The sequence below is a fragment of the Halichoerus grypus genome, chromosome 5, assembly GCF_964656455.1.
Source record: "Halichoerus grypus chromosome 5, mHalGry1.hap1.1, whole genome shotgun sequence".
Taxonomy (NCBI): Eukaryota; Metazoa; Chordata; class Mammalia; order Carnivora; family Phocidae; genus Halichoerus; species Halichoerus grypus.
This window is the reverse complement of record NC_135716.1, coordinates 9,010,431-9,254,964: the sequence shown is the minus strand read 5'-3', so window position 1 is coordinate 9,254,964 and position 244,534 is coordinate 9,010,431. Positions and strand designations below refer to the sequence as shown.

General features: G+C 49.9%; 4 protein-coding genes across 4 annotated transcripts; 3 read left to right on the top strand and 1 right to left on the bottom strand.

Moving 5' to 3' along the window:
• The first annotated feature begins 5,862 nt into the window (after window positions 1–5,862).
• Window positions 5,863–31,757, top strand: LOC144381696 (thyroglobulin-like). Its single transcript, XM_078071657.1, has 13 exons — window positions 5,863–5,929; window positions 6,917–7,025; window positions 8,373–8,470; window positions 9,841–10,044; window positions 10,413–10,572; window positions 17,814–17,920; window positions 18,618–18,761; window positions 18,956–19,141; window positions 23,163–24,257; window positions 24,691–25,278; window positions 27,914–28,153; window positions 31,140–31,277; window positions 31,672–31,757. The coding sequence occupies exons 1-13, from the start codon at window positions 5,863–5,865 to the stop codon at window positions 31,755–31,757; spliced, it is 3,222 nt and encodes a 1,073-aa protein (XP_077927783.1).
• Window positions 31,758–40,766: 9,009 nt separating this feature from the next.
• On the top strand, window positions 40,767–145,759 carry LOC118534997 (thyroglobulin). The gene is made up of 24 exons (XM_036091135.2): window positions 40,767–41,103; window positions 43,414–43,570; window positions 45,017–45,241; window positions 52,222–52,371; window positions 56,861–57,031; window positions 62,620–62,736; window positions 63,245–63,360; window positions 66,612–66,714; window positions 71,620–71,811; window positions 75,882–76,046; window positions 84,500–84,565; window positions 86,426–86,506; window positions 91,200–91,337; window positions 92,341–92,517; window positions 93,834–93,945; window positions 96,167–96,246; window positions 96,950–97,093; window positions 104,022–104,084; window positions 126,663–126,797; window positions 128,424–128,588; window positions 132,972–133,191; window positions 134,968–135,061; window positions 137,498–137,657; window positions 145,285–145,759. The coding sequence occupies exons 1-24, from the start codon at window positions 40,918–40,920 to the stop codon at window positions 145,530–145,532; spliced, it is 3,465 nt and encodes a 1,154-aa protein (XP_035947028.2). The 5' UTR covers window positions 40,767–40,917; the 3' UTR covers window positions 145,533–145,759.
• A 7,054-nt stretch (window positions 145,760–152,813) lies between these two features.
• On the bottom strand, window positions 152,814–187,314 carry SLA (Src like adaptor). The gene is made up of 8 exons (XM_036091138.2): window positions 187,132–187,314; window positions 175,112–175,209; window positions 166,744–166,843; window positions 165,861–165,947; window positions 162,879–162,982; window positions 160,508–160,639; window positions 155,442–155,574; window positions 152,814–154,864 (listed from the first exon to the last, which is right to left on the bottom strand). The coding sequence occupies exons 2-8, from the start codon at window positions 175,170–175,172 to the stop codon at window positions 154,651–154,653; spliced, it is 831 nt and encodes a 276-aa protein (XP_035947031.1). The 5' UTR covers window positions 175,173–175,209; window positions 187,132–187,314; the 3' UTR covers window positions 152,814–154,650.
• Window positions 187,315–205,957: 18,643 nt separating this feature from the next.
• LOC144381695 (thyroglobulin-like) lies at window positions 205,958–244,221 on the top strand. Its single transcript, XM_078071656.1, has 8 exons — window positions 205,958–205,966; window positions 207,663–207,827; window positions 209,049–209,216; window positions 224,009–224,190; window positions 225,917–226,024; window positions 241,106–241,240; window positions 242,948–243,147; window positions 244,006–244,221. The coding sequence occupies exons 1-8, from the start codon at window positions 205,958–205,960 to the stop codon at window positions 244,104–244,106; spliced, it is 1,068 nt and encodes a 355-aa protein (XP_077927782.1). The 3' UTR covers window positions 244,107–244,221.
• The last annotated feature ends 313 nt before the right edge of the window (window positions 244,222–244,534 follow it).

Genomic DNA, 244,534 nt, shown 5'->3' with positions numbered 1-244,534 from the left:
TGTCTTTGTAGTTTGAGAAAAGAATTCAGTGAAATTATTACAAACCCACAGGCAATTTAGAGTTCCATCCTTGAAATACTGTCTCTAGGAGTCAGGCTTGCCCAGGAAATCAAGGAGGAAATGCAGTCATTAAAAAAGTATGCTTCGATAAAATCAGCACAGGAGCATTGGGGGATTGAAAACAAACTTTAGAAGATAGGAGAACAAGAGAATATGGTGTGGGAGAAAGGCTGAGCTCTTAGAAGGCGGACTGGCCTGAATTCAAACGGACCATGGATCTTGGAAGGCCAGAGCAGGCTGATGAGGCAGGAAGAGGAGCCCCATGAGAGATGCGGTTGCTTTGAAAAGAGGCACTAGAGAAAGCAAAGGATCTTAACTGTTACCCAACTGGAACAGACTTGAAAAGATTGGACCAGGCTGTACTCAGATCTTGGCGCTCTTGTTGGATTTCTCCAAAGACAGACAGGACTAAGATCACGGGAAAATTGACAAGTTCCATCTTAGAGCCACAAATGGAGACCCCATAGTAAGAGTGAGGGAGAAGCATCGCTTGAATGGGCCACTGTATAGGATGCTTACAAAGAATCTAGACCCATGTGAGAAGACAGGACCAGAAGCATCAGTGCAGAACCACTGACCCCACAGAGGGAGGGGGTTCATTACTGCCCAGCCAGGGTGAAACTCCCACTCCCCACATGACCATTCTGTCCCCATCGTGGCAGGGGGCATGGGGAGCCTCCTCACAGTTTGGCCAAGACCGAATTCTAGGTTCCCCAGCTGGCCCTTGCTAGCTTGGATGGAGCTAGAGACAGTTTTTTTTCTGCAAGTCTTGCTGGAATAGAGCAATTACTGTGAAAATGTTTTTCAGGAATTCTGGTGATTTCTCTGCAACCTAAGCAGGAGGGCTATGACTCTGAGTCACTGGGTATGGGGGAGGTGGGGAGAAGCTGTCCCAGGCCGTGGCATGGTACCCAGCAACATGGCGGCAGGCTGGCTTAGGGGAGAGGCTGGGAAGTGAGTCTCTCTGGTGGGCGGCAGCTGATGGATGTCAGAAACAGGGACATCTGACGTTGTAATTAAACTAATGTGAGTTTGCTCCTTGGTGTGAGTTACAGGTAGAGAGGACGCCAGGTAGAGTTGTCACACAAAGGAAACTATTTCCAGCAAATAAGGAGATCATGGGGAATAACCTCTAAAGCTGTGACTTCCCCAGCAAGGGGGAATGGGTTCCTTTTATTTAGGGTTAGGGTGATTATTTAGCTAGGGAAGCCTCTTCATTGTATGTAGTGGTGGATATAAGGTCGTGCATGTGCCTTAAGGAAACATGCCTGCTCACACATTGCATGTTATGTTAACGAGGCTCGTGCTCCTCCACAGGTGGGGATTTTAGCATTATAATGAGGTAGTGGTAACTATAGGTCACTCCAGGGTCACTCCGGGGTCCTCCTGCGCAGGCGTGAGCTGGGGGGGGGGGGGGGTTGAGCTCAAACTGGCCTGGATGGTCTGCGCAGTCCTTACTGCTCCAGGAGTTGTTTCTGTTCCTATCTTGGGGTCTTCTGCCTTAGATGACAGATAAGCTGGAAAGAAGAGCTTAAGAAAAACGTGGGACAAAGGTCGGTGGGGACAAGCAGGTAGGCAGTCAAGGTCAGGTCTCGGGCTCCAGCTGGAGAGGATGCTGGCTTTCCAGCTATTTCCTCCTCTTTATTCCTGTTACTTTCCGTTCCCCCACATCTTCAGGAAGCACCCTAGTATCAGGGGAGGAAGGAGCTGCAAGGAGGGTTCTGAGGTCACATTTGGGGTCTGCCTGAGCGTCCCAGTTGTGAGCCAGGAGTGGGTAGGTTAGGAGCTGAGCGGGTGTCACCACAGAGGCCTGCGTGTCCCCGCGTGTCCCTGTGAGTCCCCCAGCTCGCGGCTGGCACAGTGGGGGCAGCTGAGTCACGGTGAGAAGGGCGAAGAGCTTGGCGCCGGCCCCAGCTCCGCGCTCTGCTACCCGCTGGAGAGAAGCAGCTCTCCCGTGCTCCCCATGTGCACCCCTGCTGCCCCCAGGGTTGTACCAGACCCAGTGGAGCGGGGCAGTGGCCGGGCCAGCAGCAGTGACTCAGCATGGCCCGGTGCTGGGCCTCGCGCTGGCCCCTCATCCAGCCTTCACTCTCGGGGTTCAGCTCCAGTGGGCAGGTCAGCCATGTTTCCAGAAGACACGACCCTCCTCCTGACCAGTGTCAGATGGGCAGTAGCAGCCTCACACTGGGTCACAGTGCATCACAGTGCTGCGTCACCCCCTCACTCCATCCCATCCCATCGGCATTTGTCACCCACATCCTCACGAGCAGGGTGAGCACAGCACGGTTAGATATTTTGAGAGACAGACGACATTCCCACATTTTTATTACAGGCTATTGCTGCGACTGTTCTGTTTTGTTGTTAGTTGTTAATCTCTTCCTGTGCCTAATTTGGAAACCAAACTTTATCATAGGTGTGTGTAAGTATAGGGGAACAGCGAACATAGAAGGTTTGGTGCTGTCTGCAGGTTCAGCCGTCCCCTGGGGGTCTTGGAACGGATCCCTGGGCATAAGGAAGAGGGGCTGCTGGTTCCCCATAGTGAGGGATGTCACTTGGCCTGTCGGGGGGTTGGGTGGGGGAGTTCTTCCTGTCATGTCTCCTTTTCCAGTAAATACCTACACACCTTCTCACATCATCTTTGCCTGAAATCTAAGTCCCGTTATTAGTAATCCCCTCCCACCCCCTCGACCCCCAGGGCTAGGTGGTCTTCAGTAGCCGCCCATGGTCTTGACCTCAGAACACCTGTTCAGTGACTGTCCATCCTCCACCCCTGCAGCTGGAGAACAGTCTGGTGAGGACCAGGGTGGGGGGCCTTGCCAGTGGCTGGTCCAGAGCTGGGGGCCCAAGGAAGTCGAGGCAGTGAGGAGGGGTCAGGCCCAAGGCGTGGGAATGAGGGCTTGCTGGTAGGATTTGGAGGCTGCTGAGAGGTGAGTGGAGAGGTTAGGATGTCATTCAACTTTGCCATTAAAGAGATAGCAAGGCGTGGTGAGGTACAGCACTGGAAGAGGTGTCGAGGAGCTTGTTTGGCAACATGTTGAATTTGAAATGTCTGTGGAACACCCAGGCAGAGTGGACTTGAAGCTTAACCACCAGTTCTGGCTGGTGCTGGGGGTGGGGCTGGAGCAGGAGCTGGGGCTGGGCCTGGGCCTGGGAATGGAGCTGGTACTGGTGTTGGTGCTGGTGCTTGTTCTGGGGCTAGGGCTGGGCCTGGTGCTGGGCCTGGTGCTGGGGCTGGGGCTGGGGCTGGAGGTGGAGCTGAGGCTGGGCCTGGGGCTGGGGCTGGGGCTGGGGCTGGGGCTGGGGCTGGGGCTGGGGCTGGAGCTGGGGCTGGGGCAGGAGCTGGAGCTGGGGCAGGAGCTGGAGCTGGAGCTGGGGCTGGGGCAGGAGCTGGAGCTGGGGCTGGGGCAGGAGCTGGGGCTGGGGCTGGGGCAGGAGCTGGGGCTGGGGCTGGGGCAGGAGCTGGGGCTAGGGCTGGGGCTGGGGCTGGGGCTGGGCCTGGGGCTGGGGCTGGGGCTGGGCCTGGGGCTGGGGCTGGAGCTGGGGCTGGAGCTGGAGCTGGAGCTGGTGCTGGAGCTGGAGCTGGGGCTGGGGCTGGGGCTGGGGCTGGGGCTGGGCCTGGGGCTGGGGCTGGAGCTGGGGCTGGAGCTGGAGCTGGGGCTGGGGCTGGGGCTGGGGCTGGAGCTGGGGCTGGAGCTGGAGCTGGTGCTGGTGCTGGAGCTGGAGCTGGGGCTGGGCCTGGGGCTGGGGTTGGTACTGGGGCTGGAGCTAGGAGTGGGCCTGGTCCTGGGGCTGGAGCTGGAGCTGAGGCTGGAGCTGAGGCTGGGGTTGGGCTGGTGCTGGTGCTCGTGCTGGGGCTGGAGCTGGGGCTGGAGCTGGGGCTGGGGCTGGGGCTGGGGCTGGGGCTGGGGCTGGGGCTGGGGCTGGGGCTGGGCCTGGGGCTGGGGCTGGAGCTGGGGCTGGAGCTGGAGCTGGGGCTGGAGCTGGGGCTGGGGCTGGAGCTGGGGCTGGAGCTGGAGCTGGTGCTGGTGCTGGAGCTGGAGCTGGGGCTGGGCCTGGGGCTGGGGTTGGTACTGGGGCTGGAGCTAGGAGTGGGCCTGGTCCTGGGGCTGGAGCTGGAGCTGAGGCTGGAGCTGAGGCTGGGGTTGGGCTGGTGCTGGTGCTCGTGCTGGGGCTGGAGCTGGGGCTGGAGCTGGGGCTGGGGCTGGGGCTGGTACTGGGGCCAGGGTTGGAGCTGGTGCTGGGCTTGGGGCTGGGCCTGGGGCTGGGGCTGGGTCTGCGCTTGGTGCTGGGGTTGGGGCTGGGGCTAGGGCTGGGCCTGGGGCTGGGCCTGGGGTTGGGGTTGGGGCTTGGCCTGGGGCTGGGGCTAAGCTAGAGCTACAGCTGGAGTTAGGGATGTTAGAGCCTAGAGCACATGTGATTCCCCAGGAAGGATGTACAGAACAGGATTTCTTACCCATTGTTAATCCCACTCCCTGACAGTTAAAATAACTGTTGAGTTTTACTTTCTGTACTTTGTACCATGAACATAATAATGATGAAGGTAACCAATGTTGGGGAGTGACATGCGGGGGCTATTTTAAGCACTTCACCTGTGTTAACACTGGTAATGTTCATGGCATCTCTCCTGGGTAGAACAGCCCACTGTTCTGCAGTTAGGGTCCTTCATCTTTGTGCTGGGTGCAAACCGTGCTCCATCCCCAGCCTATCCTGCCCACCGCCCCCCCCCCCCAGCCCTGGGATAGCATCTCTCCAGACTCTCGCCAACCCTCCCTCCCACATCCTCAGCAGGGTCTTCCCCACTAGCCCAGCACCCCTGCCCCCACCTGTCACCAGCCCCTCACCCTGCAGGGTGTTCTGCGGATCTGTCACTTCCTGGCACCGTGTCGTTTGCAAAATGACAAAATCAGTAATATTAACTGCTAGCTGGAGCACAGACTCTTCAATGTCCTGTTTATTCCCTTACAGCATCCCTAGCAAGTAGGTACACATTATTATTCTCCTTTTACTTCTGTTTTCTAGAGAAGGAAGCAGTGCTCAAGAGGATGAGGTGAGTTTTCCATGGTCACGCAGGGAGAGGAGTAAAGGAAGGAGCCTGGCTTTACTAAGAGAAAACATACTGCTTTATAGTCTCTACGTGGAAGGTACAGTTTCTGCTGCCTCTGGGTTGGGGAATCAGAAGTCCTGGGACAGAGGGGGAGAGGAGAATAAGTGTGAATAGGAATGTGTGTGTGTATTTGGCTTCCCTCACTAAAATTCTTATATTCTATACTAATGACGTTGCCTGTTCCCTGCCATATTCTCATTGCCTAGAATAGTGTCTGCGGTCGGGGGGCTCTAGAAAATACTGATGGAAGGAAGGAAGCGTGGGAGGGAGGGGAGAAGAAGGAAAGAGGAAGCGAGGAAGGGAGAAAGGAAGGAAGGAGGACTTGAGGGGGAAGAAGGGAGGAAGAAATGCTTTTTTCCCCCGGGTTTGGGGGGGAGGGGTGATCCTGTTGCACCCATCGCTGTAGAGCTTTGGCCTTCACTTTTGTAAAGATGAATTTCAAAGCCACCCCAGCCCTGTTCTGCTCCACGGAGCCTCAAGGAGAGTCTTGTCCCCCACTGGCCACACAAGTGTCCTCAGAGGGAGCAGACGCAGGTGGAGGACCCCTTGTGACCAGCAGAGAAAACAGGGCAGGCTCGGCTCTGCTGAGTGCCCGCGGGCGGGGTTGGTGGTGCCGGGCAGTGCTATAAAGCCTCCCTGGCCAGAGCCGGGGGTGGGCAGTGGCTTCCACCCCTTCATCCCCAGAAGGGCCCACGAAAATGGCCCTGGCCTTGTGGGTCTTCAGTCTGCTGGGCTCAGCCTGCTCGGTGTCGGCCAACATCTTCGGTGAGTTATGAGCCCAAAGCCATGGAGGAGAGGGTCTGGAGGGAGCTCTCAGGCCGCAGCTCCGAAGTCAGCCAGGCTCTGCCCCAGTGCCTTGGGACATTTGGGATCTCATTCAGTCCTCACAACGTCCCGATGAGGGATTTCAGATGAAGAGACAGAGGTTCAGAAAGGTGGACTGAATTTCCTTGAGGTCACAGAAACAGGGATTGGTGGAGACCAGATGGGAAATCAGACCTTCCTAATTCAATTTTAGCTCACCCCACCTTTTTAGTGAATTTTGGCACTGGCATTTTTTTTTTTTATTCTCTTAGTGATCTCAGGCCGAGGTCATCCATGTGAGGCATTTGAGAAGTAGTCCGCAGGTAGTGAAAAAGATAAATTCACCTGTTCAGTGAAGTAGACGTGAGTTCCAGCAGTGGCTCGGCCACTTGCTGGGTGACTTTGGAGAAGTCTAAGCTTCAGTTTTCTTGTTGGAAAAGTAAGCCAGTGATGCCTCCCTCCCAACGAAGTAAGCTCCTGCGTGTCGCATGCTTTCTCAGTGGAGAAGACACGTGGGAGTTACTAATTCGTTTGCATTCCTGACCTGGGCCAAGAAGGTGTCCTGCCCACAGGGGTGGCTTGATAAACCCAAGAACACCTTCCTTCTGGTGTTCAGACCTAACCCCACCGAGGCTCAAGGGAACGCGGGGTTTGAGGTTTGACTTTGAATCCTGCCCTTGCCAACTATGTGACCTTGAGCAGGTTCCTGTCACCGTCTTAGTGACCCAAGGGTAAAATGCAGACCTCCCTTCCCAGGAGAGGCTGGGGGTTAAATGAGCCAAGGGCGTACTTAGAAACGTGTGAATAACTGTCAAATTACAAGTTAGAAGGTGATTGTTGCTGATGCCAGAAATACAACCCAGGAGAGCATCTGAGCTTTGGGGAGCCCTCTTTGCTACCGGAATCCCATCCACCCTCTTCCCTGTTGAGCTGCTTCCTTTTCCCCAGAATACCAGGTGGACGCCCAGCCCCTGCGTCCTTGCGAGCTGCGGAGGGAGGAGGCCTTTCTGAAGGGAGCAGACCACGTTCCTCAGTGCGCAGAAGACGGAAGCTACCAGTAAGGATTCCTGAGCCCTGTGGACTCCTGGGGCCCTAAGACACCTTAAAGCTTATCTCATCCCCTCCCCTCCACTCTGCGTGGTGCCCTCACTCTCCCCTGCCTGTGTCTAGGACATGAGGCCACTGTCACTTGGGGGGTGCCCGCCTCCCAGGTCTGTTCCTCAGGCTGATGGACACTGGATAATCTGACCCAGAGCGCCTCAGTCCCTGCTTCATCCCAGCCGGGACCAAGGACTTCCCTTCTTTTCCTGCCAAAACTTGCAGCGTAATTGCTTTAATGAAAGGTGTGGGGGGATTGATGCACTGGCGCGTCCTGTCCTCGGTGGGTGCTCCTGAGAAGTCAGAGGTGGGGGGATGCCAAGCTGCCTGGACTCAGGCCTGCGGCCCTGCCTCCAAGCCCTGCTGAGCCCAGCGATCTGCGCCAGGCGCTTCTGTCTCCCACTGTGAGCTCCTCTCTGGAAGGGGGGTTTGGCTGCCCTAATGTAAATGTGCGTCCTGGACTCCCCCTATAGAATGGAGCGATAATCTCAACAACTCCCCAGCAGAACATTCCGGCACAGGAATCGTTTGTGTGGGCCTGACAAGGGGAACCCTGTCCATGGACTGCGTTCTGGGAAACCCCTGTGAAATATTGCCACCTACCTTCATTTTCTATGTGTTCTTAATGCCCCCAGCAGCACCTTACACCTCCCAAGAGTGCAGATACCCTGTGGTCCGGCCCCTGCTTGGGCATCTGGGAGTCAGAAGGGCACAGGAAGTGACGGGAGGCTCACCTTTGTGGCCCTTATTCATGTTGCTGTTCCCCGTCACTTGCAGTTCCAACCCCCCTGGTCCTCCTCAGGAGGCCTGCCTGCGCTTTTCTCTTCACCCCGAGGACTGTTGACCTCCTTCTGCCCCTAGCAGGATCCCTGATCATCCTGCGGGCCTCATTGCAGTCACCACTTGCCCCGGGCAACCCATGAATGTGCCTCCCTGTGTAACCCACGCCCAAGGCTCTGCTCTCCCATCTCCCAGACCTCACCGACGTTTCGCCCACCCCTGGGCCACAAGGACACTGACTTTACCCCCTGCAGCGGCTGTGTGGCAGCCACATGGCAGGGCGGGCGTCTGCCACAGACCTTGTAGATGGGATGGCCGGAGGATGGATGGCTGAGATGTCGCAGGGATGAGCAAGACAGGAAAAGGCCAGCTTAGGCGCTACGTTGCCCACCCCTCTCCACTCCATGTCTCCCTAATTGAAACAAATTAAAACTTGGAAGACCCAAAAAGAAGAGGAAAACTAAGCTGGGTTGTGGCTCGGGGCCTCAGTAACGCCGTCCGTGTGGTGTGTCTCTCCTGCCCGCAGGACAATCCAGTGTCAGAATGATGGGGTCTCCTGCTGGTGCGTGGATGCGGACGGCCGGGAGGTGCCGGGCAGCAGGCAGCCTGCTCGGCCCGTGGCCTGTGAGTGCAAGAGTGGGTGTCTGGGGGAAGGAGGGTCCCTGTGACCCGGCAGGCCTCCCTCTGGGCTGCCGGACATTCCTCTTCCAATTGGGATAATAGTCCCACACACGAGGCCCTACTTCCTGCAGGACTGCTATGAACATCCAGTGGGTCCATCAAGTCATTTGTCCAGCAAACAGGTGCTGAGCTGGCCCGCTTTCGGGCTACCTGCCTGGTGCCAAGGAAGCTACAGGGCCAGACATCCAAGGCCTCTGGAAGCAGAATTAGGCCACGGACACACCTAGTGTTTTCTCGCCTCAGGTGTTTCTTTTTTTTTTTTTTTTTTTTTTTTAAGATTTTATTTATTTATTTGAGAGAGAGAGAATGAGAGACAGAGAGCATGAGAGGGAGGAGGGTCAGAGGGAGAAGCAGACTCCCTGCCGAGCAGGGAGCCCGATGCGGGACTCGATCCCGGGACTCCAGGATCATGACCTGAGCCGAAGGCAGTCGCTTAACCAACTGAGCCACCCAGGCGTCCCTGCCTCAGGTGTTTCTAAAATCTGAGACTTAGGTGAAAATTTCCCTGTTAAAATAATTATTATCATGAGTAGTCAAAGAAACACAGCCCCCCTGTAAAGCATGTCAGAGCTAAGCCTAAAACCAAGGTCAGTGGAAGCTGGTCATCTTTAAATGGTGATATTGAGCCTGGAACCAAAGATCTCCTTTGAGGAGAAAAGCCCTGTTTGGGACACGGGGTTGTTCGCGGCCAGCCTGGCTAGCCTGGGCAGCAGGCTGGCTCCCAGCACGCCCTGGCTGAATGACCCCGGCCCGGTCCCATGCCCTCACTGAGCTGTGGTCCCTCGTCTGTTATAGGAATGTAGGATCTGCTCACAGGATTTAAGGCACATATCAAACCCCGGGCACAAGTAGGTATTCAGCAGGGGTAGTGATTGTCAAGGTCACTAATCTCATGCATCAAGGAGGGCGGTCGTGTTTCGACCCTATAGGTAAGGAGGGAGGCCCAGAGTGGTTCAGGGAGGGTTCCACAACGAGGGTGTGGGCAGGGGTGTGGGAATGCGATCGGACAAACTCTGTCAGTGCTCAGCCTCCACTCAGCAGTGCCCGGGCTATGGGGGGGTCCGGTGGACCGATGGGCCACAGTGGAGGCCGCCCTTCCCCGACCTGGTGCACAGGATGCTGGGAGCAATCCTGGGATAAAACTGGACAGTCGGAGCGCTGGCCCTGAGCTTTCTGCCAGCTCTGAGGATCCCTGGGTCATGGGCCCGTCGCTCGCTCTCTGCATGGAGTGGGAAGGACACATCCCTGTCTCCAGGGAGGGAGCCTGATGCTCTCCCTGGAGCATCGTCTGACCCTGCTCCTTGCACCTGTAGGTCCGTCGTTCTGCCAGATGCAGAAGCAGCAGATCTTGCTGAGCGGCTACATGAACGGCACGACCACAGCCTACTTCCCCCAGTGTCAGGATTCGGGGGATTACGCGCCCGTGCAGTGCGACCTGGGGCGGGACCGGTGCTGGTGTGTGGATGCAGAAGGGATGGAGGTGTATGGGACGCGCCAGCTGGGGAGGCCGACTCGGTGTAAGTCTCTGGATCCCCGGGAGCCCACACGCCCCCCGGTGTGCGCAGCTTTCCACACAGAACCGAGACCTCGTCAGGTCTCCCTGACCAAAGGCAGAGGGCCTGGCCCTCAGTACAGAAACTGAGAGCAGTTTAGGAAGGTTTTATCACTGCTAACATTGCCACGTGGAGGACAATCAGGATTTGCTGGCTGGTTGTTAGAAGCATAAGCATGGAGGGCAGTGAGTGTTGGCAAGTCCCCCGCGCAGGACTCTGTCTCTGTGTGGGGCTGGGTCACGTGTGTAGGGTGAACGTCTGCATCCGGACTGCAGAAGCATATGCACCTACTCCTACCTAAGCCCTGACATTTCTTCCTCGGAAATGTTTAGGTCCCAGGAGCTGTGAGATAAGAAACCGCCGTCTCCTCCACGGGGTGGGAGACAAGTCACCACCGCAGTGTTCTCCAGATGGCGGGTTCATGCCTGTCCAGTGCAAGTTTGTCAACACCACAGACATGATGATTTTTGACCTGGTTCAGAGCTACAACAGGTAAGGGAGCCGGCCTCTGGGGGTATGCCCAATCCTGGGCCATCTCTCCCTATCCCCTGCCAAAGCTCATGCTCACGCCGGGGCTGGGGGTTTTGGGGTTTCAGAGGCACAGTCTGGGTTGAGAGAGGCCTCACTCTCATAAGCTGCTGGACATCTAAAGGAACAACAATATTTTTAACAAAACAAGCAAGCTGGCAACAGCCATTCGAATTAAAAATAGGTGAACCCCCCCTCCCCCGCCCCGGGGCCAGGCAGCCCATGGAAATAAAAAGACCAGAGAGCGAAGACATATGTATTGGGATGTCTACTGCATTGATTCTCACTGTAGCTGAAAACGGGGAACAAAGTGACTGAGAGACCCAAGGTGGGTGGCTGGATAAACGGGCCACCACCCTAAATATTTATGCAGCCATTAAGCAGAATGCTTTGGAACTCTACCAGTTGATTTGGAGAGGGTGCTGCAGCATATATTATGATAATATGATACAAGATACAAGGCGCTCGTATGATTTACTTTTTACCAAGCAAATAAGCACACACCCTTTTACGTGCATAGATGGTGATACGATTCTGTGTCGGTACAGGATTAGGTGAGCACAGGGCACTGTCTGACAGCGTACACTGGGGGATACCACCATCTTGGCCACCAGCAGGGTCAAGCTGCTGTGGAGAAACAGGGGTAGGGAGAAGGGAATCAGCGGAGAAGGAGAGAAGATGGCACTCTTGCAAGCATGGGCATGATCATATTTATGCATTTTTGTAAATTGCTTGTATGTAGGCACCTATAAATAAGCGTAAAGATTTAAGTAACAAATGTACAAAGGGAGATGCGTGATAGATCTTGGCCCAAATAATCAGATTGCTTCTGGTTATTTAAGATGGCCACTTGGTCAATGTAAAGGGCCGGCACAGACTTCAGACATGATTGAAACGCCCTGAGGGACATCAGTAAGAGTATTAGTCTGTGAATACTGGTGGGAATTCTCTTGGAAAACCTGAGCCTCTGTGTGGCTGGCTTCCAAGGTCACCCGTTTCTTTCCCTCTCCAAGAGAGACAACTCCCATGGGCTGTGCCGGGAGGGGTCACAGGCTTGCAGCCTGGCCACCAGAGCCGTCCCGGAGACAAGTCTTATTTGAGCTGTATATTATTTTAAAAACTGGAGCATTTCAAGTTAACTCCATGAAATTTCTGTTTGCGTAGGTAAAAATAGCTGAACATCAGCAATTTCTTATGTTTAACTTAATACACAAAATTCTGAATTCCTGAATTCCCCCATGGCCCCAAGAAGCTGGCCTTGAACTGTTCTTTTTTGGACTGATCACATGCGGTCCAGCAGTCCAGCGCTCCAGCGCTCCGGGTCCCTCTCGGTCCTGTTGCCTGCTCCTTCCATCCGTGTTACCTGCCTGGCCCCCTTGCATTTGCCCCTGTGATCCTCATTCTAACTCTGCCACTGCTTGGCAATGTGACCTGTTCATTTACCCTCTCTGTGTCCCTGTACTCCAGGGTCCCCATCTGAAATATGGGGTGGGGACACAGGGATAACTCCCTGCGCACTAGGTCCTGGTGAGGATTTAATGAGGCCTCATCTATGAAACCACTAAGACAAATGCAAATTATTATGCATCCATAGGGATGCCTCCTGTATCACCCAGCTGCAACGAATGTAAATTAGGTTTTTGGGTTTTTTTTTTTTTCCTCCCAGGCTTAGAGAATAGCCTGCCTGTGTGCACCTAAGAATTTCCCCAAAGCCCAATTAACTGATATTCATTGATGCAAACCAGTGTGTGCTCAGTTCAAGTTCAACTGGGTGCTTACTCTATACAGGCAATTTGACAACCTTCTGCCTACTTTAATCCTTACAAAAATAATTATGTTCTCTAGCAGACAGATGAGGAATCTGAAACACAGAGGCTAAGGCGCTCACCCTGGGAAGCAGAGTCAGTGGGCGCTAGAAGTGCCTGGCTGCGCTTACTATCCCACACCACCTCGATTCAAGTATCTTTCCCTGCAGAGAGCCTTGTGCACAGTAGGCCTGCAGTCTATGCTTATCACCAGTGCGTTCAAGAACTTATTTGCGGGGCCAGCTTGAGGCACAGTTCACAGCTCCTTCCATGAGAGGGCAGTCAAGTTAAACGCAAAAGTTCCAGACTAAGCATCCATTGTTTAAGAGAGACAAACAAAAAAAAATTTACTCCTGAAACGGGATCCTTTCCTTTTTGTAAGCAAGCATGTCTCGGGGGGAATTCCGATTTAGGAAGGTCATGGGAAGGGTTGGGCGGTTGGTTACTGGAAGCCCAGCCATATTCAGGGGTTTCTTGATAAGCCGACCTGGGCAGTGCCAGGCCCCGCTGTTCCACAGGGCACGGGGGAGAGTCTAGACTTCGTCCCTAAGGCTGCAGACAAAATACTGGATGGCCAGTTACATTTGAATTTCAGATAAGCAGGGGGTAATTTTTTAGTATTGGTATGTCCCCGAGATTGCATCAAGAATTTTGAGCCTATGGGGGAAGATTGGGTATATTTTGAATTTAGGAAAGCATGGACTGGCCGGGGAAGTGCAGAGGGGTTGCAGGGAGGCAGCTCTGTGGGGTCTGCAGGCTCCTGCTCAGGTCCAGGTGAGAGACCATGTTGGCATGGACCGAGAGCACGTGATGGAGAGCGCTGTGAGGGGACGGGAGGGCTAGAGAAACATTGCTGAGGTGGAATCCACAGCAACTGGTGAAGGTGGAAGGTGAGGGAGAGGAAGAGTGAAGCCCACGTCTGGTTTCTAGGTACATGGTACAGGATGAGTTTGGAAAAGGAAAATTGCATGTTTGATTTTGGAATACTGAATCTGAGAGGCTTTCTTTGGGACATTCAAGTGGAGAGCATGAAGCAGCTGACTTATTTGCATGGGGCCTGGAGGGGAGGCCGGAAACCTATGGCGAGCTCATTTGCCAACCTGCTGTGGGTTCGTCATGTGCTCAGTGATGATTTGCACTTGAACGTGGCCATAGCTTTTGCCGCTTGAAGCAGGTCCTTTTGCCTTCTGAAGGCCATGGCTAACGACACCTGTTTGGCTGGTGACTTTGAAAACCATGTCGTGGTGTAGAGTAAGCTTTTCTGGTTCTTCCAACTCTACCCCACCTTCCCTACTGCCTTCACTCAGCCACTAATAGAGAAATGCATTCTGGCTAAACAGATTGGAGGTCAAGGTTTGAAGGGCTGATGCCATCGCCAGGCCTTTGTGGTCCATGCTAAAACTCAGTTAATTGGTTTATCAGCTCTTGTCCTTAGTGACTAAGCAAACTCAAACTTTCTTAGCAACCAGTCTTACTTGAGATCCTTGGTCACCCATGCAAATCAGATAATCCAGTGAGAAGGATCAGATGCATCTTAATGTGTGGCAAGGGACATCATTACAGAACATGTGGAGCAATCTTCGAAGACTGACCATTGGTTACCTTCAAAGGAAACATCCATGACAGGTCCTCCTACTTGAAGGAGCGCTCTTCTGGCACCTAAATTGCTAATTTATTAATCGATGGTTAGACTTCTGGAGGCACTGTCTCTGGGTGGAGTGGAGAATCTGACTGAGTAGCGGGGTCTGCTGCCTGAGCCCAGGGCATGGATGCTGTTCTGCATGCAACCAGGACCAGGTGCCTGGCAGGGCCTGACATGTATTCCACTGAACCTGAGTTGTGATTTCTCTAGCTCTGGGTCACTCACAGTCTGAGCATCAACTCAGGACTGCCACTCTTTCCCTTGCACTATGATTTTCTTTCTTGAGAACTTTCTTACGATCCTCCTGAGGTTTTGCTTTTATTTAACAGAAGGGACACATCCTTTTCCACTAGATGAAATATGTCATTTTTTTATTTTTAAGGTTTTGTGCTGATTTTCTCTTCTTCCTTTCTTCTGACACGCCCTGAACAGGATAGAAATGGGAAATAGAGGAGATCATAGGGGAGGCAAAATAAGGGTAGAAAATAAGAATAAAACAAGGCAAAGGTTGCTATGTACCACTCATTCTATAAAGTTTTCTTTTCACAAATATAAGGGGCTGCATATTTGTCTCCAAGCACCTTATAACACTTGGAGAAAACACTCTCAGTTATTTGGTTTCCATCAGATAAAAGTAAACCTGTTTTTCAGAATAACACAATTTTTTCTTCTATTGAAGATGGAGAAGTCTTTGTTCCTCTGATCCTCATGAAAGGGACGATGCCATATGCCATAGGGTCCTATAGGACTCGACCGTATCCTGCTGCTAACAAAATGGTCCGTTTCCTAAGACCCGTGCCTAGAAGGAGAGTGGGCATGGAGCTTTCAGGAACAGTGTGTTCGTAGTAGAGATGCTTGCGTCCCGACATTCTCCACCAGACCTGTGCCTCCCCCAGCCTCTCAGTTTTTCCTTCTGCCCACACTGTCGTCCTCGGCCCCCGTTTTGAAGTTGGAGACGTGCTAATGATCCTTCTAGACATGTTCTCCATTCTCTCCTTGCCAAGTCCCTGTTCTTAGCTTCAGAATCCCACTCCAGACTCACTTCCTCTGGGAGCATTCTTTGGCTGTACACCAGGTTCCAAACCTAGCTGGCCTGAGTATTAGGATGGAGCCTTTCCCCCCTTTCCTCCTTGGGTTCAGTTTCAGTAGTTGGACTTTTGTTGGGGTAGCAGGGAAGGGTGGGGATCTAGTAAGCAGGAAGTTGTAAGCGTGACAGAGGCCCTCCCATCCTGGCGGACAGGAGAGCACCAATGACAATGGAGAAGCCGTGACTAAGCCATCCTAGTGCCCATGGCTAGGCTGGAGGAAGATTCCAGAATTCAGAGTGGCGATACCGTTTCAGAAATCAGCCACCAAAACCAGATTGTATCAAAGCGGACTTGGGGAACAAAGGAAATCGAGGAAGATTCAGAGTTTGAACTTCCTGTTGATGGCAGGGTGCTCTGCTTCCAAGGCAGCCCCCCATCCCACCAGCTGCTGCTGATGAGAGACCAGGTGCGATGGACTCAGGATGCCAGACCCCGGGTCCGGGCTGGGTGATCTTGGACCAGTCAGCTCACCACTCAGAATCTCAGGGTTCTCATCTGTGAAATGCAGCTTTGGAAGGGTTGTTGTGAGGCTTCAGTGAGATTAGAGGGTGCTTGGTGCAGTGTCTGATCGTCCAGAACACGCCCCCCATTATTATTTTTGGGAGTAGTAATGATCAGCAATGACCCCATGGGGCTCGGCCAGGGCCGGAGCTCTGACGTGTCTCGCTCCACACCTGAGCTCGTTTCATATCAGGAGTGAGGTCCTTGCTAAAAGCACACAGAGGCCCAGGTACTGGGTAGCTCATGAGACCGTAAAGGCAGAGAGGAGGAGCCTGACCCTAAAGTGGTGGGATGAAGATGGCCCAAAAGTCATGCTGCTTGCACTGGTCCTGGGACATGACCCTGAAGTGGGCCTTTGGGTCGAATCGGCAGAACATGGGTCTGGAGTGATCGAAACTTCCTGTGCCTCGTGCTGGGATGGGTTTCAGAGCCTCGGGCCCGCCAGGTGCCCCATCCATGCATTCTCTGGCACGCGTGTCTTCCACATCTGTTAGATATCGGGAGAAGGCAGGCAGAGGAGAGTCACGTGCCTTTCAGAATGTGAGACAGGAACAAGGCGCAGCCGACGTACACTGAACATCACCACTGGCAGATGGTGGCAGTACGTGGGTGCTAAGACCTGGGTTTAAACTCTGTCTCCCACTGCTGTTTCAGGATGGTGGCCAACATACCTTACCTTCTTCACCTCTAAAATGGGTACAAAAAATACCACTTGCCTTTTAGGAGTGTTAAGTGGATTGAACAAGTCAATGTATATTAAACATTTAGCAGATTGTCTTTTACAAGATAGTGCTCAATAAATGGAAGTGATTGTTACACTATTATTAGCGCTTTTAGAATTGAATTATCCCAGGTTTCAATTCATGAATTTTTATTATATACACTCCAATCCCTGGCAACTGGACAAAGTGAGTTTTTAGTTTCTGTTATGTGTAACTCACTTACTACAGCACTCCTTTTTATTTAACTCACAGGTACATAATAAAAGACCAACAATATGGAAAAAAAAATCCATAATCCTGTAGTGCTTTTGTAGGCTTTGTGTGGCATATTCATTTTCATGCAAATTAGCTAATACTTGTTGCACCCCCTGTTCGGGCTCTGAGCAACTCCTGTTATCTGTTGCCTTCCAATACCGGTTCATTTACACGGTAGTAATTGCAGTGTATACATACCACGTTGTATTCTACCCTTTTGATATAATGCTATGCATACATCCATTTAGGAAATTTACCACCATTGACTTCTTAATTTTCCTATTATTGGACATTAAGGTTTTTTGACGCAGCAGTGGGTCTCTTTGGGCAGACAGCTGTTGCTTGTGCTAACCGACACATTATGCTTGTTCTCTTGTGCTGGGCCTCTAGGGCATAAAAAATCTCTCAATGTTGCATAAAGATGAAAAATTCCTCTCTGGTTGCTAAATCATTGCACACGGGAAGAATCTTCCGTACGGTTTTATATCACCTAGCTTCATCTTACTTCCAGGATCGGGAACCCAGCCGATTAGCTCCTGATGGCAATTGCCAGGTCGGCCATGGCTTGGGCACACTTTCCCTGCACTTGTGGAAAGGGATGCATAGCCCTTTTAGTGGTGTCATATTGATTTCATGTGTTTTCAACTATGGAACTGGGAAGCGTCCTTAAGAATTTCCTATGGTGGAATCTGGCTTCTTTTCAAGCTCTGGAAAAGCTGTAAAGGGCTCTGGAGTCATTTGATCTCCCCAAATGAGATCATCTACAATGTACCATATGTTTGTCAAGCAAACTTGGCCTTTCATCCCTAGAATTATAGTCTAGTAAATTTATACTCCAGTAATGTGAGGTTCGTCACCTGTTTTCTGCCTGATCCTATGAGGCACATGCTTGGGTACAAACTGGTGAAATGCCACGAGGGAGGGAGATGACTAATTAGTAGGTGACAGCTGAGCACAGCTTCATTTTCACTTGTCCATCCTGGCTCTGGTGAGGTAAAACCAGCTTCGAGAAGAAATACATTTACTGAAAGAAACATGGAACAAATGGCATGAGATTAAAAAAAAACAACAACAAAACAGACATTCCTTCTCCCCAGATGAGATGAAACCACATTTATTTATTTCCACAAAGAAGAGCTTGTGAAGACTTGTGCTTTAGGAAACAGTGACCATAAATCTCATTCTGTCTTAGGTTTCCAGATGCATTCGTGACCTTCAGTGCCTTCCGGAGCAAGTTCCCCGAGGTGTCTGGGTATTGTCACTGTGTGGACAGTCAAGGGCGGGAGCTGGCTGAGACAGGTAAGCGCAACGCAGACAAGTGGAGGGGGTGAGAGAGGCATCCTCCAAACCTGAAAGCCTGAGTATCATTGCCTGCCAAGCAGAAAAAGCAGTGTCTGCCTGCTCCCCGCTGCTAGGCTGCCCAGGGTATTGAAGAGACCACAAATGTTCTCTTGCAAATGTTCATCTGCAGTGCTTTGAACACAGCTGCTGGTGCATTTGGAGCCTTTGTGTGCACTAGAAGGAGGCGCTCCGCCCTGGGCAGATGCAGCTCTGAGCCTGGAGAGTGTAACACAGGATGCGTTTTAATCGGCTCTCATTCTCGCAAGCTGGGCTCCTTTGTGCTGTGTACAACCTGCACAACTGCACAGAGCAGCCCTGGCTTTGGAAACCATTAAATCTTCTTTTTTTTTTTTTAAGATTTTATTTATCCACCGGGGGAAGGAAGTAGAGAGAGAGAGGGAGAGAGAATCTCCAGCCCAGAGCCCGTTATGGGGCTAGATCTCACGATCCTGAGATCATGACCTGAGCTGAAACCAAGAGTCTGACGCTCAACCAACTGAGCCACCCAGGTGTCCCCGAAACCATTAAAATCTTGATCAGACCTGATGCATAGTGATGCCCGCATAGGTGCCCTCCTAATGTCTGTCTGATCGGCCTGGTCAGGATGTCCTTTCTGAACGCACCCGGCCCTTGAAACGCTTCTGTCCTTGCTCAGGTTTGGAGCTGTTACTTGATGAAATCTATGACACCATTTTTGCTGGCCTGGACCTTGCTTCCAGCTTCGCCGAAACCACCCTGTACCGGCTATTGCAGAGACGGTTCCTCGCGGTTCAGCTCATCGTCTCTGGCCGATTCCGATGTAAGTACCGAGCGGGCGACACACGTGCGTGTCTCCGCTTGGAGGAAACCACTTGGGTTTTAAAGTCACAGCTGCCATGGCTGTTCTCCCGAAGTGGGCGCGAGGGTTTAAAACACTGTCAAAGCAAAGAGAATGCGTGCTGTCAACACAGCCCTGTTTACCCGCTGCGCTCTCCCTGCCCGCATCTCTCCTAGGCCCCACAAAATGTGAAGTGGAGCGGTTCACAGCGAGCAGCTTTGGTCACCCCTACATTCCGAGCTGCCACCGCAACGGGGGCTACCAGGCGGTGCAGTGCCAGCGGGGGGGGCCGTGCTGGTGTGTGGACGCCCGAGGGAAGGAGATCCATGGGACTCGGCGGCAAGGCCAACGGCCATCTTGTGGTGGGTTGCCTCTCCGGGGCCTTCTCTCTTGTTCTCGTCAAGTTATATGACTTTCACTGCTTCTCCAGACCAACCACCCCAGAACCCATCCATTCCACTGCCTCCTGAGTGTACCCCAGAGGCCTTCGAGCCCAGCATGAGGGAAAACCCATTTATTGTCATTAACTTCCAACATCTTTCTCCTCCTGTGTCACACATATTTGCTTCCTCAGTGATCTCAGAAGAAAGAAAAGAGAATTATGTTCACTTGTGCCATGAGAGAAGTGTGTACTGATAACTAAAGCAGGGCAAACAGGGTAGAGTCAATTCCATTTTGCAGAGTGTATGAAGAGGAGAGGTTCAGGAAGGCTTCATGGAACAGGTGACGCTTGATTAGAGTCTTCTTAAGTACAGAGATTTCCTGAAGGAGGAAAATAAGGAGAGGTGTTCTCTGACTACAGAGCGGGAGAATCAAATTATGAGGACATAAATAATAGGTGTTGATATGCTATTGGACAATGACTCTGCATGAAGGGCAGAGAAACAAATTGTTGGAGTATGATCAGGGTGGGGCTCTGCACTTTAAGCCCAGGGGTTAGAGTGAGGGATGAGATAGTGAGGTCTTTCCTACCAAAGCAAAGGCTTGAGCACTTCATCCCGGAGGTCAGGTGAAGACGCTGAGGGGTTTTAACCTGGAGAGTTCCATGGTGGTTTTGTGTGTAAGAAAGACCGCCCAGGCACTTTGAAGGGGGGAGCTGAAAGCAGGATTAGACTGCAGGCCCTAGGGCCAGGGTGAAGGTCATTGCAATGTTTTCAAGAATGAGGAGAGGACTATATTACTTTCCTGGGGCATCTGCAACAAATGACCACAAATTCAGGGACTTAGAACAACAGAAATATATTCTCTCAGTTCTGGAGCCTGGAAGTCCATCCAAAGTGTCAGCAGGACCATGGTCCCTCTGAAGGCTTCCGGGGAGACTCCTTCCTTGCCATTTTCCTGGCTTCTGATAGTTGCCGACAATCTCAGGCATTCCTTGGTTTGTGGCAACGTGGCCTCAAACTCTGCTTCGTCATCAGCTGGCTGTCTTCCCTCTGTGTCTGCCCTGTGGTTCTTCCTCTCCTCGTAATGACACCGGTAATATAAAATTAAGAGCCCACTCGACTCTAGTATGACCTTGTCTTCACTACCTACATCGACAATGACCCTATTTCCAAATAAGCTCCCATTCTGAGGCTCCAGGAAGGATGTGAATTTTGAGGAGACACTATTCAACCCAGCACAGGGACCGATACAAAAGTAGAAGCGGTGGTCTGGGGAGAGGGGTGTGGACATGAGAAATGTCTCAGGACACTCCAGTAAGACTCTATTCCATCTTACCAGTAAGATCCTGAAGGAGGTTAGGGGTGAGGGCAAGGGAGGAACCCAGGAGCTGGTGGATTCTGCAAGATTGCAAACAGTGAAGGAGGTAGGCCGGTCTTTTTATAGCCTCGAAAGAGATCAGTGCTCATGTTCATTCAACAATTCCTGTGAAGTCATTGATGTCTCCAGCTTCACATTTTGAGTGTTCTGCGTGGTGTTTGGTAGTATTCTATCTGCCAAGTGTAAGAATGCAGAAGAGGAACATTTTGAAGCTCTGCCTTGAAGGTATTTATGATTACACTGTCGTTCTCTTAAAACCTAGAGAATATTGTGCCCTCCAATTTCCAGGTGGAAATGGAGAACTATGGTTTTCCAAATTAAAACCAGAATGCTATCAAATGCAGGGATCATATATTTTTACCTTCTCCTCTCTGGTGTATCTGTCCTATTTCCATGCAAACGACTGCCACATGGAAGCAATGTCTGAATGTTTTTGCCTTGGTAACACTACATAACAAATGAACGGAAGGGATATGCCCTTAATTTGGAAGCAGAATAAGCAGAGCAGTGAACTTTATTTCTTCCATACGTTCCTGTAATACCTTCCATTCAAGGCAGCCATGGCCTGGTTGAGGGATGTGTTAGAGGTTCGGATGTTGCCAGTCTGTTTTCTCTCTCTGACCGCATGTTCCAGTTCTTTCTGTTGCCTGGTTACAGAGGGAAATTGGCTGACTTCCTTTTTGGCATCCGTGTGAACTGAAGGGAAAGAATTATTTTAAAAAATGTGGGGGTGGGTGGGTGGGTGGCTGAAAAGGAACTCTAAGATTTATGATTTGATGGAGAAACATGGAGCTTACTTACTTCCACCTGTGTGATGGAGATACTTGGAATTTGAATTTAAAGTCTTTTTTCTTAATGTGATTGCAGTCAACCTAGAATATTCAGATAGAATGACCTGACCACGTACACATGGAGTTGACTGAGCTGATCACTGTTTAATTAATAACTTCAAGGAAAGGTCAAGAAACCTAGAAAAATGTGCTAAGTGTGTTTGCTGCATGGGCATTATTATATTATAGAAAATACCTTATTTCCTATAATATAATTCTATATTATATATTACAACATAGGAAAATATTTCTTATTATAGGAAATAATAATAGCATTTAAAGTATGGTTCTCATTCTCCAAGAGACTATAAACTAGTTAGCCTAGACAAGCCTACCCTCAAGGAGGGATTAGGCAGCCGCACGAAGAGCATATAATGAAGCATTAAAGTCCATTAAAAATTCCAACAAGAGAATGCTGGGGGAAAAAAAAAAAACATTTCATTAAAAACAAATAGGAATTTGTTGGTGTATTAGTTTCCTAGGGCTGCTGTAACAGATTACCACAAACTGGGTGGCTTCAAACAACAGAAATTTATTCCCTCCCAGTCCGGAGGCCAGGAATCTACAATCAAGGTGTTAGCAGGGCTGAGCTCCCTCTGAAGGCTCTAGGGAAGAATCCATCCTTGGCCCGTCCAGTTTCCGGGGGCTGGAGCAACCCTTGACCTTCTTTTTCTTTTTTATTTTCTTTTTAAAATTTTATTATGTTAGTCACCATACATTACATTATTAGTTTTTGATGTAGTGTTCCATGATTCCTTGTTTTCGTATAACACCCAGTGCTCCATTCAATGCATGCCCTCCTTAATACTCATCACTGGGCTCACCCATCCCCCCCCCCCACAACCCTCAGTTTGTTTCTTGGAGTCCATAGTCTTTCATGGTTCGTCTCCACCTCCGATTTGCCCTCCTTCTTTTTTCCCTTCCTTCTAATGTCCTCCATGCTATTCCTTATGTTCCACAAATAAGTGTAACCGTATGATAATTGACTTTCTCTGCTTGACTTATTTCACTTAGCATAATCTCCTCCAGTCCCATCCATGTTGATGCAAAATTTGGGTATTCATCCTTTCTGATGGCTGAGTAATATTCCATTGTATATAGGGACCACATCTTCTTTATCCATTCATCTGTTGAAGGGCATCTCGGCTCTTTCCCCAGTTTGGCTATTGTGGACATTGGTGCTATGAACATTGGGGTGCATATGGCCCTTAACCCTTGGCCTTCTTTGGCTTGTAGCTGCATTCTGCCCCCATCTTCACAAGGCCCTTTTTCCTGAGTGTCTGTGTCTTCACATGGCCTTAGGAGGACATCCATCATTGGACTTAGGGCTCGCCTGAATCCAGTGTGATCTTATTTCAACTAATTACATCTGCAAAGACCCTACTTCCAAATGATGTCATGTTCTGAAGTTCTGGGTGGATAAGAATCCTGGGCTGGGGAGACAAGGAGGACACTGTTCAGCCTAGTACATTTGGTGCATGTGTGTGATCAGGTTTTCAGAAAGGGGGCCGGTGCCCATGAGCCTTGCCTTAGAAGGGGGTCACCCTCCAGTGAAAGGTAGGAGAGGGAGTCATGTCAACTGGAACACTCACTCCCCCAAATGGCCACCATGGATGCTGCTTGGGGGGGAAGAAAAATAAAGAAATAATAGGATAGAGGAGATAGAGGTACAAAATGTCGATGTTCCTCATTGAAATTGTTGACATCTTACTACCAGAAGGATCTGTGGGGTGGTCTCAGGATTATTTGCTGACGTTAAAACCATTTCTCCTGTCTGCTCTGTCTTGTGCAGCTGAAGATCAATTCTGTACCTCAGAGAGGAGGCAGGCCCTGTCTAGACTACACTTTGGGCCCTCGGGCTACTTCAGCCAGCACAGCTTGTTCTTGGCTCCTGAGGGAAGGCAGGTGTCTCCGAGAGTAGCCAGATTTGCCACCTCCTGCCCACCCTTGATCAAGGAGCTCTTTGTGGACTCTGGGATTCTCCACCCAATGGTAGAAGGGCAGGATAAACAGTTTTCTGCCTCAGAAACTGTCCTCAGAGAAGCCATTGGAGCGATTTTTCCCTCCCGAGAGCTGGCTCGTCTTGCCCTTCAGTTTACCACCGACCCAAAGCGCCTCCAGCAAAACCTCTTTGGAGGGAAATTTTTGGTGAATGTTGGCCAGTTCAACTTGTCTGGAGCCCTTGGCACAAAAGGCACATTTAACTTCAGTCAATTTTTCCAGCAGTTTGGTCTCCCAGGCTTCCAGAATGGAGGGACCGATCTAGCCAAGCCCCTCTCCTTGGGATTTGATTCAAATCCTGCCACAGAACCTCCTGAAGCCTCTAAGAAGGGAGCTGCTATGAATAGGCCGATTGTGGGCAGCTTTGGCTTTGAGATCAACTTGCAAGAGAACCAAAATGCCCTGACATTCCTTTCATCTCTCCTGGAGCTTCCAGAATTCCTTCTCTTCTTGCAACAGGCTCTTTCGGTGCCAGAAGACATAGCAAGGGATCTAGGTGACGTGATGGAAATGGTGCTCAGCTCCCAGGGCTGTGAGCAGACACCCGGCAGCCTTTTCATCCCACTGTGCTCGGCAGAAGGAAACTATGAGGATGTCCAGTGCTTTGCTGGAGAGTGCTGGTGTGTGGATGCCCGGGGCAAAGAACTTGCTGGCTCCAGGGTTAGAGGTGCACGGCCCAGGTGCCCCACAGAGTGTGAGAAGCAAAGGGCTCTCATGCAAAGCCTTTCGGGCAGCCTGCCCGCTGGGGCCAGCCTGTTTGTCCCTTCTTGCAGCAGCGAGGGGCATTTCCTACCCGTCCAGTGCTTCAACTCAGAGTGCTACTGTGTGGACGCCGAGGGTCAGGCTATTCCTGGAACTCGAAGCGTGCTCGGAGAACCCAAGCAATGTAAGTCTGTTGAGTATCCAATCCACAGATCCCGATTCTCTCTTGGGGCCCTGACACGGTGCATTGCAGAAAAAAATGGATTCCGTTGTAGCTTACGTCCCAACTGCTGCAATGGCGAAATTTGCCAGTTCACTTAAAAATTGTCCATAAAAGGGCTGATACTGTTAACCATTCTGGTGAGTGAATAGGGAGACTCATGTGGCCTCCAGGAGCTTAAAGGTTTCCGTAGAGCTGACAACAGCCCGTCACAACAGTGCCAATTTGGTGACGGGGAGGCTCTCGGTCTAGGTGTTATTTCCAGATTTACGGTTGATGGGATTTCTGTGGCTGTGTAAGGTTTTAGATAGGGTTTGGACAGTCCGGGGTTTTCATCTTGGCCTTTCGGGCTCACGGAACTTTTTCACCTGACACACCTGCTCCTTGTTCCTCGCAGGCCCCACACCCTGTCAATTACAGGCCGAGCAAGCCTTCCTTGGGGCAGCGCGGGCCCTGGGCTTGGACTCCAGTAAGCCGCCCTCCTTCTCCAGCAGCTACATCCCACAGTGCAGCCCCAGCGGGCAGTGGAGGCCTGTGCAATGCGACGGGCCCCCTGAGCAGGCCTTCGAGTGGTACGAGCGATGGGGGGCCCAGAACAATGGTGGCCAGGAGCGGACCCCTGCCGAGCTGCTAAGGAAGATCTTGAGCTATCGAGAAGCAGCTTCCGGAAGCTTCCGTCTCTTTATTCAAAGTCTGTATGAGGCTGGCCAACAGGGCATCTTCCCAGGGCTAGCGAGATACTCTTCTTTCCAAGATGTCCCACTGGCCGTGATGGAAGGCAACCTGACCCAGCCTGGGGGGAATGTCCTCCTGGAGCCCTACCTCTTCTGGCAGATCCTAAATGGCCGGCTCAGCCGATACCCAGGGCCCTACTCCGACTTTAGTGCTCCTTTGGCACACTTGGACCTTCGGAGCTGCTGGTGTGTGAGTGAAGTTGGTCAAGAACTCGAAGGCACACGGACAGCGCCGGGCAAGGTCCCAGCATGTGAGTTAAGCCATGTGGCAAGCTCCATCTGTGTTTTTACAAACAAGGTGTCTGGTGGGGGGGCTATTGAGTGTCAAGCGGGCATGGAGTTCGGATATGGCCAGGTACATGCCTTCCGTGGTTGAGGCACCCGAATGCATTAGTCAGCTCTGGCTGCTCTAAGGGAATACCAGAGACTGGGCGGCTTCACCCACAGATGTTTCTCACAGTTCCAGAGGGTGCATGTCCAAGACCAAGGTGTTGGCAGATTCCTCTCCTGGGGAGATCCATCTTCCTGGCTTGCGGAAGACTACCTTCTCACTGTGGAGAGAAAGAGCTCTGGGCTCTTCATCTTTTTATAAAGATACTAATCCCATCCAGAGGGTCCCACCCTCCATGACCTCTTCTAAACCTCATCACCTCCCAAAGGTCCCAACTCCAAGTACCATCACCTTGGGGTTAGGGCTCCAATACATACATTCTTGGGGGGGACATGAACATTCAGACCATAACACCAAGGCTCATAGAAAGGAAGTGATTTCCCTACACCTCTGCAGTAGGTGTTGGCAACATTAATGTAGTTCATTTTTAAATGTTCGTATGATTTATGCGATCTGAAGAGAAACCAGAGTGTTCGTATGATTGATTATTTAAACCAATGCCTCAAATTTGAGCTGGATGTCGTCTGTGTACAAAGCATGATCTTAGGAGAGATGAAGGCTATCAAGTGGATATGACCTGGTTCTTGCCTCTCTGTAATCTCTCATAAATTAGGTGCACCATTTGATTAACCAATGCACATTATGATTCTACTCACAAGGACATGCTAGGTGCCCCGGACCTCAGACAGTGCTCCTGCCTTTAAAGTGTCTTTAATTTATTTGAGGAGTTTAATTATAGGACTGATTGGAGAGCAGTTGAAGAAGGTCGGTAAGGTCAGCTCTGTGGCAGGTGGACTTATAGGAAAGCTGTGGTATCTGAGGCATAAGCAGAATGAGGTTGACTCTCTCTTAAATTAAAATGTCTTATTACCAAGTGGCCATGCCAGAAGCTTGAAAGCATAACGAGACAGATTCAACACTTATTGTAAAATGAGAACCTCTCTAACCAGCAGTGCTAATAGTACAGGTAATATTACAGCTCTTCAAGGCCAAAGAAATCTCTCAATCCATTCTTTGCAATGTTCAACATTGTCCACACCTTTCCGGATCATGTTAACATCAATCAGATGATTTTGACTTAAGCCAAAGTATAGGCTTTAGCAGCAAGTGGGTTTTTAGAATGTTGGGTCATAGGAATCATGCGGTGAGAACAGTAGTACCCTGGGCATATTGAACGCCTGGAGACCCCCCGACTAGGATTCTCCATTGAAGTGCCGAGTCCCAACAATAGGCTGACCCTCCAAGTGAATGCATTGATATCAGCATGCTGTTGTATAAAAAGTCTCCTTCATTTTTTGAGATTCTTTATACCAACGGTCAGGTCTCCCACACGAGTACATTCCTATAATTTCAGATGCTTTAACATTGAATTTGGTCCTCTTTGCATCTGATTTTTGAGGTCCAAGTTGATGAGACCAATAGCACCTTGCCACTTTTTTTTTTTATTATGTTATGTTAGTCCCCATACAGTACATCATTAGTTTTTGATGTAGTGATCCATGATTCATTGTTTGCGTATAACACCCAGTGCTCATTACAACACGTGCACTCTTTAATACCCATCAGTTTGCTTGCCTTGGCCTGAGTGCCAGGCAAAGCATTCGAATGGGGTTTAGAATCCGTGGGCCTTTCCTGTGAATACCAAGAGGCGTGGAGAAGATACACAATATCTTGTTCCCCGGGGGTACGAGATAATCTGCTGGGAAGCAAGAATTAGAGCTTCCACCTGTAGGAAGTGTTTTATCTTTTCCTTCTAAAGTTCTGCTTTTGGTTTTACGATGACCTACTTCTAACAGCTGGAACAGCTGAGCGAACTGTACCTCGTATATGATAGTCATGCATGTATTCGCTTTACAAAGAAATACGCATGTTTTGGGGGCACACGTTCAAATTCTTTTGTTGATGGGGCATATGATCCAAAGGGTTTGAGGACCAGAGGTTGGAGGCTTGACCCTCCAGGTGTGGTTCAGCAGCATTACCATCACTTTGGGAAGTTGTTAGAAATTTGGAATCTTGGATCCCACCTGCTGAATTGACACCTGCCTCTCTCCAGATTCCCCAGGAGGCTCTGATGCCCCCGAAAGCTTGAGAAGGGCTGGCCTAGAGGACACAGTGCTGGTTCTACTAGGGTCTTCAGCCCTGTTTCTATCACCTAGTACTCTGTGGCCAGAGTCACATGCCTCAGCTTCTCATCTGTAAGACCCGGATACTATCTTATTGGGCTGTTGTATAGATTAAGTTAGATTGTCTGTGTAAATGTGCTTAGTATAACATCTGGTGTGGAGTAGACATTAGCTATTGCTCAACTTCTTACATAGCAGGTCCTCTGTAAAAGGCGAGTGAGTGAAATTGTGGAGATGAAACAGAAGGAACATTCCAGGCTATAAAAAGAGCTGGGTGAAGGAAACAGCTGTGACAGACATGTGTGCATATTTATATGCACACGTACCTCAGAGGGAGCGAAGTGTCCAGCCATGATGTCTTTATTCCCCCAGGTCCTGGCTCTTGTGAGAAGGTGAAGCTTCATGTCCTGCAGTTCATTAAGGAAACGGAAGAGATTGTCTTGGCTTCCAACAGTTCTTGGTTCCCTCTGGGAGAGAGTTTCCTAGCGGCCAAAGGAATCCAGCTGACCGACGAGGAGCTCTCCCTTCCTCAACCCTCTCCATCCCGGGAGACTTTCTCAGAGAAGTTTCTGAGTGGGGACGATTATGCCATTCGTCTGGCAGCTCAGTCTAGTGAGTGTCATGCACTTCTGGCTTCTTGTTCCAGCTTGTTGGGGAGGCAAGGGCTTGAGTTGGCTGCTCTTCAGTCCTCCTCCAGACTTTGTGGCCCTGGTTTTCCCAGGCCTGCGGGACCCTGGGAAAGAAAAGACAAAGTGGTTTTGTGTACCAGTCAAAGCTGGCACGATGCGCATCTCTCCGGTATATGCCCGAATCCACCAGCACAGCCACTTGGGGGCAGGTCTCCACATCTTGTATTGCAGATGGTGCCCACAACCCACCATGCAGCCAAACATTCTTGCTAGAATGTGAGGGGACCCAGCCCGAAATGCTCATGTTCTGTTCTGAGGCTTCCCTCTACTTCTCTGGGGGGAAAAGGAGTTCCATGAGATCAGTGCCGCGCTCACCATCTGTGATTCCTTTCAAATGCAGAGACTGGGGTTCAGTCACATGCTCAAGTTAACCCAATGAATAGCTAGCGGAGCCTGGATGGTCTGGGCCCCGAGCCTCTGTCCCTTGCCCGGCTGATCCCTGGTGCCCAGAGATTGGGGCTGTCTCATCCCAGAGCCCCTGCTCTTCCTGCACCACCCACAGCCAATTTGGCAGGAGGGTCCGACCCCTCTCCCAGGTCTCTTATGACCCCACACCAACTGGACAGGGACAAACACTGCCTCTACTGCAAGCATCCTGAGTTCCCCACTCCTTGTCAGATGATCTCAGTGGATTCCTTATCTGGGGTTCTCTGGGCTTGGGTCACACAACAGCAAAGTGGTGCTCCCCTTGACGATATCCATGCCAAGACGAGAGCCCCCCCCACTCCTGCAGGCCAAGGCCTCCCTGCTTTCCCCCTCAGGGATGTCTGCTGCTGCCGCCTGGGGTGTCCAGACCCCAGTGAGAATCTCCCAGGCACCATCTTTGTTTCCTGCCTCACTGCCATGCCCGTTGTCCCTTCTGGGAGCACGAAGCACCACATCTTGTTCATCTTTATATCACAGGGCCCAGCACAGTGCATGACTGACACAGAGCAGGAGCCTGGTACATGTTGCTAAACCATCCTTCTTGCTTCTTTTGTCCCCGATCTCTTTCTCTTCCCTCCCCTCCCCACCTCTTCCCCACACTCAGATACTTCTTGTCTCTGTTCCTCAGAGACATGGGGATTTCTGCTTTTGGCAAGAAACCAGTTGTTTTCCATTCTGTCCCTGGACAAGATTTGATGTCATCAGAGGGATCTGTGGCATTGATGCTCCTGTGGTTGTGAGCATTGGTTAGGGAGGGGACTTGAGAGGAAGGAGAGAAGTATTTCTTGGTGCCATAGAGATTTAGTCATTGAATCGCACAATGGCATTTTCTTCAGAAGTCAAGTTAAGGAAGTTCCCCTCCACCTAGCAACACGCTCTGACTTTGCATGCTGAGGTGGTAATGAAAAGAGGAAGGGTCCATAGAGGAGGACCAGGGGTGCTCATTTCTCTCGAATCCTTCAAGATGAGAGGAGGTGTCTCTAATCTTGCAAAGGAGAGGAAGCTCTTTGTGTGTAGACCCGCAGGGTCTGGGGATTGAGAGCCCAGGACCAAGAGAGATGAAGGGTCACGGAGGGTCTTTGGCCAACAACACATGGTCGCAGTGTCCTTGGGCTTAAGGAGGGTGAGGGAGGGACACGGGCATGAGCTTGGTGCTCAAGATCTTTTGATGTAAATGTCACACTTACCCTATTGGGTAAGTATTAGAGCCATTTCATCGATGGGGAAACTGTGGCTCAGAGAGGTTAGACAACTTGCTCATGACCGATAAGATCACTCATGATAACCCAGAGGTGCTGGGCCAGGATTCAGGCTGAGGCTCGTCAGACTCATGAGTCCTGTCTCGCACACCAGGCCAGTTTTTGGGGTCCTGGTCTCCTCGCGGGGTTCTGACCGTGGGCTGCTGGTGTCTCCTTGGGAGCTGCGAGCCCATCTCTGAGGGGAGCAAGTCGGGAGATGTGCTCCAATGTGAGGCTGGCCTCTGCTCACTGGGCTGCCCTGGATGTGACCCTGTGGCTGCACCCCTCCCCACCCCACGAGCCCACCCCGAGCACCAGCAGGAGTGGAGAGGTGGTTGAGGAGGTAGGACTTGAGAAAGGGTCTGGGGGACAGTTCCTGGCTACTTAGGAGGAAGATGATGCTGGGGGCAGATCAGACTGGGGCGGGAGAGCTGTGAGCCCCAGTAACACGTACGATATCTAGTCGGTCCTAGTGGGGAGTGCGGCGGGGGAAGCCAGGCAGGCAGGGGACACCGAGCACAGAGGACGGTGCTGTCTGAAGGCAGGGTGACCCTCTGTACATCCCATAGCCTGCCCCGCTGAGCCTCTTCCCGCACCTTGGGGTGACAGCGCGGACTGCCTGGGCTGTTGTGAAGACCAGATCGGATTTTGTGGGGAACAAAGCCTCGGAAGGCGCTAAAGCGCTAGATTGAGGGGCTTGGCAGGGAGGGCACGGGGCAGGTTGTCACACGCTGACTTCTTGTGTGCAGAGCCCGTCCCTCCGCTTCCCACCGTGAGCCTGGGGTAAGCGGCATCACCTGTGCCTCAGTTTACCACCGTCAGATGGGATGATATCACCTCTCGTAGAGGGTTGCCGTGAGGCTCCCGTTGGCTCAAACATATTTAGATCGTGCCTGGCGCGTAGTAAGTGTTCCATAAATGCCATCTTCTGTCACCGCTGTCTCACACGTCTGAGGGCACGCCGCTGACCGAATCGGCGCCCTCCGAAAGCGATTCCGGGAGGACAGCAGTGAGTGCTTCACACCTCTGCCCCCTTTTTATTTTTAAAGGACAACCTGGTGAGCGCCGATCCGCTTTGAAGGCGCCTCTGCCGGACTTCGGGTGGCAGTGTTTGTCACGTCCATAAGACGGCCTCCTTATGTTGGCACGAGGGCGTGCGTGGCTGTTGTCAGCCACGGACCCGGCACTGCCGAGGCCCTTCCAGGTTGGAGCTCACCTTGCTGCCCCCCTCTCTCCCGACTGCAGCCCTTGACTTCTATCAAAGACGCGGCTTTGTCCTGGGGGATTCCACACGCGCGGCCGCCCTTCTGCGGCCCGGCCCCTACGTGCCCCAGTGCGATGCATGGGGAGGCTGGGAGCCTGTGCAGTGCCATGCTGGGACCGGTGAGCGGGGATGGGCCCCCCTGGGGTGGGGGGGTGGAGTGACACCCTCTTTTTCACTGAGAGCAAAGGGCTTTGTGCTGGGATTGGTGAGCTGCACTCTAGGCCCCTCTTTGGCAGCTGATGGCAAATCCCTTAGTATCTCTGGACTTCGGTTTTCCCATCTGTACAATGGGAGTTGTGACCTGCCAGCCCGAAGGTCCAGGGACTCGTTGCGGGAGGGAGCGGGGTGTGTGATTGTGGACAGTGGTGGGCAGCGGGGAGTAGATGCAGGGCTTGCACCTCTCTGCACTTCCTTCTCTGCATTCTCTGCTGTGAATGCAGAGAAGGAAAGTTGTTTGGGGGCATGTGCACGGGGGGTGCACTTCCTAACCTTGTGAGGCTGGCTCTTTCCTAGGCTACTGCTGGTGTGTGGACGGGAAGGGAGAGTACGTCCCCACCTCGCTGACTGCCCGCTCCCCGCAGATCCCCCAGTGTAAGTGAAGCCCCAGGAGCTCCCTCCCCGGCCCCCGAAGCCTTCAGACCAGCCCCCGAGGGCAGCCAGGCCACATTTTCCCACACCCCCAAGCCTGGAAGACCCTCTTGGCCGAGGCTGATCTGGGCACCTAGCTTCCTAGGTGGAGATAGTCACCGACCATGGAGAAAAAGCCCGGAGTCCCCTTCCTCGCACCTGCTCCGGGGACATGTTCATCCACTTCCGTAGTCTGACTGCCTGACAACCATCCCACAGCTGCCCCGGAAGCCAGCCTCCCTCCTGGGGCTCGGACCCATGTCACCAAGGCCCACGTCACATCTCAAGGATGACACCCTCCCCACCCCGGTCTCTGTCCCTGAACCGTGGCCTGCTTCTCCTCTGAGGTTCCAGCTGTCCGTGCAGGGCACCTCCATCTACCCTGATGCATGACCTGCCTGGGCTCCCCGCTCTCCCCTGGGGACCCACGGCCGGTCAGTTAAGAGTTTCACTCTCTGTCTCAGGCCCCACCGCCTGTGAGACATCTCAAGCCAGTGGGCTGCTTTCCAGTTGGAAACAGGCTGCATCCCAGGGAAACCCATCTCCAAAAGACCTGTTCATCCCCACCTGCCTAGAGGTAAGGCTCTGAAGGCCCAGGAGGGTTTGAGGTGGGAGCCAGAACTTTCTCCCATACACTGAGGATGATTTTTCTAGTTTTCAATAAACTTGTTTTAGTTAAAAACTCACAGGTAGTTCTAGGCCTGGGCTTTCATCTTCTCCCTGGCAGGCCCTGGCTGTGTGACCTTGGGCAATTTACTTACCTTCTCTGTGCTCCAGTTTGCTTTATTTGATCCTAAGATTGGGCCGCATTTTTATCCTACCTAGTGCGAGGATTGTTTTGAGGCCCTAAGGAAATACCTTCCATGAAAACTCTTTGCAAAATAATCTGCACTTAAATGCTTGCTGCTGTGCTTTTCCAAAGTCATCTTGGCTACATTGATACACCCATCATATCTGTTTCTTAATATAAAGGGAAGACATTGTAATATTACTGTTCTCAGATTGCTGGATGATTGCAGGAACTGATGCAAAACCCCCAAAGAAAGGATTCTTGCTGGAGTCTTAACCGCTTACTTGCCGAGTGATGGCAGTCTCTGCTCAGCCCCCAGCGGTTTCTGGAAGCCGGATGAAATCAGCCATGTAGAAGTTAGTCAGACTACAAATCACTGAGCGAAATTTCCTTATTATTATTCTTTATTATTGTTGCTGTTGCTCACTGTGGACATGGATTCCAGTTACTACTGAGTTTACAGAGAAATGAGCCTCTTTAGCTTTTCATCTTGGCTAACGACCCCCTCCTGCTGGAACAGGGAACCAGGGTACCAGTGTCAGCCCACGGAGAAGGAGAGGTAGAAGCCACAGCTTCTGCCAGAGGGAAGAGCGATTCTGAGCAGACTCTGATTAGGTGGTTTCTCAGCCTGCCTCCCGGGGAGGCCCCAGGCGCCGGGAACAGGACCCAAGCCTTCCACTGCCCCAACCGGATGGCTGTGCCTTTGACCCAACTCCCTAGGAGAAGTTCAGTTAATGACTAGAATGTTCTCAATTTTAAGCCTTTATCCTGTAAAATGTTCTCAAACCTTTGCTTGAATTTTACCTGCATAGCTTCCAAGCTATGGAACCAGGGTATTCACCTGACCTCTCTGGGCCTCTCTGTGCAGAAAGGGGACAGTAGGGTCCCTGCCTCCTAGGGAGTGAGTGATGCTCTGGGTGTGGGGGGATTGGCACAGAGTGGTCCTCATGCTTATGTTCCCTGTGAATGTTGGGTGCTATTACTCTCATTTCTTGCCCATGAACAAGGCCCAGCAGGGTATGAAATGGGAGGTGGCCAGCAGAAGCTCAGGGAAGCACTCAGTGACAGCCAGGAAGCTGGGCAGGTGGCTGGGTTTCTGCAGTCCTCCTGCTGGTTCTTATGCTTTTCTGTTCCAGATGTAGGAGGCGTGACATTTTCTACCATCAAGAGCTCCTAGAAGGAGTGTGTGCAAGCCTCAATCTAGTCCTACCTCCTTTTCCTTTTAGTGGGGAAACTGAGGCCCAGTGGATTGAAGGGCCTTGCTCTGTATTCCCCAGCTGGTCCCAGGACAGTCTGGGAGAGGAGGACCCAGCCATATGTCGCCTGGATAGCTGCCTTCTACTGATTTCTTTATTCTCTGTTATAGATGTTACAGACTCCCTTTCTCCTAGGGATGCTTGTGGAAAATCATTTCTGGAACTGGGGGGAGCTTGGTGCAGGATAGTAGCTGGGCTTTGGGGCTGGATGGGTTTAGACCAGCCCGGCTCTGCTGTTCTCCACCTGTGGGATGATGCTCTGATGCTTCCCCTCTCTGAGGCTCAGTTTCCCCCACCCTAAAAGAAGAGAACTGTGGACCTGGCCTCATGGGGTGCTTGTAACCATCAATTCAAAGAACGTTTGTCAAGGGTCTGGAGCAGAATAGCATCTTCCTCTCTTTTTGGAGAAACCATCACCAGTAGTTTTGAAAGGAACATTCTGGACGTCTGCCCGCTGACCTGTGGACGATGCAACAGCATCTTCCCTGGGGTGACGTGCCCTCGGCTTTGTCTCAGACAGGAGAGTTTGCCAGGCTGCAGCAGTCGGAGGCCGGCAGCTGGTGTGTGGACCCGGCCTCGGGAGCGGGCATGCCACCCGGCATGAACAGCAGCGCCCCATGTGAGTAGTTGCCTCTTCCCCTGCCCTGGCCCCTGCCGTGAGCACTGGCTCCCCGTCCCAGGCCTGTGGAAGCCTTTCCCCTCACCAAGCCTCAGGTTCCTCATCTGTGAAATGGGCGCAGTATTCCCTCGCCCCAGTGGGTTCTTTGGCGGGGACTGGGCTGTGCTGTGTAAGCAAGGAGCGCAAGGGGCTTTCTGGGGGGCGCTAGCTGTGCATCGCCTCCGGCCTGGCACTGCCATCTGCTTTCCATGGTGAAGTCAAGGTGATGTCCCTCAAGTGCAAAGGTGCTGATGTCCCTCCTCTGCCTCCCCGGGGTCCTCAGGGCCCAGTCGCCTCACTGCAGCTCATCGGCCTGGGAGCGTGTGGCTCCGGCACTTTCCTTTGCTTCTCTTCTTTGTCCCGTCCCCTGCTCTCAGGACCCGGGTATTATAAACTATAGTCTGACTTTTCAAGAAGGAGGACGCTCTCTCCCCCCCGGGCCTTCACGTGTTCTGGGTCAGCCGCCAGCAGTACTTGTGGCCTCCCTGCCTATTTCCTCCTCAGACCATGCATCAGTCCTTCTGGACGTCCTCGAGGCCTCCCTTCCAGAGCCAAGTGTGGTGATTCTGGCGGGCTCCCAGACTACCCTGCACATCGTCCGTGCTCTCCTTAGCACTCTCCACTATAATCCCCCCCGCTCTTGTTAAAGCTCCTTAAAGGCTCTACGTTCTTTGAGAGCAGAGCATGTGCATGTGTGTGTGTGTGTGTGTGTGTGTGTGTGTGGAGGGGGGTTACGGATCTGACCAAGGCCCAGTCTTTGCCCTGCCCTAGCCCACACCCCACTGGGAAGACAACCCCAGACCCTGGAGGGCCCAGCAGGTGGGTTTTGGCGGGTGGCGGTGGGTGGCAGTTGGAGCGGTGGGTGGTGGCAGCTCTGTGGGCCAAGGGCCCATTTGGCTTGTCTTTGTGTCCAGGCCCGAGCCTCTGTGAAGTACTCTCGAGTGGGGTCCTGTCCAGGAGAGCCAGCTCAGGCCCTACCCCAGCCTGCAGGGCAGAGGACCGAGGATTTTCCCCTGTGCAGTGTGACCCGGCCCAGGGCAGCTGCTGGTGTGTCCTGGAGAGCGGAGAGGAGGTGCCTGGGACCCGTGTGGCCGGGAGCCAGCTAGCCTGTGAGAGTAAGCTGGGACCCCTGGAGGGGCTTCCTGGGCTGGTGTGTAGGGGGTGCTGCTCATCTCTTCCTTTACTCAGACTGGGAAGGACTCCCAAGGCACCAGAAGAGTGGGGGCCGGAGGAGAGATGGGGAGGGGCTGGAGGGGTGGGCTTGCAGTTGATTCTCATGATGCCAAAACTTGTGTCTACTTCCAAAAAGTGCTCAGCCTTGGAGCTGAAGTCCAGGAGAGTCTGTACAGGGATCCCCAGAACTGGCAACTCAGAAGCTGGGGTGCTAGCCTGCTGGGGGTTCCGGGTCTTGGTCTCCCCATCCTCGAGTGGGGAAGGGGGCCTGATGGCAGGATCTCAGTGGGATGGGTCCATCCCAGCTGGGAGGCTTCAGAAATTTGTGGAGGCATTGATTTATTTTTAGTTTTAGTTAAAAAAAATTGTTTTGGTATCAAATATTGAAATATCTATCAGATAACTATATATTAGAATATTAAAACACATGATTACAGATTAAAATATATTACTTGATTCTCAATTACTTACCTTTTATTTCTCCTATATACTCAAGTCACAGGACATTATGGTCATTTTAAAATTTATATGAGCAAGTAGGTTAGACTCTCTGTGAATTCCGTTTCAGGACAGTAAAGAAGATGCTGCAAAATATTTATTGCAAATTAGGGCATTGAATCTGGTGGGATCGAGAAATACTGTGCTGTGATTCTAATTTCATTGCAGTTGCCTTTCCTTAGCTGCCTGTATTGGTTTATTGCTTTATTTTAAAATTTCGTAGTCTGTCAGCAACATTCTGGAGCTGGGGAGACATTTTGTTAGGCCTAGTGGGTTATATGTGTAAAAGGAATTGCTGTGGATTTGTAAATGTATCTTTATATTTGGAAGGAGATGGAGAGGCTGCAAAAGCAGGGTGGAAGGAAGAGCTGCTCCCTCTCTTTGTGGGACTCCTTCCCTTTTGTCTCTTCCCCCTCCTGTGGTGTGCCCATGCCTTTCCCCACACGCCTTTCCTCCCGAACTCTGGGGTGCTCCTTTGTCCAGGGCCTGGACAAGGCAGGACCCTGTCATGCTCATCTCTGGGGCCCTGAGCAGTTGTCACCAAGCAGGAAACGTGGAAGGTGCCCTATGGGTATTTATGGGCGGAACTCCTTGCCATGGCCTTCCCCCAGAGGTGCGGTGTCGGCCTTAGTAAGGGTGGAAATGGTCAGCATCCAGCTTCCTCGGCATCTAACAGTGGCCCTCACTGTCTGGCACCAAGGACATAGACTGATGTGTCTCATCTGGAACAGTCCGGGAGCACAGCTCCTATAAGGTTTGGGAAGACTGTGTGACATGGCCTTGCCGGATTCCAGGATAGGAGCTCCTGTGTGCAGAGACTTACCCGCTAAAAGGTGCTTTTCACATCTCTTAGCTCAGTTTTGCCTCCCAACAATGTGGATAAATAGAACGGTCCCACCTCCCCACATTACAGAGGACAAAACTGGGGCTCAGAGACGTCCATTAGCATGTCTGGAGTCACACATCTAGCAAGCAGGACAGCCAGCTTCAACGACAGAGGCTCTTCCTCCTGGTGTGTCTGCAGAGCGTGGAGGAGAAAACCAGATGTGGGGGCCAGGCAGACTTGAATGTCAACTCTTCCACTCCCTTGCTGGGTGACCCTGGGCTGGTCCCTTAACCTCTCTGGACCTCAGTTTCCCAGTCTGTGAAATGGACAGGGAACACTGTAGCAGTTTCTCGAGTGGTTGTTAAGATTCATTCACATAGTCTCTGGTAACTTCTCAGCCTGGTGGCTCAGAGCACAGCCTCGGGGGCCATGCCTGGCTCCTCCTGGCTGCCTTGGGACTTAGAGCAGAAAGGTTAACCTCCCCATGCTTCAGTGTCCTCACCTGTGGGGTGAAGGTGACAACAGTTCTCCTGCACAGAGTTGCTTTGAAGATAAAATCAGTTCAGGGGAAGCACTCAGGATAGCCCCAGCCCACAGTCACCGAGCTGTGTATCCCTGGGCTGGTCACTTAGCTCCTCTGAGTCTCCATTTTCCCCATCGCTGAGATGACTTCTGCCTGAGTCAGAATAGAGGCGGGCCCTTGGAGATATCAGCGGGCCGCTATAACAGTCAGTGTGGAGGGCTCCGAAGAAGATATGCTGGTGGCAGGGAGCACAGAGGAAAGGACAGTGGGGGGTCGGGGGGGGGTGCATTCCCATCTCTGAGCAGCACCAGGTAGGGGGAAGCGTAGCCCTTGTCTGCCGGGGTAGCAGTTAGATTCAAAGGACCTGTGCCTAAGCGTTGGCTCTGTCCCTCTGAATCCTCAAAATTCAGTTTCTTCATCTGTAAAGGGAGGATGATAATATCAGGGCTGCCTACTTCATGGGCTTATTTTGAGTAAGTTGCAATTAAATACAGATCATGACAGAGTTTCACAAACTCGAAAATTTGTGGTAACTGTCAGATATGATGGTCATAGGAAGCTTACCCTTGTAGGGCACCAAATGCTCCTTCTTTGTTCTGAAAGGGTTAATTCACATCCTAAAATTTCCAGTGCAGGCAGTAATGTAGTCTTCTTGCTGTTATTCATAATAACGACCAACATTAATGACCTTTATTATGTTCCAGTAACTCCTCCAAGCTCTTTGCATACCTTTATTCATTTTGATGCCCACCATCCTTAGGAGGTAGGCATCATTGCTCTCCTCGCCGTTTAAAGGGGGAGGAAACTGAGTCACAGAGAAGTTAGTTAACATGCTTAGGATGCTCAGCTAGGAAATGATTGAGCTGGGATTCAAAGCCCTGCAGGCTGGCCCCTGAGCCCTCAGGCTGACTCTCCCCATCCCCACAGACACATGCACTCGGTGAGAACCAACTCACCAAGCCCACTGCTGATTACTGCAAAACCTCGGCCAGATGCCAGTGTTGGTATTAGAAAGAAGCCCGGGCTGTGCCCTGGAGGTCAGAATGGGTCATCCTCCATCTTGGAGGCCCCCAAGTACCCTCGAGTCACATGTGGATCACAGCTGTCAAAACCAGACCCATGCATGCAGCTAGGCTCCGCTCGAGAGTCAGGTAATTAACTAAAACTCTGGTTGGGTATGAAAGTGTCCCACTGAGTGTGTCTGTCCTTTCATTTACTGGTTCGCCCATTTATTTAACATATATTCCCGGAGCTTGTGTTCTGGGGGAACAGAGGAGAGGCACCCCCTTTCCTGCCCTGGCTCCGTGTGGTGGGGAGACCAGAGTGCAGATGGTAAGTTTGGGAGGATTGACAACATGGAGGTGCACCCCAGGAGGCCTGAGAGCTCTCTATGTCCACCTGGGAGAGCCACACAGGGTGTTAGGAAGCAGGAGATGTTGAGCTGATAATGCGGGGTCAAAAAAGGAACCCTCTAGGCAGCTGGGCAGGCAGAGGGAAGGGCTTGGGTTGTGCAAGCAGGCTGTGCTCAGGGATGGACAGCCCTGCGGAGGCAGAGGGGCTGGAGGGGACAAGAGGGGAGAGGGAAGGGCGAGTCAGTGGGTCCTCAGGGACACTGAGAGCCCACTGCCGTTCAACACGTCGGGGAAGGGGAGAAGTCAGAGCCCCTTTGTGCAGCTAGCTCCCACGGCGGCCCTCTTTCCTTCCAGGCCCCCAGTGCCCACTGCCATTCAACACGTCGGATGTGGCTGGTGGAGTGATCCTGTGTGAGCGAGCCTCGGGCGCAGGAGGGGCCCCCGTCCAGCGGTGTCAGCTGCTGTGCCGCACGGGCTATCGGAGCGCCCTCCAGCCAGGGCCGCTGGTCTGCAGCCTCGAGAAAGGACGCTGGGTGTCCTGGGCGCCCCAGCCCCAGGCCTGCCAGCGTGAGTCTGCCCAGCACCCTGCTTCTCGGCGCTCAGGGCTGAGCACTTGCATTTTCCCCCGCCCAAGTGCAGCATTTCCACAGTAAGCCAGGTGGCATCAGGAGCAGGAGAGAGAGGGCCCAAAGAAGCATGTTCTTCTAGAAGGCACAGATGTGCTTCACAGACTCCTAGGGTTAAGCTTTATTTGGGGCTTCTCTGGAGCAATCTGTTCCTTGGGAGAACTGCCAGCATTATGGGCTCTCCTGGGATCTCTTGGATACAGGAGTATAATCAGGAGGTAGGTGTTCCGATGGCCATATCGGTTACTGTGGTGTTGACAAACTAGAGCTATTTGTCTGGCCTCTGAGAGTGACGCTGACTCACGAACCTCTCTCCTGGGTCCGTCTGGGGTTCCACGGCTAATGCCTGGCAGAGCTGGGGCCTGGACCCTCCAGGGGGGCATCAGTTCTGATCGCTGTGGGTCTGGGCCCCCTGAATATCGGCAGAGATCCTCTCTCCTGCTCTCCCACTGAGCCTGCTTGCATGCCCACGTGGCTGTGAGGCAACTTTGAGCTCTGAGTGTATCTGCCTTGGCTGAGGCCGGCCATGGTTACTCACAGCCTGGCAGGGCAGGGGAAGATGCTGGGACCCGGTACTGGGTCCATCCAGGGCACTGGAGGGGTGTCTGAGAGAGAGGCCCAGATCCTGGGACTGTCACGAGGCTCTGGGTGGCTGTCAGAAGACAGTATTTGTGGCAAAGATTTCTAGAATAGAAAATGTTATCCAGAGGGCACCTGGGTGACTCAGTTGGTTAAGCGCCTGATGCTTGATTTTGGCTCAGGTCATGATCCCAGGGTGGTGGGATCAAGTCCCACGTTGGGCTCTGAAACGAGCATGGAGTCTACTTAGGATTCTCCCTCTCCCTTTTCCCCTTTCCCCCCTAAGAAAATGTTAACCAGAAAAAGGTCAATATGAGTTGGACAAATAAATGGTCTGTCCCCTTGATGGTGACAAAGTGTCCTAAGCAGAAATTAAGACCAGGCTATTCAAGACAGGATCTAGAGCAAAGCACTTGGGAGAAAAGGGGAATGGGTCTTGAGCTCTTAATGTTGTGTGCCGGGCCGCTGTGTATGACTCTGTAGGTTGTGCCCTGAACAATCTTAGAGTATGTCTTTCATATAGTCTATGGTGTCCCCTCTTAATTGGCAAAATCGTATGTAGTGGCCCTGTGTGAATGCAAGATAATATGGAAGATTTTCCAAGAAGAATGTCCAGGACCCCCAAAATGTAGAGCAGCCTGGTTTAGAAGCTGAGGCAGGACTGAGCTTGCCGTGAGGGTGCTCAGTAATTTCAGAGACAAGCCGTCATGCTGGGGAGTGTTTAGACTCTGAGGACGATAGTGCAAGATGGTAGTGCTTGTGTGTTCTAAGCTAAATGAAGAAGGGTGATTTTTGCAGAGAAAAAAAAAAAAAAACAAAGGAAAGAAAAGAATCCAAGTGGTCTGTTTCCCATGTCTGCTGACCTCCGGTGCTTGCGTGCAGGGCCCCAGCTGTGGCAGACCCTCCAGACCCAAGGGCACTTCCAGCTCCGTCTCCCACCAGGCAAGATGTGCAGTGCTGAGTACGCAGGCTTGCTGCTCGCTTTCCAGGTCTTCATATTAGACGAGCTGGTGGCCCGCGGCTTCTGTCAGATCCAGGTATGTGCCTGACCAAATTCTGCACGACTGGGGGCTTGGACTGGGCTCAGGGTCATGGTGGCAGAGGACCTCAGGGCCCCAATGAACCTAGGGTTCAACTCTCACTCATTTTACCAGTAGGCAAAGTGAGGTTCAGAATGAGAAAGTCCTTTGGCCAAGGCTAATCACATAGTGGTGCCGGTGGAATCTGTAATCATCGCTGGCCATTCTTTCTGCATAAAGCTGTCAGATCAGATGTGTGCTGAGCACTCACGATGTGCCAGGCAAGGCGTGTTGTTGGCGTGGATTAGCGATCCTCATGAGGATCCTATTGTTAGTCCAGTTTTGTGGATGAGGGGCAGGAAGCCTGGAGGGTTAACATAATTGTCCAGAGTTACACAGCTGGGGATGGTAGAGCCAGGCTGATGACATGGGGACAGAGCTGTGAACGCCTGCAGATTACTACCACCACCTGTGGAGGAAGGCTGGAGGAAGACTGAAATGCCAGGTGCACTCCCTGAACCACTGTGCCAGATGTGCCTTCGACAAACCCGCTAGAAGGCGTTATGGATCGTCCCTGGAAGGAGGATACTGCATGCCAGCAGACAGACCTAGTGCCGCGAATAATCAATATCAGAGTTTTTAGCTCTGTAATAGGCAAGGGCTTCTGTGATTTGAAATCACAAGTATTCACAGAGGGAGTCTTTAAAAGTCCCTCAATTTGGGGCACCTGGGTGGCTCAGTCGGTTAAGCATCTGACTCTTGATTTTGGCTCAGGGCATGATCTTAGGGTCCTGGGATCAAGCCCCGTGTTGGGGTCTGCGCTCGGCAGGGAGTCTGCTTGAGGATTCTCTCCCTCTTTCCTCTGCCCCTCTCCCTGCTCATGTGCATTCACTCTCTCTCTCTCAAATAAATCTTAAAAAAATGAAAGTCATTCAATTAAATAAGTTGTTCTGTTCAAAGCTTGGTAACTCATAGAGCAGCTCGGTTTTAACCCCTTATGCTAAGAATTTTGGAGAACATACATTTTCACAAAACCAAATACAGAGAGTTGTGATTCTAAGACAAACAGAAACGTAGATTGCCACCTTTTATCCAAAGAAATATACTTGACAACACGAGCAGTAATATGTATTAATTATTGAGCCCAGGCTGTGTTCCTGGCACCAGACTAGAAGCTCTACTTTCCTTATCTCTAATTATTACTGCATCCTGTGAGCGAGCATCAGTAACCTTGAGTTGTAAGTGTGTTAACTAAAGCCCACTGAGAGTAAGCAAGTTGCCCAGGATTTCACAGAGCTAAGTCCAAGTCCATTTAGACTTTCATTACACCAAACTTGTTCGTTTGTTCCGTCCTTCCTCCATTCTCCCATTTAACAAACGTTTGCGTGCCTATTACAGGCTAGGCATGGTTTTAGGCAGAGGACTGTCAAAGATAAAACAAAGCCAGACACTAGTTAAATTGGTCAGGACAGATTTTAATCAGTAATATACTAATGCAATAGGGAAAAGGAGTCCAGCATGATCAGGAGTCAGCTTTGATTTGTGCCAGGGTAACTGGCCCCTCATGTTCCTCAGAGGGGAAAGGGGTTTAGTAGTGCCTTGCTTCTGGGGTAGAGTTGAAGGGAGGGTAGAAGGAAGTCACAGAAGGCATGTTCTGGCACCTGGTGTGGGCTCAGCAAAGTTGGCTCCTGACTCTGTGTTCTTTTTTTTTTTTTTTTTGGTGGGGAGGGGGCACCTGGGTGGCTCAGTCTGTTAAGTGTCTGCCTTCAGCTCAGGTTGTGATCCTGGGATCCTGCAATCGAGTCCAGAGTCGGGCTCCCTGCTCAGCAGGGAGTCTGTTTCTCCCTCTCCCTCTGCTCTTACCCTCTGCTTGTGCTTGCTCTTTCTCTCTCTCAAATAAATAAATAAATAACATCTTAAAAAATAGATGGGTATTAAGGACGGCACATACTGCATAGAGCACTGGGTGTTATACGAAAACAATTGATTGTGGATCACTACATCAAAAACTAATGATGTATTGTATGGTGACTAACATAACATAATAAAATTAAAAAAAATCTATCTATCTATCTATCTATCTATCTATCTATCTATCTATCTACTATCTATATATTTTTTGAGAGACAGCATGAGTGGGGAGGGCAGAGGGAGAGAGGGAATCTTAAGCAGGCTCCACGCCCAGCACAGAGCCCAACTCGGGGCTCAATCTCATGACCCCAAGATCATGACCTGAGCCAAAATCAAAAGTCAGACACTTAACCGACTGAGCCAACCAGGCGCCCCCGACTTTGTGTTCTTGAACTAAAAGCGTCTGTCTCCATGTAGGCACAGACTTTTGGGACCCCCGTTTCCATTCCTGTCTGCGACGGATCCGCGGTGCAGGTGGAGTGTCTGACCGGGGAGCGTTTAGGAGTGAATGTCACGTGGAAGGTGCAGCTGAAGGATGTCCCACTGGCCTCTCTTCCTGATTTGCATGATATTGGTATGTTTGGCCGCCCTGTGGCCTTGACGTTATGCAGCTTCTCTGAGGCTCAGTTTCTCCATCTGTCAGTTGGAGCCAGTGATGCCTATAATGCTTTCCCATGAGGCTCTAGCGAGAGAATTATGCCCTGGCCCTCGGAGGAGCCAATTATTAAAAAGTATATAAAAATCAATAGCGTCCTGCTCGTAACTTACGAGACTCAAATAATATCACCCAGTTGCACTTCTATGGAGAGCTTCTAATTCTTCTCTTGGTTTTCTGGGCACAGATGGGGAGACAGTGGGCAGAAGGGGAAGGTGGGGGTTGGCGGATCTGAATTGGTTTATAGTTTATGTTCTGCACACTTGCAATGAGAAAACATCTCGGACCACTTACGCTATTTAAGCTCATTATTACACTGTGTCAAGCGGGGCAGGTGGGGGATGAATTGAGAGAGTAGAAGGATCCAAGAAGGAGGAGCAGAGTGGACTGTGTGGTAGTGCTGTGAGCCAGTGTAGATATAATCCGTATTGCTGACCAGGGGGTGGGGAGCCCCCTTTGCTCCCCTACCATCCAGTGGCCAAATACCCAGGGTCAACGCTGGCTGCAGCTTGACCTTTGTTCTACAAAGGGGAAGCTTCTGGAAAATGCTGCCAGAGTGTGACCCCGGGAGGCAGACTGAGTCTCTGTCATTGTGCAGTCCTCGTGGCAATTATATTCCCCTAACAGCATTAGGAATCAGGGGTCCTTCTTCCTCTCGAAAGAGCTTGGAAGATTTAGGTATGTTTGAAGCTGCAAAAGGAGGAGATGTTTATTCCTGGGGTCCGTGCTGACGACTGTGGTTTCAGGCCCTGGGCTGGCTTGACGGAGTCTGCTGTAGCGTGAATGCTCATTGCGTGCGGGAATCTGTCCCAGCTCCAGATGTGACACCCTTCTGCTCTCTTCCTAGGAAATACTTAGGGATCAGCAGCTGGAGGCCTCTTCAGTGTTTAACTAACTGCTGAGTGGAAGGTTGCGTTGCCTCCTGGAGACGAGGCCTTCTCTTTGAGTGGTCCCAGCATACACATTGTTCTTATAATCTTCACCAACTATAAGAGAGGCATTGCCAGCCCCGTTTTGCAGATGGGGAGATGGAGGCTCAGAGATCGTAGCTTGCCAAAGGTTGGGACACCTTACATTAGTGACTGAAGACACAATATCTTGTACTAATGGGGATCATATTGATGCCACAGAAATGATAGGATCCAGAGACCTGGGTTGAAGTCCTAGTCATGTTTCTGCATCCTGTGTAAGCTTGGGCCAATCTGTCCCCTTCTATAGGCCTCAGTTTCTCCCTCTAAAATGAGAAACCAGGCAATGCTTACAACTGCTTTCTGTGCGGCCATTCTAGGTGGCTCTGTCCCTTGGTCTCCCCCGGCCCTTGCAGAGAACAGCGGTGACATTTCTGCCTCATCCTGTGTCTTACAGAGGAGGCCTTAGTTGGCAAGGATCTCATTGGACGCTTCACAGATCTGATCCAGAGTGGAGGGTTCCAGCTTCTTCTGGATTCCAAGACATTCCCTGCAGACACCTCCATCTACTTCCTTCAAGGAGACCGCTTTGGCACCTCTCCCAGGACATGGTTTGGGTGCTTGGAAGGATTCCGCCAAGTCTTGGCTACCAGTGATGCCACTCAGGACGCGTTGGGGTGCGGTAGGTCCACCCCCTCCCCTGGGACTGCTGGTTTCAGACACGTGAGGCTGTGGAAAAGGCCACCAGAGCACTGGAGACAGGTCACTCTGCCCATACAGAGTGGGGGATCACTCATTTGGCTGTTCGGCTAAAGCCTTTCAATCATCCGCCATGCCTGGGCGTGTGGTCATCACCCCATCAGGCAGTAGCTGAGACCAGAGGCATAGGCGACATGACAGAAGTGACCCTTCTTCTTACTTCTTGTCAGACTTGGACCTTGGGGTCTGGGCTGTGCTGTCTTTGTGGAGAAGGCTGATGTCCGCCCTGTATGTCTGCCGACATCCTTAGTCTGGTTATGGCAATGTGTTGCTCATCACCATGTCCAAATGGCCATTGATCAGCCCAGGGCTTCACCACTCAGAGGAGGTGACTCCTGGCAAAGGTTAACTGGAGCTGTCCTTCCTTGCCCTTCCCCTATGTAGCTTTGGAAGCAGTTTCCTCAAGAACGCAGCTGCAGATTTCTTGAATGGCAGTGGCATGAGTCTCCTTGGCCACCGTCACAGGTCACCACAAACTCTGTGTCCTAAGACAATCCACATTTATCATCACCCAGCTCTGTAGGGTTGAATTCCTAGTCGGGTCTCATGGGGCTAAAACCATGGTGTCAACAGGGCTGTGTTCATACCAGAGGGGATCTGTTTCCTTGACTTTTCCAGGGTCTAGACGTTGCCCATATGTCTTGGCTCATGGCTTCCTTCCTTCATCTTTGAGGCTGAAGGCCATAGCTCTCTGGACACTCCCATGGTCACAGCTCCTTCAGACTCTGTCTTACCCTTCCCAGGACCCTGGTGGTCACACATAGCTGGGCAATCCAGGACACTGTCCCTATCTTCGGGTCAGCTGGTTAGACCCAATTTCCCTTTGCCATGTAACCTACCATGTTTGTGGCTCCCATGAATCAGGAGTGGCCGTCTTTTCTGTGTCCTACTTCCAAGGGCTCGTGTCGAGAAGCCTTCCTCCCCTGTGGCACGAGACAGAGGAGCATTGTTGCTGAGCTGCAGAAAGGGAAGATATTTCTCGGTTATTTATTTTTCCATTATTTATATTGGTTGCAGCACAAGAACTACATGGCCTTTCCTCTTGTGAAATCCAGGCCAAGTCCTAAACTCCATGTTGGATTTAAGATGCAGCTGAATCTTAACACAGAAACCCAGAAATGCACCCACCGCCCCACTGCCCGCTAATATTTACAGAGAATTTTGCAGTCTATAATGCACTTTCACAAATATTTACCACTCACGATGTGCCCTGGTGGCACGTCATTCACCCATTTAACAGATGAGGAGGTTGAAGCTCAGATGAAATGAAATAATGCATCCGTCATGTCCAGATCAGGGCTGACTCAAAGGAGGGACTCAGGTTCATGAAACCAATCATCTGGGGGTGCATAACCCAAGGTCCTCTGGGACCAGGGCTCATGCTCTTTCTACCTCACAGAGATGCCCAAATAAAAAGGATAAAAAGTAGGAGCAGGAGTGGAAGGTGCCACCTGCCAGAGTGGGGTGAAACAGGGTCAGAGTGATGGAGGTGTTCAGAACACCCACCACTGTGTTCTTATACTTACTGGGAAGAGCCCTGGGCTCTCCTGCCATGTGTGTGTGTGTGTGTGTGTGTGTGTGTGTGTGTGTGTGTGTGTATGTGTGTTGGGGAAGGGTGGTGTATTGGGGGGGTGTATTTGGAGGAGCAGTGGCAAGAATCTGCTTTATAGTCACCCCAGGTAGTGTAGAAAGGGGGTTCAGGATCCCCACCTGAGTGCACGCCCTGGAGCGTGGAGCCCAGAGGAGGAGGGGCAGGAAAGGGAGACAGGTGCTGGTCAGGGGCCAGGTGAGAGACCATTTACTGGCTCTGCCTTTGCATTTCCTCCCATGGCCTAGCTCCTGCATATAAAATCAAGTGCTGGTCCAGAAATCTGATCCTGAGTTTCTTTCTAGGGAATTTCATTGCTGATTAGATTATTATTTCATGTCTAACAAGATGGGTATCCCAGCTTGACAGGGAAGAGGGAGGGAGAAGCTGAGCTAGGAGCACAACAGTATTGGCCAAAGGATGGTAAGCGGTAGGAGCACTGGTGGCCAGAACTCAGGGTGGCAGGGCTTCAGAGTGAGTGGGAATCATAGGGTGGCCTGGAAATGGGACTGAGTAAAAGGTTTTGCCTGGGCTGCACTTGCTGCAGGACAAGAGTTGGCAAGCTTGTTCCACAAAGGGCCAGAATGCAAGTGTTTTCGGCTTTGTAGACCATACAGTTTTTGTCTCAGTGACTTAACTCACCCATTGTAGGGAGAAGAGCATGGCTGTGTTCTAATAAAACTTTATTTGCCAAGCAGAAGGTGAGTTGCATTTGGCCCATGGGCTGGAATTTGCTAATCCTAGCTCTAGACAAACCTACATTCTATTTTTCAGCTGCTGGAGTTTTTTATTGACTCAAAAGAATCTTGGATCATGCCATTCAGCCCTATGTCCTTACTCCAAATAGTTAGAAAGGTCTGGAATGGAATTCACAAAAGCAGCACCGAAAGCTCTGGATTTTCTCCAGTGTCAATGATAATATCTATTTGTTATTGAGTTTCTAATATGTTCTGGGCCTTACTAGCATTTCTCTGGTCCAGAGGGTCAGGTATCATTAATCCCATAGTATGGATGAGGGAGCCAGGGACATATAGTTAAGAGTATTAGGAAGCTGCTCTTGGAAGCCAGGTGGGTTTAAGTCCTCGCTCCAGCGCCTTCTCAATGTGGGTTCTTGGGACACTGCTTATCCTCACTAAGCATAATCTGAAAAATAGGGATAATAATATCTATTTCATGGAGGTCGTGGTTTGCACAGCATCGTGTAATCAATGCACGTGTATCCCTTCACATGTGGTGAACTCTCCACAAATGGCCTTGTTGATTGGCCATGCTGGGATCCAAACTCAGCTCTGCTGATTCCAGATGCTTTGTCCTCAGCATCACATATCACTCTTCTCAACAAGGGGGTTCTTAGTGAAATCATGCCCTTGGATTCTTGTATCTATTCTTATTGGCTCTTTTTTCCTTCTGAGGCACATCTGGAACACCGCTGCGAGGCTACAAGCAGAGCATTGTCCTGTGGAGATGAAGTAGGGTTTCTGTGTGTCATCTCAGGGGGGCTAATCTGTATGATCCCCCTGGGAGGGCAGTGACTCAGGGGTGAGTGGGAATGTAAGCATTTGGCATGGCAGCTTCCATCCAGGGAATGGGGAGCGCAGGGAGGTAGGCGCTTTGTTTGCAGCTTTGAAGGGGTCAGTTATGTTCACCCTCTCGCCTCAAGGCCAACCATGTGGCTTCCCTTCAGAATGACCTGCTGGCAGCCTTCATACCAGTTCGGTCCATTAAGAATCTCAGAGAAATTGTCTGGATTTCCCATTTTCCATTCTGGACAGCGTTAACTTTCACTCATTCACTACAAGTTCTTATAACAGAGCTAGTTCTCTATGGTTTTGTTTTTTTTTTTTTTTCCCCAAAGTAAGATGTTACATCTCGTTTCCTCCCTCCTCCCTTCCTTCCTCTTCCTTCCTTCTTCCCATCTATGTGTGTAGCCATCCATCCAAGCCTTCAAAGCATAATTATGCGTTAAACACCAGGTTACATACTTAGGCAGGCCAAGGTCATAGCTCCGCTTTCAAAGAACTCACAGTCTGGTTGGGGAAGAGGTAAATGAGAAGCCAGCTAAATGTCAATGTCAAAGCCTTTGACATCGCGGTCAGGGTGGTCAGGGAAGGCTTGCTGGGGTAGCAGGGTCGGTATGAAGTCTTGAAAGGCACTTTGGAATCGCTGCTCAGGTAAGAACAGACAAGAAGTGGTGTGTGTGTGTGTGTGTGTGTGCGCACATGCATGCGTGTACCCATGCTGAGGGTTCTACAGTGCTGAAGGGCATTCCGGAAGTGGAGATGGGTGCAGGGAGTCATGAAGGTGTGGCTGTAGGGGGACGGTGCAGGTGGCTTATATGGAGAGTGGGGTGTGTGGGGATATGGCAGGAGGTGGGCCCAGAGAGATAGGCCTGGGGTCCGCCAGGGGTGGCCTGCTGGGGGTCCCGGGGGAGGATTTCACGTTGGAGGGTGACAGGACTGGGTATGGGGTTGAGCAGAGCAGGCTGAGGAGTGAAGGACTCTTATCCTTCCTCACAGGTGTTTTTCTTCAGCAGAGACATGTCTGTCATTGTTGGGGGCCCATGGGGACGGGTTGTCAGGAGGGATAGCATGACCTGGAAGTTTTGTGATGCTCTTAAACTCAAATCGGCCAAATTATCTCATTATGTGAAGGAGAGAATTGAGACCAAAGGGGTGTCTGATGAGTTTGTGGAGGGAGTTAATTGATGGATAAGTGCCAACCTGTTGCTGTGGACAGAGGGGGTCTTTGAGAGCCAACACCTGCCAGCGGAGGGGTGAGGATACCGAGCCTCTGCCTCCTGCTGACTTACACAGGGTTCCCGTGGGTGGAGAGGCTTTGACAGCACAGCAGAGAGAAACAGGACACGGGTTCCTGGCGCATAGTCTCGAGGCCTACGAATTACTGAGCTTGTGACAAAAGTTAGTCCCGCTCTCTTCTTCGGCCCCTCCACCCTTCAGCCCTTCCACACATTGGGTTTGGAAGCAGGACACCTCGAGCTGGCGGAAAAGGCTTTGTTTTCCTTCAGCAATGAATTTGGAGACTACTTGAAAAAATAGTCACAGTCCTGGGGTTAAAATACTCGAGATGATCAGCGACCTGACTCATAGGAGTAATGAAACCCCACTCTTTGAGGGAGGGTATTAATTCCTCAGGGCAGATCGGAAAACACATCGCTCAGTTTCCAAGCTGTGCTCAAGTTTCTGATTTACTCAGACGTGCCAAGTGCGTGTGCACACTCAGGTAGCGGTGGTTAAATCAACAGTGGCTCCCCGTCCCACACGTCCATGCTTGCTTCTTTGTCAAGGGAAGGTGGTTGCACGGGTGGAAGGAGAGAAGGCTTTGGTTTGCAGGGAATGGGGCTCACATTCCACCTCTTTCACCTCACCTCCTGGTCCGCCTTGACTTTGAGCTCCGGCTGTCTCCAGTCTAGAAAGAAGATGGTACCTTCCTCATAGGACCTTGAGATGACACACTGAAACAGTGTGGCACCATGCTTGCCATAGCCTCTAATTCCCCTTCCCCCCTGCCCTTTGCAGAAGAGCCTACCAGGGAGTCATGCATGCATGTCCCAAGGCTCAGCATCCTCATCTGCGAAATGAGGTGAAAATACTAACTCACGGTCATGCTGTGGTCATGTCCACGAAGCACACAGCAGGGTGCCAGGCACAGAGAAAGTGTCCTAAGAGTGGACAAGCTTCCAGCCCCCACCTTCACTGGGGAACAGCTCACTTCTTCTGGAAGTCATTTGGCAATCTCTTGGGAACACAACCCAGCACCAAGAAAGAAAGCAGAAAGAACCTCCTTTTCCCTCCCCTTCTCTGAGCCCTTAGACTCAGTGTGGGCCAAGTTCATGTACTTTTCTCAGAGCAGAGCTCCCGGAACCTAACTTGGAACTCTTATGAGATAGGCATCTCTCCAGTTGGAGTTTCTGGTTTCTCAGCCCATGTCATATTAGAGGAAGCAAATTAGGAAAGACTGGGTGTCAGAGGGACAGAAAGCTCCGAGAATCTGCAGATTAACAAGGTAGCACCGGGAGGCGAGGGGTGAGGCCAGTGAGGCATCTAGTGGGCAAGATGCCCGGAGGCCTCACTCTCAGGGTCACACTTGGTATTTCTGAGTAAATCAGAAACCCAACAACCCAACAGTGAAGGCCTCCATAAATCCTGAGCCCCGGGCATCTCACTTCACCATGGTCCCAGATCTGAGCAACACCATTGATGACCAACCAATAGGGAGAGGCCACATGAGTCAGAGGTGATGGTGCTAAATTGTTGAGATTGTCTAGTTTGGACAGAATGGGTATTGAGGCTGGCTCCAAGGAAGGACTCCCTCAAGTATAAAAATAATACTGGGTGGGGGGATGGGTTAAGTAGATGATGGGGATTAAGGAGTGCACGTGTCGTGATGAGCCCCGGGTGATGCAGGAATTAGCTGAATCACAATACTGTACACCTGAAACGAATATAACACTGAATGTTAACTAACTGGAATTAAAATACAAACTTAAAAAATTATGACCATTTGCTGAGCACACATAAGAGTCTGGCATGATGACCTGTGCCTCTTGTATATCCTCACTGCATTCCCATGGGATGGTATTATTACCACTGCATTCCCATGGGAGGAGAAAATGGCGCCTCCAAGAAGTCTGAAGTCATTTAGGTATAGTGGGGAGAGGGACTTGAGCCAGTCTGGCTGACCCTAAAGTTTGTTCCCCCAGCTGGGCTCTGCCATGCCCCTCACTTACGGCAGCGTTCCCATGGTGACCGAGGGACAGACCCTCATTTTTCAGGTTGTTCTCCAACCTTGTCTCATGCCATTCTTCCCTTTGTCTATTAAGCTCTATCTTCATAGCTGGCTTTCTCTGGCTTTTTCCTTTCCATTCCTTAAATAATCCAAACTCATTCCTACCCCAGGACTTTTGTCCTTGCCGTTCCCTCTGCTTGGAATTCTCCTCGCCTAGCTCTTTGCCTGGGGTGCTCCCCACCATTCGGTGTTACGTGTCACCTTTCAGAGGGCTTCCTCACTAACATGCTGTCCTCTCCTGCCTCACTTTACCCATATCTGAAGTTCTGTCTGACACCCCTTATCCTACTTGCTTGTGAGCTCCTGCAGAGCAGGAACCTTGTCTACAGTTCCCACAGCTTAGCCTTGATTGTGGGAGCCTGGCGTGTAGCAGATTCTCAGTGGGTACTGGTTAAGTGAATGAGCTCTTGTGCTACTGTTGGGATTTAGCATAACCTGTGTGTTCTGAGGTTACAACTACAAAGCAAGAGTCTTCTCTTTAACATCATTTTTCTGTTTATCTTTTCTAGTTAAATGTCCTGAAGGAAGCTATTTTCAGAAGGAGATTTGTATTCCCTGTCCTGTTGGATTCTACCAAGAACAGGCAGGGAGCATGGCCTGCGTCCCATGTCCCATGGGCAGAACGACCATTTCCCCTGGAGCTTTCAGCCACATGCACTGTAAGTTCTGCAGGGTCCTGGTGTGAAAGAGAAACTCTACAATGCAATGGGGACACAGCAGAGTGGCTCAACCTCAGAACTATTGAAATTTGGGGGCAGAACATTCCTTTTGGGGACTGCCCCATGCATGGCAGGATGTTTATTTAGCGACACCACTAACCCTTACCTATTACATGTCAGTAGCACACCCTCCCCCCAAGTTGTAACAATCAAACTTTTCTCCAGACATTGCTGAGTGTCTCTTCGGTGGGGCACATGATTGCCCACTATGGAGAACCATTGGTTAGAGAGCAAAATAATCGAAGGGGCCCAACCTCTGAATGCCTATGCTCTGCCAGGATCTAGGCCAGACGTTTTTACCTATGTTAGCTCATTAAATCCTATCAAACCCCCTTCTGTGTAAATATCATTAGCCCAACTTTTACAGATAAGAAGGCTAAGGCTCAGAGAAGTAATTTAACCAAAGTCACTCAACTAGTAGGTGACGTAGCTGGTCTTTGTTTGATCTTGGCATAGTCTGATTCTGAAACTTCTGATTTTTGTAAGTCAACTTTATCAGATTGAGAAATGGAAGATATTTTCCACCCACAGTCATTACAAGTATATAGCTCATATTCCCTTTCTGGCCCGATAAATTTGTCAGGACGGAGTGTACCTGTGGCCTTCCCCTATGTCATGTGATTTCACTTGGCCTACTTACTTGATAGTCACCTGGGTATTGTTGGGTTTTTCCTAGCAAGGACCCACCACTTGACTTGTTGTGTACATCTTTCCATGTCAGTCTGAAATCATGTTAAGGTGAAGCAAACCATCAATGCTTTAAATCTGAATAGATTTTAGAATTTTAAAATAATTCATCCAAAGAGATCAGGTCACCTTCTCTGGTAAGTTTCCTTAGGAGAGCAGTGGTAAGAGTGTGATAATTCTAAGAAAGCCAAAGGGATTTCATAGGCCAGGAGTCTGATACTCCTGGAGATTAAACTCTTCGCCAGGAATGCAGAGTGTCCCTGACATCTAGACGCGACCCTCAGCTTGCACACATTGATTCAGTCACAGGTTTGAGATGCCTTGCAGTGTTACCACACTGCTGGAGGAAAGCTTTTTTTTTTTTTTTTTTTTTTTAAAGATTTTATTTATTTGAGAGAGGAGAGAGAAAACATGAGCAGGGGGAGGAGCAGAGAGAGAGAGGGACAAACAGACTCCACGCTGAGCCCAACGTGGGGCTCGATCCCATTACCCTGAGATCGTGACCTGAGCCAAAGTCAGACACTTAACTGACTCAGCCACCCGGGTGCCCCAGAGGAATGCTTTCTTAAAAAGGGATCAATGCAAAGTACTGATCCTTGTTTCTGGGGTGGCCGTGGGGGGGTGCTACAGAAATGTCAGGGACCCAAGGGGGAGCCTGAGGCTTGGCACCAGCCAGACCCAGACTGTTCCCCCCCTTTCCTACTGGCACTGTGACTGACGCCATGCTTCGTTCCTTCTCTGAACCTCAACTTCCTTATCTATTAGATGGGGCCAATGATACCTCACTCATAGGATGGTTATGATGCATGTCTTAATCAGGTCAGGCTGCTACATACAAATTACCATAGACGGGGTCGCTTCAGCAATAGATGTTTATGTCTCATCATTCTGGAGGCAGGAAGTCCAAGATCAGGGCGCTGGTATGGTCAGGTTCTTGGTGAGGGCCCTCTTCCTGGCTATGTCTTCATGCGGCCTTTCCTTGGTGTGTGCATAGAATGAAGGATCTCCTCCTGTGTCTTTCTCTTTTCATAAGGGCACGGATCCCATCATGGGGACCCACCCTTGTGACCTCTTCTAAACCTAATTACCAGGGTCCTACCTCCAAATGCCATCACATTGAGGGTTAAGGCTTCAACATCTGAATTTGGGGGGACACACACATTTAGTCCACAACAAAGTGGAATCCATTAAAATATTTAAGGTGAGCCATACGTATCATCCCCATCCCGCTTTGGGGGTGAGCTCTGATTGTATCTCCATGCAGAAGTGGAAGGCTGTCATATCATCACCACTCTCCTGGGTATCCTCCTTGAGTAACAGAATAGATTTCAGTGGATGAGTCTCCAGGGTCAGGGGTAGAGTCTACACTCTGGGTATGTATGTATCTAAGAACATCTCCATGACTCATTAATACCACCATTCTGCCTGTTGTCTTGCCTGATCTGTGTTCTTAGACGGAATCATATGAAAGAGAAGCATGAAGCAGGAGGGTCTGCCAAGTTCTAAGTGATATCAAGTGATTATAGGATTTCCTTGGTTTCTTTTTGGTGTTAGGCTAGCTCTTAGAATCTCAATTCCTCTACATAGCTGATACCCACCTTACTCTTCTCACCCACAAATACTTTCCTCCTCTGTTTCCTAACCTTGCAAGTCTACTGGATGATTTTGGAGGTTCTGTTGATAACTGAGTAGCAATTTATTTGTTCATTTGTTTGCTTATTGATGCTTAAATTCACATATAGCATGCGTGGCGTGCAAAACATCCTATTTAAAAAGTGGCCTTTGTAATCTCCCCACCAAAAAGTTGTAATTAATCAATGGTTAGTTGTATAACTAATAGTCTTAAAATAGAGAAAACTAGATGTTCTCAAGTCCTGGGCTGCATGAAAGAACATTTTCTACCTACTTCCCAGCCTGGAGAGCCAAGTCAAGGTATTCTCTTTTGATATCATTCATCAAAAATGTATTAAGTACCTTTTTTGTGCTAAGTTTTTATTGGATGTATGAAATAAGTAGAGACAAATTCCCTGACCTCAGGGAGTTTAGAGTCTGAAAGGAAAAGAAGACATGTAAGTATAGAGATAGAATGTGTGTAATTACTAATATAATGGAGATGATTGTTTTATAGCAGCTAGCACCAGGTCTTGAAGGACAAGTGCAGACTAAACGCGGGGCAGGTGGAGAAGAGAGACATCTGGGCAGAAGAAATAGCTTAAGCACAGGAATAGAGTTACTTTTCCGTGGATTCAGCTAGTATTTATTGATTTTTTTTTTTTTTTTGAGAAGGGTGTTTCTGGACCCAATTCCTCTGTGTGTGTGTGTGTGTGTGTGTGTGTGTGTGTGTGTGTAGGAGGGGTTTCCCCACATGAACCACAAGCAATTTGGACACTATCCTCTCAGAGATAGTACCAGATCCCACAGGTTGAGGGCTCAGTCCTATTAGACCGACGCCACCATCCCCATCCTGTACCCAGTCGAAAGCCCAGGCTACTACCTGTGCTTCTGATGGATAAGCTATAAGCTGGAAGCTCCACCGATCCCCCCTCCCACTGAGGCGCGGCTCATAAGTCCAGATTCTTATCTGTATTTCCCACCAACTGGCTATAAAGCCGAGGTTCCCACTGCCTCCTCCTTGGGTGTGATTAATTTGCCAGAGCGGCTCACAGAACTCACAGAAATGTCTTAACTCAATAGATTGCCAGTTTATGATAACAGGATAGAGCTCAGAAACAGGCAGGTAAGAGATGCCCGGGGCCTCTCAAGGCGCATTGCTCTCCCCACTTCTCCACACGTTCACCAACCTGGAACCTCTCAGAAACCCATTCTTTTGCGGTTTTATGGACATTTCATTACATAGGCAAGCTTATTGAATCACTGGCCATTGGTGATCGGAGGTCAGGGAGAGGGACTGAAAGTTTCAATGTTCTGATCACATGGGTGGTTGTCTTGGCAACCAGCCCCCATCCTTAAGAGCAGTCCCAAAGTGACCTCTATAATGTGACAAAAGACACCTTTATGGCTTTCACCACTTCGGAAATGCCAGGAGTTTTCAGGGGCTGGGTGCCAGAAATGAAAGGAAGCCAAATATATATTTCTTATTATAAATCACAGTATCACAGTGGGGGTAACTTGTATTATGTGTCAGACACTGAGCGAGACCCTGGGATCCATTAGGGAGCAAAACCAGATCAGGTCCCTGCCGGCTTGGAGCTTCTCCGGAGGGGGAGGCGGGCAGGTGTCAAACCATGCATTCACACAGACAAATGGAAATAAAAACCGTGCTGCAGCAATGAGGAGAGGTGTGGATGGATGGGAGTGTAACGGTCGGACGTTGGCGTCTCGGGGCTTTCCTGGAGGAAGCAGGGATTGCGTCAAGCGCTGATGAGTGGTGAAGGGTTAACTCATTGAAGACCGAGGAGAGCGAGCACCAGGACGTGGAACTGTATGAACAGAGCCTGTGTCTGAGATCCGGTGCATCCGAGAAGGAGCGCTCTGGGCACTGTGGAAGCCCCGGGGGCCGTTAGATGCATGCAGCCAGATCTCAGGGTTTAGTGGCCCCACAGGGGGCCTGGACATCATCCTTTGACCAAAGGGCGGGAATGCTGATGAGTTTGAAGCTGGAGAGTGTCTGGGTGAGACCTGTGACTTGCACATAGGATGTCAACAATGGGCACCCTGGGAACCCCGAGGGGAGGGGTCCCGGAAGCACATCAGTGACGGTGTCTCTGTGTCTCGGTTGCAGGTGTCACTGAATGTCAGAGGAGTGAGGCGGGCCTGCGCTGTGACCAGGACGGCCAGTACCGAGCCAGCCAGAGGGACAGGGACAGCGGGAAGGCCTTCTGCGTGGACGGCGAGGGGCGGAGGCTGCTGTGGTCAGAGACGGAGTCCCCCCTCTCTGACTCCCAGTGTCTGAGTAGGTGCTGGAGGTGAAGTCGGCCACATGACTGGGGAGAGGGCACAGGCTCTCGGGGGCTTTCTAGAAGGGGAGAGACCTGTGAGCTGCATTTGTCTCCGACTTTTTATTGTGGAAATTTTTAATCTACGTAGGAGTTGAAAGTGGGATGAACAAGTAACCTGACCCCTAGATCCAAAAATTGTTAGCATTTCCTTTTTCTTTCTCTCTCTCTCTCTCTCTCTCTTTTATTTTTGGTCTTTGGAAAGTAAATTTCAGACATCAGGAAACTTCATTCCCAAATACTTCAGTGTGTATGAGATGTGAATTTAAAAATAATTAACGAGTTGAGTATCCCTTTCTTGTGGGCAGTGTGCCTCTGATAAGCTGGTCAGCTTTTCTCTCTCAATTGGATGTTGTGGGAAGACTTGAATGTCAGTCCTGGTTCTATAACTTACTTACTGGGTGACCCAGAACCAGTCGCTCAACTTCTCTGATCCTCAGTCACCCCAGCAGCCTCCTAACCCTGTAAGGGCCAATGCCATCCTCTGAGGACAGTGAGGATTCATTGAACACCACCCTGTACTGGGCAGAGCTATTCACTGAAATGATGGGTGGGAAAGCCCTGGGTGAACCGACACTTGACCTAGAATAGTAGGAGTGGGGTGAGAACTAGGGTGATCTCAATGGTGCCCTTTAGCAGCTCTGTAGTCTGAGCAAGCCACTGACCTTCAAGTTTCCTCACCTGTCAAATGGGGCTGTTCATGCCTGCCTTGCAGGGGAGTGGAGCGTGTTAGCAACGGCATGACTGAGAGAGGTAATAAACATGTCAGAATGATGAGAAGCCGCAGGAATATTAGCTGCCTGTTTCCTCCTCGGTGAAGCAAGGAGCAGGTGGAGGCAATCTGTAGGTTCCTCTCATCCTGACCTCTCCAAGTCTTCAGGGCTTTGCCCGACTGTCCCACAGTCACCTTCCTGCCTGAGGTCTGGCTGACCTTTGCACGACTGACCAGGCCGAGCCGGCGCCGGCCGCCCTAGGCTCTCAGATTTCCGTGTAAGGAGAGGGCCTGCTGTACTTGGGCCTACTACGTGCCAGGCCAGGCCCCAGGCCAGGCAGTCATGGGTGAGCTTCACAGTGGTTCTGAGGGGTAGATATTAGTATCCCCAATCATGTAGCTGAAGAAACTGAAGCAGAGAATGTCTGCATGGCTTACCTTCCTCACTAATCAGGACATAACATGCCTAGAATGTGAACTGGTGTGTATCCGACCCCCAAACCCATGCTTCCCATGACACCAACCTGCTTCTGCTTAGATTTATCTGCTTCCTTATGAAGCACACACCAGCACAGGTACACGCACACACACACACACACACACACACACACACACACGCACAGCCTACCTGCTCTCTAGGGAAGTGGGGCAGCTAATCACATACGACACCTGAGAAAATCCAAGTGAGCCATTTTCATTTTGCAAGGCTCAGAGTAATCATTCCCTTCTTCAGCAAAGCGCTAACGAGTCTCAAGAGGGTGTGTGCGCGTGCGTGTGTGCGTGCATGCCCCGTGGATACACTGCAAATCCAAGGGAAGTCTAATTCTTCTTTCCAGTATTCCTCTTCTTGGGCAGAAACAGCAATCGGGGCGTTAAAGCTTGAAGGCACTCGAGGCCACTGGGCAGGCTGACCTTAGGTGCCCTTCACCAGTGAGGGAGATGCTGGCCACAGTGGGGAGCAGGTGGCTGGGCCCTGGGGACTCCTGGCTATTCGGGGATCATCACCTAAATGCTTGCCTTTTAACTCCACTCCTCTCTGCTTCCCTCTGAATGAATGCCTCAGCGCCCAGGGTTGTACTCTGTACTTGGCAAAGCGTTTCAGGCTTTGTTCAGCCCTGTGCTCGTCCAGAGCAGAAAGGACAGCTTCATCAGTGGTCCAGAGTGTCTATGAGCAACACCCCAGCCTTGTCAACTCCGGTGATGCCTTCCCGAGGCTCTGGCTGACAAACAGCCTCCGGACTGGACCTCACAGTCTCTGGCTTCTTATGCAAAACTCAGAGTTGCTGGTTTCCCTCTCTGGATATTCAGGAGGATTTCCATGTTAAGAAGCTGGGTCCCACTGGGATGTCAGTAACCCCCTTCTTGGAATCCAATCGACTTAGCCTTTGAGAGGAGCTTCCTCTTTGGGAGTGGGACTGCACTCCTTTTTTTTTGAGGCCTTTGTCCTCCAGAAAAAGCCCAGGGTAGAGGTCAGCTGTATCACCTGGGGGTTGGGGGGTGGGATTTGCCTCCTTCCCACCCGCTGTGTCCAGACCTGAGTTTTCACCCATGGGCATTACTGCTGCAGCCCACCCTAGTCCTCCGGCTCCAGTGTGGGCCCCTCAACGATTTTTCTACGATGCTTCAGGACAATCATTCTACAACACAGTTCTGTTTCTGCAATGCCCCTTACCAGTCTTCAGTGGGCCTGTACTGCTCTCGGGATAAAGTAAAATCGCATACCTCACCCTCCTCTCTGGGTTCTAGCCTCCTTAGGTAATATGACCCCTTGGGGCTAGGATCCTATCTTACTTTTTGTTCTATCCCACGGTTGTTGGCGCTTGTCGGCGGAATGAATGAGTTGCTGTAATTATCTGGGCCTCTTCGAAATTATTTCCTAAAGGCCACCAGGGACGGAGAGGCTCCCACCACCCTAATTCCCGCAGCCAGTTTTATGGGCCCTGATAAGGAGGCAGATGTCCCCCCAGGGCGCCAAGGGACTCAGCACTTACTGGATTGCTATCGTGTACCAGCTTTTCTGTGCTCTTCAGTTTGATCCTCGCAACCACAAAACTGGGCTCTCAGAGATTGAAATGTGCATCAGGACTCAGAGCCGGTGAGGGGTGGTGGCGGGACTCACACGGTGAGCTGGTGCTCTTCCCCCCACCACGTGCTGCGTCCCTTTGTGGCGGTTCCCCCTTCATCTTCTCTATATCGCCGGTGGCAAACCCTTAGTTTACCCACAGAGTGAGTCGTTCACTCACTGACCTTGGCCGCTGGAAATATTGCAAGCTCATCTTCCTTTAATTCTACATCCAGTTTTCTATTTTTTTTTTTTTTAAAGATTTTATTTATTTATTTGAGAGAGAGAGACTGAGAGAGAGAGCACATGAGAGGGGGGAGGGTCGGGAGGGTCAGAGGGAGAAGCAGACTCCCTGCTGAGCAGGGAGCCCGATGCGGGACTCGATCCAGGGACTCCAGGATCATGACCTGAGCCGAAGGCAGTCGCTTAACCAACTGAGCCACCCAGGCGCCCTCTACATCCAGTTTTCTAATTCTGCTTCTTGCTGACCCATGCCCAAGACCTCATAGAGCATGTCAGATGCCCAGAGGTCTATGCTGGGATCTTCGTAATGTTTTCTCCAGGCTTTCTGGGGCTGCAATGATCTTGGCAGTCATTCATTCATTCTTCAGTGCATCCATCCAGTACACAGGAACCTAGTATCTCTGTCACTATGCCAGCTAGTGGGTGTTCAGATATTCTCAGAACATTGTCCTTGCCTGCCTTGGAAAGAGAAGGGCACATAAATAGCCATGATCAAATATGATTGTGCTCTCATGTGGACCCTCTATTCTTTCCCAAGACATTTGCAAATACCTGCTAAGTCAAAATGTGGCATGTGGAAATTGTACCACTAGACTGTAGAAATCTGCCAGCCAACGCAATATTCTATGGAATTATCAGCAATTCAGCACCTGGATTGTTTCTGTTCTGTTTGGCAATGAGCTTCCTCACAGAATGCTGCAACATGAAGATCTTCGTCACCAAGGTGTCTCTTTCGCGAGAACCAGCAGATTGTCTAACTGAAGTGCTAAACTGACTGCATTTTCAGCCTCTGGGAAGACTTCAGTTGGAAACTGAAAGACCTGTCAAATTTTGTTTAGTCTGCTACAAGGTTGTGAGCATCTGTCTATACCTGTTAAACTTTAGGGACAAAGGGCTGAATATAGCTTGGTGTCTGCTGGACTGGAGCCCTATAGTCTCCACAAACAAGATAGTAAGGGACATAAAAATAAAAAGAGAGACAGAGAGAGAGAGAAAGATGAGAACAGAAGAGTTGAGTGTGGGCTGAGCCCATGAACTTGGCAACTTCCGTGATCAACATGGAAGGAATCCCTAGTAAAATTATAATTTTTTTCTATATCAGAATTTGTGAAGGCTTAACGCATGCTATTTCTCTTGTATTAGCATCCTCTCTCCCAACTGTATCCCAGAAGGAATAAACTTTTTTCCTGCACTTATTATGAAAATGGAGAAGAGATTGCTTTGGGTGGTCTTGAACTTATTGACATGATAAAAACCAGTCTAGACACAAGTCTGTTTTACACAGCAATAGAGATGTATGAGAATGGGTGCTTAGGTGCATGCTTGCAGTTCTATCTGCAAAAAACTAATAGTGGTGTACTTTGGAGCTTGGTTTTTCATAGTTATTTGCAAACCACTGATGCCCCTGGGCATTTTTTTTGGTTTCAAAAATGAGTCTCATTCCTTGAGAGTTACCCGCAGTACTTTTCGCTTGGTGAGGAATGAGTTCCGAGTCTTATTGTCTTGAGATCTTACATTTATTTCTTTTCCCCCGTTTAGTTCCATAAGCATGTGTCTCTGTTATTCCTACCAGAGAAGAACTCAGACGTGTTGATGGTAGCTAGAGAAACAGATGCTGATATATCACTTAAACAAAGACTATTATGAAAATGCCTGAGCCACAGGACATGTCTCAGATTGACGTGAACCCACCTGTGCCTGTTTTATTTGTCTTTTAAAAGATAACTTATCCAACTTTTGCATCAACATGGATGGGACTGGAGGAGATTATGCTAAGTGAAATAAGTCAAGCAGAGAAAGTCAATTATCATATGGTTTCACTTATTTGTGGAACATAAGGAATGGCATGGAGGACATTAGGAGAAGGAAGAGAAAAATGAAGGGGGGGAATCAGAGGGGGAGATGAACCATGAGAGACTATGAACTCTGAGAAACAAACTGAGGGTTCTAGAGGGGAGGAGGGTGGGGTATGGGTTAGCCTTGTGATGGGTATTAAGGAGGGCACGTATTGCATGGAGCACTGGGTGTTATACGCAAACAATGAATCATGGAACACTACATCAAAAACTAATGATGTATTGTATGGTGACTAACATAACATAATTTAAAAAAAAAAGATAACTTATCTCTTTCCAGAAGGAAGCAAAAATTGCTTTATGGAAAGAAAATTTTCAATTTTCAATAAAATAATTGTAAGGTAATTAGCACTCGATCAGGACAAGAAAATATAAATTTGGATAGAAAATCCGTATCAATGAGAAAAAATGAGTTGTAAGGACTAACATAATATTAAATTTTCTCCTTACCTCCTGACCGTGAGGGAGCAGAAGGAGACATGATAACACGTAGCTTTCTGCATCAGATACGAAGTAGCGTGCTAGAACCATTTTCAAAGGGAATTCTTCTCCTGGGGACCTCTGTGCGACCAAGAGCTGGGAAGGCTTTTTTGACCTGGCACTTTTCCTGGCTTCTCTGTAGAGGCCCTCTGCCCTTTAGAGTCAAATTTGATCAATCTGCTTTCCTTTCAGTGATGCGGAAATTTGAGAAGGCTCCAGAATCTCAAGTGATCCTCAGTGCCAATGTCACTGTGGGGGGCAGGTCCAAAGTTCCTGGCTCTGAGTCCCCCCTGCTGCAGTGCTTCATAGGTAAGGGGTGGTGGGGAGATGGGCGCATGCGGAAATAGGCTCTGCTGACCTTGGCATGCAAATCGAATAAAACCATTGGAACCATAATGAAAAATTACACTTTATCAGAACACGTGGTAAATCAATTGATTCCCAAAATGTACATCCAACTTGTGACTTCACTTCAGAGTTTATAATGCATTCACAATGTACCAAGAACAATGCGGTGCCAAATGTAAGGGAGCAGAGATGAAGGACATCGATTCCTTGTAGCCTTATTTGTCCCGGTCTCGAGAGCTATGTGCTGTAGCAACAGCAAAATTACCCAGAGAAGGGTCAAAAAACTCTCATTTATTGAGCGTGTAGGTTTACAAGGATTGTTATGAGATCATAACCCTACAGTCTAGGAAGCTCACTGTTGTCCATGTTACAGACGAGCGTGTGTTTGGGTGTTTTGGGGGCAGGGGGTGGGGGCATGTGTCCGTCTGTCCTCAGTGTCACCTGAGACAGGTGCCCGTGCTGTCCACAGATTGTGCTTTGGACGAGGCCTGCAGCTTCCTCACGGTGTCCACGGCGGGATCAGAGGTCTCGTGCGATTTCTATGCTTGGACCAGTGACAACATCGCCTGCGTGACTTCGGCTCAGGTCAGTCGTGGCAGCTGTGTGGGGGTTCGGGGTCAGACATACTCTGACTGAATGGACAGCGGGCTTTGGGAAATGGAGACCGCAGCGGGCCGGTGAAGGCTCAGGATGCAGCTGTCCGTCTGAGCAAACACGATTATAACTTAAAAAGAAAATGTTAAATATTAGTTTGAACCCCATGAAATGGCTGTGCCTGGGGCCAAGGCTGACAATTTCACTGTGACCATGAATCAGGACAGAAGAGGATGCAGAAAGAAGCAGTTGTCCTAACTTTCCAGCTCCTAGCCACATGCAAATCTCATTTTACTCTTCCAGTTTCTCATGGAAACTTCCAGAAAACGTCTATGTGTTTATAAGCATCCTTTTTGGTTTGTTTAAATATTAATAGCTTATAATACATATTCTTTTCTACCTTGATTTTCTCACATAATGCTTAACTTTCTGTATGTTTAAAATGAACCTTGTTCTTTTTAATGGCAGCATACCAATCCATTCTATGGATGTACGTAATTTATTTCACATTTTAAAAAAGATTTTATTTATTTAGAGAGAGAGAGTGTGAGCAGGAGGAGGGGCAGAGGGAGAGAGAGAGAGAATCTCAAGCAGGCTCCACCCCCAGCATGGAGCCCAATGCGGGGCTCGATCTCACAACCCTGAGATCATGACCTGAGCCAAAATCAAGAGTCGGACACTCAACTTACTGAGCCACCCAGGCGCCCCTTTATGTCCCATTTTTAAGGACATGTAGGTGTGTTGGCAGTTTTGCAACATCACCAACACTAGTGAATCGCATGCCCTTTGCACACGCACCTGTGCAGGGGTGTGAATGTGTGTTCATAAGTGACATCCCAGAAAGGGCATGGAAGGTGGACCCCTGAATTTTAGGATTCGAGCCAGGGTCTGTAGCTGCAGGAGCCAGAGAAGAGACAAGGAGGGGTCTTCACTGAATCCCCAGCCTGTCAGTTTGGGGCTGTTAGGCCATGTGCCGCTTCCTAATCTCAGACTCCTCGTCTGTAACGTGAGGCCTGACCTCACAGGCTTCTGCTGAGGATTCGAGAAGCTAACACAAGACACACAGTCATCGAGGCAACGTTAGCTCCTTTGAGTTTAAAGGTTAAAACGTTTTGGGGACGATGACCGTGCCTTTATTTTGTCTTGCTATCGTGACTGAGGCCTGTCTTAAGATCTATCAGGGGGAGATAGAGCGGGTGGGTGGGGAGGGAGGTTAGGCTCGCAGGCTGGTGACAGTGAGCCGGGACCCATGAGCATTAACGCCATTGGACAACGCAGACCGGCTGGATTTATTTGTTATCTGCGGTTTCCAGGTGCTGTCCCCTCACCTTGGCTGGTCTGTGTCAATGTGATTCTGCTAATGGGACACCTCTGTCCACACTTCCCATAGGTACTTTGTGGTCGAGGGGTCTAAGGTCCCAGTCAGTGACACTGCTCCCCGGACAGCTGCCAAAACACTGGGAATCTCTGACCCAAGGAAATTCTACTCCTCTCTTTCCCTAAGGGATCAGATCCAGCTTATAGAATTATTAATAACAAAAAGAGCTGACATTTACTGAGCGCATATAAGCACCTGGCATTTCTCTGAGCAAAAGTATTGGATTATTGGTCATTTGAGCCTCTGATGCCCTGACCACTGCTTGCTTAGTAAGTATGGATTTTAGTCTACAAGAAATAAAACACTTCTTTATTAAAAAAAAAAAGCAAAAAAGGAATGAACTCTCCCTCCAACTCCCCCCCCCCCCCGGGAGAGACAGCCTGTCACAGGGCGTGTTAAGGAGGTGACTCTGGAGCCAGGCTGTCCTGGGTTCGGGTCCCAGCCCCACTGCTTGCTTGTTGCTCTCTGTCCCTTGGCTCCTCAGAATCTTCCCCTACGATGCAGGGAAGTGAGCGTCACCTGTATCTCCCGGTTCCTGTGAGGACTGAGTAAAGCCGTACATGGAAAAGCTCACAGGACAGTTTCTGCCTCAGAGAACGAGCTCACTGACCGTTATGATAGCTGTCACATTGCTGTCAGCTTCCCTAACAGGCTGGCAGAAATCCTGTGTCAGCCATCCCAGGGCTCCCTCCAGGACCCGGGGCTCTCAGTGCCATCCCGAGGCACGGGGGTCAGGTGTCGAGCGTGGATGGTGAGTGATGTGACAGGTCCACGCCACCCAGTGCTGAGGCCATGGTGCCAGACGCTGCCCTCAGGCTCCCCTGCGCCTTGTGCCCGGGTTAGGTTTGGGGTGTGGGCGGGACTCTTGACCAAGGCAGGAACCCCGTGCTTTGGGTCTAGGCTGCAGGTGTATGGTCCAGCTGACACCCACCTCACCCCCTCCAGGCCTGACCACACACGGCGCGGGGGGCGGGGTGCTCTAGTCTGGGACCTGCCACCCACGCCCTTCTCAGAAGTGCAGGACTCTCCCCCTCTCAGAGGCCCTTCTCCCCTCCCCAGGCCATCATCCTCGCACTGAGCTCAGGTCTTCTAAAAAGGAAGAAGAGCCCTTGCCTTCAGATAGCTTTGCTTTAGCCCCTGCCCTTCAAAGATTCCCACGGCCGGGAAACTCAGTTAGGCAACTTTGAGGGGAGGGCAGAACATTGGGAACCAAACACAAATTGATAAAAACAGATTTATCCTGCCCCACCCCACCCCCCCCCACACAGCGGGAGTGCTGGAAAGAGAAAGAGAGATTGGAGATTAGCGAGGAAGGCAAGGCCTTTGGACGTCTGACCTCAATTCCAAGCTTATGAAACTTACTTTGAGCCTCACTGGATACAAACCACAACTGTAACGACTTCCATGAGCTGATTCCTGCCTCTCTCTCGTCTCTGAGAACCACAGGCTCTAGTCCTCAAAATACCACAGAATTCTTGAGCTTCATTTCTGCCGTGTCCTTTGCTTAACATCCTCCTTCTTTTATTTCCAACTGATGAACTCTTACTCATACGTCAGTACCCCACCCAGATTCACTTTTTCTGGGGAACTTTTCTAGCACCCCCTTCTCAATAGAATTAATCATTCCCTCTTCTACAGTGACCTCCTCTGGAATTCCATGTGCCTTTGCAGCTGACACTCTGGGCTGGAAATTTACTGCCTACATGTCCGTGTGCTCCAAAAGACTGGGAGAAACTAATAGGCAGGAATGTTCTCTTTTTTATCTTTGTAGCCCCAGTGTCCAGCCATGGTTAGAGTTGGATAAATGTTTGTTGAATTGAATTGACCATCCTGGGGTACTAATGCAGCCTCTTCCCATCTCTAGCATCAAGACACATTGGGGAACTCAGAGGCCACCGGTTTCGGAAGCCTTAGGTGCCAGGTGACAGTGAGGAGCGGGGACTCTCCAGCTGTGTATCTGAAAAAGGGTAGGTTGGTCGAGCTGGATGGCTTGGGGCCTCAGTGGCTTAACTTGACTGGTGTTGGAGCTGCTTCCTAGCAGGGCACGTTTAGGGAGGGGCCACACTGCCCCCAGCCCGAGGGATGGGGGGCTCCTTCTGCAGGTGACGAACGAAGTGGCAGAGCAGACACAGGGGCTTCGGGCAGAGCCCAGCTGAGGGCAGACTGCGTGCCCTGTGCAACCCCCCAGAGGAGGCTGCCTGTGAGCGGGGAGCATCCCCAGCCGGGGCAAGGGCTCTGAGCCCCCAGCAGCTGCCCCTCCTGGGCCTTCCCACTCGTGAAGCTTCACACTCCCCTCCCTTTGGTCTCCACCCACCCTGAAAGTTACCAGACCTTCTCACAATGGTCCAAACCTCCAAGCACCCCCCTCCCCACCAACCCTGCTCAGGGCCTCCTGCATAATATACTGCCCTGTGCATGTCTATTACTTGCGGGGCTTGTGAAAATGCAGAAGCTGAGTCAATACATCGGGGTTGGGCCAGATTCTGCCTTTCAGATAACCTCTCGGGGAAGCCAAAGCTGCTGGCCCGAGGGCCACGCTTTGAGTAACAAGGGTGGATCATATCCCACAGTTTAAAGCTCACTTCCCCAAACAGCCTTCATCCACCCTCACAGAAATTCTCGGAGGAAGGCAAGAAAGGGTTCAAGGAAACTGAGGCTCAGAGAGATTAGAAGAGTTGCACAGGGTCATACTCTTAATAAATTGGGGAGGTGGGTTTGACCCTAAGTGAGTCTGAATTCCCCTGCACAGCTTCACAGAGCAGGGACAGGGAAGCGTGTCCTCGTCTGCCCTGGCCTGCTCGCCTCCTGCCTTCTCTCCATCAGGCCCAAGAGAAGGGCCAGCAGCGCAGGGTGCGCGAGCCCTGGGCCTCGTCTAGGCTCCCCGCGAGCTGGGACCCTTCTCTGGTCGTGGCTCTCCGGGCCCTCCTTCCCTCGGTTCAGGGTGAGGGTGCTGGAGCCGGCCTGCTTGCACTGGCCCCGCTCTGCCGCACACTGGCTTTGGCCAAGGTCCTTGATGTTCTCTGGGCTTCCATTTCGTCACCAGTAAAATCGGAGTCACAAGTGAACTGAGGAGATTGGGAGGTTTGGAGTGAGGTTACCTGTGCTTTTAGAGCAGTGCACGGCATCAGGTAAATGGCAAGGGCAGGAGACTTCTAAGACGGTTTTCCTTCGGTGGACACATTTCCTGATGGTCCGAGGTAAGGCCGTGGACCAGATGGTAGCCCAGCAGGCTGGACCGAGGGCCTGAGGGTTCGTATGGACGGTCCGTAGCTCAGGTGGCCTGGCTCCCAGCAGCTTGAGATGGCAGCGAAGAGCTGGCAGCACGTAGAGAGGGCTCCATGGCCCAGGCACCGAGCCTCAGGGGCGGTCGGCAGCCCACGGCAGAGACAAGCGCCCATGGGTTTTTGTCTCTGGCCTTTCCTTCACCTCAGGCCTCCATCCTGTCTGAGGGCAGGGCTCCCCTGGGAGCGTCCAGCAGAGCTGGGATTTCTCTCATCTGTGGCCAGGGGAATTAGAATTCCTGCCCCAGTGTTTATTCCAATTATTATTATTATTATTTTATCCATTTAAAAATAATAACAGAGCATGAGATTTTTGTTTTTCTAAAAAGGAAAACCAAAATCAAACAAGTAACCACTCCCCCAAATGTTCTTTAAAACCAATCCTTGGCCTTTTATCACATTTTTAAAAAAAGGCAACTCCATTTCCTTAGAAGTGTTTTTTCTTATTTGTTCTCATCTCCTGAAAGTTTATACTTTGGGGAAGATTGCAAGGGAAATTGAGAAGCTCCCTTTCTGCCAAACTAAATCAATGCAGAACTGTTTTTTGTTTTGCTTTTTGCTTTTTTGTTTTGTTTTGCTTTTTTTTTTTTTTTTTAAGCAGAAAATGCACATACACAGCCATTCTGTAGCCTAAGATAGCAAGCAGAGAAGGGAGGTTCAGACTCCTGCCTCCCCACCTCCTAGCACCATCTCTGCTCAGGAAACCACTTCTTTAGTTTACATGCTGTAAGGTAGGGATCAAACGTCACCGGTGCGGAGGACTAGATGCAGTGTCTGAAGGCCTCCCGTGTCAGTGGCATGTGGGAGAAGTAGGCAGGCACATGCATTCACAACCTGACCTTAAGTGACCTGGAAGACAGGATGCCTTGATCCATCTTCTATGTCCATCCTGTCTACACCCACTTAAAATCTGTGGCCTGGACATGGACGAGTAGCCATGTGATTTTTCAGATTCAAAGGAAGATAGTGCTGGAAGGTTCCTTCCCGATTGCCTAGCCCAACCCCCTCGTTTCACAGATGAGGTCTAGAAAGAGGAAGCATCTTGCCGCTCCATCAGGGTGGAACCGGGGACTTCAGGGCACAACCTCGCCCAGCTCTGCAATGTCCCCCAGACTGGCTCCATTATCTAGGACTTGACCATTGTGTGGATCTGCTCAGCATCGGCACTTCTCATAACTATTTACTGAGTACCTGCCACGTGACATGCACTTCGGCAGGCACTGTGGATGCAGCTGTGAACAAAACAGACAGAATCACCAACTGGTAAAGGAATTGATCCAGCAATAAGATCACTTCCGAGGGTTATAAGTGCTTTGATGAAGATGAAACAGGACCATGGGATAAAGACGGACATGGGCTTCCTGGAACAGTCAGGTTCATGGAGACAGGAAGTAGAACAGTGGTTATGAGGGGTGGCTGGGGGGAGGGGATGGGCAGCTAGTGTTTGATGGGTGCAGAGGTTCATTTCAGGATGAAGCAAAAGTTCTGGAGTTGGATGGTGGGGATGGCCACACAGCAATGCGAACGTACTGAATGCCATTGAACTATCCACATACAATGGTTAAAATGGTAAATTTTATGTTACATATATTTTATCACAATTTAAAAAGGAAAAGAAAGATGAACATTCATTATGGAAGGTGGGTCAGGGAGGGAGCTTCAGAGGAGGGGACGTTGGAACTGAGACCGAAGGAAGAGGAGGATCCTGCCACCAGACATCAGGGCAGGAGGTCCTCCATGCCGGGCAATGTGGAGGATGCCAGGGGCTGCCGAGAGAGAGCCCTATAGTCCAGGGCTGTCCCGTGGAACTTTCTGCAGTGATGGGAATGTTCTATGAACCTTTGCTGTCCAAAATGATACCCAGGGGCCACCCGTGGCCACCAGCACTTAGAGTGTGGCTACTGCAACATGAACTTCGGTGAACCGAGACAGATATTGAAACAGACACATATGGCCATGACCACAGCGCTGGCCAGCAGGGAATGGCTCTGGGGAATCTCAAGCTGGTGGGGGAAGCAGACACTGACTCAAGTAGCTTAAAGACAGGGTGAAGGATGATAGACCCTTGAGATCTAGGGAGAGAGAAATGAATTCAACTGGAAAAATCGGGGAGATGGACCCTTGAAGTTACACTGGGTTTTGGTGAAGGATGGGCTGGGGCCTTGCAGGCATAGTCAGTGACAGGACAGTCAGGCTGAAAGGGTGGAGGGAGCCAATGCTAGGAGGAGAAGATACGGCTTTCTGGAGACCTGCACAATATCTGCTGAGCATCAGCTAAGTGCCAGGCTCATTGCTCAGCCTTTTAATGTATGGTCTAGCTTTTCATCCACTCAACGTCCATGAGGATCACATACTATCGTCCCCATTGAACGGATGGAGAAGTTGAGGCTCTGAGATGCTGTAAGGATTTGCACTCCAGTGTGTCTCATTCTGCAGGCCGTCCTCTTGGGTCCCACACTGTGAGCCTCTCCACGACTTCCAGGTGCATGAGTCGGTTAAACCCTAGTGAACAGCTGGGTCGAGGGGAGGTCAGGGTGGTGAAGGGCACAGACTCCACATCCCTCCTGCCACCCACCAGCTGTGTCAACCTAGGCATGACCGTTCATTCTCTTTCCTCACATGGGAAACGGCCATAATAATAGGATAGACATTTTGGCTATAGATCTATATATATATCTCCCTGGAAAAATCTTCCCTTTGCAAAATGATGCTCTAAAAATAACAGGGCTTATGGGAAAACTAGAGTTAGGGACAGGCGAAACCCAAACCTCACCATTTTTAGCCAAAGGACTGACAACAGCGATCACAATCCTATTTAAGATGCTAGCAGAATTTTTAAAAAGGACATAATGAATCCATCACAAAGAAATGTTATAGTAACTTGTAAAAGAGTCACAGAGCTTGATGTAGGAGGGTGTTGGGAAGGGGGGAGTCAGCTGAGTTAGGCAGGGGAAAATTGCAGTTGTCACTTTGAAGACAGAGAAGGTAGACAGTCTGGGGCCAGGGGAAGAACATGGGCCGATGAGCACTGTGTACAGTTGCGAGTTTCTTGCAGCTTGCCGCCCTCTGCTGTGTTTGTGTGTGCTCCATTCACCTGTTGTTTGATGGCACAAGGCAGTGACGTGCTGGGAAAACCATACATCAACCGATGTGGCTTCAGTTTGAACCACAGAAATGCACACGGTAGCAGAGCGGGCTGAACCTAACTCACATGGCGGTGAAAACAAATTGAGGTCAAGTAGGCAAAGCACGTGTCACTGTGTCTGTGTATACAGTTAGAGCTCAATAAATGTTTGCTGGCAATAATAAAAATAATAATAAATATCACCTCGCCACACACCCCCCTTTAGTCCATCAGAGGTGTGGTGGGCGTCTGTCTAGGTCTGCTGGTTTGGGGCCAGGACCCTCGGGAGCTCCATGCTCTCCATGCACGGGCAATCCAGAAGTTTCATGGTGTAGAGAGTATCTCATCTTGGACTTCACACTGCCCCTAGCCCAACCAGAGTGTCCACTGTCATATGACCAGTAAACTGTGGTCAACTCTGAAAGGTTTTCAGATCTTTAAAAAAAATTTTCTGCCTTTTCCCCCAGGCCAAGAGTTCACCACAACGAGTCAGAAGAGCTTCGAGCAAACGGGTTTCCAAAACACACTCTCCGGAATGTACCGGCCCGTTGTGTTTCCAGCCTCAGGAGCCGATCTGACGGGGGCTCATCTCTTCTGTCTTCGGGCATGTGACCATGATTCGTGCTGTGACGGCTTCATCCTCGCCCAGGTCCAAGGAGGTAATTGATGTGACCGTGAGGACCAGGGCCCTCCAGTCCCAGGACCCGTGGTCCGACTAAGGAACTAGCAGGGTCGCCGAAGCCAGGATATGCAATGTGGGGACGGTGTGGGGAGGTGCGGGCGCGAGATAACCACTTAGCTTATGCAGCCCTGCAGGTGCTTTTTATTCTAAGAATAATTGGGAAGCTACTGAAAGTTTTAAGTGAAGGAATGACATGATCAGGTTTGAATTTTGAAGCTTTGGCTTGAGGTTGCAGAAGGTAATGGGTGGGGAGTTGGAGCAGATGTGGGGTTCAGTTAAGAGCTACCTCTGCAGTCCTGGTGAGGGGGGGTGGCAGGGGCTGGGGTGATAGCAGTGGAGATGGAGAAAAAGGGTCAGATTCAAGGTATCCTTAGGCAAAACCAGAGGACCGAAGAAGGGAAACGTGTCAAAGACCTTTCTTGATGATCCAGCTTGTTCACCTGGTTTGATAGCTTGTTTGTGTGGTGAATAATGGAAGATATCAGATGTCAGGTTTGCTGCTGGGAAAGGGGGATTTGGGAAGGTCATGAGCCCATTTACAGTGTGCCAAGTTTGCAATGCCTTTAAGACATTCACAAGATGCGGACTAAGCTTTTGGGTACAAAGATCCAAAGCTCAGAGTGGGAGTCCAGGTGGCAGATAGAGATGCATGGATTCCTAGCATTGAGGTGGTATCAGAGTTGAGGGTCTGGGTGGGATTTCCTAGGAAGAGGGTACAGGGTAAAAAGGTAGAGGGGGAGGGGGGTAATCCCTAGTGAACACTTACATAATGGGGAGGACCTTCAAAGATGGAGAATTAGAGTCCAGACATCCAGGAGGAGTCCCAGGAGGGCATACATCGTGGAAACCGTGGTGGAGGGGGTGGGAAGATAAAGGAAGATTGTCCACAGATTTGAATGCTGCTGAGAGTTCAAACAAGGTGTTTACTGAAAATGCTGAGGTTAGCTCACATTTGTCTGTGGGGCTGGATGAGAGCCTGCTGTTGGAGGGGTAGGGCAGGAGCATGGACTGGACTGAGTTGAATTCTAAAATCCCTTTTAGGTTTAATGCTCTGTGATTATATGATGTGCATTCGTGTTAGTGTTTAGATAAGCAAAAGTATATAGAGAGAGATAGATAGATATCATACACACACACACGCACACACACGCATATCCATATAAATACATGCATGTATGTGAAACATTGCAGATCAAATCCGCAATGCCTTCTGCCTTCTTCTCTGAAGACACGATGATTTCTCCAAATTCTCTCACCAAACCATATGGTTTTTCAAGTTGGAAGGTTGTTTTCCTTAGAATCATATATGGAAGAATTAGTTTGTTCCATGGAACAGTAAGCCCACAAAATCCTTGTTTCCATGACATTTCTGGCTTGCAGCTCACTTGCTTTTCCCTCCAAGTGGAACCTGTGATCCCTGAATTGTGTTGAGCTGAATGGCCCCCTTACCACGCCACAAGTTAAGCTCTCTTGGAGACGCACATAAAACACCGGGCGGCAGATGTGTTTCCCAGGCTTGTCTGATGGGCAGATCTGGAGCTTTGAATCAGAAAGCTTTGGCCAGATCTGCTGAATTGACCGGGGACAGAGTCCCTCTCCGTCCTTTTATCCCGGTCTGGAAAGTCATTTAACTTTCTGATAGATTCCCCTCCCTGCTTCTGCCTCCTCCAACCTCCACTTCCTAAGTGGCTTTGTTTCCACTGATTATTGAGGACAATTCACGAGGCTCCCATACCTACATTTCAGTGGGGTTCCAAGGGACTCAGGCGACCCTGCAGTTCCCAGGAGTGTAATGGAAGCTGGCAGGACGGGATCCGCAAAGTGACTTCGAATCTCTAGCTGGCACCCGTCTCTCAGATACACAGAGTTCTCGTTGCCTCTTTAGCATGAAAGAACAAAGCTACATGGGTTTCTCTTCCAAAGTCTGAGAGCAGAAGGAAAAATACACCCGCCTCTTATTTAATTCCATGATGCTGTTTCCTGCCTTGGGAGAGGGCAGCCACGGGGCGCAGACTTGCTCTGGGCTCTCAGCGGGCTCTTATGCACCCTGCTACCCTGGTCCTGAGAGGCTCAGCCTGTGGGCCCCCCTCAGGCCCTTGCTGCCTGCTGGCCATTCCTCCGGTTTCAGCTGGGAAAACCTTTCTCCTCTTCTGTGCCTCTGCTTCCTCATCTATGAAATGAAGTGGTCTAATCAGGTCAGGGATTCTAGAATCCAGCTGTGCACCAGAATCATCTGTGGTGCTGTTGACAAATGCCAATTCCCGAATGTCACCACCTCCCACCCCTATGACCTATCGAGTCAGAAACTCTGTGGTTCGTGCTGAGGAACGAGCATTTTCAAAGCTCTCCCTGTGTTGTTGATAGAATCAGTCCGAGGCCCTGGTTTGAGAACCAGCAGTCAGAGGACCTGTAAGGTGATTTTTTACACAGAGATGCTGCTGCTGATTTCTTATCACCTGCAGGTTAAAAGTGACCAGTGGGAGGGAGAAGGACAAGACGTCAGATTCATAAGCCAGACATCTGAGTCATCTACTTTGGGGAAATTTTGGTGAGGGATGAGTTTGAAACTCTTATCTGGATTTGGGCATAAATTAGGATAAGGAAGGGAATAGGGTTATGGGGTGACAGATTTCCTCTTTTTTTCAGGAGAATCTGAACAACCATACTACCTAATGGGATTACTTATTGAAATGACATATAAATTATCTAATTTCTATATCTCAGTAAATTTGGGCAATTAACTTATATGAGACTCGGTTTCCTCACAAGTAAAACGGAAATAATAATGTCGGTAAGAATTAAGGGGATTAACATATTTAAAGCACTTACCACCATAGTGACTGGCACAGTACAGACATCTGAACCATTTGAGATGCCTACCTTACCTCACTAAAACCGCTGTCGTTCTGCATGGAGCACTGGGTGTTATATGCAAACAATGGATCATGGATCACTACATCAAAAACTAATGATATATTGTACGGTGACTAACATAACATAAAAAAAAAAAAACCCACTGTCAAATGCACTTAGCTCGGGATAGGTCTTCCTGAACCTAAATAAAGTCATAACTTCATTGAAGCATTTTAAAAATTAGGACACATATTCAAAATTAAGATATATAAGGGCACCTGGGTGGCTCAGTGGGTTAAGCCACCAACTCTTGGTTTTGGCTCAGGTCATGATCTCAGGGTCCTGAGATCGAGTCCCACGACAGGCTCTGCGCTGAGCGGGAGTCTGCTGGAGATTCTATCCCTCCCCCTCTGCCCCCTCCTCCCTGAGCTCGCTTGCTCACTCTCTCAAATAAATAAATCTTTTTAAAAAATCAGGCTCTATAAAAAATTAGTCTAATAAAAAATTAGACAAATAGTCTAGTGCCTCCCCTGGTTATAGATTTCTCTCTGCATATCCCAGACATGGGGGGCACACGGCCTATGCTTGAATGCATCCAGAGACAAGGAGTTCACTTCCTAATAGGCAAGTGCTATTGGTGCATGGTTTTTCCTAGTTCCTTACTTGGAATCTGAGTACTCCTTTCTCAGTCCCTTCAAAGTTGACATGTTCATGCACGTGTGTGTGTGTGTGTGTGTATGTGTGTGTGAGAGAGAGAGAGAAAGAGAGAGAAAGAGAAGAGAGACAGAAGCTTCTGTTTATTTGCTTGAAGCCTCAAAAAGATCACTCTGTGGGATAGGGGGTAGAGAATGAGGACAGAGGACTCTGACACTAAGATCCCCAGTGGTATTGAAGACATCGTTGCTACTGACCCATGAAGAAGGGTTCTAATGGAGGAGGAAAGGTTCAGCAGGGCCGGCATGGGGGTGGCCCTCCCTTTGGGAATTTGCCACTATGACAAGTTCAGAACTATCAGGGAAGAGGAACACAATTGAAAACCAGGCTGCTGAGTTCCAGTGTCCATCCCTGTGTGCTCCGAAGGCATCATTACCTGTCCCCATCCTCCAAGCGTCTCAGGGCACAGACGTGAGTCCCTAAAAGGGCCCTCCTTGTTCTTCATCACATCAACCTCTCCTCTCTCTCATGACTCTGCAGGTCCCATCATCTGTGGGTTGCTGAGCTCCCCCGATGTCCTGCTTTGCAATGTCAAGGACTGGAGGGACCCCGCTAAAGCCCAGGCTAATGCCACATGTCCTGGTGTGACGTACGACCGGGGGAGCCGCCAGGTGACATTGCGTCTGGGAGGCCAGGAGTTCCAGAGTAAGTCTCTGCCTTCTGCCTGACTTCTTTCAAAATGCATTTTCCTCACCACAAGGTCTGCCATTCCTCTCCTAGGAGCCCTCTCTGTACCCTAAGAGAGTTACAATTCTGAAAAGAAATGGTACCAAAGATGTACATAAAACCCAACCAGAGCATCTCAGCAGCTCTGCCAAGGCTGCCGGTTGGCTGGAGGGAGGCCGGCTCAGCTGGGCAGCATCACTGTGGCAGGTGGTCCCAACTACACAGCCCCTGCTGATTACAGGCAGTAGAAGGGGCTCTGCGCCCCACCGCGTGGGCTCCTTTGACAGAAATAACCATTCAGCTTGCTCCATCCTCCTCTTTCAGAAGTTCTTCCAGCACTTTCCACAAACTTATAAGCATTAAATCTAGAAGTGACTCTGAGATCATCTGCCCACCCCCTCATTTTACAGGGATGGGCATTAGCGTCTGAGACCCCATGGTGAGCAGTCAGATCTCCTCTCTGCCTACCCCCGCCCTGTCCCCTCAGCAGGTCTCCATCAGGGAAGACCTCTGAGCTGAGGACTGACCACACTGGCACGACTCCTTGTGGTCAGGACTGGCGGGCTTAGGATCCCCAGAAGCTCATTAGAAATACGGATTCTTGGGTCCCACCCCAGACCCGCAGGGTGGCCCCAGGAATCTGTTCGAACAAGCTGTCTGGAGAATGCTATGCCTGCTGAGTTTGAGAAGTTTGAGAAGCACTGACTAGGTGACCTGGCAGTTTCCTTCCAACCTGAACAGTCAGAGTTTATGGTGAGAACCGGACTCGGGATCACTCACTCCCGGTTCCTCCGTGAGGCTGGCCGAAGCCCAGCTTCATCCTGCCTCCTCTCTGTTTTTCTGCCAGCATGGGGTTCCACCCCACCCTCTGCGCTGGGAGGGCTGAAAGCAGGGCAGGTGTCAGCCAGATAGGGCAGGGAAGGGGACTAAGGGGGGAGAGGGTGTCAAAGAGCCCTTGGAGGCTTCCTGTCTTTAGGAGACGTTGGTCCTTCAAGAGTTGGCATCCACTATCTCCTGCCTCTAGAAGTTTGCAAGACCTACTTCTCAGTGTAGGCAGTGTAGGCAGCTCTCGGCCATCAGAACCCCGGGGCTCACCCACATACCCCCAACATAGTGCCTGGAGGGAGAGGAACTGCTTTCAATTCTCCCCATTTTACAGCTGAAGAAACCGAGGTACACTGAAAATGAAGTCTTGTTAAGGGCTCCGAGCTTCCAAGGAGAAGGACTGGGACCCGAAAGCAGGCAATATGGCTCCAGAGCTGATATTCTTACCCGCTCCTCTCTACAGGCACTTACAGATAATACGTCTGTTTGAGAGGAACTCTGTAGGGGGCCTGACACATAGTATTAATGTTAGATAATATTATTATCATATTTTGACTTTGTCATTATCTTTTGTTTTTTTAAGAACTGGACCCGTGTCTTAATAATTTCTGGATTCACACCATCCAGCCTAAAACCTGGCATAGAGAATATATATAATATCTATGGAATGAATATTTACCAAAGCCTGGACAAAAAATATTGCCTAATTAGGTGGAATTCCATGAGGCTTAGTGTTTTTTGGGGGTAAATAAAATCAAATCGCTTATTTACATGTTGGATAGTAAACATATGGTATCCATTATTCTGAGAGGTAGCCCCGGGTAAAAACAAGCATTTGCAGAAAGACGTATGATATATTCATGGGCAATAAATCCAGAGTGAGTTGCTTCACATGGAGCATGTGCTTGGTATGTGCCCAAAAATAAAGAATGTGTCCTTGCCTGGCCTCCCTGAGAAGGAGTGATTACCAAATGACTTTTGAAGTTTTGGGTTGTTTTTCTTCCAATGCCCTGTGTATATGTGTATATTTTAGGGTATGGACAAAGCTTTAAGAAAGGTACCCTTTGATGGGGATTTCAGGCACTCCGAAGTATATCCGTGGTGTTCCAAATTGGGGGTTGCCTTATACACAGACTGACCAGGAGGCCCTTTCCAACTGGGAACAATAGGGCACAAATGTTCTCTGCCACAGTAATAGGTCACTCTTCAAGTACAATGAGTCCCTGGGAAAAGAAATGTGGTTTAAATTCTTACTAAAATGTGAATAGCCGATAGACTCCCTTTTCTAACAATAGATATTTATAGAGGGAAAGAGGAGTGAGGATCCCATGGATCTAGACAGCCGCAGGGAGGCCACAAAATGGATCAAAAGCACATGGGAAGGATCTAAGGACAATAATGATGAACTCTGTCTGTCACAGCCTCTGCCTTCCCATTTAGCCATTGATTAGATGCTCATTAAAATACGGACTCTGGAATCAGACCCCAGAATTCAAATTCCAGTGTGAATGCTTACTCCTTGTATGAACTTTCTGGGCCTTGGCCTTCCCAGTTATAAAATGTAGATAATGATGACTTTGGATCCTTGGGAGGTTGGAAGGATTGAAGGAGGAATATGTGGTGAAACATTGGGAGTGATGCCGGGAGCAAGGTGGGGACTCCGTAGATGCTAGAGATTATGGAGCAGTGGCCTGCATTGAAAATCCTGGAGATGATTTCTTCTTTTCTCCTCCAGCTCTGTGGCCTTGCTCAAAGCACTTCACCTCTTTGAGCCTCAGGGTCTCCATCTGTAAAATGGGGGCACACTTTTTTACATATTAGAGAATGAAGTGCTAACATGCTCTATGGGCTGTAGTTTAAGGCATGGTTTCTGAACCTCAAGTCCCTGATCCCCTGACAGCACATCCCACAGAGGCACCCTATAGGACTTCTAGTCTGGACATCCCCTTTCATTGATCAGCTCACCGGCACTCTGAGAGTCTGGTCCAACAGGTGGCCTGGCTAATGGAGAATTAGCATTTATGTACAAAGTGTAAGTGAATTGATTCCCATTTGTAAGTAATTGCAACTCAACAGAATACACTAAATTCAAACAGGAAGCACATCAGTATCCATTTTGCATTTTACAAAACACTTTCACCCCCTTGGGCTCACCGATCCTTTTGATACTTAAGTGAGGCAGCTGGTTACATCACAGTTTTACCCAGGAGAGTGCAGTTCCAAGCTGTGATGTGTCATACTTAAAGAAACTGTCTTTGCATGAAGTGCAATAGCTGGGACCTAAACCTTAGGCTTTGGAGACCAGGACTGTCAATTGAAGCTCTCCCCCACCTCACCCCGTGGTGCCACTTGCTTGTATAACTTGTGTTGTCCCAGCCAATTAAGGAGTCCAGTAATGGACATTCCTCTGGGCTCACTTTGCTCCAGACATTGGGTCATTAATGTCAGCGACTTACACGTTCTACTTCAAGGATTTTCAAGGGCTGTGGGGAGAAGGGGACAAAAGGCCCTGGGAAAGCGGGAAGGTCAGGGGTGAGTTGCGGAGGTGGTCTGGGTGGGCATGAACAGCCTTAGAGGAGGGAGTTGTTGAGCTCACTTGTCCGTCACTTGTCCTGAGAGCTTGCTGAGTGTGGGCACCAGGCCAAGAACTGAGGTACAGACAGGGAGGAGTGGTCTCTGTGTTGGAAGGAGCTCGAAGGTTAGCTGGGGTGACAGGAAGATTATTGACGTACAGTGGGCCCTGTTTGCCCGTCTTAGTGGACTGACGAAGGTTCACAGAACTCAGAATTCTCTTTTTGTGCATTTTTCCTTGTTTGTTAAGCCAACCAAATATCAGTTCAACAAAAAAATACACCCACAAACAAACAACCCTACAAATCCCCCAGGGGCCATTTTATCCCATACAAAGACCCAGGGCTTTTCTTGGTTGTGAGGTTTCTCTTTCCCATCATCAGATTTCTGTTTAAATATTACTCTCAAGAGAGGAATCCACCCAGAGTCTGCGTCTCCCAAATTGCCAATGGGCATCTCTGGATGTTTCAACTATTTGGTGCTGGCTGGATCCATCTTTCCATTTCTAAGGGAAAAGGCTTAGAAAGCTCTGGAACTGCTTATGTCTTCTTTCTCACAATGTCTTGAAGTGCAAATGAATGAAAAATAGGCAGATTAAATGTCCCTTACTGCCCATAGGGACTTAACATTTGACAGGAAAAACAGGCCTTGGTGGAACACTCCTGGGTTTATTCTGAATCCCAAAGGCTTCATGCTTCAGGCAATGGTGAGGCTCAGGCTGATGGCTGGCGTCCTCTTCATAGGAGTCTGTTTTGTATCAATGCTTGCCATCGTCTTGGGGTGCTGGGAGCTAGGTGGAGAAACTTACAATGCCTCTGGGATGCTCACTGTCTCCAAATGCATTTGGAGTAGACGTCTGATGGGCAGCTACAAATAGGATGACCCTATTATAGTTATTTATAATAGCTGTCATGTGCTTTGCACTAAGCAGAGCCTGAGACAAGGATTCAGGAATGCAGTTTATCAGGAAGGCAAGGAATAGAAGGTGGACTCTGGAACCCAGGCTTTCTAGTTTGGGATGCTGCCCACTCCCAGGCTGTAGATTCAAACTAACCATCCTAGACACAGCGCATGACCTCTGCAGAAGTGTCCTGAAGTAAGTTAAGACCACGTGACACCCACCAACCTTCAGGAATCAGGCTCCATGCCAAACCCCAAAACTTCTAAATGTGTATGTATTCCTGCTGCCTTGATTATGGAGAGAGAGGTAATGAGTCAGAGCATGGAGGCCTGTTTGGGTCACAGGGATGTTCTAACTCAGCTGTCATGGAAGGAATGGCACAAATGTCTGGATAGTCAAAACGTTTTACCTTAAAATATTGTTCAGCAGGGAAGAGGCAGAATCACGTTTGCTTCTGTTCTATGCGCCTCCTCACAATCGACAATGTTGAGCTGGGGAAGTTTTGGGGAATGGAGGGACGCTTTGGGGGTCTACATTAGGAAAGCTGATATGGTGGCCAGCCTTCCTGTGCTTGGGAAGGTAATGCTCTGTGTTTGCTTGGCGGGCCCTGAGTATCGTTGATTACTCTGTTTTCCTTATTCATTCCTCCTTGCACTCATTAATGTGCTGAACACCAGTTCTGCAGCAGGGATTATGTCAGCTGTTGGTGATATAAAGAGGAATAAGTCCCCATTCCTGAAGTCCGAAAGCTCTAGTACATTCAATGGACAGTTACAGTCAAGTATGAGATTAAAGACAGAGGTGCTTGTTGAGTGCGTTGTGCAAATCTAGAGGAAGGGCATAGAACCCAGCCAGAGGGTTCATGGGGGCCTTTTAGAAGGAGGTGGCGCGAGTGCTGATTCTTAAAGAATGAATAGAGAGGTTAACCAAGTGAAAGGGGATGAGAGTTCTCGAGTGCAGTGATGCAGAAGGCTGGAAGCATGCATTAGGTGGAAGTGGAAAGATGGGCCCCTTGGAGACAGCACGTAGCTGTTCACACTGCCAAGAACCAGATCCCAGGGAAGTGAATTCCAAAATGTGCAGTAACTATTGCAGGACTGGAGGGAGGATCGCCTTTGGGGAGGATACCCTGGTGCTGTGTGGCTGGGGAGGTGGGAGGGAGTCAAGGGAACCAGGGAAAGTCTGTGATGAGGCCTGAGCCAAGACGGAGGGTCCCGCGGCAGGGCCGGATTTGAGACCAGTTTGGGGAACAGCCTGGTTGGATGTAGAGGTTAATGCAGGGGAGGAGGATGGCTCTGAGAGAGTGGCCAGGAAGGAAAGGGTGCCCTTGACTGACTTGGAAAGTAGGAGGAGGTGAGTGTGGATGTAGAAATGGGGTGGGGAGTGGGAAAGACAAGAGAGAGGGCGATGCCATGCCCTTCACTCCCGTGGCCTCTGTGCACACCTATGGAGACCTGGCAATTGGATCAGTAGTTAAAACCCCCAGGGCATTATCACTTTGTCTGTGGTGATTTACAAGCATCTACACGTCAGTCTGTAGATGTTGGTCAGGTGGCTTTCTGGATCTACCAAGTGCTCAACTTTTTGTGTGCTGAATTTAACTGAATTCCACTGGATTGAATGGTGTTGAAATGAGCCAAAACCAAGGATGAGGTTAAGACTAACCATATTTTCCAGGCCAGAGCCACAGGGCTCTATTGCCTCAAGATGACAAAAAGTGAGTAAGAAGATCCCATTCTCACCACAGTTCAGTGCATTCTGGCCCCAAAATAGAGCGTGAGACCTGTGTGCACCTATGTGGAGCACCTGTTCTTCTCTGGGTGATGGAGGGCACCTATAATTGTCCTTGCCACTCAATGAAAAGCAGGACACATCTACCATACCACATCAAGATGTTCTGGACAACATGAGAGGCTCACCCACTCACCCAAGTCAGAAATAGGAACTGCTGAGTGATGAAGAAATCCTTGAGGGATTATTGCTCTTGAAAAGGGGCAGCGACGGAGATGTGGACTAATACTTATTGAGGGTCCATGATCTAAATGCTCAGTAGTATCCCATGGTAAACTACTTTGTAAAGTGGTCCTCGGTTTCAGTCTTAGATTTGAGAGCAATAAAGTGCCCTAGAATTAAGATGTTGTTTCTCCTACTTCTACAGGATAAAAAAGAATCCTAATGCATAGCCTAAACTATTTGGAAAATTTTACTTTATTTATTTATTGTATTTACATCTATGTTACCAAAAGGATATCTATATATATCTATCTATCTACATCTATCTATCTATCTATCTATCTATCTATCTATCTATCTATCCCTCCATCCTTTTGAAGAGTCAGTATACCAATTAGATTTGGGTGTAAAAATATTTAAGAAACAAATTCTCTAATTTCCCTTGGGGCAAGGTCCAAAGTCCCCTCGCCTGCCCTTCATCATAAGCAAATGTGATCAAGAAAGATGACAGAAGCAGAGCAGATTGAGCAGATGGCCCCCTGCTCTGTGTTGGTGTCAGAAAGTATATGGTGGGCTCCCCTGTAGGGTGTACAATGAGTTTTAAATTTTCAGAGATCCAACTCTAGATCTCCCAGATATCATAGGTTTCAATTTCCCCAAATTTTTACAAGTGGCATCCACCCTCTGAGGAGGGCAAGAAGAGAATAATGAGTAGGTTTTTTAAGGAAACGTGTAATCCCAACATTGGGCAGTGTGAGACGTTCTAGAATTGTTGTTTATTCCCATTTTAGAAGTAAAACCAAATGGAAGTGCAACTCAATATTTTTGGCTAACCCCCTGTCATAGAGCATGGTCATTCTTGTAAGGGGGGGGCTCATGACTTTAATAGCTACGTTTTCCAAATCTTTCACTGTTTAATTAAACCTTTTTAAACCTCCTTAAACACCTCTCTAAACGCAAGAAGCTTTACAGATGTTTGCCATTTTGGATGGACAGAATTCTAAAATATGTTATCCTCTCTTTAGCATGGTGATTAAGAGCATGGGATATAGAGCGAAGCAAGTGGGATTTGAATTCTGGCATTAGCCTCTCTGGATTTTGATCTGCACCTGGAAATTAGGGACAAAAACACCTACCTATGAGGTTTAAATGAAGCAATATCTGGAAGGTGTTCATCATAGTGTTGGGCCAATGGCAATGACTTAATAATAATCGACTATAATAATACATGGTTCTTGGGGCGCCTGGGTGGCTCAGTTGGTTAAGTGTCTGCCTTCGGCCCAGGTCCTGATCCCAGGGTCCTGGGATCGAGCCCCGCATTGGGCTCCCTGCTCCGCGGGAAGCCTGCTTCTTCCTCTCCCACCCCTCCTGCTTGTGTTCCCTCTTTCGATGTGTCTCTCTCTGTCAAATAAATAAATAAAATCTTAAAAAATAATAATACGTGGTTCTTAATGATAATTAACACAATGTGGTTACTTCTTGAGTTCTCAGGTTGTGAATCATGTGTTTCCTGCCATGTGTGGGGTCATTTGCCTCCAGAATCTGTGCTTTCTGAGCTCTTTTCCCAGCCTTTCATAGCGCAGGATCTTAGGGCTGCGCAGAGGCGAGAGAGGCAAACACAACCATCAAGGCAAAGCTAGTCTCATCTGGATGATTCCGGAGAAGTGTAGTATGGCAGAAAGGAAAACTGAATAATATTAGTGATGAATCTAATAATGGCAGCTACCCATCATAGGGTGCTTACCAAATGTTGAGGGCTACAGAAGTCAGTTTACCCCATTCCCACCCTCACAATTACCGTCCCCATTTGCCCACGAAGCAAGAGTCTCAGAGGGCTTACTTGGACAATTAACACAGCACCCGAGTCTCTACAGGCTTGGTTCTCTTTCGGCCAATCCCCCGTTCCTTCAGTGACTCTCTCACGGTTTCCGGGCCCCTCCCCATGATAATCTCTTGGGTGCCCCACATGAGACACCCAGGGCCTGACCAGCTCTGGTTTTGTACCAGGGAACTGGAAGACAGCTCCATGATGCTCTCTTTTTGGGGCGTGCACCTTGATAGGAAACAGAGTTCTCAGGTCGGGAGGGGGCCCGTGTGGGAGAGGTGGGTCAGCGTGGCCGTGGTGGGCCCCCGTGAGAATAAGCACACTCAAGCTCATGAAAATAAACATCTGTCTTTGCAGTTCCAGCAGCCGTGGAAGGAACTCCAGACACCGTTACCAGCTTCCAGCAGGTTTATCTCTGGAAAGGTGAGCTGTGGGGCGGAGGGGGTGAGCGGGACACGGATTACACCAGACTTTCTGGCCCCACCTCTCATTCATGGGGGCACCCTGTTCCGTGGAGAGAAAACAGTAGAGATTTGCTTTCCAAATGAGTGCTCTGTGTGGCATAGAAGGGCCTGATTCTCATCAGATAAGATGCCAAACCCTAGAAGAAACATGAAAAGTGTAGAAGCCCCAGAAAGGAAGGGGGAAGGAAGCATGGCTTCCTGTGAGATCAGGTTTGCTGACCCAGAGCTGTCCTTGTTATGGGGAGGGAGCTCTGAGGCCGCTGCTGGCCAGGGAGACATTTCTCCAGGAGACTCGGCCACAGGGCTTGCTCCCCCTGAGGTCAGGGTGAGGGGACGTGTTCCCCCATGGTGGTGACATGTCCCCTGCTTAGAGGTAGTGCCCTTGTGTGTGCGTGGGGCAGGCTGGGGCTCCAGATAAAACCCACATTCAGCATCTCCTTTCTGCTTTGTTTGTCCTCCTCTGAATTCGCTGAGCATTGACCAAGTGCCTACTCAGAGCGGGGACAGTGCAAGGCATTTGGGATGAGTCTGAGTAGGATGGGATGAGAGAGATGGGCGAGGCACAGCCTTCACCTGTAGGGAGTTCCAGCCTCAAGAGGCAGCAGGTGCAGCGGACCCATACAAGCCCTGGCCATGGGGCTAGTGGGAGGATGGGGACAGATCCCGCCCCACATCACTTCCCTCCTCTTCCCGGGATCCCTCCTCACCCTTGTTGGGTGCCCATAGAGACAGGACTGGTGGCCTGTTTCTGTGCCTGTGAAGGGAGATAGTGGGAAGGAGCACAGAGTGTGGGGTGGAGTCACTGGGTGTGATTTCTGGTTGCATTACTCACCGCCTTGCGGCCTCGTGCACATCAGTTATCCCAGCCCTGTCTCCTCACGGGCAGCATGACAATAAGAGCGCTTGCCCGCACACAGCTGCGTGAGCTCGGGCAAGGGGGCGCAGTGCCTAGTGCATCCTGGCTGCTAACTCACGCTGGTGGAGGCGAGGATGGATGGAGGGCATGAGGAAGAAGGAGGAAGAAAAGGAGGGACAGGAGAAAAAGAAAAGGAGGGTGCCCACCATATTCTCATTTTAAAGTGATTTAATGAGATTATACACTTCTTTTCTCATTTGGCCTCCTTATAAGGTAGCTATATAAGGGGATAGCATTTTATTCATTTTGCAGACAAGAACAACCAGGCATGGAGAGGTTCGGTGAAATGCCCCCTGGGTTCCTGGGGTGGGACCCAGACTCTGGCTCCAAGTTCATTGCTTCCTAGTTATCAGACATTTCTGACAAATAAGCTGCTAGCTGGCGAAGAATTAGGATATTTGCCGCCCTGAGCAGAAGCACCCAAAAGCTTGTCTGATGCCCTGTTCTCCCCATAGGCTCACTCTGTTTTCACAGAAGACAAGTTCCAACTTGGAGATTTTATTTAATTTTTTCAAATTCTAACTCATCTACTTTCCACTTGTATATTCTGGGATAAGTTACTTCATCTTTACACATCTCTGTTTTCTCAAGAGTAAATGACAATCTCACTCCCTACCTTCACAGGGCATTGTAAAGACCATATTTATGAACACATTTCGTTAGTTTTGCGATGAATCATTTCAATACCGAGGACAATAATGATTCTGTTAATGAGAGGTTGACTGATGTTTCATCAAAGGCCAAAGAGTATAGGTCTCTGCTACTGGATTTGTTCCAGATCCTGTCTTGGGCACCTGGATATGGACTGTGAGGATTTCCCACATTGCCATTTTGTTGACAAGAGGAGTACCTCCCTTTTCCCACCCAACAGAACAACAACAATCTTTTTTTTTTCCTTCCTAGATTCTGACATGGGGTCCCGGTCTGAGTCTCTGGGATGTAGAAGAGACATGGAACCCAGGCCAGACTCTCCAACGGAAACAGGTATCAACCCCAAACCTTTTTCTATACTTGGGTGCCTGGCTGTGGAGATAAGAGGGTGATGCCAAGCGTCTGATCCGAGCAGGGCCCCATTAGCATCCCTGCACGCTGCAGCCAGGGCCTTCCCTCTCAGCTCTTAACCCAGTTATTCACTTCACAATTGCGGACAGCTCCTCAGAGCTGGGAGACTGGCACAGAAAGTAAAGTGAAATCATGGCAGAATCATCATTGGTCCTGGAAAAGAAAACGACCATAACAACAAAACCCAGCAAGAACTGTTCAGGAGCAAGCTTCCGCTGACTGTGGTCAGGGAGTGTAAACGAAATGTACAGATTCTGGAATTGTTTCGTGAATGAGATTTCTAGAGAGTCTTTTGAGAAAGGGTCATTTTACTCCATGGAGTAATCCATACATTATGGATGTATGTAATCCATACATTAATAGGGACAGAATGTATGTGCCGAGACACTGTATCCCTAGCATGTGCAACTGTGATTTCTTAGGTGGAGCTACAACTCAGTGTGGGAGCAGGGAGGAGGGGGGAGAGGGAGAGGAAGGAGGAGGAGGAGGAGGAAGAGCAGGGGAGGGTAGGGAAGGGTAGGGTTGGGTAGGGTGGAGTAGACAGGGGAAGGGAGAGGGGAGCACAGGGGAGGCAGCGTGGCACCATGGGAGGAACACCACATTGCAAAGCAGATAGATTAGGGCTTGAGCCACTTTTTTTTTGCTACTTACACTAACTGCACAGCTGTGGGTACTTTGCTCACCTTCTAAGAGCCTTGATTCATCATGTGTAGAATGTACCTCACTTTCCACTAATCCAATTATAGTACATGCTGGGTAAAACACCTGGCACATTGCCTGGTACTTAACAGATGCCACCCAAATCGTAGCTTCTCATTCCCAGGGCTTCTGTCCAGCTCAAATGACATAAGGCACAAAACCCACCCCAAATGGGGCTCATCCCATAGTAGTTTGGCTGTCTGAGTTCATTCTGCATTCATAGAGTTGCAGGACCCGAGGGCTGTGCCCTGGTTTAGAGTACAGGTTCTCAGACCAGGAGAACAGGCTCTAAACCCCAGCTCTGACCCCGTCTGCCTGTGCAACCCTGAGTCACCTTCCCTGAGCCTCAGTTTCTCCCTCAGTAAAGGAGAGAGAGAGAAAGAGCAGTCCGCATGAGCCGGGGCAATTGTGGGAATTAGAGTAGGGAATGCTGAAAATTACAGTGGCACCGAGCAGGTGCTCAAAAATGGGTGGTTGTTATTCTGTGGTGGCCGTGGTATTGGTGGTGATGATCCTAGCACTGAGCCTGGCTCATGGCAAGGCTTCTGTAAAGTTCTGTCCCCAGTCCTCTCTCTTCCTGCATTGCGTGTCAGTCAGCAGGTCCCCGTGTGGCATGGCAACTAGGGTCAGAGTACATACTCCTGTCCAGTGCTCTTCACGGTGGTGTGTTCTGCACCTTCGGAGGTCTTCCCGTGGAAGTGTTAATTTTGCCAGCAGGGTGGTGGGAGTGGGTGGGTGGGCGCCTGCGCAGGAGGCTGCCCCTCCTTGCTCTCATAAGCAAGCACGTGGCTGGGTTCCTTCTGCACAATGACCTGGACCCTTACCTTTCTGATCTTTGCCCAAGCAAATTGGCAGCTTTGTTTTGCCTTGGGAGCCTCCTGAACATGTGGCTGGCTGGCGTTCAAGTTAATCTGCTGCCAGCCTTCATTTTTCTGCTGAAGCAAGGGTGAGTTCAACACTCACCTGGGAGGGGAGCAGAAGAGAGCAAGCCCCCTTCTTGAGCCTCCGGGTGGCAGGGCCTCCATCTGGTGCTTCATATGCATCATCTTGCAGAGGTTAGGGCAACTCTGCTGACTGGTGTCATTGTTCCCACTTTATCAGTGAGACGCACGAGGCCTCTAGTGCTTCAGTATCACCTGGTTAAGCGAGTCCAGCACTGACTAAGCAGCGCCAGGACTCAAGCTGTGGTCAGCTGCCTCCGAAGCCTGGGTTCTTCTAGAACACCAGCCATTCCCTGGCACAGTGTGGGCTCCAGAGCTGAGTCCTAGTGGCCCCGGCTGACGGAGCAGACGGGTTTTGTTTGATTGGCGGAGCACACTTCTTCTTCTTTTTTTTTTTTTTTAAACTGAGCCAATATTTTTTAACTTGGGAGATTTTATATAAAAATTGAGATTTCAAGCTTCTCTAGAGAAAAACAGAGGAAAAGCTTTGGCAAAACTAGCTTCAAATTTCTGCCTGGCGACCGTCCTCTGAGCTGAGTTGTGCTGCCCTTGCCATCAGGGACCAGCTCGCCCGTTGGCCCCAGTCCCTGCCTAGCACCAGGCACCCCTGCTGGCCTGCCTCCCCTGGGGCATTTGTGTTTGGGGCTCCCCCACCTTAGCAGAGCCGCGGGGCGGGGGGAGCAGAGAGCTCGTGGCAAGGTACAGGTGAATGACTTCTGTAAAATCCATCATTATACCCTGCGTCGGTCCACATCTACGGAACCATCACACGACTCTCACAGGAAGGACCCCCCCCCCGACTCCTCCCACCAGAAGGGGAGCTGGGCCCCCCCGCCCAAGACCTTGGAGGGAATCAGGGTGAATGGACCCAGCTCTGCTCGGTTTTCCCTTTCTCGGCTGATTACATTCCTGGGCTGAGGAAGATAACACCCCTGCAGGAGAGACCCCTTTGATCCACTCCTGTAAGGCTGGCTGGGCCCAGGCCCACTTTCCTGCCTTGTTTACCTGGCCTGTGCTCTTCGGTGTCCCCCAGAACGGCCTCCTGGTTCAGAGCACAGTGAGGATTGTCCCCTTTCTGCTCCAGGTCACTTCAATTAGCCTGAGTGTTTGAGACACACACAGGGAAGCCAGCAAGAACAGCCTCCTATCTGGCAAGGCCGGTATCGACCTCCTTGCATTCAGGGGGAGGGCAAAGTTTGGAGAGAACAAGAGGAAGATGAAGTCTTCCTAATATGGCACGTAAACCAAACAAACTGAGTGGCTACGTGTTCGTTCTCTCATCCACCAGACAGACAGTTTTTGAGCACAAACACTGTGCCCTCAGACATTCACAGACTAGCGAGAATTCCCAGATGCCGGCCGCTGCGTGACAACATGGCAATGGCTCTAAGGGGCAGGTGTCAGGTGCAGTGAGTATGCAGGGCCGGAGGATGCTAGGTGCCCCAAAGGAGGCAGAAAGGCTTCGCAGAGGAGCCTGGAAGGATCTGCCAGCCATTTCCAGGGAACACTAGGGAGGTGTTCCAGGCAAGAGGAATAGCATGTGCAAAGTCTCCAAGGACAGAGTGGGATTGAAGGAACTTCAAGTTTGCCTTTAGGCCTCTTGTGTTCTTTCCTTTCCTTTCCTTTCCTTTCCTTTCCTTTCCTTTCCTTTCCTTTCCTTTCCTTTCCTTTCTTTCCTTTCCTTTCCTTTCCTTTCCTTTTCTTTTCTTTTCTCTTTTCTTTTCTTTTCTTTTCTTTTCTTTTCTTTTCTTTTCTTTTCTTTCTTACTCTGCTGTCTTAACAGGTGATCTGTGCTTTCCTACCTTGTGCCAGGCATCATGAAGCACAGAGACAGGCATGCAAACTGTCCACTGGACAATTGTGTGAAGTGCAAGAACCCAAGGGGCTGGGGTGGTCCAGAGGAGGGACAGCAACACGGTCTCTGGGGTCTCACCCAGGGCTATCTGGCCTTGGCAGATGTTAGTAAAGCTTTTATCTCCTTTGGCAGTTTCTGTTGGTGAAAAAGTTCAGTCTTCAGGTGCCTGCTCTCCAGAGCATGGAAAGTGGGCTCCTGAGAAGATGCTCAAGCCCAAGGCAGGTCCATGTGGCATGTAATGCTCTAGTCCCTCAGCACTGGTGAGCCTCTTTATAGAGCTACAGAACATCAGAGCCAGAGGGAACAGCATTGGCCTTGAAGTATAGGAGGACTAGGTAGGTGAGGAAGGGGGTGAACATGGACAACAGTCCTGGGGCAGCAAGCAGTGTGGCAAGGCTTCGGGAGTGTAAGTTGAGGCAACTGGAAATAAAGCTTAAAATTCAGGTAGCTTGGACCAAGAAGAAAGCTTGGACTTCTGTCCTGTGGGCAGCAGGGCACCCAGAAAGAGCCTTCAGCCAGCGATCATGGCACATGAAGATACAAGGAGAGACTAAGGGATAGTCAAGTTGGAGCTTTCAGGTGGGGCAGAGCAGAGTTGAAAGTTGTCAGCACAGATGAAGGCTGCCATTTGGGAGAGAGATAGGACTTCTGGTGGCTTCAAAAGATAGGAGCAGCAGTGGTTCAAAGTGATGGATTTGGCCCCACAACTTCCTAATGGTGGAGTGGGGTGCTGTGGTCAGCCCAGACATGTCACGTAGGGCTCTGGGGACATCGGCCAGATATCCTGTGGGAGAAAGTCCTGCCTTGGGTGAAAAGTTGAACCAAATGGCTCCCAAGGTTTCTTCCAAACTAAGATTCTAAGATTTTGCAACTCTATAATTTTTAGGACCTTTTGAAACCTTCTGAACCCTTCCTGCCTGGCTAGACTCCCGGCCCCATGGCCTTCAGACCTGCCCTGACTTCACACAGCCTAAAAACAAGTGTGTGCATGTGTGTCTGTGTGTGTGTGTGAGAGAGAGAGAGCCACACACACACAGTTGGGGGTAGGAGGTGGGGGACAGAGAGAGAGACTCATCGTAGAGATAAAGCAAAGGAAGTTGACTCTCTCCTTCTTCTTTAGATTTGACGACAGAACTTTTCTCCCCTGTGGACCTTAACCAGGTCATTGTCAATGAAAACCAATCCCTGCCCATCCAGCAGCAATGGCTTTTCAAACACTTGTTTTCACCTCAGCAGGCAAACCTGTGGTGCCTGTCTCGTAAGTATCCTCAGACCTCATCCTTCCTCTTCTAGATCCTCTGGTCAGGCAACACAGACCCAGTTTAACAATTCTTGATAAATAGATATGGTGAAACTCAATAGTATAACTCAGGGATCACTTCAGTATTGTACCATCAATAATACAGGAGAAAGATAAGACATAACCTATATCTTCAAGAAGCTTATAGTATAGATCATCTCTACTCTATTCCCAGAACCTATCATCCACTCATCCATCCATCCATCCATCCATCCATCCATCTATCGATCTATCCATACATTCATCCATCATGCATCCTTCCATCCATCCATCCATTCATCCATCATCCATCCATCCATCATCTACCCATCCATCCATCCATCCATCCATTCATCCATTCATCCACCCACCCATCCATCCATTTATCCATCATCCATCCATCCAGCCAGCCAGCCAGCCAGCCTTTACCCAATAGGCATGTGCTATGTTTAGCACATGCTATGTTCTAAACCTTGTGTTTGACATTGGGGATGAGAAAACAAAAGAAGATGAATTAACTATGACCTCTCCCTGTGAGGGAGCTACCATATACCAGTGGAAAAGTCTGACATGGGAGTGGGAGCAGGGGAGATCATTCACAGAGTTCACAAAGTTTTTACAGTCCTGTGGCCTCTGGTCTGAAGATCCCAACTGCCCCTGAGATGGTCCTGGGTAGATCCAATGGAATTTTGCCTCTCTCCTCCTGTATTTCTGTGTGTACAGCTCACTCTTCACCTTCTTAGACTTTGCCTTTATTCAGAGCCATATGGACTCGCTGTTTGATGCACAGTCCTCTCCCCAGCTAGCAGAATCCCAGTATTTTTTTGGGGGGGGTGCTTCCAGATTTGGTATTCTTGACTATCCTGGGCCTCTGTCCTCCAAGGAGGAATCCCTACCAGGCATTTCTTCCCGGTAGGTCCTATGAAGGTTCCTTTCCTGCAGGCCTCCCAAGGACTAAAACCCATTGCTCTCTTGCCTGCAGGCTGTATCCAAGAGCCCTCTTTCTGTCAGCTGGTGGAGATAAAAGACAGTGCACCCTTGTATTTCACCTGCACCCTCTACCCAGAGGCCCAGGTGTGTGACGATGTCATGGAGTCCAATCCCAAGGGCTGCAGACTGATCCTACCCCACAGGCCAAAGACCCTGTTCCGGAAGAAAGGTGAGTGCTTGGTGGGATCTGCACAAACTGCATTTCCAGTGGGCTCCTGACTCTGTGGTTTTAGAAATATCCAGATTAGCTTATTCTTCTTTTTAAAATTAAAGTTACTCATGATCCTTGTAGCAATGTGAAACCATTTAGAAACACATGAAGCTGACGATAGAGAATAATCCTGTTCTACACTCCCACTCCTTAATAAAAGCCACTGTTAATGCACTTATCAGTTAAAATTCCATTTGGCTCTATATTACAGAAAATACCAACAGTGGCTTTAACAAGATTGCAGTTGATTTGTTTCCTCAGAGGACATTAATGACACTGGTTTTTTTTGGGGGGGGGAGTGTCTTTTTCCCCTTGTGCAGCCTCCATTTCTTCCAAGATGTTATCATTCTTCATTTACTGTTCTATCTGTGCTGGATATTCTCAGATATCTGGTGACCCTTGATTTTACACTCAAATATAAGAAAAGTGTCCAGAAGCTGATTGGGAGACTTGGAGTATGTGGTGAGAGCTTGCTGACTTGGTGTTTCCCTGTAGGATAATCTAGTTCGGCCACCCTTTGTGGAGTCCCTTAGGTCATTATTTTTAGGTCCTTCCTGTGCAGGAATCTTATAATATCTGGCCCGGGGTCATGAACCTGGCTGTAATTGGTTTGGATGCCAAATAAGATTGGAAGATGAAAGTCTCAACCTTCATCATGTGGATGAACTCGAAAGAATCCCCTAGTTTCAGTGTATGACTCCCACCATCAACTCCACTTGGTACACCCAAGAGATCCTCTCTTTTTTGTCCTCTCCAGAGAATAAACCTTCCACCTTCTTCTATGGTGGGGAGAGGGCACTCGTCCACTATGCAAAAAAGAAGAAGCCATCTGGAGACCCCATTGCTTCTTAAAGAGATTTCCAGCCTATCCTGGTTTAGTCCACCTTTATCCCAATGATGCCAATACTTAAACTTTTGGGGATTCCAGAAGGTGGATAGGGTTGTTTCTTCTTCTTCCCACAGAAAAGTTGAGAATTCAGCTTTCTTAGGTCTACAAAGTCAACTTCTTACTCCTCTGTGTGCTTTCTAGATTCCAGAACTTCGTTGCTCCATACCTTCTTCTATTTTCTTTATCCTTGTGGGTGTGAGCCTTTACAAGATTCCCCTTACTGTTATTTTAGTGAGATTTGGGAGGAGAGCAGAAGTGTGTGAGTTTAATATGCCATCTTTAATTGGAAGCTCTCAATCTGGTGTGTACACCCTTACCCTCATATTTTCATGGATACAACAAATTTCTCCCTAAATAATATAATTTCTTTCTTCCCCCTGTGTAGTTTTACTGAGAGATAAAGTGAAGAACTTCTACACTCGCTTGCCGTTCCAAACACTGACGGGGATTTCCATTAGAAACAAAGTGCCCATGTCTGAAAAATCCATTTCCAATGGGTAAGCTACATCCGTCCCTTCAAGTATTTATTATTAAGATTTTTCTACGTCCATAAAGACAGTGACTTAATCTAAGTTAAAGGCACATACCTAAAAAACTGCAAACCCAAAGCAAAGAGTGAAAAGGTCATGAGGAGGTGACCATACCTAAAAACCGTGGCTAAGTTACTGATACGAAACACAAAATTTAGCCCTGAATGTCAAGTCAGCTGACACAAAAGGGAAACACTGACCCATGTCTTATTAATTAGTAACAATTATCAAGCACTGTAATTAACTGGATCAGCCAAGACTTACTGTGCTGTATGCAGAATCTAGAGAGCCGGTTGAACTTTTAACAGGATCACAAACTTATAAGGACTTTTAATTTGACTTATTATTTTTAAAAATATGTTATATTTAGCTAGTTAGCTGTGATTTAGATGTTTTAATTGAAAGTGACATTTCTGTCAGCCCAGTCTATGGATCTCACCCATCAGAATCACCAAGAGGACTTTTTACAAACCACATTCCTGGGTCCTTCCCTGGACTTACTGAATCAGCATTTCCTGGGATGGGACTCAAGAATCTGAATTTTCAGTAAGATTCTCCTCCTGGTGATTCTTTTCTACTTTAGAATTCGAGAGTCATTCGAGAGTCATCCACCCACCCATCCATCCATTTATCCATCATCCATCCATCCATCCATCCAGCTAGCCAGCCTTTACCCAATAGGCATGTGCTATGTTTTATGAATTAACTATGACCTCTCCCTGTGAGGGAGCTACCATATACCAGTGGAAAAGTCTGACATGGGAGTGGGAGCAGGGGAGATCATTCACAGAGTTCACAAAGTTTTTACAGTCCTGTGGCCTCTGGTCTGAAGATCCCAACTGCCCCTGAGATGGTCCTGGGTAGATCCAATGGAATTTTGCCTCTCTCCTCCTGTATTTCTGTGTGTACAGCTCACTCTTCACCTTCTTAGACTTTGCCTTTATTGGTCTATGATCTATTGGTCTATGAAGTGTTGTTGATTTATGAAAGTGTGTCATGTTGCTAGTGTTGAAGATCTGCTTCTGAAAATGAACTTAAAAAGATGCTACAGGATAGATTGTCTTGAGATTTGGCGGGGCACCACCTGTGATGATGGGACAGGGTTAGAGAAGGAGGGGTGGAACCAGGGATCGGCCTGATCCTGGTGCTGGGGACTCAGAGAAGGGTGGTTCCATGGGAAAGCACCTCATCCAGGCTGGAGTTTAGCATTGGGCTTCCAAGGAAGGAGACCAAAGTGATGGGTGGGCCGGTGGGCGGATGGGCAGGACTCTGGGAGAGGGAACCATGGGGCAAGTGGTCCACAGGCATCAGGGCAGAGATGCAGTCAGCACTGGAAAAAACTGCCCAGGACATGGAGGCTTTATCCACTGGGATGTGACTTGGGTTCAGGGGCTCCTAAGACAGGGCAGGAGAATGGCAAGAACGAGGCAGGGTCCCCACCCCGAAAAGGAGCTGAGGGGTTGAGTGAGCTCTCAGGAGTCAGGAATGAGTGATGTGATCAGAACTGGGACATTCGATCAGGGTGAGAGAAATTAGAACGGAGTCCAGGAGCACTGGCTTGGAGCCACTACGTTTCTCCAAGGCTGGTCCTAGAAGCTGAGGTTGGGGTCTAGCAGCCACACCGAGTTATTAAGGAAAGTAGGTCCTGGGATGGGGCCTGGATGTGCTGACCCAGCAAACAGGGGCACGTTCTTGGAGTGTGATTAGCCGACATTGCAGAGCGGACATTGAAGGAGGCTGGGTCAGGGGACAAGTGCAGGTATTTGCCAACAGACACCTGGCTGGATCACTCCAGCCATACGCCCATGGAATCCCCCATTTCTGAATACGCCTTCCCTACCACCTCTTCCTTTTCCCAGAGCCCAAAGCTGGACTTTCTCCCAATCTGAAAGGATTGTAGGGGCATATTCAGGACGCTAGGTGAGCTTGGCTTAGAGACTGGCACATAACAGGCAGAGAATAAATGCTTGATGGATGAATGAACCAATAAATGAAGGAGGAAAGAGTCGAATTCTGTTTTCAGAAGGAACTTCAAAGCTAGGAATCCACTCATGCATACTGGCCAAAGCACTCCCACTTTCGGTAATCATGAAGAAAGGAGCCCCTAGAAGTAAGAATGACCGTAACTCAGTAGGTCGTGGGCCACCCGCACATATCCTCTTGCCCTCTCTTTCTGTTCTCACGCCAGCTTCTTCGAATGTGAACAGCTGTGTGATGCGGACCCGTGCTGCACCGGCTTTGGCTTTCTCAATGTTTCCCAGTTAAAAGGTAATAGTGATAATAATTCTGCCTGCCTGTGTGCAGCTCTTTGCAGCCTGAAGAGCATGCTCACACCTCTGGTCTTCTTGTGCTGGATGGGGGGGGGTGTGATCCTTGTTCACAGATGGGAAGTGGGGGCGGGGAGAGGGGAGGTTGCTAATCACTGGGATAGCTGGGACAGCTCCTGGCCCACTAGCTGGGCACCTTTTCACAGCACTTCTGCCCGGCTGAAATGGCCTCCTTCCATACTCCTGTCTCATCTAAGACTCAGCTCAGGCAGCTGGGTGGGATGAACTCTGGATCCATCCATATGACCTGAGTTGAAAACTTGATTCAGTCACTTCCTAGGGGTGAGATCTTGGAAAAGCCACTTAATCAAAGAGCCTCAGCATCCCTCATCTGCAAATAGGAATACATATGCTATCCCCCTCATGCTGTTGCATGAGGATCAAGTGATATGATGCAAACAGAGCCCTAGCCCAGTCCTGGGCATGTGACAGGTGCCCCAGGAGGATTAGCTGCCTCCAACCCTGTGCTCTTAGACCAGAAGCTCATTGCAGTACCACATTTTTCATCAGTGGCTAAGATCCCGCCTAGAATGCAGTAGAGTACCCCAAATATCTACTGGCGAATGAGTTTGCAGAATTTCTCTCATTCAGATACAATCTTCCATCATGATTGTTTTCCTCATCCTGGTTCCTCTTTGCTCCAGGAGGAGAGGTGACATGCCTAACTCTGAACAGCCTGGGACTTCAGACATGCACTGAGGAAAACGGAGGAGCCTGGCGCATTTTGGAGTGTGGCTCCTCTGACACGGAGGTCCGCACCTATCCCTTTGGATGGTACCAGAAACCTGGTGAGTGACCCGTCCCAAACAGCTGTGTGGCATCTTTAGTCATCCATTTCCCAACCGCATATTAGGATGATGTCCTTGGGCTGGGAAGTAGATTAGCCGGGATTCATTGGGTACAAGTGACAGAAACTGATTCTATTCAATGTAAGCAGGAAAGGAATTTATTAGAAAAGTCTGCTGATAGACTCAAAGGAAAGATGACTCACTAGGTCTCGCTAGGTCAGTGACATGAATGTATTCAGCAGGAAGGGATGGACACGTCTCCAACATCAGGTTTTGGTGGTTATAGTCAAGCTTTAAATTCAAGGGAGAGAGTTTGGCCCAGCTTGGGCTATGCATTCTCCCACTGCCAGAGGGAGGGTGGGGAGGCTTGGGTGACAGTCCCAGCAAGATTGGATGCACTGAGGGAGAGGAGGGTCCCCAAAGTATAGTTAAGATGATGCTGCTGGCCAGGGGAAACCAACAGCTGTGCCCTCTGCCAAGGTCCCTAGTTTTTTGAAACTCGTCAGTTAATCAGGATAATGGGACACATGACAGTTTCAGGGAGGGAGAAGGGGGCAATGTACATTTGACCACATAGGTGGAGGTGGGATGTCAGGGTCAAGGCAGTGTTGTGTCAGTGTGGGTACCTCACACACCTGTGCTGATTATATGCCAGCACGTTTTAGGAGCTCAATTTGAAATTGGTGAATGAATGAATGAATGAATGGTCTGCATGGTGTGATGGAGAAGCTCCTGTACTCAAATGAAGAGATAGTAGTATCTTCCCAGATCTGCCATCTACTGTAGGTTTGTCTTTGGAAAAGTCTTCCTTTTCCTCCATTTCTCCGTTGGTAAAACCATGAGGGAGACTCACTCCGGCCCTATCGGCTCCTACCGTCCAGTGTGTATGGGTATGGGTACACCTGAGGTACAGCGGGGAGCTGCATGGAGACTGGTCATCCTCCCCTTGTGTCCCAGAAGCAAGTTCATAAAGATGTCTCAGATACAAAGAGATTGAAAACCCTGTCTGAGTAGGTGTCCATTGAAGAGGCTGAGCTGAGGTTCATTATCTCCAATCTCTCCTACTAGTGGCTTCCTCCTTAGTTTCAGAGTTGATGATAGGACAGATGCTGGCCCTGCTGGGGCACCTGCCCTGGAAATGAGAGTCATGGGATGTCTGGCTTGAAGGAAACTTAGAGATCCATAGCTTTGATCTCTGCACTCTTCATGTCTCCCAACACAACACGTTGCCCAAAGGAGGGAAGGAGAGGAGAACCGATAGGACCCATGCATCTGCTGTGTGTCCACATGGGTGATGTGTCCCTACTCGTGCTGGCGTTTCTCCATGGGTGTATAATTCACTAAGCATGACGGCCTGTGGAGTAGGCATTATTTCCTCCTTTTCGAGATGAAGAGATGATGGCATAGAAAGTTGAAGCTACTCAACCAAACCACACAGTGAGAGTCAGGTTGCAAGCCCAGAGCTCACAACCCCAAACTCGACTTTCCTCCATTTCCATGTTGCCTGGCAGGTCTTTGATATCCCATGAATGATCAGATGGGAAAGTGTCCAGACCCTTTGACTGGTTTTCTCCTAACTCAATTAACTAATAAGCAATTGACTAATACATTGAAAAAAGTAAAATAAAACTGACTAATAAGCTAACAGACCAAAACAGTCAGTGGTTTGGCCTCTGGTTCCAGAGCCATATCCAACTTGAGGGGCCAGGGGTGGGCTTCTTGGTGGAATCTGGCTCTTGGTCCTTGTTCATGAGCCTACTAATCCCAGAGGCATTCCTTGGCTTCAGGTGAGATTTATTTCAAGTTAATTATTAGCAGGCTGAATGGAATCTTCCCTGCTGATGTCTACCTTGAGCATCCTGTGACTGATCCTTGATCTGAATTCACTCAGGGTTAAGGTTATGCTTTTAATTTTATTTTAACATCTTGATTTATTTTAGGAAAGACATTAGGGTTGTATGATGAAAGAGCCTCACTGGGTTTCTATTTAGAGAAGAATGTGCCATATAGGCTTTCACTAACTCACAGGGGCAGGGGAGAAGTGAGTGCCTGCTGAGTATGGTGGCCCAGCAGGAGACCCGAGGCTAGCTATGGGTATTGAGGGGGCTTCGAAACAGAACTCTTACCCTCCAAAACCTCTCTGCCCATCTCTCTTCCCATCCCTCTTCCCATTTCCTCATCCCACCAAAGACTGAAAAATGTCATTTTCTGTCTTCATATTGCTCAGGGCAGAGTTGGGTAAAAAGAAGCTTAAGAAATAAGTCATTTGTTCAGAAAGATCATGGGAATCAGACCAGAGTGTTACAACATCATGGCAGGAGTTGGCAAGGCAAAGAACACAAGGTGCTCATTGTCCCGACTCGTTCCATCTGTTCTGTTTCTTTTCATCTGACGGCACAGACCACTAGCTTTTTCCAATATATATTTTGTGGGGTCAGGCTGGGGACTCAGAGTTCTGTCCAGAAACTCCAGGCCAGGGGATTAAAAATTCCCAGTGGTACTCTCTTTCCGTGGACACTGACTGAGCATGGACCATGCCCAGGGACTCTGGTGTTACCAATCCAGCCTGCATTCATTGGACTCTTCTGGTATGGCTGGCTGGATAAAACATTCAGAAGCATTAGCTTGTCTAATCCTCACAACCACTGTTAGATGAAAGGGAGGTCCGGGGAGGTTAAGTCACTTGCCCCAGCTCACCCAGGAATCGTGTCTTATTCACCCAACTGTATTCCATAAAGACTGAGTCAGTCACAAGGAACTAGGTCTGAGTTCTGGCTCTGTCATTTGCCTGCCTGTGCCTTAAAGGGTGCCTGGGACCCCAATCTTCCCCTCTCTGTCAGTCCTGGCACATGAAGCATTAGTTTTTACAGAAAAATTCTTTGCAGGAATTTCCCTAATAGACTTTGCCCTTGACTCTGAGCCATGGCTTGGCCATTTGGTGTACTGACATCTATACTGAGCGTTTACCACAGGGCCCTGACCAGGCTCCAGGCTGAGAGCCAGAGACAAGAGGCATAACATGGGTCCTGTTTCTGAAGAACTAGCCCCGAGGAAAGAGAAAGGAAGTGATACTCACTGAGTTCCTACCGCACATCAAGCGCTGTGGGAACACGAGAGGCAGAAGGTGCTGCCTACAGAGGGATCAACTGGGCCGAGGAGGCAGATGTGAGAGAAACAGAACACCTCTTCAGCCCTAACTGTGTCACAACCAACTCTAGAGTGCTTTCCCCCTGTACGAATTTAGTTCCCCCTGTGAAGCTGGCTCCATTCCTCTCCCCTCGTGAGGAGATAATTATTCTCTGTGTAATCAGAGAGCTACTCAGGGATGTGGCCAGTGTTCCTGTGGCGGGATCCACCTGGGGGGGGGGGGCTGCTTCTGGAGCACAGGAAGGGTTATGCAAAAGAGGTTCCAGGGCAAGTCTGGATGTAGATGAAGGAGAGCTGGCTGAAGGGAGCGGTGGCCGCCGTGTGGGGACAGGCAGCAGGCCGTGGAGGTGGGGTGCGCCATGGTCTGGCCCTCACAGCCCTCAGGCCTTCAGAGACCTGCTCGCAGGTAATGGGGCAGTCTGCACCAGGCTGCTCGCAGAGCAAAGGCCAGAGCTTAGCCTCCTGGGACCCGGGAGCAGGGAGCGCCAAGAGCGGACCCCAGAGAGCCCACGGCAATACCCTATCTGATTTTGCTGTCCACAGTGAACAGAAAGTTCCATGTATCAGCTCAGAGCTGAGGCTCATGCTGAGCAACTGTGTATGCAAATGAGGCTGTTTGCAGCCCCTTCCCGGCAGTAGGACCCAGAGAGCAAGCATTCTTAGCATCCAGGGTGGGAGTAGTGGGGCCCTGCTCTGTGGTCAGGCAGAGCCCCAGAGCCCAGGGTTTTCTGGAAGGGGCGGGCCTCTGGGGCATTGGTACCTTCCTTTTGCTCTTTGAAGACAACTAGGGCTGCCCATTCTTTCTGCAGCTGTGCATGCCCTGCAAGTGGGGCAGGGTCTCTGGTTTGTTTATAAAGTCAAATGTCGCTTCTAAAAAAAAAGAAAGCCAAAAAACAATCAAAGCCACATGGTTCCTGCCCTCTGCTAAGCAAATGCACTTGGACCTTGTAGCAATTCTAGATATAGGAACATAACCTGGGAAGGAAATGAAAAGCCCTTCTAATTATGCCTCCGTGCAGTCCTCGTCGAAGGCATAATTAGACATGTAGGTGGGGTACACAACGGTCCACTCTTCATCCTCACTCGCCTCCTGCCCCCAGCTCCTGCCTGGTACTCTGCACCAAGCTGCCTCTAGGCACCGGGCTGGCATTTTGCAGCAACATCTTCTTTAGTCCCCAAGCAACCCGATGAGGCAGGGCCTGTTGTCACCCCCGTTCTGTGCTGTGCTGGCCAGTGTTGCACAGGTGGCAAGGGTGAGGGGAAGCCCTGATTCGTGGTGGATGCCACTTGTCGTGGTGTAAATGTCCCCACCACGGCGATTGTAGGCTACCGACTTGCTCTCTGCCTCATCCCAAAGGCACAACCCTATTAAGAAGTACTGCCAGAAGGTGAGGAAAGGTAAGGAAAGCAACGGCAGTGGAGTCACATGACCCGTTCTCTGCTGAGATGAGCTGCATGGCAGGGCTCCCCAGAATGAGCTCTGACTCACCTAAGGCTTCTGTGATGTGAGACGTTTATATAGTTTCCGGTGATCCGTTAGTACAATAAAATACACTGCGTACTATATGTATCCCATATGTATTCTTTACACTACAACACGACACAGCACAACACAATATAATACAACACACTTGCATAAACATCTCCTTTGCAGGCTGCGCTTACTTTGAATTTCAAGATGCATTTCCAGAAACAGAGTTACTGGGTCCGAGGGTGAGAACATTTGAATGCCCTTGATACGGATGGTCTAATGGTTCTCTGAAGACTGCACTAACTCTCAGGACCTTTGCTCTGAGAACCACTCTCTTCCAGGAAAGACAAATATTTCAACAAACAAACCAAGCTGGCCCGCTGGGTGTAATGGCGCATGACGGTGGTTAGTAGTTCTGAATGTCGCCTGAGGAGCTCACAGAATCTTGGTTGACAGAAACCAGAGCTCAGTCATTCCCAAAGTGTGTCCTTGGGCCAGCATCACCTGATCACTTGTTAGAAATGCCAGATCACAGGCCCCATCCAGGACCTGCTGAATCAGACACTGTGGGGGTGGGGCCGGCTCGGTGTTGCTACCAAGCCTGGGAACCAGAGCCTTAGAATGATGCCTGGAGGGAGCAGGTGTTTCCAGGCAGGTGGAGCCATGAAAAAAAAAAAAAAATACAGTACAACTGGAGGTTCTAGAACTGAGAACGGCTGGGTCATAGCTCACCTGACCAAAGTGAAGAAGGCAGCGGAGGGGCGGCCCTGTAGGGGCCAGAACAGAGCATGACTCTAATCTGAGGCTTGTCGTGGAGGCAGACGAGGACAACGGACACAACGTGGCAAAGTGTGTCCCTGTGGAAGGGCAATGTCAAGAGCGAATAACGGCCAGCATTTATTGAGTGCCTACTGTAAGCCAAAGCTTTACACGTAGCAACTCATCTAAACCTTACAGGTCTGACATACATATTGTTGCAACCTCTATTTTACCGACAAGGACACTGAGAATAGGGAGGTGAGATAACTTGTCAAGGTCACACAGAGGGAAGCGTCCAAGCCAATGTTGCCCTGGGCAGCTGACCCCAGAGCCCCGCCCTTGACTGCTGACCACGCCCCCTGCAGCTGGGCAAGCGAGGAGATTCTGTGTGCACTCCTTAGTTTGGGCCACTGGGAGAAAATACTGATGGAGCTTAGATCTGTTCAGTACGGGGAGAGTGAGGGGAAGAAGATAGTTAGCACTTACGGATCACCTACTCAGTACGCCTGGTTTCTCATTTAATTTTTTTTTTTTTAAAGATTTATTTATTTATTTGAGAGAGCGAGAATGAGAGAGAGAGAGAGTACATGAGAGGGGGGGAGGGTCAGAGGGAGAAGCAGGCTCCCCGCCGAGCAGGGAGCCCGATGTGGGACTTGATCCCGGGACTCCGGGATCATGACCTGAGCCGAAGGCAGTCGCTCAACCAACTGAGCCACCCAGGCGCCCCTTTCTCATTTAATTTTTTACAACATCCTCCTTTTGTCAATGCTGAAACTAGGTCTAGAAAAGGCAGATGACTTGTCCCTCCACACTGTTTCTAAGTGGTACACGGAGATTCAGGTCAGGTCTGTCTGTGCTCCGAGTCCATGCTCTGTCCACCCCACCATGCTGCGCACCACGAATACCCACCACTTACTGAACTCCTACCCCGTGCCTGGCACTGCATAGTCTCCTGTCATCCCAAGGTCATTCTCAAGGTAGATTGTATTATCCTCATCGTGCACATGTGGAAATAGGCTCAGAGGGGTTAAGTGCCTTACCCAAGTGAACAGAGTCAGAAAGTGATGGCCATCAGCACGTGTGCTGTCCCCCACCTGTCCCCGGAATGTGGCAGGACTGCACCTGCTCACCCCCAGCCTCGCTGCTGGCTTTGGTCAGTGACGTGTGTGCACATGAGGTGTGTCCCTTGTAGGCAGAAGCCATAGAGCAAGAGCGAAGTTTGCTGTGTTCTCTTTCCCTGCTGCAGTGTTGTGGAAGCCAGGGGCATGGTGGAGCCCTGCTCCACGTGGGGCCCCAGGGCGGATGACACAGAGCCAAGCCCCAGCCCACCTGCAGTGGACACTGGGTGTGAGGGACAGACTCTCCTGCGTGGTGGTGGTTTTAAGCCACTGAGATGTGATTGTCACCTCACCCCAACCTAGGCCATCCTGACCGATTCAGGGTGACAGCCTGCCTGCCTTCCAGGTCCAATTTCGCCATCACCACCATGAACCCCTGTTAATGCCTTTGAGGGTGTAGGGGAGCTAAAAGGCTGCCTCTTCTTCTTTTCAGTTGCTCAGAATGATGCTCCCAGTTTTTGCCCCTCGGTGGTTCTGCCTTCCCTCCCGGAGAAAGGTAAGCACATGGTCTTTTCCACCCCTCTGATGAGGGAGCCACCTCACTCTCCCTTCTCCTCCTCTTCCCTTTAGTTTTGCTCAGTGGTGGATAGCTCGCACGGCCCTCTCGCCTTCATTAATTCAAGCTCCTGTCAACCGCACACAAGCATAGATAGGGCAATGCCGGCACCACGCCCATTTCACAGATGAGAAAACCGGCTCCCGGAGAATCAATGCCTTGGCTGAATAGTGCAATCCACTGGAAGCAGAGGAGGGTTTCGTCTGGTTCCTGCACTTTTCATTCCAAGGATTGTTCTCCCCCGGTCCAAGAATGACTAGACCTGTACCGTCCTGGGGCAATGTTGAGAATGGTGGCACTTAGGGCCCCAAAGGATAGAACTAGCTATTTCTTAATGCAGAGGAGAGGGGGCTCTCAGCCCTCAGCCCACTGGGTGGCACAGGGCCGTCTGAAGCAGGGCACCACCCCCGGGAGCATGGCCCGGACTGAAGCTGCCTCCCCAGCCTGCACATGGCACACGGCCCCACCACTGCATGTCCTGTCTGGTCACGAGGCAGCAGGAAGTGCGGGGCGGTGGGGCGCACTGGGCCGGTTCTGGAGGGCGGTGAGCTGGGCTCAGGGCAGGCGAGCGTGGGCCTCGACGCACATCCTTATTCTGCCTTCCCTAAGTCAGGAAATGACTGCAAGGGCCCAAGCGACAACATTAATTCCTGTCCTGTGACATGATGTCTGCGGTGCTTCAGACTATAACCTGTCATTATAGTCCTGGCTGAAGAGACAGAATATAGCTTGTGTAGGAGGGAATCACTTGGCCAAGGCTGTGGCTAAAAGTACAAACATCCTCAACAACCCGGGTTGTGAGTTTCTTCCACCCAGTGCAAAGAGCTAACTTTGGAGAATATATGCACACATGGGTATTTTTTCCTGCACATTCTATACAGAATTATATCTGTGTCTAAACACTTGAAGACTTTATGTCTAGGATTTTGGGTGCAAGCACCATATGTGTATGATCTGGTGGCAGCTTTTTGAAATGCTGGGAGGTGGGAGTCACCATTTGCCAAGTCATGGATGGTGGACGGGGGCGCTTAGGGTTGGTTAACACACCCAAGGCCAAGCAGTGAATATATATCCCAGCCAGACTCTGGTCAAGGTTGATACCGACTTTTATCAAGATAATGTAAAAGCAATTGGAATAATCAAATTGTCCCCAAAGATTTATGGTTTTAAAAAAACCCAACTGGTTCCTTGCCTCACCTCTACCCCCTGCCATTTCTGCTTCCAGAGGCTACCACATTTAACTTTTACAGCTGGTTTTTCTCATTCTGGCCTCTCCATTTCTAAATAACACAGGGATCCTGCTATTCCTTGATTTGTCCGTCTTGGAAGCGACTGTTGAGTCCCTGCCTTGAATGGGGGAAGACTTGGGGTTCTCTTTTATCGCCCTTTCCAGAGTTCCCCTTCATCTGCAACATGTAGTAATGTCAAGACTTGAGGTCGAAACAAGAGTATTACTTATTCCATCCACGTACATAGGGCTCACTGGGGAGCCCGGAAGTGCAAGAGCGACCTCTTATTCCCATTAGCAATCCCCGTGTGTGGGCGGCTGACCCTCCTGTTTCAGCCCCATGTTCCACCCCTGCCTTCCATGGTACCTTCTTGGGCTTCCTGGGGTGCCCGTGGAGCAGGCAGGTCAGTCCGTACTCTGCTCTGCAGGCACCCGGAGTATTAACTCCTCCTCGCTGACAGGTCCGTCAACACACCTCCCTCTTCTCCTCATTGAAAATGTGTTCAGTTCCTTTATCTGCTGTTTGCTCATTCTTGTTTTTGTGTGTTATCTTTTGCGGGTTTAGTCATTTTAAATCCCTTTACTTCATTTTGTAGGAGGGAGAGAAGAGAAATGTGCTGCATTTAATTAGATGTGAGAATATAGTCTTTTTTGAAACTTTTCAGCATTTGGTGAAGGCTCCATTTTGTCCTCAGCACTGCACTAAGCATTTGATCTTCACATAAATCTCAGGAGACAGGTCCTCTTTTAATATCAGTTAGTTATAGAAAATTCAAACAATGCAGAAATATAGAGAAAAAAATCACAGAGTTACATAGAAGTAATGTCGGTTCAAACATTGTTTTATTTGCTTCTAATCTCTTTAGGCTTATTCTGTGGTTTGAAGCAGTTGTAATCTCTCTACAATGTTACTCTTTTGTTTTTATCTAATAGAGCATTGTGTGTGTGTTTCCAAATTGTTACAGATCTCTCTAAGTCATGCATTCATGCATGCATATGCTCGTTCATGCATGTATATGTTCATTCATTCATTCATTCGTTCGTTCCTCTGTCCACATTCCTACCGTCACTATGCTCCCCGTCTGGTGAGAAAGAAGCAGGTAAAGACAGGTCAGTGTTACCAGCAATGGTTTCCGTATTACTCCACCAGGTAGACACACTGCCCTTTACTAACTCATTCCTCTATTTTTGGATATTTGATTGTTTATGACTCTTCACCATTATGGAAATACCACAATGAATCCCTGAGTACATAAAGCTCTTCCCAACGTCTAGGTTACTTCCCGGGGGCACATTCTCCAAAGCACAATGACTGGGTTTGACAACTTTGTATTTTAAGACTCTAGGTTTGTGTTGCCAAACTGGTCTCCAGCAGTTGTTGCCAGAGGCATCCTGGCTAGCAAGAGTTGGTTTCCCACTCTGAACGTCAAATGCATACTGTGCAATATGAGCAAATCAGAGCACGGCTGCCTCCAGGTGACGAGAGTGCCTCCACTCTGGTTTTGTGATAATTTGTATTCCTGGCACTTGAATGACCAACACAAGAAAGAAAAGGAGGTAGAATTTCGCTTCCCCCTTCACGCATGCAGGCTGGGGATCTGAGTGGAGCTTTCCAAGGCAGAGTGACGTGTCACAGTATTTTTCAACAAGTGTGATTTTGACGAGTGGGATTTGGAGGCGGGAGGGATGTCAGAGCTCACATTCCATCTGTGCTTAGAGTTCTCAAATTGGAATTAGGAGTCTGGGCGTGTTCCCCTGGTGGGCATCAGGGGGGTATGTCAACATGATTCTGACATGGATTGTGTGTGCGTGTGTGTGTGTGTGCACACGTGTGTAAGCACCATGTATATGTAAAATGCTCATCTTTATACACTTTCTGTTCTGGGAGAAAAGGAAATATTTACTAAGCACCAAACATTTTACAAATCATTTAATGCTCCTAAGAAATTTAGATGGTAGTAAGTTCTGTCTTTCAAATAAGGGAGCGGAGGGTCCCAGAGGTTAAATTAACACCTGGGATTTGAACCCCCATGCATTTGGCCCCCCTCTGAGTTAGATAAGAATATCTGGTTAGTTTGAGTTTCTGGAAAGGGTGACAGAGATAGACTTCCAGTCCTAGACTTGTCTGGACATCTATGCTTGGCCTTGTTTTTTGTGACGAGTCAGCGTTATTCAGCCACCCATTTAAAGCCTCTTTGAAGAGGGGATTCTGAGACACCAATTGGTCAGTGGGGATGGTGTGAGGGTGAAGGTGACTTCTGAACTCTCAGACATCTGTCTGGGGTACATACCATGTACTAGAGCACCAGGGAGGTTTCTAACACACTAGCTGGTTTGAAGATGTCAGGAGTTTGTCAACTGGCCAAGTTTCAGAAAGCCTTTCCTTCAGAGAGAGTGGGTTGTGTGTGCAAAGGCCCAGGGGCACGAAACAGCCTGGGGCATGCAGACATTGGAGACATTTCCATGCGGTGAGGTGAGACAGATGAGCAGTACAGAAAAGCTTGCACTGGAGCGTGGAGCTGGCAGGAGACTTGGTATTGGGTGTGGCACTCAACCTTGGTAGGATCTCTTGGGGGTGGGTGAGGAGGAAAGTGGCAGCGAGCTCAAGGGTGGGCAAGTTAGAGAAATATTTTAGGGAAAAACAGCTAATCTTTCACTTCAATGTGGTTCAATTCAGTGACTATATGTATGCCAGCCACTTTTGGGGTAATGGATTCTGAATTTTCACTTAAATTCCAGAAAAGGCACTGTGTGGAGGTCGGAAGTCTTGACTGCAAAGATAGGAGCCTGCCTTCTGGTCAGGAGAAAGGCACAGGAAGTCAAAATTGAAGGAGATGGGCCACTTACCACAGTGGGGCCTCAGGAAGCATCCCCCAAATTCACCGCAGACAGGCAGGGCAAACACCACAGGTGCATCATGGCCACACTGGGTCATAAAGAAGGATGGAGCATTTGCCAGATGCCAAGGTGGGAATAGGAAGCATCCTGGGTAAGGGAGGTGCACGAAGAGAAGGCCAGGGTGTGCATTGGCCCCGCATATGCAGGGAGATACAAGTCCTTCAGGATCCCAGGGCCAGCAAGGGGCAAGGAGAGGCTGGGTGGGGGACAGGGGCCAAGAAATAGAGGACTTTGGGTCCCACACAACCCTAAAGGGCTTTACATAGTTGCACAGTGAGCTTTCAAACTGTTCGAAGGCTCTCCTTTCGGGCTGTGAGCGGGATGCCTTGGCCGATGGACAAGCTCGATTTTGAGAAAATGGGGACAGTTGTGTCATCTGTGTATAGAGTACCATTTTACTCTTTGGGGAAAAATTTGTACATTTTTTAAAACAAGTGAAACAGTAAAGATGTCATTTCTTTATAAGAGAAAACATCCGTTGCTTCTTAAAAGTCCCACAACAACCAATCCAGAGAGGATGCTTGGGGTTAGCAGGAATCGTCTGCTCAGACGCTGAAGGCTGCTGTAGGATGACGACTGTCTCCCCGTCTCCTGCATGCCCAAACACAGAGTCTTTGGATTGCAAACCAGAGGAAAACACAGAGTACGAGTCTTTGGAAATATGTACCTGCATTCTAAGTTCATTTCACCTGACACTTCAAAATGCCCCTTAGGAAATGCTCCAGCCCTTGAGCATGAGCCCCCTGGGAGCAGCAGGTGCGGAGGGCTGTGAGTGGCCCTGCGGCTGGGAGGGTGCAAGGTGGTGCTGAGACACATGCCTCCTTCCGGTGGGCCCTGGCCGGCTTTCTAGCGCCTCTCCTCACTGCCAGCTGGAGCTCAGGGATAGCCACAGCCTGAAGTCCAGGTGATGGAAGCGGCTGCATGACCAGTCTTTCGGGCCACGCAGTTATGGTCCATCAACTTTGTCCGCCTTGCCTCTGTCCTTTGCCGTCAGCTGTGCCAGTGGGTTGATGGAATTCAGTTGATCATTTCTGCAAATGTTTTCCATTAAGCCAGAGAGTCGTATGATCCCAAAAAATGTCAGTGCTGGCCAGGAGCGTGCCCATCATCTAATTGTGGGAAGCAATGGGACATGGTGCAGCCACGGGCTTTGAAGTCCATCCACCCAACTTCTAGACCTATTCCAGCTCTCAGCCACTGAGGTCTGGGGCCGTATTTCTCAGCCTTGCGATGCCTCCGCTTGCCTCTTTGAAACGGGGATGATGGTAGAAAATAAGATAGATGATTGTAGGAGGCTCATGTGGAAGAATAAGTAAAGTACAATGCTCTGCACAGAACCTGATTAAGTGAGTATTTAAGAAATGTCAGCGATAATTCACAAGTCCAAACCCATCTTTTCATGGAAGAGGAAACAGGAAGAGAGAGAAAATGGCTCTGCTAAGTCACAGCCTTTAACTGGCTTAACGGGCAAAGCTATAAAATTTTATATATAATATACAATTATATTATGTTACACACACACACACACACACACACACACACAGAGGGAGGGAGGGAGCGCATGCAGGGGGAGGGGCATATGGAGAGAGCAGACTCCTTGCTGAGTGGAGCCCAACGCAGGGCTCCATCCCACATCCCTGAGATCATGACCTGAACCACAATTGAGAGTCGGATCTCAACCGGCTGAGCCACCCAGGTGCCCCTCTTTTAAAAAATCCCTACTTATTTGGATATTATGTCAGTCACTGTGCTAAGTGCTTTCCGTATTTTAACCCTCACAGCTGCCCTATGAGATGTGCATGATTATGTCCATTTTACAGATTTGGAAGCGAAGGGTCAGAGAGGTCCAAGGTCACACAATTAGTAAATGGTAGAGCTTGGATTCAAAACCAGTCTGAATTCAAACCCAGTCTCCCCACTAAATGTGCTGACTGTAGTCGGTTGAGTTCCTCAGGAATCAGACTCTGAAGGGGTTTGGTGTGCAGGTCCTTGTTTAGGGAATGGTACCTGCAGGGGTGGGAGGGGGAAAGAGAAGGTGTAGGACTGGCCAGGGGAGAAGGTGAGCTGCAGTGTGGTCTCAGCTGCCCTTTCTGGGATGCTGGGATGACCTTCAAAATGTCTGTGCCCTCACATTGGTCACACATTGATGTAGGCATGACCTTCTGGAGGGGCCAGCAGCACTCCCGGCAGCTGGGCAGACAGGCTCGTTCCTGAGGTCACAGCGTGCACCCCAGGGGCGGCCGACTTTAATAGTCTCATCGAGGGCACGCTTGAGGGCACGGCGGGCGCTACCAAAGACGGCGCAGGTGCATCATCGTCTTCCCATTGAGCCACTAGACTGGTGACACAGTAACCCAGACAAGGGTCAATTCTTAATCCTTTTGGTCCTCGGGCTGGAAGGCCCAGGTGAACAGGCACCGACTCCAACAGCTTGTGTAAAACTCACATCTCCTTTCCAAATACGCACAGAGTTTGCGTGTGTGTGTGCCCTGCCGAGGAGCTCACAGGGCACAGTGTGCAGTGACCCCATGAGAACAGCTGTGCGGGGATGGGTCTCGGATCCCGGGGACCAGCTCCCCTCTCTGAGCAGGACGTGCAGCCGGGATGCTCCTGTGCCACAGGACCGCACTGCCCGGGCAACTGCAATCAGCGGGGCCGAGCCCGCTCTGGGCACAGCCTCACAACTAGCAGCCCCCCCAACCCCCGACCTCTCCTCTGAGACCCAGGGGCCAAGAAGCACAAGGACACAGCTGGTAAAATGGGATCACAGCAATGGCAGGTGGAAGGACAATAGGGAATGTGCCTCCTAGTGCACCTCTACGGGGTCTGTTTGCCCTCCACTCTGAGCTAACGTCACCTCTGACTCTCCACCTCCCACCCTGCTTTGTTGTCTGCTGTGAAATCTTCTCAACTGTTTACTTCTCGAATATTTGTCTGCCCTTCCTCCAGAAGGGAAACTGCACAGGGCTGGGGCTTCATCTGTCTATTCGCTGCTGTAGTCTTAACCCCTAGAAGTTTGCCTGGTACTTAGTTAGTACTATGAAGTATTTACTGAATGAATGCGTGTACTCCTTCTTGCTTGCTAGATTTTGTGCTCCCAGAAATGGAATTTGTAACTTATGGCTTGATCCTTCACACGAAGCACAGTGTCCGGTCTACAGTAGATGCTCGATATTATTTCCTTTATAATAGTTAGGTTGAATATGTTTATATTCCATTTGCTCTAGGTTACTATTTAAAGCTAATAGTGATTCAATTAATGTTTGTTGGAAGAAAGAATAAATGAATAAAGGGTGGTGGCGTATTGGAAGATGCTCCTGTGCCACAGGACCACACTGCCTGGGCAACTGCAATCAGCGGATTTGCCACTCCTTAGTTGTATGACCTTGACCAATTTCAAGAACTTTTCTGAGTCTCAGCTGCCTTACCTGTATGGAGATGAGATGCCTACTTCAAAGAGGTGTTGTCAAGCTTGAAAGAGATATATGTAAAATTACTTCATCCAGTGTCTGCTGACGTTTGGCTTTGTTGAAATAGCTAAATTAGGTCAAGCATTGCCAGTTCGAAGGGATCCCTTTCACAGGTAGTATGTATGAATGCTGTCCCTGCAATTGTATAGTGTACAACCTGTGCAGCTGTCCATAGTAAGCCTGGGAGACACTTGATTAATGTTTGCTGAATGATTGGGTCTTGAGCCCTTGTTAGATCTTAGGGGATGGAGAAGACTTAGGATTTTCCTCAGAAACTTCCTCCTCAGATAGGATGAGTTTTGCACCTCACCCATCAAGGATTCGCTCAATCAAATTTAAGGGAGATAGAGTCAAGAAGAAAATATGCCAGCTAGGAACTACCTTTTGGATTTGGTCGTTTTGGCTTTAGCTTTAAAGATTTTTCTCAGGTTTCTTGCTTAGCTATAGGAGGTGTTTTTTTAGCCTGGAATCAATCAGATACCACATGATAAAAAATGACCCCAATGGAAACTGTGAAGTAGAGGGAACTGACTTTTGATTCCACCTGATTTTCTTTCCCTCCCTATTCCTGGCCTTCAGCCCACTCTGGGAAACTCATAATTTCATGCTTCTCAGCATCATGCCTCCCCTATGGAACTTCCATCCCAAGGCAGGGCCCACCCCAAAATCAGCCTTAGTTAGCTAACCGTCATGGAGTGGAAGCACCTTGTTTGTTTACTGTTTCATTTCCTAGTGCTCTGCTTGAGAACTCTTGTCAAACCTAATGGAGTTAACAAAATATTAAAACAAAGGTGAAAATGATTGATATTATGTCAATATGATATTTTATACAAGACTTTTCACATTTTAACAAGTGGATAAACCAGAAAACTTTTATTTCTCAGGCCATTTAACAAGTATTTGGAGGAAATATTTTAAACAGGTTGCCTTTCCTAGAGCCCCTCAAGTCATTCTATGTAGCTGACTATAGGTTAAACCATCCCTGAATGCAATCCATCGACAGTGGTAGATTTCCTTTAGTTTCACAGATTATAACAATATCAACTGTTGATTAAAAATAGTAATACTGTGTTATAAGTGGCTAATGCTATATAAAGCTTTGTTTCATTTTAATGATCCTTTGGTCATTCCTCATTTATTCTTCCCCACTGTTGAGTCTCTGCTGAATTCCCTGACCTCTTTGGAGGAACTGGATTTGATTTATGATGGAAGCAGTCACCTTCCCTCCCATGTGTGCAGAGTCTAGGAGGTGAGAGGGCCCAGCTCAGGAGCCAGGAGCAACTGAGAGGAGGCCTCAGTATGGATGAGTCATCTGGCATCATGGGGAGCCAGTGGGGGATGAGTAGGGGACAGGGTCAGAGGTGGTCTTGCTGTGATGGAGACAGAGGTGATGAGCTCCCCGCCACTGGAGTATTCAAGCATGTTGGAGATGCCCTTGCTGTGTGAGGAGTTGGCTTAAATGTCCTCTAAGTTTCCCTTTGAGTTTTCTATTTTTTGAGATTCTAATTATTGGCTCAGTTATGCTTTAAGGTGTGGTTTTTGTTTTTCTGTTTTTGTGATAACTTACGCACAAGCAAGCAAGTTTTTGGCAGATGTTTGTAGAAGTAGAAGCAGTGAAGCAGAGAGACTTTGGCTTTTGGTGAATCTGGGTTTCAATTCTAGTTCTGTTCTTAGTCTGTATGACCCCAGGCAAGTCACGTCACTGCTCTGAGCCTGAGTGTCCTGAAGGCAGATTTCTTAATATCCCTGCATCCACAAGTGACTGTGAGGTTTGGATGAAGTCACGGAGGGAAGCACAAAACACAGTGCCTGACACACACAGTATGTAACTGACAAGGTGACGGCCACAGCTGACCTTACTGTCACGGGAGTAAGAGGGTCTGAGTGCAGTCTCAGGGGTCTGACTTCCTGGGTCCAGAGCAACTGTGTGACCTGGGGCGAGGTGCCCACAGTCCAGTCAGAGGTCAGACCAGCCTCTGCCTGATGCTCTTGTTCAGCATCCCGAGAGAGATCTCTGCATTATTGGAATGACTTTGCTCAGCTCATGTTGGTTCTCCAGATGCATTTGTGCCCCTGAATTTCTGCAGTTTGACCCAGGACCCAGGATCACACATAATGACCTCAAGAAAGAGGAGTTCACATGCTCTCAGAAAACTCCATTATCGTCCTGTCTTCCAGATCGCCTTTGTATGTGGGGAGGATTTGAAGGGGTCCACTTAATATGAGTCAGACTTCTTAGAGAGAAATCAAATATAACGTGAGCCTTTGAATTTTCAGTAGGAATTTTTCTGGTGATGAACTTAGTCATTTGTTAGGAGGACATAGAGGGAGTATTGCTCCAAGTCTGGTTTCATGTGTATGTGTTTTTCTTAGTTAGAAATTTTCTCCAGCAGTGTCTTTGAAGTTGGTGTAAAAGATGATTACTCACCAACCCACAGTTCATAACCTCAACAGATGTTGGACCATTTTAGATGTCTCTGGAAATCTCTGCCTGCGAAGTGCATGCCACTAAAGGGAACCACTTTATGTTTGAAGTTGAGCCGTGAGGAGAAAGGGGTAGCTGTGGGGAAGTGGGGACTGGGAGGGGGCAGTCTTGGTCAAGTCTTTGGTTTGCCAGCCATGAGCTGTGACCATGACCATGTCATTCACCACCTCTGAGCTCCAGTTCAGTCCCTCAAAAAATAGTAATATTAATACAACTAATGCACATAGTGATTAAATCTTGCGATGTGAATGAAATGTTCCATAAACTGGAATGCACCACCTACAAGTGAGATATTATTAAATTGGTGGACCATTAATTGTTTCTTAGGTGATTAATTGATCCATTTATCTACTCGTTCAATAATTATTTATTGAGGTCTTGTGGTATGTGAGTAATTATAGTATTAATCTTTACAGAGATAAAAAAAGAATCGGTATCCCATTTCTTCTTTATTAATTAAGGAACTTCATTAATTAAATCATTAAATACACATTTATGAATTGGGCAGTCCATGCAAAATTGTGATATTATTATTTCTGTTTAGCACATGGAACCATTAATAAATGCCACCTACAACTATATTACTACTTTTATATACTATTAAGAGAGGTCTTGGAGAAGCAATGGAAACTGAAGCAGAGTTTTTGATCCCCAGGAGCTCATAATTTAACAGAGAGATTGAAAACAAGGAAATTGCAATGTCATGTGTATGTTGAAGTGTAGACATATTAGTGGGACAGGTTGGTGGCAGTGGAGGTAGGAGCTTTAGAAGGGTTTGCATAGGAAGTGACATCTGATTGTATCTTTAAGGATGATATGAGTTCATCATATGAATACACTGACTTCATTTTTTTTAAAGATTTTATTTATTTATTCATAAGAGACAGAGAGAGAGAGGCAGAAGGAGAAGCAGGCTCCCTGCTGAGCAGGGAGCCCGATGCGGGACTTGATCCCAGGACCCTGGGATCATGACCTGAGCCAAAGGCAGACGCTTAACCATCTGGGCCACCCAGGCGCCCAACACTGACTTCATTTTGTAAGTGCATGTTGAATGAAAGGAGTAGTGAACAAAGTCCTACAACATAGAGTGATTTGTTAGACCACCAGACGTGAGTTTAGGGTGGTAGAGAGTACTAGATGAGAGATGTGGCTGAGGAGGTAGGTAAGGGAGGCAGCAGACAGATCGGGAGGAAGTTTGGAGGCCATGTTTTTGCTAGAAATTCAGATAGGATGTGTTACCCCAGAGAGAGTACCCACTTACAATGGTAGAATCTGAAATTTAGACTTAAAAGAACATTTATTTTAACTTTCCTTCTATAATGTCCTTTCTAGATGGACATTCGGTCTACTTGCACACCAGTCACGGGCAACGTTTAACGTTTCAGGTTTGGCAGTCTCACGGATAGTGGTGCTAAGTTCTGAGACAGAAAATGTAAGAAGGGAACTAGTTAAAGATGTTGGGTAAGGATGGAAGTAAGAGTAAGCCTTCAGCTTTCAATATGCTGAGTTTATGATGCCTCGGGGTATCTGCTTAGAAGGGTCCAGTAAACATGGACTGTCTCAGCATGGGGCTTGGACAAAGCTCCTGGCCTGGAGATAACGTGATAATCATCAGTGTGTCAGTATTTTAAGTCATGGGGAGAGTGAGATCACCGTGGAGAGTGTGTTGGATCTAAACAGTAAAGGTCAAGGGCAGACCCCTGAGGAATAGCAGCAGTGAAGGGAAGAGCAGAAGAGAAGCCAGAGGAGCAGTAGGAAGGTATTGGGGTGCTGGCGATGCGGGGTGTCATGGAGACCAGGGGAGGGAGACGTGACTGGCAATTTCAAGGAAGATGGGATTGGACTGCAGACATTCATTGGGTTAGTCATGGAAGGCACTTTGCAAATGTACTGGGATGAGGAGAGAGAAAAAAAAAACAAAACTATAGAGTAGTGATTTGAGAAAGTGGAAACTACAAACTTTTCCCAAGAATGTTGGCTCTGAAGAAAAAGAGAGAATGAAATTGACAGCTAAAAAAGAAGGTGGCACATTTGGTGGCAACCATCCATTTTAGGTCATGAGCCTGGGTGGCTCAGTTGGTTAAGCATCTGACTTCGGCAAAGGTCATGATTCCAGCGTCCCGGGATTGAGCCCCGTGTTGGGCTCCCTGTTCAGCGGGGAGCCTGCTTCTCCCTCTCCCCCTGCTTGTGCTCTCTCACTTACTCTCTCTCTCTCAAATAACTAAATAAAATCTTTAAAAAAAAAACAGAGAACAAATGTGGACAGCGAAGCCTAAAATATTTATTATCTGGCCTCTAACCGAAAAACCTTGCTGGCCCCTGGCCTGGCCTAGAGATTTGTTGTCTTCTCTATGCTTCATCCCAAGTCCCTGAATTACTTCAGTGTGTCTTTTCTGGGCCTCCTGGGCCACTTTCCAGAAGCTATGGCCCACTGTGTGACAGTCTTGACCAGGGAGGTGAGGGGGTGGTAACAGTCCTATCAGGACTCCTGACGTTCATGATTTGGTTGGAAGTGCCCTGTTTCAGAAGCGACAGCATAGAGGGCTTCATGCGTAGAGCAACATGGCATAGACGTAGAAGCTCTGGCTTTGGAGGCTGCAACACAGGGAGTCAAATCTTTAATAAATCTTATTGAGCATCTATTGTGCACCAAACATTTTGCAGAGATTGATCCATTCAGCCCTCACCCTGTGTCCAGAGCCCACTGACTTCATGCCATGACACATGTCAAGGATGATGACATCTGCATTCAGATAACGAGGTGAGAGGACCAGCCCTAGCTGCCTGCACTCTGCGCCCAACCCCCCCGGAAGGCTAGAGACATCAGTAGCCAACTGCGACCCTAGACAGGTGTCACGACTGTTCCAATACATAGATTAAGACAAGATAACTTTTAAAACTTAGAGTGTACGGGCGCCTCATTGGCTCAGTCGTTAAGCGTCTGCCTTTGGCTCAGGTCATGATTCCAGAGTCCCAGGATCGAGCCTCGTGTCCGGCTCCCTACTCAGCAGGGATTCTGCTTCTCCCTCTCCCTCTGCTCCTCTCCCATCTCATGCTCTCTCTTCTCTCTCTCTCTCTCTCTTGCTCACTCTCTCAAATAAATAAATAAAATCTTAAAAAAAAAAACAAAACACTTAGAGTGTAATTTACCCAAAGTCAGATTTGGCAGTAGGCAGAAGCAAGAGTCAGCCAGGCAGGGTGCCTCCAGAATGACCCCTCTTTTTTTTTTAAGACTTTTTATTTATTTATTTGTCAGAGAGAGAGAGAGAGAAAAAGGAGAGAGCACAAGCAGGGGGAGGAACAGAGGGAGAGGGAGAGGGAGAAGCAGGCTCCCCACGGAGCAGGGAGCCAGATGCGGGACTTGATCCCAGGACCCTGAGATCATGACCTGAGCTGAAGGCAGACACTTAACCAACTGAGCCACCCAGGCGCCCCCAGAATGACCCCCCTTTAAAGCATGCAGCGACACTTCTCTGGTTCACCCCTGTGAACATGGCTGTTCGTGGACGAAATAGAACAACACAGTAGCACATTGCAGTGTGTCTAGTAAAGAGGAAATACTTAATATTCATATTATCCATTGGAATATGTATGGTTTTACATGGTAAGAATTATCATCAGGATTGGCATTTCCATGGCAGACCACAAGAGTGAGGCACATCAGGGAAAGGATGTTTTTACTGACTATTCACTCACTGTATGTCTGTTAGGGTGGCCATAGCAAAATGCCACCAACTGGGAAGTCCAAGATCAAGGTGTTGGCAGGTGGTTCCTTCGGGGGGCCACAGGGGAAGCCTCTGTTCCATAACCATCTCCTTGGCTTGTAGATGGCTATCTTCTCTTCTCTCTGTGTCTTCACACCATCTTCCTTGTATGTGCCACTCTGTGTCCAAACTCCCCCCTTTTTCTTTCTTTCTTTATTTTTTTAAAGACTTTATTTATTTATTTGACAGAGAGAGACAGAGAGGGAACATAAGCACGGGGAGTGGGAGAGGGAGAAGCAGGCTTCCCGCCGAGCAGAGAGCCCAAAACGGGGCTCGATCCCAGGACCCTGGAATCATGACCTGAGCCAAAGACAGATGCTTAACCGACTAAGCCATCCAGGTGCCCCTCCCCTTTTTCTAAGGACACCAGTCATTTTGGATTAGGGACCATCCTAATGATCTCACTTTAACTTGATTACCTCTGCAAAGACCCTATCTCCAAAAAAGGTCACATTCTGAACTTCTGGGGCTTAGGACTTCAAAGTATGAATCTTGAGGGGACACATTTGAACCCACAAGACTCTCTGTCATCTGTCTACTAAGCTCTGCAGATGCAAAGGGAAAGATAAGGGGTGCTGGCTGGAGAGCTTAAAAAATGGGTATTTGAAGGCTGAACAGAAGTAAATATGTCTCTAGGTATTTTTTTAGTGTTATATATGCCAAAAGAGGCCGGGTAGGGTTTGCTGTAAGTGTAAGGCATTTCTCTCTGAAGAAATCCTGGACCAACAGGCAGCTCTGGTCCCATTTTTATCTTTCAAGTGATCACAAGATAACAAGGATCTCTCTTTCTCTCTCCCTCTCTCTGTGATCAAAAGAACATCTGCATTTTTGTTTGTTTGTTTGTTTTTGTGGGTACTAACAAAGCAGACCAGCCCAGTATGATGTGGTTTTCATTTAAAAGACAGTGTCTGATGAGAAATCAGGATGTCTGGCTGTTAGTCCCGTCCCATAACGACAGCATGCGGGGGTCTTCCCACCAGTGGGTACTTGTGACCGCGAAGCTGTGGAAACAGGATCAGGGAGTATGTTATAGGCTTCTTACATTCACCATCAAGGTGGCTTGCTGGTGCCTGAAACACTCTTGGAGCAGGTGTTCAAGAGGCTTCCAGCATGGATGTTTTGCCCCAGCCAGCCAACCTGGGCATATGGAGACCACCTCCGGTGTTCCCTGTGCTCTCTCCGTATTCCCTGCCCAGCACTTCGATAAGTGCCGAGGGGCTGAAAGGAGGTCTGTTTGGTTCTGACTGCGAGAGGAAGAGGAAGAATCCTGTGGGCTTTGGGATGTTTTAGAGCTTGCACTCATTATTAGCTCTATTCTTGGTGATTCTTAAGAAAATGATAAGATCTTTTCATTTAAAAAAAATGGGTCCGTGATTATTTGAATGTTGGAGAGGCATGGGCTATTGGTTTGACGTTTCTGCACTTTGATGTGCTTTAGAAACACCAGGAAGCACTTCCCCAGTTTTGAAGGGAGAAGGAGGAGGGCCAGAGCGGGAACTTTGTCCAGATGCCCAGCCAGGCAGCAACAGACCTGTCCCTTCTGCAGTGGCCTAGATCTGCAGTCCTGTGTGTATGTGTGTGTGTGTGTGTGCGTGCACTCATGTGTGTCTCTGGCTAGGGGTCAGGCTGGGGTTAAAACTATTTTTAATAGTTGAAATATCTCTGAGCCTTGAAATCAAAACCAACATTTCCTCCTTTAATTGGTATCTGGAAAGGAAGACAGGAAGGAAGACGGGAAGGAAGGAAGAAAGGAAGGAAGGAAAGAAGGAAGGAAGGAAGGGAGGGAGGGAGGGAGGGAGGAAGGAAGGGGAGGAAGGAGGAAAGAAGAAAAAGGATGAAACATGATTTTTCCATGTATTTGAAAATAGTCTAGTGATTTTGGTTTTACTTAGTCTACGTTAAAGGGGAATACAGTGCTTTCTGGAAGGGAGACCTAGTACCTCGATATTCCCGGAGGCCGGTCCATGCCAAGGTCGCAGCCCATGCTGCCCCAGAGTCACGAGGGGCCCACCCTGCCGCCACCCTCCCACCTGCTTCTCTGGCCCTCTGCCCGCCCTCCGCTCTGCCGTCACCCGCCCTCAGCAGCTCTGCGGGGCGTGGTGGAATACAAGGCCGAACGGCGACCTGGGGTCAAATGCTGACTTGCTGTCTCTGAGCTGTGTGGCCTTGGGCACGCCTTTGGCCTTCTCTGGGACTCACTTTTCTCTTCTGTAAAAAGGGATAATGTTGCTCGTCTCAGTAAAGTACTGTAAGACGGAATCAGATCAGCTTGAATTTCCAAGCGCGTAATGTCTGCCCACTGGATGGTGGCACTTGTGGCTGGTCCGTACCATCATGGAGGACAGAGGCTGCATGACTTTCCCTTCGGGGCCACCCATGTCCCCTGTGCTGAGGGGGGGCATGTTCTCCTCCCGGGCCTTAGGACCCGGTGGTGAGCCATCTCAGACTTAGGTCGTCTGTATAGTACGCAAGAGTTGCCCAGACTCTTCCCCGCCACAATGCAGGGTGTGGGTCAGAGGGTCAGAGAGAGGGCATTTGTCCCTGGGAAGGAGGGTTGATCTGTCTGTCACTACCTCACTGAGGAGGTCCCAGGCTCTTGTGAGGCAGAGGGGGCAGCACAGCCCCTGACCCCACTCCCCCTTGACTGTGAGGAATGCCCTGTGACCTTGGGGAATGCCGCTGTGATCTTTCTTCCCTGTGGCTCCGTGTCCCTATCTGATGTGTTAGGTGTCTGTGTGAGAGTGGGGAGCACCAGGCCCGCCCTATAAAAGTGGGGGGTGCGATGCAGCTGGATACCTCCGTGGACATGCCCTACCCGCCCCCCCAACCCGGTTTGTTGTTTCCCCGAGGATGGCAGGCAGTGAGTGCCGCAGTCAGATTGGGAGGGGACCCGGCCCCAGTGTGACGGTGGCCTGTGAGGGGCGAGACTGGCCGGAGGGAGGCCTGTCTGGGTCTCAGTTACTGGAGTGTCAGTAGGTGGAGTGGAATTGGGGAAGCCACAGTCTGGAAGGGAAAGGGACAGTTCTAAGAGGGGCCGAGTCGGCAGAAGGGACGGGACAAGGTGAGGCCGTAGGACCGTAGGATTTCTGGGTGGGACACAGTGGGGGGGCATATCCTGACAAGACAGAACATGGTGTGGGGGTAAACGGTAGGTTCAGGGGCCGAGAGGGTTTCATTTTGTGTTGTGTTGAGCTCATGAGACCTTGTTGCTATATTCAGCAGCATGTCTGCTGTGGAAACTGAGGCCCACCGACTAGTCAGACAGGCCCACTGCCCGGTTCCACTGTGCCTATGACCAGACCGAGGAGTCAGGGGGCCAGAGGGCAGAGGATGAGGGGCATATGGGCAGGCAGCAAGGTGTCCTGGGGCCAGGCTGGGGTGGGGCAAGGGGAAGCAGGGATCCGGCAGAAGTCAGGACATCACTGGCTCCTATACTACTTGGGGACCCCCCCCCAGTACTTGGGTGAGGCTCAGCCCTCCGTGGTTCTGAGAAGACAGTGACCAAAATGCAGCGAGAAGCCCCAGCTTGACCCAGAGGCCCTGTGAGTGGCTCCATACACTAAGCTTCCCACCCCCGTGCCCGCCAGTCCCGATCACTACCACACCAGGAGGAGGATAGCATGATCGTCCCATTTGGCTGATGAAAAATTGGAGGCTCGGAGAGAAGGAGTCACTGGGCTGGGGGATGGGGAGCTGGGATAAACTCAGGGAAGCGGGCTGCTCCAACATGTATGTCTCATTCATGACCTACACTCAGAGCCAACCGTTCCTTAGAGCTGCTGGATGTGTTCACTCAACCTCTGGTTTCTGGCAATTTCAGGGGCAGGCCTATGACCCCCTGCATTCTCCCCTGCCCAGCAGTGGCTCCTGGGGGCTGCAGAGTCTAGCACAGTTCAAGAGCATGCACTTGGCACTGCAGGGCAGCGAAGTCCTGGGTACCCCGGGAGGCATCTGTTCTTACCAGACTGGACAGTCATTTTAGAGGAGCCAACCATCCCCTTCTCCTCTGATCACTTCCCCCTCATGCTCCCCTTTCCCCCTGCTCTGGAGGAAAGGACTAGTTTCCTGAGGCCTGACTCAAAGGGTCTCAAAGTAAAGGGCCTGATGAGCTCATTTACACCATGTCTGGGCTCACGTGTCATTCACTGGGAGGCATTGTGTTTATTAGAGATGCAGAGCAAGGGCAATGTTTAACACAAAGATGTGATTTTTTAAAGAATCGCGTTTCTCAGAGTAGTTAAGGAATTTGCCCAAGGACACACAGCATCAGGCTGAGTGAGGTTTGAATGCAGAAGCTATTTCTCCATCACTTATGGCCAAATCAAAAGAAACCAAAAGGAATATTTTAGAGACTGTGTCAGGAAATTGTTCTCTACTTGGTTGTGTGTCAGAGTCACCTAGAAAGGGAATAAGGAGCACAGAGGCCTCGGCTTCTTGACGTGGGGACCGTGCCTGAGCTCTGGAATTTATACCAAATTCTTTGAGTGACTCTGATATTCACCAAAGGGTGAGAATTACTCATGGGAAGCAGGAAGGATTCCAAACTTTTTAGCTAGTTAGCTTATTTTTCCAGGCTTCCACCTTTTTTTGCTTGTAGATACAGTACCTGGAATATAGAAAGAGTTGTTGAGTAAATGGGCAAATACAGAACTAAATTGGTTACTACAGAGGTCTGCCTGGCCAGACCTCCCCCAAGGCAGGTCACTGACATCCGCAATCTAGATCGGGCCCCATTTCACAGAGAGGAGCCTGTGTTTTGACCATGTCTGCGAGTTACATTGAGTCAGTTCAGGATCCTGTTAGAAAATAGACGCACGCAAATACATAGCTTTCCTCTACGCCAACAATAACTCTTTTAAAAATATAATGGGGAAAAAAATTCCATTCCATTCTTCATGACAGCAAACATGAAACATAATAAAATCTAAAATCTTTTTCACAAGTTAGTTTTTAACTTTAAGGACATTCCAATTAATATCCCAAAGGAGCTTTTATGAAACTTGATAAAATGGCTTTGAATTTCATCTGGTAGAATAAATACCCAAAAATAGCCAAGGAATATTTTATAAAAAGAAATGACATGGGAAGACTTTTACCATTTGCTGGTAAAATGTATTACACAGTGACTAGTTTAAGCAGTGTGAGGGTTGAGCTAGAATTTACAAAGAAATGAATGAAAAACACAAGGTTGGGGCAGCTCGGGGGCTCAGTCGGTTAAGCATCTGCCTTTGGCTCAGGTCATGATCCCTGGGGTCCTGGGGCGGAGCCATCGCTCAGTGGGGAGCCTGCTTCTCCCTCTCCCTGTGCCCTTCCCCCTGCTTGAGCTCTCTCTCTCTCTCTCTCAGTCAAATAAATAAATAAAATCTTAAAAAAAAAAAAAAGAAAAAGAAAAACACAAGGTTGACAAAATTCATTTATATATAAGTACTTAATATATGATGAACATAGCATTTCAAATTCAAGGGGAGATGATTTTTTTTTAAGTAAATGATGCTGGCATTGCAATCTATAAAGTATATTTTAAACAAAAGAAACCAAATGAACACTAAAGAATATGGCACAGAGGGCACCCACCGGGCAGGCCTGAAAGCTGCTACCACAGTGCTCCTCAGGAGAGGAGAGCTGGCCTTGTAGTAAAGCCTGGTTTCTGAACCCGGAGGAGCTGGACTCAAGCCCAGGCCCAGCCTCATAGCAGCTAAGCCCTTCGGGGGTGTTCCTGGATCCTGTGAATGTTAAATGCAATGGTGTTGCCCGTCTCTTGGCAAATCGTAAACTCCCATGAAATGCTACCGAGATGCCTAGCTTTCATGCTTTACCAGAGTTTTACATTCACAAAGATCTTGTTCTCTGAATTTGCATGAGATGCATGAACCCCAGATGTTGGATTCTGCACACCAGCCATGGCTCGTCCCAGGGTCCCTGCCAGCTGGGGGAAGGGGACAGGGAAAGGGTGTGGCAGAGACTTGGCTCCAGGCCCTGGGATGGCGACAGATGAGCTGACTCTCACTTTGGAGACGAAGTGCACCCTTCAATTACAGCGCTTTCCCCCAGACATCAAGCTAAGCACGGAGTGCGGCCAAGGCTTCCATTTTAAGACCATAATTGGCAACTTAGGTCCTAAAACCCCATCGTATGTCTTCTGTGAAATTGCAGTGTCCCCACCATCTAAAAATATGCAGCTCAGTTTCGTCACGCTGCAGAAATGCCACTTGAACTGACCATGAAAATAGTAACACGTGGAGGATGCTTAAGATAATGAAAGCCCAGCATCTGTTGTGGGGAAGCCAGGACCCGAGGTCAGAAAGACATGGCTCCAGATTCTGAGGATGACCCCACAGTTCCAGGACAAGTATGGGGGTTCTCCTTCTCTGGCTGAGTCCATCAGAAATCTGGCAACATTATTTGGCACCTTCTTTGGATAAACCCTTTTTTTCTTTCTTGTTTCTTTCTTTTTTTAATATTTTTTATTTTAAAAAGATTTTATTTATTTATTTGACAGAGAGAGTGAGACAGTGCATAAGCAGGGGGAGCTGCAGGGAGCCCAACGTGGAGCTCCATCCCAGGACCCCAGGATCATGACCTGAGCTGAAGGCAGACGCTTAACCGACTAAGCCAGCCAGGCACCTTTCTTTCTTCTCCTTCTCCTTCTCCTTATTCTCCTTCTTCTTCTTCTCCTTCTTCTTTTTCTTTCTTCTTCTTCTTCTTTTTTTAAATGAAGACGAAAAGGGCGCGGTGCTAGTTTGTTTGCTACTTTATTTACCATTCTAATTTTAGTGCTCTGGGCGTCAAAGGCAGGTTTGAGATAAAAATGACAGCCTTCCCCATATAGCTAAGAGCATGGCACTGTCCAAGACAAAGACCCTTTCCTACCTGGGGAGAATTTTCCAGAAAGGGTGCTCAGGTATTTAGGAAGCTCGGAAGGGATGGAAGGAGCGCTGGCTTGTTGCCAAGAGGGCTGGTTCTGTCTCCGGCTTGGTCATAGTCAGCTCTGTGTTCTTGGAAAGCCATGTAACCTCTCCCAGCTTCTGACCCCTCCTTTGTGAGGGAGGCCTTACGTACGGCCCCTACCCTACCACTCATCTGGAGCTCGGAGCTCCCTTGTGGGGATCAGCTGTCAGGACGGTTTGCAGAGGCGGACCCTGAGACAGTGGAGTAACAACCTTAAAGCGCTTAGCTGATAAGTGGAGCACTTTGTAAACTGCAAAGTGCTGCATCTACATCTACGTTTGCCGTGCTGTTCTGCCAGACACGAAGGAAATGCTCACGAATATTTATTATAAGGATACACTCCTGTGGTCTTCTGAAAAAAATCAAAAACAGAAAGAAAAAGTAAATAAGTACCTAGATTTATCTCCATGAACTCTCAATGACGCTCCCACTGAACAGATCTCGAGAGTGCTAGAATCAGGAGATTCTATGTCAGGAGACAGCATTTTGCTGCCTTCCATGCTCTTTGTGGCCAGAAGAATGCACCCATCCACCCAGACCCACAGTCGTCCCTCGGAGGGGAAGCTCAAGGTCCCTGTTCAGGGTCCCCTCTGTCCTCACAGGGACGCCGGTGTGCTGGCAGGACTCGGTACCTACGCCAAGGCACCTGTCTGGCAGCTGCACCTGGACATCCCTCCCTGTCTGTGGGACAGGTGTACCGATGGTGGGAGGCAGCCCCATGGAGCCAGGAGGGCCCAGGCTCTGTGCATGCAAACGCCCGGTTTCACTCCTGCTCCGCCCCCGAAGAATGGCACTCTCTGGGGCAAGCTTCATTTTGTCCGTCTTCTTAGCTGCTGTTTTCCGGGAAACAAACTCAGTGATGGAGATTTGCATGCAGGAAGTTTCAGGCGCAGGGCTCGTGGGAGCGGCCCCTGCAAAGAAGTGAGGGGGCGGGAATGAGCAGGGGGAGAAGTAGAACTTCCACGCCAACCAAACCCCTGGCCCTGTGGATTCCATGGTGAGCTCTGAAGCTGGGCTGGCTCTGCAGGCTTGTCCCATCTTGAGGCAGGTGGCCGGACCTTTGCATACCCATATGGACTAGCGTTTGGCCACAGGCTGACCCTGGGAGGGGAAGCAGCTCGCCTCAACCATAGGCAGCTCCTGGAGGGGACTGGGCTGGGAGCCTCCAAACAGCAACTTCCCAACACTGGGGAAATGAGAGGCTGGGACCTGAAAGGCGGCCTAGACAGCACAGCACAGCATCCGCTGTGGAGGACAATGATCTTTTCTCCATCGGAGGGCTGGGGGAGGATTTGGTGACGTGGTGTCTGGGAAGCCCTACATGCAGCACCACACGACAACGTGGATACATCTGCAATTATCGCTGTCACTTAGCTTCATTCTGATGATTGCATTGTAACCCCTGTATTATGATGCTCGCCTTACCTTGTTTACTTCTCTCCCATTCTACCGTGAGCTGCTTAATAGAAACAGCCATGCTTTTTTTTCTTTTTTTTGGACCTTTGTATCCGTAGGCTTGAGCACAGAACTTGGCTCATAAAAAACTCTGAATAAATCACTGTAGAATGGGAGTATAAATCAAGGAATGGGGTCTCATGAGAATGGAGGCCACAAGGAGGATGGCCTGGGGCTGCTTTTTCAGGGCACGAGGTGACACCCCATTATCTTCATCATCAAAACAGGTGAAAGCTGTGTGTGACTGATGTCCCCTGCTCTCTCTCCTAGTCGCTCTGGGATCATGGCAGTCCCTGGCCCCCTCTGTAGTAGTTGTTGACCCGTCCTTCAGGAACTTCGATGTTGCCCACATCAGCACTGCCGCCACCAGAGACTTCTCTGATGCCAGAGACTTCTGTTTGTTTGGTAAAGGGAGTTTCCCATCGCTCCTCCACCCCCAGGGAGGGTGGTTGATTGGGATGGGGCCTCACAGAGTGCTGTTCAAGCTCCTGATCTCAGAAACACATGGGAGATCCCAAGATGATCTGGAGTGCCAGGGAAGGAAGGGATGAACCTGGGGACAAGACCCTGGGTGGGCCCTCCTGTGCCATCTCCTCATCTTCCTGCAGGGGCAGCCCGTAGTCAAGGTCTCCAAGGGGAGAAGCCGGCCAGAAAGTGAGCAACATTGAGCCAGGGTCAGAAGACAATGAGAGGAAGGATCTAGAGGGCTAGTCTGAGACAGAGGAGATGAGCAGAAGTGGTAAGAGCTGTCCTCAGATTATAGGTGGGCCATCGTGGCAAGGAAGAAATATAGTTGTCCTGGCCAGGCTCTTGGGGCAAAGCTAAGACCTATGGGTAAAACTCAAATTTCAAGAGACATTTTTCAATGCAATATAAAGAAGTTTCTAATAGACAAATCTGTCCACAGATGCATACTTCTTTCAGAGGGTTTCCGGTCACTGGTATTTAAACAAAAGTTAGATAACAACTTGATAGAGATGGTCTACAAAGATTTTAACCTCTGCAAGAGCCTGAGATTGGATAACATTCATATTCCTCCCATTCTTTGATTCCATGAATCACCTCACCTACAAGGTTGGATAACAATATGCACATCTTACAGAAAAGGCATGTATGGATGTACAGGTTGTGCACTGCACAACTCTGGGTGCTGTCATAGCACAGACTGGGCTATGAATAAGGCCTTTACACAGTTCACAGCTTGCCCAAGTGACTGAGTCAACACCATCTTCACAGCCGTTCTTAGGACTGAAAATCCTGAATGCCATGAATAATTTAAATTATCTAATGCAGGACCTGGTACACATGGGAAAGTACATAATCCCTGGTGGAAAATAGTGGGTATGATAGGGGAGCTGGAAAGGGAGATGAGGCTGAAGAAGAAGGCAAGGGCTGGAGCATGGAGAGCCTTGTCTGGTATGACTTAATCCTAAGGCCAATGGGGAGCCATGGAGTTGCTTCAAACAAGGGAATGTCAAGAGCACATTTGTGAATTAAATAAACTATCAAAAACCCGATTTTTGTGTGGAAAATAGATTGATGGGAGAGGTAGGTTCCCCCCAACCCCAATTCTAGTTCCAGCCCCTGCCACAGTGCCAGGGATGTATTGTAGGTCCTCCAATGAATAAGTAAGTGATTGCATAGATGGATGGGTGCATGTGTGGATAGATGAATGCATGGATGGATAGATGGATGCATGGTTGTATAGATTGATGCATGGATGGATAAATGGATGGATGGATGGATAGATGGATGGGTGAATGGATAAATAGATGGATGGAGACATCCTTCTCCATGGATGCCTGGGTATATAGATGGAAGAATGCATAATTGGATGGATGGATGCATGCACTGATACATGATTAGATGGATAGATTGATAGGTGCATGGATTCATAGATGCATGACTGGATGAATGGGTGGACTGACGGATGAATAGGTGATGCATGGATTCAAGGATTCATGATGGGATGGATGCATGGCTGAGATGCCATCTCTGAAGCCCAAGCCTCACTCTCCTCTTATTCTGTAGAATGCTCCCGTCACCAGGCCTGCCTCGTCACCACTCTGCAGACCCGACCTGGTGCTGTGAGGTGCGTATTCTATGCTGATGCCCAGATCTGCACACACAGCCTGCAGGCCCAGAACTGCCGACTTCTGCTCCGTGAGGAGGCCACCCACATCTACCGGAAGCTGAGTGAGTCCCAGCCTGTGCTGTAGCGGCTCTTTTGGAGAGCCTGGGTATAGCTGGGAGGGACTGTTTGAGTGTGTGGTGACTTGTGGGCAGTGGCTTTTGAGGTTCTTTAGGAAAAATTGGCCAAAGTTACCTTGGGCTAGGTGGCATTCATTTGGGAGGGACTAAAGGAAGGTGAAGATCCTACTTCTAAGCTAGAGCTTCTCTGTACCACCTTTATTCATTTATTTGAGTTATGCAAGCCATTTGGTCTTTGAGTTTCTTAGTAAAATAACTAAATAGGCCATTTTTTTTTTAAAGATTTTATTTATTTATTTGAGAGAGAGAATGAGATAGAGAGAGAGCATGAGGGGGGAGGGTCAGAGGGAGAAGCAGACTCCCTGCTGACAGCAGGGAGCCCGATGCGGGACTCGATCCCGGGACTCCAGGATCATGACCTGAGCCGAAGGCAGTCACTTAACCAACTGAGCCACCCAGGCGCCCCGATAGGCCATTTTTTGTTGCCATTTTATAGTTTAGCAAGTTCTGTCACATGCCTTATCTCAAATGGTCCTCACACAAATCCTGTGAGGTGGGAAGATAAGGGTTTTATCCCCATCTTAGAGATCAAGAGACTCTGGCCCAGAGAAGTTACTTCTCTGATTTCTCCCAGCTAGTGATGATAGAATGGGAGCTTGGAGCCAGGTCTCCTATCTCTAGATACAATCTGCTTGCACAAAACCACATCATCTAGCAACCATATCACGGTCACTGTGGAGAGGAGAGCTCTCATGGCTCAGTTTCATTTGAAAGCATTCAGTAAGGTATTGTTATGTGTCAGATGTTGTGTTAGGTGCTGGGATTCAGGGAGGAAGCCAGCAAGGGGAGAAAACATAGCAATCTAAGAGATCACAGAAGTCCATCACTAAGTGAAATAGGTAAGACCTGTATAATGGGAGACATGGGAGCTGGAGGCCGGGGGGAAGGCCTTCCCCCATTAGACATGCTCATGGCATGAAATTAATGACTTTTTAAAACGTTGCCTATTTCTGCCATCTTATCTTCTAGAGCAGAGGTTGGCTAACTTTCTCTGTAAAGGGCCAGATAAATATTTTAGGCTCTATGCATCTAACGACCCAACTCGGCCACTTTAGCAAGAAAGCAGCCACAGAAAATACAAAAAAAATGGGTGTGGTTGACTTTCTTTAGAAAACCAGGCAGCAGCCAGATTTGGTCCGACCCTGCCTTAGAGTGCTGGTGGTCTGCAGGCATGTCTTGATCCCGTGGTATCCTCCTCTTCTGCCCCTTTCTCCACCTCAGGCTTCGGACCATGAGCGTGCTCCCCAGGCCTGGGAGTGCTTTGATTCCTGTAGGCTGTGGTCTCGGGCCTACAATCTCAAGTCTTGTCTTCTACCTAGACATTCATAGTCCTTAGTCAAGTTAGATTTCAATAGTATATTTCACCCATAGTCTAGCTAATCTGCATGGTTATCCTTTTGAGGAGGGATGCCTCGCTTTGGGGTTTAGGTCCTATAAAACAAATTAGACTGTTCATTAATTCTGTGTAACTCAAGTTCAATGTGAAAGGCTCACCTCCAGCTGAAGACGTGTGCCCGTGTGTATGTACCCAGATGCTGTCTGCACCTTGAGCACACACACGGCTCTGGATAATTTTTTTCACCTAAGGAGTCCTGTGGCCTCAATATGGGGCTATTCTAGAAAGAATCCACTATTTTCTGGAAAACAGTTCAAAAGAGAGAACTGCACATCTAACATTTTCCCCATGTTGGATCTCATTCAGTCTGGGATTCATTGGGCGGCCTCTGGAGGGAGGGCTGAGTTCCACTGTCTGTGGGAAAGCTGGCTTGCATTCTCTCGAAGTTCTTTAGCTTTTGTATTTTGTGTCTTTGCTCCCTCCTTCAGAGGGTGCCACGTTCACGAAACGTGGCTGTTTTCCTGCAGAGGAAAAGGCCAGCAGGGAGACAGAGTCTGAAGGTTCTGCTATGTTAGCACCCGCAATCCTGAATATTTGCCTGAGGTCCTGTGATTTACCACTGAAGCAGGAAAGCTTGTGAGGAGGAGCTGTGGGCTGAGACCAGCCGTGACTGGTGACTGAGACCAGATTAGAACGTGCAACCCTTTCTTTCCACGCTGGGTTCAAACTAGCACTGAGACCAGATTAGAACGTGCAACCCTTTCTTTCCACGCTGGGTTCAAACTAGCACTGCAGGGTTTTTGCAAGAGACAGTTTTATCACTATTTCCAACTTTCCGTTCCTCCCTCCTTCCCTCCCTCCCTCCTTTCCTCCTGCTTGCTTGCTTCCTTCCTTCCTTTGTTTCTCTCTTCCTTCCTTCCTTCCTTCTTTCTTTCTCTTTCTTTCTTTCTTTCTTTCTTTCTTTCTTTCTTTCTTTCTTTCTTTCTTTCTTCTTTCTTTCTTTCTTCTTTCCTTCCTTCCTTCCTTCCTTCCTTCCTTCCTTCCTTCCTTCCTTCCTTTCCTCTCTCCTGCTCCCTCCCACCATTCCTCCCTCCCTCCTTCCCTCCAATTCATTCATTTACTCATGTGTGGAGCCCCAGCCCCTTGCAGGCACTGGGCTCGGAGCCCCACAGGCACCATGTACTTATCCCCAACATCCTTGTGTTGTAGGGGCTGCTATCATTCCTCTTTCTCAGGGGGAAATTGAGCATCAGAAGAATTAGGAAGTTTCCCCAAAGTAGCTGGTGCATATAACCTAAAACACAGGTCTGCTTCCAGAACCATGCATCGGTTCCTCCCCACGATGCTCCTCGGTGGCCTGGGAGTCATGAACGCACACCATCCCAGGGGTTCTCAAGCCTCACACCGTTGACAGCCGGGGCAGGATGGTTCTTTGCTGTGGGGGCTGTCCTATTTATTGCAGGGTGTTTAGCAGCATCCCTGGCCTCTACTCACTAGATGTCAGTAACCAGCATTCCTCACAGACCCTGGTGACAACCGAAATGGTCTCCGGATGTTATCAAATGTCCCCTGGGGACGAAATCACCTTCAGCTGAGCCACTGCATTGTACCCAGCTTGAGGAATGGGTAGACTTCTGCCTGTGTGTCTCCTCTCCTGCGCTCCTCATTTGTCCTCGCAGACAGAGGAGGGTGTAGACCGAGCTGCAGGTTAGCAGCGAGCTCACAGCCAACGCGGAGCCGAGCAAACCAAACACACCTGCGGGAAATGAAAAGCGATTTCCCCCTCTCTCCCTCTCTCTCTCACACACACAGGCAAAGAGAGGGAGAGGGAGCTTGAGAGAGAGAACATCTCTTCACCAGCATTCAGTGCTTCCTTTGTGCCAGGCCCTGAGCCCTGCGGGGGAATCAGACACAGGCCGGTTCCAAGTCCCTGAAAATGGTATTGGGCATGGAGCCAGGGTCCCAACAAAAGTTGATTGACTCAGTCACTGAATGGGAGAAAATGTGGTTGAGGAGATAAGAAGCTGCGGGAGAGAGGCTGATGGGAGTGCGGTGATTAGCATAACAAGGTGGGGGCTTAAGGCTTTGGAGGCCAAGCAGCAAGGGCAGGCTGGTAGGTGGCACAGGCTTGGACCTGACAGGCCAGATGGAATCTGGGGCCATGAAGGAGGGGGAGAGGGGGTGTTGCAGGCAGGGGGCAGGGGCAGTGGCCTGGAGAGGGGCCCCGAGCTGGCCCTTGACCCATGTGAACGGGCTGTGGTCACCATCGGGGTCCAGAAACCCTTTGAATCCTACACCTTCAAGTCTTGGCAGCTACCCACCCTTGGACCCTCCCTCTGTTTTCTTACCACCGAAATGCAAATAAGGGCCCACAGTTTCTCCTCTGCAATTCTGAAATCCCAGAGTTCTAAAAGTTAGAAAAAAAATTTTTCGTGAGTTTGCGGCAAACTTATTTGGTGGCACCATCTGGCCTCAAGGGACTGAAGAAATCATATTCTTTATCCATCCCTGTTAGTATGAGTGATTGATACCTTGCACCCCAGAAGTCACCGATGTGTTTGACGGTGGGGCCTGACTCCAGACCCCTCCGGGGGGATTGGCTGAGCATTGTACTTTCTGTGTCCCTCTGTTGTTTTTAAAAATCCAAGTACTTCTGAATGACAGCTCACGCCTGGCCCCCTTGTGCTGAGTAAGGGGTTGCAGGGCTGGGTTAGGCTCTGCGTAGCCTCTGGGTGGGAAGAATCATAGAGAAGGTTCGGTGTCATGCTCTGCAGACGTTCAGTGCCTGGTAAACATCAGCTCTATTTGCTATTATTATTACTATTATTTTTTCACATTGAAAAGTAACCTGGCTAGGCTCGGACTACTGGGGTCTGAATGAACTACTGGCATTTTTAAAGTGTGAAAAGCAGTGTTTTGTTTGAATAGAGCACCCACTGTTGTCTCTTCCCCCGACACCCCCCTCCCCACAGACATCCCTCTGCTTGGCTTTGGGACACCGGCACCTTCGGTGACCATCGCCCCCCATGGCCAGCTGCTGGGCAGGTCGCAGGCCATCCAGGTGGGCACTTCGTGGAAGCAAGTGGATCAGTTCCTGGGAGTCCCGTATGCCGCCCCGCCCCTGGCAGAGAGCCGCTTCCAGGCACCCGAGCCCTTGAACTGGACGGGGTCCTGGGACGCCACCAAGCCACGGTGAGGATCTAGTGGAACACCTCTTGGTGAATGCCCAGGGAATGCCTCTCCCATTCGAATCCATCTGAGTGAGACTTGGTAGCAGAGCAGTGCATTCCAGTTGGAGAGGTGAATGGGGGTGGACAGTGTCAAGTGGGGGTGGGTGAATGGGGGTGGGCAGTAATCAAGGCGGCATTAAGTGCTCTTACAGATAAACCCTCCAAATATCATTATCTTGCTCCTGCAAAGTGCGTTTGGTGATGGAGGGGCCGGCGTGTTCTGCTCTCTGCAGTGACTCGGGGACCCAGGCTGTGGAGGCTCTGCCTTCCTCAGCAGGAACATTCCTTGACTTTGCATCCAGGAAAGAGAGGCTTTGGAAGGGTCTTCATGGGAGATCTCCATGGGCCAGGGCTGCAGGGGGCTGGGGTGCGTCAGTGACCTGCGCCAGTTTGGCGGTAGCTGGAAAGCAGCCTCCTGGCCGCAGCTGAGTTCGGTGGGGCTGAGAAATCCAGCAGGGAGGGAGAAGCACATGAGCTCCTGAAAAACATTTTATTTATTTATTTTAAAAAGATTTTATTTATTTATTTGAGAGAGAGAGCAGGGGGAGGGGCAGAGGGAGAGGGAGAAGCAGGCTCCCCACTGAGCAGGGAGCCCGATTTTGGGCTCATCCCAGGACCCTGAGATCATGACTGAGCCAAAGGCAGATGCTTAACAACTGAGCCACCCAGGCGCCCATGGAAGACATTATTTTAAAAGGACGTTTTCCCCAATAGGAACAATATGAAAAAGAGTTTTAAAAAAGGGAAAAAAAATTCAATCCTCTCTTCCTCCCTCATCAACCATGTGCAGTCTCACCTGTCCCCTCCCATACATACAGCACTTTAACCAGTTGACACATTGGAGATGTTGTCGTTTTTCTCACCAGCGTGTGTTCAGAGCACCCATGAAAAGAGCACCGTTCTCCTGTCTCTGCTCCCCACCTTCCCACAGACCCCTGTAGCCCTGTCCTGAGGCCGCTACACCTGTGCTGTCCCTTGTCACCCATGCCTGGCTGGTGGGGAGGTCCCCAGGCCAGGGCCAGAAAGAGTGAAGGGCTGGGAACTCTTGAATGCTCCAGGCAGGGACATTGAGGGCTTGAACTTGGGCCATGGCGGCAAGGTGTGGACAGCCACGGTGGTAAGTCTCCACCATGGAGACACAAAAGGAATAAACGTGCACTAATCTGAGTGCTTCCCCATGTCAGCGTGGAGCCATGTGACAGGGGAGGCTGGCCTTCTCAGAGTCCAGCACAAAGGACGTTGGGGGATGCGTGAAATCACCTGTGGGGCGGGTCCCATCAGGCTGCCGCTGGGCGTATCCCAGACAAGGTCTCCGCTCTCGTGCCCCGGGGGTGCTCAGCCTGGCATGCTGGGACCCTGTCCTGATGCAGAAAGCAGCTCAGGCTCCACACCCAGCCACACAGGTCTGCACACTGCAGCAAGGAAGGGCCAAGGTCGCGAGCAACACCCACGTCCCCCGTCTCTATCTTGGGCATCCTTTCTGCGAGTTGGCAGCTTGTCCCTTGAGGTGTTCCTCCGCAACCCACGGCAGAGAGAGTGGTGGGCATCCTGCCGTTTCCTCCCTGTGCTTGTCACTCCCTTTTCCCATGTCCCGAAGCTGCCTAATTGCTGCAGAGCTGGTAGCCATCGCGGCTTCGGACGGGGCGGTGGGTTCTGGCCGATGGTGGTGGGCAAGAAGGGAAGATGAGGCGTGTATTGCTGCTTGTCTACCTGGAAGTCATGCTGTCTGCATCCCCAGGGCCAGCTGCTGGCAGCCAGGCACCAGGGCGCCCGTGTCTCCCGGAGTCAGCGAAGACTGCTTGTATCTTAACATGTTTGTGCCTCAGAACGTGGTGAGTTCTGAAGCCCTTGATTGTCTGCCCTGAAAACTGCCCCATTAGACACCCTCTGTGCCCACAGCTGCCAGAATCATCCACCCCTCTCCTCCGTGGCCTGCTCAGGTTCTGCGCCCCCAGCACTGTCCTTGCCGGTACTTGGCTTCCCGAAAGCCTGTGTGGCCAAGAGGAAGCAGAGGGCCCTCCTGGTGCCCACCCGGCCTCACCTGTCCCTGCCCACATCCTCAGGCCACCCCCATGGCAAATGGGGCACGGTTGTCCCAGTGCAGTTCCTAAAAGGCCTGTGTTGGGGGACACCGCTCTGGGTGGGACAGAGAGGTGACTAAAACAGAGTTGTTGCCCTCAGGATTTACATTTTAGTGGGCAGGGCAGAAACAGATACGCAAGTGAGTATTGAACAACGGTGGTGTTGATGAGACTCTGAGGAGAAATACAGAGGAAGGGACACAGTGAAGGGAGGTGTTGGGTGGCAGGCAGGGGGTGCTGCCTGAGTGGCGTGGCAGGGAGGGAGGTGTGAGCCAGGCAGTGGGGGAGGGGGGTCAGCGATGTAGGGTCTCTGAGAGGGTGAGAGAACCACAGGGAGGAGAGGACAGAGCCTGACTGTGGCTCATCTGCCAAGGAGAAAACCAACCAGCTGCTGTCCTTGGAAGACCCGAGGAGCGACCCTTGGGGTGTTTCCACATGGACTCTTGTTTGGGGCAGTTCTGTAGGGTGAGGTTTGGGGCTGTGACCCAGACAGGATTATGCCCTGTTTTGGAGCCCAGATCTGCCTAAGTAGCAGCCATGAGCCTGATACTCCATGTTTGAGTTTCCTGTTTGTGGGGAAGGATCAGAGGGCACAAAATAAAAAGCCACTGATGAGTTTTAGGAAATGTGAGTTTCTGGGGATGCCAACCTGGTGTTGATAGATGCCATGGTACCCCAGACCATGCCACAGCTACCTGGTCCCTGGTCTACTAGCAGCGAGAGTCCACTGCACTTTAGATGTGTGACCTCAGCAGGCTGGTCTGACTGAGCTTTGTCACGAGGCCCCCCAGATGTGAAAGCTCTCATAGATTGTGTTACTATGAGGAGGGAGCCCAGAGTGAGGGAGACAATGGGTCCCCTCTGCCCAGCGCTGGTCACCCCTTCCTTGTGATGCTGGATTAAGATCTGGCTCCCAACGAGTCTGCCACTGACCACTGCCTCACTGGTCTAGAGAAGGTAACCATGTTCTATGTGCTTCAGTTACTGGTTCTGAAAGTGGGACAGAAATAGCATCCTGGCTCATAAAGTTCGTGCAGGAATTAAATAAAACACTGCATGGAGACTAATGAGTCGATAGGTGGCCAATGGGGGACATTGGAAATGACCGTGAGTGGGACAGAGACCACACATAAAGGAATGAGGGTCATTCCACCTGGAAGTGACTGCAGACCTGGAGCCCATCGCTTGGAGCTATGTAGTCCCCAGCACCCCAGTTCTGGCCCCTAGTTTATTCTGGAAACTGTTTGCATCCTGCTTGGTGAGTCCTTCCGGTTTGGCCATGCTGCATGAAACCCATCCTGGTAATATAGAGCTACTCGTCACTCACCTGAAAGATGCAGTGTCACGGACAGAAGAGCCCAGGAGAGCGTGCTGGGAGGGGGCTGAGGTTGGAATTCTGGGTCGGCCCCTTCCTCTCTGTACATGTTTTAAAAAGTCACTTCACCACCCTGAGCCTCTGTGTTCACACCTGCAAAATGGAAGTGCTTTTAGTCATTAGAGCCATCTCCCTATGGGGCAGAGCTGGGGTGTTAGAAGACTGCTTAGCTCCAAGTGATGGGCTGCAGGTCTGCAGTGGGCTGCCCTTTCTGCCCCCTGCACACTTTGCAATGTGAGCAAAGCATCCACTTTTCATGACCCCCAGCTTCCTTATCTGTGACACCAGGCTTATTAGCATGCTAGGGCTACTCTGATAGAGCACCACTGACCAGGAGGCATAAACAACAGAAAGGCATTTTTTCAACATTCTGAAGGCCAGATGTCTAAGATCCAGGTGTCAGTGGGGTTGGTTCCTTCAGAGGCTACTCTCTGTGGCCCACGGATGGTCATCTCCTCCTCCCTCTGTGTCCACATGGTATCCCTCTGTGTGTGTCTCCATCCAAATCTCCCCTTCTTCTGAGGATACCAGTCATATGGGATTAGGGCCCACTAGCTTAATCACTTCCTTATAGGACCCTCTCCAAATATGGTAACATTCTGAGGTCATAGAGTTAGGGATTCAACCCCTGAATTTTAGGGGGACACAGTTCAGCCTGTGACATGGGACTAAGCGTGCTACGTGATGGAGTTGACAGGAAGAGTTGTGGGTAGGCTCAGAATCTGGCACCTTCTTGGGAAAGGTGTCCTCAGCAAGCTCTGGTGGGTGAGAATGGGCCAACCTATAGCCTCATATTTCTCCACTCCCCACAGGCCCCCAACGCGTCTGTGCTGGTGTTCTTCCACAACACCATGGAGGGGAGGGGGACTGACGGACAGCTGGCCATTGACGGCTCCTTCCTGGCTGCTATTGGCAACCTCATTGTGGTCACTGCTGGCTACCGAGTGGGTGTCTTCGGCTTTCTGAGTTCTGGTAAGTCGCTGGCGTGGCTGGGGATTGCCGATCCCCTGAGCTGAGGGCCACTCTGTGTGTTCAACCCCTTCTTCCCAAAGCCCCATCCCTTCATGGCCCCCCAGCTCTCCTCCAGCCCAGCTGAGCGCTCGGGAATGTCCCACACACCTATGAGACCCTCTAGCGATCCTGACCCCCATACATGAGAGTAATAGTTGCCATTGGTTGATCTTACTAGGTGCTGAAGCTATTCTAAGTACATTATTGTTGATTGTGTGTGTGTGTGTGTGTGTGTGTGTGTGTGTGTGTGTGTGTATTTTGAGGCCCCAGAAGCTTAGACACTGCTAACATCACTAGTTAGGAAAGAGCAGAGCCAGGATTCAGCACAGGGGTTGACTTGCTCTAGAGAACGATAGGAATGGATTATAGTCCTGGGCCCACAGAGATGCCATTTGACTCCACATAAGGGCTGCATCAGTGATGTTTCCTGTTTCCTCTTTAATGCTGGCCTTGCTTGTGAACACTGGCCTGTCCCCTATCTAGTCACAGAACTGTTTGTCACCCTGGTTCCATCCTCCACCTTCCCCACCAGCACCCATGGAGGACAGCCCCATCGTCCTCCACGTGCATCTTTTCCTCCATGTCCAGCTCCCCCAGTGGTGGGGCACTTGTCAAACAGCTGTGGCCGGGGGTAGACACACAGGTCTGGGAATCTGAAGAACCAAGGGCCAGCTCTGCCATTCATTGTCCGTGTGACCCTGGCTAAAACCCTTCATTTCTGAGTCTCAGTATTCTCCTCTGTAAAATGGGAATAATTTTACCCAATATCTGCAGTTACATGAGGCTCTAATGAGGTTGTACATGTGAAAGGGCTTTAGAAAATACAGTGGGCCCTCCAGGGAGGCACTGAACTTCATCTCTGTTCTCTAAGGATCTCATTTAAGACCCAAATGCCTTTCTTGCTAAGTCAGGATGGGCAGGTGGAACGTAGCATGGTGAGAATGATGGAGCTATCTAGAATGTGGATGAGTGGGTAGGCATCCAGCATGGGCAGAAACTCTGGAGGGCTGGGTGCACCCCGTGGCATGAGCCCTTGAGTGCCATGAAGAAGATTCTAGGCCTGCACAACAACCACAAAGTGGGCACCAAATTAAGGCAAAATATGACCAGATGCCAATGAGGGAAATGTGGATGATCAACAGATTTCAGATTTTTCCTTCAGAGGGAGCAGGGTCAGCTGTCGGAGCACTAAAAACTCTGCTTGGGTTTTCTTTCCTCTTTTCAAACACACGACTGATGATCTGATAAGTCCGTAGCTCCCATCTCTGAAGAGGCGGGTGAAATTCAGACCTTGTCCTGTTGAACGTGGTCAAGTGGAGCTTTCCACAGACATGGACGACTCCTTGGCTCTGAGCCTTTCCAGACAGAGGAGAGCGAATTTCCATATGTTACCCATGCCTGATGGTTTCATGGCGTGTAATCTTACTGAGAATTTTTGTGCTTCTGGGAAGGCAAACTCATTCCTGCTGCTGGTGGAGGCGAAGGAAATTTCCAGAACACCCAGCCCTTCCCATTCCCAACCTGGAATGCTGCCTGTTTATTGTGCTTAAAGCAAAACTGTTAGCGAGAGGGGAGGAAAGTTACACTCGGCGGTGCCGGCCTCTACCAGACATATCTCCTGGATTGCCTCATCTCATTCCCACGCAGCTCTGTGAGGCCAGCACCGAGTGGCCATTTGGCAGATGACTCAGCGAGGCCCGGGGGTCCAGGAGCTCCATGCCGCACAGTTAGGAGTGCCCTCGGGGCGTTGAATCCTATTGGTCAAGCAGCAAGGAGAAATATCCTGTGGCTCACTCCCTCGGAGGTTTAGAAATGCCCTTTGGATTCCCTGTTCTTCTGTGTACACAGCAGGATGGGTCTTTTACGTCCATTGAGCCACAGACAGTTCTTCTTTGCTTTATTTACTAGACTTCCTAGCCTCCCCCGCATTCCTGGGCCTTTGCCTGCCTTAATTGAGCCTCCCTGCAGCTCCACCAGGAGAGGGGAGCCATGCATCCGTAGAGAAACCGAGACACAGAAGCACTAGGATGCAAACACAGCCTTCCTGACTGCAGACAGCCACAGCGCGTCACCCGCAAGGCTCTGCGGTGAAGCAGCTGCTATGCAGGGGCCTCGGGGGCCCACAGCCCCGGGGGATGCTCAGGAAGGGGAAGGGAACGGGTGTGTGAGTCTGTGAACCCCCCAATAAATTTGTGACGCAAGCACACCATCCCCTTTACCACTTAAAAAACAGTTAATAGATTTTACCACATAGAGTGGTTTTAAGTTTACAGAACAACCGAGCAGAAAGTACAAAGAGTTCCCATAGACGCTCCCCCACCTCAGTTTCCCCCACTGTCGACACCGTGCATTGGTGGGGCACCTCTGTTAGAATCGATGAGGCAACACAGATAGGTTAGTATCGACTCAAGTCCACAGTTTACACTAGGGCTCACTCTTTGTGTCATACTCTCTATGGTTTCGATAAATGTCTAATGACATGTGTCCAGCATCATGGGTCACACAGTAAAATCTTTTCACTGCCCTAAGATGTCTCTGTACCGCCCCTGTTCGTCTTTTGCCTTTTCCATTTTAAATACTTGGACGCTGCCGTTCCGAACACGGGTCTGGAAAGAGATGGGCTACTTTGAGTGCCGGCCGGAGCCCGGGGTCCTGCACGGCACGCAGGCTTTGCATCCGCCCAGAACGGGGTCTGAGAGCAGCTCGGCGGCGCTGTGGGTCTGAGGGGCTCCGAGCAGCTCCTTCCCTCTGCCTCCACTCCCACGCTGCCCATCTCTCAGATGACGCTGAGACCTAAGGGGGGACGACAGGGTAACGCGTGGAAGGCGGACACCTGGGACCCTGCCCGGCACCCGGCAGGGACTCACAAGTGTTAATGCCCCTTTTCTTTCCCTGGACGGGGCTCCTTCCAGGCAGGGCTAGGTTGTGGTCATGCCCCGGCCCTGCGTGTGGCCAGCAGCTGGCCCAGAGCTGCCCCTGGACAGCGGCAGCAACGGCCCCTGGCATGGACTGAGTCCGGCCACGCTGTCCCTGCCCGTGTTCTCCCGTCATCAGTGTGTGTGGCATCCACTGTCGTAACCCGCAGTGAATGTGGTCCCCCGAGAGCTCCAGACTCCAGGGGAACTTTTTTTTTTTTTGAAAGATTTTATTTATTTATTTATTTATTTATTTATTTATTTATTTGACAGAGAGAGAGAGAGAGAGAGAGCGCACAAGCAGGGGGAGGGGCAGGCAGAGGGAGAGGGAGAAGCAGACTCCCCGCTGAGCAAGGAGCCCGATGTGGGACTCAATCCCAGGACCCTGGGCTCATGACCTGAGCTGAAGGCAGACACTTAACCAACTGAGCCACCCAGGAGCCCCTCCAGAGGCACTTTTCAAAAAGCGGTGGGGGGAGGATGAAAAGAGAAACTCATGCCAGGCCTGTGGCCGACAAGACAAGCTCGTGTTCTCTGTGAGAAGAGACGGCCAAACCCAATGGTACTTCAAGGGGGCCCTGGTTCCCAGCGAACCGAGCAGTTGGAAAGGAAGTGAAGGGGTTGGAGGTGGGCCAGGGGGGAGGCCATTTCCCCAGCCTGGATCCTGCCAGGGGGCAGACCCCAGGGGGCCCAGGGCACAGGGACAGTCCTCGCTTGGCAAAGCAGTGCAGTGAGGGGAACAGGGGCACTGGGTGGGGGGCAGGCTCAGAGGAGTGGGTGGGTCAGCCTGCAGGCCCGCTGCGGGTGTGGGGACGGAGGAGGTGTGCTTCGGCCAGGGAGTCAGACAGAAGGCCGGGCATGGTAGCATTACCATTACCTCATCGTCCCGGGGCCTCCCGAGAGGGTCTGCTCCCCTCCAGCCAGAAGAACAGGCGCACAGTCCTGTCTCTGTGGCTGCCCCTCCATAAGTCCGCTACAAAAGCCAAGGCACACTCCACAAAGAGCATCTGGGAGATACTGCGGGGACCTAAATCTGTTTCATTTTAGTCAAGAAAAACTAGACAATTTCTATAGTGCTTTATGCCGGGCACTGTTCTGGTTCCTTTACGATTATTAACCAATTCAGTCATCCTAACAACCTGAAGAGGTAAGAATGGTTATTACTTCCGTTTTACAGACAGAGAAAATCAAGTCGCACTAGGTAACTTGTCCAGGGCCCCTAGGTGCTAGTAGGTGGTGGGGCTGGGGCTGCGCCCAGCTGGTCTGGCTCCATAACCTGTGTGCTTGGCCACCTCACCTGCTGCCTCTAATCGACGGCCATCAACGAGACCGGCTGAGGGCCCACTGTGAGCCCAGAATTGCGCCAAGGAGCTTTAGAGGGAGAGTTGAAGACACCACATGAGCAAGCGAGAACCAGTTAGGGAATGAGGGAACAGTTGGATGTGGCTGGGGTGGTTCTGACCAGTGGAGGTGGTAGGGCAGAGCAGGGCAGCTGGGGTGGGTGGACAGGGGTGGACACCTGCTCACATCTGTCTCCCTACTGGACTCTACGTGCAGCCAGCAGGGAGCCCCTCTCCAGTGCCATGCCAGGGGCACGGCCCAGCTCACGTGTGTGGCAGGACGGGTCCAGGAGGACACCGAGGAGGCCACAGCAGGATGTCAGGATGAACGTGGCTATGGTGGCTGGGCGAGGGCCGGTGTTGGAAAATGAAGGGAACCCAGGCTGCTTGGATGGGCCGAGGCCATTCGTAGAGGATCGCAAAAGCCAGGAAGACATTTAGACTTGACTCTCAGCAGGAACGGGGGAGTTAGGAGTGCTTTTGAGTACAGAAAGTTCCATAAATGGAACACTTAGATTTTTTTTTTTAATGAAAATAACACAATGCCTTGCACATCATAGATTTTCCAACAAGTGTTGAATTGGATTGAGTGTTGGGACAGAGAGTTCTGAGTGTGCATTGGGATCTAAGTCCCGACTTTCTCTTATATTTGTTTCTCGTGCTGAAACAAACATTTCCTCTCGAGTGTCAAGTTCCTCCTCAGTGAAGGAAGGGGTTGGAGCAGACTCCCCGAAAGCCGCCGGTTCGCTGCCCCTGTGCGCACGGCTGAGGCTGTGTGAGGGCCAGGGCCGTGCCTGTCTTGCTCGCCATGGAACCAGGTGCCCCGCCGGGCACCAGGCAAAGCCCCACCCAGACTTGTCTGAAGAGCAGCCCTTGAAGGGCCCTCACCTCTGACTTCCTGGGGGTCTGTAGACCCCACAACGTCAGTACTGTACTTGGGAAGCTGATCTATGGGAAGTCAGAGGCAGGGACAGTCGCCCCCAACCCTCCTATATTGTCACTGGAAGTGCAGGCTGCGCATGTCACTTCCCGGACGTACAGGACCATGTCCCACCCAGGTGGCACCCAGCTTTCCTGCCCTGCCCAAGACCTCAGAAACCACGCATTCATCCTAACAGGCAGAACAGAAGTGCAATCCAGAAACGTCCATGGTGAGGATTGTGCTAATGTCTTCACCAAACCCAGACCACAAAATGCACTTGAAGAAATTCTGAGAGTCTCACCAGCTGGGAGAGTAATTTGTACCGTTACGTCCTCCGAGCGGGCGTTCCCGTCAACTTGGTGAAGGCCAGGTTGGGGAATCGGGATGCAAGAGTTTCCTATATTTCTGTTTGGGAATATGGAGTCTCGTTGATAGTTTCTCACTGGATACTGAATCCTATTAATCGTAACTATGGTCATTCATTCACCTGACATTGACTAAGGACCTGCCATGTGCCACTGGTTTCGGTGGGGCCATGGGCTGCAAGGAAGGCGACACCAAGCATGACAAATACCCTGAAAGGGGAACCTTGCTTACCTCAGGGCTGCCTCTGAATTAACCCATAGCTAAAACTTGAAGGACCACTGGGCCGGAGGAGGAAGAGGAGGAAGGCCAGGGCAAGGAGGAGGTCTCTGGGCAGAGGAGGTCACATGTGCCAAGCACAGGCCTGGAAGAGGGTGGACCGTGTGTTTGAGCTACTGATGAGAAGCCAGGCAGCTGCAGCATCGGCACAGGGAGGAGACAAAGGGAAATAGGGTCCAAGAGACAGCCGCCCTGGTCCCATGGGTTTTGAATATACTGAGAGAACTGAGATCAGGTCCTAATGGGATGAGATGGGAGATTTTAGATAGGCTAAGGCAGGGTGTGTGTGTGTGTGTGTGTGTGTGTGTGTGTGTGTTGGGCTGTGTGTATATGAGAGAGACATGATCAAAATTATGCATTTCAAAGACCACTCAGCAGGGCGCCTGGGTGACTCAGTCGGTTAAGCGTCTGCTTCAGCTCAGGTCATGATCCCAGGGTCCTGGGATCGAGCCCCGCATCAGGCTCCCTGCTCAGCGGCGAGTCTGCTTCTCCCTCTCCCTCTGCTCCTCCCTCTGCGCGTGCTCTCTCTCTCTCTCAAATAAATAAATAAAATCTTAAAAAAAAATAAAAAGATAAATAAAAGGGCCACTCAGCCCTCCCTAAAAAAATTAAAAAATAAAAGACTACTCAGGATGTGGCATGGAGGATTCATTGGAGGGAGAGATGTGTGGTTACAGGAGGCCAGTGAGAAGCACTAAGGAGCTCAGTGGGGAGAAAGCCCAGAGCACCTGGGGAAGAGAAGGCAGAGATATAGCACGGCAGGTGTCGGAGAGGACTCTGAGGCTGTGCAGGAGCAGATCGGGGGGGTGGTGCTGCATTAGAAGGAGAATATAAGAAATCCTGCAAAGGCTGCTGGCTGCATGCTCAGGGGACTTGGAGTCGATTCCCTTTGGGACTCAATGCTTTTGAAGTGCCTTCAGCGAGGTAGCCTCCTGGAGACATGAGGGGCTGGCGCTGGGAGAGCGCTCTGTGCCCCTGACACTCCCGAGTCAGCAGCATGTGGGTGGTGGTTGAAGGCATGGGAGCTGTTGGAGTTTCCTGGGGCAAAGTGGGTGAGTCTCAGCTTGAACCAGAACAAGCTGGGTATTTCAGGGTGGTTAGCCACGTAAATGGACAAGAAGGATCCACTGGATTCAGAGGATGGCCAGAGGGCATGGGCACGTATTGTCCCAAATGCCGACGAGGGCATATTTTTGCTGTACTATATGTACTGTGTGTGTGTGTGTGTGTGTGTGTGTGTGTGTGTGTGTGTGTGTCTGAATCACTTCGTTAAGAAAACAGTGCTGAGCTTTCAATAAATATTTACTGAATTCTATGAAAAAAGAATAGATCAACTCAGCTGAATGCTACGGAAGGTCATGGGAGAAGAGGCAGTGGGAACTGATGGAGAGCCTCAGCCATGCCTGGTCCTGGTCAGGGAGGAAGAGGCGTCGAGAGCCACCACAGTGGACCAACATGTGGGCCACCCCGCTATTGTGCCAAGCTGGGTGGTGGTCTGACGTGCACCGCCTCTGACTGGAGCGGCCGCGCTAGCAAGTGCCCTCGCCTCTGGTGGGAAAGCTGCAGCCCAGAGAAATGGAATGACAACGGCAGGGTCTCCGACCCAGCAAAGGCTGGATGGGTCTGGTTCTGAAGCCCATGCTGTTCTCGCTGTCCGGACCTGCACAGACAGGAGCCCAGGTCCCCCAGAGGCACTGCAGACAGCACTGGGGTGGGTAAACTCCAGGTTGTAAGATCGCAAAGGGTAAAAGTGTTTCCTCTTTCTGCAGGTTCTGGCGAGGTGAGTGGCAACTGGGGGTTGCTGGACCAGCGGGCGGCTCTGACCTGGGTGCAGACTCACATCGGAGTGTTTGGTGGGGACCCTTGGCGCGTGACCCTGGCAGCAGACCGTGGCGGAGCTGACGTGGCCAGCATCCACCTTCTAACCACCAGGGCTGCTGACTCCAGACTCTTCCGGAGGGTCATGCTGATGGTGAGTCACCTGTTCTGCCTTCACCCTTGTTTTGGACACTGGTGAGGTAAGGTGAGGGGCCTCACTTACCTCTTGAGACCAGTTGGCTTTGATTGCTTGGTTTCCTTTATCCTTTGTTCTGGTGTGTGTCTTGCTCATGGCCATCTTTCCATGGTCTGGTGATTCCAGGATGCTGAGGGGCTCCTCTAACTACTGTCCCTCATTCTAAAGTGATGAAAATTCTACATGGGGAAGTGTTTCCATTTTGGGAGATTGCCCTACTAGGGTTTAATGGTGTGAACTCTCGAAGACCTCTCTTGTCAATAGACAAACACAAGGGAATGGAGTATAAGATGAGGAGCTTTCTGGTGGAAGGAAAGCTAACGATGAGGGCACAGTTTAGCCAGTACGATGCTAACTACACCCGACATTATTGCCACAACAGGAGAGAAGTAGAACAAGAGAACTCTCATCTGCTTTCCAGTGTTGCTTTCCTGATCTTCTCAGGGAAATCTTCCCTTATGCTGTCTGGTTTAAACAATAGCCCATGCTCCATCTCCTGGCTCTAATTCAGTTCTGGTGGCATTTCTTCATGGAGCACTATTGGGTGACTCATTCCTCTCTTGGAACCCTTCTACGTCATTGCTATTTCCTTTGCCTGAGGTGGGGAGGGGTGGCAGGGACCCTTGCCCACATGTCTGATCAAGAAGTGACAGGCAGCTGAGTCAGCAGCCACAGGGTGAGGCATGGAGCTCCCAAGGTTTGGCCAACTGAGTCATTGACTGTTGAATAAAGGCAAAGAATAGAACTTAGCACTCAGGATTCTACTGGATGTTCCTGCTAGATGATGATGATGATGATGATGATGATGATATAATCATACTGATGATGATGATGTAAGATTTTGATCATGACAATAACTATTATAGAAGAAATAACCTGTTGATCACAGCACAAGCCCTGATGGTATTGTCATTGATTAGCTTCTAATTTTATGGAGCGTCCAGTTTGTGTCAAGTGCCATGGTAGGTGCTGGAAATGTCATGCTAAATAATTCATGTGCTAGTTCTTGGGAAATTTATAGTTTACTGAGGGGTGGGGGACAAACACTTAAAGGAGATATTTAAAAGAGGGTCTTAGGGCATTTGAGAGAGAAGCCCCCAACTAAGCACAAGGGAAGTAGTAATGTCCAGGAATACTTCCAAGGAGAAGGTATGTCTGAGCGAGATGTTGAAGACTGTGCAGGCATTTCACTGCGGGCAGAGTTCTGGCACTAAGGGACAGCGTGGCTTCTCACTGAGATCTGCCAGTCCTACGATGCGGGAGGGGAACGGGATCTTCATGTGCTGCAGTGATGGAGACTGGGAGGCCGGGAGCAGCCGGATTGCACTGAACACCTTGGCTTTCATCCTCAGTGATGGGAGCCTTTGAAGAGTTATGTTTGGTTTGGTTTGGTTTCCCATTTTAACATTTTTAAGTGTATGGTTCAGTGGTATTAACTACCTTCACAGTGTGGTACAATCATCACCACTAATCATTTCCAGAACTTTCCATCATCCCAAACAGAAACTCTGTACCTATTAAACAATAACTCCCCATCCCCTCTGCCTCCTCCAGCCCCTGATAACCACTATTCTACCTTCTGTCTCTATGAATTTGCCCAATCTAGGGACCTCACAGCAGTAGAATCATACAAAATGTGTGTGTGTGTGTGTGTGTGTGTCTGGCTTATTTCACTTAGCATAATGTCTTCATAAAGCCTCATCCATGTTGTACCTTATATCAGAATTTCCTTCCTTTCTAGGCTGAATAATATTCCGTTGTATGCATAGACCACATTTTGTTCATGCATTCATTTGTTGATAGATACTGGGGTTATTTCTGCCTTATTGTGAATAGTGCTGCAATGAACATCGGTGTGCTATCAAAGGGTTTTTAGGCAAGTAAGAAACTTGCTTCCCTTTAGGAAGACTTCTTAAAGCTGAGTGGAGGATGCATTTAAGAGGGACAATCCTGGAAGCAGAGAAAGCAATGATGAGACACTGAAGTAGCCAAATTACGGAAAAATAGAGCACCATCAAGACCAGTGCCATGGACCCGCTAATGATTCTAAGGTCATATAACCACAATTGGGCATTGTCCGGCCTTCCTGGGATCCGAACCTTTGACTGTCAGGAGAAGGATAGGAGTGACATTGTTTGGGCAGTTATGATGCTGGATCAACATTGTCACCATTCCCAGCAGAAAGCAGTACGACCTGCCACTTTGCCTATCTCTTTCAGCCATGGGAGCCTTCCAACGTTCCTTGAAGGGTCCATGCTCTATTTCGCTTCCTACAGGAAGTTCCCTCTACGTGGACACCTTTATCCTATCGTCCTCTTTGCCTGCTCTATCTGTCCTTCAGGGAATCCTTCCAGACTTTTTAGCCCAGGACCAGACCCTCTTTATATGGCTTCCACTGCCTCTACTTCTCTGCACATCATTTATCATGACTTCCCACCAGTAAAGAATTATTCCCGCTTCCCAGTCTCTCCCGCACAAGACTGTGAGCCCCCAGGAGAGCAGGGGGCAGCTATGCCTTGTTCTCACACAGGGCCTGAAGCCCCCAACACAGCTGTCCTAGAGTAGATGCTCCATAGTCAATATCCGGGCAGTGAATGAGCAGAAGAATGGGGGACTATGCCCAGGGCCCCCCAGGCTGGTCCACTTCCCTCCCCACAACCACTGTCTTGTGTTTCGTGTCCTTTGATCCAGATTTTCTTCAATATCTCCCTCTCTAGTGGGCCCACCTTCATTGCAGGAGGTCTGAACCCAAGCATCTTTCAATTCCTGGTATTGAAAACAGAACTTCCCGACTTTGAATGCTCCTGAAGGGGTTTCTCCAGAGGCCTCTCAGAAACCAGACACTCAGTGGGACCTGGAAGACACCAAAAATGACTTCCAGTCGGCCCAGAAGGCAGAATTCTCTTTTTGAAAATTCTGGAGACTTGAGGTGTTTGGGGAATTTCAGAAACTAATCTGTTTTAGCAAATGGTAGTGTATTTAAAAATAAACTCTCCATCTGTTTTAGTCATTTAGAAGCAGCTTTTACAACTGCTCCCAGCAGTCTTTGGGACGCATGTGAAATTATTTGGTATTTGGAATCGAGAGAACGAAAATACTTCAATACATTAGCGGTTCTTAAAAGTGTTCTTTACCAACAGATGTTTGGGGGAATGGATGTGAGTTGGTGATATATTCTTGGATAAGATCTTGTCTTTCTGCAAATCTAGAGGCCAGGGCTGTTGAGACACCAGGCACCACAGGCTCCTGTGATAATTAATAACTTTATTTAGATTATTTGGGGCCACAAGTATTTAGATTATTTGGGGCCACAAGGCACTTCCGATATATTATCTCATAGATTGCTCACACTGATTGGCACAGGATCTTTATATTATTTGCAATCTGGAGATAGGAAGTCTGAGGCTTAGAGAGGTCTAGTGACTTGCTAAAGAACACATAGCAAAGAAGGAGCCACATTAGGGGCTAGAACCTAAAGCCTTATCCTGTGTTTTCCCCACCCTATGAAGTTGTTTCTCCAGAGAAGCCTGGGACCCTCCCAGGGCCTTAAGGCCTAAGAGAAAGAGCTCAGGCCTACGGTCAGGCAAGCCTGCCTTAAGATCCCAGCCTTGGGCAAAACCCTTCACTCTTGGAATCTTCATGGATAAAATCAGTATGATTAATTCTGTCTCCCAAGGGCTCAAGAAGTTGCCATCATATTAGGATTGTAGAGTGTCCCGCGCACTGTAGGAACTCAAGAAATCCAGGTTCCCCTTGCCTTGCTAAGCGAGGGCAGCTCCAAACCAAAGCAGGTCAGGGGAATTTGCACCTGCCTCCAGGGCCTGGGTTGAAGAAGGAAGAGGGGGTGACATGTCGCGAGCATGCGCTCTGTGGCTCTGATGACCTGGCCAGTTTTGAGAGGAGACAGAGGAGGTCATGTCTGCGGTATGATTCACAGGCCCCAGAAGAGATTTCCATTGCCCTCCTACACCATTTCCCTGAGGGAGTGCCAGGCCTCGTGAATTGGCCTCAAGCTACATATTCCTGTCTCCTTTCCTGCTTCATTCCTGCAGGAACCCTGCACTCCAGGCTCACTAGTATCGACATTCCTAGAAAATGCCATGCCTTCTTCCATATCTTTCCATTGCCATGCTGTGGTCGGCACGTCCACTTCTCCACCTGGAAAGTCACTCCCTTCTTCAGGGCTCAGCTGAAATGGTGCCCTCTAAGCCTCTCTCCATCTCTTAAAACAGAACAATTCTCACGTTGGTGAAGAGACTTCTATTTGGCAATTTTTTAGGAATCCTGCCTTGTCTTACACACTGGGTATTTTTCTAGCGCGTCTTACTCCAATTCTGTTATGACTGAAAGCTTGACAGGGCCCGTGAGCTTTTCGTCTTAGAATTTCCTTAATGCTTCGCACAGCCCTGGGTGGAATAGGGCACCAAAGCCCGTGCTGAGTTCCATAACACTAGGGGAGGGGCCTGAGCACTGTTTTCTCCTGTTTTTGCACAAACCTCATAGTTGGAGCACTTTCTTCTCCGTTTCTCTTAATTAAAATTGACTGAACTGCTCATGGGTTCCAATACTCTCATCTATATATGAAGATATATCTATTGATTGTCTTTAAATAGTCCTGATGTGAATTTGAGTGTATCTTCATGGAATTTTTCAATTAATTTCAAAAAAGTAACTATGTTTTTATGATGTGAAATCTCACATCCGTGAATCTGGTTGACACCATCACCACAAACATGATTTTTGTCTCTTGGGTCTTTTCATAGCATTTTGAACTTCTCTCCACAAAAATTTTGTGAAATCATTGTAGGCAAGTCCCTACCTGTGTGTCCTAGTTTGGTTGGCATTATGAATGATGTCATATATTTTATTGAACTTTCCAGCTGGTCAGTACTGGCGTAGGGGAGTAAAGTCGGCTCCAAATTTGCTGAGCCTTCTTACCACTTCCAATACTTGGTCTGTTGGCTCCACTGGATTTTCTGACGTTATTTCATTATCTGTAAATTTTGGCAGGTTGATTTCTATACCCTTTGGACAAAAATGCTCAGCTGCTCTAGCAAAGATCCAACACTTAAGGAGCTTAAATAATAAATATGTTTCTTTTTCTCTCTCTCTTTTTCTTTCTTTCTCTTTATCATAATATTTCCCAAAGTGTCTCATGATCTCTGGGGGCATGGGTTCTTTCTAGGTGTTTCTCTGCCATCTGAGGGCCTTGTTCCCATCTGCAGGGTGGAGTCTGGGCAGCTTGGACAGCAGGGAGGGGACAGAGGGAGAGGGGCCAGCCCTGCTGACTGAGGGAGGCAAGGGTGCCCTCCCCCGCAGAGGTCCTTTCCTTATATGCAGCCCTGCAGCTCATCGGCCTTTCTTTTCCTTTGACATGGTCATTCTTGCTCCTGCTTTTCTTCATCATATCAATCTTACTATTTAAACAATGTCTTGCTTTCTGAGTCTTCTTTATGACTATAAAGCTCTTATTTCATCCATGTTTACCTTTGTCAACTTTTGCTTTCTCCTCGCTTCTTTGACAATCAGTTGTTCTGTGAGCTTCTTGAGTTGAAATCTGAGCTCATTACTTGTCATTCTTTGTTTTCTGGTCAATGGGTTTCAAGCAATAAATGTCCCTCTTACTGTTGTATCAGCTCTGCCCTGGACATTTGGAGAAGTAGTGACATGTCCTGTATTTCTACGTCTTTGATTTTTTCTTGTATTATGTTCTTCTTAACCACAGGAGATGCATCCCTTTTTTTTAAGCTTTTAGATGCATAGGATTTTAACCCATCCTTTTGCAAATTGATTTCTAATTTTATTTCATTATTATCATGGAGCCTGAGTTGGAGAAGGCTGACTCTGAAATTTATTAGACCTAATGAATTCTTCACTGGTTGGCAGAAAAGTTGTACAGTGTTATCAAAATCCTCTATCTGCCTATCTACTTATCTTTGCTTGATCTCTCCGTTTCTGAGAGTTGTGTTTAAATCACCAAATAAAATGATCCATTTATCTATTTGTCCCTGTAGTAGTTGCTTAATATATTTTGAAACTGTATTGTTAGATTAACACAGGTTCGGTCATTACTATCTTCTTAATGTCTCATCTTTTGTAACATCTCTCTTGGCCCTTAAACTATTTTTTTTAATTTAATTTTATTTTATTATGTTATGTTAGTCACCATACAATTTATTTTTGCCTTCAATTTCATTTTGCCTCAAAATTCAACACTTGCCCTTTGTTCATTTTTGCGTGAAAAATTTTCCAACCCTTTATTTTGAAATCCTGCATTCTTTTGTCTTAGAGCTTGCAAGTATTCACTACGTGTCAAGTAGATAATACAACACCAGAATTTTAAAAATCTATTCTCTTCGCAGCAACCAGTATGTTCTTTAAAACACGTGGATGAAATGATAACCTTCCCCTAATTAGATCCTTCCAAGGCTTTGCCTTTCTCCTAGAATTCACCTTAAGCTCCTGACGCTTCCATCCAGAGCCCTGCAGGACCTGCCTCCCTCCTGGCAGCCCTCCGCCCCTCACTCTAGCTCACTCAGCCCAGCCACTCTAGCACTTCTTCCAGTTTCTTCCACAGGCAGCCTTGCTCCTGTCCACAGGAATCACCTCAATTAACTCTACTGCCTTCGGTTTTCCTTTAGATATTTGCCTGGCTGTTTGCTGTTCATCTTTCAGGCCTCAGCTCATATGGGAGCTCAAACGCATCCACTGGCAGGGAGGCCTTTCCTAAGCAGGCATCTAGGTAAATGAGTCCTCACCCCGTCACGCTCAGGTCCAGCAGCCCAGGTTAATTTCTGCACTACCTTCCCTGCCGTGACAAAGTTTCTTGTTTATTTATGATCTCAAGCTCCATGATATCAGAGACCTCATCTGGTTTTCACTGCTACAGCCCTAGTGTCTGGAGCCATGTCTGGCATTTAGTAGGTGTCCAGAAAAATATGTGTAGAAATAAAGTCTTGGAAAAACAGAAAGCCGGGGTATCACAAGTGATCCGCAGAAGTTACCTAGGTGAGGCAGAATGCTCATAGCAATTGCTAAGAAGTTGTTCTCTCCCCTGACCCCCTGTGTCCACCTTCAAGTTTGATAAGACACCCTCCAAATTCACAAAATCCAGTTTTCTTAAGGCTGCACTTCAAGAAAAAGCTGAGCTGCTAACCAGTGCGGTTCTTCTTGGTGTTCCTTGCTCTCACCTCTCTCCAGGGGCAAGTTTGTCTGAAAATTCAAGACCCAAAGAAGGTTCCGAATGAGCCACCCACCCACCTCGTCCAGAAAGGTCTCCCCACATGCCAAGGGTTAAATATTTATTAGGTATATTTTAATCAGAAATAAATACATGATTTAGCAAAGTGTAATGCTTCCCAGTTAGAAATGCCTCTGAGTGCTCCCCAAAAGTTCCCAGCACACTAGTTACAACGGAAAACAATGCATAAGACACCGTACAAACATCTGGCTTTTGCGAGGTCACCCTCCCTTGTGGTGGAAGTCAGCATCCACAGTGTTATATTCATTTCCCACACATCGGCTGGCCCCTTGAAATGGCCTTTAGGGGCTCTTGGGGGAAACCGTAAATGTCTTCTTGTATAAACACACAAGAGTCTGATGATACAGAAAATCACGTAAATGCATATACACATAACACCAGCACAGTGATCTCAGATCTACGGAATGCGTGTGGTGAACAGACAGACATTTCGTATCAGGCAGCGAAGGGTTCCACGGGTACCCCTCCCCGCCGAATCCCTTTGCAACAGGGGAAAATGAGTCATGGGTGCATCTGCAGCCCCCTTCCTAACAAGATCCGGATGGGCGGCCTCAAGATAAATACTTCTCCTTTTCTAGAACTTTGCTGTGCTTTCTCTCTCATCTCTTAAAATTAGTAGGACAGAATTAAAGCCACTCTGCCTCCCCTCTTTCCTGGAGCTCAGCAGTTTTCTTCATGTGGCTGCCAGGCCCTTCTTAGAATAAAATACTGATGATAGAGAAAAATCACATAAATGAATTAATCCTTTAGAATTAGAATTAATTCTTTAGAATTTAGTCAATTTGCCATTTCCAAAAAGGCCAACCATTCTCGCCTACTCAATCCAGCTGCACTTACCCTCTGCGAAGGTGCAGCTGAGGCATGAGCTCATGGGCCACCATGGCCTGACCCAGTCCCCCCGGAGCCATGAGCTGATTTTTCCTTCTACAACCCACTTTCACGATATTTGTCTGTAGATTTTTCTCCCTGTCTACACGGTGGGTGCCTCTGCTGATCCTTTTTTCTTTTATTCCCTTTCTTTCTTTCTTTCTTTCAACCTGACGCGGGACTTAACACAGTTAGCTCTTCGGGCAATCATGAGTAAACAACTGATGCATTTTTGTTGGCAAGAGTCCCAGCCTGTCAGAGAAGCTCTTTCTGTGCCGCGAAGCCACAGCTGAGGAGACCAGGAAAGCTTGCACAGCTCCAAGGCGACCCTCCCATTTTCCCACAAGCAGCCTCCCTCTCTCCCCTTTGCCTCGCCCTCTACAGACAGGGAGGCTGTCTGATTCCTGGCAGCAGCAGGCCACTGGGATCTCCTGATTCAGGGATGATAAGGAAGATTAACATTTAGTGTCACTGAGTTCCCTTAAAAAGAGAGGAGCTGCATACCAAAGGTCTCTTTCTGGGTTGGTTAGAAAAGCTCGTGGCGGGGGACCCATTTGCAAACCTGGACTGGCCAGACCGCAGTTTGTGGCTCATCTTCTTCCCAGGCTTTTCTCGCTCCAGAGTTATCTCCAATGAGCTCAGAGTGTGATCATCTGGACAGTTCGTTGAACAGTCTTGTGCACTTTCTTGTGAGATAATGTCTTTATCTTTCCCACAAACACAACGAGCACACACACATAGATGGGGCTCTTCTGAAATGTTCCCCAATCACATCGTGATTCAACGTTTCGTGATGTCTCAGTACTGATCAGACACCAGGGAGGGGTTCCCTTTGTCATGATGTGGACAGAGAAGATGTGAGTTTGAGTCTTCTTGGCTTCTGGAAGATGTGCGGTTCCCTAGGGGCCAGGGAACAATGCCTCCCTGCCAGATCCCAGGTGACAGTTCCAACCTCTGTTATTTTGGGTATACACGATGGTGTCTGTTCTCAGGCTAGTCTTCAAAATATGGTGGTGATGAGAAGAAGGAGCTCTTCCTCTTGCTCCCACTATATATCAAGGACATGCTTTTCTTCTTGCGATCGAAGGAGGTGTTGTCATCGCTGGTCAGGGACAGGTAGGAAGCGATGCTTTCTCGAAGGCCATAGCTGAAAAGGGACTCATCTACACCAAGTGGGTTCCTGGCTCCCTCAGGGTCCTCTTGCAGTCTGTGAATGCAAAGAATGGGGACAGAGGAAGGGAAAGAAGAGACGGGCATAGAGAGAGGGAGAACAAGAAGATGGGAGAAGGAAAAAAAGAAGAAAAAAAAGCCTGGTTAATATTTCTCTAACTTACTGTCCTAATTCTGCTTCTTACATTTGTTGCCATGTGATCTTGGAGAAATCACTTAACCTCTCGGAACCACCATTAACTTGAATGGCTATAACTTCCAACTGCAAATTTGAATGAATATTTCTTTATGACTTTTACAAGGAAGAGTAGATTTTCTTCATCTCCCAGGCAATTCTGATCTCTGATTTTCTTTGAATTTGCCAATGGAATGTCAGGATCAGTGTTTGGTTAAGATAACTCACTACTCCCAACTACAGATATCCTACGAAATGCAATGGCAGTGAGGCCTGAAGCTGGGTTAGGGTCTCCCAGGGGACAGTGGGATTCTGTGGGTTGCAGTGTCCCGCTCAGCCTTCCACAGCGAGGGCTGTAGCCTCCTGTATTTTCAGCTGTCAGGCTCTCACACAGGTTTGGGGGTCATACATTCATGCAGGACACACACACACACCCCACCTGGGCACCCTCTTCCAGTCGAAGTTCTTCTGGCGCAAGGTGACAGGTGAGTCAGGGGCCCTCACGGCCGGGGTGGCCGTGCTCTGAGTGAGGCAGGGTGTGGTCAGCACACAGCAGAGGCCATCAGCCACCTCTGAGGAGGGAAGCAGACAACTGGTCAGTGACCCTGGGATGCCCCAGCCAGCGTGGGGTGTGGGGCCTGAGGGACCATCCAGTACAGCCCCCTGGTTGTTCACATGGGGAAACTGAGGCCAAGATAGGAAAGAGGCATGGCAGGGTGGAGAGTCAGGTATCCAGTTGCTTAAGAAATGTTAATGTGCCCTGAATATGTACTGTGCTTATGTGCCCTGAATATGTACTCCTGCTTGTACAGAGGAGGAGCACATGAAGCAGTAAGATTTGCTCCAGGAATTCTTAATCTCAGGAAACAAACTGAGGGTTGCTGGAGTGGGGGGTGGGGTGGGAGGGATGGGGTGGCTGGGTGATAGACATTGGGGAGGGTATGTGCTATGGTGAGCGCTGTGAATTGTGCAAGACTGTTGAATCACAGATCTGTACCTCTGAAACAAATAATGCGATATATGTTAAGAAAAAAAAAAAGAAGAAGATAGCAGGAGGGGAAGAATGAAGAGGGGGAAATAGGAGGGGGAGACGAACCATGAGAGACAATGGACTCTGAAAAACAAACTGAGGGTTCTAGAGGGGAGGAGGGTGGGAGGATGGGTTAGCCTGGTGATGGGTATTAAAGAGGGCACGTTCTGCATGGAGCACTGGGTGTTATGCACAAACAATGAATCATGGAACACTACATCAAAAACTAATGATGTACTGTATGGTGATTAACATAACAATAAAAAAGTAAAAAAAAAAAAAAACAAGAGATGGAAGTTCCGGGAAGGGCCAATGGGAAGACACCTTCTAGAAACTAGCCTCTAGTTGTGGAAGGTAAAGAGGTGGCTGCTCAGCCAGGAAATGAAGAGAAGGACATCTTAATTAGCATAGGTTAAGGATTAAATGGGAAGTGAGGCCGTAGCAGCTAGGAATGTTGACTGACTTTCTTGAATCTTTTACATTCTTTGTATAACCTCATGTTGTCATGGAGCCTTTAGAAAATGAAATTCAAACCAAAAAGTGTGATTAGAAAAAAAAAAGATAAAACTGACTACATAACTGTTAAAAAAAAAAAAAAAGATTGGCTCCAGGATCAACTACACTTGGATTTGGATTTCAACTACGCCCCTGATTGTGAATCCCTTTGACCCTCTCCGAGCCTCAGTTTCCTGGACCACACACTGAGAGGACAGGCTAACAAGTGAGAACAGCTGACAGGAGGCCCGGCCTCTAGGGTTTCACGCTCGAGCATGGCTCCATCACGTGCGCCATGTGTAAGGTGGGGTCCAAGTCCGAGGAACAGCGCATCCTCCTGCACAGGTGGCTCATGCATGTGCAGGAAGACAGGAGAATAGAACACGCCCAGAAAGAAAACAGGAAGGAAGAGGGAACAAGCAGGAAGGCAGGAATAAAGAAAGGTGGGAGGGAGGGAGGGGGAGGAAGTAAACACAGAACAAAAAAAGAAAAGACACCAGAAAAGAAGGAGGAAGACTTAGACAAAGATAAAGGCAAACAAGAGAAAGTGGACAAAGGAAAAAATGAAGAAGTATCTCTCTTCTCTAGCCTGGATGCTCATGCACAAAGAGAATGAAAATTAAATAATCCATTGCTTCCCCTCCCCCCTAACATCCCTCCCAGGGTCGCTCATCTCTCCAGGAGCATCAGGTTCTAGCCTCCACCTCCCGTGGCTGTGGGAAAGCTTTGGTTCTGGCTGTGCTCAGACTTTTTTTTTTTTTTTTAAAGATTTTATGTATTTAATTGAGAGACAGAGAGTGACAACCAGAGAGCATGAGACAAGGGAGGGTCAGAGTGGGAAGCAGACCCCCCCGCTGAGCAGGGAGCCCAATGCAGGGCTAGATCCTGGAACTCCCGGATCCATGACCTGAGCTGAAGGCAGACGCCCAACTGACTGAGCCTCCTAGGCGCCCCTCAAATGTTCTTATAGACAGAGAAAATCCCGTGTGGCTTTGTTCAGGTTGTAGACCCCAGTGCAGGGGGCACGGAGTGGCCGAGGACATGAGACATTGCTGGCTTGCTGCAGGACAGAGCCCCCTGGCCAGGTTTAAGGGAGCACATTTACTTCTGGCCATCTCCGCCTCCCAACTTATTTAGGGAGCTCTGGGTGCTCTTGCCAAGGAACAAAAGGAGGTTGTAGCTGAAGAAGCAAACCCAGGCTAGCAGAGCGTGGCAGCCAGTAATGCCTTGTTTCTTGGTGTTCGGTCAGACTTTCACCATGAACTCAAATGTCCACCCACATTGGTCGAAAAATGCGAGATTGGACCCTGAGATTAGGGGGAGCTTAACTGGATGTGCATCTGAAATAATGCCCTGTCCTGGGCTGGAAATTGAAACGACCTCCCAGGTTAGGAGGTGAGGGAGATGGAGCTGGACGCAGACTGAAGCCACCGATGCCAGGAGACAGCACGGGGCGGAGGGGGTTTGTGAGAGGTTAACCCTGAGGGCGAGCCGGAATCCCCACAAAGAGTAGAAGGACCAACACCTCCAGCACCCCACCTGAGCGCAGTGCTCAGCTAACCCCCACGCTTCATCTCAGCGCGGCCCCCGCAGCTCTGAGCGGCAATATTTTTACACCCACTTGGAGGAGGATCCCTGGGCTCAGGTCACTTGCTCAAGGTCACAGAGATGTGATCCGAACCTGCCTCATCGACTTGGAACCAGATACTTGTTCCGAAGGCAATCCATTACCTCCAAAATGGGGGAGAGAGAGGTCCTATCTGCCTCTGAGGTCTGGACACACTCCCCTCAGTTTCCCCACTCTGTAGAATTTTCCAGAATGCTTATTCCTCTCACACACCTGGGCTCCCAACCACTCTACATTCAGGGGTCCCCCTTTTCAGCCCTTTGCTTTCCTGGCCATATTTGGGGACTTGTGCCCGACCTCCTCTGTCCTCTCAGTCACCACCATGCCTGGGATCTTTAGGGGCCAGACCTTTACACTCATGGTTTTGTGTTTGGTCCTAACAATAGTCTCATAAGAGGCATGGGGACTGAAGTCCCCATTTTAGAGATGAAGAAACTGAGGCTCCAAGATGTTAATGAATTTTCCCAGGGCACCAGGTAATAAATATAAGCCACCTGGAACACTAAGATGTCTGTTCAGAGCCCTTAGCACAAAATTTTTCTGATTTTGTGTCTCTGGGTAGAATCTGGAGGGAGGTTAAACTGGCCACCTTGTTTCCATTTGGGGGGTCCCCAGGGGCACAGGAAGCCCCTGACACAGTGGCCAGGGACATATTTCTGGAAGGCACTGCTCTTGCACTGGGGCAAGCCGCTCGGGTGCTCTTGGCCTGGACGCCGCGTGGGTCTCCCAGGCTGTACAATCAGCTGGAGCAGCATCCTTCTCATGTTTGCTTTTGTCTATGCAAAACTTATGGTCTCCCCACCCCTCTGATGATTGTTATTAAAAGCCAAATACCACAACCAACCTTTACTCATAATCAGTAAAAGTTGACTATCTCCAGGACTCCCTTCCTCTTTCATTTTTAGCTAAGCTGCTAGGTTTCCAGGCACCAAAGAAGTCACATTTGGTATCACTTATTTTGCATTTGCCCCATTCCGTAATTACGCTACATTAGGGTACACGTTACATGAACAAGCCAGTCATTGCCACCACCTGCCAGGGGGCTGTTCGCATCCACCTTGCATGAACGGGGTGCTGCAGCTGAGAGATGGGGGTCTCTTCCCAATGTCTCCCAGAGCCCGGCTCCGAGCTTGGGCCTGTGTCTCCCAAGAGACCATTCCGCCTCTATGTCCTGCCCTTCTTCTCACTGGGCAGGTGTGATAACCCAAGCCCTGTGGGCTCCTTTCACCTTGAAACGCCCTTCAAGACCCCACACCCTGTAGAATGCTAGCAAAGATACCCAGGGGTGTGAGGTCTGGAACCGGAAGTGGGAAGACACATACAACGTGAGAGCAACTTCCTCTTCCTTCCAACAGGCAGGGGAAGGGAGGAGGAAGGAGGAGTCGTGGTCTTGGGGACAGCGGCCAATGTGAGCAGGAGCCCACCTTTACGTGTCAGGCCCTCCCCTCAGCGCTTTCCGTCCACTATCCCGAGGATTCCTCACAACACCCCAAGGCATAAAGGCGAACAACAAGCCCGGGGTTGCCCAGAAGATCTGGGATGTGAACGCAGAAGTTCCAGAGCCAACTTTTTACTATTTCCGCCTTATCCCATGGGTAAAATGTCACCTCCTGACCTGGCATTCAGGCCTGTCACAGTCTAACTCTGATCTCCTCTTTTGAGTCTACTCTTCCCTGTCACCTCCATCAAAACCCTCTCTGCTGCTGCCGTCTTGGAGGGCGCTCCCCATCCTGGCCAGTGTGGAACGCTGGGACCTCCCTCCTGGGCCTGGAGAAGCATCTCCAGGAACGAAGTGCAGCCCCGGTCTTTAGAGCTTGCCAGAAAAGCCAGACTAGGACACAGTTCACTCGGTCATGAGGCAGAGGGACCCCATTCGAGGGAAAGGCCGGCACTTATAGGAGCTGAGAAGACAGGCAGTTGATCCTGACTCCTAACACATATCAAGAAGGTGGCTTCCTGTTGCCTCGAAGGCTGAGGAGGATTTTGCCAGGCAGGAAGGGACATGAGTGGCATTTCCAAACAAAACCTCAGGGGTCCACAAGGAAATGCCAATAGTTTGCCATTGCAAATATTGAGGTATTCTATTTCTTTCCATCTGCAGGTGGAAAGAGGGTGAGGGTGAGGTCGAGATTAGCTGCATTTTACCTACTTACGCAGCCTTCGCAGGCAGCCTGTTTTAACTTGAAACCTACAATCTGCATTAACAAGAAAAGAGCAGATTAAGGGAGCAGGGTGAGAGCCAAGTCAGTCACCTGGCACGAGTCGGGGACCCGTGCCTGTCCTAGACACAGGCACCACGGGGCAGTTAACCAAGAGGGGCTTCATTGATCTGTCCCCATGGGGTGCTTCTTACCGGAATAGTGATTCACCAGGTCCTCCAGGCACTGGAAGGTGAGCCTCGGGGAGATGTAATACCAGTTGTTCGGCAGGCGAAAGATGCGGTAATGCTTCACCTGCCTGTGTCTCACCGAGAGAGAATAAAAACCTGTGGGAGACGGGGGCCGGGTCAGAGGCATCCCACATGGTCCCCGCCGAGGGCGGCGATGGAGAGAATCCCTCAGCCTTGGGATGCAAGGAGAATACCCAGATGTGCACTCCTGCGTTTGGAGGAGCAGTTGCTAGGACCCCGTCTTCAGGGACTGCACTCACTCTGCAGAGACCCCAGGAGCGCACTCCTTTAGCGGCCCCACCACATTAGCCGCACAGATTTTTAGGGGCACCTGCTTAATCTTTGCTCTGTGAGCCTACCATTCCAGGTGCTTCCACATCCTCTTCTGGAAAGCCACCACGTCATACCACTTTCTGGTCCCTGTTCCCTCTTGGTTATGCCTTACGCTTGGTTTTCTCAGAAATTTGGAAAAAGGAGCAGCTAAGACTTTTTCTGGGTATCCCTAAGAAACATGTCCAACATGCCATTTCTCCTTAAGCACCATGAAGGTAGTGATGCAGTAGGGGTTAGGAAGGGCAGAAGTTAGGGCAAGCACCTTCCCCTCTCCTAGCCTCGATTTTCCCAAGTGGAAAGTGGGAGACTTGGACCTAAGTGCCTTCTGCTCTGTCCTTTGGGTCCCAGGAGTGCAAACATTCACGAGACAGTGAGTGGAGGACATGAGCATTTACTGAGTCTCTGCTGTCTCTCCGGGCTGCTCGTGGGCTAAGCTGTTTCCAAGTGCTGTCCCCAGGTATGTTACAGATTCAGAAATGAAGCTCCGAGCCCCTGAGTGCTATGGCCAGAGGCACGCAGCTTGGAAATGGCAGATCTGGGGTCTGACCCTTGTCCTGATGGGCATTCCTACCTTTGCCCCAGGCCTGCCCTCTGAAGCCCAACATGCATCTTCCTATAACACTGACAGGAACTGGAAGTATGGTGAGCAGGTCAAAGGTGGCAGGTGGAAAATTATCAGAACTTTGCATACCCAAGGGAGCAGAGCCTGCTACCCGCCCACCCCCAGCCCAGCCCCGGCCCAGCTCGGCTGCAGATCTGCCTGAAAGCATCTTTATTTTTAGATCAGCTCTGGAACCTCAAGCTGGGTTCCTCCCTCACTTGGCCATGCCAGCTTAGAAGTCCTGTCTGAGTCTGGGTCTCCCACCTCTGGGGACTGCCAGGGCATGCACAGGAAATGTGGTCTTTGCTTTGATCTTGTTTTCCCCTAGCACATTAGAGTTTTTGAGAGAAAAGTTGTTCTTGAATTTTCTAACCATAGATAGATGGTCCCTGCTTCTCCACAGTAAGGCTGATGCTAATTTTGGTGAAGGGCTCGAGCTCCAAAATGCACTGGCCCTTAGTAGGTATGTGGGAAATACTCTCAGATATTGCATTTCCTCTTCTCTGATATTGAGGATACAAGAAGCAGGCTAAGAACCTGAATGTATCTTTTGTTTTTAAAATGGTGTTATTCTTAGTTAGTCTGGGAAAGCCCTAACTGGGAAGGGTCTTGCTCCTGTGAGTTAAAGTGCTTACCACACCCCAGAAACTGTGCTAAGTACCTTCCTAGTGTCAATCCCCTGTTCTAGGAAAGGGTACCCAGGCTTAGTGAGACAGGTGCCTGTCAGTAATGCATACAGCCAAAACTAGAATTCAGAGCCCTTGTTCTGAACCATGACAAAGAGCCCAGCTATTTTGTTTTCACTGAATTGCTTAATGTGTAAGACGTAAGGAAGTTGTAACGATAATGATCATGGTGCGTAAGTAAGGGCATACATCTGCCTGTCCTGATTCTCTAAGATGCCTGAATTCATCGTAGGGCACAGTGGAAACCAGTGCTGAAGGTCTCCTGTGTAGCAAGAGCACTGTAAACGCAGTTATGATTGCATATGGCACCCCAGATGAACATACTGCCCTCGGAGAAGTAAACGACCCGCCCAAGGCACAGAGCTAGCGAGCGTGGGCCGGGCCTAGTCCCAAGCCTGCTCACTCGGGCCCAGTGCTGCCTACACCTGCTCTTTGTTTTGCTTCCCAGTTGATGGGATGTTTCGCAGCGGGAGCCTGCGGGGCTCATTGAGTCCGGCCGTGGCCTCACCCTGCCAGGTCCCCCGCTCCCTGGCTCTGGGCCCCTAGCTTTCACTCTGGCCTCTCCAGGGGTGTGTAGGCTGCAGGAAGCTCACCAGATCGGATGGGTTTGCATGTGTTGTGGGAGGAGGCAAAATGAGCCGTGTCATGAATCAGTCCGGAACAAAACCTGCTGCTCTCAGCCCCGGCATGGAAAGGGGAGTCGGAGGCCGCTCACCTTTCTTCGTCTCACTCTCTCGGATCATGAAGGAGCCCATCTTCGTGTCTGGCAGCTGGAGCAGCTCCTCTGCCTTGTCTCTGCCCAGCCCTTCAAACAGCCAGCTGGGAAATAGAAGGGAAGGGAGGCATGAGTATCCTGAGCACACCTTCCCCCAACCAGGCAGGTGGCGCTGAAATTCAGAGCAGGGTCCAGTTCCTATAAAACTGTTGGGATTCAAAAGAGGTGGGCAATTGGCCCTTCCTCTCTCCCTCCCTCCCTCCCTCCCTTCCTTCCTTCTTTTAATCATTCAGATAAAATTCCTGAGTGCCTACCCCACGCCAGGTATCACATCAGACAACGAGGCCACAAAGATGCATAAAATACCTTTCTCATCTTGTTCTCAAATGCCAGCCGGACCGTGCCCACTCTGTATTATATGACATAGAAGCGTTCTAAACCTCAATAAGGTACCGCGATAAGGTTTGGCATTTTGTTTAAGGTCTCTGCCTTGTATTGTAGCCTCCCCACCTCTCTCCCTCACCACCCCATGAGGGCAACGACTATGTCTGTCTGTTTGGGTTTTGTCTTTGTGTCCAGGGTATTGAGCTTGGTGTGTATTTGTGAATGAATAAATGGGCACAAGAAAGACATGGTGGTGCATAATTCCACCAACTTAACAAGCCCCACATTGCATTCATTATATTCCCCTCCTATCTTCTCTTGTTCAACATATTTTAAACAAAGTTGTCATTGCACGATGCATTGACATGTGTTTCTGTATTTCTTGCTTTTTTTTTTTTCACTTAACAGTAAAAAAAAAAAAAAAAAAGCAGTTGTAACACTGTGGTCCAACTTTCCAACAGAATGTTCACCTTCCATACGACAGCCAACACTCTTGAATATGCTTTCAGAAGCAGCTCCGTGCACAAAGGAATCTGTGTTCTAAGGAAGTGGGCACTTCCTCATTTTTCAGAACAGCCTCAGACAGATCCCAGCGTGGAAGAAAATGCTTCGTTAGCACTTGGCTGGAGTGTCCTCAGAAGCAATTATACCTCCTTTTTAACAGTCTCCATATTTCAGGGAGTGAACCCTGGCTTTTAATCCATAGGTCTGAACTAGTGCATATGCTGTGGCAAATGTTAATGCTTCACTGCATCACATCCTTTGCTATCCCCAAGGCACACAAGCGAGTCCTTTTAGCACCGTGGCTGCGAGGCTGTTATAAGACCATAGACTTATAATCGGATACCGTTTATTTATGTACTGGCCTCGAAGAGCGCTTTTTGTGTTAAGATCATGATTCGGCCTAATATTTTAACTACCCCTTTAGTTCTGCACAACATACGCGCTTAGTGTCTGTGACCAACATTCATCCTCCCAGGAAATTCCACTCATAAAAATGAATACAAGAAGAACAATAGCGACAGCCATATATGAATACTAATTATGGGCATTATGCATATTTTAGGCATTGAAATCTGATCCTCACATACACCCTCTAAGAAGGGTAGTCTTGCCTCCCTTTCACTGATGAGGATACTGAGGGTCAGAGTGAGTAAGTAATTTGTCCAAGTTCCTGCATATCAGCAACTGGTAAAGCTAGACTTGTAATGCATTTTCCTCGGACCTCGAATTCCATAACCATTCTCCTGCACCGCCTCTCTTCCTAGTCGATATTTTAAAGACATTTATTGCATCTACTAGAGGGGGAGCTCCAGTGGGCTGTGATTACATCTTACTCCTCTAGGCTCCCCACCACCGAGCCCCTGCCAACATGCGGTACCACATCTTCAACATGAAAGTGTTGATGCATGTTTGCTAAATGAGCAGATGGGTCAGTGACACGCAGCTGACTCAAAAGAGTTACTGTGACTGACATCTCTTTCAGACCATGGCTGTCACAGCTGCTTTTGTCCCACCTCTGCTCCCCTTCATCATCCTTGGCTCAGAAATGGCTTTTGGTATTCATAATCAAAATCTGTGACATTGCAATTAAATGCACGGAGTTACATTCTGCAAAATACGCAGGCAGTTACCTCTGCTTTCGGCAGGGGTGAGTGGGTAAAGCTGTTATTTCTGGACCCCTCCAAATAAAAAAAAGTAATGCTTCTCTTTCTTCCTTCCTGTATGCCGAGGTCTGGCCTTGGTAGCTTGCCAGATGAGGAGACTGGGGGTCAAGGAGGTGAAGTAACTTTCCCCTGGCACTTGTGGGGGGCTCCTACCATGGAAGCCAGGGAGCTGAGCCATGCGTATTCCAGCCTAGGGGTGCTGGTCTCCAAAGCCCCGCATCTGCATACCTGCAGGGGAAGGTAGTGTGCTTGTCTGCTTCTCTCTCATGCCCGATTCGTTCGAATTTCTCCTTTCCGGCCTGACTTCTCCATTTGTCAAGTTGGGTACGTAAGTGTTTTGGGCAGTAAGTGTTCTCTGTGTTCTGGATAGGATTTGATAAGAATCTAGCTAAGATGTACCAAGTGCTTACTGTAATGCCGGGCATTGTTCCAAGAACTACCCATGTACTATCCACCTCATCATCCTCACAGCCCTGTACTTTGGTCTTACTATCTATTCTGGCCCCTGTCATTCTGTATTGTGATCTCTGTCTGACAGATGAAGAAAGGAAGCCAAGGCAGGAGCTGTTGAGGAGCTTGCCCAGTGTTGCACGGCCTGCAGGGGACAGAGGCAGGACTGCAACCAGACAGGCTGACTTTAGCAGCTGTGCCCCTTTGATCACGGTTGCTGAATGTGTATCGCTATGTGCCAGGAGCACAGCATTGGAGCCAAAAGGTCCAGCTCCCTTGTCTTACTGATGGGGAAACCGAGTCTCAGATAGGGCAAGGGGTTCGCCAAGATGACACCCTTCCTTATGGACTGAGCGAGAGTAAGAGTGACTGTCTGGAAACTTCCTTTCCACGGTGCCATGCCGGAATCTCTCTGTGCGTGCTCAGCCATCACTAACATCAATATCATGCTTCGTAGATGCCATTTCAGAAATGTACTCACCCGTGGTAAACTCTGGCCACACATATTCCAGGAATATAACTCTCTCGACCAGTGCTAAGGGAAATGGCTTTCCACCAGCCCCCTTCGCTGGAAGAACAAGAACAGACAGGAGAGGGTGGACGGGTGAGTGGCAAAGCGAACGCATGAACAGAGTAATCAGATTTAACCCGGGCCACGTAAGGCCGTTTCTTTTTCAAACCCACCATTGGCCAAAGTTCTCCATATGAAACTGTACTTTTTAAGTGTCTCCCTCATTCCAAGCTAACCAAGAACCCTTCCCACATAGCTGGCACTAGCCACCTTTTGGGGATCCACAGTGAGTGTGTCAGAATTGGGGGCTTTTTAAAACCAAATGTTTACTATGCGGAATTACACGCTGCAATATAACCAAGATGGTTTGTCTGTATTAATGAGGATCTAAGTAAAAGGAGCTTAGAGCCCCCTATCTGTTCTATAGCCCATTTTGAGTCATGGAGAGACAGCAGGATGGAAGGCAATACTTTCTGTTTATCATCAGAAGCTTTCTCAGACCCCCGGGTCCTCCTGCCTGAGCCCCCACTGCACTGGGAGAAAATATCAACACTGCATGGGTGGAAGATGAGACCAACGTGGGAAGCAGAAGTTGGACCGTAAAGGGTCTCAAAAGCCAAGTTAAGGATTTAAATTTAACCCACCAGGCAATGGGGAACCACTGAAGGCTTTAGAGCACTGGCGGTATTAAAGATTAAGCCCTAGGATCTGCTGTATGGGCCAGATTTCTCAACTCAGAATAGGACCAGGGCCCGAGTGGAGTTGGACAACTATAGCTAAAATCTAACGATTCCCACTCAAATTGAGTTCACCCTCTTTAAGGGATTGTGAAACATTTGGAAAGCCAACTCACTCAGAAATCACTCGTAGTTTCTCCCCTCGGCGGAATATGGGGGGGCTGATGTCAGGAGATGGATAATCACTCAGCACGGCCAGGAAGTCGCTATCCAGTCCTGGGGAAACAAAGCCAAGGTGTGTTCTCCTTCACAGGGAACCAAAAGGCGACCCACCCCGGGGAGGGGAGGGCCAAGACGAGTCCCTCCTGTGGACTTCTCAGCTGGAGATACATGACTTGGCTTTGGAACAGCAGTTTATAGCAGGCTCTCCTCTCCTCAGGGATGGTGGCACAGGGAGCTCGAAGGAACCCCAAGGTCGGTGATCCCCTTCCATTTGCAAGCCCACCTTGGCCCTGACATTCTCCTCTGAGAAGTGGGGATCCTGAGGTCCTTGAGCTGGAGTCACAAGATCTGGCTTGAAGGTTTGCTACTGTGTCTACTGATCCCTGTCATCTTGCCCAAGTCCCCAAATGCCTACTAGCCTCAATTTCCCCATCTTTAAAGTGGGGCTAATGCTACCTCACTGCAGGGTCCATCTGGAGATGAGATGAAATTATGCAGCAGTGCCCCATGAATGATAAGGGGCCATAAAAGCTTCTTTTATTATTACCCTCCCTGGGGCCTGTGGGTCCGCATAGTTCACATACTGGGATAGGGTGTGTTGCGATTGGGCTACATGAGTTCTGAGGACCCGCCGGGACTCAAAGACTCTAACTCTGAAACTCCACAAAGCACTTCTTCTTTGTAGGATATAAGGCACCATGCTGGGGGTCTATTTAATAGGGACTTTGGGGTAGGGGTGGGAGAAAAAGTAACTGCTTTTCATCATATGTACATTGAAAGTAATTCTAGTGACATTTTGAAAAGGAAAGCATTCTGTCTGGTTCATGTGAGTACAGCTTACCGTCAGCTAGAGAAGGAGTGATAATATGTGAATTCACTTTTTGGCACTAAGCAAAATCCTGTTTTATACAGCCTTAGCGGTTTGCTGGAATTTGGGTGCATTAGATGCAAGGTATAGTTTTTGGGAAATAATATACCTTAAGAATGGGCTGATTCAGTACCTGTTTGCTCTGATGTTGGGTTTATCCCTCCATCTGCTGGCTGGGCATCTGAACTCAAAATTCTGGGTAACTTACCATGTATTCATTCCCTCAGCAATTGTTCATTGAGTATCTGGGCCAAACACGGCGAACAAAGCAAGCCAAGTCTGCCTGCTCAAATAGAGCTCACGTTCTAGAGAATCCATTAATAATCATGGGAAGGGTCATCACCCGCCCCCTTCACCCCAGGAAAACCAGGAGAAATCCCAGCACTGGGGCATGGCAGGCTTGGTGGCCCAAACTGGCCACTTTCTGGGATCCAGACACCCCCATGCTGGGACTTCTAGACCCCGCCCCTTACAACTCCTATGTCCGGGACTCTGTGGCTCACCAGTGCCCGGACAGAGTAAACCCAAAGATAGCTTCAGGAGTAGAATGTGTGAGAGTGAATCAGAAGCCACTTATCACCATGCAACAGCACATTCAGATATATTGTTCATTTGGGGAAGCTGAGCCACAGACAATAAAGCAGATGAAAGCAAGCATTTTTAGGCGTGAAATGGAAACCAAAGTGATTCATGCTGACTGAAGTCACTGAAAGGAGTCAGGCCTCATGAGAAGGAGCAGGGCCTGGCCAGGGAATGGGTGACCCAGCAGAGCCTCCCCAGAGCCTACGGAGACCCCTCCCTCCCATTCTGCTTTGCTAGATTAAAAAAAAAAAAAAGGATTCTTTCCTTGTGTAGCCCAGACCCCAGCTCAATAGTAGGAGGCAGCACTGCAGTTGGACTTGAAGCCAGAAGTCCCGAGTTCTGATAAAGGGTGGATCCAGATTTTGTGAGGCATGAAGCTCATGCAAATTTGGAAATCCTCTTTAAGAAAAAGAACAGAAAGGAAATTGCAAATACAAAACTGGGTATAGTCCCTAGGAAGCTGTAGTGCCCATGAAGGGGGGCCCCACACAGAGGATCTGGTCAGCTTCCCAGTAAAGCGGGCTGATTTTGAGGCTGACTTTGCACTCTGAGTGTGGCTGCATCCTTCCCCTCTGCGGCCTGCTTTAGTCTGGAAAAAGAGGGGTTGGAAGACACCTTCATGATGGAAATCTGGGCTAATGGTCCCAAATATGAAGGAGCCGCTTATTAACATGGTCTCCACTGCTCAGGAGCAGTGTGACGAGCCGTCGTGTTCTTCTCAATTTGCTGGGATGCCGGGTCCTCAGACCCCACGGACAGGCTGCTCCCTCTGCCAGGAAAGCACCTGCTCTCCCGTTTCTCATCCCTCTTACCACCACCCACCCCCCCGGGAGGTTTGCCTGGTGCTCCTGCTTTACCCCCACCTCGGGGTAAAGCTCTAGGCTTTTCCTTTGAAGCAATTACCCAGGTTGTATTCTGGAGTTTGCAGGAGTCCGGGGGAATGAGTGTGAACTCCACAAGGAGCTGTCCTCCAGCCCCCCACCCAGATCCTGCTGTCCCATCTCTGATGCTCAGGGCAGGTTTAAGGAATGAAGATGAGGAGACATCCCTGTGCTACTGGGCTCTTAAACACTGCCTAACGCGGCCCAAGGGAAGGAAACCTGATTTGTGGCAGCAGCATGGTGGGCGGTCATCACAGAACCAGCCCCTTGTGAAAAACAAGGCTGGAAGGAGAGGCACAGCTTTTGCTATCTGCGACCATCACAGAACCTTGAAATAGACCCTGTGTCTCTGCGGGGGTTGGGGCTTTGATGTCTGCTTCACCGTGAAGACTGTGAAACAGAACAACCGCCTCTCCTTACTTTAAAAACAGAAACAAAAACCACGATCCCATTATCAAAACAATTGTCTCAATAGCGGAAAGAGGCTTCAGGGGCTGGAGAATTTCAATTTCACAATAACAGCGTGGAGCTTCCTGTGGAATTTCCATAATAGTGATGTTTTTACAGCTATAACACTTCCATGTCGCTGAGAAAGCCTCGAGGTGGGGCTTTTGCTTAAAAGCGATGGCCTTGGTGTGGTCCTTCGCAAGGGATTTCATGTGCATTCCTGCCACCTCTCTTACCAGGCCCGGTGGTAGAGTACACGCAAAGTAGGAAAATCAAGTTCACTCCTAGAGCTTGAACACACTGTGAGGTCCCCCTGGAGCCCCAGGTTTTGGGGAGAGCTGAGCCCTGGAATTAAATCAGATAAGTGATTGGCCTCGGGGAGAGGCACGGACCAGATTATCGCAGATTTAAGATAAGGAAACAAAGCGAATGAAGAAGTGTGTCTCGCATAGGCGAGAAACCCAGAGAGGATTTTTCAGAAGAGAGAATGGGCTTTGGAATCAATCAGACCTGGCTTAAATTCTACTTCCATCACTTAATTGTTCTGTGATTTGGGGAGAGATTTATTTTTAACCAATCTGAGCTTGATTTCTTCATGTATAAAAATGGGAAATACCGAAATCTACCCTGTATGACTGGGGTTGGACTCATGATGCAATGTATGTACAGAACCCACCTCCACGGGGCGGTGGGGGGGGGGGGGGACGCTAATATCATGTTTATGGGATGGGTGGGATTAGCATCACATAGTCCAAGACCAATTTCAGCCAATGGTGTCCTAACTTTTGAAAAGCCTCTGGATGTGCAAATTTGAAAATATTCTGTTCTTCTAAAAACAAAATCCATTTGGTGAGAACAGGAGATGAAATCCGGAAGACCAGATATTTACTTATGGCTCAACTTGAAAGTGTGTCATAGTGAACGAACTGTACAAAAGTGTAAAATGGGAAATGAATCCAAAAAAGGAAGGAGACCCAGGCAGAACTCACTAGCCACAGATATTACTTGGTCAAAGGAGGACAGGCCTTTTTTAGCATTATTATTCCTCTTGGAATCATTACCATTTCTTTTTAAATGCTAAAAACCTTTCAGTAGTTTCCATTTATAACTCTAGCAAAGCCAGCCTTTCAGGACTCCCAATGCTCCATACAACCCTAGAGAATATATATTCTTATTTAAAAAATGAAGAAACAAAGGCTGGGAGAGTGTTTAGTAACCTGCAGCAGGAGCATGAGGGTTGTTGAAGCTCCTGGCCATGTCCCTAGGCCACAGAGCTCTCCTTGGCATGTAATTACCAGGCTCTCCCCAATTAGCACTTGCTCCTTGACAGGTTGGGACAAACGCTGACTCCAAATGAGGTTTCCAAGTTGGCACCAGCAGCCGAGTGCAGTTGGTTGGCAAGGAGCTAAACAACCCAGTGCTTTCAGCTTCTGGTTTTGCACGCCCTTGAATCGTGCCCAAATCCATGGCCTCCAGAGGGTCCAAGCAGGCCTTGCTTTCAATGTCTTTTACAGGAAACATATACACACAACTAACCAATCAGACGGGGCTGGGCAGACTCGCCTGATAGGAGATCTACCAAGTTCTGTTGATCACCACAAACCACAGGTTGTACCCGTGGGTCCTATATTGTGGGTTGAAAAGTGAGACGCAGTGGTCCACAAGTTCTGTTCTGTTCCACACCTTGGCTGTCCCATCTCTGAGATGGAGCAGATTGGACCGAGTAGATCTCGAGGCTCTCAGAGGGCACAGCGAGGTGGAGAGACTAGCTCAGGAGCACATGGTAGCAGGCCGAGTGCCCAGTCTCAAAACCCAGTCACCAAGCGGCAGAGGGGGCAGACTCTGTCCCTGGCCACCTGCTCTCCTGATGCTACTGAATACCACCAGCACTACTATTTACTTAACAGTGTCTTTCTTTATGTTAATTTGCTTTAAAAAAAAAAAATCTTTAGCCCCATTCTAGGCACCGTGAAATCGTGGTCTGATGGACGAGATGTATTTCGTATGGTCTCCATTACAAGTGCAGAAGTTGTACATTCAGTGTAAAAAGTTGAATGATCGTGTTCCACCTAGAACCATCTCAGGGGCCAGAAGTGGGATGAGTAAGACCCAGGTGGAAAAGGTGGGTCTAGTCAAAGATCTGTTGCAGGTTCCCTTCCAGGGCACTGGACTGTCTGTGATAGCGATCACTTCCTGTGGAGGCTGGGAGGAGGGAGAATGATGTGTGTAGAGCACTAGGTAATCATGTCTGGCACGTTATAGAGTCACTCCCATCATCCCATTTTACAAGTGAGACCAGAGGGACCCTACGGAGACAAACTGACTTCTCTCATTGCTCATCGGGTGTTAAGAGTAGCAGGACTAAAAGCTGGGTCTGGGGATGCAAACTTTTGGCTCAAACCAGGGGGCTTGTAAGAAATTCCACGGGTTGTTCCCCTCCACCATCATTGAATTCTGATGAGCAGATCTGGGGCGGGGCCCAGTGATCTGCATTTTTGACAACTTTCCAGAGGCTCTGATGCAGGTGGTCTGAGAATCATTCACTGGGGAAGTGCCAGGCTGGGTCAGAGACCTCCCTGCCCCCTTCTTCCTCCTCAGAGCCCCTCCCATGTCTTCTTTCCATGGGGCAGCACCCTAGGTGCTAGGTAAACGCCCCGCTTAGCGCGATTTCTATGCTTGCACAGAAGGGGGTCTGAACAGTGTCTGGGTTTGCATTATGACCTCTGTCAGTGAGATCAGGGTGATAAAAGGTGAAGAGGGGAAAAAAAAAAAAAGAAGGTAAGGTGGGGGAAAATTGTACCTTCAGATTCTATTTAAGGTAGAAATATGTCATTGCCCAGATACATGGGAGTTCCCTAGGTCTTACTCAATTCTGTACTGTCCGTGTCTGGTACAGAGCAAGAGTCTGAAATAAGGATAGGATTGTAGAGAAAATGAGTTATGTGGGTTGATTGGCAAGCAAGTCATGGAACCCCCAATTCGACTGCTTTAAACCTGCTTTTTTGGGGGGGAGGCATTTAGACAGAGCCTCGTGCAATCAGGTTACCCCCAGTGGAGTTTAGGAAAGTGATTCCCTCCACATTCATCAGGTGACTACTTTGTGCTGTCAGTGCTCTGAGAAGGGGATTGTCCTGGTCTCCATTTGACTGCTGAGCCCTGCCCTTCTTCTGGGAGGCTAACTGACTTACCCCAGGTCAAATGGCTTCCAGGGACAACACTAGTAGCTCAGCAAGGTCATTTGTCTCTGAGGCCTGCCCCGTTTCTTCAAGTCCTCCTACCTCTGTGGGTTTTGTGATAGTAGTCTCCAGGAACTGGAGTAATCAGGGATGTTCTAGAAAGCTTCGTTTAGGAGCAAACAGATGGACAAAGCCACATCCCAAGGCATTCACCGTCCTTGCTGGGGGGAACAATACACTCCTAAAAGCTCAGAAAACATGTCTGTCTAGCAGTTTACAGGTGAGGCCTCCTGCTGATCCCTGTGTAGGGCCTGGGGCTTTTGGTGACTTTCATTCTCCACCACTCAGGCTAACGTCAGAGGAAGCTCCACTTGTATGCTGGCCTAAAGCCCTCAGCTCCCCGCACTACTTCCTGGGAGCTGGAGCCTGACCAAATAAGTAAGCATGAGTGTTAGCTGAGTGGGTGCATGTTCCATGAAAACCCGAACCCTCTGCATCCATCGGCTAGAGACTAATGAATGCAGCACCCACTGCAACCACTTTTCTCTCCCTTCTTCGAGTGGATGGCAGGAAAAAAAAGGGGGGGAGGGAAATCAAATTACGACTGATCACAGGGGAAACTTTTCAGGGGTGGGGGATGGAAAAGGCAGCTACTCGTGCTTGATGTGGTTGCCTGGATCACACACTGGGTCCGACCTGGGGAATTCTCTTCACCAGGGGGTGGAGGGCTGGGGAGACCCCTCTACCTCCCTTTTCGAGGTGACCTCCCACCACCCACACAGTGGAAAAAGAGAAACTTATTTCATGAGAATTTGCATTAAAAAACTAAAGGCAAATGAGCGAGCCCTTGGAGACCCATGTTTTCATGGGGTTTGCTCAAGCATGCCGCCCCCCCTGCCCCGGGGCGAGAAGCTGCAGTACAAAATGGCCTCGCTGGGTGGGTGGGTGGGTGTCTCCCGAGCCAGGGTGGGCCCTGGGCGTTTTCCTCAAGCAGCCATGACTAGAAGGGGAAGCTGTGATTTGCAGTGGTTTGGAGAAGGTGGGAGAAGGGCCCAGGCAGCAGGAGGCCTGGCCGACACCCGGTTCTGAGCCTTGCATGGGAGGCAGAGGGGCCCCGGAGCGTGCCGGCTGCCCCACCTCATCACATGGTTCCATCCCCTTTGTCCCGGAGAATGTTCTTTTCATCTTTCCCCCCTTAGGCTTAAGGAGGGGCGTTGGAACAGACAGCCACTAGAGTTGCCCTGCCTGGGGACCGAAGTGGGCGGCAGGGTCTCTGCTTGCTCCCTTGGGAGCATCCGAGGGATCATGAGACCATGTATAACTTGGTGTCTCCGTTCTGGAAGCAATGAGAAGGCGCCTCCTTGCTGAAGGGGCCACAGAAGTAGTGGAATGAGCAGTAGAGACAGGCGCCTGGCACGGCGGACTCTCAGCAGGCAGGATGGTGGCCATCTGTGCGTGGGGACTTTGCAGGGTATGGGGCTGCGGGGGGCGCAGGGGACGCGGGGCATTAGCAGAGGGAGACCGAGCACCAGCACTGTGATGTCAGATAGGAGGTGGAAATGTCCCAAGGGGACTCACCCTGGGGACCCTGAGGGACCTCCTGACCATCCCCTTCCCAAGCCCCTCGAGGACTCACACAGTGCGCTGCCGCCACCCCACCCAGAGCAAAAGGGGCTTTGCTCTCAGCCTTTGCCCCCTGCTTGCTGATGTCCTCTTAGGGCTCTCTGGCCAGTCTCTGAAGGGCTCCTCGGCTTCAGGAACCCGCCTCTACCCGGCAGCGCTGCGGGAAGCTGACTTCTGTCATCACTGCATAACCCATGGCCTTGTGCCCTCCCCCTAGGATGGCTAGCCCTGTGATCCTACCAAGGGGACCCAGGATTCCTTTCTTTTCAGGAAGATTTCCTCGAGCTAGTGTCTAGCTTCATCAGGTTGCACGGCAAAAGCTTCTGCAGAGCTGTGATAATATTAAACTCACGATAATATTATAGCACGGCTGGCTGGCAGGGTGTGGTAAGCAAGAGCCTAGCTTTCAGAATCAGACTGGCCTGGGTTGGAAATCTGACTCTTCCCACAGCGGATCACATTTCCTTAGTGAGCCTCAGTTTCCCCACCTGTCAAATAAAGGTGGAAAGAGCTGTTCTCAAAGGTCCACCACACAAGCCAGCCGCCCAGCAGCCACTCAGGGCACCCCTGCTCAATCTTTTGAAATGCTAACCACGAGCAAGGTGAGAGAGGCAGGTACCATGAGTGCCTCTGCACCCCGTGCCCTGTTTCACCAATTGTCAGCAGCCCCGGTCGCTCGGTCTTGGCCCCGGCTCTTGAACGATGGAGTTAAGCATCACACCCAGAGCCAAGAAGCCAGACTTACCATCTGGGCTGGGCACAGGCCTCTCGGGAGGTGCTGGGGTGGATCGCATACTGTTTCCCATCGCTCTGTCTCCCTGGGCTGTCGAAGATGGTCGAAGCCTACGGCACAGGGGATACACACAGCAAGTCAGCCATGCACCGAGCCCTCTGGGTGAGGAATGACCCAGTTTAGAGTACATGGTGCATCACTCTTCAGCAGCTCACTTCTTGAGGGGCGGGTGTTTTCATGTGAAGTTGAGATCCGTGAATGTTGGTTACATTTGCTCAGCCCTGGGTCTTTTATCAAGGGAATGACAGAGAAAACCACAGAGAGGGAAGTTGTGAGCGAATGCTGTTGGTCGCAGAAGTTTCCATTACTCCGAGCCCTGGCTGGCGGAAAGCAACCAGCGGTGCTTGTGTGCAAGGTGAGGGGCATTTCAGGGGGGCTGCAGCCCCTCCCTCCCCCACTCAGGACCCCCTCCCAACCCCCATGCATGGGGAATCGGGAGCACCTGACACCCAAGGAAGTACCAGCTTGACAACCAGAGGGGGGCTGAGCAAAGGGTAATTTCTGCCCCAACTTTCTCCTGCGTTCGTTTCTCCACATGCTCTAACCCACGGTGAAGAAGGGAAACTCCATACCAACGCTGCATGCTTGCGGTGTGCCCCATTCACACATCCGCTGCGACTTCTGATAATTGTCAAGTCCCTGCATCCCTCACCCCATTTCTCGGTGAAGGCAACCGAGTCCCCAGGAGGGTAAGGTCTTGTCTAAGGTCACACAGCACGGATTTGAACTGCTGAGGCTGAGCCTGTTCCATGTTGGTTCACATTCTGGCTCTGCGTGTCCGAGCGTGGTGACCTCTGGGCAAGTTATGGACCTCTGCCTGCCTGTTACAGGGAATGATAATGAAACGACATTCAGTCGTGGCTGCAAAATTAACAGATAAAGCACATGAGCGTGGCCTAGCCTAAACTCCATGTTAATGACTGCAATTTATAGTGTATTTTCAGATTGTCCATAATGATAAACATTCAAACTCTGGGTCCCTGTACGAGCGTTTTAGAAGGGAGCTTAGGGCGATCACAGAAAATGTGTCTCTTGGGATCCTTGAAGCACAGAGAAGAAGGCCCCACCCATAGTCAGAGCCCTTCTTGTCTCTTGGGGGTAAGGAGGAGAATGGAAGGGCAGGGTCCCCCAGCTGGGGCTGCCCATCTGCAAACTTATACTCCACCCCTTTCTTTGTCTGCAGTTTAGGGTAGAGAACTGAGTAGCTTGAAAGGGTCCAGAAGTCTGTTAACCCAACCCCCACCCTGGTCTTAAATCCTTCCTCTATGCACCGCATATTCAGATTCTGGAAAGATCTGTGCTCTCGGCAAGGCCTTCCAGAGATTGAGGGAAGTCTGTATCACTTCCTAATTTACTGAGGAGGAGGTGGGCAGGTAGGATATTTAGTGTACTAGGAAACAAGAAAAACCAAAATTAGTTTTGCTTGAAAGTTAGTATATTTTAAATATTTACATGAATAGTTCATCAGTCGTAACTCAAATAGTTCATTTATAATTGTGCTCTTCCTAAGATAATTACAAACTTGCAAGAACCCTAAGCCTAAAATGCACCAAGAAAGTGTGGCCGGAATGGATCACACATTCAAAGTTAAGAACCCCGTCTTCTGATCCTGTTGACTGAAAACAACAGAGATAGTTCTAGGGTGTGGCCCCTCTGGGTGTAAGTCCCTCCTTTCCCCTTCTTACCACCCCTCCCCTGTCCCATACAGCCAAAGGGACACCTTTGACCTTGGCAGGACCCTTCATGCAAGCCCGGCAGGTTTTAACAGCATCACCCTGGCTCTAGGAGGCAGAGACAAGTTGTCCTTGTCCCCAGCTCCTCAGCTGGTGTAGGCACTCAAGAAAACGTGCTCCTAAAAAGGGCTCAAAAGACCACGCCAGTGGAGTGGCTGGGAGCCTCACTCCCTGCAGCTGGGTCCTGGGCCCTGAACCAGCACCCGGAGAAAGGCCGGCCCCTGTGGTCCCACCCACCCGATGGGGAACTCGGGCCACCTCACGCATGTCCGGGGAAGGAGGAAAGAAAGTCGCCTCTGACTCTGAGGAGCTGGCTCTCCCCCACGGAGCTGTGCCCCTGTGTGCTATGCAGAGATATCCCGCAGAGGCCTCTGCCACTCTGTCCTGCTCCCGTGCTTTCCTGGAGCCCACCAGTCACCCCAGACCGTCAGCTTCCCTGACTGTCATTACTAAGGCCTGGAGAAAGCTCTCAGGACAGGCTGGGGAGAGGTCTTGCAGGCCTCCTGTCTGGGGATAACTCTGAAACACTCATGCTGGCCTGTACCTCTTCCTGTCCCATGTGTCCCCACACCACAGTGCACCCCAGCAATGCCGTTCTCTTCCCTGAGGCCTAACACTTGCACCTAGCGTCAGCTAAACACCAGGGACTGTGCCTTGACCCCGGCCCACGTTGGGTGTCAGCTCCCAGCCCGTGGACATCCCCCGGCCCCGCCCTCCTCTCCATCTTCTCGCTCGGAGCCCCTTCTGGGCAACAGCCCGCAGCCTTCACGTCCCACTCTCTCCTTCCTTCAACCACAGCTCCAGTAAAGTCACGGGGAGGAAAAGACTTTGTTATCTATCAAAGTGAATTCCGACTTCACTCCCTCCCGACAACTTTGTAATTCTTCTCAAGCACGAGTGTGGGATTTGGGGGGATTTGTGGAATCGGGGACGGGAAAAAGAAAGGCTTGAGGGTTGCATTTCTCAGGCGGGAAAACTGAGGTCCTTCCAAGAAAAGAAACATACTCAGGGTGGTGACATGCGAAAGGCTGGGTAGGTCCCAGAGGTCTGACACACTCCCTCTGCCCTGTTTCTCGCACTCTGGTCTCTTCGGTCTCGGGTCAGCATGCACGCACCAGGCCACCATACCCCGTGCTGTTCGGAGAAAGGTCTCAACAGCCCTGAGTGGTCTGCTTGCTGGCTTCCTGTGTTCTCCAGGAAGGAGTTAACTTCTCTGCGAGAGGCTTTCATTTGAGCGAGTAAAAATGCCCCCAGAGACCGAGAGCCAGAGTCTCCCTAATGAAATGGCTGAGCAATCTGATTTAATCTGTGACAGTTTTATGCAGGGGTTGGAGGTGGGAGAGAGGGTAGGAGACACATAATTGCTTCTAGGAACAATAAAGAAAGGGCAAAAGAGAAATGAGTTAATTAACATTAGCTCTGAACATTTGGTTTCTTCCTCCCTTTCCTTTGTGATGTCCAGGATCAGAGCTCGTGTTTGCCTCCTAGCCTCCCCCTAGTCTGTTTTCTTGGGGTGAACTTGGGCCTTCTGAAAAATGAGAGTGAAAAAGATGGTCTCCAAAAACAAAGCCACTTTGCCCCTTTTAATTCTAGGAATCAAGGCTCGGTGAGTTTCTGAAGACAATTAATAGAAGAAGCATCATCACTTCTCTTATCAAGTCCCATTACAGAATCCAAACCCTGACTTCATATTCTTCAGGGTCAAGGGAAGGCTGTTCCTGTGTGCCCCACCTTCTGGTGGGCAATTGCCTTTAACCCTCCCAGCCTCCCTAGGAGGCCAGCTTCCTCCTCCACCTTCTCGGTGTGGAGGTCAGCTGCTGAGCTAACCTGTCCACACTCGGAGAGCTGGAAAGGTGTGGGACAGGGCCGCAGGACGCACACCTACCTCTCCTGACTTCAGCACCGATGTCCTTTGTCCACCTTTCCCAGGGGGCCATGCCACCGCCTGTCTCCAGGGAGGAGGGAAGATCACCCAGGACCTCTGGGCAGTGGGGATGCAAGGCACGCAGAGGTCCCACGGACGCAGGGAGTTACCACTTGGGGTGTGGGAGGCGCCTGCCAGCAACCTGTCTCTGGCTAGCTTTCTCTGGGACCAGATCAGGGATCCTTTCATTGCGTGTTCTGCATTATCTTATAAATAGAGGGGGCAGGCTTCTGAGAACCTTCCATTCCCAGATGGTATCCCGGGACCGTTCTGTGTACTTTATCCCCTTTGGGCTTCTAATGTCCGGGCCTTGCTGTCGGAAGGGCAAGTAGCCTGAACCCCTACATGGCGTGCTGAAGGTGGAGAGTTGAGGAACCTCAGCCGAGGAAAGACAGGTCTGGACTTTGTAATAAAACCAGGAACAGTTGGAAAACCTTGATGACAAGGTTTAATTAATATACAAATCTATTTAGGGATGCAGCCTTCCCTTTGGCCTTAGAAAGTTCCCCCACAAAGAGTGGCTGTAAGTCCACTCATGTGACCGGCTTCTAAGGCGTGGAAGCATGACGCCCCCGGTGGGGAACCTCCCCATCCACCCTACCCAGACCTCAACGGTGGCAGTAGTCCCCGGAGGCCCCCCCCCCCCCGCCACCATGGCTGAGCAGCTGTACTCTGCGCCTGGCGTGGGGGTGAGGCATTTTCTAGCTGTCCTACCCTTGTCACTCATAACAACTCCCTTTCGGAGGTGGGATGAATTTTGTAACTTGTCCAAGGTTATATGACTGGTAAGAGGAGAGCCTGGGCTCCAAAGTAGCTGTGCTTGCCACCGCCATGAGATGCTGCCTTGCTTTCCTGCCCCTCTGGTTCACAGAGAAATGATTTTATAAAGTTCTCAAAGTAAATTTCTGGGACCATAAACTTTTTGGGGGAGACCTTAGTACAAAGGACAGGGAGGTCTGGAAGGGCCTCTGGGAGGTCAAGTGGCAATGTTTGGAACCCATGTCTGGGGATCTGGCTGGAGGGGAGCAGAAGGGACAGGAGAGAGAGAGGCAGGGAGGGTATGCTCAGGCCTTAGCTCTTAGGTGGCTTGCTGGGGTCAAAAGAGCCGGAGTGAATCCTGCATAGTGTTTTCCACCCTTTCACAACGTGAAAGAATTGATACTGCTATGGGGGGCGGAGGGGAGAAAGAAACAAGAAAAACTAGCTTATACTATCCCAATTTTGTAAAAAATTAACATGCATATGCAAATATGTATAGAAAAATAGGAAAGGAAATTATTTCCAAGATGTTTCCAAGGGCTCTCTCTGGGTAGTGATCTTATAAGGTAAATGGACCAATTTCTTGCTTACACCCTTCTAAAATCTCCAGATGTTCTCCTACATGCATGAATTGCTTTTACAACCCAAAGCAGAACTTGGACAGAATAAGGAAGACTTGAAAGGGTTTTTAAGTCAGGCAAGCCTGAGTTCAGATTCCAGCTCCCAACCTCCTGGCTGTGTGTCCTTTGGCAAGTTACTGCACTTCTCTGAGCCTTGATTTTTAAATCCACACATTTGGGACACGAATACATGTCCTGCGGAGTTGTTTTAAGGATTGAGTTACAGGTCATATCTGAAGCAGGGATAGGTTTGGTAAAATCAAATAGCTAAAAACTTCCCCAAGCTGGATCTCTTGGTGCTATTGGGTGGCCCAGCTAACTACTCTGCAAGCTTGAGCAAGTCTCTTTGCCTTCTTGGGATCTCAGCATTCTCAAATGTGATGGGAAAAGGGTTGGGATGGACGATGGCTCATGGCCCTTTTGCCTCAATTACCCGTCGACTGTGACTGGTGCCAGGTACCCGCCCAGTTGACTTGGGACTTGCTTGGTACTGCCCGTGGTCTGATGCTATGCGCAGGAACAAGAAGAGCTGGAAGAGGAGCTCAGCGTGGGCTGGTTGCCCTGCCAAGGATCTCGCAGGATTTCCGGGGGGCACCCCACCACATCCTGACCTCGTGCAACAGGCACACCTGCCCTGTGACCCACATTGTTCCCTGCTCTCCTCCCTGGGCAGGTGCAGCCTCAGCCTGCCCACCCCCCAGCCACCCAACCCCACCTTGTTCTCCTTTCCTGCATGGCTCCTAGGGCTCTGGCCAGGGCCTGCAGTCAGCTCCAAAAATGCACGCATGCTCCCACTCCCTCGTCCTGCCTGACTCAAAATCAGAGGCTTTAAATTGCCATTTGGAGGAGAACTTTGTATCCTCTCATCCAGGATATTCCAAACCTGTTGGTTGAAACCTGTTTTAAGAGTTTCCCCGGAAGCTTAATATGTAAAATCGATAAAAGCAAGCTGCTGGTTGGGGACTTGGGGTTCAGCACTCTTGCCCCTCTACTCTTCCTGATGGGAGAGCCCAATCCCAGGATATCATAAAGCACCAATTTAAAAAATAGCAGTTCAATGCCTTCATATTACAAAGAAAAGGCTCAGAGAGGGTAAGCAACCTGCTCAAGGTCACTCAGGAAGCTTGGGCAAGGGCCATGACTCCCTGTCCAGCACTCTGTCCACCATTCTGCCTGAGCCCCGTGTCCATGAGCCTGTGTTCTGGCACCTTCTGCCCCTGTGTGCTGGAAAAGGAATCTCATATACTCTCAGGCTAACAGGGAGACTCAGCTTTACCCTAAGACTAGGATGGATGCAGCCTACAAAACATTTTATGTTCATTTTAGGATGTCATGGGAAGAAACCAGATTTGGGGCTGGTTGGTGCTGAAGCAAATTTCAATCTCACCCCTTTTTACCTCACTAAGCCTCTTTCCATTGTTTGTTTGTTTTCATTTAAAACGTGGGCATATCCACATCTGCCTTGCTGGGGTTTCACAAGTAAAGATTAGGGAGAGGAGGTATTACAGGACAGGCACACCGTGGGGTCTGTGTGGCCCCCCTCTGTGCTGACAGTGAATGTGCCACATGTAAGCAAGGGCCTCTGGGCCCAGACCTGGTGGCCGTCTGTATGATGTGGTGTCCCGCATGGCGAGATAGGCCGAAAGTCAATCTTGATTTGGCTTTAATATTTCATTGAGTAAAAAGAGGAAAGCCCCCCCCCCCCATTTGTTTCTCTTCTAGATCAGCTTTGTATACACAGAGGCTGGTGTAAATATATATAACCCATGAACTGACATCAAACATTGGCAGCGAAAAAAACAGTGGTAAAGACAATTATTTGGATATCAGAAGACACAGATTCACAACTACACAGAATAGGAAAGCAATATATATGAATAGGCTTTTGTTTTTCCTTCCAAATCTGGATACTTGGGAAACGCAGGCTTTATTAGAAGGAGGAAGTCAAGGCAGATTTGTGTGCAGATGCGAAAGTTCGCCTGGACGCGTGGGCCCAGGGACGTAAAGTTAGTGACTTGTTTCCTATATCACATTTCACAGCAAGACTTAGTTTTGCTTTTTATTCACTGACGTGAATCAGCCGTGTGGCTCATAACCTTATGGAGTGAGATGGAAATCGATAGCTTGCTAATGACATCATTTGCATATGCTGAGCCACCTGCTCTGAAGTCCTCGCCCCTCACTGTGGATCACTCATCACAACACAGACATGGGGGTCCTATACCGGGGTGCTCAGACGGTTCCTCTAGGGGCTTGGGCACTGGTCTTTCTACAAAGACCCCAGGATGTTTGCATGTGCTGCCAGGGGTGAAACACTGAGCTACTCTTTTCTTTTTTTTCTTCACCTCCTCAGGAACCCTGCATTGCCCTTTAAGTGAATTATAATTGTAACAGTTATTTGTGTGATTGTTCAAAGAATGGCTGTAAGTAAAGACAGTGGTCAGATCTGCTTTTACTCATGGCTGGAACACAGAAGCTATTCCACGAGGGAAACAAAATGGGATAGGTGGTAAATGGAAAAACAATGTGCCCGGGAGAGAGAGTAGATTGGTGGCATCCTGGTAAACTCTGACAGTGATGGGGTAGTGTTGTGGTGTTTGCTCCCTTCTGTGGCGTAAATATTCCCACCGTGGCTGATTTCAAGCTTGCAATGTGACGTCACCGAATATGGAGTTAGGAGGAGATGTGTACAGTGGGCCCACACAAGCCGGTATGCATGGTTCCATGCACCAGTGCAGGAAGAGACTTTCTTCTGACAGTTATCCTTATTTGGAACAGATGCCTGAAGATATCCCCATTGTTTTCAAAGGAGAAGAGACCCGAATCTCCATGAGCATCCACCATGTGGAAGGTCTAAATTAAGTATTTGAACGACACTGGCTCATCTGATCCCCCAAAGAGCCTGCCATTTGGTAGATGAGGAAACGGAGTCTCAGAGAGGTTGAGTAACTTGCTCAGGGTCACACAGTTCATTCGCTCGTGGGGCCAGCTTTCAAACCCTGGTTCTTTTTACTACCGACCCTGATTCCTTCCACTACCCTCATCCCAGTATAATAGCGTTTTAAATCTTTTAACAAATGCTCTGAAAGCTAGCATTCCTGGGGAAGCCCGAGAAGGCACATGGGCCTGGCATCTGCATATTCCCTGCCCCGGTCCTCAGGCCCCTTGCTTCTGACCATTATGAAGCCACTGCTGCTCATGGATAGTCGCCGGCCAAAGAGCCAGCTGCCTGGCTCTTGCCTCACACCCTGCCCCTCTTGCTCTGAGCCTGGAGGCATTGAGGGTAAGCTGTCAGCTTTGGGTCATAAAATCATTTGAATGAGTGACTCCAGCCCTGGGAAGAAGGAGAGTTAACCCATTTCTCCCCCTAATTTTTCTTAATTTTTACTTCTCATACATTATATCTTTAGAACCCACAGTGGGCCCACTAACCTCTCAGAGACTTGGGGCAAGCCACTTTCCTTCTTTGGGTCTCAGTTTGCTCCCCTATAAATAGCAGGTAGACCAGATGGAAGGCTCCTGTATTCATCACAGATCCATGCCAGCTCCCTATGAGGCTGAGTAGACAGCAACAGGAGAAAGACAGGAGCTTAATATGTGTTGAAGAAATGTTTTAGATGTGCTCTCCTTTTGACCCCCACAACGGTTCTACATAGGACAGATCACTATCGTTATGCCTTTTGTATAACTGGGGAAACCAAAGCCAGGGCATTTCTAGAAGCTGTTGGAGGTCCCCCAGTCGGTAAGAGGTGGAGGCAGGACTTGAATCCAGGCATCTGGATCCAGAGAGAGGCTCTTAACTTGTAGTCCTAGGCATCAGGGAATGGATGGAGGCTTGTATAAAGTGGAACCCATCCTTTTTAATGGAAGATTATGGCGTGCTAGAGGGTCATGTACATCATAGGTATTCCGCAGATGGACCCAGAGGTGTATTGATAGAGCCTAGATCAAGAAGTGAGTCTGACACTCCCGGCTGGGAGTTTGCATTTAGAGGGTGTAAGAAATAAGCGATTGTCCCTGTGACTTGGAGGCCTTGGCTGGGGGCGGAGGGGGGTAGCTGGCAAGTCTGCAGATTGGGAAAGGGCATGGCTACTGCCCAAGGTAATGTGAGAATTACCCTGAATGAGCTTCACTAGCAAACGGGTCCCCCTGCTCTCTGTCCTGGGCCCTGCCTCTTTCCTTCACGACACACACCATAACTCATTTGTTTCTTTATGTGTGTCTTACCCACCCCCACCCCAGCTGTAAACTTCCTGAGAACTCCGTGCCTGTCTAGTATATTGCTCAATGAAAAAAAAAAAAATTTACCTAGCAGGTGCCTGGCACCTAGTTAAGCGTTCGCTTCATTTGGTTGAGTTCCTGAAGGTGTTGTCTGTAAAGTGCCTGGCACAGCCCAGGGAGGCAGCCGGGCTGTGCTTTTCCCACTTTCTTCTGATGTTCTTGCACCTGCCCCGCCTGCCACACCCCAAGGCCTCCAGCCATGGTCCCTGCTGCCTGGACGGTGCCATGGAGGGAGTATGACTTTGCAAAGCTGTTTGACAACAGAAGTGAGCCGCTGAGACTTCGAGGCCCCAGGGTTTCTGTCTGTAGCCCAGTTACCATAATGAAATAAGCCCCCTCCCTTGGTGGTTCTCAGATGGGAGGAAGTGGTTTGGACCCAGGGTACTGATTTCCTTCAGAACGCCTGGGGAGCTGAGAGGGAGGAAGTCGGTCACATGGTATGGCCTCAATGCATATTTATTAAGGAAAGGGAAGGATGGAGGAATGGATAGATGTACTCACAGGGCCCTCACTCAGCATGCTGACAGGAACCAAATGGTCTGGCCTGACATGCTAGAAAGGCTTAATGGGAATTTTAAGCTCTAGCCTCTGTCAGAGCTGGGGGAAATAAATTCTTGCTGAATGTCAAATGAAAACCGAAAAAAACCCAGCACCATCTCTGAGTGCACGAAGCCGATTAGGGTTTACCACAATGGAGACTTACTAAGTCTTTAAAAAGACACCCTCCCCTTGGAAAGACATTGCCAGCTCCCAAAACTCAAGAGTAGGGGGAATTTTTTTTTTCCATTTTAGGAAAATGAGTTCCATTTGCTGCAATCCAAACCTACCCGTGTCTGTTACAGTTATATCACATGGAGAAACGAGCAGAAATAAGCATTCAGAAAAATCAGGGAGCGTCCTGCTGCGCAGCTGTATGATTTGATTCGCTGTGTGTAACACTGCCCGTTACCCATCTGTTACCTAGGGATGCCCCGGGAACCTGGCGTCCTCTCCCTGTCTGGGTTAGGAATGCTATCAACTAGCTGCTGCTGAGAATTCAGCATCTCCTATATATGGTAGTTAATTTAAACTTCTTACAAACATACAAGGTCTTCTTTTTATGAGGAGGAAAATACGACTCAGAGAGGCAAAGGGGCATGTTCAGAGTCACATAGCCCCTTGGTGGCTGGCCCAGAATGTTGACCAGGTATAGCTAATGACATCAGTGATTTTCCATGAAGCCGTCTTGCTGCCCTGACTCTAAGATCTGTTTAAGACACAGAAGTCTAAATAGATTTCAGTCTATGTCATAGGTTTTTAATATTTTTCTTATACTTTTCAGGACACATAAACACTCTTGAATAGCATTCTTCTAACCGGAGAAGATCGTTTGCAAAGGATTTTGCCAGAACTTTGATTAAGGCTTACCTCCCCAGATTTATAGGTTTGTGGCTCAGCGTCTCATAGCAAACCACAGAATGACAATTTGCAGACTATGGGATATACTTCTCTGAAAATAAAGAGCACTGCTTTAGTACACACTTTTGTCCTTCATGCACTTGTTGTAGCTGAGACTCTCCCCTCCCCCACCTCAGCCCTCGGAGCCCTTAGAGCCTCTCACCAGCTGTGTGACTTTACGCAAATTACTCAACCTCTCTGAGCCTCATTTTCTCCTTTGTCAAAAGCACGTAATAATCATAACCTTGTGGGATTGTTCTGAGGACTGCAGGAGAATAACTCTTCACGCAGTGCCCCTCCCCGGCCACTCAGCATGGCAGACACCATCCCTTTGCACATACATGCATGGCCCCAATTTAGGGCACTCTGAGGCCAAAGCCCAGGTCGTTTTCCTCACATTAGGCTCTCTGGATGTGTTGGCACCTAAAAGAATGTGAAGTATGCCACATTCCTTAGGGAATTCTAGCTCTCCAAAATCTCTTCTAATTCTAACCTTCTATGTTTTCAGAATTTGTATACCTCACCTATTTGCCTTTCCTTTAATCCTACCCCTGCCACCATACACATACCTCCTCCTCTGCTTGTTGTTGCTTATTACTATGGGTTATCATTGGCTTCTTCCCAAAGATCCAAACACCCGAACTCCTGGAAGCACTACTGTGATTGGTCAGCCTACCTGGGCCCCTTGCTCCTTTTAGATGTCATGACTCCCTGTGGGTAGCATTTATTGAACAACTACTATGTGTTTGAAACTGGCCTGGCTACTTTGCATATGTTAGCTCATTTCATCTGCCCAGCACTGAACTGGGCACCTTTATTCCCACTTTACAGGGGAGAAAATGAAGGCCTGGAGAGGTTTAAACGTCTTGCCCAAGGACATAGAGCTAGGAAGACTGAGAGCAAGCAGGAGTTGCCCTTAGTACAAAGCCTACTATACACCAGGCTATCGCTCCTTAGCTAGCAAATCTCCTCTGGCAGGAGCGTCCCTGGTCCAAGACCCCCAGCCCGTCTTGCCATACGTAATTCTGCATCAGATATTCACTGAACAGCTGCCATGTGCTGGGCGCTGGGTTAGGTGTCGGCCTCACTCGAGATGTTGCCCTGCCTCATCTCTCACAGAGTGCTTTCCTATCCCCAGAAAGTCAATGCTGTGCCAGTTGTGGGTCTAAGAGTCTGAGGTTTCTCCCCGCCCAGCCCCTGCCGTGTCCCCTCTGATACCTTCAAAAGCTGGGCATGGTCTCCCCTGGGAGTAGCTGCCAAGGGCCTGCCAGGAGCGCCGTCACCGTCTCTCCATCAGCTGCTGCAGCTTCGGCACAGTGAGCGGGTTGCCAGGCCTCCGCGGGTGTAGAGAGACCCAGGCTATCAAGAAGAACAGCAGTTGCTAAACCGGCCACACACTTCCTCTGCTAGAAAGGAGGAAGGCGCGCGGGACTTGCAGAAGGGCAGGTTCCTGTTTTTAGTAACCACTCTGAGCAGGCTTCTCTCTGTAAGGATAGGGAAGACCGTGGCATTATTAATTTTTTTTGTTTTGTTTTGTTTTGTTTTTTACAAAGTGCTTGGGAATATGTGCAGCTTGATTCTAAATGCCTGGGCCATGCTCAGGCTTTCAGAGGCTGGGACCTTTTTCTCTAATTTAAAGGCAGGGGAGGCTGAGAGGCTGCTCTCACACATCCTCAGAGTTCACTGGGTCCAAGGAGGCTGGGGCTCAGGCCGGCAGCTTGTCTTTTCTCAGTTTCCTGGTTATGACTGCTTTTTTATGTCCCTGCGAAGGGGCTCTGGGGCAGAGCTTCTGCCTGGGCTCTGCCACAGACAGTGTCTTAATTAGCAGAGGTGGGAAATAGTAGGGCATCCAACCCGCTACAGAAAGAAGCTGCCCACCAGCCTTCTGGGGCAAGACAGGCAACCCCTCTGCTGTGCTACAGCCAGAAGAAACTAGGAAGGATATGAAATGTAGTCAGCTTCCCCACAGGTTCTAGAGTAAAATTGACTAACGAAACATGGTGACTGGGTGCAGTGTGTGATGCTTGGCTGGCTCCTGAACTGAGGGAAAAGACTTAGAAAGAACATTCTTGGGATGGAGGTGGGGGGGTATTCACATAGATACCACATTGTAGATAATATTGTGTCAATGTTAACTTTTGGGGCATGATAATGACACCGCAGTTATGTGGGAAAATGCACTGGTTCTCAAGGAGATACATGCTGATGTATTTGGAGGTCAAACGTCACGATGTCTGCAACTTTCAAATGGTTCGCTAAAAGAAAAAGAACTATAAAATACAAATGTAAATAAATATAAATCAAGAAAAAGACAATGAGGGCGCCTGGGTAGCTCAGTCGGTTAAGCATCTGCCTTCTGCTCAGGTCATGATCCTGGGGTCCTGGGATTGAGTCCCACATCAGGCTCCTTGCTCAGTGGGAGCCTGATTCTCCCTCTCCCTACTGCTCCCCCTGCTTGTACTCTCTCTCTCTATCAAATAAATAAATAAAATCTTAAAAAAAAAAAGACAACGAGAGAGGCAGAAAGCAAACGTGGCAAAATGCTAACATTTGCTGAATCCAGGTGAAGGGCATATGTGCCTTGTACTATTTCAACTTTCTGAGGGGTTTAACATTAAAAAAATAATAATATATAGCTCCCCATTCATAGTATGTGTGTCCCCATTCATAATATATGTGTCTTTCCATAGTGTGTGGGAAAGCTCAGGCACATGGGGGCTAAGGGCTTGTTGGTGGTGGGGCTGCTGGTGAATTACCTGCCAGGGCTGGGATGACCCTCCGAGAGCCCCGGCTGGCCCCCCACTTCACAGAGACGACAGAACAGAGGGTCCAGTGACTATCCCCGAATCCCACAGCCGGTCCCAACACAGACCCAGGACCAGTGCCCAGGGCTGGTGACGTGCTGCCCCAGCCCGACAGGATCAACACGGTCACCCGGGGACAGTCATTTAGAAACTTCGCTCAGTGCACTTGTCAAATCTATCGAAAACATCAGGGCCGCTTCTAAACTTGAAAGGAACTCGGTCCTAGATAGTTGCTTCCTTAGGCAACTTGTGAAAATACCCACTGTCTGCAGAACAGCCCAGGAAGGCACAAAGGAAATGCTGAGAAAGATTCAGATGGGGAAGAACAGAGGGGCAGAAATACACCAGAGTGGAGTTTCCCCCCCATATTCACACAGAGGAGTAAAAGAGGTTTGGGAGGGGGGCTGCTTCCCACAAGTGGCTGGTGGCAGGGCGGGTGGCCTGGCTGTGGAGGTGCTGTTAGCTGAGACCCGGCCTGGGACAAGCCAGGGCCAGAGAGACACAGGAAGAACTTGTGGCTTGGCACAGACTTTAGGGGTCCGGAAAGCTCCAAGTCTGATGGCAGAGGCAGGCAACAGACAGACAGGGGACCACAGAGGGGTCTCCATTAGAGAACACAGTCCACGAACAGGAGAAGCTGCTGCAGAAGGAGAAGCTCAGAATTTGGAGCCCCTGGTGGCCAGGATTGCAGTATTTACTCTGCCTGGTTTTAGTGGGTAAATGAATTGGGGGGGGATGGAAGGGGGGAAGGTGCCGTCAACTTCCCCTGGCTCTGGTGTTTCTTTATCTCCTTCTCACTTTGGGGGGTAACTGCCAGGAAACAGAGGGAGATTGAGAAAATGTTCCTAAAACCACCAACTCTGCTGCATGGGAGCTGAGCTGTGGCTTAAGCAGTGAGGTGCGGAGGTGGGAGGTCTAGGCCACTATCAGCAAGAGCAGGGGTGAAGCCAGGGCAAGCAAGCGCCTATGTGCGAGTCTCTACAACTGACCCTGGCTTTGGACCTCTTTTTCCAGTTTCGCAACGGATTCTCAACCTCGGCCCTGTGGATATTCTGGCCAGACCGTTCTCTGCTGTGTGTGTTAGTGGTGGAGGGCGAGGGCCGGGGGCGGAGTGAGGGGGAGCTGTGTTGTGCCCTATAGGATACTCAATAGCATCCAGCCCCTACTTACCTGATGCCTGTAGCACTGAGCTCTGCCAAGTCGTGACCACCAAAATGTCCTAGGCAGGCGTCATCAGATGTGCCCTAGGGAGCAAAAGTGCCCCTGACTGAGAACCACTGAGTTACAGCTGTCCCACAGAGGTATGGGAGTGTTGAATAAGGCAACCTGAGCGATGTTCTCTCATGAATTGCAAATGCCGCTCAGTTTAGCAAACTTATGGCAATTGCAAAATTCTTACATGTCCAACCTGTCCTGGGAACACGAACAGGGAGGGAATAATCAGATGCGGCATGAGTGGGGCTCCATCCCTCCCTGCCCTCAAGGAATTTCTGGTCTAGTGGAGGAAAGAGACACACTGTCAAAACCCCAAGGGAATATAAGAAAGATGGCGTTAGGGAGGGAGCCCGGAGAGGCGTGGACTCTTGGTTACATGGGCACCTGGCGGTAAGGCATGGCGGGACCCGATTAGATCATTGGCGTTCATGGTCACTGATGTTCTGAGTCAGCACAAGAGACAAAGACATAAAAACACTTGGCAGGTGATGCCCCCACCAAGGGCCTCAAGTGTAAGTATAGGGTCAGCTCCGGCCTGGTGACAGTGTGTCAGGAGGCCACACTTGAGGGCTCAGAAGGACGCTCAAGCCCATCTTTGTAGAAAGCACCTAACTTCTGGAAGGGTTTGCCAGTTAACTAGCTATTAGTTCCCAGGCTAATGGCCCAAAGCAGATGAGCAAGATGCCCTCACAGGCTGATGATTGCTCTATTAAGTATGAGGATGCAGTCATCACCTCACTGAAATGGAACATTCCACCATGTTCTTAACACTGTCAGGAGCCAGGTGTTACGTTCCCCAGTTGGGGGACTGGCAGGCCTCTCAGCCCAAGCACTAAGAAGCCCGTTTCTCCAGCTCTGGGTTGCAGAGGGGCCCTAGGTCCTAGAAAGTTAAGACGACTCAGCATCATGTGGCAGAGTGGGATATGTAAGCCCCAAGGTTTACAGCTTGGTCCAGGATTAGCAGACTCCTGGCTCTACTCAAACGTATTTTTCCTTCTTTCCCATAAATGAAAGGTTCGAAGATGAGAAAGGCCACCTCGGGAACTAATCAGCTCCCTCTCAGTGTAGAAGGTCAAGTGTAGGTTGGCCCATTTAGTAGGGAAGTTGCATGAGCATACGCTTGTACCATCAGACTGTCAAGAGGATTCTCTGTATTTAAAAGGGTTAAACCATATGACCTTCAAGATCCCATGTAAACTAGAAGTTGTCTGTGGGCCAAGTTTATGCCCCTCCCAGAGCTGGGTAAGTGACTCATTCATTCATTCAACCATTCATTCAACAAATATCTGTTGAGCACCTTCTGTGTGTTAGGTGCTGTGCTAGGGGCTGAGTTAGTGACGTAACAGTTAGTAGCACAGAAAGCACCTGATGGAATGGGGACAGGAAAGGGAACTCTCGCCTGGGAAGAGAGTTTTGAAATGAACCCAGAATGACACCAATGTGAAGATCAGGAGGAAGAGCTGTTGGGGAAATCACAGGGCAGGGAATGCTTGCAGTGTTCAGGGACCAGAAGGGAACTGATGTTTTGGGAGTGCCAGGAAAGAGACTCGGTTCTTGTTTACAGGCCTTATTTATTCTTCCTAAGTAGTCTGTATGTCTAGACCTCACCTGAAGAGACTGAGGTTCCTAGGGTTTAACTTGCTTGCTCTACATTAACCAGCTGATGAGAAACACCACCCAGGTCCTGCTCAATAGCTTCTGGAGGTGAGCTCACTGTCACTCTTATGCTGCCTCCCAGAGGGACTTCCCATGTCCCAGTGCTTCCCTCACAGCTTTCCATCCCTGTGTCCTCCTCCAGCACTTGCTGAAGACTGCTGTTTCCCACAGGACCAACGTCATCCCTTTTCCTGGCATTCAGTGCTCGTCACATTTGTTCTCTACCCCCCTCCCATGGCAACATCACCGTTCAAGGCCTTGATGTGGCCTTGAACTACAAGAACCTTATGTGGCCCTCTGCATGTCCGACAAGCCTCCCGCATCTTCACCATGAACTTTGACACTGCCCTTCCCCTACCTGTGTGGGATGCCCTCCCTCGTGCAAGACCCAACCCAGAACTCACCTTGTTCTTACATATTTCCAGACCTCCCCCAACCAAAGATGATTGCTCCCTCCTCAGAACACTCCTTAGAGTATTAACTGCTCACAGGAATAGGGCACATGCATATGGAAGTCAAGAGTAAGAGAAGGAGTTCAAGGTATTTGGGAGATGTGTGACCTTGCACAGGTGTTATTAATCCCGTCGCCTTCAAAGGACCGAGGGTCCGCAGGACAATGTGTACAGACTACCTAGCACAGTGCAAGGCACATACATGAATGTCTCCCTTGCCCTTCAAAGTGGAGCATGCGCTTGAGAAGGCAGGTGCAGGTGCAACACATGGCCATTGACCCTCGCCCTGAGCCTACCCCAAAAGAGATGACCCATAATTATCCACTAATTAAATGAATAAATGAAGGTCCTGCATCTGCCTTCTGAACAGAAGCATGTAAATTGTGAATACTGACTTCTTCATCTCTGGGGAAGACAGTAAGCTAATCACGGACATCATCTGGGAGAGATCAGACCCTCTTGTTTCTCTAGAGATGGCAGTTGTTTCTATTTCTGGAGCCATCTCCAAAGATGGATAAGTGGTCCATCTGGATGGGCTGAATTCTCCAGCAGGCATGGGACCCACATGCCATCCGATTCTGTGTGTTTCTTTGAGAGGCCTCTTGACACGACAGTGTTCTCAGGAGAGAGAAAAGTGAAAGCTTTCTTCTCACTGAACTCTGCTGTGATGAGTTGCACAAATGTGTTGATTTACTGGAGTTGTTGTCTTTGGTCATTGCTCAACCTAACCCGCTAACCCCACTTTCCACGGGGTGGGAGGAGACCTTAGCTCTTCCCAGCTTCGTGAGGGTTGATAAAGAGGTCACCGAGTTTCTCAGAGCTCAGGAAGTTCTATGACTGGATTCCAAGTTCAGTCTTTGTAACTTTGCTTGCCTTACAAACTTCCTCTCGTGCAACAATATACAACCTCTTTTATTTCCTAGATCTAACTGAGCTACTCATTTATTCAAATGATGATTATATTAAATGACTATTAACTTCCAGCCAGCCATGAGGCTAAGCTCTAGGGGGACAGGGGTGACAGTGACACGTGCCCTGCCACCCAGGAGCTCATTGTGAGTCAAACAGGAGCCAGGAATGAACCACGATGACAGGGCACCATGGTGGGGGCTCCAGAGATGAGGGAAACCAGATGAAATGACTGGTGCTTGCAGGGGAAGCCAAGGCTTGATGGAGGGGTGATGTTCAGCTCAACCTTGAACATGAGAGTTGTCCATCAAAATGAGACATTTGGCAGGGCCAGCCAGGATGTTCATTTTGTGCCTTCTCATTTTGTTTTTCATGATGGGATGACTTCAGTTGCATCTTGTCTAGAGGTGGAAGTGACTTCAGCATCTGCCACTCATCTGTCATCCTGCCTCCTGTGATCTCCTTGCCCCTGTTGTAGCTGGGACAGGCTGACCAATAATTGCCCCTCCTCAAATTGGTTCGGTCCCAGTGCTGTTCTGCCCCAGCCTTCCACGGCCCCCCATCATCTTTGGCCTTCTACAGATCCTCACCTGGTCCTCACTCCCCAACCTGCCTTCCTAGTCACCTTCCCCTTTCTCCTGTTGCCTGGATAGGCTCTGCTGGCTTTTGCCTCTGAATTTACTCCTGCTGTTCCACTGACCTAGAATGGCTTTCCCCTCATTTTAGGATCTGCCAGAATCAGGGATGAGTCTCGTGTTGGGGCCAGCCAGGGCTTTGATGAAACGTTCATCTTACTGAGTCAGAGTCTGGTCAAAAGGCTCATGTTCCCTTCATGCCCTGCAAAAGGTGGGGCCAAGCCATGTCTCCCTCTGCTCTTGTCCTCCGCCCAGAGGTGGAGTTCTTCGATTATCCAAATGGCCAGTGCCAGAGACTGGCTCATGCCACGTGGCATTGGTGGGCAAGAGGGATGGCAGATATAGGGCCATCCGTCTGTCACTGAGCCTTGCCAGAATGGCTTGCAGCTGTCCCAGAAGCAAAACATTTGCCGATCATTTTTATTCCTATGAACAGAGCAGACAGTGTGGGCCTATGGTGATGTCCCAGCTGGACTCTCCTTTCTTCAGCTCACTGAGAAAAGGGTCTCTTCCTGTTGTCTAGTATAATCATCTCTGAACTTTCAATTATGCACCCAGACAATAAGAGTTTTGATAAGGAAGCACCCCCATATATGCACATTTAGTCATTAATTATATATGCAGATGGCTCTGCTAAGATATACATTATAAATATAAAAATATTTTTAAAGTATAAGACTAGTTAAATAGTGCATTCTAGAATTTTCTTTTTGTGTTCCAATGGATTATCTTGGGCACTTCCTTTGGGTGACCACGACTCTACCAGAAACAAAGGAGACAGGCGTCATGGCTAAACAAAGAGGGATCTCAATGAGGAGTTTTGAAAAGCTACATGTTATCTTCCCCGCGGCAAATATACAGTCCAGTTTCTGGGAAGGGCGCAGAGGTTCTTGTGAACTCCGCTTAAGAACAAAGACCAGAATGAGTCTTCCCATGAGAAAGAGTCAGTGCATAGTGGCGCTGGGTGACATCAGGCTCCAGGAAGAGAATTTGTTCAAGGGTCTCTCACTAACACCTCCGTTTTCCCATCTCTCTGCTGGTCTGACTTCCAAAAGCTGTAAGCTCCATGAGGTCTGGGAGGCCATCTTTTTGTCAGTGACAGACACCTAGCACTAGCACTAGCACTTCTCACAGCCCTAGTGAGCGTCACATATTACTGGAAGGAAGGAAGGGAAGAAGGGAGGGAGATTGGGAGGGAAGGACGGAGCAGGTTTAAGACAAAAATAAAAACCATAAAAACCCTATAGATTACAAACTTCCTCAAGGCCTTCATCGCTTTCTGATCCTCTGCAGCAGCTACCATATCAAGGTGCTCCAAGATGGACATGGAATTGTCCTGATAATAGCCTAGCTGACCACAGCAGAGCAGCCTGCATCCCGGGGACAGCCGGGGGACAGCTGGGGGACAACTGACTGGATACATTGTGATAAAGCCTCTGTGATCAGCTTCCCGATGTGAACCGAATCAGGTCTCCTGAGCGCTCTGCTCTGGCTTTTTCATCTCCTAAAACATAAAAATAAAGACAGTGGCCCAGGCACCTCTAAACGTGCTTGAATAGCACAAAACGGGGTTAAGATCCGTGACAGAACGATGATGGCTTTCGCTGGCGTCCCCTCCCGAGCTTTCATTCTGTGATGCCCTAGCTTCTGGAACATGCGCTTTTGTACTCATGACGAGGTCCTGCCGCTGGTACCCTAAGGAGAGCAAGCTCAGAACCGGCTGTGATGTGATCTTGAAATGGTGTCAGGCATTCAGAAGTGGCTGGACGTGTGTGAGATTGCCAGCCAGTGTCTACTCTGTCGCCCGCTGAGCCAGAACTAATCACACCAGCGGCGGGCAGCAGCCGAGGGGGACGGGGAGGGACAGACAGGCTCAGTGGCTTAAAATATCCTTGGCCAGAACAAAATTCAACCCCGCAAGCCTTCTTTCGACTGGAGCATATTTCACTATTTCTCGTTCTAGTTTGAGTAGCAGTAATATTATAAACAGTAAGAACTGAGCTCTGCCTGGTGCTTTAGTTGATTTCATTTGGGGAAGAACTCTTTGAAATACCGATTATGCTTTTAATGATTGCTTCTACTTATTAAAAACCTAATGCATACACGCACTTTCCCTGTTGTCTCCTGAATTCACCTCAACAAATGAACGAGGTGAATACTCTTCTTATCCTCATCCTTCATCGAGGACACTGAGGCACAGGAAACTTAAATCACTTTTCTAAGGACACACAGTGGGTGGGAAAGATTACTGGACTTGAACCTGGACTGATGGGCCCCATAGCCCATGCTCTTGATACCCCACCTTGAGACATAATAGACCCATTTTATAGATGGGAAAACTGAGACCCAGAGAGTAAAGCCACTTGCCAAGTTGTCAGCTCAAGATCCAATAAGATTTCTCCAATCCCAATGCCCATGCTCTGTCCATTTTTTCTATGACTATAATAATTTATATCTGTTTCCACCTGGCACGTTTAAAGATGATGGTGTTGAAAATGATGCATACCGATTTAGCTCATAGAGTCGCTGGAACCTTTGTAAGCATCCCCTAGGAGTGTCTGTTTGGAAAGTTTGGGGAGACAGTCTCCTCGAATGACGGGCCAGGGACTGTCAGGGCTGTCCTCTGTGCAGGGTGGGGGCTGGGCTCACACCTCACGCCCTGCTGGGGCTAATACAAGCTAAGGAAGGAGCCACCACAGTGACTAAGGCTTAGCCCGTGTGAACACACCAGGCCTAGCTGGGGAGGGTTGGTGTGTGAGGCTCAGGCACGAGGACTCTGCTCTGACCCCCCCAGGCAGCCCAGGCCCCGGCCCTTGTGCACTGTCCTCTGGGGGGCCATCCTGACCCCCCTCGGGCACAAGAGTCAGCCAGTTCCTCTCCTGCACCCTCGAGGCCACACGTACCCACCAGAACCTCAGACCGCGTGCACACGCCATGCTTCTCCGGGGCAGGCGTGGCGAGCCCTTTCTCCCGGCTGGGAGATGGCCGGTGGCATTTGCTGAAGGAAGGATGGAGGAGGAACGTGAAGGTGGGGAGAAATGGAGAGAGGGGGGCAGTCCAGAGATGACTGGGAGGAAAATTGTAATTGGACATGGCTTTCTCACTTCTAGAAGTCTTCACTAGCTTCGACAATACTCCAGACCCTCCTGTCTCTTGGGGTAGTTCTTCATACACCATGGCTGACTGCAGGAGTCAAAATTTGCAGGGAACACAAGCAGCTTGGTCTCTCCTGTGGAGTAAAATTGAGGCAACAAGGCTTCCATTCTGGACTGGCTTTCTCCGGGGGCAGGGGGAAGGGCACCTGCTCGTGGACCTCACTCCACCTCCATCTTTCCACCTTGAAATGAGGTACAAGGACAGAGCGCTGGGCAAGGGCTGCCCTTGCATGCCTTGCATGTGTCAGCTTCACCAATCTGCACAACAAACCTCAGAGGTGTGGATAAAATCCCACCTTGGCAAAATGGATTTGGTGACGTTAGTTGATTTCCCCAAAATAACAAACCTGCCAAGCAACAGGGCAGAGATTCGAACGCATCTTTCTGATTTCTAAATTCACGTTCTTACCACTTTTCCGCACTGGGGGTTGTTTGCAAGGGTTTAAGAGAGGGACAAGGTGGGATTAGCCGATGACGTGCCGGCGTGCGGGTGTCCTGCTGGTCGTACCAGCAGAACCAAGACTGACAGAAGCTGTAGAAGCCAGGCAGCGTGCAGAGCTCCTCACACGACGCATTTCTTGCACCCCTCGCAACAAGTTTGTGAGGCAGGTGCTCTAGAGCTGTGGGACGGAGGCATAAAGACGTAATTTGTTCAAAACCGAAGAAAAGGAAGGCGGCAAAGCCACAGTTCAACCCCAGGCTGTAATCCTCAAGGGCCAGTGCGTTCCTTCTCTACTCTACAGGTGCACTGGCCCTTTTTTTGGGCCAGCTGGTCCCCGAAGCAAAGCTACAGGCCTAAGTGACTGGAAAGAAACATCCAGGCACTTTTGCAAGCTCTAATTATGAAATTATCTTTAAAAGGCAACCTATACCCGATGTGTGTGTATGAATCGCTGACTGAGAATGGAGGAAAAGATTCCCTACATTTTGTAAAATCCCTTTGAAATAAGGGGCCCGTCCTTGTGTCAACCATCACTCAGTGTGAATTCTAATGGGTGATTGCTTTGCCGGCGAAATGAGTCCTTTTTCAGTGGCAAGCATTTAAATGGTTTCCGACAGCCAGAAGGTGACGGAGACAATTAGATGTAATGTTTGTGACAGATGGAAAAAGGCATTTTGTCAAGTCTGCAGGAACCTGGAGGAAAACCATGACAGGAGAGCAAGCTCCATTCTAAAGGGCAAAGTCAAGGCCTGGCTCCTCTCCTCTCCCCAAGCTGAAGTGCCTGGGAGGTTCCCCTCATGGGAGAGCTCCCCCGACAAATGCCCGGGCGAGGCCTCTGCAGTGTGCCTCCATAAGTAAAGGGGACAGTCATGTGGCTGAGCCACGTGGAGAGCGGGGCTTGCCAAGGTGTCTGGAGAAGGAAGGAAGAGTACAGAAATTTGCCTCCATCGCTGTTCCCTTTGGCACATGGAGGCTGGGCGGAGCTGTGGCTTGGGAGACAAACAGCCTGAACCCAGCTCCCAAGCAGTGGGTGACTGGGGGCAGGTCATTTATCCTCTCTGAGCCTCTGGCTTTCTTTCATAAAAGGGGCACAGTCCTCGCTCCTCAGTCAGAGGTTTAGTAAGCACACACTGAGAACAGTTTGTAAAGGGCAGGGAACACAGCGGGCTCCCACTACGGGCTGCTACCTTTCTTTACTCTCCTCCATGTGCAGACACAGCCGGTGGGTAATTTAAATTTGCAAACAAAATACACCAAGGCACAGCCTCCCTAGAGGGCACTTTGGCAGCCCATTGTGAAGAAAAAGAAAAAGGTTTTAAAAATATTTCCATGTAGAATGCAGAGGTTAAGTGATGGTTTCTTAGCTAGGACTCCAAAATCACCAGCAGCAGAGAAAACCAGATACGTAGGACTTCCTCAGTGTTAGAAACGTTGAGCTGCAAAAGCTACCATCAGGAAAGTGAAAGAGGCAGAGTGGGGGAAAATGTTTGCAAATCACATATTTGATAAGGGACTTGTATCTGGAATATATGAAGAATGCTTCTAACTCAAGACCAGAAAGACAAATAACCCCATTTAAAAATGGGCAAAGGATCTGAATAGGTATTCCTCCAAAGGAGATCTGCAAATGGCCCATAAGCACATGGAAAGATGCTCAACATCATTAGACGCTAGGGAAGCAAAAATCAGTATCACCACGAGATACCACTTTATACCCACTAGGGTTGCTACACTACTAATAATTTTTTAAAGAGACGACAAGAATCGGTGAGCATGTGGAGAAATCGGAGCATTCATACATTGCTTGTGGGAATACAAAATGGTGCAGCTGCTTGAGGAAACGTTTTGGCAGACTCTCAGGAGGTTAAACATAGAGTAAGCATGGAACCGTGCAATCTTACTCCTACGTCCACAACTGAGAGAGTTGAAAGCACACGCACACATAACTGAATAGCAGCATTATTTACAATCACCAGAAAGTGGAAAGAACCCAAATGTCCACCAGCTGATGAGTAGAGAAGCTAAATATGGTGTATCTAGACAATAGAATATGACTCAGCAATAAAACGGAACAGAGTACAGTTACATGGATGCAGTGGAAGGATCCACATATCGCATGATTCCATTTATATGAAATGTTCAGAACAGGCAAATCTGCAGAGACAGAAAGTAGATTAGTGGTTGCCTGGGGCTGGGCATGGAGGTGGGACTGGGAAATGACTGCTAATGGGTTCATGGTTTCTTTGTGGAACGCTGACAAGGTTCTAAAATTGGATCATGGTGATGGTTGAATGGCTCTGAATAGAACTAAAAACCATCGAACTGTATGCTTTAAATGAGTGAACTATAGGATACGTGAGTTACATCTCAATAAAACCATTTTCCCAAGTTAGCTCTAGATGCCAAGAGACATAGCTTTAAAACCAATAAAATGTTCATCATGCATATATGATACAAAAATATTTTCCTTTCATATTTTCTCATGGTATCTCTTTAATGAGAAACCACTAAAATGTTACGCAAGCAGCTCATGCAACACATTATCATCTGTCAGAAAAAAAATAGATACTTTCTGACCTAGAAATGCCTTTATATCAGGAAATCATCATAGATATGTGAATAGATTTCGCTATAAAGGTGTATGTACATTGCAGGGATGTCTAGAACATCGTAAAACTGGAAGCAATAGTAGCTATCATTCATTGCGTACTTACCATTATATGAAAAGCATCTCATTTCTTCCCCTACAACGATCCTGTGGGGAAACTCTCAGTATCACTATCGTTCTTCTGATAGTTGAAGAAGGAGTCTCAATCAAACATCGACAAAGCACAGCTGGGATTTGCATCCGAGTCTGTCACATTCCACGGCCTGCAGGTGCTCCTACCCTCTCTATGACTTCCTAGCAGCCTAAGTACCCGATTGCACAATGACTTTAGAAACAGTCTGGTAACTGAATAGGCAATAGCACAGAGTGATATTCACAATTGACTGTCAGGTGAAAAAGACAGGTTTAGAACCAATATGATCTCACTTACTTCCTACATATAAATATATAAATATAAATAGGCACCTACACATCTATATGCACATACACACGCTAATAGTGTTTGACAGCAGTGTTCCTTTGTTGGGAGTATTATGTGTAATTTTGATTTTCTTTGTTTTGCTCACCTAGATTTTCTATCATGGATTTTTGTGTCACTATTTTGCTCCACAAATTCCAAAAGATATTCTGTTTAACCTTTAAATAAACTAGGGTAACACCTATGGATGTAGGACAAGACATGCCAGCCTTTTTCTAGGGTGAGAAGAGGATTGACATTTTGGCAAGACTGTGATGACAGTCTCTCTTTCTCTCCCTCTCTCTCTCTCTCTCTCACGATCTCACTCTCGCTCTCACTCTCTTGCTCGCTCTTCTTAAATAAATAAATAAAATCTTAAAAAAAAAAAAAGACAATGTAAGCAAGAGCTCTACATAAAGCAGAATGTGGTCCAGTTATAAATTCCAGTCAAAGCAACTCAGTCAAAGCAACTCACTCCCGTAATGGGAGAAGCAGACTGTCCCCACTTTCACTGTCCTGGCCATCCCCGCAAAGATCTTATTTCTGAGTTGACACGTGCGAGCCTCTCATGAGTGGGGTGGGAAATAAGGGTCTGTGATGTCTTTAGTTGTCACTGTTTTTTGTGGTAGGCAGTGCATTGGGAGACAGCAAGCTTTATAATCCCAGTTCCACAGCATTCAGTCCCAAGACCTTGCACAAATCACCTAGCCACTCTGGGTCTCAGTCTCCCCATCTGTAACGTGGGGATAACAATACTTACAGGGTTATTGTGAGGATTGCATGAGAAAATGCGCACAAATGATCTGGCTCTTAAAAGGTACTTTATCAATGTTTAATTCTCGTCCACCTCCCTTGAAAAGTTTATATAACTTAGAGATGAAAAGATGGAAGCGGGGGGGGGTGGTTGAGAGGCCCAGCAGGGCTCAGCAGGTACCCCACAACAAGGAGGAAGCATTCGGATGTGAAGTCTTGCCCCCCCTGTTCATTTCCCCGAACCACCGAGAAACCAGGCTTTGGTTTTGACTTCTGCCATCAGCCATGATTTATGAAGGACTATCCCACTTTTCTTCACTGGAAGTTGATTTTGAAGGTTTAAAAAGAGCGGCAGCATAGTTAGCTAGTAAGGTGCTGGCGTGCAGTCATCTTCTGATGACGGATCGTACTAACAGAACAAAGGGCAACGGAAGCCAGCAGAGGATTTTCCCCGCCCCAGTTGAGTACACACTGCATTTCATGAACACCTTGCAGTAGGTCTATGAGGCAGGCATTTACAGCTGGGGGGTGGGAGGTTGAGGCTTAAACAGGTGAAGAATTTTGTACCCACGCGTACTTCTTCACAAAAGAAGGAGGACATTCACTGAGCCTCCTTTCACATGCTCTTCTAGGCTGGGGTTCGTACCAGGACCTGGTTTCAAGGCCCATTAAGGCAAGAGCAACACGATGATATGGAGCGGACGATACTGGAAGGGCATGAGCCAAGGGCTAAGTTATACCCTTGTGATTCTTGTTCAAATTCTCTGTGCTTTCACCCAGTAAAGCCAAGACCTGCTGATTCCTAAGGAGGAGGGAGAGAAGGGAGAAATGTGCTCTTGGGCCCAGAGACAAGGGTTTCAAGATAAAAGTTGTGTTAATTATCATCCCTGTGACTGAAGTTTTGCCAAAACTGAAATGCTACAAATTAGAGTTAAACTCATGCTTTTGGGGATCAGGAAGATGATTTCAGTGTAGAAAACATTCAAGACAATACTAACATTAACGTGGATGTGTGATGGCTTTAAAAAAAAAAAAATCTGTCTCTGCTTTAGCTTCCAGAGTTCTCTCTGAGCTGTGTGGGCAGCTCAATAGTATCCCCCAGTTAAACTGTCAATGATATTCTGGTGGCAGCCTCCAGGTCAGGCCCCTTCCCAGGAGAGGAGCTGGTGAAGAGCAGTGGATGTGACACCTAGTTCACTCCTCATCCTTTCTCCTCAGACCCTGCAAGCCTCTGCTGGGTTCCCACTTCAGCACTGCTCTCTCCCAATCATCCACTCAATCTGACAGCTAACCATCCAGCCATTCATTCCAGTCCCATTCTGCTGGCTCCATGTTTAGTGAAGTCCTCTGGGGAACACGCTCTGTGCTATGCTCTGGGGGTAAAGGAGTAACCATCCCAACCTCTGCCATCAGAAGTGCATCTTCAGGAGGCTTCTGGGCTCAGTCGTTTACTGAGACCCTAATGAGTGCTATACAGTGTTTTCATTGCCAAGGATGCAAGGACAAATGATCAATAACATTCCTAAAATATTCTCTGCAACACCCTAGTCAAAAGCCTTTCCTGACCCCCTATTACTATTCTGTATGCTATGCTTTACCACCCTCTGAATTTCATCTCTTGCTTAGGCTGGATTCAAAGTCTTCTCAACTTTATTTCTCTCTAACCCCCATGCAAATGCCCCTTTTCATGCAGGAGAATAAATAGGCTCATCCATCTATCTGTTCATCCATCCATCCATCCAACCATCCATCCATCCATCCATCCATCAATTTGTCCATCCATCTAACCATCCATCCATCCATCCATTTGTCCGTCCAACCATCTGTCCATCCATCCATCCATCCATCCATCCATCCATCCAATTTGTCCATCCGTCCATCCATCCATCCTTGCCCTTACTCACACAGTCACTGGCTCACTCACTCACTGGCTCACTCACCTAATTTTCTGAGTCCCAGGCCCTGTTCTGGGGATGCTGGGATACTTGGGACCCAGTTCCTTTCCTTTCTAGCTCATGTGGGTAATAAGTCCCCTGAACCCATCTGCCATGCTTCCCCCAGTCTCTAGGAGTGGCTGTCCATTTCAAGAACTTCTGGTGTTTATGTGTGTGCTATTGTATGTCTGTGTGTATCTAAGTGTGCCCATGTGTGTTTCTGCCTGCAACTGTGTGTTTCTGAATGTGTGTGTCTCTGTGTGCGACTATATTGTGAGTGTATCTTTCTTGTCTGTGACTGTTTGTGTTCATGTGCGTGCTTAGACGGGGGCAGGTCCTGGTTCTGAGGTGACTGTTGTGACTGACATAGGTCAAGACCCCTGACGATGTTCAGAGGCTCCAGGGAGAAAAAAGAGTGGTCAGCAATTGGAGTTTTGCCTTGCATTATTTCTGAAGTTAGAAAAACACATACAACAAGCGGAAACTCTTTGCCCTTTAATAGCTAAGTTGGATTTAGATAAGTGCAAGCCCAGGGCCAGCCGCGAGACTGCTGTGTGACCAGGCAGGCTGAAGACACTGCTGCTCCCACCCACTGCAGGGGTCCCGTTAGTCCCCACGGTGCTAACTGCAATAGGAATACAACATCCCCTGTGCACAGGACCCCCACCATCTTGCGCATGTCCTTATGATGACCCTTAAAGTACGGTGTGTCATTCCCATTCATGGAGGAGTAGCCAAAGCCCCCAGATGTCAGTCACTCGCCCTGAGTCCCTTCGTCAGTGAGGAACAGGGCTGGAGTGTGAAGCTGGTCCTTCTGCCGGCTTCAGACAGGGCTGACAGCCTGGTCTACGGACTCGAGACAGGCCCCGGCCTCGGACCTCATTCTGTCCCCAGAGCCCCTGCACTCTGTGCAGCTCTGCATAGCACACCCTACTCCAGCCCCGTCCTTTGCTCTCCATCCAAGTGCTTTAAAGTCAGGGCTGAGCTGGCCGTTGACTCTTTAACCACCGATTTTCCATGAAGAAAGACGTTTCCTTCAGCAAGATCGATTAAAACAATATACTTGAGGGAGAGGAAAGTTCTCTAAGCCATCGTGCAGTATCGCTGTAACCCACGCCTTTAACCACTTCCTCACGGTATCAGGAGTTCTGACTTTTTATAGCCGCACACAGTGCTGAAAACATTAGAGGGCCCCTTCCCGACGTCAGCGTCCCCCATGGCCTACCTGCAGCCAAGGCAGGCTCAGCAGCCCCACCTCAGGGCCTGCAGCTTGCCAGCTCAATTTGCAATCCAGAACATGGGGCTTTGACCTTGACTAATTTGAGCACGCGCGTGTGTGTGTGTGTGTGTGCGCGTGCGCGTGCGTGTGCACGGGCATGTGTTCTCTTAAGACAAAGCAGATCCAGTGGTTCTTAGGAAAGCCAGACCCCTCATCGTTGAAAAGAAACCTGCAGGCAGAATCACCTTGCCCCTGCGTATTGTCGCTGTGGTTGAATTCCTGGCTCTGGGCTGGCTGGGTATTTTACTTTCACGGCTGCTCATTCTCACCATGTGCTCAGGCGTTAGGACTCTGTGTTTTACAGATGCTGAAGCTCAGAGCGCGCCACTGGCTGGGGTTCAAGGGTGCCGGGACCTTGCCTTGTGCATTTTGTAGCCAATCATGCTGACAACGGGAGACTCTGAGCTTACCTAAATGAGTTGAGGACAGAAAGACAATGTAGATGACCGCTCCCTGTGGTGGGTCTGGGGACCCAGCAGCCAGCCCCATTCTGAGTGGCTCAGAGCTGTCAGAAAGGGCTCCCAGGCCCCAGGTAACACTGCTGTTGTCACGATCCACACCCTACGTGCTCTGCTCTCTCTGGGTTTGGGTTGCAACTGGCCTAACCTCTGACTCTGGCCACAAGTTTCCTCCTTGGTCCTGACGACTAAGTCGAGATAAGATGGTAACGGTGCCACCACCTTTCATCGAGATCCTGCCCAGTGCATACGGAAGGCTGACCGGGTGGTTAAGGGCTTGGCCTTCGAGCCTGGCTGCCCACGTTCAGACTGCAGTTTGGCCTCCACCCAATCCTGTGATCCTGAGCAAGTCATTTGCCTCTCTGTGCCATGAGCCCCTTATCTATAAAATGGGATGATAATATCATCCGCCTCATGTGATGGCTGTGAGGCATAAAGCAATATCTGTAAAATGCTGAGGACACATGAGGAACACTCCACCGAGGTTCTCTCTTTTGATTCTTAGGCATCTCACCCTCAGGGGAAGCGTGGGGAGCTGGTATCACTGTGTCCATGTGACTCAGGAGGGAAAGGGGCTGCGTAATTTGTGAGGTCACCAAGTGGAGTAGGAAGCCAGATCAGAGGCTGTGTTCAGGGCACCGGATTGCATTTAGCTGCTGAGATTAGGACTCTCAGCCCTACTTATGGCCAGAACCAGCCCCAGACCCTGCCCTCTCCCCACCCCACCCAGTGCTGCCCTCAGCTCTCAGCCCTACCTGCAGGACGGCCTATCCTCATTGCAATGCCCGTGCTTTGCCCATGGCCCTCAGTCCTGACTGTGAGGCATAACGACCACTGGAACTTTCTGGAAGCTATGCTGGAATGTGCTCCCTGACTTCAGGAAATCTGTCCAGCTGGAATCTCAAGAGGATGGGTGTCCTCCCCTCTGGGCATCTGTCTATTGTCTGTTTTACACAGTGGGTAATAGCACTGATGACTCAGGTAACAGGTGGACATGGGCACCTCCCTTTACAGTTTCCAGAATGCTTTCCTCTGCTATTCTTCAACGATCCTCTCAAAGACCCAGTGAGAGCAGCACCCTCTGATACACCCATTGCTGCATTTCTGGTATTGTGACCAGTTTCCGGTGTTTTAGCTCAGGGTAGGGTCTAGAAGGAAACATATTCTCTAGAGTCAGACAGATCAGTGCTCCCTTTACATTGGAGTAAGAGGGTACAGTTCAGCTCAAGAACACAGCATCTTGTTCGGCATATAAAAACACATGTGGCATAATGTGGGGTTGAGAGCATGGCCAAGGTGGGCTGTTTGGACTAGGGTCCTGGTTCTGCCAGTCACCGCTGTGTGATGTTGGCCAAGGTTCTAGACCTTTCTGTGCCTTAATTTCCCCTTATCTAAGAGAAAGAGGTAAATAACGTTTACCTCTGAGAATTGTGGAGAGGGTTTAATGAGTTAATATGTACGAAGTGCTTACAGCTATACCCGAAACTTAGAAATTACTCATTTGTTGTTGCCAAGCTCCCAGGTCCTGGTACCTATTAGATACTCGATAAATGAGAATTTTCCTTTCCTCTTGGAGCCTCAGTTTGCTTGTCTGCAAAATGAGGATGGTGGTTATACCTGCCTCCTATTACTGTTGCAGAAATTGCAGGAGACACAAAGCTCCTTCGAGGGTGAGTACTTGGCAGGTGGTTGGAGGCAGGCAGGCCCCTTAGTAAAGAGCTTGCTCAGAGAGCTCACCCACTGCTCCGCCCAGGGGCCTGGAACACAAAAATTCTGGAGCCCAGCTGCCTGCATCCATAGGCGGGCTCAGACTCTGGCAGCATTTGTGGCTTTGGTCAGGTTACTGAATTTCTCTATTTCTTTATTTTCATATTAATGAAAATGGGGACAATGACAACAGCTAACTTACACAGCCTTGGTGAGGATGAATGAGATAAAGTGGGGGAAGCTCTTGAGTTAACAATCGAAGTCCTCCGGGAGCTTGGGTGGCTCAGTCCGTTAAGCATCTGGCTTTGGCTCAGGTCATGATGTCGGGGTCCTGGGATTGAGCCCGGCATCGAACTTCCTGCTCAGCAGGCTTCTCTTTCTCTCTCTCTCCCTCTGCCCCTCCCTAGCGCTCATTCTCTCTCTCTCTCTCTGAAATAAATGAATAAATCTTAAAAAAAAGAGACAAAGTCATCAATCAATGGCCCTTGCTGTGTATTACCAGTTTCAGTGGTACCGGTAAGAGTTCTGGTGCAGGTAGGCCCGCTGCACGCTCCCCCAGCCGTTGTCCCTGATGCTGTAGTATGCAGCATCGTCCGAACTGGGGGTGGTCTGCAGACGGAAGGCCCTGGGGTTGCACCCTAGCCAAGGCGCTGAGCCCACCTCTTCCACCTGGGCAGAAGACCAATCCCACCAACAGTCTAGGCCTGGGGATGAACCTCCTGGCATTCCCGCCACCTGCATTCCTAGAGGGGAAAGGCTCCCAGCCAGCCAGCATTTGACAGAGACTTGCATTGACTCTGCTGGAAAAATTTACTTGCACAATGACTGTGTTTCCATCACCTTCTAGGTGGGCATCTATTTGCAAGTCCAACTCTGTCTTAACTGAGCCCGGAAACTTGCTATTTAAGGAGACCAGGGAGGTGGGGGTGGGGGATGTGGACAAGTATAATTCTGGTCCTTGTCCCTCTTCAACCACCATCAGCCCCTGGCCCCAATATACAACTTTAGTCAATGATCACTCTGTCCAGGGCCCATACTTCCCAGGTAAGGAAACGGAGACCTAGAGAGATACTCGTTCAAGATCACATGCAGTGTTGATATGATATCTATCAGTCCTGACCTCCCGAATGCCTGTGGGCATCTTCAGGAAGGGTCCTGGAACTTCTGAGTGTGGATGAACGATGCAGAGCCCTGATGTGGCCCCGAGGTCTCTGGGCTGATGAGCAGGGGTGGTGGGGGAGGAGACGATCTAGACTATTTGTCCTGAGTCTGCGTTCTCTTCCAGGGTGGCTCTGCGCTCTCCCCAGCTGCTGTCATCAGCCAGGAGAGGGCTCAGCAGCAGGCAGCCGCTTTGGCAGAGGAAGTCAGCTGCCCCACCTCGTCCATCCAAGAAATGGTGTCCTGTCTCCGCCAGAAGCCTGCCAGTGTCCTCAATGACGCCCAGACCAAGGTGGGCACTTGTGTGTGAGTTGGGGAGGGACACTCTCTGATCTTTTCCAAATGGAAAACCAGGACTAGAAAGGAGACCTGACCCACCCAAGGCCACACAGGAGGTGGATGACCGGCCAGAGCCAGAATGCGCATTCCCCGACCCCTAGCACCAAGCGTGGGCCCGGCACATAATGGACCAAGCATGGGTACTCAAGGTGGACAGGTCTCTCTGCACATTGGATTTTAACTGTAAAATATAAATGTAAAATATAACGTGGGCCTTATAGAGTAGGAGGAGAAAATGAAGTGAACCGCGTCAAGGGTCTGATTGTGCCAGAACCGTGGTGGCACTCTGGCAGGTCACAGCCACTCAGATGGAGCATGAGGGTCATACCTGCAGTGGATTTGGGCCACCCCATCCTCGTAGACAGGACAGCTATGTTCTCCCTTTTCCGCCTGAAAAGATCCTGCTCACAGCCCACAGTCACTGGCTGTCCCTGACATTGATGAAGGGGACACTAGCAGGAGGAACTTGTCATTTGAGCCAAGGGCTTGATGCCTTCAGCCATGGGCCTGGGCTCACAGATCTGGAGCAGGTCTGACCCTCAGCTCCCCCAGGTGTGGGCTCCTGAGAGAGTGGCTAGAGCTGATGAATTTCTCTGTCAGATCCTGCCTTTGGCGACCACCTACCTACTCCTAAATCAGTGTCTACTCCTGCTCACTTGCACACCTATGGGCTCAGGCTTACCTGTGCCTCCCTGGGGCTCTGTTGTCACCTTGGTGGGGAAGCTCTGGAGACCTGCTCAGAGCGAGACTTGCCTTCCAGTTCCTGGCCTGGTGTCCTTCCTGCCTGTTGTTCTTGTCATTTTACTACATTGTCCAATACAGCCCCAGATGGATAACCGGCATCAGTGTTCATTACAGTTAAAATCTGACAGGGGCGCCTGGGTGGCTCAGTTGGTTAAGCGACTGCCTTCAGCTCAGGTCATGATCCTGGAGTCCCGGGATCGAGTCCCGCATCGGACTCCCTGCTCAGCGGGGAGTCTGCTTCTCCGAGCTCTGACCCTCCCCCCTCTCATGCTATCTCTCTCTATCTCATTCTCTCTCTCAAATAAATAAATAAAATCTTAAAAAAAAAAAAATCTGATTAAGCGAAGCAATGCAACTGATTCTTCTAGAACCATTTAAAAAGAAGGATAAAATCTGTACCCATAATGGCCTCCCTGTGTACCCAATGTAGCTCCTGGCTGTGAGCGGCCCTTTCCACTACTGGGGTCCTGTGGCTGATGGGCAGTACCTCCGAGAGGCTCCAGCCAGAGCGCTTCAGAGGGCTCCGCGGGCGAAGGTCGATCTGCTGATTGGGAGTTCTCAAGATGACGGGCTCATCAACAGAGCGAAAGCCGTGAAGGTAGGCGGAGAGGAGCCTCAGAGGTCCCCTGTTGGCTGTGCCTCGGTGGCTCTGGACCTCTAAGTCTGACGGTGGTCCAGAGTCACTGACTGATTCGCTCATTTACAAAATAATCTCTACAGCGTTACTAAGTGCAAAGGCCCTATAAGGAGCTTGGGAGACGGTAATGGGGGGAGCTGTTTCAGACATGGGACACATGCAGGGTTGTGAGCAACACAGACACCTTCACCCCCACATCCACAAACTCCATCTGTGAGTGAATCACCGTGGGAAGCAGCGCACAGAAGCTGACCAAGGAGCTCTGTGAGCTTTGGGGTTCCAGGCGATGGATAACCCTACCCCCCTGAAGGACACTTGCCCCACTGAGGGGGTGGCCAAGGTGGCACCTCTTCTAGTCCTGGCCCCATGTGGGTTTTCTTCCCTGGGAGAACTGGGCCGGGGGTGTACCCTGCAGCTGGCAAAGACGACTTCGTGCGGCTGCTTGGAGACACAGCGAAGTGGGAGAAAGCTGTAAGGTGTTCTGTCTGTTTGAACACTCATTTCCTGCTCTGACCACATGCCCTCATGCCTCACTAGGATGTGGCTCACCCTGGAAGAGGCTGAGCACGCTCTCCTGTGGGCTGCCCCCCGTCCTTGTCAGGCTGCTCTTAACAGATATTTTAAGTCATCAGGCCTGGGATGGTGGCCACGGCGTGTGAAACCCGGGGAGCAGACATCCACGCTCAGCATGGGGCTCTGCCCGGCTCTGTTGAATATGTCAGCACAGCTGGAATTGAAAAAAAAAATCATTCACGCAGCCTCACGCGATCCTGCATTGCCTTGCATTTTCCTGTTCCCTCTGGTAGTATGTCTCGCTTAGGGGAATCTGTCTTACAGCAATAAAAACACCACTTTGACATGAAATATATATATATATATATATATATATACAGGAGTATTTATCATAGTATGAATTATTGTAGCAAAATGTTGGAAGCAACACAAATGTGCATTAACCGCATTAACCGATCAATGGTGGACGAAGTTGGGCTACACACAAACTATTAAATATTATGCAGACGGTGAAAGGGGTGAATCAGATTCATCTCTCCTGGCTTGAGGGATGCCTATGACATGTTGTTAAATGGAAACAAAAAACAAGAATGCAGGGGAATTGTGAAATTAAGGGGGCATCCGTATTTTTTAAAACCACCAGCCTGTATCCATCTGTAAATACGTAAGTGTGCATAATTTTGTATTTCTTTGTGAAAGGCTTATAGTGTGGGAAGTTATACAGCGGGCATTAACATTGGCTATCTCAGAAGGTGTAGCAGCGTGAAAAAGGATATTATGAATTTAATATTACTAATAGTATTAATATACCTACATGCATAAGTTATACATACATGCCTATGTTACATATAACGTGCATGTGTGTGTGTGTGTATAGATACATAGAGAAAGTGTGTGTGTGTGTGTGTGTGTGTGTTTGTGTGTTGGGAGGTGGCTTGTATGTGTGTGTGTGTGATGGGGTGGTTTGTGTGTGTGTGTGTGTTGGGGGTGGTTTGTGTGTGTGTGTGTGTTGGGGGTGGTTTGTGTGTGTGTTGGGGGTGGTGTGTGTGTATGTGTGTGCTTGTTGAGGGGTGGTTTGTGTGTGTGTGTGTGTGTGTGTTGGGGGTGGTTTGTGTGTGTGTGTGTGTGCTTGTTGAGGGGTGGTTTGTGTGTGTGTGTGTGTGTGTGTGTTGGGGGTGGTTTGTGTAGTTGTGTTGGGGGGCTTGGTGTAGAGTAGAACTTAGTCATTATTATTTCCTGTCCAGTTGAGAAAGAACGTTTGCATCTGATCCATCACTGTGTTTTCCTGCCGAGCACCCACATATAACACAGCCCTGACTTCAAGGGGCTGTAACTTAATTATCGAACCAGACTGACCCAAGATGCCCCTTCTCCACCACGAGCCCTGGGCCTTTCTTCTCTAAAGTAATGGGTCTTCGAATGGCTTTTGATCTAGCCCTTCATAATGTAAGCATAAACCATATGCACGTGTACCCCTGTACTAATATGCTGAATTTCTATGAAAGAGTCATGAAAACATAACAAATTTAAAGCATGAGAAAGAAGTGAATGTTTTAAGATTTATGCTGCACCCTTGACACACTCCACGCCAGAGATGGTGCTCTGCAGCATGGGCAGTGTGGAAAGAGACAGCCACTCGCCCTGGACCCTTCCCCAGGCAACATCTCATCTTACGATGCCCTACGGGGATGTGGGGATCTTTGTGCAGAAGAGACTATATGCTCACAGCTCTGATTCTTTGGACCGTGTGCTGACAATGTATCCCAGCCATCTCTGATTTTAGAGAAAGGAAGAACTACTTTTCTACTCCCAGGAGCCTGGGGATCATCCTGGACAGGTGGGAGGGTGCAGGTCCCGGCAGCTAGTTCCTATAGCCCTCCACCTGCAGGTCTGGCGGTGGGGGTGGGGCTCTTACCACTGGATTTGGGGCTGTGCTGGCCCCAGTCTGTAACATCTATATTACCAGCCCATTGTAAGAGGGCTGTGTGGCCATGTGGCCGTCTTGGTCTTCCCTCTTCCTGTCCTGCAGCGTGTTTGGGAGTCTCCTGGCTCTATCCTGATCTCTGAGCCCCCAGCCAGGAGTCTGGATCCAGAGGACTAGGATCCCTCCTCAGCAATGCGTTTTCATTCCTCTCATTGACTTTCAAGGAGATGTTGCCTTGGTGCACTTGTGAAGAAAGATGGTGTCTGCCAAAGGAGCTCACTGCCCACACCGGGGCATGGGTGGGAACGTGTGCCCTCAAGTCCGGCACCAACATAGGGAAGGTGCAGGGAGGGCACGGCGGAGCGGCGGCCAGCCCTGTTCCACGGTTGTTATCCAAACCCCAGTCCTGGGGCAGAGGCCCCCAGGGCCCATTTACGCCTGGTGAGAGCCTTCCTCTCTTGCTTCCCTTCTCCGCTCGTTCTCTTCTGAACGTGCGCTAGTCCAGCCGCTGCGTCGATTTGTGAGCCTGCGTCCTGCCAAGAATTCATCTGGGGAACTGAGAGGGAGCGGGGGTAGTGATGGTCCAATTGGAAGCCAGAGCTGCAACTGCGATGCCCTTACGTGCTGATGTCTCCTGGACGGGTCCCTCCAGCCCAGCTTTATACTTGCAGCCTGGGCTTTGCCCTTGGACTCTAGATTGGTTTGCCCCAGTCTATTTGCCATCTTCCTTCAGATGTCTCATAGCTTCCCACTCTTAACATCCAGAAGGGGCTGCTGATTCTCCTGTGCCCTGCCCCAACCAGCATGTTCTCCTGCTGAGTTCATCTCCATAAACAGCAAATCCTGCTTCTGCATGCAGGGCTGTAGGCTAACGGTCATCATGACTCTGCTCCCCTCCATCCTACCAGCATTGCATCAGCAAACCCGGCTGGCTCTATCTTCCAAGTGCACCCAGGATCCATCCAGCCTCACCGCCTCTTCTGCCATCACCCTGAGCCATGCCATCATCTTTCTCCAGGATTAGCCCCCAACTAGCTCCCTGCACCCCCTGTGATCTGTGAGGACCACAGTGGCCAGAACTATCCCTCTACATTATGTCAGATCCTGTCACCCCCTACTCAAAGCCCTCCCGTGGCCTCAGCTTCAGAGAAGCCGTAGTCCCTACAATGACCACTACTCGATGTGGCCCCTGTTTGCCCTCTGACCCCACCTCCTGCTATCCCCCGCCATGCTCACTGTGCTTAATCCCAACTGATCGCTTTGGTGTTCTTCAGATATGCTGAGCATGCTTCCATCTTAGCATCTTGACACATGCTGTTCCCTCTTCTAGAATGTTCTCCAGATAACTCGCTGCCTCACGTCTTCAGGGTCTGCTTCTTCAGAGTATTTGCTTGACCCCCCCAGATGGAGAGGACAACCTTATCCCCAGTATTCTCTCCCCCTTACCATGCTCCCCATCCTCATCGCTTGCACCCCTTGACATACTATACATTGATTTGTCTATGGTATTTCTTCCCCAACTAGAACGTGAGGTCCGTGAGCATTGTTTTATCAGTTTTGTTTTCTACTTTATCTCCGGTGCTACGAAGTGTCTGGTATACAGTAATGGCTCAATGACTCTTCATTAGATTGAAAGAATGAAATTTGGGAGACCTGGGTATGTGCCAGAATCTAACCTAGGAGTCTTCAAGGAAATAATTCATCCCAAACAACCCTATGATCTATGACTTATGATCTATTCAGCCGGGAAAGCAGTTCAGAGAGAGAGCAGAATTCAAATCCAAACCTAAATCCTGGATTTAAGTTCAAAGGCATCCTCTTCCAGGTATGGCCCTCTGGAAAGAGCCAGGTCCTCCCTCCAAGAGCTGCCCACACACTCACAAGTCTGGTGGGTACTCGTGAGGTCACACAGCTATAACGAGGGCTTCTGTGTGCGAAGGGCCTCAGAGTCCCACCTCCACCCTCACTGTAGCTCAACCATGACCCTGGGAAGTAGATGCTCATGAATTGGTATTTAACACCGTTTTACTGAGGAAGAAGCCTTCCAGAGGTTTCATGATTGTTCCAAGGTCATCAAACAAGTCACTTGCAAAGCCAAGTCATTGAAGATCCTTTGGCTCCAAATGGGGAGCTTTGCTCCCAACCCCATGTGTCCCAAACCCTAGCACAGGCATGGTGAATGCATCAGCACCACCTGTCCCTTCCCAGATGCAATCGTAGCCCAGAGGAGTCCTCAGAATCCTGGCCAACTCAGGACCACAACATCGTCATGGGGACACACAAGTGGGAACCCAGCTACCAGTTGCCCTCTACACACAGTATTGAAGTTACTCTTTTATCTCAAAACACCCTGCTCATGCATGACCCTGGGGTGCCTTCCCTTGCCTCAGCCTGCTCATGACCCTCATTCAGACTTGGGTTTGTGGGTTTCTCCATTTCCCCCCAGAAGATTCCAGTACCTGGGTCCAGCTAACATTAGCTGAGGGGAACCCCAGGATGGCACATTCCCGAGGGCCTCAATCCCAGTGATTCCTTGTCCTGAATCCTTCCATATCAGCCCAGCTCCTCCCGCCCACCTGTGCTGAGAAGCAGGGCCTCACAAAAAACCACCACAGCCTAGAGCAGGTGTCACCCACGTTTTCCCAACACCAAGACCTGTGTGTTTAGTCATGCAACACTCCGTGAGGCCACTTACTATGTGTCAGAGGCCATGCTGGGTGTTTGGGGTATAAGCACACATTCAGTCCCTGCCCTCAAGGAGCTCACAGTCAGGCAAGGAGATGGGAAATGAGCAGAAGTAAATAACTAAAATACAGTGAGATAGACACTAGATGGAGAGATGGACATCCTAGTGCTGGGCCTCAAGAGGCATTTGGGGAGGAGGGGGCTGCTGGAGCCACAGGGCCTCACCAGCAAGAGGGTCACAGTGGTGAAGGAACTGACCAGGACCCCGCCCCCCAAGCCAGTAGGAACACTGGGGTTCCCCAGGACCTGAGCCTTAGATTCCTTATCTGTAAAATTGGGAAATTACTAGTCCATATCCTCATTAAGATGTTGAATGAAATCATATATGCAGCCATGTCTGGCAGCTAGTACATGCTCAGTAAATATTAGTTCTTCACCTAGTTCTTTAAGGTATTACTAGGATTAGTGTCCACAGCTATTGTCCCCGATCCAGAGAATTCTCCTGAGAAAGCAGGAATACAAAGGACATACAACCACTGAATCACCTCACCTGACCCGAGCCAGTTTTCCAAATCGTGGCAGACGCACACACATGCTTTTTCCTTACGCCAATACTGCCTTCATACCATCCAGAGCCCAACCCACAAACACATACCGTCCGGCTTCCCAGGGGAAGTCACACGAGCGGTAGGCGTCCCTCCCACCCCAAGGGAGCCCCTGGACCCACCCATCACTTCAGCAGAGACCCTCCAAATCCCACAGACCAAGGAGGGCAGGTGGGCAGGGCTTCTAGCAAGTCCATGTGAAGACCCTCACCCACCTCCCACCCCAGGCCAGCTATGGCCCACACAGAGAGTCCTAATGACACCAGCAAAGTTAACAACATACCCGTGGAGCATCACGGCTGCCTGAGATGCCTGGAAAGCCTCCGCTCTCGGAGAATGATCTTATTTTCTGAAGTAGCAGCTTTCTGTTGAAATTCATCAGTCGCTGTGGTAGGGATTTTTTTCCCCTCTTTTCTCTCTCTCTCCTCTCTCTCTCTTTCTAACTGGTGAAATTGACAGTCTGCCTACATTAACCGGGCATTAATTTGCATGATCAAAAGCAGATTTGTTCCAAGATGCACTGTTCTGCCTTCCCCTCCAAGCACAAGCATCTCTAAGGAAGGCGAGAAAAAATCAGAAACAGCGCCGCCACCGTGCCCCAAGCTTGGGCAGATGCTGGCCCCGTCCAGGAGCAGGTGGAGTGGGGGCCCTTCGGGGAGTGGGGAGGGGAAGGCAGCCCGTCTGAGAGTTGGAAGCAGCACCTGGCAGCCCGAGGCGCTGGCCCCAGCCCCAGCTCAGGAAAATCAAGCCTTTGGTGACAGATTATAGCAGAGAAGTGTGCAGGAGTCCCAGTGAGTGCACACCATTTCCCGAAAACAGGCACTTGAGTGGGTGGGTGTTAGGGTCTGGACCCAAGCCGGGCATGGCGGGGCCCTGTGGAGAGCCCATGACCTGGAATCAGAAAAATGGGTCTCAATTCCTGGCTTCAGTCACACAATTCAGGCAAGTTGCTTAACCGGTCTGAGCTGCAGTTTCTTTATCCTTCGGTGGGCACAGTGAGACCACCCCTGCCTGTCTCCTGCAGTGTGATCAGGAGGCTTCTAGGCAAAGGAGACAGATCCCCATACCAGGGAGCCCCATCCGGTCCCCGGCTCTGGGCCACCCTGCAACCCTGCAAGCCCTCCACTCCAGCGCTGTAGCTCCCGGGCTCACACAGGGCGCCACGCCTGAGTGTTCTGTGGCCCCGCCAGGTGGGATGATCCTGCTCTGTTCAGAGAAAGCCGGAGATCGGCAGGGTTGGCTTATCCCCCAAAATAGTAAACGTATTTTATGACTGCACTGGTAAAGATGAATGGGACATAGTATTATGATGACATTTATTTTTTTTCTGGTCTTAAAAGAAATTGAAAGGAACATTTATTTTGTGGGGCCTAAAGTTATGGGGGGTCCTAGGCACTGGGCCTACTGTGCCGGATGGAGTAGTGGGCCCCTTAACATCCACAATAAGTGGAAGAGGCAGGAATGGTCCACGCCTTAATTCATGCACACGTCCAACATATACTCACTAAGGGGCTCACCTCTAGGCGGCGGGGGGAAGGTTGTACCCCAACAGATAAAGCTTGTGCAGTTCACGTTCTAGTGAGAGGACACAGACCATGATGTGTGAGCAAATACATTAAGAATTTCAGGTCTTGACGGGCGCCTGGGTGGCTCAGTTGTTAAGTGTCTGACTCTTGGTTTCGGCTCAGGTCATGATCTCAAGGTCCTAGGATCGAGCTCCCTGTTGGGCTCTGTGCTCAGTGCAGAGTCAGCCTGAGATTCTTTCTCTGCCCCCGCACAACTCTCTCTCTCTAAAATAAATAAATAAATCTTTAAAAAAAACCAGATCTTGAAAAGTGCTGAAGAAAATGGAAACACGAATCCAAGGCACTTTGGCAGGGAGGACTGAGACCTGAAGGATGAGGCGGGGCCAGCTCTGGGGAGATCTGGGTGAAGAGCTAGTGCAAAAGCCCTGCAGCAGGACTTGTCTGGAGGACATAGAAGGCCGGAGGGCTAGGAAACACCGTGGATAATGGAGGAGGGGTAGCAGAGGAAGTGGGATGCATCCGTTAGATGAGATCTCATCGGCGTCAGGAGAGTGATTGTGTTCTACTTGCCATGGGCAATTACTGGAATGTTTTACGCTAGGAAGTGATTATACTGATTGATCTTTTTCTTTTCTTTTAAAGAGCATTCTGGCCACATAGAGTTGACTATGGAGAGGTGACAAAGGAAGTAGAGACCAGATTGCCCTGTGTTGGGAGGTCCAGGGAGCAAGCTGATACTTTAAATAAGGATTGTAGGCATGGTAACAGTGAGAAATAACCAGATTTGGGATAAACCTTGGATTGGCCGTTGGGTATACATGGTGGGATTTCAGGAGAAAGGTCAGAGCTATAGACACAGATTTGGAAGAAAACCAGGAAAACTTGATGTCACAAAAGCCAAGAAAATTGTATTTCTGAAGGGAAGCAGAAGTCAAGTGTCAGATGTCACCGAGGGTGGCGTGAGCAGGGGGCAGAGGTGGGGCCACTGGACCTGACAGGGCATGGGTGATGACGAGGGTCATCTCAGTGGCGTGAGGGGAAGGGAAGGCTGATGGGGTGGGGAGCGTGTGCAGTGCAGAGTGGCCACTGTGCTTCCATCAGCCCCACCAGACGCAAACCCTCAGCCGCTTTCCGTGGGGGCAGTCTGCTCACTGATGAGTTGCCTCTCTGACTTTACCAGCTCTGTTCCACAGCAAGAACCATGCCATGTTCACTTTGGATCCCCAGTTGTGGGCCCAGGAGGCCTTTAATTCATGTTCATTAAATGAGCAAATGATTATTTGTTTTTATCTACTTCAGAGCTCCAGAGAATTCTGGGATTCTGGGGGCATTCATTCACGCATGCACCTATCCATGCAGACTTGCAAGAATCAGGTGAACTCTGAAAGGCTGCCTGTTTTTTCCTTTGGGGAGTCTACTCTGGGTCTCTTCTTCTCAAACCTATGATGTCGTAACCGTTCTGCATAACTTCAAGAGTAACCAATGAACAAAAATTGTGTAAGGACCTTCTGTGTACACTTCCCTCTGAATCCCCACCTGCCAGAGGTATTGTCAGTGTTTCTTCCCCAGGATGGGGTAGAAGCTGATGAGAGCATGAGCAAGGATAGGGCAGGAGGAGTCGATAGGATGGTGGTTAAGATGTACTAGGAGGAGAATGCTCAGGATTGGGGTACAGTAGCATGTTGGGGAAGGTGGGGGAGTAGGAGGGGTCAGTAAACATCTCTTTTTTAATCAGGTGACTGGCTAGTGGTCTTAGTGATTGAGGATGGGAAAATAGCAGGGGAAGGTTCTGGAGCTGGGGAAGAACACATGTAGATGATGAAGTTCAATTGTGTTCATGAGTCCGAGGGACCTGAGAAGTTCCCAGGAGCTGGGAGATATTTGGATATGCGGGTCTGAGGTTCAGACTAGAGAGAAATTTAGGATTCATTAACCTGGCAGTTATTATCAAAGCAAAGGGAAGAAACGGTACCACCTCTCAGCATGTCTGGACGGAAGGGGAAGAGAAGGGGGCAGGGATGGCAGCTGGGGGACCTCAGCATTTGAAAGTGGGCAAGACAGCAGAAGGGTTCCAGAAACAAGCCTGAAGCAGAGCAGGTTAGGGAAAAGGAGATGAGTGGATTGTCAAGTTGGGGTGGGGGGAAGAGTGCCAGGACGGGAAGGGTGGACAGCGCCAGCATTGCCTGAAGGGTGGGTCAAGGGGCAACATCAGTGACCCTGGAGAGAGAAACTGGGTGGGGGGAGGGCAGGAGCCTGATGGCTGTGGGGACACTCTTACTGAGTGCGCACCCCAGAGCTGGCAACGCCCAGGTGAGACAGACAGGACCGTCCTTGGTGGGGACACCCGTTGGCATTTGGCTCTCGGTGGGGGGCGGAGTCATGGAGAGCTGCACATTGAAAGTCCTACAAGAGGATTCTCCCAATGATGCCAAAGAAGAAGTGCAGGGGAGGGTCCCAGAGCCCTGGGCAGGGAGGCCTCAGCCTCTTGGGAAAGAGGGGGCTGTCTCTGGGTCCAAGAAGAAGGAGGGAATTCAGGAAGGGCTCCAGATGGGCATTTCCCTAAGAATAAGAGGGCCAGCCGGGGGGGTGTGGGGAGAGCTCTGAGGATCGCCTTGGGGTTTGAAGCCACATCATAGGATTGGAGTGGCAGGGGAAGGAACCAGTAGGCAGCAGCAGCTAGTGGGCTCCTTACTAGGGCCCCAGAACAGGGGGCTCCAACTCAAGGATACCTGGCAGATAGCTGTTCTGCCTCAACCCCCACATGGACCCCCATCTCCAGCAGGCAGCACCCGCAGACCACAATGGAGGACCCTTCTCCTGGCCCCTCCTGAAGCAAAAGCAGGATGGGGCCACACCAGCTGCTTAGCTCTCCATTCCCTCTGCCTCACCTCTATCTCCTCTGTCCTCATCCTCTGCACTGGCCACGATCGCCTCCACTCCTCACCCGGCTGCCCGCACCCTAACACTCACCTCTGCGAGTCTTGGCTCAGCTATCCTCCACAAGGCCCACCCTGATGATTCCATTTACAATTTCAACCCTCCCCCGCCAGCACCCCCAGGCCTCTTCCCTGCCCTGCTGCCCTTGTCTGCGTCGCATCCTTATCACCACCAAACTTTCTATATTACACAATTTGCCATGTATCCGCCAGGCTCTCCAGCTCCACTCAAAGCCCCCAGAGGGCAGAGAATTGAACTTGTATTGTTCCCTGATGCATCTCAAATTCTTCGACTTGCTCCCGGCAGGTGTAGGTGCTCGATAGAAATTTGTTGCATGAAATCGTGAATGGAAGGTAAAGGCCCTCCAGCAAAGCTTTCTCCATCATGTCTGTCAACCCTGCAGTGAACATAAGGGCATTTATTTTCAATAATTTACTGGCTAAAGGGGCGCCTGGGTGGCTCAGTTGTTTCAGCATCTGCCTTCGGCTCAGGTCATGATCCCAGAGTCCTGGGATCGAGCCCTGCATCGGGCTCCCTGCTCGGCGGGAAGCCTGCTTCTCCCTCTTCCACTCCCCCTGCTTGTGTTCCCCCTCTCACTGTGTCTCTCTCTGTCAAATAAATAAATAAGATCTTTAAAAAAAATAACTTACTGGCTAGAGGAGAGAGAGTAGGAATATGTATTGTCAGCCATGTGTCAGCCACTTGGTAATCACTAATTCACTCAATTCTAACGTCCACCCCAGGCACAGAGAGGAATATTCACCGAGCAACTTTACTGACGGCAATGAGTCTTCTGAGGTCACACACCAGAGCCAGGTTCAAACCTTCCTCTCTCAAATACAGACCCCACGCTCCGTGCGCGAGGCCACGGGGCATTCCAGACCACGGTGAAGCCCTGCGCGGTCTCGAAAGTTTCCTACGGGCTCTAACTGTTCGGTAGGACAAATTAATGGCAGTCCTTTTAACACAAGCACAGAGGACGTGCCAGTTCCTGACGGCCCTTAACACAGCCCAGCCTGCAGTGAACCCGCTTCCTCGGCGGATCGCGCCTGTAATTACAGCTTGTGGGAGTCAGTGCTTGGCGTCACGTGGTGGCCCCCATCCCTCCTGCTGACTCTCTAATTAAACCAGCAACAGCATCTGCGCTTCGGTCCTGGCCAAGAATGAGGAGATGCGGTTCTTGCTGGAAACGGGCCCCCTTCGCATTCCCACGTGCTCCCCGGGGCCGGGGACCTCATGTCAGCCGTCTCTAGAATGTTGACCAGCCAGCGAGGCCGCGCCCCGGCTAGTCTCAGCCCGGCTCAGATCCCCTGGAAATGTGAAAGCCATCACAGTCTCATGGGAGCCCAAAGCGGGCCCTTCCCTCTGGCTCCCTAGCTGTGGAACTGTTTAGACTATTATATGGTAGAGGTACTTCTTCTAGCCATGTCCGGGCTCGGTGCCCTGCCCCTCTTAAAAGCTGCCTCATTGTGAAAATAGTTTCCAAGGAACTCATGTAGGCGCTCTACCCGTTAGGTGGGGCTGGTCATTTTGCAGCAGGGATAGGGAAGAAGGGTTTCCCAGGGTTTGGACCCAGGACCGATGGGATCAATATCGATGAGGTCTCTAAGGCAGGGGCTTCCCTGACCCATCTGGGCTGGGCACAAGATTGCGTCTACAAATATCGAGCAATGGTAACATGCAGGCTGAGAAATCAGTAGCTATCATTTCATTTAGCTTCATGACAGCTTTATGAAGAAGGTAATATTCCTGTGCCCATTTTACAGAGGAGGAAATGAAGGCACAGGAAGATTCAGGAACTTGCCCAGGGTCACACAGCTAATAAGGGGCGAAGCTAGCATCCAAGCCCGGGTCTCTCCAACTCTGGGATCTGAACCCAAGAGGTTCGACTCTTGAGTCTCCTTGTGGCCTCAAGCCTGTGTCCTTGTAGGCCAGTGTCTTCACTAATCATTGGTCCAACACGTTTGCTGAGCACCACCTATGACTAGGTGCCTGGCACTGTACTGAACCCCACGCGCCCCTTTTGCTACATGGTCATTCTGGAGCCGGAGACACGCAAACACCAACAGCATCTGGGGATTGAGCTCAGCATCTTGAGCGTGTGCTGGGCCCCCTGCCCTGGCCTGGGGGCAGCTTAATAATCCTCACATCTGTTGCCCATGTGCCCAGAACTATGCTCAGCCCTTCCAACGTATGTTGTGTTGGAATTTGGCACTGATTCTATGCAGTTTCCCAATTCACGTGTGATTTTGATACTTCGGTGAAACAGGCATGTTCAATGTTTGGCAATAATTGGAGATATGTGCACGATTTCTTTATATTCTATAAAGATTTTTTTATATATAGAATATAAATATTCTAGGGGCGCCTGGGTGGCTCAGTTGTTAAGCATCTGCCTTCGGCTCAGGTCATGATCCCAGGGTCCTGGGATCGAGCCCCGCATCGGGCTCCCTGCTCTGCTGGAAGCCTGCTTCTCCCTCTCCCACTCCCCCTGCTTGTGTTCCCTCTCTGTGTCTCTCTGTCATAAAAAAAAAAAAAATTAAAAAAACAGAATATAAATATTCTATAATATTTCTGTTATAAAGTATTCTGAACACTCAGAAAAGGACAGAGAATAATATAATGCAGTTTCTCCCCTGAACTACTATTAGGTTGTGAAGTCAGCTCAAGTGATTGCAGGCAAGCATTTTGAACAGGTTAGACTAGAGGCCTCAGCTCTGGAACATATGGGAAGAGCCTCAAGCATGAATGTCCTTCACGGACATTATTCTAGACCTCTGTGTGCTCGCGCATGTGTTCCGATCCATAAAATGTCTTTCTGACTACAGATCATGGTCAAAAATCCTTGAAAGTCATTGATATAATGACTACTATTGTATTCACTCTACATTTTTAATAGATATTAGTTTTTTGCCATAGTTGCCTCAGATCTTTTTCCAAGAAACACACATTATAGATAGAATTAAAATGGTGCTCCCCTCCCCTCACCTATCCTGAGCCGGTGGATGAGGCTTGGCTTAGTTACTCCACCGACTGGTCTGGCCCCTCCTGCGTGAGCCCACTGGCGTCAGCTGAGAGAGTGTCTCAGACAGGAAGGGCTGCTTCCTGGTCATACCCACACCTCGAATTCTAATCACAGGTCCTGTATGCTTGGAAATGTTTAGAAAAACAATTTAAACATGCCAGGGTGTCTTGATAAGCATATCGTGCTGTTGCTATAAGAGCCTAGAGATATGTAAACACCCATCATAGGACTGAGCAAGGGCCCTGGGTCTGTGCCCCACACGTGAGAGCAGCATCTCTGACCTTCTGCTGCCCCTTGTCTTCAGAAATGAGGAAACTGAGGGGCGCCTGGGTGGCTCAGTCGTTAGGCGTCTGCCTTCGGCTCAGGTCATGATCCCAGGGTCCTGGGATCGAGCCCCGCATCGGGCTCCCCGCTCCGCGGGAAGCCTGCTTCTCCCTCTCCCACTTCCCCTGCTTGTGTTCCCTCTCTCGCTGTGTCTCTCTCTGCCAAATAAATAAATAAAATCTTTAAAAAAAAAAAAAAAAAAGAAATGAGGAAACTGAGTCCTGGGCGAGGCAGATGGTCCTCCCAGACTGCCCTGATGCAGAGAGCAGGAATGTTGGGACAGGGAAGGAAGGAATAATGGAGGGAGGAAGGAAGGAACGAACGAAAGAAGGAAGGAAGGGAGGGAGGGAGGAAGGAAGGGAGGAAGGGAGGGAGGGAAGGAGGAAGGAAGGAAGGAAGAAGAGAAGGGGGAGGAAAGAAGGGAAGAAGGAGGGAGGGGAGAGAGAGAGAGAGAGAGAGAGAGAGGGAAAGCAAGCAAGCAAGCTAGCTAGCTCCACATGGACACACATCCCCAGAGAGCCGAGAGCCTTCCCTGACCACTCTGTAAAAACTAGCCCCCGCCCCATCCCTGTCAACCCGGTCTGTTTCTCTTCGTAGCACGGGTACCCTGGTAAACTGTACAATTATTCGCTTCCTTCCCCTCCACCCACCAGAACGTGAGGCCCGTGAGAGCAGGGAGCTCCGACAGCCTGCGCCCGGCTCCTTCCCAGGCCCGGCACGCAGTTGGCCGCGGACGGAGAGGATGTTCATCAGTGTAAACGTGGGCAGGAAGCATTCGTCTGTTGATGGATCCAGTCGGTGGATGAAACTGGAGATAGCTCTCTTAACAAAACCAGATGACAGGCCGGCTGAGGGAGCAAGGGGCTCAAGCACAGGGTGGCCTGTACCAGCCACAATGGCTCGCATTTATTGAGCACTTACTGAGTACCAGGCACCACTTTGAGCACTTCGCGTGTTAACCCTTTTGGTCCTCACCGCGACCCCACGCGGAGGACGCTCCGTTGTGTCTGTTTTCAGGCAGGCAGAGGCAGACACGGAGGGGCCGCACCACCTGTGGAGGGTCACACGGCTAGGACAAGTGGAGCTGGGATTCGAACCCGGGCGGCACCACGTCCCACCGATTCCCAGGGAGAAACTTCTAGAGCAAGGGTTTTTGGGAGACTGACTCCAGCCTTCCAGAAGCTGACTGGGCATCTCCCTGTCTCTTTTTAAAGCAATTTGAGGAAAGTCAAGGCCGGACCAGTAGTAAAACAGCCTTCTACCAGGCGCTGCAGAACTCGCTGGGCGGTGAGGACGCGGACGCCGGCGTGCAGGCGGCAGCTACGTGGTACTACTCCGTGCAGCACTCGGCCGACGAGTACGCCTCCTTCTCCCGGGCCCTGGAGAACGCCACCCGGTGAGCCGCGCGGGGTCACGGAGGCGCCCCGGCCTGTGCTGCGAAGGGACAGCTTGACGGGTGTTGAGACCCCCTGCCCGCTGTGGTCTCCCCACCCGGGGAGTCTGTGGTTTCCAATCACAGAGTCACTAGCTCAGAATAAAACATGGTCCCGCCCACTGGGATCTTGGGGCCCAGAAAGGCTTTAATTTTCCCTGTACTGGAAAGCTCTTTTCAACCATGTAGCCAAGAGCCGTTCCTAGAGGCCCAGCCCCAGACTGGACTCTAAGAGCTCACAGATGTCCCAGTTCTGGACCCTGAGAGGCTCATCACCCAGTCAGGACTGGGTGTTGAAAAAGCTCAAGGCTGAAGTTCAGAAACCTACATTCTGGCCCCAACTTGGCCTCCAGCTGGCTGGGAAGGCATCTGTGCCCTGGGGGCAAGAGCTGAAGTGTGAGGGAGGGCAGGTAACGAAGGAAGGCCTCACTGAGGAGGCAGACTCCAGTTCCCCCTTAGCTCGGGCCCTCATTGCCTCCCGGCCAGGCTCAGGCCGTGGCCTCCCTGCCTCTCCTTGGCAGCACCCCTCCACCTGGCTGCCGCGGTGTGACTCTTTCCCGTAGGTCTGATTCCAGCCCGGTCCTGCTCACCACCTCTCTTCTTCATGCGATGGAGCATGGCTGCCTTATGTGCCCTGTCGGACCCCAGTGGCTGGTCCCACCCCCCCTTAGAGCCTTTCCTAGAAACACTCCAGCTGCCCTGCAGACTCAACAAAAGAGTTCATCTCAACAGCCAGAAAACAGGGGTAGACAGACCCTCTGCACTGAGAGACTTTCATGGCTGTTACCAGCCTCCGTTGTTACAATATCCTTACGGCGTGGGCCCCATGGGTCCCATTTCTCAGATGAGGAGAGGGAGGGTCAAGGAGATGCAAGGACCGCTGACTGGGATTCAAAACCCGCTGGGCTCCAGGCCGCCTGAGGTCTGTCTGGTTCTGACTGGGCCTGGTGCTTCTTCTAGTGCGCAGCTTGAGCACCAGCCCACGCACGACCCCACCATTGCAAGCTGATGCTTCTCAAACATGTTCCCATCACCCCAGAGGGGGAACAAATGGGAAGCTTTGGGAATGTAGAACAGGGTTCTCAACCTCCTCGCTATGGCATTTCCAGTGGATAATTCCTCGCTGAGGGGTCCGTCCCAGGCGTCATAGGCTGTTCAGCAGCATTCCAGGCCCCTGCTCACTAGATGCCAGTCAGAACCTTTTCGTCTCCAGCTGTGACAATGGGAACATCCCCCAGACATTGTCAAATGTCCCCTGGGGGGTGGGCGTGTCCCCAGCTGAGAGCCACTGGTCTAAATGTATCATATGCATGAAATACCCTTGAGGATATTTCCTCTGCCTTCTTTCGAAATGTACAATCCTTTTGTGTTCTGCTCCATAGTATATTGTATTTATTTTACTATAGCGTGTTTTGCTCCCAAGTCTTTAAAATTAGTGTGCTGGGAAGATGCTTGCCCCACGGGTTCCTTGTATGACCTTGGGTGACCTTGCCGGCCAGACACCAGACTGGACACGCTGCCAGCAGTGGAGCCAGCTGGGCGAGAGGCATGCCCGTGAGTGCTCTCTGCAGGCTGGTGCCGAGGCGGCTGGTGGCCCAGGGGACCCTGGCCTGGGAGAAGCATGTCCCTGGCACAGTTATCTATAGAATGACCCATAACTAAACTCCCTCCTCTGTCCTCATGTGACCAGGGACTACTTTATCACCTGTCCCGTAATCGACATGGCCAGCCACTGGGCAAGGAGGGCCCGAGGGAATGTCTTCATGTACCATGCTCCCGAAAGCTATGGCCACAGCAGGTAAGGTGGCCGTGTGGCCACAGCGGGTGTTGGCAAGTGAAGGGAGTCTGGGAGGGCTCTGTGTCCGTTCTGTGACCCTCAGGGAAGCCGACGACAGAGGGCAGGACTGAGGTTCAAGTCCTGCCTCGGTGACATCGGACTTGTCATTTAGTGTCTGAAACATGGGTGTAACAGTAATCGCCACTTTCTCGCACGGTATTGTTGGAAGGGCGAGCAAAATAGCAGATAGAGGAGGCACTTTGGAAATCCAACGTTAGCTCTCTTAATGGATTGACCTGGCTTGGGGGAGGAGGTTTCTTTATTAATCCTGAATATTTACGCCTCCAAAACCTGAGCACTTAGCTTCACTTAAAAAAATGGCTTTCTGAAGTATAAAAGGCTGTTTTGTTGACTTTTTTTTTTTTTGTGATAAAAGGAAAGTTTGGATTACCTCTAATCTCTATACCATTCCTACTTCCAAAATATGTTCAATATACTTTATAATAAAAGTCTCAGGTACAAAATCACAATCACAATGGAAACGAGAAATAATAAGTAAGTGAAAGAAAGCGCATGGGAAGTGAAGGGTCAACCAACGAACGGCACAGAGTGTAGCCCTGCGTGTTCCAGAAGCCAAGGACAAGATTAAAAAATAAAGAACAATGGGAGCAGAGAGGCTGGGTGGCGGGGGACACATCTGACATCCGCCCACTGGACAGTGATGCCAGGAGGGTAGCGGGCACATGGATGCCCAGGGTGTTGGGGGAGGACTGTGGGGTCACGTGTTCTACTTCGTCATGACCTTGCAGTCCTGAGCCACTCACCCGTGTCAGAAAACCCCAGGCCCCTTCCCGGCTGGGCCAGCAACTTCCCACATAATCCGGTGTGATTGCCATAAATCACAACAGATGAGCCACTTCATGTTGGAGCTTCTTGGGGAAGAGCTCATACCCCACCAAGGGCAGAAGAATATGTGCTGTGATGATGGTCAGCCCTCCGGGTTAAGGATTCTCAGATAACAGAAGGTCAGGGGTCAGGGAGATGAGACGTAAGAACGTCAACTTTACAGCTGGAGGTCCGGCCCCACCACCTATGCAGAGTTGGGCAGGCTCCTTTGCCTCTCTGACCCTCAGTATCCTCATCCACTAAATGAGGCCACTAGTTTCCCTTTACAGCCTTGACATTAATAACACCTGGTGCAGAAATTATTCTTTCACTTGTGTTTCTTTGCAATGACACCAAGGGAACTCCTACAAACATACCTAACTTCTCATTATAACTGGCAACATCCCTATATAATGGGCTGAATATGGCCACTGAAAGATCCCAGGTCCCAACCTTCTAAGGAAAATGGGGCTTTGCAGATATAATCAAGTTAAAGACCTTGACCTGGGAAAATTATCCTGCATTATCCTGGTGGGCCCTAAATGCAATCACAAGTGTTTCTACCAGAGAGAGGCCAGGAAAGGTACATAGAACAGGAGGAGGCAACGTGACCAGGGAGGCAGAAATTGGAGGGGTTGCTGCACCCATGAGCCGAGAAACAGCAGCTGAAGAATTCACCACCCAATTCCACCAGATTCCAGACAAGAATCCACACGAGCTGCAGGAGCAAGACCTGGCTTCTCCCCTAGGGCCTCCAGAGGAAGCAGGTCTCTGTTGACACCTTGATATTTGGCTTCATAACACTGATTTGGGGCTTCTGGCCCCCAGAATTGGGAGCCAGTAAATATCTGTTGTTTTAAGCCACCAAGTTTGTGGTAGTTTGTGACCACAGCCCTAGGGAACTGATACAGTCCTTCTGATGTTCTCTATTCCCTAAGCACCTGTTACGTACCTTGTCCCCCCGACAGATTAGGCAGCTTGTATAACACTTCACATAAACATCCAGAATCCTGTTGAGGTTGGCAGGGTTGAAATGGTCATTGCTATTCTACAGAAGAAGAGTCTGAGGCTCAGGGAGTTCCATGGGATTTCCCCAAGGACGAGCGGCAGTTCGTTGTAGAGCAGTGACTTAGTCCTGCCCTCTCTGAGCCCCCTGAACTCTCTTTCCACTACACCACGCAGTCTTTCTGTCTCTCTGTTTAGAACTATTTATAATTCCAACCCGATCCACTTCCTAGATTCAAGCAACTGCCCCCATGTTGTAGGAAGGAAAATAAATGGCCCTTGAAGGTTCTGGTAAGAAGGCATTTGGAGAGAAAGGACAACGAAGAGAGTGGTGGTTTGGGTGAGGATGGAAGGAGCCCTCGTCATCCAGGGGCACCCATGGTTGGGAGGCCCCGCATGGGAAGCTGTTTGTAGAAGAAGCCTTGGCCGTGTCTCCCAAATGCCAGGGCTCCCGGGATTCATGCCCAGGGCAGGAGTCTGGTTCTCTGCCTTCCTCCCTATTAAGGAACAGATTACAACAGAAGGTCTGATGCTCTTGCAGCAAGTCCATCAAAAGCTTTAAAACATGTGCACATGCCATTGGGCTCCAAAATATACAGTGGCGAACCCAGAGAGGCATCTGCTCCCTGAGGACAAGAACGATCAAAGCAAAACAAGACGGAAGGATCCATGCGATTCTAGCCAGAATCAATAATGCTTTTATCCCACCCGTATTAGTTTCCTGGGGCTGCCTTAGCAACGTCCCCCACGCAGGTGGTTTATAACAACAGGAATGGATTGTCTCACAGTTCCGGGGGCCAGAAGTCAATCAAGGTGTCATCAGACTCATGCTCCCTCTGGAGGCTCTAGGGAAGGATCTGTTCCAGGCCATTCTCCTAGCTTCTGGTAGCCTAAGGCATTGCTTGGCTTGTAGATGGCCACCTTCCCGCTGTGTGTCTGGGTCCAAATTTCCCCCTTTTTATCACAACACCAGTCATATTGGATTGAGGCCCAACCTACATCCTCATTTTGACTTAGTTATGCCTGCAAAGACACCAGTTTTAAAGAAGGCCATATTCTGAGGTCCCAAGGTTAGGTCTCCAGCATATCTTTTTTAAGGGGACACAATTCAACCCATAGCATCGCCCTTCTCTCTAAAGTAACAGCCTTGCTGGTGAGGCTCCTGAGTGTCAAGGGCCCAGAGGGGTCTGTTTCAGACCTAAACATGAGGTAGTCCACGGGAGTGGGCTCCTCCAACAGACTCTGAACCACATCCTCATTCTTGCATGGCCAGTTTGGGTTTCTCTGCTGCTGAAGAGCATCCTCATGCCCCTCCAGGGCTCCGCAGACAGAGCTCCACTGTACTGATCCAGGGACCCCCCCCCCCCCCGCAAGGAAGCCACACTCACAAGCCAGACCCTCACAAAAGTGCCTCCTAGGTCCTCATAGTCACCATGCCTCAGGGCCTGGGGACCCTCCTGGCACAGAGTAGTAGGTGCTCAAGAAGTCATGTTGAAGCCGCTCCAACCACCTCATTTGACAGGTGAGGAATGAATCCTTTCCACTCTGGTCTATAGGCTCCTTGGGGCTCAGTTTTGCCATCTGCACAATGGAAACAAGGAGGTGGGAGAGGTCAGGAGCACAGATTCCTCCCTGGGCTCTGTGGGACCCATTCTCTGTACCTTGGAGCCTGAGCTCCCAGTAAAGCATCGAGTTTATGGAGGTTAGAGAGGTATGAACCCCAAGGAGCCCAGTCACCCTAAGTGACTTCCAGCTGTCACATTCTACCATTTGGGGGGACAGAGACACTCAGAGGCACCCATACATTCCTCAGACAGAGCTGTTGCTGTGTGTACGGAGGCAGAAAGTATCCTGGTCATGCAGACTCTCTGGGCCAACTGACTCGGTCAGAAACCCAACGCAAGTCACTTAACGTCCTTGGTGACTCCATTTCTTCACCCACCATGCGAACGGGACCTGCTTCGGAGGGTCAGTGTGATAACGGATTTGCACACAGAATGAGGTCTGACAAAGAGGAAGCGCAGAGGTCGTCCCATTCTTCTGGCCCCTCAGAGTGCATTCTTGATGACCCTCTGTGTCTATGTCCTCTCACCCCCCACAGTCATGGGATGGTGCCACCCACAGAGTAGATGCTGAAATCAATGAATGAATCACGGAAACTAACCCAGTTAATCACTGGCAAGTGTATCCTTTTTGCCTGAAAAGACATCTCTCTCACTCTGCCCTGGCGCTGTCACACCTCTCATTTATTTCTGGCTCGAACCTACGGACTTAAAATATACGTGCGTGCCGTACGCTTTCAGCCATCTGTCCTGTACCTCCATTTCTGTGAGCATAGATTAGCTTTCCTGGCATAGCGAGTGCACAAGACGCAATACATTACCACTGTCCCAAGACTCCTGTTAATTGATCACAGCATAGCGTGGTTCTGTAATGGCTCCTGGTTTACGGAGGAGATTTTCATCCCTGAACTTGAGAGCCAGCCTCTGCGAGGAAGGAATAGGTGTCATGGGTGGGGGAGGAGCAAAGAAACTAAAATCTACAGCGGGAGAAGAAGGTTCCATTTTAAGATTTAGATTCAAAGAATCATAGACTATGGAAATTGATTTCATCTGACTCCTTCATTTAAGCCCGATGTAAAGAGCCAGCCACTGGCAGTCTAGACCCAAACCCTGTCACTTGCCCTTGCTCCAGTTTTTCTTCGATTGGACCCTTCAACCCAAAGCTTGAGTGTTTGCCATGGCTAAGTCCACTCACTAACTGTGTGACCTTAGGCAAGTTGCTCAACCTCTCTGAGCCTCAATGCATCCTCACCTATACACGGGGAAAGTCACAGCTCTTGTCCCACAGTGTGGCTAGAAGGATTTGGGGGAACAGTGCCTGCATCTGAGATGTGTGTGTGTGTGTGTGTGTGGTTGTGTGTGGTTGTGTGTGGTTGTGTGTGTGGTTGTGTGTGGTTGTCTGCCTATAGTACCTGGCAGCTTTGGTTTCCAAGGCTACTAACATGAGGCTAAAACTTACCAGCTTTCTCTTGCTCCGCTCTGCTCACTGGGGAGATTTGGGGCCAGTTTCGTCCATGGTTACTATCTGTAGCCCTCTGTTTCAGGAAGAGGGATTTTCGCTGATGACTATAATCCAGGCCTTCTCAACTTGGTGCTACTGACATTTTAGGCTGGCTAATTGTTTGTTGTGACAGGCTGTCCTGTGCATCATGTATGGTGTTTAGCAGCATCCCCGGCCTCCCTCACTCAATACCAAAAGCACCTCCATCGTTGGAACAACCAAAAATGTCTCCAGACATGGCCAGTGTCCCCCGGGGGGCAAAATCGCCCTCTGTGGAGAACCACAGGTGGACTCCACTGAAACGGGGATTATTACTGACAGCACCTGAAGGGAAGAGGCAGCCCCTTTCCCAGACTCGTCCTTGATCAGTGCAGGACCCCTCTGCCCACAGACGTTGCCCCTGGCCCCACGGGAGCCCATTCGGGCAGACAGTGAATGCACCACGGGAACAGAGCGTGGCTGGTGCTCTGTTACCGAGCTGGCCTGGAAGGCTGACAAGCCTCTCTCCCATGTTCATACGGGCAGGGCCTTGGCCTGCTGTCCCCTCCCAAGTTGAAGGCCAAGGGGAATCTCTAGGATGGCTTCCCTGCTCTGTCTCTAGGCGCCACCTCCTGAATGCAGGTAGGACTCCTCGATCCCTGCCAGTCTCCTGCTTTGCCATCCTGTGGATTCTCAGTTGACGTCCTTCTCTTGAACCAGCCCCTTCTGAAGGACACACTGGTCCCAGTGTCTTCTCAGGAAGAGCACTCACTCCGTTCTCTGCAGCCCGTGGCCAAAGGACTCCCAGACCCTGTGGCCAGCCCGGGTCTGGGGGAGCGCCCCCCAACCCTCTCCTGCGAGTCAGGTCCCAGCAAGTGTGGGAGGGGACATTGATTTATTCTCTGACGTCGCCTGTCCTTAGATGGCTCTACCTAGGTGCACCACTTATGCATGCCTCTGGGCAGGTGACAACCTCTCGAAGCTTCCACTTCCTCATTTGTGTGATGGAGCTAATAATAACACAGCTGTAGGAGTGTGTCAGGATTAAATAAGGCAGTGCGTGCAGACCGCCCAGCTAACTGCCCCGCATAAAGCCAGCGTTCATGAGGTGACTTCCAACACTGTTTCATGGGTTATTCTGGAAGAATCCACATTGCAGATGAATAGGTCCCAAGAAAACAACCACAAAGGAGGTGGTTTCTGGGTACCAGCCACTGAAAGAGGAGCTGTGGCCACTTCAGAGGGCATATGGGGGCCCTTCATCGTAAGCTCACTGGTGCCAGTTCATAGTTTCCATGGAAATTCACTGTGGGGCTGTGTGTGGTCTGTCGTGCTTGAATTATGTGGTACAGTCGGGGCCTTATTTCAAAGTCTTGGTCTCAGAGTCCTGAGATATCATTCCCACATTTCAACAGTGCAGAAGACAGTTCAGAGGGATGGGTCTTGACTTCCCTTTGAATGGGGGTGGGGTAGGGCTCTTGGGATGACACATCCGTATAGGATGCTGAATAATTCTTTGATTTGGGGAGAAGCAGCTCAGCATAATGGAAGAACTCACCCTTTGAAGTTAAATCAACTGGGGTTTTAATTCCATCTCTTCCATTCATTAACTGCCTGCATCTGAACAAGATTTTTCTGTTTACCCACCTATAAAATGGGTATAGTTACATCTATTTTAATCAAGTCAATGTATGTTAAAAACCTGGCATATTCTAGATGTTCAGTATTAAGGTTACTTTTGCTTCTGAAAAATAAGGCTCTGAGAAGAAAAAAAATTTCAAAATGACTTAAGAAGCAGTAATGTTCTTCCTTTATAAGTTGTCCCAACCCTGGAAAACAAAGCCATAAATTCTAGACTCAAGACATTTTGTACATCACTACATTTGCATTCTAGACATGTGTGTATTCCAGGGGCCTTTAACATTCCAGATTCAAAATATTATCTTTTGTTGACTGTCTCGTGGAGTTTGTTGGAAGTAGCAAACCAAAGAAAATATTAAGTGGTTGGATTCTTGAGTTGGGTCCATTGGCCTGGCTACATCCTGTGTGATTAACAAGATTATTTACCAGTAAAGATGGAGGTGAATCACTTTCTAAAACTGACCACTCCAACCTGGTGATATATAAGGACATGTGCCATGTGTCCCTTCCAACATGGATTCAACAAATATTTCCCTGCTGCCTTCTCTGCCCCAGATCCTAGCGATGGACAGAGAGAGGCTGTCTTCTTAGGATTAACATTATGTGAGGGGGTGGAAATGACAACCATCTAGGGACAGGGTACAAAGAACAGACTGAACACACACAGTAAGCAGAGTAAGTTCAGAAAACTGCCCTACGAAGGAGAAAGAGAAAAGGCTTGACATGTTTGAGGATAAAGAAGGAGGCCAGGGAGCTGGGGTCTAGAGAAGAGGGGGAGATGTGGGGGAAAACACATAGGAGTTTGTAAGCTGTGGCAAGCAAAGAGAGTATTTTTTCTGAGTATGATGGAAAGGCATTGGAATTTTTAAAAAGACATGTGATAGAGAAGGCACATGGGTCTTTTCTTTCCCACTCAAAACACAGCTCACTGAAAATCAGGTGGGATTTTTAAAAGAATGAAGAATAGAAATCCTGTTATCCAGTGTGATGATCAGTTGGCTCCTCAGAAAAGTTGATTAAGACGGGAACTCATGAGAAATGAATAAGGTAGATAGATTAAACTTAAACATGTTAACTTCTCTGTGTGCACGGAAACGTGCATTCATCTGCGAGTCTGTCAGTGCAGGGTCAGAGGCTTGAGTCAGAAAATGCTCCCTTTGAAATTCTTGCAAAATCATGAACATAATGCACGGCCTATGATTTCCAGCTTTGGTTTCTTGAAAGTGGGGTATCCACGTGATATTTAATTAATTTAATTAAGTTCTATAATTACAGTGACAAATACAGCTCGCATCAACAGGTTTGACGCAAACATAGTTGGCTCTTGGTAAACACATAACTTCCTGGTGGGAATGGATGCACCGGGCCAAGAAAATTCAGCCTTTTCTGAACAGTGGTCATTATGCATTATGCGGGGAATAAAATGTCCAGGTAATGGGGCGCCTGGTTGGCTCAAAGAGTAAAGCATGGGACTCTTGATCTCGGGGTCGTGAGTTTGAGCCCCACATTGGGCGTAGAGTTTACTTAAAAAAAATTTTAAAACAAAATGTCCAGGTTAATGCACCAGGTCCGCCAAAAGCTTTGGCTGAACCACAAACAAACCAGTCTCACCAGCTTTGCTGGGCTTTCAGGACTGTGAAAATATGCAGGGGCTCAGGATGGGATTGTGTCATTTAAAGTAAATCTGGGAGCTCTGTTTTTAAAGGATTGCATAGTGAATCTTTTGGCAAAACAAAAGCCATTTGTAAAGCATATAATTGCCTCCTGATAATTCACAGGCAAAATCTGAAATTTTGTGTATTAGATTTGCCCAAAGAGAAGCACACTTACAGGCTTCTATTTGTAAGTTAGTTAACGTTGCCTCAACCCCTCAAGAAAAAAAAAAGTGGGGGGGCAGCTGGGAAGCAGAAGGATTTCCATTCCTCCTTGTTCCTGAATTTCCGTTGGAGGAAGTTATTTAGAGATGCCTGCTAGAGATAAGAAAGGGAGTATATTTTATGGGGATGAGGTCAGCAAACTTCCTCCTGCAGACAGAACAACAGGGATAGAAATCTCTGGAACAACAGGCTCTGAAATCAGTCGATCAGATGGGCTGTCCTCTCCAGAGCACAAGCCTCTTCAACCCATGGTCAGTGTAAGAACGACCTCCCCACTGGCCCTCCTCACCTTGAGGGGAGCCCCACTGAGGTCATTCCCTCTGGGGACACTGCGTGGGTCATTGTGCTCCCTAATCAGCCCCAGAGGGCCATGACTGACGTGCAGGTGGTGGAGATCAAGTCAGGAGCTTGCACTGAGACTCATCTCTGAAAGGCGGCTTGTGGCTGGCCAGAATGCGGGCCTGGCCTCCCTGCAGTGCACGCCAGCGGGACACAAGATGATGAGAATGGCCCAGTGGAAAGGTTGGGGAGCATGACATAAGCAGAACCAGGCTTCTGTCTCTCCTGGACAAATGCAGCAAGCCCGTGATTTCTCAGTTCAAGCCTTTCTCCCCACACCGCTCCAGGGATGATTCTAGAAGAAACACAGCTTGCAGCTTGCTTGCTTAGAAGCCCTTCATGCCCTGCCCCCATCTCCTTGAAGATGTGGCCTTCAATTCTTCTGGCCTCAGTTCTCACACCTTCCACAAAACCAGAGCCTGAAGGACCTATCCGTTTTCCTGGACGAGGAAAATCCCAATTTCACTTTTGGGCGCGATGCACTTCTCAGTCCAATAGAGGGGAGCACCCAGCGCTTTGGGGCCTCTGCTACCTGTTAGAGCAGCATCCCCGCTCACAAGGCCCTTCCCCACCCTCGCCCCCTCACTAAACCCCTACTTGTCTTTCAAGGCACAAGTCAACCCAGAGAGGATTTCCTTTCTCTGACTTTCCAAAAGCTCCTCTCAATGCCCTTGCCTGAGACAAGCGCCATCGCTTCTCCCTCTCTTCTTGTGAGGCGTTGCAAATAATCTCAGCATCTGCTATCTAGCTATCCTCCATCTCACAACATCTTTTAAAAATGTCAGCTTCCTGCATTTCCTGTGAGACCGAGAGCCGCCCCAGATGGCTGACTTACGCCTCCTTTCTCCCCAGCCCCTGCTCAGAGCACCGCACGCAGCGGGCAGGGGGCTAATGGGCCTGAGTTAGCTCTTGTTCTGACGTCTGGCATTGTGCCCCCATCCACACACACACACACACACACACACACACACACACACACACACAGGCAGAGTCATCCCCGAGACGTGTGGCCGGTCAGTTCCTGCCATACTCTGGCTCAAGGTAGCATCGCCAACATCAGCGACCATAGTCCTTCCTTGGATGGCAGTTTGTCATTTTTAGAGGGATTTCCATCCACTACAGTCTGGGAGCGTCCAGGGATGCTATGTGGAAGGCTGAACAGAGATGATCAGACCCAGTGTACAGATGGGAAAACCAAGGCTCAGAAAGGCAACGGTGGAAGCGGGGCTGGAGTCCAGGGCAGGCGGCTCAGGCAGGGAGCTCTCCTCGTCCCCACGCCCACAAGTGACAATGAGGAGATCCAGACCCGGCCTGAGCCTGGGACGAGTAACTGTCAGATGAGGGAAAGGTTGACTGCAGTATGCTTACCAAAGACAACAACTGACAACTAAAAGCTAAGTGACACCAGCTTGCCCACGTGCCCACGCGACCACTGCAGGGTGGGTGTATGTGATCACACCCAGCACAAGACAAAGAAGCCAGATCCATAAGTGTGAACTGTCAGCCCCCAACCTGCCAGCACGGTGGCCAACCCACTAGCAAGATTCTCCTTGTACCTTGTCCGTCCCTGGAGTGTTCTTCCTCGTCTCCCTCTGCTGACACGGATCCGGATACACTCTTCTCCTTCCAGAGAGTCCTGGGACTCTCAGCCAGGGCCCAGGGTCCTCTGATCCCAAATGCCCGCTTCTCTGGCTCCCACGGGCTGCCCTTCCTCCAGATGTCTGCCTTAAACTGCTCGAAATAACTCCAGCATCCTGATAAAGATCAGCCCCGCTAAGGAAAAACAAAGCAGAAGTCTTCATACACAACAGGCTCTCAAATTAAACAGATCGGATAGGCTGGAAGGCCAGGTCTTTTCCCAAAAGCAGTGCTCCATGACTTGCTGGGTCTCAGACAGACCTGCTGGGGTCTCTGTGACAGCTGGAGGGAGATGGCCTGCACCCTTTCACAAGAGCCACCTTTCCCCCAAACCCCAAGCTCCGTGATGTCACCTTGGTAGTTTGAAATTCTCTGTGGTAGGAGTACTTACACCATGGAAATTGGCACAAGGCAACTCTTTTATTTATTTAATTTTTTTTGAGGGGGGTAAGGACAGAGGGAGAGGGAGAGAGAGAATCTCAAGTAGACTCCCCACCCAGTGGCGAGACCAACATGGGGCTCGATCACACAACCCTGAGATCATGACCTGAGCCAAAATCAAAGAGTCAGCCGCTTAACCTGCTGAGCCACCCAGGTGCCCCAGAATGATGTTATTAACCAGACCACCGTTGGCACAGATCTTCTTGAGAACATGAGAAAAGCTAGGAGGGCTCTCCCGAGAGTGTTGATATACAGTGCCACGCTGTTTCCCATATAACTCATGGCCCTCAGGAACCCTACAATGGAACTCTCAGATTAATTTTCAGGTGTCTCTCACAGGTAAAGAGGAAAAAGGAATGAGTGTATGAGCCAGAAACTGAGCAAGAGGTTTGAAATATTTTATTGCTACCCCTCACTCGCGGTTTGGAAGCATGATTGTGTCACCACATTACAGATGAGAACACTGAGGCCCGGAAAGATTATGCACCTTGTCCAAGCCTTCATAGATATTAGGTGATCGAGCTAGGGTTTGGACTCTGTGTTCACCACACCACACCACACCACAAGGCCGCTGTGGTAGACAGAAGAGTGGTCCCGCTGTATGCCGGTGTCCTAATCCCCAGCACCTGTGACTGGTATCTTACGTGGCACGGGGACTTGGCACATGCAGTTAAGGCTCTCGAGATGGGGGATTATTCAGGATCATCCGGGTGGGCCCAATGAGAGGACACGAGTCCTTCAAAGCGCCAGAGGGAGGGAGAGGAGTATGTCGGAGATGGCATGCTTGTTTGAGGGCAGAGGAAGGGAGCCATCAACGGTGGCTTCCAGGAGCTGGGAGTGGCCCTCCGCTCACAGCCAGGGAGAAAACAGGAACCTGGGTCCTCCCTCAAGGAACCAAATTCTGTCACAACCAGTGCAGAGGAGGCGGCTTCTCCCTCAGAGCCTCCAGAAGGAACAACGCCTCCATTTTAGCCCAGGGAGACTCGTGCTGGGCCTTCGAACTCCAGAAACTGTGAGATAGGGCGTGTGTGTTGATTTGAGCCGTTTTGTGGTCATTTCTTAGGGCAGCGGTGGAAAACTCATCCGGCCACTTTCCCTGAAGGGCCTCTGAGAAGCAGCCGCTTCCGTCCTCCGCACCGCAGGGCGAGGAGCAAGGCCTGGTGGCACAGCGGAGGGCACAGGGCGTCCCCTTTGGAGGCCAGGCTGCCCTGGTTGCTCTATAGCTCACACCGAGCGGGCAGCCCCCGACGGTGTGTGGTGAGGCCAGGGGCTCCGCCGGCCTTGGGATCACAGACCCCGCGGGAGTCTGGTGTCGCTTCCCAGTGTGGGGCCTTGGCAAGAAAATGGCCTCTCGGAGCCTACTTTCCTCCAGTATAAACACTCTACAAATTACTCCAAGAACGTCTACTCTCAGGGGCCTGGGGATAACCGGGGTGAAGGGGCCTTGTCAGCTACGCAGAGCAGGTACATGAGGGCTGATTTCTATTGCCCTTGTGACTTCCATCTTCCTGTTTTTTGGTTTGTTTTTTTTTTTGCTCAGTGTTCCTTCTCCCTCTGAGTCTTACAACATCATTGAGAAGCCGGGTCATTGGTACTTTTTTACCTATCCTCAGCCCCTGCCCACAGGTAGACGGAGAGCAGGATTTGGGGTCTGGGGGACTCAGCTCCGGATCCTGGCTCTCCCTTGTCGGAGGCATGTGGCAGCCTCCTTTCAAGCCTCATCATCTGGGAAATACACGGGTGATGCCATTTCTGTCCTTGGCGGGTCCCGAGTGTTGGTGGTCCAAGGCTGCCCGGGTACCTGGCACAGCGCGGCTGCTCAGGAAATGGCAAGTGGAAACAGGGACTGAGTGGAGCTGGCTCCCAACAGGGCCACGTTGCCCAGCACAGGCTCTGGACTCTTGTCGGCGCTTGACCACGGGCACTTCTGGCACCGGACAAGGGACTCAGCTCCTTGGGGGCCAGGAGGTGTAAATGTTGATGTCACTGCTACTTCTCGCTCCCCTTTGTGAGTTTAAACCTTCCCTAAAAGGGTGCAGGGTGCATGACACAGGGGACGCCACGGTCCGTGATCGAAATTCCCCTCCTAACCTCATGCCATTAGTCCTGTTGTCCCCCGCCGTCTCCCGTTCCTTCTACACCTCCCAGCGTGGAGCCGTGATCACAATACTAGCCGGCGCTTGGAAAAGCACTTATCACTGGCTTGCACGTGCCATGGCTGGTTCAACCTGGCGTTTCAGGATGTGACCTAAGTCAAGTGACTCACCCAGGGTTACACCAGCAGTAAGTGACCGAGCTGACTCAGCTGAGTGACTCAGTTCCAGGTCATTCCCTCTATGCCTTGTCGACAGTCATGTATGCACCTACCCATCATTGCTTATGGTCCCGGGAGGAATTCCGGCCCCTGCGCCCCTCAGGAGTCCAGCAAGCCCGAGCCCTTTCCCAGCACATGCGTGGAGTGGGTGTCTCTACCTGTCATACCGGCACTGAGAACAACCGCTGGAGAGCCCGCGGCCTGTGATGCTGCTGTTAGCCTGAAGACAGCTGCTTACACGGCAGGTAGAAGGATGGATGAGAAAGAACACGCCCCTTACCTTTTGAGTACCTGCTACATTGACCATCTTACTCTGATCTTCACGACGACCCTAGGAAGCCAGTATTTAATTGTGTAACTACTCCAGAGATGATGAAGCAGGGAATCAGGGAGGCCACACAGATTGCCAGAGGTCACCAGCCTGGAAGTGGGGGTGGGGGGCCCCCGGGCTGGGTGCCTTCTGTTAGATCCCGCTGCTAGCCACGCTCCTGATCCCTCTCCGCTGTTCAACTCACTGCATGTCTCTGGGTAAGTCAGGAAACCTCTCTGGACTTTGTTTTCCTCACCTGTAGAATTAGAGTTGGCTCTTGCAATAAGTTGGGGCCAACTACAAGGTTGGAGAGGGCCGTCTCCACACAAGACCATGCTCGCTGCTAGTGGCAAGTGCTAATTCAGGGGCTTCCCCAAACCACCCTCAGGCTTGATGATTCTCTAGAAAGACTCACAGACCTCACTGAAAGCTTCTGTCTCATGGTGAAAGTGATACAGGGAAAGGATGTGGATTCAGACCAGACAGAGGAAGAGCGGCACAGTGTAGAGCCCAGGAGGGTTCCAAGCACAGAGCCCCCCGGTCCCCGCCGTGTGGAGTCGGGGGGCTGCTCTGTTAGCACTGATGTGTGACGGCCGACATGGGGTAGCCCAGCCAGGGAGCCCCAGCCAATCACCCAAATTTGGCCGTCAGAGGCTTTATTAGAGTCCTGTTGCATAGGCATGATGGATGACTGATTGCCCATGGTTAATCTCAGTCTCCAGGTCCACTGATACCGTGTGACCCTAAGTCACATGGTCTTTTGGCATGACCAGCCCCCACCCTAAGGCTGTTGAGTGCGAACACATTTATGGAAAATCCAATGTGGTGAGCCTCTGCCCTAAACAAAGGTATGACCACCGGGCGCAAAGGCCAGACTTCTCTCTGGGAAAAGTTGAATTCTTTACTACACAGCTGTGAAGTCCCTTCCAGCTTTTCCACTGTGACAGTCCCAGCATTCACCCCGATGGCCCCAGGTACCCCTGGGCTGGTCTCCCCAGTGCTAGCTCCAGCCCGGTCCACTCCAACCACTGGTCTGGCCTCTACACCCTTATTCCTTCCTGCCTGCTTACTACTACCCCTAGCCCGGCACATCATTGCTGGTCAGTGTATTATTATTATATTAACTGACCAGCAATGATGTGCCGGGCACCAGACTACGGGTGGCTAAGTGGATGAATGTCATCCTTGAACAGGTGTGAGAGCTTAAGTCATATGAACAAGGGCTAACACAGAGAAGGGCTTGAAATACAGGCTCTTTTGAACAGAAAGATGTTCTATGGACACAGTAAGTACCCTGGTTAGAGTGCGGTCGAAAGAGCATTCTCTTGGAAAGTTACTCACAGGCATTGTTTCTGGAGAGGTAAGTGCTCGGCATTGGGTACATTTCAACCAATAGATGTGTCGTGGATCTGCTCCAAGGGGGGGGCCATTGAATGAAAGGCCAAACCAGATCTCAACTAAACAAACTAAGCACTAAACCAGAATCCTAAACATAAAGAAAGAAAAGTCCCCATTTGGGGAGGAATATTGGTTTTTGGATCCTTTGACTTTTCCAGAAGTTTATTATTCCTTTAACCTTTGCTTCTTCTTATTTCCGCGTGTCTTCTCAGCCTGGATTTGCTGGCAGATGTTCAGTATGCCTTTGGGCTTCCCTTCTACCCTGCCTACAACGGTCAGTTTACTCTGGAGGAGAAAGGCCTGTCACTGAAAATCATGCAGTTCTTTTCGAACTTCATCCGATCGGGGTGAGTGGACCATGTGGGCCCACTGCTGCCATCACGCCTGCCTCCCTCCTTATCCCCCCTAGATGTTGCGGTCACCTGCTACTGGTCTCCCTGTCTCAGTCCCCCTCTTCTAGCCCAAACTACCTCTGTGTAGATTCATCTTGGTGAAGGGAAGCTCCCACCACACACTCCCTTACTGAGCCACATTCGATGGCTCTAGATCAGGGTTTCTGAACCTTAGCACCGCTGACGTGGGGGCAGGTAAGTCTTTGTGGTGAGGGCATCCTGTGCAGCCCCAGCTGTTTAGCAGCTTCTCTGGTCTCCACCCACTAGATGCCAGTAGCACCTCACCCCAGGTGTGAGAACAAACTGTCTCAGACGGTACCAGATGCCCCCTGGGAGGGACAGTCACCTCAAGCTGAGAACCACGGTCCTAGATGATCAAATTCAGTTAACATGTTCCAGCCCCTTCCTTATCTACCCCCGCATCCCTGCATACCTCTATTCTAGCCCAGGTGGCATAGTCTCTGTCCCCACTTCCAAGCTTGGTTCCCCTTTTACCTCCTGGCCAGACATTCGCTGGTCACCTAGCATGATACTCAAGCCCCTGGAAAGGTAGAAGGTAAAAAAAAAAAGTCATGTGGAATTTAAGAAACAAGGCAGAGGATCATAGGGGAAGAGTGAAAAAAAAAAAAAGAAACAAGATGAAACCAGTGAAGGAGACAAACCATAAGAGACTCTTAATCTTAGGAAACAAACTGGAGGTTGCTGGAGGGGAGGAGGGTGGGGGGAATGGGATAACTGGGTGATGGACATTGGGGTATGTGTTGTAATGAGCACTGGGTATTCTATAAGACTGATGAATCACAGACCTGTACCCCTGAAACAAATAATACATTGTATGTTAATTAATTGGCTTTAAATTTTAAAAAATTAAAAAATAAAATAAAATGAGGGGAAAAAAGTCGTGTTTCATCCATAACCTACTGACAGAAACACAAAACCCAACCATAATTAACCCAACCATAATTAAAAGCAGGGCAAAGTAGAACTTTATCTAGTTCATTATAGGAATTGAGCAGAAAGACATTTCTTTTAATTCAGATTTAGAAAAGGTTTCTCTGAGGAAGTGACATGGAAGCTGGGCCTTGAAGGACAACAGGATATTCAGACACAAGGTGCCGACCAGTAGAAGGCGCCCAGGAGAGGAGCGTACCAGCAAAGGCACCCTCGGGTGGAAGGGACGAGAAACACACCGTGTTTGGCCAATTATCAGGAGGTCAAGGGGGCTGGGCGGTGGGCCTGGTGGCAGGTGTGGAGAGGTGGCTGAGTGTGACAAGGCCTGACCTCCCCTTCATAAGGAAGATGGCTTACGGGGAGCAGACAAGTTGGCCTGGCTTGGGGCCCACCCTCCTGCCCAGGCCTTGGACAAATGGATCCACTCCAGGGACTGGCTGCGGTGTCCAGATAGAAGGACACCAGGATAGAAGGGGGCATGGCGACCTCGTGAGCATTCCAGACACGGGCCTTTCCACCTTCCATCATTTGTCGTGTGGCAGATCAGAGCACAGCCATGGAAATCGGATCGGGCAGGTCCAAACCCTGCTTTGACACCTGAAGATTCGGGACTTGGTCCTCGAACACCAAGTGCAAGTGAAAAGGGATCCCAAGCGATAAAAGGAAAACCATGTTTCCCTCACGGATGTTTCTTTCCTGTCATTTTCCCAGGAATCCCAACTACCCGCACGAGTTCTCTAGGAAAGCCCCTGAGTTTGCAGCCCCCTGGCCTGACTTCGTCCCACGGGCTGGCGGGGAGAACTACAAGGAGCTCAGCGTCCTGCTCCCCAACGGGCAGGGCCTCAAAAGCGCTGACTGCTCCTTCTGGTCCAAGTACATCCCGTCTCTGAAGGCGGCGGCGGCAGCGGCAGGTGGGGAAGTGGGAGCGGGCGGGGGCTGGGCAGAGGGCAGGCAAGCGGTTCCTCCCCAGCATCTGCCGAGCCCCCTGTGCGGCAGACCTGGGTTAAGCGCATGGAGCCACTGAGTCATGGAGTGCTGTCTACACGGCCCTTCTCCATGAGGAGCTCCCAGTCTGGGGGGCCTCCTGTTCTGATGGGGGACGTCAGAGAGAGAGGCACAGGGCCAGGACACCAGGGGTCCAGGGGTGGGATTTCTAACCAGGGGAGAAGTGGAAATTATCACTTCTTACCCCTGAAGAGCACTTCCAGCTGAGCAGGCATTAAGGAGAGAAACTGAATCATAATGAGGGCACTGGGAATACAGAATAAATGCAATGCCCTTAAGAAGCTTCCAAGAGAGGGGGGGAGTGAGAAACATAACCCAGCGATTAGCCCTCAGCTGTCCCCACCCCGCGATGGAAGTCTGTGCCCAGGCCAGTGGGAGCCCAGTGGAGGGAGGATCTGAGAAGGCCTCCCGGGGAGGTGGATGGTGGGGCTGAAAGTTTTCAGAATGACATGATTTCTTCATGCAGCAAGAGATAGGGGTGCAACATGCAGCAGGAATGTGATCTTGCCCACCATGTTTTAGCCCCGCAAAGCTGCATTTAGCCACCAAGGCCACGGGGCTCTCTGTTGAACCCGGGTCCTGTTGTACCCTTAGCATGACCCGAGAGCCTGGTGATGAATCTGGTGCCCGCCCCCTGGAAATGCCCCTCTGTTGAGCATTCGTAGGGAAGGCACATCAGAGGCTGGGGTCTCTTAGGGCCAAGGTGGAAGAGACAAGGGAGGAGTCCTGATCTGAATAGACCAGCCTTGCCCCTTCTATTTCAGATGAAGCCAAGCACGGGCTGTCAGCAGAGAGTGAAGAGGACGACGGGCCAGTTAACTCTGGGCTGGTGGGAGAGCCAGGCTCCAAGAGCTACAGCAAGTGACCATCTCTTAAGACCCTCCTGCCCAGCCTGGCAACCCCCCCTCAGGCTGCCACCAAGGGGATCTTATTCTCTAAAATAGCCACTAACTTTCAATAAAGTGTCTACATGCAGTGAAGCATTGGTGACTCAGATTTGTTAATTCAAGGCTGTCCTTGGGAGACACAAAACGATGTCTTAATGATCTTCCTGAGTCTTGAAGCCCAGGCTGCTCTTTCCTTCCAACCAAAATTTGTGGAGCATTCTGTGTACACCAGGCCCAGTGCTGATGGCCAGGGAGGCAAAGACCCTGCCTTTTAGACAGAGAAAAAGGCAGGTGAACAGGTGTGAACATTAACACAAGAAATGGGGATGCATTGAGGGCGGGCCCCAGAATGACACAGCCCCACCTGTGTGTTCGAAAGGATTCTCTTGTGAAGGTTCCAGAATGG

Coding starts and splice junctions, on each gene's coding strand:
- LOC144381696 (XM_078071657.1), top strand. CDS start 5,863: ATGGCCCTGGCCTTGTGGGTCTTCAGTCTGCTGGGCTCAGCCTGCTCG. Junction 8,471..9,840: donor GCCTGCTCGGCCCGTGGCCT/GTGAGTGCAAGA, acceptor TTGCACCTGTAG/GTCCGTCGTTCTGCCAGATG. Junction 24,258..24,690: donor GCTCGGAGAACCCAAGCAAT/GTAAGTCTGTTG, acceptor TGTTCCTCGCAG/GCCCCACACCCTGTCAATTA.
- LOC118534997 (XM_036091135.2), top strand. CDS start 40,918: ATGTCTGCTGACCTCCGGTGCTTGCGTGCAGGGCCCCAGCTGTGGCAG. Junction 66,715..71,619: donor AGCTGTGTATCTGAAAAAGG/GTAGGTTGGTCG, acceptor CTTTTCCCCCAG/GCCAAGAGTTCACCACAACG. Junction 97,094..104,021: donor TGGATGGTACCAGAAACCTG/GTGAGTGACCCG, acceptor TCTTCTTTTCAG/TTGCTCAGAATGATGCTCCC.
- SLA (XM_036091138.2), bottom strand. CDS start 175,172: ATGGGAAACAGTATGCGATCCACCCCAGCACCTCCCGAGAGGCCTGTG. Junction 166,844..175,111: donor GCCTGTGCCCAGCCCAGATG/GTAAGTCTGGCT, acceptor TTGTTTCCCCAG/GACTGGATAGCGACTTCCTG. Junction 162,983..165,860: donor GTGGCCAGAGTTTACCACGG/GTGAGTACATTT, acceptor TCTATTTCCCAG/CTGGCTGTTTGAAGGGCTGG.
- LOC144381695 (XM_078071656.1), top strand. Junction 226,025..241,105: donor GAAAGCTATGGCCACAGCAG/GTAAGGTGGCCG, acceptor GTGTCTTCTCAG/CCTGGATTTGCTGGCAGATG. Junction 241,241..242,947: donor TCGAACTTCATCCGATCGGG/GTGAGTGGACCA, acceptor TCATTTTCCCAG/GAATCCCAACTACCCGCACG.